Below are 237,431 nucleotides of genomic sequence, written 5' to 3' on the forward strand. Positions count from 1 at the left end.
CTACACCGACCTGCCCGCCGCCTCCGGGGCGGAGCGCACAAAGGGGCAAAGTTTCCCGGCCCGCGCTGCTGCCACCACCGTCGCGGCCGCCGCCGCCGCCTGGGGCGCCCGCCTCCTAGAGCGCCTGGCCCAGCCGAGCTCAGCGCGCGGAGCCCCCCGCCCAGGCCGAGGAGGGGACGGTTCAGGAGGAAGGAAGAGGCAGCGGCGGCCGCGGCGGCAGCAGCAGCAGCAATGAAGGCGTCCGCGGGACTCCCCGCCCCCCGCGCGCCGCGGCACGTGCTCGCCCGGGGACTCCCCCGCCCGGGAGGGCGCGCACGTGCGGCCCCGCAGAGCCCCGCCGGCCTCGCCGCAGCCCCCTCAGCCGGGCCTGGGGCTGCGCGAAGGGGGCAGTTCCCGTGGAGGGGGAGGGGATGGAGCGGGTTACCCACCAGCGGGTGGGGGCAGGGTCCCCTGCTGCCGCGCCTCTGCACCTGCAGAATCTCCCCACCCCCGCGGTCGACCCTTCCTAGACCCGGCCACCCCCGTTGGGTGGCCGCCCCCGCTCTCCGGTGCTTCTGCAGCCCCGGCAGGCGAAATGGGCCGTACGGGGTGGGGCAAGCAGACCTCCCAGCCTAGGCCCTCTCCGAGCCGGCCCGAGGTCCCCACTTCCTGCCACTCCCTGCGGGCCCGAGCGGTCTGGGATGACCCTGGCACCTTCGGGAGCCCTGAGCTCCCGACCCGACTGACCCCCCGCCCCCGACTGCTGCTCGCTCATTTCGACGCAGGACAATGGGGGACATCGCGCGTTTGCGTACCGAGTCAGCCTGGCCGGCAAAGAGAGGGTACCCGGGGACAGGGGCCGCGCGGGCCGGCTGTGGGGCACCTTCGCGGGGGTCACGGCCGAGCGCCTTGCCCAGGCGGACCCCAGAACCCTGCCATCGCGAGCCTCCCCCGCGCGGCGCTCGGCTCTTTCGCGTCGAAAACAAAGACTAATCCGATACCCCCGCCCTGCCTCTCAGAGGAGGGGGAACGGGCGCGTCGCGGAGGGTAACCGAGGAGGACAGCGTTCAGGAGGGGCTAGGACAGCTCGGAGGGGACCATGGCGCAACCGAGCCCTGTAACCAGGAGCAGACACTTTGAAAAGTCACCCCGGGATATTTTTCAGGCAGGGGACAAGGGGCAAGGCACAAGAATATTTCCAAGTTGCCAAACAGCCCCTTCTCTCTGTTGCTTTTTTCCCTCACCTGTTGTTCAGGCCAAGTTGGAAATTCCAGGTTAGATTAATTCAACTCCACCCCTCTGGCCTGACTGCCAGGCTGGTGCCTGCAGCTGCTTTCCACCTACCTGGGTTGCTGGGGAGAAGGGTGGGTCTGTAACACACACACACGCGCGCGCGCGCGCGCGCCCGCGCTCTCGCGCGCGGGCAAGTCCTGGCAGAAACAACCACGGGCGGACTGGCCTGACCAGTTTGGGCGGTGCTCACGGAGGCAGGTACCTGGCAGGCGTCCCCTCCAGGCTGAAGCTAACAAGTCAGCTAGAACTGGAAAAAGAGCATTCGGTCGGCTGTTTAGAAAAAGAAAAAAAAAAAGTTACTAATCTGTAGTAGCGCTGTCCAAGACAGCCCTAGGGGGTCGGAGAAGCCCGGGTGCTGTCTGGAGCTTCCCTTGTAGCATGCTTAATTTTGACAGCCTGCTCCTGTGGCAAGGTTGTCAGCTGTGGGGTGCGTGGTGAACATGGCTGCAATACCTACTTCCTACCCTGGCCTTTGAGAGAACTGAAGTGTCTATTCAGGGAAGTAAGTCTAGAACTGAGAAGAGAAACCAATAGAGTGTAATTTTCAATCAAACATGAGAACAGGTTATGGACTCGTGATTGTTTGTAATGTTATAATTGTTTAATGTTTTAAATAATTTTATTTTTAATAAAAATTATATTAAATAAAATGTAGAAAATTCAGAGACTAAGAAGACAAACTTCACCCCAATACAATATTGAACCATTTGCTACATTTCCCTCTAGCCTTTTCTGTGTGTAGTTTCCTTTTTTAATAAAATGGTTGTACTCACACTGATTATACAATTTGCTGTCCTCTTTTCATTTAACATTATATCATAAGCATTTCCCTATTTGTTACACAATCTCAAAAGAGACAGTGTGACAACGAGGTGAAGGCATTGACTTAGGAGCCAGAGAGCTTGGGTTCCAGACCTGGCTTTGCCACTTGCTAGCAGAGTGACCTTGGACCAGATATTCACCATCTTCCAAGAGAATGCAAGTAAAGTACTTAACATAGGGCTTAATAAACAACAACGATTATTGCTTAATCTATAGAACAACCTTGTGAGGTAGATACTATTATTAAGTCCATTTTATAGATAAGGAAACAGATTAAGTAACTTACACAAGGTCACTCAGCTAGTAAACTGTAGATTCAGAACCTGAGCCTGGGATCTTTCCTCCTGTATTCTTTCTTGGTGAGTGGTACCAGCAATTTCCTATGCCAATTTACTCTTCACCAACTGTCTGTGAAAGGGTCATTTCACATAACCCCCTGGCTTAGGTAACTAGGAGGCTGCTGGTGCCATTCACCAAGACAGAGTACTGGAGGAAAGATGCGTGGGGACACCGGTGCAGAGATGAGTGTGGAGTTGAGGAGGCATGGTCTGAGCTGCAGCACACGCGTGGACCCCTGTCAGCGAGGCCTCAGGTATGGAGGAGCTCACCAGGAGTGTCCATGGAGAGTGAGAGGAAAAGGCAGCCAGAACAGCTCCCCAGGGAATACCAGCTCCTGAGGGACAGCGTCTGACAAGGAGTCAGCACTTAGAAGGAAGGGGCTGCCTGCCACTGAGGCAGGAGGGAAAGCAGGCCCAGGCAGGAGACCTGCCTGTCAAGTCTTCCCTACTGCTTCTCCCCTGGAACCTTGCACCTTGGCAGCCTTGCTGCTCTTGCCTTCTGTCTGAGGAAACCTCTTCCCATGTCACCCTCTCCCAGCTACCTCTTCTACCTGCCAAATTCCCACTCATCCTCCAAGTCTCCACAAAAAACGCCAGCTCTTCCACGAAACTGTGCTGCTGCTCCCATTCCAGAGCCCCGCCCACTCCCCTTCCACAGAAGTGTAACTGCTCCCTCCCTAGGAACAGTTATCATACAGGCAATGTCATTGTTTGCACATTCCCCTCCCAGTTACTATGAACTCCTGGAGGGCTGGGACGCTGTTTTTTCACCTTTGTAACCCTAGGAGGTCAATAAAATATTCCAGTAACGCGCAGGAGCCAAAGGTTTCCAAGTTTTTTTCTTCCTGCCTTCCTACCGCACAAGCCCATCAGAGCACCCCAAATTAAATCCTAACTTCTCGGGCCCTGCCTCGTGGGGTCTGCCCCCTCCTGTGCATGAGTATAACGCTCAGGGCAGGAGAGCAGCTGGAGCGGGTGCGGGGGTACCCAGGAAGCCTCTCTCTGTGACCAGCATTAAGCTAGAGATGGTGTGGTTCCCTAAGTGCGGTCCCAGATCCGCAGCATCACCAACACCTGGGAGCTTGTTAGAAAGGCAAGTTCTCAGGCCCCACACTAAACTTACTCAAGCAGGAACTCCGAGGGTGTAGCTCAACGATCTGTTTTAACAAGCCCTTCAGGTGTTGCACGCTCAAGTTTGAGAAACACTGGGCTACCCGAAGCGGGCCAGGAGCAAGTTCAGCACCTAGGCGGCGGCCAGGATCAGGCCCCAGGCGCTTAGAGGACGTAGACAGAGGAAGCCTCCTTTGATCGCAGCCGCAGCCGGCCAACCGGGTGGCCGAGAGTTTTAGGCCGTTGCTTCGGTGAGGTCAGGATCTGGCGGCGCAGGTGCCCCAAGGGCTAGAAAGGGAAATCCCGTCGCTAGGGAAAGCCCGGACTGCTGGCGAGAGGGTGTTGACAGAGAGCGCAGTCTCCGAGTGGAGATGGAGGTGGGGCTGGGGAAAAAGGAGGGATTCCCGCTCCACTGATGAACTGCAGTTGATTCAGCACTGGGCCGAGGACATAAACTGTACGAGCGCCTGTGGTTCCTGGGAAGTCACTGCGTGCAACCGACACTGCTGGGTGTTTGCTGAACCTCCAAATGATTGAATGTGACTAACCACCTTTGAGGTGTTTAACCTCACTCCTTCTCTTCAGCTAATAAGCAATTTGTCCTATTTGAAGAATGAGCTTTGTACTATGGGACCTTTTGCCGAATGTAAATAGACACCAATGTTCACACTTGGGCTTGGCTGTGCCATTGGGAAGTTGATTTGATTTGAGATTGCTTCTTCTTCAGTCATATATTGGTTAAAATAGTATCAGCTAATATTTTCACAGCGCTTTCCCTCTTCAAAGGACTTCCACACACAATATCATTCTGTCTATACAGAGAGGCTAGTACACCAAATGTTACTCTCCTTTTCTTTCTATGATGTAGTGTTTACCGTTATTACTATTATCACCAATTTGCAGATAAGGGGACTGGGACTCAGAGAGGTAATATGTCCAGGGTTCTTCACTACTATGTGGCAGAATCAGGACCTCTGAAATTAATCCACTACTTCCAGAGCTGATAGGGGGCATAAGATGGCATTTTGCTCATGTGGAAAGAGATTCAATAGTGGACTGCTTTTAGATGTGGGTTGGTTAGTTTCACATGTGTGGGGTATCTAGATTATGTTTGTGAATAGCTAGTTCAGCACATGCTTTCATGTGTTACCATTTCTATGACTTCATTTTGAATCCAGTTTGAATCAAATAGACTATATAACTTACAAGGAGAATGCCAGGGTCCCCACTGTAATGCAAAAGAAATGGAACTTCCTGGAAATCTTTCAATCTAGGCAGCCTGAGCAGGATGGGACCTTTGATTGACTCAGAAACTCAGGTTGCTGAAAATTCAACAGGGCTAAAGACCTGCATGCCCCCAAACCTTGATTTGGCTAGTAGTATCAGTCAGGATCAGTTAGCTCATGCTGTAGTAACAAAGAATCCCCAGATCTAAGCGTTTTGACGTAACAGAATTTTATTTCTCAATCACGAAATATGTCTATTGTGGGTCAATGGGAGCTCTGTCTCCCACCGCCACTCAGGGACTCGGGCTGCCAAGTGGACATGTCGCCTGCTTAACCCTGAAGGCAGGAAACAAGGATGAGGCAAACGGAGCACTGACTCTGAGAATCTTTACCTGGAAGTAACACACATCTCTTCTGCTCTCATTTCACGGGTCAAAGCAAGTGGGGGTGGGGGGCAAGGAAATGCAATAGATGCAATGCTCCCATGTGCCTGGAGACAGAAGCAAAAACATTTGGCTAACAGTACTAATAACTAACACTCAGGGAATGTGTATACGGGAGGTGGGTGAGAGTGTGCATTTGAAGTATGTGTAAGTGCAATCTGTTCTGCCCATCTCCAGGATGCTTCTCCCTCCTGGGAACATGTACTTGAAATTCCTACTCTAATGGGTTGTCATTCCTGACTCAAGAGCAGCTTCAGAGATTTAGACTAGGGTGAAAAATCTAAGTTGAGGTGAGCATGGTAAAAGGGGTAAGTAGCCGTGGGGCACACTTAGTAGAAATTAATTCGTAAATAGAGAAAGACTAGCAAAGGAAAGGAGTCAGGGTATATGTGTTACTAGGGGCCTGCCTGCTAAAGGAAACTCCTAAAACAGCACATCTTTAGTAGAAGCACTTCTGGCCTTGCTGTCATTCACTGCCACTCATCCTTCCTGGCCAAGCTCAGGTGATACTCCAGGAAGCCTTTGATGACTGGGCCTGCCATTCACATGGGAAGAGTGCCTAGGTCTGTCCTTTCCACTGTGCTGTGGACAGGGACTCCCTCTTGCCCCACACTGGCTGTGGTACAGGGGGATGTATTAGAACAGGGTCTGCAAATGGAGGCAGAGACGCCAGGCGGAAAATGGAAGGCTGCTATAGAAACCCAGGTGAGAAAAAATGATGGTTTCCGCTAGGCCGTGGAAGTGGGGTTGGAGAGAGATTTAGGGAGTCATATAAATGGAATGGCAGTTGATTGAATGACAGGAAGGGAGGAGGTTTCTGGAAGAGCAACAGGATGGATGGGAGCCCCATGAGGCCGAGAGGAGGAGCAGGCTGCTGAGTAAGGTCAGCAAGGGCATGTCCCTTTGAGGCACCTATGGGACATGCCCACTGAGAGTCCCAGGAAGCAGCACGTAAAGGGTCCTGAGGTTCAGGTAGGGAAAACTGGCTGGGCCGAGATCCTATGATCTGCCCCTTGAGTAAACTTCAGTATCAAATCCTCAAACAAGGTCAGCATTTAGAATTGTTTTTTAATTTAGAACTTTAGAGAAAGAGGAAAGGGGGGAAGGAGGGAGAGAGAGAGAGAGACATCGATTTTTTGCTCCACTTATTTATGCCTTCATTGGTTGATTCCTGTATGTGCCCTGACCAGGATTAAACCCACACACTTGGCTGAACCAGCCAACTTGACTTATTGAAATGGCTCTCTAACCCACTGAGCTACCCAGCCAGGGCAAGGTCAGCATTTTTTAAAGAAAGTTGTGAGGGGAAAAGGTTGGGAGGAGGAGGAAGAGAATGAAGAGAAAATATGTATAGTATAAAAATGATGAGCACTGGCCGGGTGGCTCAGTTGCTTGGAGCGTACTCCCATACACCAAAAGGTTGTGGGTTCAATCCTTGATCAGGGCACATACCAAGATTGCAGGTTAAATCCCTGGTTGTGGTGCATAGCAGAAGCAACTCATCGATGTTTCTTTCTCGCATTGATCTCTCTCTCTCTCTCTCTCTTTCTCTCTCTCTGTAAAATCAATAAGCATATCCTTGTATGAGTATTTAAAAAAATCCTTGAACTACGCAAGCCCTAAGAATCCATCCCAAGCACTGCCAAGGCTTTATGGAAAGAGCCGAGTATCCCTCAAAGGCTGCTTCAACTTCAGTTCTTTGGTACCATTATCGTGTTTCCATGCGTTGCTCCTATCCTGTGTCCTGCTGAGCAGGAGCCTGCTTGTCCCATCTGAGATCTGAACCTGATGTCAACCCCTTTCACCCTGGAGGCTCCCCCTTCCTCGCATCCTTTTCTGGGTGGTGGTCAAGCCCCGTTTGCAGATGCCGTACTGTGCAAGGGACCAATCCTCAAGACCCTACCAGAGACTTCATTCTTCTGGCTTGGCCATTATGCACCCTCATCCTCGTTACCCCCCTTTCCCGCACACTGGGATGCTCCCTCTAGATTTCCTGACTCCATTTCCAGCTTCTCCATGGTTTGTGACTGTGGGTGAGGTAATTCCTTTGCCTCCTTCCCATCTGTAAAAGTGGGGCTCATTTGAAGCTCCGCAAAGGGGATCAAATGAGCTCCACTATAGTTAAGTCCTATCTCAGACCTTGGTATACAGTAGGCACTCAAACTACCCCATTCTTCCATCCCCACCCCATCCCTGATTCCTCTTCCTACTTCACAGAGAAAGTATCTACAGTATTTTAGCCATATGTATCCATGACAACCAGTTAAAATGCATACAGGTAATCAGTGGGGGTACATGTGCCACCTAAGGAATTGGAGATCATGTTGTTCGGATGCCCAGGGTGAGGCTTGCCACTGAGACGGAGCCCCTACTCAGCCTCCCCAAGCAGAGTCGGCCCATGTCTAGTCAGCCCAAGGTCCTGTCCGCCCCCCTCAAAACTGTCCTAACCGTGCCCCTGCTCTCGGGCTTCCTGTGCCTGCCCGGCCCGCCCCCCTCCAGCCGACCTCCCTTGCCCTCACTCTGTGCCTCCTTCCTCACCGACATGGATCGCACTGCCTTTGCCTCGGACCTCCTGGGCTCCAGGCAGTCCCAGCCAAAGTCGCGGAATTAAAAAGTCTGGGCTCCTGGGCCATTCTGCCACCAATCATGAAAAAAAGTTTCAGCTTCTTGCCTCAACGTGTGATCACTACACTTGCAGCAGTGGTACCATTCCGAGTTTGTAGACACGCAGAAACTCAGCAGGTCCCAGAGCTATTGAATCAGAATCTGCACTTTAACAAGAGCTCCAGGTGACTCTGAGGCACCCTAAAGACGGAGAAGCTCTGCTTTAGAAGCCTTCAGGGACCAGGGGTAAGTAGGCTAGAGGTAAAAAGGACACAGGAACCCCCCTACTAAGCCAGGAGGGGTGTTTTTAGAAACACCTGCACAAAGAGATCGAGTCATTTGCGGTCACCGTGGCATCACTCCTAGGCAGGTATACCATACTCCCAGCATTGTTCTAGTCACCTCCGAAACCAGGGAGGGGGTTAGCAGCTGATGTCTCGGGCTTCTTGCCATTCTTTAGGACTGTCCTAATGTTTGCGTGACTAGGCCATGACCCACATGCACATGACATTCAGCATCTTAAACCACAATAAAACTTGAATTTGAACATCCAGCCTTTAGAAAACAATCTAATTATTCATAGTCAATCAAAAAACTGTAAGACTAGAAATAGGGTGTTGAAGGCAGAAAGGGGCCAGAGGAAACAAACAGATTGGTCACTCAAACAGGGACACACAGTGGGCTAAGGGCACCTGAGGGAGGCAGTGGCCCATGGGCCCAAAAGGAGCCTCACAGCTGTTTAAAAAATAATAATAATAAAATAAAAAAGGCAGACGAAGAACAATGAAGTACAGGAAGACTGGACGCACCCACGAGGCCTAGCAAAGAGTTTAGATTTATAAGCACGTGCTGATCTGTGTAGAAAAGTCAACAGAGTGCGGTTTTTTGACAATATCTCCATGGCCCCGGGAGGAGGCTGCTGCTTGGCCTTGAGCGCACGCGCATGTGGTGCGCCGGAGGGGCCTGTCTCTTCCTGCGTGTACCAGCGGGACAAAGCCCCAACATGAGCACTGAGCAGAAAACTCAGGATTAGGGTGACCAGATTTAGCAAAGAAAAATACAGGACACCCAGTTAAATATGAATGCCTGAGAAACAACAAATAATTTTTTAGGATGTATATATGCCAAATATTACACTGTCGGAGCCGCCCTGCTCAGGATTTAAGTCTATCCCCAGTGCATGGGACCAGGGCAGGTTTGAGCGGAAGGACAATCTCCACCTGGGGCCCAATGGTACCCATTAGTTTTGAATACAGAGCAGAAATTGGCTTTGTTCGTTGTGGGGTGGGCAGTCTTTTGTGAAAAGCTATGCTATATTGTTTGCTTTGAAAATGTTTTGCCCTACAAAGTAGGTGGGGAGTACAATATGGTTTTTTGTTTTGTTTTGTTCTGTTTTGTTTTTATGTTATCAGTATCAGGTGGGATAGTTCAAGGGATATATTCTGTAACAGTATTTCAGAACCAAGTCAGGTTCCTGAAGGAGGAGATGGACTGTTTCCTAGTGCAGACTAATAAAACTCGGCTTGCCACATAAACTGCTCTTATGTAAACAAGTATTTACTCACTGAGACTTGTGAGGAAAATGTTGGTAACCATTTACCTGACCAAGTAATCTAATCTAAAGGTATTTATTTCTAAGCATAAAATCAAGAAACCCTTCTGGATGTCAAAAACCAAAGTAAATGATAAACCAAGGTAAAACGTTAACAAAACAAATGAGCAGGAAAAGTGTCATACCCATACTTAATATGTAATAAAAAGAGATAAATACCCAAAAGAGGGGGGGAAAAGGCAAGGGGTATGAACATTCACAAAAGAAGAAATATAAGTGACCGATAAAGATATAAAAAGTCCAACCTCATTAATAACCATAGTAAATCAATAGATCACAAGTGAAAGTGCTCAATTTTGCAGACTGTAACAATTTTCTTTCCCAAGATATGCCAGTGATGGGACCATATATTCATGTACTCTTCTGGGAAGCAATTTAGTAACCTTTATTTATCAATATCGTTCAAGATGTTTATACCCTCTGACTCAATAATTTCTCTTCTGGGAAAGTGATGTCCAGAAATCTGGTACAAGGATCTTCATGAAGACGACAAAAAACTGAAAACAACCTAAATATGTAACATTAAAGAATGATTAATTTATGGGCTATGAGCACATTGGAATATGATACAGTTATTATTGTAATGATTTTATTAAGCATTAAATACAGGTTGATTACAGAAAAATAAAAATATACAAATGAGCAAAAAGAAAAATCTAAAAAGAATCTGTAGTCCATTGAAGACCACTGTTACTGTCATGAACCATATCTTTCAAAGTTTTTTCTACCTTAGTATTAAAATAGTGTTTCTGAAAAAGATTTGATAACATTGGAAAATAAACAAAGTCAAAAGAAAATAATCAGTATATATTGTATCATCAAAAATTTGTACATAGCTCTGGCTGCTGTGACTCAGTGGATTGAGCTCCAGCCTGCAAAGCAAAGGGTCACCAGTTCGATTCCTAGTCAGGGCACATGCCTGGGTTGCAGGCCAGGTCCCCGGTGGGGGACATGAGAGAAGCAACCACACATGGATGTTCCTCTCCCTCTTTTTCTCCCTACCTTCCCCTCTGTCTAAAAATACATAAATAAAATATTTTTAAAAATTTGTATGTAAATATACATAAAGATTGGAAGAGAATATATTAAAAGATTAACAATGAATCTCTTGATGGTTTTTGTTTTCTTCTTTATACCTTCTTTCTAAAGTTTCCACAATGAATAGGTATTATTAGACCTATAATTAAGAAATAGAAAATTACTTTTGAAAAGAGACAAGTAGAACATCCAGGCCTTAAAGCAGGTCCTTAAGAGAGAAGCAAACCCTGACTACTAACCACGGCCCGGGCCCCACTCTCAGAGGTTCCAACCGATGGGCCTGGGTGGGTTCTTGGCAACACCCCGTCAGGCCCAGGCTGGGGGTCTAATGTGAAACCAGGCTGGGAAACACCGCTTGCATGAGTTTCTGAAGGGGTTGAGGTGACTGCGCTCTGGTGAGGGAGAAATGGAAAGATCTGGTTTCAAGCCCCATAAGTGACCCTCTCTAATTGCATGCTCTATGCAAGTTGTTTAACAGAGCCTTAGTCTGTCTATGTGCAAAATGGGAATATTTAACGCCTACTGCAAGACTTGTGGTGTGGCTTCAAGGAGAGGATGAATGAGAAAGTGCTGTATGAAATAGACAGCATATTGAACATGTTGTTAGACTCTGGAAACTCAGATGATAACAATTATTTTTGATCAATGAAATATCCTTGGCAACACGGAACCCATGCAAATACATGAGTGTGTTTCTCAGCTGTGTCAGTCTTGTAATTTGACTTGATTTGGAGATCGTGTGGGCAGGTGCTGTCAAATGTGGACGCCTGGGGCTGTGCTAGCCAGAGGGCTCAGGAACCCTGGACAGCAGCCAACAGATCTGGATTTGCTTAGACCGTTTGGTCATCTTGCTTTCTGAGTGGTGGCTGGCCCCCAGAAGCCAAAACCTTGTTCTCATGAAAACGTGCCTTTGCTTTAAACCAATGTCACAAAATAAACGTTCTCATCTAAATTGTCTCCTTGGGAGGTTATGTGACCATTGCTTAAAATATCTTGGGAATTCCTCTCTTTGAGATTGTCTTTGTCTAAGCCTCGTGGTTTTCTGAGTATTTTCAATCACTGAATTCATTTTCTATCCTTTGAAGAGGGGCTTAATTTTAGAAAGCAGCCAAAATATCTTTCAGAACCAAACCTGATGATTAAGATTGTATTCAAACCTAGATAGAACTTTTTTTTTTTTTTAATGTAAAGAGGTCACTGGTAAGGTATGTGTGTGTCTGTCTTGCTACCCAGTGTGTTCCCCATGCTCTGTATAGCCCTTGGGACCCAAATGTTGAATGTATTCTTGCTGAATGGTGAACACAGCCTGGCTCTTACTGAGACCCATAAACTGTCTCCAAAGGTAAGCCTGAAAAGGTTTTTGAGCAACAGCAGCCTATTTGGGATTAATAAAATCCTAGCTTGCATGCTGAGTAGAAATCAGCCCCTTTTTCTGATAAGTATGCTGCGTACACTTCATGTATTTAGGAGAAAGTGATGCAGATCCTTCCCTTTACCGGGGCTAATACTAGATACAGTCTCCTAAGGCAACACGAATCAACGACACTGGGCAAATCCAGGCATTTGCGGAATTATTTTTCATGCCAGCTCAATCCACAAAACATCCAAGCATGGTATTGTTAACAAGGACAATGCCTGAAACAGCTCACTCTTTCACACAAGGACTTCAAGACACTGACATTAATCTGGACTTGCGAAATAGCCGAGGTCCACACCTCCACACTGAGTAAGTTTGGGGAGTACGGAGTTAGGCAGGTGGCAGCCAGGATAGAGCGCATGGGCCTGATACTGGGAACTCCTGGGCTGCTCAAGCTGTGCCCCCGGGGAAAACATTTCACAGCTCCCTGCTTAGTCTTTTGTCCTTATCTATACCATGATCTTGCACTTTTAAAGCCATCAATTCTAAACGGAGAACAATGAAGGCTGACAAGAGGCAGGGAGAGTAGGTTGCTAATAGGAGATGCCCCGCTAGCACGCAACTGAGAAAGCGAGGTCCTGCTCGAGTAATGGGGAGACTTTTGGAGTAGCAGAAGCCAGACTCAGCTGAGACAAAGTCCCTGCTTTGAAGAAGGAAGAAAGCCAACGACGAAGCCCAACTGCTCCTGGCAATGGAACTGTTTCCAGGAAGGGAACACACCAGGTCATCTGAGGTCAAGTTCAGGGCACGAAGCCAGCCGCCAGGCGGGAAGGAAGCTGCAGTGAATGCCTGCCTGCCTGCCTGCTTTCCCAGCCCTCCACCTTCTGAACACAAGTCCCGCACCAGCCCCTTTGCTCTGGCCCCAGGGGGACCTCAAAGATTCCTTTCAGACCCAGGCATTCTGGCTCTAGCCTCAGGGACAGAGCCCTCTCGGAGTTGCTGAAGGCACCCAGGTATGAGACGGCCTGAGCAATGGAGGCTGGGCCGGCCTCTGTTGTCTCTGCCTTGCAGAGAAGGGGGGCCCAAACGCTGTATTTAAAACATCTGAGCATTCCTTCTCCACTATGGCCCTCTCCTCCAGCCTTATGACCTCCCTTCCCCCAGATACACGGCACAGTTTTGTAGCTCCCTGCTTTTGTCCGTGGTGTTTACTCCAAAACCACTTTCACACCAACTTTTGCTCTGAAAATCTTACGATCATTTAATGCCCAGCTCAAATGCCATGTGATCCATGGTGCTCCCTTCACGAGAAGAAGCACCTGTTACAATACATTCGTATCACACTGAGAGACATGCTGTCTCTCCCCCATTTGGGACTACACCGTGCCCACTCTTCTCCATCGCGTCACATGTATTTCTTCCTTTGCCCATGCTGCTCGCCTGCCTGGTGTGTCCTGCCATTCTAACATATTCCTCACCTCATCCTTCAAGTCTCAGCTCAGCTAGACTCTGCTAAGGATTTACCAACTCTCTCCAATCTTTTCACCCACACAGACCTACCGGCTCCATTTATCGAGTGGCTACTTTGTGTCCATAAGTTTGTCTGCAGTATTTCTAACCCCTGCAAAGTAGGTGCAAAGTTAATTTCCCCTTCAGGTTTAAAGAAAACAGAAGCTCAAGGAAGTTAAGTAGCTTGTCCAAGTTGCACTAGTGGTGAGTGGCCCAATCTGAACTGGAACCCAGGTTTGTCTGGTGCCTAAACCCAAGCCCTCTGTCTATTCCACGACATTTTTTCATTCATAAGGCGAATATTTTGAACATGAGACTGTAAGGACCTTGAAGATCATCTTTCTTGTTTCCAAAGCAAGGAACCTAAAGAGGCCTGATGACTTGCTCAAAGTGACACAGCTTCTCCCTACCCCGTTTCCTTGTTCCTGCCATGCGCCAGCACTGGGAGCCCAGGAACCGTCTATCACCTGCGGGCGGTCCCAGGTGCTAGGTAACATTCCCTGGGGTTCCCAGTTACAAATCTGACCCACAGTTGTCCTGCAAAGCAGGACCTCAAACTAGACAAGAGAATGCTGCAAAAACCTCAGAGTCACAGCTATATAAAATGAGAAAATCCGAAACAGTGACAGAGTTTATGCTTCCTCTGGAAAGAAGTCAGAGGCGGGCAGTCCGGGGCTGACGTTGCAGTTTTACCTGAGGCTTCTTCTGACTTGGGCGAGTCCTTCCTCATGAGGCACTTAATGGTCCCCAGTGGTCCCCAGGGTTACCTGGGGGTGTGCTGAGGGCAGAGTCAAGGGGCTCACTGCCCATCTCCTATTTCTACCATTGACTCTAAGGCTCTTGCAATCATATAATCTAGTCCAGAGGTGAAGAGGCTGCTCAGAGCCCAGCTGGGGGCAGATCTGCAACTTGGCAAATTTGTAGCAAGTACGTAGCTGGCAACACAAAGGGGTAAGGGTAGGGGAGACATTTCATTTCTTACTAAGGGGGGCTTCTCAAGCTCAGCCTACTTCTTTTCTCTGTTACTTCTTTCTTTCCATTTGTCTAATATTTCTTGAGCCACTCCCTCCTATGTGCCAGACACTGGAGAGTCAAGGAGGGCTAGAACACATTCTGAGCTCTGACAAGAAATAGGTAATTTTAATGTTATGGGGTGAGGGCAACAATAAGTAGATGCAAAAGGCAGTCCACAGGAGCACAAAGGCAGGGCACTGACCCCAGCTGGGGAGGGGCCAGCTAAGGCTTCCCGAAGAGGCTGCTTGCTGATGAGACGTCTGAGAAATATGAGGGGGAAGTGGCTAGCCCCAGATGGTTGCCTGGGTGTTGGGGATGAGGGAGGAGCCAGATGCTCCCAGGGGTCAGAGGGGTGATGGGGCCCCTGCTGAGAGAACACAGGGTCTTCTCCTAGAGATCGAGTGCTTCCTTGCCACGGGAAGACCTCCAGCCTCAGAATTGACTATAGCTTCCCCAGTGTTGCCATTTTCCATTGCCTCCAGAAGGTGTACCCATGGGCTCGTTTCGCTTTAAGGGTTTTAATTCAAGAGCCCTCGCGAGATGAAGTCCCCATGACCCTGGTCTAGAGAATCAAATATAGGAGCATAGTCTGTACTGTGCAACCTCCAAACGATGGTCCCTAGAGGAAGCCTTGGTTGTAGAAAACCCACCTGTAGTGAATATCTGCCACTCTGTGGCGAGCCTGCAAATGAGTTCCCCTCCCTGTGTTTGGGTACTTACCCACCTCCTCCCACAGTGAAGATGAAAAATTAGGTACTCTATTTCCCTCACAGCTACTTGGCAAATTAGGGCCACGTGGGCCAGACTGCAAGTCAGACATTCCTGCCTGAATCTTGGGTCCATGAGGAACCTTTTGTGACAGTGGCCACGGTGGGTCCCCCAGGGCCTTGAAAATAATGGGCCCTGAAGCTTAAGCTTCATCAGGTTCCTGGTAACTCACTTCTGGTTTCCAACTGAGGCCCAGGGCTGAGTCTTTGGCAGTGTGTCAGTTCAGCTGGGCACACGGCTGAGGCGGAGGCGGGCACGAGGAGAGCACAGCTTTGTTCAGAGGACAGTGAGTGAAGCCATTTAGCTAGCACAGAGGGTCCTTTCACAGGGGCAGGGGAAGGGGAGGTTGCAGGACCCCGAAAGCTCAGTTAAGGAGCCCAGTCATCATCTCATAAGAGGCACCAACATTTTTTTTAATGAACTTTTGGGGGAATAATTTTAGGTTTACAGAAAAGTTACAAAGATGGTACAGTTTCCGGATACCCCTCATTCAGCTTCCCTTAGTGCTAACACCTTACATTATCTGGTATATTTGTCAAAACGAAGATGCTGTTACTGGTACATTATACTATTAACTAGATTCCAGACTTGAACTAGTTTTTGCACGAATGTCCTTTTTCTATTCCAGAAACCAATCCAGGATACCACTTTGCATTTAGATACCAAAGTTAACGTGATCAAAGGTGTTTTAGGAGAATCGTTTGATCACGACAGGCAGGTTGGACCCAGAGGTGGGGTGGGAAGCCATACGTAAAGGCATTCCAGGGCCTTTGTACCAAACTTACAAATGCACCCCAATGCCCAGTCCCTGAAGGGGCTCTCCACGTTGAAGGTGCAGCTGCCAGGAAGAGGAAATCCGGGCCCCTGGAAGCACCTGTGGGCCTGCTTCGGGCCCCAGTGGGACAAAGGCATAGTTAGGGGGCCAGCGGGTCCCACGCAGCGGTGCTGGCCAGCTAGATGGTTGTCCTGCCCAGGCAACCACAGCAGGCTGGTAAGTCTGGAGAGGCAGCCAGAGAAATGCAGGCTTGCCTTTTTCTGAAAGGCTAGTCTCATCTCCCTTACAAGGCGGTTTGATGCTGTGGAAAGAGAACAGGCTCTGGAGTAAGGACCGATCTGGGGTCGAGTCCCAGTTCCACCGCTTATCAAGGGACCCTCAGGTTACTGAGTTGAACTCCTCTGAGCTTCAGTTTGGGATCTTCAGCCCCTTTCATAGGGTTCTCGTGAGGACTGATTGACGTTTTAAAAGTGTTCCGTAGGGAAGGCGGCACACAGGAGGCATTCAATAATCATCAATTTCCTTGGCAACTTGAAGGTGGGGTCTGGGCCATTTTCTTGCACGTCCATATAGAGCTTAATATATACAAAGTACTTCATAAATTGATGATTGTAATGTGGAGCTCACAAACCCAATGACCTCGAAGAAGAGAGATCATGTCTCCAATTACATTGTCCATTTATTTAACAAGTCTATATTAGGCACTCACTAAATAGCAATAAATAGCGAATGCCAGGCACTGTGCTAGGTGACGAAGACATGGTCTGTGCCAAGGATGGCAAAGCCCAGGAGGGGAGAGATGCCTCCAGACAACTTTCATTCTGGCCTGACACATAGTTTGTCATAGTTTAACGAAAAGGAGTGCCCAGGGGCACAAAGACTGGCTACTTGTGTGAGGTGAGGGAAGAGCCTCTCAGGGACAGGGATGGTTGACTTGGGACTGACAGAAGGATTCTCCCAGTGTAAAAGGGTGAAGGCAAGGGGGAGAGAGGGAAGCATTCTGTCACGTGAGAGACACAAGCTGTATTCTGGAACCATAGGTAGTCTTGTGGATTTTATGCAATGAGTGTTGGGAGATGGCGTTATAAAAACGTGGCAGCTCTACCACCTCCCCCTAGGAAGGACAGAGGGGCAGCTATCTGGTGGCAGGGATGTGGCGGGAGACCTCGACACTCTGCTTTTGCATAGTAACCTCAGTGCTTTTCTGCTTGGTTTAGTCGGGACGCCTTGGGAAAGAGAGGATGACAGGCGGTAGTCACAGCGGCTGTGGGGAAGCGGGGAATTGGGCCCCATTTCTAGAGAACCAGAAATGAGGCACAGAGAAGATCTGAGAGATTTCAGTGATGAACAGACAGAACTTGGTGAGAAAGAGAGTTGGAGGGGCAACGATGACTCCAAGTCTTCTAATGTGGCCAACTGGGTAGGGAGAGAAGCAGGAGAAACAGGCTTTGCTGGCTGAGGTGGGGGTGGGGTACGAACCCTGTTCTGTGCACACTGAGCATAAGGGCCATCCAGATGACGAGAACCGCAGGTCCAGATGGCTCTAGCTTTCAAAGTCATTCTCTGTCTGGGACTTGCTTCAAAATTATCTGAGAACAGTGGGTAGGATATAGGTGAAACAAAATTGGCTATGAGTAGATAACTGAAGTGGGTGAGAAAGTAAAAATTAGCTCAGATTAAGAAAAAACACTCACATTTGTCAGGCTGGGAGGACAGACATAGGTACAAAGTTACCATGAAACAATACTCGTCCCAAGGGCATGCTGCAGCTCAAGTGTCATAACCACCCCCTTCTTTGCGTGACTACTGCCTTCTGACTCACTGGGAAGCCTTGTTCTCTAAAATGATAGACCATCAGAAACTTTGCTGTTTGAAATTTTATCACGAAAAATGAAGCACCCTTCTGTTGCCAGGAGGATCTAAGTCACTTTGACACAGGGAAGGAGTCTCAATTTGCAACTCAGGTTCAGAGCTTCAGATAAGGGGCTTCTGAACACAGTATTCCATATTTATCTTAAGTTTGCACTTTTGAAGGAAATGAACCTGGGTCTGCTGCCCCAGTTCAGACCGGATGTTGACTCCTGCTTTGCTTTGAGCCCATCAAAACATTGCTGCATTTCAGTCTTACCTAAACTCTATCCGCCCCCCAAATCCTACTTTTCCTTTGCCTGTTTGGTGAGACGCCATAGTGTCTCTTGGTGTGTGGTCTCCTTTATTGCAATGAGCTAATAATTCTGATTTTGTCAGACTGCAGGTTTGTTCCTAGTGGTCTCAGGCTGTTTGGGTCAGGGCATGGGTAATGGAGATACACAAGATCTTTGTACTATTCCCTCAGCTACTGCAAATGATTCATTTCCCATAACATTTCCAAGTTTTAAAAAAAATCCTCACCCCATCCTAATAGAACCAGCCATGGCAGTGTTTGAGATCAGTGGAAGCCCGAACAGCCTCCTAGAGATGCCCACGTCCTAATCCTGGCACCCATGGTGCTATCTTAATAGCAGAAGGGACTTTACACATAGATGTAGTTGTACACATAGATGTAAGGCTAAAGGCTTTGATGAGTATTCTGGATTATCCAGGTGAGTTCAGAGTAATCATGCAGACCCTTAAAAGCAGAGAACCTTTGCTGGCTGTGGCCAGACATGGGACGATGGAAAAAGAGTCAGAGATGCAATGTTGCTGGCTCTGAAAATGGAGGAAGGGGTCACGAGCCAAGGACTGTGGGCAGCCTCTACAAGGAGATGCTAAGGGAACAGATTCTCCTTTAGAACCTCCAGAAAGAAACAGAGCCCTATTGCTAATTTGATTTTAGCCCAACGAGAACGTCAGAGTTCTTACCCACAGAACGGTGAGGTAATTCTGTTCTCCTTTAAGCCACATGTGTGTTCATTTGCTACGGCATCAGTAAAAAAATGAATTCAAGATCACCCAGAGGAGTGAGGAATGAAAAGGGCCAAGGGGGCCCGGGGGCCACCAGTGTGTCAGAGGGTGAGCCAACCAAGGACAGAGGAAGGGAGACACTGAGCAGTGGGACAGGAGAAGAGACCAACAAAGGAACACGTTCTGAGGAGAAAGCGGTGCAGAGATTTAAACTGCCTGCTCTTCAACGGGAGAGCTGAGGGAGGTTAAACAGTCTTTGGAATTTAAAGTGCATGTTATTTCCTTGCTTCATTTTCCTTGTGAATCTGGCATTTGCACATAACAGCTTCTTTCACCTGAAACTATCACCTTCTCCCTTCATGTTGAAAGACTAAGAGTTGAAGAACTTTCACAACTTCAATCCATGTTAGAAACCCATTGAGGCAATATTCTGGTTCCAGAACAGCAGGTTTTAACACATCGCAAGTGGGAAAGATGTGTAGCTATTTTTACATGTTAATTCAAATTTCTGGGCTCTGGGGACAGCCTGAAGCAAGAGCGAGGACAGCGGCCCAGGCCGACCTGGCGGTGCAACCCTCCCCTCCGAGTTTCCGCACGCGTCTCAGACCCATCCTCCCCAAGACCTGACGTCCAAAACTACTGCTCCTCATTAAAATATTTGCTTTCTCTATCTGCAGACCCTCTCAGCTACCAATTCGGAAAATGGCAAGTTATTTCACCCAGGTGAGACTGTTGATGGCTTTGACTATCTTAGAAACGGTTTACATTCTAAAACGTTCACAAATGCAAAGAAATGCTGGGTTTGTAGATCTTCAGGCTTTGAGACTAAATGAAGGATGTGGAGAGGACTATGTTCTTAAGTTCTGTTAAACTCACTGACCTCACTGGGTTTTGACAGTCTGGACTGAATCTCCCATTGCCACACGGAGACCTAGGCACATGACTGTTTTCTCTGCCTGAACACTCCAGCCCATTCGCTCTTCAGAATTCAGCACCTTCCCTGGGAGAGCTGTCCCCTTCCGGTGTAGGCCCCCACAGCACAGCTGGACTTCTCCTTTTGAAACGCTCCCGACACCTGCAATTATTTGTTCATCATCTATCACCTTCTCCACTAGATGACAAGTTCTGTGTGGCGAAGACAAGGTCTGCCTTCTGTTGGGTCCACTGCTACCTCCTTGGTCTCTAGCATATGGCAGATAGTCCCACTTGTTGATGACTGAGTAAATGAATGAAGGGTGAGGGCTGAGTGCTCTTACTATGGATTTACCGGTCATTTCTACATTAGTGGTTTGTGGAAACACAGACGGGGATTAAAGATAAGGATCCTTAAAGCTAAAGGACCAAAACCAATGAGTTTCCAAAACATACCCAACACCTTATACTGTTCATTCCTGGTCTTGTCCAAAGCCTGAAGCAGCAAACTAACACAAGAACAAGTCGGACAAATTTTTAACATGGTGCCAAAACAAGTCAATGGGAGAAAAGATTAATCTTTCTAAAAATGGTGTTGGGACTAGATATGCAAAAAAGTGAAGTTGGACCCATTTCTTACATCATACACAAAAATTAAAGTGGATCACAGACCTAATGTAAGAGCTAAAATTGTACAACTCTTAGAAGAAAACATAGATGTTTGTGACCTTGGGTTTTCAAAACTTTCTTAGATATGCTGCCAAAAGGTCAAGTGACAAAAAATAAATTTGACTCCATCTAAATTAAAAACTTTTGTGCTTCAAAGGACACTAGAAAATGAAAATACAACCCACAGAATGGGAGAAAACATTTGTAAATCATGTATCTAAAACGGACTTGTATTCACAATATATAAAGTGGTTGTACAACTCCACAACAAAAGCCACATAACCCAAATTAAAAATAGACAAAGGATTTCAATAGACATTTTCCAAGTAAGATGTACAAATAAGCAATAAGCACATAAAAAGATGCTCAACATCATTAACCATAAGGGTAATGTAAATCAAAACCACAATGACATACAACTTTACACCTATGAGGATGGCTATAATGAAAATGACAGATAGCAAGGGTGGACAGGGATGCGGAGAAATTGAACCCTCACACATTGCCAGAAGGAATGTAAAATAGTACAGCCATCTTGGAAATGGTTAGCAGTTCCTGAAAAAGTTTAACATGGAGTTACCTTTAACTCAATAATTCAATTTTTCAGGAAAAATTGAAACATACAGCCACACAAAAACTTGTACGTGAGTTGTCAGGGCAGCATTATTTGTAATAGCCGAAAAGTGGAATCTGCATGTCCATCAATGGATGAATAAACAAAATGTGGTATATCTATAAAATGAAATACTTAGCTATAAAAAAGAATAAAGTATTGATACATCACAACATGGATGAACCTTGAAAATGAAAGAAGCCCATCACAAAAGGCCACATACTGTGTGGTTCTGCCTATACAAAACGTCAATAATAGGTCCATCTGTTGAGACAAACAGTAGGTAGGTGGTTGCGCAGGGCAGGACTGGGGTGACTGGGGGCTGTTGTGGCGGGGGTCGGGGGAGGCGGAGTGATTCCCTGGCAGGGTATTTCTGCTCGGGCTGATGAAACATTTTGGAACTGATGGTGGTCGTGGTTGCACAACCCTGTGACTACACTAAAAACCACTGAATATTCACTTTAAACATATATATGTGAATTATATCTCGATAAAGCTGTTAAAATTTTTTAAGTAAAAAAGAAATGATGTGCTGCTATTTCAAAACATCCCGTTTGTACGAAGCCAATCGCACACTCATGTTCCCAAGCATAAAGGAAAGCAGGCGTGCGTCCGGGGACACTGAGTCCCGAGCTCCCTCGTTTTCCTGTGCGCCCGCACAGCTGCCAGGGGCTCGCCGGGGTTCGGCTCTCAGCAGCTCATAAGCCTGCAAGTGTCTTGCAGTGGAGCAATTTGATTTTATCAAGACATGTTTTTTCCTTCCCTAACAATAAATTGTTTTGGAAGCTGGACGTGCAGCATAGAAATTTTCTTTCTTTCCAGTATAGACAGATTTGCTCCATGAAGGTCACCTGAAACTTCCTGGGTAAGGTGTTTGGAGCAGGCCATAGTGCCAGGATGACCAAATCCTAAATGTTAGGTGCTAAGCTTTATGCTCCTGATTTGTTCTCTCCCTCCCTCTCCATTTCTTTCTTTTGTCTGGGTTCTTCAGATCTAGGACTAAGGTCTAAATCTCGACCCCATCCTCCATACCAAGAGCGCTGGACGAGAAAAGAGAAAGGAGCTTCCTGGAGTTTGGGCTCCATTTCTGAACTCTAGGGCTCACACTTGAGCACCCACCCATTCCTGAGCCACTTACTTCCCTTCTTCACACCCAGGGCAGGGCCCGGGTAGGGTCCTGGGAGCGATTCCTGCCCTGGCATGTCTGGCTGGTGAAGGATTCGAGAAGAAGAAAAGTTAACATTTTTCCCAGGTGAAAATGGCTAGTTCAGAGGGGAGTTCAGAGCAGGCATCAATCAATACACGCTGAAATAAATGAATAACTAGATTAGCAAAATAAGCAAAACTAAAGTAAGCTTTATTTTAGAAAACTTTGAGATACAAAAGAATACCATGGCAAAGTCTAAGAGTAACAGAAACCACATCGTGAAGTGCCAGCATTCTGGGGCAAAAGGAGATGGCGGTGAGCACGGGACAGGCGGCTGACTCCGTCTTTCTCTAGCTTCAGAGCGTCAGAGAGCCTGTATCCCAGCCAGAACATCCTGGTGTTGGTTACAAACTATTTACAAAGGCGTTTACCTATGGGAAAGAGAAAACCCAAAAGTTAAATTTCACATTTGCAGCAGACTATACAACAGTCCATCCACAATGCGTAAGCAGCCCATGAGTTTTTTGAGAAGGAGGGAAAACAGGCATGGAGAGGAAATGCGACCTGCCCAGGGCCATCCAGTATCAAGTGGCAGGGCTGGGAATAGAATCCAGAAGTCTCCATTCCCTAGTTCTAGAATGCCTTAGAGGAGGAAGTGAGTTGCGAAGCATGTATTGTAAGTCAATTATTGAACAATTATTGGCCCCAAGTACTTTAGAAAACTGGGATTATATTTGTAACTTGTACAAGGGATGTATAACCACATTATGTAAATGAAATGTATAATTACATTTCACATTATAGGTATTATATTTAGGCTTGAAGCAAAGATAAAAGTGAAATAAAGGAAAACCATTAGAAAGCAGGAGTTCAGGTCCTCCCCACCTTTCTCATGAGTTCTTCTTGTTTGGTTACTTCTGTAGAAAAATCATCATTGACATCCAACACCAACACTGGAATGTCCACCAGAGCCTCAAAGTGGAGCCTACAAGGAGCAGGACCATTCAGGGAACAGGAAAAAGCAATCCGAGTCAAGCTTCACATACTCACCAAGTCTTAGTAATTTGGAGAACAGGTCTACGGTCACATGGCTTGGCAATGAGATGGCACATAAACAGCAGTTTTAAAAAAGAATTCATGCAGGGCTCGGTGAAAAAGTTGAAGGAATTAAGCAAAAGAAGAAAAAAAACCTCATGGACTTAGACAGCAGTATGGTGATTACCACAGGGAAAGGCGGGGCATGAATGGCGATGGAGGGAAACTTGTCTGAGGGTGGGGGACACACCAAGCAACTATAGATGATGTATTATAGAATTGTACACCCGAAACCTGTATAATTTTATTAACCCCAATTTAATGTTACCCCAATAAATTAAATAAAATAAGCCAATTCATATGTTTTAAATTGTGACCCAGGAGGCAACAAAATTCTATTACCTGAAGAAAAACAAAAAAGAAAAGAAAAGGAATCCAATAAAGTTATCCAGAAAGACGAAGGCTAAAATTTCTCTTTAATCTTGAGACTAACCCTGAAGGCGAGAGCCCCAAACATTTCAGGCGGACAGCATACCGCGCCTAGTGAGGAAAGGCCAAAAACGGGAATGTCAACTTAATTTCTCTAAAATTTTCCAGCCTTTCACCCTGAGCCAATTTATATCATTATCATCAATCACGATGATCAACCCAGTGGAATGTTATAAATCAGAAAACTGAAGAAATACAATCTAACAAAGTCTCTTGGAATATACAGATTATACCCAGTATTGAACTTGAGTTGGAAAATGCTTGACATTTCCAACCACTTCCAGTACAATCTGAACCTTCTTATGGGGCTGCATGTTGAACAAACATGCAGTGTTTAAAACATCCTGTGTTTTAAGGGCTGGCTGCAGAGAGGCAGGCCTCTGTCTGCTGCTGTTTTCTCCTCTGCTTACTTGGTGGTCTTGTGAACAAGCCAGTCTTCGTGTTGACCATGAAGCTGCTCGAGATACGCCAGCTCAATTCCTCTCTCTTCCTTCCTGTTCCTCTGGTGTAGTCTCTTCAAACAGACCTGAAAGACAATCCCTGCTGAGCTCATCCATCTCCTTGGCTGTTACAATGCAGTCTGGGGGCTCTCAGACCCCCTCATAATGTCTATCCTGGGAACTATATGCCAAGACTTTGCTTCGATGGTCTTGTTTTCTTATTCAATTACAGGTTAAGGGCAAACATCGCCCACCCAGGAATCTGGAATTATCTTTCTTTCTCCTTTTTTTCCAGGATGTCACTGAATCTTTCCTTCCCGTCTCAAGTTCATTCTCTCCTTGCTCCATTCTTACCTCTGGCCTGGTCAGGTCCTTATCAACTCTCACCTGAACTACAGCAAGAGCCTTTTGGCTCTCTGCTTCCTGGAGATGGTGAAGGGTATGGTAAGGGCCCAAGTCTTAACGCCAAAAAGTCCAGGATTAAATTCCTGTCTCCACCATGCACTAGCGGTGCAATCTCTGTGGGGCCTCCACTCCCTCACAGGTCACTGTGAGGATCTGCCAGGCAAGGCATGTTAAGTTCCTGGTAAAAGATGTTCTTTCCTCCCAGTCTGTCTGCTCAGTCCATCCTTCCATAGGACTCCAATATAATGGCCTTACTCTCCCTGCCTAAAATACTTGATGGGCCCATTACTGCCTACAGCCATTGCCTCTGGGTTCAAGGAAGTATGAGTAGCATCATATTTATGAAAGGCTAAGTAACTGCAAACATCTCTTTCAAATCACAGGAAATAATCACTGCAGCAGAATGCAAAATCTGCCTTGGGTAAAGATAAAGAAATTAAAAAAAAGTGAGGTTTGGGACTAACTCTCCTCCCCTCCCTCCTTCCAGAGTGTGCATTAATCCATTCTGCTTTCACCTGGTAAAAAGTCTGAAGCACAATGGCTCAGAGAATGTCATCTTCTTTACCTGTCACAAGGCCATTCCCAGAGTCTGCCCACCCCTCCCATATCTCCACTCTCAACTTCCTTAGCCCCTCTCCGGGATTCACTGCTTTAGACATATTTGACCACCTGCCTTCAGGGCAGACCAAGCTCTTCACGCCTCCAAACTTGTTCCAAATGTTTGCATTCTCACAATTGCCTTTCTTCTCTCTTTGCCTAGCAAACATTTCATCATTCAATGTCATCTGTTTTGGAAGATCAGGTGGACTAACCCACTGGTATAGGACTTCTTTCTTCCAAACACTGAAGAAAACTTATTCCCAAATGTAAACTTTATCCCCAAACATAACGCACAATATTCCAGAAGCACAGAATCTTTTTGCTGTTTCCCTCTTGTTCATAGTTCCTCTCAGGAGATAAAGTCATATACAAAGATTTTATTTATAATCTACCTTATGTCCAACTTTTCAAACTGATTAACAGATGATCTAACATGTTAATACTTTTAGAACTTATCCCTTCTGGTCTCTCCCTCTTCCCTCAATCAATAATTATCCAAAACTCAGATGAAGTCCCTGTCCTAGGAATTCTACAATGTAATTAGATAGTAAGTAAAACAAAATACACAAAACAGCGAATCAAGTTCAAGCTGTGAGGGTTGGATTTAAGTGCAGCAGTCAAATGAGGGAGGGAGAAGTTTGGCATCAACAGTCTGAGAGGTGTTTCCTGGAAGGAGCAGAAGTTCCCCCTTTATCCCTGGTACCAGCTCACTGAGCACCACTGAGAGCTGGCTGCTGTGCTAAGGCCCTGGGCAAACACAGACCACCAGTGGCATTTTAGCTGTATCAGGTGACAAAGGGCGGCCTGCACAAGGTGCTCTGAGGAGCGCAGTGACTGGGGGGAACCCAGGAGGCGGGCCAGCTGACTTAGTCTCGCTCCATCCATTTCTCTTTTTCTCCTACTTTTAAAAAATCTTTTTCAGCCCTGGCTGGTGTGGTTCAGTGGACTGAGTGCTGGCCTGTGGACCAAAGGGTCGCCAGTTGGATTCCCAGCCAGGGCACGTGCCTGGGTTGCGGGCCAGGTCCCCATATGGGTGCATGCGAGAGGTACAAAAGGCAACTGATCCATTCTTCTGTTTCAACTGATCCATGTTTCTCTCTCATACTGACATCTCCCTCTCTCTCTCCCTTCCCCTCTCTAAAACTAAGTAAAATCTTTAAAAAAACTTTCTCATTTCTACTTTCCTTCACTCTGAACCCACCTATTTTCTCTCCTCCCTTCTTTCTGCCCCTACCTCCACTCTACAGCTGATGGCTTCATGACATTCCCCCTTATTCCCTTCCCTCTCCAGTCACACAGCTTTACACTCCTGACTTCCAGCTACCCAGTTCTCCATCCCACTAACAACCAACCAATATTATTAACTTTTTTGTATATTTTCAGAAATACTTTATACACATATACATTCTTATCCATTTTTAAAAAAAAATATATGCATACATATAAAAGGTATCATACTATATACTCTGCTCTTAATGTTTGTTCACTTAACAATGTATCTTGGAGACTGGTACAGTAAAGTACCTTCTTATTCTTTTTCAGGACTTTCGAATTCCCAGTGCATGGACAGAGCACAATGTATTCAACTGGTCCTTACTGATGACCACTTGGGTTGTTTCCATTAATTTGCTCTCATAGACAATGCTGCCTTGCACAGGAGACATTTTGCCCATGTGGGAACGTATTTATGGAGTAATTTCCAAGGAGCATAATTAATAGGTAAAAAGGTATGTGTGCTTGCTAGTACATACTGCCAGACCGCCTCCTCAGAGGCCAGCCAATTTACATTCCTGCCAGCAAGGTAAGCTTCAGGATTTCTAAACATAGAAAAGCTACCTAATTTTCCTCTCAGAGAAAAATATTATCAGAATTAATAAAAATGCATATTTAAAAAATGTGACTTCATGTTTTCAATTATATCAAGGGCAGAGCAATTCCTTTCATAAAAGCTGTATTCATTCATTCATTGCTGGCAGGCAAACATTGATGCTAAGGTCTTTTCTATTAAAAAGGCTAACATTTCCCTTTTTACTACTAATTTGCTTAACTGAGCAAACTTCTTCCCTGCAGAAGTTTGAGCATTTGGCATAATTCTTGCTTTACTGATATGGTTACAAAAATTTTTTTAAAAAAGCCTGTGTAAACAGTACTTTAGTCTGGTCCCTGTTCCTCACTGGGAGGACATGTCCAATTGTAAATAGGGGACACAGTGTATATGCAAATAGCAAGGGACAGACCCTCCGGCCCATCTGCCTCGCTCCCCCTCACACACACTCCTCAGGAAAAGCTGCTGCTCAGACTGCTTGGAGGCAGAGATGGCAACTGCACGGTGGCTGCTTGTGGGCCTGGCCCCTGTATTTTCCAAACCCAGGTGCCATTTGTTCCCAGGCCTTTCCACACGCTGTCTCCATGCTGCACACTGTGACAGGCCGGGCCTGGCTCTTTGAGGCACACTGACCGACTGCACTCTTTCTTCCCGAGTCCACGGGTTTGGGCGGCGACGCTGAGGTCCAGCCGCTTCTCTTCAAATGTTTGTTACTGTTGGCTTGCTTGCTTTTTGGCATTTCGGGGAGAGAAGGTGGAAAGGAGTAGAAGGCCCTACTTCGGCCCATCTCACTGCTCTGAGCTCAGTATTCACCACAGCTCTGCACTGGAGTGCTGTTCACTTGCACAGCTTTTCACACAGGTGTTTTAACATCCGTTCCACACTCCTCTCGGATACCGTTACCTCTCAGTCTCACAGAAGAGGTCGGGCTGACTTCAGGGAAAGGATAGCAGGATTCCTGGGTCCCTGGCTCTAATGCCATCAAACCAGCACCAAAATCTCCAAACAAAAAGATTTTTCTTTTTCTATCATTAGGTTGCAATAATCCCTCAGCTTCCCTCATCCTTCCCAAGCTGGAATACCTGTTAGTCTCTCCAAAAAGACTCATCAGCCCCACCAGCATCGTAGTAGTGTGGGGTCCAGGGTGAGAGGGTGATGGTAGTAGTAATTGCCATCACCGTCATCGTCACTGCCCCCTCGTCACAAAGTCATCAAATGCACAAAGAAGTGAGCGAGCCTTTCCTGCTTTCCTTGCTGGGTCCCACTTCAAACTCGACTCTCCAGAAACAAAGCTTCTGCAGCTAGCCAAATGCTCTGTTTTACTTTCAGGAACAAGTCCACCCACTTCCTTGTCACCATTACTGTCTTCATGGCACTGAATTAATTATGTTGAAGTTGTTTCCCTTGGAAAAGGTTAGGTCAGCACTCCCGCTTCCTCTAATGCTCAGCCCTCCAACCCACCATGTCTGGCAGCCAGCCACCTCAGGCCTCCTACTAGAAACCCATCACCTCCTCCAACTCCAACTCCAATCTTCAGCCAGGCCCAAGGCCACAGCCTCTCACTCCTCCTTGGCCCAGGCCATGAGCCCTTTTGGGACCAGGACTTTCCTCTCACCCTGGACCCCACACTCGGCTACCTTAAGTCATCTTCTTTGGCAGGGGTCTTCTTTCCCCCTCTGCCCCTGGTATAATCACCTTCATAATATGCCGCTTCTAATAATGCTCCGAGGCAATGAAGGCTACTGAAAAAAGTCATATAAATGTGACCCAGCTAGTCAACTTGCAATTAACACATCTAATTTCAGGTTCCTTTTTTCCCTGCAAGTTCTCAGCCCTGTGGCCTCACTGAATCTTTAGTTCAGTTTCACTTTAAACCTTAGGTCCTATTTAGTTCTGTGGAATCCTTTTCTTATTTCCTTCAATTATCTAGTTCCTGTCTCACGATCTGAAACTCCTGACACAAAGACCCTAATATCTAGTCCCAGTCACACTCCTGGCCTCTCTCCTGGCTGCCACCTGCCTGGGGCGAGGCCCTTCTTTCTGGTCCTCTCCTCTCTGGCTCATGCGAGCCTATGTGACAGGGCTCTCCACCTGCTTTTGGACACAACTCAGTCTGCCTGCAGGCTTCCTCTTGTCTACAAGGCTCAGTTCTCTCTCTAAAAAAGGCAAGGCCTCCAGCCTGGAGACAGCTCTCCCTCCTAAGATCATGTGGTCTATCTGGAATTTCACTATACATTACATATACATCTCAAGGCTGAGAGCAACACTTCTCTTGAAAACTGCCTTGACCCAGAATCCCCCTCCAGAAGAGCCCTTAGACAGCACTAGTCTGAGCAACTGTAAGATTTAATAAGTAAGAACCCCTCCAGGGAAAGGTTTCCAGAGACTGCCCAAGGGTCACTGCCAGTGAGCAGAGGCCAAGGACCACTGCTGACTCTGGAGACTTTGGTGCTCCCTCTATGACATCACCCTATCAGAATCTGTGCTAGGTTGGTTCCCTGGTCCATGAGAGAGAGTCACGGAAAGCAACTTCTGTAGCCCATGATGCATTACCAGGGTGTCCTCAAGGCATGAAAGGGGGCTATAAAGCAGGGCAGTGCCAGGATGAGATGAGGCAACCCTTCTCTTCTTCCTCCCCACGTCCCATTCAAGCAACCATCAAGACAATCACAGAGGGAAGGAAACGCTGAGGCAATTGGCTATAGGTTACCTGGTCAGGGGGTCCAACCTGTAAGCCCTGGGTGATAGAAAGAATGACTAATTTGCTCTACATTATTGCTACATCAAGAGGGACCCTTTCTATGCACAGTCAATTGTTCTACCCGTCTGCTGCAGAAAGCCTGGGGAAGTGGTGCTCGGTGCTAGATGGGAGGGTGTTTACCTACTGTTCTCTGTGCTCCAGATAATGCCCACAGTCTAGTGTCTCCAACCAGGACATCAGAGGCTTGGGAAACATCTCCTCTTAAGGTTTATATGGCCCTAAAGTCAGAGGTTTTAGGTTTGGCATTACCTGGGGAGTAGCCTGAAGGTAGATGAAGCCGTGTAACTGGAGCCGGCTGGCAAACTCCTGCAGGAGAAAAGAATGCCATTCCTGATAGATATGCCACTCCAAACCACTGATGGAACCATTTTCAAAAAGATTCTTTGCAAATATATACCTGGTTGGAAAGGTAAGTGGGGTGGGGTGGGGGGCAGGGGGAAGAAGAATGGGAAATGGAATGGGCAAATGAGAGAAAGAAGCAGAAAAATCAATAACCAACTTGTTCCACAGCTATTCAAACCACTTAACCCTTTTGATGCCTTATCAATTTTGAAGAAATCTGAATTTTAAACCTATATCCTCCTCCTCGCTCAACACTAAGATGGAAAATAGCACCTAGACTTTAGAGGTCAAAATCACAGCTCCCCAGATGGATTAACCCACTGGGAGAAAAGGGGCACCAGAAGGGTGCATTTATCATCGGTTGTTAAGAATTTTTCCTGCTGGAAACCAGTCAGACATACAGCAAATGGTGATGTAAAAATCAAACTTTTGAGATTTCTTTATTATAATTGTAGCAAGCCCCTCCACAAAACCCAATCGAGTATAAAGCACCCACCGCATTTCACTCAAGGACTGAGGGCTTCCGAATCTCCAGGCTGCTGAGCCATACTTCTGTTTACTTGGGAAGTGGAGAAGAAACTGTATTTCAGCAGCATCGCCTGTGGAGCAGGAAACCCTTTCCTACGACTGCAGGGTTACCAAGAAAGCAGACTTTCCTCCAAAGCACACCGGAGCTCTTATTTACTTGCTTCATCTGTTAAGCCTCTAATCTAGACATAAGAAAGCCAAATCCAAAAATCGACTAGCTTTGTCCCTAGGTTACTTCCACTACTAAAGGAATAGCTGGTATATAGGAAATCAGAGGTAATCAGAACCATGGCTTCAGAAGGGTCAATTCTGCTTTCAAAACTCAGACATCTTGATTCAAAACACAATTTACATCCTAAACAATGAATCCCAGTTTCTAAGGCAACGCTCAGCAACTGGCCACTTCTGAGAAAATGAAATTCAAAATCCTTGTGTATGAATGGCTCAGGGAAGTATACACTGCATATACACTGCATAGTTGTGTGCTATAAAAGAACCGGTTGCAGAATCACAAGCCTGAGTCTGATCTTGGCTCCAAAAATTCACCAGCTCTGTCACCATGGGCACATCAGTAAACTCAGCCCGTTTCTTCCTCTGTTTAAAGAGAGAACAGCAGAACCTAACTCACAGAGTTGTGAGGATTGTACATAATACAAGTGCTCAGAGGAGGGAGTGGCACATAGTATTCAAGGTGTCTTAATCTTGTAACTCCTTTGCGAGGCTATGGAGAAACCAATGTGAGAGCTCCAGAGGTCAACTCTTCCAGGCTGGAATGGTTTAGCTAGAGCCTAGCTAAAGGCAAAAAGAAAAGGAGGTGACTTCTATAACTCAATTTCTAAAAATATGGTTTCCGCTTCGTCCCAGGTAACATGGAAATTAAGATCTTATAAAGAGAACTTAGGTATCTGTTAATAAGCCCTACAAAAAGCCCGCACATTCCTGAGCACTTCTTTATTTCTCCAAAGCCTGGTGGTGACTGTGGGGAGAGTGGGAGCAGCGGGGCGCGGTGCTGAACGCTAAGGGGGCGGCGCTGCTGCAGCCCCACTGCAGGGGCTGCAAAGAATCAGCTGGAGGACCCAGGCAGCAGGGTCCTTGCTCTAAAACCACATGCTATTGGTTAACTTGAACAGAAGATTCAGGCTTCTTCCTCTCTGCCATCCACTCTACCAAACAACCGGGTCCTCCTTTGGAACACGTATAACACAGGAGCGCACGTGCAGTCTCAGAGTTCCCTGTCAGACCACGTTGCTATGAAGGCAGGGACTGCGTCTATTTTGTTTCCTGTTGCAGCCCCTGGCCCAGGCCTGGTGTCTGAACACAGGTGCCACTCAAGGTACCTGTGCTGAGTGAATGCACACACGAATGCATTTTTAAGAGTGGAAAGGTTCTAAACTACCATCAGGATAAAAATGTGTAATTAGTTATCCTTTCTGCCTTACAAATGCCCCCTCTGAGGAAAACATATAGGATGTTGTAGCTGCTTATCGTGCAATCAATTCTCATCTCTTTCAAGAAAATGGTAAGATCTTGTAGCCTCTAAAGTAGTATTTTGATTTCTGAGGGGCCTCTCACATGCCTACCTCACTAATGGACTAGAAATGAAAAGACTGATAGTGAGTACATTTCCAAGTAACCTCAGTGGTTCTATGTAGCTCATCTTCCTAGTCAGAAGGCATGGCTTCGGAAAGAGGAGAGGAATATAGGAAGCATTATACCCAACAGGTGAATAAGAACCAAAATCTAGAGCCCAAGCATTGGTAATTCACAAATTTAGCTTTTATAAAGAGTAGACTCTGTCTTGGAGTACACAGAGAAGGAATGTGTAGCCCACATGGTTTGTTTTACCTATCTCGCATGATTTTAGGTAACATTAAAACAAATAACATGACATTTACAAATGTACTCTTATTTTTCCCTCCAGAAGGCTTTATGGGAGCACTAAGAAGCAGAAGCAGAACTAGATTGTTAGTTAATTCCAAGAACTTGGAATTAAATGGGTAACCAACTTAGTGTCTTCAGAAGTAAATGGACAATCAAATACAGCATTTTCCATTTTGATACTTAAGACAGACTATCATGCTTTAAACCATCATTTCACACTGACGGTCATTCACAGCCTTCAGACAAAAACAAAGCAGCAGTATCCACATCAAAGCACCCCACTTGTTTTCAAATGGCTAAGTCACAGCCTGCTCTCATGGCACAGCCAGGAATTCTGGAGCCTGGATGGACTAGCTGCTCTGGAAAAGACGAGCTGAATTCCCAAGCTGGCTGCTAGCCTTTATTAAAAGTGATTCCAGCCCTGGCTGGGTGGCCTAGTTGTTTAGGGTGTCGTCCTGCATATCAGAACTGTCTGCTTGTTTGATCCCTGGCGTGCTCGCATGCATTTGGGAAACAACCTATCAGTGTTTCTCTCTCTCTCACACTTCCTTTCTCTCTAACCTTAGTGAACATATCCTCAGGTGAGGATTAAAAAAATAAAATTAAAAAATATGGATAAATCCAAAACGGAAGCCAATTTCATAGATGTGCTATTTCTTCTTAGAAAACCTTCTTGAAGAATAACAATAATAAAAAAAGATGACTATATCTCTCGTATCATTTTAAAAACACAAATTTTTAATTCTGTCTGCTTTCTTCTTCAAGGTGATAACCAAGCACTGATTGATTCACTTGGTTTTCTTGAACATACTCTGCTTCTTAGCATCTATTCTGTGCCTTTTAGCATGTACTGTTTCTATTAGGCATCTACCGGCTTACCTCTGTGCCAGAAAGAAACAGGAAAACATAATCAGTGGCAATGTAGGAAATTAAGTGCATCTACTTTATGAAAAGTAAAATTTTCTTTCTTGACATATATGACAGCCCTGTGGAATTATAAGTTTGAACAAATCTGTATAATGCTGTCTTAAAAGAGAAGACAATTTTAAAAACTGCAATGTTCAATGACCAGAGTGGCACTGGGTCTAAGCAAGAGGAGAAAACCCACAGCGCTGAACACGGGGCTTCTGACTGGCGGCGGGTTCAGGGTCTTACCTGTCACTGTACACAGACCTCTCAAAGATCTGTACCACTTTCTTGGCCTGTAAGAGTTTCTCAGGGAAGGGCTCCAGCTCTATTTTCAGGCGGCTCATAAAAGAAAATGTCTGGAATGTGTAGGACCATCGTGCTGGCTCCTGGTACATCAAATCCAGTAAGTTCCCAGAATTTAGGGTAGTGGAGGCCTAGAGGAAAATTACAAAAGGAGAGAATTTCCTAGAAGGTGTATTTACTTCACGGTGTTGACCTTCTCCCCACCCCCGCAGCAGGTTTAATAATCAATGAGAAAAGCAATTACAAACGTTTCCTTTAGTCACTGCTACATTATCAAGGAAGAGACCACCCTACTTTGTTAGACAAGAATCTGACAGGAGATGACATGCCGCCTTCAACACACCAGAGAAGAGCAAAGGAAGGGTCACAAATAGAATCAGAGTATTACTGACTGACTGATGGATTTGTAGAATCTGTCTGAGAGGGAGTTAACAATCAACAACCACCTAAAACTCTACTTGGAAACAATTATTTCCATTGTAACACTATGTTGCTTCCCTTTTGGGCTTCCATTTGTGGCTATTTCTTTATCAAACCTCAAGCCAGACAGGAACAGCAACTGTTTATTTGAAAATCTGACCAACCAAATAGAACCCTCTCTCTCAAAGAAGGGCTACAATTTTTTAATAAACAAAACACTTCTCCATTCTATAGACTTTATGCAAGGCATCTGAAGACCCACTTACTCAGCATGTGCAGGTGGGAGCATGTGTGGGACAGTCAGGAGCCCTGGATTCTTTCCTGGGCTCTGCCACGGACTCAGTGCAAAAGTGAGTGTAACACAAAGCACTTAGGGTCTGCACTCACTCAGTCACCATTACCTGAAGGCCTCTGTGAAAGAGGCACTGTATGAGCTAGCTAGGTGCTGCAAGGGATACAGAAAACAAAAGAAAAATAAGATTTATTTCCATTTATTTCACTATGCTGTGTTATCTCATTTAATCTTCTGAACAACTTCATGAGGTAGGTACAATTGTTATGCCCATTTTCCTGCAGAGAAAATCCACTCAGAAAGGTTAAGTAACTTACTTGTCCAAAGTCTCCTGGTGAGCAGGTACTAAATGGGGACTCAAACCTGGCTTCCTCTTACTTCTTCATGCTACCATTTCTCTATATAAAGGCGAGTAAGACAGGTTCCAAAACTCAAGGAGCCAACAATGCAAAAGGAAAGGGAATGAGACAAGGATATAGCTAGAATATAAGGCAGAACATGTAATGAAGGGTTGATCATTTATAGTGGAAGGAATCTGAGGAAATTTCTGGAAAAAAAAAAGTGGCATTAAGCTATGAGGAATGATATGCAAAACTTTCACAGATGGAAATTTCAGGAAGAGACAAAGATACAGGAGGGAAAAAAGGTGAGACAACCACAAGTGGTCCTGTTTGGCTGAACACCACCACTACATTCCAAAGAAGGGTCCCGCCCTTTGGAAGGCTTCAGCAGGGGCAATACAGATAGAGCAGAGCAGGTCACAAAATGATTTCCCTCCTTCCAATACCCCAAACCACAAACACACACCAGCCTCATAAACGGTCCCTGGCTAGGAGCTGGAGGCAGAGGCTGTGGGGCAAATCTGGGTAACTGGAGCCTCTGCTGTCACTAGAGGCTGTTGTGTGGCACAGCACTGAGATGCATGGACGCCCACTGACTGTGTGGGGCTCTGTGCTGACAGATGTACTAGGTTGACTGGGTGGGGGCCATTCCACCAGCAGGCTTTGGGCTACCAAAGGGAGACTGTTCCAGAACAAAAAAAACTGCACAGGGGCCTACACAATCTCTGAAAGAACCATCTCAGCTATAGAACAAACGCAAACATCACTTCCAACATATAAACAAATGGAGGAATAATCATTGGATATAAAAATATTCAGCAATTCAAAAGGATAGGACCGATCTGCGTGCTCAAGACAAGCAGCCTCTTAGGAGACAGCTGTTGCCAGGAACAGGAGAAAACAGAAGAATCTCATTGAGATTCAAAAGAGTGCCACATTGATAAAAGCAGGCAGTCAAAAAAAAAAAAAAAAAGGAGCAATATGAAAAGAACATTCTTAGAGGAGAAAAAATACATTTGCTAAAACAAAACATCCAATGAAGACAGTAACTAGCAGATTGTATACTATAGTAAACCTAATGACTGAATACCACACAGAGTGCCAGTTTAAGAAATTCTCCCTAAATAAAAAGGGGGAGAAAAGCAGAAAATTATGAAAGAAATGAAAAGACATGTAGGTCAAAAGATCCAGTATATATTGTAATAAAGTGGTAGGCTTGGTTCTTTTACTTCCTTTACTGACTGGTATGGCTCAGTGGGCTGGGCGCTGCCCTGTGAACTGAAAGGTAGCTGATTTGATTCAGTGCGTTGCATGTTTGATGCTAGGTTGGGATGCACATGAAGGCAACTGATCTGTTTCTATCTCACAGCGATGCCCACCCTGCCCACCCCCGTGCGCTTGCTTGCTCTCTCGTAACGATTAAAAACAAAACAGCAAATTTGCCATATAAATGAAGGAGAGAGAAATGAAAGAAAACTTCAAATATAGTAAAAATTTAAAAAATGGAGATGGAAGCACAAAATAGGATGACACGAATAAATTAAACATAATCATAATAAAAGAGAAAAATTCCCAGGAAAGGCAAACTCTAAGATTGGATAAAAACTAAAAATCCTGTTCATAAAAGAAACACCTAAAATAAGAAAAACCTAAAACAAGATGACAAATTGGTTGAAGACAAAGGGACAGAAAAATCCAAGTATTGGGCTGGCCAAAAAGTTGGTTTAGTTTTTTTCCATACAATGGCTCTAGCAGCATTTAGTTGTCTTTAACGTCATTGGAAACAATTTTGTTATTGTGTTGTGACAGCTGTCATATCAGCATGCATTCTTTTTTATGTTTTTTATTTTAATTTTTTATTGCTGTTTAATTACAGTTGTCCCCATTTTCCCATTACTCTCCCCTGCCCTACTCGCCCCGCACCTCCTACATTCAACTCCCCTGCCCCCAGCTGTCTTTGTCCATGTGTCCTTTATACATGTTCCTTGATCCTTCTCCTTCTTTCACTCTCAGTGTGCGTTTTTTAAAAACTTAACAAAATTGGTGAATTTTTGTGCAGCCATTTTAATACTGAAGATGGAAGAAAATACACATTTTCAGTGTTTTATGTTTTATTATTTCAAGAAAGGTAAAAAATGCAACTGAAACGCAAAAAAAGACTTGTGCAGTATATGGAGAAGGTGCTGTTACTGATCGAATGTGTCAAAAGTGGTTTGCGAAGTTGCCTTAGTACAAGAAATTTCTTGTACTATTGACATTTTAGCCAAATAATTCTTTGCTGTGGGGCTGTCTTATGCATTGGAAGATGTTTAGCAGCATCCCTGGCCTCTACCCACTAGAAGCCAACAGTGTGAGATAGCTGACATATTCTAAATATGCAAATCAATAAAGTTATTGGTGAAAATGAAAAAATGTGTCATTTATTTTATGGGAAAAACTAAATGGATTTTTTTGGCCAACGCAATAGATGCAAGTAAAAAGAAGGCAGATGTGGCAAAACTGTATGAAGAAAAAAGCATTAACTGCTAGAAGAGTTTTTTAAAATACTAATAAACCAATAAAGACGCCACAAAGAAGTTAGAAATCTTTTTACATGGAATATTAAAGCACTGAAATATACTGATTTAGAGCAAAGACAATTAAAAATATAAGGAGAAATGGACAAAACTCAATAAGAACACAAAACTTTAAATAACATATTTCATATTTTAAAATAGAAAGTTGATCCCAGAAGTGAGAACTTGGAAAACTCTAAATCATTTTTTTTTCATGTATCTGAAATTGGGATATATCTTACAATGTTCACTAAGTTAAACTTAACAGATATTTTAATTATTCCATAGAAGGGTTATTAAATTCACTGTGTCTTATGATCAAGGTATCTTAGAATTTACAAAATATGTCATATCAAACTTCATACCTTACAAATAATAATCTACATAATATGTGGCGCATTTACTAAAATTGACCATACATAAAAACTGATCATACATAATCCATGAAGAAAATGTCAGTAAGTTCTCTCAATTAAAAACTATATAAACTGCACTGTCTATTATAACAAAATTAGGATAGCAAACCAATGCTCACACAAAATCTACTCATAAAATGTAAAATACTTTCAAAATAACTCTTGGGTAAAGAATAAATTAAAACTACAATTATAGACTCTTTGGAAATTTCAGTTAAAATCTTTTATGTCAAAATGTAGAAGATAGGGCCAAAGCTTATCCCATGAAAAAAATTTCCAGTTGCAACTGATTTTATTATTAAGGCAGGAAAAAAGAGAAAAGTACACAAACTAATCATTCAAACCAAGAGCTCTAATAATGCAAAGAAATTTAGAGAAAGAAATGAATAAAGGCAGAAATATGGCAAACCCCCATAGAATTAAAAAATAAAATCCATTAATTAGGTATTTTTTAGAAAGGGCAAATAGACAATCTATCAAATCTATCTCTCCCAAACATATTCAAATAAGCAACATCAGACAAAAATAATTCTGGATACAGAAGAGTTCAAAGTATAAAAGAAATCATATACTAATTTTATTCAATTAAATGTGAAAATATCAATGCAAGGCCAGTTTTCTAAGAAAACAAAATTGACTAAAGAAGGTTAAAAAAAGACCCTGAATAATAACTGAGAAATAAACAGTTGTCCAATAACTATTTCCTCCAAATAGCACTGAATTAATGTCATTTAAAAAGTGATTTCTATCATACCTTCAAGGAATAGACAATTCCCATGGTAAAAACGATTCAAACTTCTCAATTCACTTTCATACCCCTGATGGTGAAACCTATCAAAAACTACACACAAATGGTAATACCAATTAAACTTACAAATATACATGCAAAATCCCAAACATGTTAGTAAGTTAATAAAACTGTACACCAAGACCAAAAGAGTTCATTCTAGAAATGTGAAAAATGGCACCATTATCAAATCTATGACTAAGAGAGTTAAAAGGAAAAACCTCATGGTTATCTTGCCAGATGCCAAAAAGGTTTTTGACAAAAATTCAACACCTGATTCTGATAAAAAAAAGTTAATATCCTAGTAACAGAAAAATCCTCCTCCATGTGGTCTATTGAAATGAATAACAATCCCGGAACTTAACACTGATACAGTATAGGTAATTGGACTAAAGATAGAACAAGATGAGTGTGACTACCATCACTGTTATTATTTAACATTGTTATAGAGCTTCTACCCAATAAAAGAAAAAAAGAAAATGGAAATGAAATAAATATTGGAAAACTTTTACAAATGACTAGAAATTAGAGAAGGGGTAAGCAAATAGAGCAAAATAAAACAAACAAAAGGCCAACCAATTAACATGAGAGTTGTGACACAAATACAACTGACCACATTCCTTTAAAATAGCAGTAATCCTGTTTTATTGGTCTGTATGTATTTTTCCGCCAATACCATGCTCTTTTGATTATTGTTTCTCTGTAGTATAATTTGAAGTCAGGTAGTGTGATGCCTCCAGCTTTGTTCTTTTTTCTGAGGATTGATTTGGCAAGCTGGGATCTTTTGTGATTCCATACGCATCTGATGCTTTTTTGCTTTATTTTTTTAAAATGTCACTGGGTACTCAGTAGACTGAGTACCAGCCTGTGAAATGAAGGGGTGCCGGTTTGATTCCTAGTCAGGGCTGTGTTGTGGGTCAGGTTCCCAGCTAGGGGTGTGTAAGAGGCAACTGATTGATGTTTCTCTCCCTCTCTTTCTCCCTCCCTTTCCCTCTCTCTAAATAAATATATAATATAAATAAAATAAATATAAAAAAATAATATAAATAAAATAAAAATCTTTAAAATAAAAAAAAAGTCATTGAGATTTTGATGGATATTGCATTAAATCTGTATATTGCTTTGGGTAATATGGACATTTTAGCTATGCTCATTCTTCCAATCCATGAACACAGAATATCTTTCCATTTCACTGTGACTTTTTCAAGCTCTTTCAATAAAAATGATTTATAGTTTTCATTATATGGGTCCTTCACATCTGTTCTTAAGTTTATTCCTAGGTATTTTATTCTTTTTGTTGCAACTGCAAAAGGAATTGTTTTTCATTCTTTTTCTGAAATTTCATTGTTAGCAAATAGGAATGCAGGAGGAAAAAACCCGTATGTATATGGGCAGATAATTTTTGACAAAGGAGCCAAAAACATACAATGAAGAAAATAAAGCCTCTTCAATAAATGGTGTTGGGTAAATTGGAAAGCCCCATACAAAAGAATGAAACTAGACTACAGCCTGTCCTCATGTACAAAAATTTATTCAAAATGGATCCAATACCTAAATATAAAATTTGAAATAATAAATTACTTAGAAGAAAACATAGGCACTAAATTTATGGACCTTGGTCTTAAGAGAGAATTTTATGAATTTGACCACAAAAGCAAGGGAAGTAAAGACAAAAATAAATGGATGGGACTATAACAAACTAAAAAGCTCTGCACAGCAAAAGAAACCTGTAACAAAACCAAAAGGTAACCAACATAATGGGAACAAACAACTGCTCTGACAAAGAGGTTAATATTCAAAATACATAAAGAACTCACACCACTCCAAACCTAGCAAACAAACAATCCAATTAAAAAATGGGCAGAGGATCTGAACAGGCACTTTTCCCAAGAAGACATACAAATGGCCAGATGTCTTATGATCAAGGCATCTTGATACACAGATATAGGAACAGATATATGAAAAGATGCCTAACTTCACTGGCTTTTAAGGAAATGCAAATCAAAACTACAATGAGGTACCACCTCACACCTGTTAGAATGGCTGTTGTCAACGAGAAATGTAGTAACAAGCGTCGAAGAGGTTGTGGAGAAAAAGGAAACTTTGTACACTGCTTGTAGGAATGTACACTGGTACAGCCACTATGGAAAACAGTATGGAGGGTCCTCAAAAGATTAAGAATAGAGTTACCATGTGATCCAGCAATCACTGTCCTGGGTATCTACCCGAAAATGTTGAAAACATTTATTGGCAAAGATATATGCACCCCTATGTTCACTGCAGCATTACAGTAGCCAACACATAGAAACCACCGAAGTGTCCTTCAACAGATGACTGGGTAAAGAAGACGTGGTGCATATATACTATGGAATACTACTCAGCCGTAAGAAAAGATGAAATACTGCCATTTGCAACATGGATGGACCTTGAGAATACTGTAAGTGACATAAGTCAGGAGGGGAAAGCTAAGAACCGTATGATTTCACTCACATGTAGGACATAAAACTGGAATTCGTAAGACACACAACAGCATGGTGGTTAACAGAGGGAAGTGAGGCGGGAGCAGTAAACGTAAAGGGGGCCAAGTACATGGTGACAGAAGATGGCTGACTCTGGGTGGTGGACACACAACGTAATGTACGGATTATGTATCATGGAAATGTACATCTAAAACCTATATAGTCTAATTAACCAATGTCACCCCAATAAATTTAACTAATTAAAAAAAAACAGCAATAACAAGATTGAAAAAGATGATGGGAAAACAGATCCCAGTCACAGTAACAACAAAATGTATAATCACTAAGGCATAAACTAAACGAGAACAGTACTAGGACAAGTAAATAACTATTTGGGGTAAATTAGACTCCTAAACGTTTGTTTTTTGAAGACCTAACTGGCTTTATTAGCAACCATGAATCAGGCAGCACTCCATGAAGCAAGTAGAAGGGCACTCCCAAAACTCATGTAACTTTTAAAATAAACATAAAGAGTAAAACCATAAAACCATAAAAGCAAGAGAAAGAAATGAATGTGCATGTTTTTATAATCTTGGTATGTGAGAGGTCTTTTCAAACTTTAACATCAAAGGCAGCAACTCTGAAGAGAAAGACAGATATGAGTACATAAAAACTTGTAGGTATTATACTGAGAAAAAAATCATTTATAAAGATTTAAAAAATGACAAACTAGGGAAAGTATCAGCAGTGTAGGACAAAGAAGATGATACTTAATCTATAGAATACTAATAAATGGCTGATAGAGATAAAAAGATATTCAGTTCATGGGTAATCAAAGAAATGTAAAGTAAAACAACACACTATTTTCTTGCCACCCCATTAGCAAAGATGGAGAAGAGTACCTAGGGTTGCTGAAAGTATGAAAAGAAAAAATTTTTCTGAAAAACAAATTGGAAATTATAACAAATGTGTCAACAAGATGCGTAATTTCTGTACATCAAAATTCCTAATAAAAAGGGGCACAAAATTTAGCTATTAAAAAGAATAAAAATGTAGCTACAAGGATATTCATCACTGTAACATTATGAAAGACCTGAAATGAAAGACCTTGTATATAAAGTGATGTGCAGTGACAATTGCAAGTTTTGTTTAAAAAAAGTAAAGTTTTATACATTTATGTAAGTGTATTATAAATATATATACATATATATATATTTTCCCCTCTGTAGAAAAAAATATAAAAGGATAAAATGTTAATTTTATCACTGCATAATGGGATTATGGGAGTACTAGTTACCTGTTGCTGCACAGCACGTTGTGCCAAAATCTAGTGGCTTAAACAAAAATATTCATTATCTCAGTTCCTGAAGGCAAGGAATTTGGGACCCAGCTTATTTGGATAGCTCTGCCTCTGGGTTTCTTATGAGGTTTCAGTCAGGATGCTGGCTGGCCACAGTCATCTGAAGACTTGACTGGGGTGAAGGGTCCATTTCCAAGAAGACTCACTCACATAGCTGTTGTCAGAACCCAGTTTCTTGCTGTGTGGGCCTCTTCACTGGAGGGGACACTTCATGCCATAGTAGCTGGTATCCCCAGAGCCAAAAGTGATCAAGAGAGAACAAGACTAAAGATACAATGTCTCTTATGGTCTACGTAGAAAGTCACACTCTGTTATTCATGCCACATTCTAGTCATTAGAAGCAAGTTACTAAATCCAGCCCACACTAAAGGAAAGAATTAAGGTTCATCTCTTAAAGGAAAGAGTATCAAACAATGTGTGGACATATTTTTAAATCCCCATAATAGGTGACCTGTGGCATACTCAGAAAAAGATACATAATTTATTTTCTGAAAGGAAAAGTTAATTTCACAAATACACACACACAATATAGAAAGACAATTTAAAAAGCAAATATTCTCAATAAGCATGATGTGCCTGCCAAGAAAAGGTAATCTTGAGTTGGGATAATGGAAAAATGGCACCCAGAACAAGTTCTGTGATATCATGGACCATTTAGACTACATTCAGAATGTCCTGTTCAGGACTGAGTACCACTCTTAGTAATTCTAAGTGGAAAACTAACAAACTGGAGCTCATCACCTAGACAAAAGGACTTCAGAATAAGGAGTAGTCTGGAGGACAATGGTGTTCAGCTTGAAAGAGGGAAGACTTGAGGGGCAGAAAGAGCAGGCAAATCACTGCCTTCAATTATATGAAGGCTTGCCACACGGGAAAGTTAGAAAAGGCTTAAGAAACAGAACTTGAACCAGTAATTCAGATTCAGTCACAGGTATGCAAAGTGGTTCATACAAGAACTTTCTAACAATTAGTTTTTAAAAAGCAGAATGAGCCAATCAGTGAATACTCCCACTGGCTGCAGGAGGAGTCTGTGGCAACTGAGGCACGGTGCCGCCACTCCCACAGCGGCCTCTAAGGTTCACGTCCAGACTGGTGTTTCCTTACTCAGACTCATATGGCTGGTGTTGAAATCAACCCTACAACCTTTCCAAAGTGGCAGACCTGCAACTAAGGTCTAAGCCATGAGGCATAAATGAAATGTACAGTGCTTGGCACAGTACAGTGCCTGGGACATAGTATGTGCTTTATAAATGTTAGTTAGATCTGCATTGACTCAAAGTATGACAAGGTGCTCTCTAACGTCCTTTCCAATTTTTAAGACTTCATAAATATTAAAATAATTTTAATTAACTATTAATCATGATGGTGAGCTTCAGTAATATACTTAAGGGTAGAAATGGAAAAATTAATCTTCAAAGCCAGAATGGCTGGACATGCTTTGGGTAACCACACAGAATGGAAGCAGTTACTTATGTAGATATTTTATTTTTGTGACTTTGAAGACTAAATAATAAACCAAAAACTAAACATATTCAAACACAAAAATACTCAAACAAGTCACATTCTTTCTTGTATACACAGTCTGCTTTCTGGAATGAAGGTATTTTAAAAAGGAGACTTGAACTGGGCTACTTCACCCCCTCAAAGTAAATCCGATTATTACAATTAGTTAACTCACCCATGCCTGCCAACTACCCACCACAACTGAAAACTTACTTTTTGCGTGCCAGCAGCCTGGATATTCTGCCATGTTGCCACAGGTTCTGTAGCTGTGTGCCACTCTGGGTGAGTTTTTGTGAGTAACTTCACAAAGGTAGACTTTCCCACAGCTGTAATGCAAACAGCATGTATTGGGACATTTCCCAAACCAAAGCTGAAGGAAAAGGCAGCTATTCTGCCCACTCAAGGGAAAAATTACCAGTTTTTCCAATTTCAAAACTCAGCAGCAGCTATACCCACTCTCACACTGACAATGGGTCAGGCCATGTTAACTGGAGTCACCACAATGAATGCGGGCAACAGGAAGGAAAAATACCCCCAACACTTGATTTGAAATTTTAATGTCCCAACCTCCCAGGAGCAAAGAGTATTTAACAGTTAAAAATGTAACTGACTAGCCCTGGCTGGTGTGGTTCAGTTGGCTGGAGCGTCATCTCATAGACCGAAAGGTGGCAGGTTTGATTCAGGTCAGAGCACATACCCAGGTTGCAGGTTGGGGCACACACAACAAGGCAGCCAATCAATGTTTCTCTCACACATTGATGTTTCTCCCTTCCCCCTTTCCTCTCTCTCTAAAAGCAATGACAAAAAATTATCATATCCTTGGATAAGAAAAATACTGTTAAAAAATTTAATAGTGTGTCAAAAGTAGATGGAATCAGCTACATAAATTGTAAAGCTTGAATCACAGTCCTATTTATTCTGTGACGTGAAAAAATTACAAGTTTTTCAAGACAGATTATGACCCTCATTCATTTAACAACCTGACCAATGCTCAGAACAGACTGACCCTATGGGTATAATGATAAACAAACACAGGATGGACTTTGCCCTCACAGCTTGTATTGAGAAAGATACTAAACAAACACAGAAAGAACTTATAACAAATTGTGTTAAGTGCTAGAAAAGAAAAATACAGGATGGCTCTAATACAGCTCAGGAAAGGGAAGGCTCCTATGAAAAATATCAGAGGTAAAACCTGAAAGATGAATTAGCCAGGCCAAGGGCAGGGAGAGGGTAATCCAGGCAGAGAGAGCAGCACGAACAAAGGTTGGGAAAAGAGAAAGAACTAGGCACATAATAAGACAGAAAAAGTCTACGTGTGGCCTTGAAGAAACCAGTGCAGCTAGTGTGGGCAAGTGAGGGAGAACTGTGACTTAAGATATACACGAGAGGCAGGTAGGCAGGCCAGGGCAAGGTCACGGAGGTCCTTGAAGCCACAGTTAAGTCTGAATCTACTCTAAGGACAATGGGAAGTCAGTGGTGAAGGGTTTTAAGCAAGGAAATGACAAAATTTCCATCTTATTTTTAAAAGATCACTGTCAGCTGTGTAAGAATGGACTGCTAGGGAAGTAGGCAGACCAGTTAGAAGACAATAGGAGCTTGAAGGTGATGGGAGAGGTATAGAAAATAGCAGATGTTTTGAGAAATACTTTGGAGGTTAAATCAACCTAGTACCACAACGTTCAAGTTTTCTTTTCCCATTTACACCAATGTCTAGCCCATACCTCACTGTGCTCCAGACTTCACTCTCCAAGAATTCTCCACACATTTCACTTGGATGTCCCACAAACACCTCAAAGTCAATATATTCCCTAAATGAACTCATCATCTTCCCCACCAAACTGTTTTCTTCCTATACCCCACACCTCAAGGTATGGCAGCACCATCCACTCACTGTCAGAACTTCTTCTTCTGCCAAACCTCAAGTGGCCATCAAGTGCTTTAGTACCTGCCTTTTAAATGTCCCCCCTGTCCTTTTCTCTCTATTCCTACCTCCTGCTCAAGACCAGCCTTTCATCATTTCTTGCCTCTCCAACTCTGTCCTTGCTCTCTTCAATCCATTGTTCATACTGTAGCCACAGTGAACACAAAACAATATTGCTTAAAACTCTCTGATTGCTCCGCATTGCCTTCATGACTAAATCCAACCCTTCAGCATGGTCTACGAGACATTATGATCTAGCGCCTGCACATACCTCTCTGGCCTCAGCTTCACTGCAGGCATCCTAAGCTCCTTCTGGACCAAACTCCTTGCAATTCCAATCACGCCATGTTTTCTGCTGCAAATGTGACTGCACATACACTTTACCATTTCCTGGTACGCTTCCTCTCCTCAGCTGGCCAACTGCAACTCAATCTTCAAGAATCTGCTTAGGCCCTGACTGGTATGGCTCAGTTTGTTGGAGCGTCATCCCATAACCAAAAAGTTGTGGGTTTGATTCCCAGTCAGGGCACCTACCTAGGTTGAGGGTTCACTCACTGGCCCGTGCACGTGAGATCCCTGGTCCAGGCACTTAGGATTCCCAGGCCCCGGCCTGCATGCACATAAGATCCTAGTCCAGGTGGGTATACATAAGGGAGGCAACCAATTGATGTTTTTCTCTGGCATTGATATTTCTCACTCCTTTCCTCTCTCTCTAAAAAATAATGAGGAAAAAAAAGTCCTTGGGTGAGGATTAAAAAAGAAAAAAAAAAGAATCTGCTTAGACGCACCTCCTGTGTGAAGCCTTTCCAGACTCTGATAACGCTATTCAATTAGCTAATCCTCCTTTATGCTCAGCCTGGCATTCTGGGTAAGACTCCATCACTGCCATTGTAATTGTATTTCTCCAGGTACAAAATGGGGGTCCTCCAGGGCAGGAATCAAAGCCCAGCCCAATGACCTGACTGAATGAATAAAACATTTAATACATTATTAATTTTAGTTCCCTCTGAAACCTATCTTTGTTAAATATAAAAAATAAACCTTAAGAGTGCCCTGACCAATGTAGCTCAGTTGGTTGGGAATCATGCAAAGTGAAAGGCCGCCAGTTCAATTTCCAGTCTGGACACATGCCTAGGTTGCAGATGTGGTCACCCCCCCCTACCCCGCCTACCACAGTTGGGGTGTGTATGAGGCAACTGATCGGTTTCTCTTTCACTTTGATGTTTCTCTCTCTTTCCTTCCCCTCTCTCTAAAAAAACTGCTTTAAAAAATTTTTAAATAATAAAATAAACCTTAAGAGTGCTTTTGGAACTCAATATCCTCAAGTGGAATTGACTTCTCTCAAGTGCGTTCTACCCTTAGGAGAAATCCAAATATTGGGTTGGTCAAAAAGTTCATTGGTTTTTTTCCATAAGATGGATCCAGGGGCGCTTAGTCGTCTGTAACTTCATTTGAAACAATTTTGTTAGATTGTATTGTGATGCCTGTCATATCCGTGTGCATATTTTTTAAAAAAACTTAACAAAATCGGTGAATTTTTTGTGTAACCATTTTAATATTGAAGATGGAAGAAAATAAGCAGCATTTTTGGTATATTATGTTTTATTATTTAAAGAAAGGTAAAAACACAACTGAAATGCAAAAAAAGATGTGTGTAGTGTATGGAGAAGGTGCTATGACATTGAACATGTCAAAAGTGGTTTGTGAAGTTTCATGCTGGAGATTTCTCACTGGATGACGCTCCACAGTCAGGTAGACCAATTGAAGCTGATAGCGATCAAACTGAGACATTAATTGAGAACAACCAATGTTCTACCATGCAGAAGACAGCCGACATACTCAAAATATCCAAATCAATAAAGTTATTGGTGAAAATAAAAAATGTGTCTTTTATTTTATGGAAAAAACCATATGGACTTTTTGGCCAACCCAAGAGAACCAAGCAAAGAAAAGAAGGCACTCTTCAGTCAATTTTATCAGCCACTCATGGTTACTGATCAGGAGATGTCTCAGCAGAAGGGCCCACACATCCAATATGTGACATTTATCACACACCACTCCAACTCCTCTCTGAACTCAAAGGCTAAGAACAAACAACATGAATCTATGCATTTTGTACAGTCACGCTCCTCTCTCGCAGCCACCCCCACCAAACTTTTGAGTGCCTTTGCACATTTGCTCAGCCTCTGCTCTTCCCACACCTCAATGACTAAATGCCTTTCCCTGCTCCTCTCGGCCTGTGTCTAAATCCTCTCCCCTACCAAGCCTAAGGTCTCACCTTCTCCTCACTCACTTCTCTACTTCTCTAACTCACACCAAATTTCTACCATACTGGGCAGTTGAATCAAACAAGATATATTTGTTAACTACCCATAATATGTTTAGCATTTAATTGTTTTGACTGTTTTATTCATCTCAGTTTTGGTTTCCTAATAGGATCTCAACCTCTGGGGCTGAGCCCCAGGAATGCACATTTTTAAAGTATGCCCCAAGTGCTCCCAATACATACTTATTTTTATTATTTTTAAAATTTAATCCTCACCTGAGAATATGTTTATTGATTTTAGAAAGAGGGGAGGAAAGAGACGGGGGCTTGGGCAGGGAGAGAGAAACATCTGTGTGAGAGAAAAATAACAAATGGCTGCCTCCTGTACGTGTCCCAACCGGGGATTGAAACCGCAAACTTTTAGTGTACAGGCCAATGCTCCAACCAGCTGAGCCATCTGGCCAGTGCCATACTTATTTTTGAGAATGCTATCCAGAACTATCTGATCAAAATCAACAGAAGTAGTTTATTAAAAATATACATTCTGAAATTACATACTAAACTACTAAATAAAACCCTCTGTGCTTGTCCATGGAGGATCTAATAGAGTGGCACGAATTACAAATTGGTTGAGTCTGTATGTTATCAGATACTTACCTGCCCTAAGTAGCCCCGAATTTAAAATATCTGGCAAAGATGGTAAATATTTAGATTGCATATTGTTGATTAAGTCTAAAATATGCACCCTGCTATCACCTGAAAAGCTATTTTAATTAATATGAAAAGATGAAGGTAATTGTTAGCTGAGTGATGCTGAATAACTGTTAAGATTACTTAAAATTTTTAAAAATTAAAAAGTGTTACGGCCCTGACCAGGCAGCACAGTTGGTTGTAGTGTCATCAGCCAAGGGCGCATGTTTGGTCCCCTGTCAGGGCACAAGAAGCAACCAATAAATGCATAAATAAGTGGAACAACAAATCAGTAGTTCTCTTTCTCTCTCTAAAATCAACTTGAAAAAAAAAGGACATGCACACAACCATTAAAAAAAAATTATGTCAGAAAATACTGCATCTGGAAAGGGCCCTGCAGGTTAGGTTGTGCCAACTTTACCTCTGAGATCAGACACTATTAGTTCATTTAAGAGCAGTCAGGACTCTTAGAAACTGACTCATGCCATTTAAACACACAAAACCCGGAATGCCAACAATTAGATGTAATGGGAAATACACAATTCCAATTACTGGAACAATCACACTAGAGCAACGCCTCTACCCTGCACCCCCGCCCCATTCCAAAGTTTCTGGAAGCCAGTTCAGTATCAGAAGATGGCTTCAGCAAAGGGTGACAGTAAGTGGGGGTGGAAGGTCCCGAGGTGTGCCATCCACGTCACTGTAGGGCCGGGAGAACCTGGGTCATTTACCAAAGGGCAGTATTTCTTAAACTGCATTATAATGGAACTCAGCTGTGCCAGGCACCACCCAGATATGAAATAATTACTTTAAAAATGTGAAGTTATGTGTTTATATTAAAACCAGACACAGCATAACTTTTTTTAGTGCTGTGGTACCTGATCATAGTTTTTCCTTCCTGCTTGGGTTTTGATTTTTTTTAAGATAAATGTTTTACAGTGTTCCCAGGCGCTGCCCAGTGGTGTTTTCAGTGGTGTTGGCTGGCTCTCCACCGCTACATTGCTTTCCTCCTAGTGACCAAACACTCGTGTCCACTGAAAGCCACTCCTCTTCATGTAACACTGGGCAAACTGACAAATTCGTCCATTTGTTTGGTCTCTATACAGAGCACCATCTTCTTATGACATTATCATCACAATTTACTTATATCCCAGCTCAACTGTTATCTTTCAATATACTTTTTAATATCATAAAATTTGGGAGTATCAGGTCTCAGCAGCAAACCCTCCCTTAGGGCCTTGGCTCTCCATGTACTTTATCATATGTGCCATGACTTGAAAAGGGGTGGGAGCTACTTTTTTTGAGAGTACATTACTTCAACATGTTGATTTTTATTAGTACCACAATTGTCATTCCATCTGCTGGACCAGAGTTCTGTTGTTAATGTTCATCTTATTCCTAAGTCATGGTTTTTTCCTCCCACAAATTTTTCTATAAACTACAATGCCTGCTATGACAAAATTATGCTAAAATCTAGTAGTAAGACAGTATCTGATGTAATACCCCAAATAATATATTATTTTAAATGTAATACAGTTGTATTTCATGGGAGCCTCTTAAATATATCATCACTTCCAAGCATTTTCTTCTCTAAAACAAAATGAAAAACATGGGAAAAACCCATTTCTGAAATCTACCAAAGAACAACCAATGGAAGTAAATATAAAACCATCTTTAAACAAAAAATTCTTCAAAGAAAATAAAAGACTTTATTTCAGCAACTTCCCTTCATGCTGCATTCATTCACTCAGTCATTTAATCAATAAATGTAGCTACTAAGTGGTAGGTACTACAACTAAAATGATGAACTAGGCTGAGATCCTGCCCTTTAGGAACTTATACTTCAACCCTGAATCTAAGTACCCAGGATTATATAGGCTCTGAGCCTTCAGGCATTCTGGGAAAACTTTCAAAAATCACTCAGCAGCTGAAAAGAAGTTTGGCACATTTTTGCACTGATTCCTTTTATTTTCTTTTCATTGGAAACTATGTTTACCACACACACACACACAGTTTCTCACCGCTTCCAAGTATGACCCAAACTCAGCGACTGTTCCTGAGACCCTTGCTGATCTGGAACACCCTCCCTGCCCACTTTGCCGAATAGCTGATTCATCCTTTCACTGTCGCTTTTTCAAACTGTCTCCAGCTCCTTCATCTCTAGGCAGAGCTAATTACTGCCTGCTCTAGTTTACCAAGGTTTTACACTGTAATTACTGTTGACTCATCACTTTCTCCAGCTAGACTGGAAGCTCACTTTTTGAAGACACAGACTGACCTTATTCTCTTTATACCCTGAGTACCTAGCCAGGTACAAAGAATGGAGAGGGATGGGTGGAATGAGTTGAATCACAGAAATAGACTCTACTTCACAATGTTTGGAATAAATAGGTCTTTTCCCCCCTAGGATTCTTTGCCCAATTGTTTATACTCAATAAAAGTTAAAGATGCATATTAATGATCCTAAATCACTAATCTTGAATGCCAGAGGCAACATGTTAGGGAAACTCTCCATTGCTTTATGTCCGAGCCTCCAGACTGCAAAAGTATAAAACAGTTTCCTCTTTTCTGGTGGGGTCTTAAAATCAAAGTAAGGATAGTCTGAGATGACTCACTGACAAGTATTTCAAGTAACATTCCTTCAATTTAGGTTTGTAATCATACAGTAACTGGTTTTGGAAGGTGATACTACACGTTAGTGATGAATACACTTTAAAAACATAGGCTAGGTATTTTATTTTATAGATCTTAAGGAATTCTAGGTATAAAGCTTTTCACTTTCACCCACACAGGGTGTATGGTTTCACAACTCATGCTAGATGCCATTAGTTGTTACTTCACTGATCCATTTCCCTTACACATACTGCTATCTACACCTGCAGGGTCAAAATAACAAGACTTAAAAGAAGTACAACTACAATACAAGAAAAGCCACTGTAGCCCTGGCTGGTGTGGCTCAATGGACTGAGTGCCGGCCTGCAAACAAAGGGCCACCAGTTCAATTTCCCAGTCAGGGCACAGGCCTGAATTTCTGGCCAGGTCCCCAATTGGGGGTGTGGGAGAGGCAAACGATGGATGTATCTCTTGCACATTGATGTTTCTCTCCCTCTTTCTCCCTCCTTTCTCCTCTCTCTAAAAATAAATAAGTAAAATCTTTTGTTTGGTTGGTTTTTTTTTTTTTAAAAAGCCACTCTAAAGATATCTAACTTCAGTCATGAGAGGGGCTCACCTTGCCCTGTTCAGGTTTCCTGAATGGGTATCCTTCTTTTGATTTGTTTAATGATGCCACCTGTGATTAGAGAACCAAGTAACTCTTGATTTGATTACATCATCAGTTTAAATTATTTCCTTTGTGGGTACCAATGACTAACTCTCCTATGGATATCACAGCACAGGATTCAAGCATCTGGTAAACACCGACTGAGTACAATGGGTCAGGAGGGGGTTAGGTCCTGGTGACACAAAGATGAACAAGACATTAAGTGGCCAACCCAGGGAAGATGTTGAATGTTGCAAACAATCTCAACAGAACTCAAGTGCTACAGCAGTTCTGGGTACAAAATGTTATGAGAGCATACAGAGGAGGCAGTGACTAATTTTGTCTGGGGAGAGTCATCAGTGTGTGGGGTGATGCAGAGTAATAGGAAATACAGAGAGCCAGATTCAAGAATTCCAGTCCACTTCTCATTAGTTACTTTTCTTAGGCAACTGCATTCACTTCCAAGGCCTCAACAATTATCCCAAGTTAACAACTTCCATATATGAAATCTCGGCTTCCAACTTTCTTGCCGCCAGACATATATTCTAACCTACCTCAGAACACCTATCTCTGTATGTCTCAGAGGCATCTCATATCAAATACGGGGTCCGGCAGAAGTAACACCTAAGTGTGGTTGGCAGGGTACATGAATGTCTTGAATGAGATGGACAGTAATTTGGGCATTTCACCTAAAATGTCATATGGTGTGCTTGAGTGTAATACTGTTATGTTACAGAATTACATGCTTATTATTTTATAACAAAAGTTTGCAATTAAACAAGAGGCGTTATTTGTGCCAGACACTGTATATCTCTTACCTCCCCAGATTTCATCTTCTATTCCCACCCTCAGTTTTCAGAGTCAGTGTCCAAAGTATAAACCTCATTGTCATCTTCTATGTCTCCTTATCCCTCACCTTCAAGAGACTATCAAGGCCTATCAATCCTACTTCAAAATCGCTCTCAAACTAGCACTTCTTAGTCTCTTCATTCCTCTGTGCAGGCCTGCATCTTTCCTCCGTCCAACTACTTTAAGAGACACAAAATTAGTCTATTTACTCCAAACTGTTTCTATTTATTCATTCAACCAACTTCATGCAAGGTATTATGTGCACTACAGCAAACAAGACATGCAAAAAAAAAATGCCAGCTTTTGGGTCTTTCTTCCTATTTGCTCATTCTAGCCAATTTTCTTTTTTAAAATTAATCTGGTTATGGCACATACTGGCTTCAAGTCTTCAGGAGCCTCTCACTGCTTACAGGAGAAACTCCTGGCATGGCCCACAACATCTGGCAAATCCTATCCTTCCAACCTCTTGTTCTGCCATCCTCTTACAGGCCTTTAAACTCCAGGCACATCCAGCTACTTCTCTGTTATTAAAACTACATGTTTCTTCTGTTTTGTCAAATGTTACTTCCTGTGCCTGGAACACCCTTCCTCTTCTCCCTCTTGGGAATTCCTACCCCTGAGATTCCAAGTTTCCATGCCCAAACATGGCACTCATCACATGGTATATATAAATCATGTTTAGAAGTTGGCTTCTTTCACTTGGCTGTGAGCTCCTTAAAGGACAAGAGCTTTATCACAAATGAGTTCCCCTTCAGAGAACATACTCAGTGAGCCTTGGTTGCATGAGAAAGCAAGAAGAAACATACAAATCTGGAAAGGTTAAGAAGAAAAGGTCAGGAAAATTGGGACAGGAAGCTCACACCTCACATGATGAGCTGCCCAAAATACTTATTTTGTAAAGTACTTTGTACCTTTCTAGGTTCTAAGGGTAGAGCTTCCTTTGAGGGCGTATTTCTCAAAGTACACTAGAGAATATCTTTGAATAACACCATCAGGCAGGTAGCAGGACCCTCCCATCTCATTTCTCTCAATGTCTCTGATCTGGCTGGAGAAACACACACAGCCATGGTGACTGGTTCCACTTTAAATTCATGACCACTAAGTCCAAATGGGTCCTTATTGCTGCCCAGCAACTCTACATTTCTCCCTTTCACTCACTAGATACTTCATGTCTTTCTGCTCTCCTCATACTCACTCTTAGCTGATTTTTCTCTTTCGCTGAGAAGACACACACAACCAAAAGACCTTCCACAAGTTTCCACCATATCTACTCAAGTTAGTACTCACTTATTTGTCATGCTCTTCTTTATTAGAAATAAACTATGCTTCCAGCCAAAACCAAACTTGCTCCGCCTGGTCTGTTCCTTCTTGCTTGCTAACATCACTCCAGCGATTCTATCTTCTCTCCTGTTTCACCATTTTTTCCCTCTCTACCAGACCATTTCTACCAGCTTACAAATATGATGTAATTTCTCTTACAAGAAAAAAGTCTGAAATCCTTTTCCCATTTCAGTTACCACTCATGTCTTTCCTTTCTAAGAAAACTTCCGAACAGTTGCTTAACCCACTGTCTACAGTTCCTTACTTCCCATTCTCCTTGAACCTATGCCAATCACTTTCACCTTTACTGCTCCTAAAAACCATTCAAGTTCACCAGAGAGCTCCATTAAGAGAGTATTACATAGTTGATGATTCCCTCCCTCAAACAGGTTCTTCACTTGGCTTCCAGGATACCACTCTCTTTTAGTTTTTCAGTGGTCGGATTCCTCCTCAGTCTCTTTTGCTGGTTCCTTCCCATCTCCCCAGTCTCTTTAGTACTCAGGGCTTGGTCCTTTCCATCAACACACAGTCTCCTGGATGTAAATACATACTATATTTATAACTCCAGTCCGGGAAGACTCTGAACTCTGGGCTCCTATATCCAACTGCCTATTTAACAACTACACTTAGATATATCTAACAACCCTATAAAAACCCAACATGCCTAAAAACAAAATCTTGAAACCATTCCCTCCCTCAAACCTGTTTTTCCCTATTCTCCTCCTCTTAAGGAAATGCATCTTTCAAGTTGCTCAGGCCAAAATGATTGGAGTCATCACCGAACCCTCCTTTCATCTCATTCCACATCTACCTGTTAACAAGTCTAGTTAGCCCTACCTTAAAATGTAACTAGAATCCAATCCTTTCTCACCACCTCCTCTATTACCACCCTGAACCAACTCACTGGAACTCACCATTGCGAACACCTCCTGACACTTTTTACCTTCAATATATCTGCCAGAGCAACCTTTTTATAATTTAAATCAAATTGTATCACTTGACTATCCAAACCTTCCAATGGCTTCCCATCTTACTCAGAGTAAGGCATCAAGGACTACAAAGCCTATACACAGTCCAGCCACCCCTTACCTTCTGACCTTACCTCTTCCACTCTCCCTCTTGCTCACTCCACTCCAGACACAATGGCTTCTCTCTTGTTCCCTGAACACACTTTCCATCTCAGAGCCTTTGCAGTTGGTTCTCTCTCTGCCTGAAAGATTCTTCTCCCAGTCATTCACATGGTTCACTCCCTCAGCTTCTTCAAGGTTTTGCTCAAATGTCACCTTGGAAGTCCTGACTGGCTTGATTACCCTACTTAAAACTGCAGCTTCCCTTAATCCCTGAATTTTCTTCATCACACTCACTACTACTCACCACATGGTTTACTTTCATTAATGTACGTTGTTCATTGTCTATCTCTCCCTACCTAAGTTCCATGAGAACATTTATTTATTTGTTCTGCACACTACTGTATCTTCAGGGCCAACAACAGTGCTGGCATGTAGACATGGCTCAGAAGGTTATTTGATAAATGAATGAGAAATTCTCAGATTACTGTTAGTATGCCTTCGACACTTAACACTGCTAGTCCTTTTAGGTCTCAGTAAGTCAGCAGGTAAAAGTATCAAGTCAGAATTTAGTAACATTAAATCAAAGTGTTTTGCTTTCAATTTTTAATTACTTTTTATTTAGATACTGAGTTTCTGTTTGCTCTTGTAAGTTTTTAACTTAATACACGTTTTTAAGGTTGAAAAGTGAGTTTCTTTTAAGAAAAACATTATAGTGGGACTAACAAAGAAACGTGGCAAAAATAGTGAAAGTGGTATCTGAATGACTGAAGTTTAAGAACTCTCTTAGGGTAGAGTTGCCAGATAAAATACACGACACACAGTTATAGATAATGAATATTGTGTGTGCGTGTGCGCGCGCCCCATCTATTGACACACAACTGCACTAAGAAACTATTCCGTATCTGAAGTCCTATTTTAAATAGGCATCCTTTTGTTTTTTATTTTTTCCTAAATCTGGCAACCCAAGAACAAAGAAATTACATCGAACTTCTTGTCGCTTTCATTTAGATCTATTCATACAAGCTAGTTGAACTCTTGTTCTGTCTACAAAGTTCGTGGCTTTTATGTCCCTGTGGAATGGTACTAAGGAATGACGTTCTAAATATCAAAGAGGCAGAGGTCCACAGTGCATTTTGGGAGGGGAATGGCCCTGGCAGCTCAAAGCAGCCCCGCCGCCTTAGACCGAGGGAGGAGGTTGGGAGAAGAGGGGAGGGGAGGGGTTCCGGGCCCAGCTCCCTTTCCCGGCCTCTCAGGCACCTGCTCAGCGGAGGCCAAGGCTTGGCAACCCCTTTCCGGCCCTTACCAATGTTGCCTTCGACGGAGAGCCTTCGGGGCCCGCGCCCAGCGTGCAGGCCCCTGGAGGGGGGCACGCTCTCGAGGGGAGCCTGAGACATGGAACTGGAGAGTGCACGCAGCAGCCTTACAAACACCCTCCCCGAAACCATCCTACCCAGTAACCGCGCGACAAGCACTTCCGCCGAGAGCACTTCCGCTCCTGGTGCAGCCGCCCACGCGCTTCGGCGCCCCTCTGACGTCAAAACATCCCCACGCAGGAAGTGGGTGGGGTTGAGCTGACCGAGAGGGTGGGGCCAAAGGGACCTCTTTGTTCTCGCGATGTTGGTAGAGAAGCGTAGTGAGAAAGTCAAGTTTGGGATGCGGGAAAAGTTTGTTGATAACTGGATTTGCAAGAGCGTGATTGGCCTTTCTACATTTGCTCATTGGAAAATAACATTTCAAAAGAGACACAATTCCATCACCTTTTCAGTTTTTATAAATTTAAAATGATTTTTATAACTAAAGACAAATCAAAATTACTGTAATTTTAAACAAGGTGTTTTTTCTCCCCCAGGTGTTTGTTGTTGGTGTTTATTAAATTAGACTGTTTTAAGTAGGAAAACGATGCAAACTTGTAATTTACACAAATTAACTTTTTTCCATTTCCTGCAACCCAGCAGCACAATGTTGGCACATTACTGAACAAAGCAACGAAAGAATTCAATTACACCCCACTTCCTACTTTGTCTTTTGAATGAATAAATAAACGTTCGCTCAACCGATTTGCATAGTAGCCAACATCCTATTAGAATAAAGTGGGCGGAGGCTCGGATGTGACTAGAACTGGTTTAAACATGGAAGATTGGATTCTGTGGGCGTGAACAACAGCGGGGGTGAGGTGCGGGGCGGGGTGTGGAGTGATGGGGACTGTGAATGGGATTTGTAAAAGGAAGATGCCGGGTAGAGAGAAACTAACAAGCTGACAAATAAAACTGCTGTCCTATTGTCTGTGGACAACTGCTCTGCAGAGGAGCAGGGACAGTTCTGAGCTGCTGCCATTGGGTGAGGCCCTGACTGGCTTTGTCCTGCCACACCCAAATGTTTCACCGACCTCAGATTTATGACATATTGTCAGGGGTGCTTCCAACTTTTTACACTTAAAACACTAGAGTCAACAGGCAAACCCGCATTCAGGCAGCACTCTTAGAATTGGGAGCTTTTAGGAAACAGCGACCTGGGTGCAAAGGGGCGTGGAGGGGTCGGTAGCTGGGACTCCTGTCTTGAAGCTGTTTGCATAGCAAGCATGGGTCCTTTTTCCTACATTGATGTTTATAGAGATGGTTGAACTGACATTTATATATTAAACACGTTTTAAAATTAGATTGTAAATTTATTTAGGATAACCTGGGTGGAGCGCTAAAGTCTGTCCCATCCCCACATCTCCTTCCACAGCCACCTCTGTGTAAAATTATTACTTACATTTCTTTATCTATGTAAACTCAGACTTGAAAAATATTCATCCAAAAAAGTTTGAGAGGCTCTCTGGGCCCCCATGTTTTTGCTGCTTCATTGCCCTCAGGGTCTCTGTGAAGGTTAAATGAGGAAGTTGTCAGCAGATTTATTTGTAGACAGGCAACTAAACTGCTCCTCAAAGTTACTATTTTAAAAACAACTTCAGTGTAGTATGTAGTGAAGAAAAGAGCATGTGTCATAAGTGTTCAGTTTAATTAAAATTTTCACAAACTGAACACACCTTTGTCACCTGGATTCAGATCAAGAAATAGAGCACTACAAGCATCCCCGAATCCATTTTTCTAGCCAGTAACTACCCTTCCCCTACCCCAAAGGTAACCTATAGCCTGAGTTCTAACAGCAGACATTAGTTTTGCCTATTCTTTATATAAATGAAATTATATAGTGAGTACTAATTTCATTCAACCTAATATCTGTGAGATTTCTATATATTATACATGTAGTTGTAGCTTATTAATTATCACCATTGGGTAGTATTTCACTATGTCACTCTACCACAATGTTTTTTATCCATTCTACTATTGATGGACACTTGAGAGTTTCTAGATTTAGGTTATTGTGAATACCATTGCTATGAATATCCTGGAATATGTGTTTTGGTGAAGTTAAATAGGCAGTTCCCTTGGATAGATACTTATAATTACTATGTGATAGGATATTTGTATGCTCAACGTTAGTAAATATTCCTGATAAGAAACAACTCCACAGTGATTGTACCAGTCGATACTTCTACCAGCAGTGACTGAATGCATGCTCTGATCCACATTTTTACTAACATTTGGTATTGTCAGTTTTTTCATTTTATTCATTCTGCTGTTTAGAATGGTGTTTTCTTATAGTTTTATTTTGCATTTTCCTGTTGATTAATGAAGTAAAACACCTTTTCATATGTTTATTGACCATTTTAGTAACCTCTGTTGTGAGGAACCTGTTCAAATCCTGTGCCTATTTTTCTACTGTCTTTTACTCACTGTTATTATTTATTATATATTTTGCATATGAGTCCTTTATGAAATTTCCTCTCTGTTCCTTCTAAAAGCTTTTAAATTTTTTGATGTATGGTGTAAAGTAAAAAACTAAAATGCTTTTTGCCTACATTGCCTGTCAGGTAATACTAGCAACAATGCTTTTATTCTACTTCATGTCTCTATGCTTGTTTTATTATGTTATATCATGTATAAAAATTTAATATCTTTCTTTGTCTTAATTTCAAATTCCCAGAAGAGAGAAACTGATTGGCACAGCTGTGCCCAAAAGATAGAATTTCTCAGAGCAAACAGGGGTGTTAGGTCCCCACCCACATGCATGAGGAAGAAGGGCGATTAAAAGGATCATTGTTCCCTGACCTGTGTGGCTCAGACGGCTAAGTGTCATCCTGCAAAGCAAAAGGCCACCCAGTTGATTCCTGGTTGGGGCACATGCCTGGGCTGAGGTTTGGTCCCCAGTTGGGGCGCATACAAGAGTCAACCAATCGATGTTTCTCTCTCACGTTGATATTTCTCTCCTTCTCTACCTTCCCCTCTCTCTAAAAATCAATAAAGAAAATCTTTAAAAAAAAAAATACAGGGATCATCGTGAGCAAGGAAGACACCTAAAAAGGATAGTGATCACTTCCTCCTAGAAGTAGCAAGCATGGTGTTTTCATCCCATTTCAGGTGTTGGCCAGAGGACAGAAAGTGGCAAGGTGGTGAGCAGAACTATGTCCCACTCGCCTGGAGGAATAAGTCCAGTTCCTGCTCCTGGGGGATTGTCAGATATCTTCTGGAGTTTATGAGTAAGAGCTGATTGTCCTACATGAACTCTAGCCATCCGATATCCATCCCATCATCCAATATTTACTGAGTATGTACTATGTACCATGCATTCTGTTTAGTCGTTGGAGTGCAGTTCTGAAGAAATTAATATTTTCAAATGTTTGTAAGTACTATTGTGACAAACACTGACTCATTACAAAAATGCTTATGCAGCCGTTAAAAATGAGACTCTGACTTTCTTCTGCTGCTTGAATGTCTGGTCAGTTATATTCTCATTTACATCAAAGAAATTCTCATGTGCTGGATGAAAGTGTAAAGCCAGAGCCACTTGCTATTGTGGCACCATTTGCTGAGGAGGCCTGTGACTTTGTTAAACATGACTGCCATTTTACTCTTCAGAGCTTTTGTCCCCAGGGCTGGGAATTCCTGGAAGCAAGAACAGAACTAATCGCTCCCCATGGCCACAGGCAGAGGAGAACATTGGAACAAACCGCAGCCCCTGTTACAATGTGCCAACAGCCCAGGGGCCACACAACAACCCCGCCCCCCACTTTTTTAATCCAACTACAATCCAATAAAAGCTCAAAACCCCCACCCCTCAAAGCTGGTGTATCCTCACCATGCCCCTCTTCTTTCTTGGAGAGTGAATAAAAACAATTCTCTGCACTTTCTTCTCTTTGTGAATTCTTTCATAGCTTCCAACACCTTAACACTGGACTGGATTATGCTAACTCAGGTTGGTGAAGCTGGAAAGCACACTCACAGAATCCCCTCCTGCTGGGGCTGGCTGTGAGTTGCAGTAGGCCAAGAGAGGGCCGAGTGTGATATTTGGAAGACAGATGGGAGCCTCAGCAAATCCTCTGGGGAGATCTCTGTTGTCAGATACTGTGACAGATGTGCCCACAGATCCCAGTTAGTCTTCAAGGCCTTAGTGACTCCTCTCTAATCATCCCACAATTCCCTCTTGGCCTTTACTTCTCTAGCTCCTCTTACCTTTAAGTAGTCTCATTTCTTATTTTTAAATTATTTATTTTAAATTGTTTTAAATTTAAATATATTTTAAATTATTTATTTATTTTTAGAGAGAGAAGAAGGGAGAGAAAGAGGGAAACATTGATACAAGAGAGAAACATGAATCAGTTGTTTCTTGCACCTCTAACATTTACCCCAACTGGGGACCTGGCCTGCATCCCAGGCATAGGACCCGACTGGGAATTGAACCAGCAACCTTTTGCTTTGCAGGCTGGCACTCAATACACTGAGCCACACCAGCCAAGGCTGAGTAGTTGTATTTCTAATAACTCCCTCATTTCTGCAATGCGCATGGTGTCTCTACTCCCCTGAATGAACTCTGACTGATACACCACATCATAAAAAGGCATATATGGGGAGGTGGTTAAGAGTGTGGTGGGCTCTGGATTCAGACAGCCAAGGGTGAGGATGAAGAAAGATAATTCACAGGCAGCTTTTTAACACAATACATGTCACACAACTACCACCCCAATAAACATTATATAAGAAGTAATGGCTCCTTCAGCTTGGCCCTCAGTGCCTGGGACATAACTTCTATTTATTTTTAGTTGACTTCCTGTTAGATTTTCACTCTTCTTAAGTCATTGTAGACAATCCACTAAAGAATTCTACGACAACACTTCTTGAAGTGGGGCAAGGCCAGATGGGGGAGGGAAGGGCGTGACCAGTCAGCCTCTCCTGCTTTCCCCATATGGAGAGGGCAGTGTGCCCCTCTGTAGCAGGGAGGGCCAGCGCTCCACATCTCCATGGGTCGCTGTGCACGTGCACGTGCCCCCGCAACCAGCCCCTGTGCTGTCTCTCCCGATAGCCAGTGCCTGCAGCTCTTCTTTGCAGGACTGCTCTCAGCCCACTGGGGCCCTCTCCCTTCGTAAGAGGAAAGCCTGGGACTTTTTGGCCACGGTGCACCTTCACTGACAGGGGACTGTGAAAGCCCAGCTCATTGCCTGCAGTCAGGCTTATCCTCCAGAGCTCCCTGGGGACAGCTGAAGCTGTGCCTGAGAGATCCCCTGCTGAGCTTCCTCCTCTTTCCAGTCCTGCCTCTTCCACTCTGCTCACGGGTTTCCCCTTCGAGCACTTCCTCAATAAATCACTTGCTTGTGCATCCTTATTTTAGAGCCTGCTCCTGGGAAGCCTTTCTTGCGACATGCAAATAAATCCTCTAAGAGGGTTTTGAGAACAAACTTCTCCACCTCTTCTCCAGAGGGAAAGTGCAGAGATATTGGAGGAGGAATGTCTAATGTTGAGGTACCTGCATTTCCACCGGGTTCCACTGTCTCCAAACAGGTATTCCTGAAAAGGATCACAGACCAGGTGGGATCTGCTCAGAAGCATAGAGGTTGGGACTTGGAGAGGTAGAGAGAGGGAAAAGTTTGCCAGGCAGAAGTGAGAACCTAGTTCTGCCATTAACTAGCTGGGTGATAGAGTTAACTAGGAAACTAGCTATAAAATGGGAATGACACTATACCTGCCTCATAGGGCTGTGGTAAGGGTTAAATGAGGAAATTCATGTAAAGCTCTTAACCTAGTGCCTTGCATATTGCAAACACTCAATCTATGTTAGCTGTTATTATAATCCTTCATTTTCTCATAGTACTTTGTGGGTGCTTCTGTTCCACCTCAAATCATTGTCTAATGTGTTGTGTCTGTCTCCTACTTTATGCAGTGAGAGCATGATGGGTAGAAATCATCTTTATGGGATACATAAACTTCATGTGGCCTTACCCAGTAATTGTGGATTTATTTACCAAAAATTTAGTAAATACTTGTGAATTTGGTTTAACAGAATTAACCAAGGACTGGGAAAAGAGGGGAGAGGGGAGGAGAGAGAGAAGAGAAAGAGGAAGAGGAGGAGGAGGAGAAGGAGAGAAGGGGAGGGAGAAGAGAAGGGGAGGATAGAAGAAAGAAAGAAGGAAGGAAGAAAAGAGGAGGAGAAGGAGGAAGAAAAAGGAAGAGGAAGATGACGGGTAGAAAAAAATATTCTTCCAAAATGTGCTACTGCTTTCTTGATTAGTTTGGGAGCAAAATACAATCTAATCCTCTATGACATAGAACCTCATAGAGATTTTTAAACCCAGTATAAACTTCCTTCACCTAAGTTCAAATAACATTGTGTTTTTTGTCAAATTACATCACATCCTATAAGCCTGTGTTTCCCTTTCTGTTTGTATTCTCTGTGCATCACCCTTGAGTACAAGCACTTACATCTCTGAAAGCCCTTGTTTCTTACCCACCCCACCCCCATCATTTAGCCTTGAACTGGTGATCAAGGAAAAGGAATCAAAGTGGCATAACAGGAGTACTAACTTTAGAGTCAGCTACATTTGGATTTTAATCTTCGTTCTGGGTGATCTTCAACAAGTCCTTAACTTCTCTGAGCCTCAATTTCCTCATCTGTAATATGGGAGTAATAATATAATAGTACCTATCTCACAGGGTCGTGTGTGGATTAGAAATGAGATGTGAAAAGCTGTTCACACTGTGTGTGAGACACAGCCCAGGGTGGGGAAAGGAGAAGAGCTCCACACAGAGAAGTAAGACTTGCAAGTTTTAATGTTTCACGACTGGTAACAGCAGTCTCAAGGAGATCGTCAGAGAATCTGTTCTGACTTTAGAAGCACTTCCTGTGAACAATGGAAGGCCCTGCCTCATCATACTCTGGCTTGCTGATCCACATCTGCTGGAAGGTGGAGAGAGAGGCCAGGATGGAGCCTCCAATCCAGACTGAGTACTTCCGCTCCGGGGGAGCAATAATCTGCAAAGAGCAAAGGTGGTGAATCACGATCAGTCCCCAAGGGAATAGGAAGATGATTCAGGAATCATCTCATCACACTACTGGGCTGCCCCAGAAAAGGACAGCCTCCATGGTCAGTCAGAAAGTAACAGGGTGAAGCTTGGCTTATTGCTCAAATAACCCGTGCCCCCATAGGAAGAGTGTACTGTTCCACCATGTGACTTGGGGTTCAGTCCTGTATTTCCTTTGGCTAATGAAGTGTTAGTGGACATGGCCCAAACAGGAGCTTGAAACGTGCTTTAGGCATGCAGTTGGGCATACTCTCTTGTGCCTCTGCCAACTTTATGAGAAGAACTTCCTTTGAGGAGCTGCTGGCCCTTTAGCTTGGGTCCCTTCATGAGAGATGTGGACCTGACCTGAGCTGTCTGGACCTGCAGAGCTGCCTAACCAAGCCTGACCTACATCAGCTGACTCCCAACTGACCTGCAGGGACACGAACAATACATGCTAATTGTTGTGTGCCCTGTGATCTCATAGTTGACTCTTACTCAGCAATAGCTGACCAATACAAACACCTACATCTAGGAGGAAGTGCTGTTCTTGCCTGGAGTTGGATGTGTGAGCAGGTAAGGCTGGGCTCCCTCTATTCCTGAGTGTGAGCCAGTCAGTCTAGTCAGATCCTTTCTTGAGTTTTATCTGTCAACAGCCACTTGAATCTGAGGAGTTCTTAAATTCATACATACATTATCTATTCTTGTCCCTGAACTTAGCATTTAGAAATTGGTTGTCCTGTCAAATACCTTTGAATTCCATCTAAAAGTAGATCTAGAAGGACTGTGATTCTTCCACTAATTTATCAGATTCTGAAGGGTCTAAGAATTCAATGCTAGAACAATCCAGAAATTAAATTGATTATTTTGTCTTCTTAAAAATCTCTCTACATATTTCTTAACTTACAGAGACAATGGAATTACAGAATAAGAAGGGTCTTTAGAAGTTATCTTATTAAGGCAGACAAAAGTCACCCCATCACTCCTTGAATAGATACCTCAAGGACTGGCACAACCACTAAGAACGTAACAGATTTTATCGCTGAGTACTTCTAGTTGTGAGAAAACTCTGGACTAACTTGGGCTAGAGATCTCAATCTCAGCCCCACCCCCAACCCATATCTCTTCTTCCATATCCTCAAGGCTTGCTTCATTTCCCCCAATTCCTCTAGGCAAATCCTGCTGTCCAATTTTCCTGGGATGCTCATATATGCACACGCCACCTTGAGCAACTTTGCTCACTCTATTTCCCCTGCGTGGAGCGCCCTTTTCCCTCCTCTCATCTCATTTAAGTTTCCCTTTCTTTGATCATGTCTACTAGTTAGTTCCTAGACTCCTTGAAGACTGGCAAGTATTGTTAAACTCAGGGCAGTGGCTCACAAGTTGGGTTATGCATCAGATCACTGATGTTCGTTTATCATTGTAGGTGGTGGGGCTACCTCGGACATGATGAACTAGAATCTGGGGGTGAGGCTAGGTATGATATCCTGACACATAGTCCTGGTCAAAAGCCCCATGTGGCAGGCTTCAGTATCTCCAGGTGAGGAGAAGAGCCCATAGGTTCTTATTTGTTTTCTGATGGCTTGCTTTGCTTGCCTGTGCTGAGCACCACCTGCTAGGCAGGAAGAAGGTCTGGGGAAGCCTTTCTTAGCACAGAAGGTTCTTAGAATATTGACATAGGGAATACTATTCCTCAGGTCAGGTCTACTTCCCAGAGACCAACTTTATTGTGAGGCTTTGTAACTTTCAACCTGTTTGTCATCTCTATTCTATTCCCTACTCCTTCTAAACCCATTAGCAGCAAAGTTCCTAGAAGCTCTTAAAAAGGACTATATTATTGATTGCTTGGGAACCAGAGGCTCGGTAGAAGCAGTAAGACAAGGGGGCTCCCATTTTGCCAAGGCTTTTGGGGTAAGAAGCACCGGTAAGAATCAAGGTGGGGAGGGCTATGGCCAACCTGGGACAACAGGGAGTCCAGGAATCAAGGAATGTCCTCACAGATGGAACCAGCAGCCTGCCCCATGGCCAAACTTGATCTCTTTGAAACTTTCACCCTCATTTGAGGTAACACCTAACTCCTTTTTAAAGTTTAGGGATGCTGTAGTGTCTCTTCCTTCTTTTCTTCCCCTCTGTTTCCCTTCTCTTGATTTCCTCCTCAACCAGCTCCATGTTCTCTTCATCCCAAATTCTTTCATCCCCTTCTCATATGACATCACGTGATTACGTTTCAGAGCCCATGCTAAGAGTGTCTCCAACTCATCAGCGCCTAAGGAATATAACTCCCCACGATGAAATTTGTCCCAGATCAGAATGATCCTGAACCCAGGAGACCACTGAGCTACAGGCCTGTCAGCTAAACTCTGAGCATCTCCCAGGTAGACAGATCATTGTACAAAGAACAGGATAGAGGGAGCTGAGTGAAGACACACCTTGATCTTCATGGTACTGGGGGCCAGGGCTGTAATCTCCTTCTGCATTCTGTCCGCAATGCCAGGGTACATGGTTGTGCCCCCGGAGAGGACATTGTTGGCATATAAGTCCTTGCGGATGTCAATGTCACACTTCATTATGGAATTGTAGGTTGTTTCATGAATCCCAGCAGACTCCATGCCTAGGAGAGATCACAGTATCTAGTCAACATCCATCATTCATAAACACCGGCACCTTCAGCTCCTCAGGTGACTCTTCTGTTGTTGCAACTAGCCTTCTTTCAGACCCTTCATTACCTCCCAAATGGATTACAAGATCAGACCCTTTACCTAATCAACATCCTGGCTTTAGTTTCCCTCTGTTCTGATTGATCTTTCACATTGTTTCCTGACGTACATTTCCAAAGGACCATTTTCATTGTATCATCTCTCTCCACAGCATTTTTGAGATATAACTCCCATGCCATAATATTTACCCTTCTAAAGTATACAGTTTAGAAGTTTTTAGAATAATCACAAAGTTGTGCAACTATTGTCATAATGTAATTTTAGAACATTCTTAACATCCCTAAAAGAAACCCCATACTTATTAGCAGACACTCCCTATTTCCCTCTTTACCCCTTCCTCAGCTCTAGGCAACCATTAATCTACTTCCTGTCTCTATAGCTTTGCCTATTCTGGGCATTTCATGTAAATGGACTCACACTCTGAGGCCTTTTGTGTCTGGCTTGTTTCACTGAGCATGTTTTCACGGTTCATCCATGCTATAGCATGTATCAGTACTTCTTTCTCTTTTATTGCCACATAATATTCCACTGCATGGATATACCCATTACATCATCTTTGATAGACCTCCATTGCCTACAGGTTGACATTTAACTATCTTAGTCTGGCACTTAGATCTTCCGACCTGCCAAACCAACTCATGTTCACCTACCTGGGCTCCCCTATCTCTAGTCTTTTGTCCATGTGATATAATACCACACAGTAGACAGAAGAATCTTCCTGAAGTGCAAACCTGACCTTGCTACGCTGCTGCTTGAAAGCTTTCAGTGGATATTCATAGCTCATATGATTAACCTCTACATTCTTTGTGTGGTCCAGCCATTTGCTCCAGTTTCTTGTGTGCACAAACACATAACACATGCACACATGTGCACATATGTGCACACATAAAATTCTTTCATCGTGTCCCAAATTATTTCACACCTATATGCCTTTGCATATACCATTCCATTGGCCTTGTATGCTATTCCCTACTCTGCACTCCTTCCGTCCCCAGATACTATAAAATAAAATGATACTCATTCTTCAAGGTTCTGTTCGAATATTCACCTTCTCTAAAAAGCCCTCCCTGGTTTCTTAGGTCTATAGCATTCTGTCCTGTTGGCTATTTACCACTACACTGTCTTTCAACATTTGCTTACAGGCCCATCTCTTCTTATACACCTCTCAAGGAAGAGTTGTCCTCATTTCATCCTCTTATTTAATCCTTGTTGCAACATTATTTATTAGGTACTATTATTATTTCCACTTTACAAATCAGGTAACTTGAAGGTCGAAGAAGGTAACATGTCCAAGGTGACAGGGCTTGAAGAGGCAGAGTCAGGACTTAAAACCAAGTCTGACACCCAAGGCCGTTCTGTTTCCTACTATAAATTTCAATTGTCATGACCTAAATGCTGAGCGGTCCAAGAAGTGTTTTGTTTATTAACCTCATTCTTAGTTTCATATTATACTCCTCTCTTGCTTTATCTTGATTTCCTTACTCTTTTATTTAAAATTAGATTTTATCTAGTTGTATTGTTTGTATATTTTTGGCTCTTCCTGGAAAAATATGGGCTATGTATAAACAATACACAAAGCGTGCATGACTCCTGCTGTTTCTCTTTCCATTCCTTGCCCGCCCACCCTGACCCTGCCCTCCCGATTGGCAGGACAGCACGCGGCACCTCACCAATGAAGGAAGGCTGGAAGAGGGTCTCAGGGCAGCGGAAGCGCTCATTGCCAATGGTGATGACCTGCCCATCTGGCAGCTCATAGCTCTTCTCCAGGGAGGAAGAGGAAGCTGCTGTAGCCATCTCATTCTCAAAATCTAGGGCCACATAGCACAGCTTCTCCTTGATGTCTCTCACGATTTCTCGCTCGGCTGGAAGGAGTGGAAATGACAGAGAGCAGATACTCAGTTCTGTTAGTTTGGTTGTCCCATTATGAGCTCTGTGAAAACCTCCTTCTTACTTCTTTGGGTTCAGCCTTAGGATGAATGTTAATTTTTTTCATTCCTCTTCCTAAAGTGGAAGTTCAAAGACTTGATTCCCAAGCAAAAGTTTGCACAGGCTTTTCTCCTTGCTGTCTTCACTCTGCCCTGACCACGCCGCAGGCCTTCCTGAGGGCCTGGCAGGACACATTTACAGTCTAGATGTAGGCTTGTATGTTGTGATCTCACAGAATCTAGTAAAGTCCTTATCTAAATACTCTCTTTCCCAGGGTGCCCATTGAGGCACGATACCTTCCCCTTAGATATTTGGACCTTACATATTACACATGTCCTCAAACTGTAAATGCCCCTAATTAATGAAATGCTTTGCCAGATCTTACTAGCATTCAGCACTGTGAAAAACTAGCTCTGATCTGGTGTGGACATGGACAGAGGTAGTAGGTCCCTGGGAGAAGGAGGGGATGCTGTGAAAAGGCACAAGAGGAGGGCTCAGCTGAGTGCTGCTTAGGATAAGTAGGCCTCAGCCTTGTCCCCCTCCTCAGGTGTATTGGTTGGGAAACTTCCTCCTTAAATAAGGGTGCTTAAAAAATTATTTATTTATTTATTTATTTATTTATAGAGGGGAGGGGGGAGAAAGGGAGGGAGAGAAACAACAATGTGTGATTGCCTCTCACACATCCCCTGCTGGGGACCTAGCCTGCAACCCAGGCAGGTACTCTGACTGGGAATCAAACTGACAACCTTCTGGTTCTCAGGCCAGCACACAACCCACTGAGCCACACCAGCCAGGGCTAACATTGCTTTGACGATTTGGTTTTGTCCAGAGGCCCAGCCCTAGGCCGGGGCCTCCCCATCTATCCCAAGATAGTTTGAGGACACAGAACCAGTCTTCTCATCAGTCCTGGGAATTTCTGGTCCTAGACCAGATTTGGTGTTTTTGGCCTGAGCTCAGAGTCAGGCAAGGGGCTGGATACCTGTGGTCACAAAGGAGTAGCCTCTTTCTGTGAGGATCTTCATGAGGTAGTCCGTGAGGTCGCGGCCTGCCAAGTCAAGGCGCATGATGGCATGAGGCAATGCATAGCCCTCATAAATGGGGACGTTGTGGGTGACACCATCCCCTGAATCCAGGACAATGCCTATGGACAGAGAGATAGGAACTATGAAAACCTTTCTTGTCTTTCATCTGTCTCTTTATGGGACCATTTACCAATGATCTTTAACTACCTTATTTTTCTTTAGTAGCTGAGAAAATTCACCCACCATAAGAATAATCAATCATATGTGTGTACACATCAATTTATTCTCCCAAATGAGACTATAGCTTACTGGAAAGCAAGTAAAATGACTTCTTGTCTTGTACTCCTTGAAACACTCTCATGATGATTCACACTTGTCAATTTGCATCTAGAGTGCACATTCTTTAAGTTAGACTGGATAATTTGTACATCTTTCAGGCATCAAACTGACACATATGTACATGCACTTAGAATGTTAGATCTGAAAGAGACTATAAAAACCAGCCAATTTGAAAAAAATTAACATTCTCTACTAATAAAACTTTTAGTAAACCATAAAGGGAAATAAACTTTCTCAGCATGATAAGAAATCTCTCTTGATCCTACAGCTACATCATAAATGATGGGGAAACATAATACTGTTACTTTATTATTATTATTATTTACTATTGTCCTGGGTGTTAGCCAATGCCATAAGACACCCAATGGAAATAAAAAGTATTATTACCAAAAGGAACAGAATTGCCATTATTTGTACATGATGCGGTTCTTACCTAGAAGACCCAAGAGAGTCAACTGAAAAATGATTAGAGCTAATAAGATGGTTTAGTAAGGGCTGGATGTAAAATAAGTATCTAGGGACAAGTAGTTTACTCTTGTACAAAGATGTTGATCATAGCATATTTTATAATAAAAAAGAAAAATTGAAGACAATGTACAGGCCCAGCAATTGACGAATTGTAAAATAAATAAATAAATTATGGAACCATCACACAATGACCACCATGTGGCCATTCAACATGATGTTTATAACAAAATCAAGTGCAAAGCACAGGACACAAAACTGTCTATGCCCTGTACTTCTTTATTACTGTCTTTATCATCTGAAGTGAAATTATCTTTTACTTTTGTCTCTCCCCCACCAGATTGTTAGCTCCACAATGGCAGGGTCTGTCTGCTTTGTCAGTGTTGCAGTGTTTGGTACATGGTAGGCAGGATTGGAAAATATTTGATGCATGCATGAATGAATGAATGAAGAAATCAACGAATACATGAATTAATATTAGTAAGAAAAAAAAGACAAAAAAGAATACATGTTTGAATGATATTCACAGAAGCTGTCAAGTCACAATTAAAAACTGTTTTATTTTGAAGCTCCCCCTGTTTTCCTGAGCACCTTTCCCTACCAAGGTCACATACTTGTATATTCACCATCACAGATTTGCTGTTGGTGCGTCATGAACAGAAACATTCCGCTATTGATGGAAAGTGTATATAAACTCTAGGACTGAGTACTGTGAGGGAAATGGCTCTTGCTGGATGTACTGGTCATGGTTTGTTCATGCAAACTCTTTCCATCTATCCTGGGCACACTTTTATCCACATGGCTTCCTTTCTGTTATCCCAGTGCAAGGTTCTCCCTGGCCTTTGGCTGTCCCTTTAGTTCTTCTGAGCAGGAACCTCTTTCCTTTTCTACCTTTGAAGTCAGAAAGGGAATGGATCACAACAACAGGGCCACCCACCTGTTGTGCGGCCAGAAGCATAGAGGGAGAGCACAGCCTGAATGGCGACGTACATGGCAGGGACATTGAAGGTTTCAAACATGATCTGAAAGGACAATGCAGAATTAAAGACTGTCTGGCAGAAATCACAGCACCTTTTGGTCCAAAGAATGGTCTGGAATCTTATTAACGGCAGGAAGTATGCCTATTTACACTACTTCCACCTCCCATAGGGCCTGGCATGGACTATGCACAAAGCACATTCTCAAAAACAATTCTGCTGCATTGATGTGCAAATGAGAGAAAGGATCTGACCGAGCATCCTCGTTGCATTCTTGTGCCAGTGCTCAAGTCTGGCTGGCCTCTTACCTGGGTCATCTTCTCCCTGTTGGCCTTGGGATTTAGGGGGGCCTCTGTGAGCAGGGTGGGGTGCTCCTCTGGTGCTACCCGCAGCTCATTGTAGAAGGAGTGGTGCCAGATCTGTTTGGGATAAAAGTCAGATGAATCTAGCAGACTCCCAGTGGGCTGGAAAATTCCAGTTGACATGCCAGTGCTAGGGGAGTATGGCATAGGAGAGAACGCTAAGCTCTGGGAATTTCTGACTAAAGGTCAGAGGTTATATTCCTTCTCAATAGGGCCCTAGACAGGACTCAGATCTGGGGCTAATACTTAGTGTGTTGTTTCCGTTTGAACTTCCCTTCTCTCTTCTGTTTTGTGCCCTGGGAGGCCAGGTCTATTACATCTGCTTCCTTGCTTTCTGGCTTCTGGCTATGTTCAGCTAATAGAAGATACCAGCAAGAGGTTGGAGAATGGGAGGAGCAAGAGAGGTCAGCGCATTTCTCCTGGGGAGTCTGGCTTTCTTGAGCGCACCTCCCATTGGGTGGCCCCTCTTTCAGGACTCCAGCTCTTACAAAGTTTTACTGACATTGACTACCCCCCAACTTTAGGGGTGCAAGAGCTTCTCTCTCTCGCTAGTAGTTGGGTGTCTCAGCATCCCTTTCTGGTTCCCTAACTCTGCTCACACCTCTCAAGCCCCAGCTAAGTACATGCTGTCTCCTGTTGGGAAGTCTACAGATACACCCGAACCTTCCCTGTATATGTGTATTATTGATCTGGCTGGTACTTTAGAGCAGGGTTTCTCAACCTCAGCACTTCGTTTTAGATTGGATAATTCCTTGTTGCAGGGGGCTGACCTGTGCATTACAGGTTGTTTAACAGCATCCCTGGCCTCCACCCACTAGATGCCAGTAGCACCTCTCCAGCTTGTGACAAGCAAAACACATCCCCAGACATCACCAAATGCTTACAGGGAGGCAAAATCACCCCAATGGGGAACCACCATTTTAAAGGAAGCTATTTTTTCCCTCTGTGTCAGGTCCCTCTTCAGTGATCCAGGACCACAAAACAGGAGTTCTTTTGATTTTTTATTTTAGAGGCATTCAGCAAAGAGTGCCAGAATCCTAGGGCTTTGATCTCCTCAGAGGCGGGGCACAGGGTCATTTGATTCCATTGTCCACACGTACTTATGGACCCCTGGCTTTGTGCTAGGATGGTGCTAAATGTGAGAACGGTAGACATGAAACAGGCATGACCCCTGGATCTTAGTTCCAAAGTCTGGAGGGGAGAAAGGCAGGCAAAAAGACAAGATACAAAGACATCTGCATCTGCACTTTACGCCAAGGACAAGGCAGAAGCAGTTCCTTTGCTGGTGGATTTAGGTGAGCCCTGAAGGCAAGGGATTTCTGCGGAGGCTGAGAAGGTCCCCCAAGGCAGAGCAAATGGGCAAGCAGGGGCCCTGGACTGTGGAAGTTTCACAAGTGACATGAAGGAGACAATAGTCAGTCTGAATAAGGTGATGTCAGCATTTCTTCCAATGTGGTCCCCAGGGGCCTTCTATCAGCATCGCCTGCGACAACTGTTACAGGTGCAGGTCCCTAGGCATATCCCATCCCCACCACTCAGAATCTTTGAATGTTGGACCCAAACAGTGACACTTCATTTTATTTCATGTTTGGAGTTTTTATAAAGTACTTTAAAAAAGGATATCGATAAAGTTAAAATTTAAAAAAATATTTCTAAGGGGAATAAAAACCTCCCACATTTCAATTACCAAATAATAAACAGCTGACATTTTGGCTCTTTTTTTCTTCTTAATCTTTCACTTTTAAGTATTTTCAAATTTATAACTATTACTATTTATTTATTTCATATACTTTTATTTATTAATTATATTATTATTAGCCCTGGCTGGGTGGCTCAGTTGGTTGCAGCCTTGTCCCATATACCAAAAGGTTGTGCGTTCGAGCCCCAGTCAGGGTGCATATGGGAGGCAACTGATTAATGTTTCTCTCTCTCTCTCTCCCCCTTCCTCTCTCTGTAAAATCAATAAACATATCCTAGGGTAAGGATTAAAAAATAGTATTATTATACTTTTATATTCAATTTTGTTTCCTGCCACTTTTCAGTTAATATAACATAATAATTTTTTCATAGTAAATATTTATTTTTAATACATTGAATATTTATTTTTAATGCTGATACAATATTCCATCATATATCATCATATACTTAATCACATTACTATTTGTGTGGTCTCTTCCATTTTTATTTATAAATCACCTTGTGATAGCTATCTTTGTGCATATTACATTTTTTTTTCTATTCAGATTGTTTTCCAAAGAAAAGAATTCTAACAGTGGGTTACTGGGCTAAAGAGTACGGCAGTTGTAAGACATTTTGATTTTTATTACCAAAAAAGAGGTTAAATTACTCTTTACTCTAGAATAAGAAAGTACCCATCTTATTCTAACCTGCATTCCGTGTTCTCACTATTAAAATATGAAATAATTTTATAGATAAAACTAATATCTAGTTTCACTTTGACTTTTTTGTTTCAAATGAGTTTAAATTTTTTCATATTTGCAACTTTTTATAATTTTTATTTGGGAAATTATCTGTTTATATTCTTTCTCTGGTGGAGACTTTGTATCTTTATTCATCAATTTGCACTAGCCGTTAATCCTTCACTGCATTCATGAATATTTTGTGTAATTTGTTGTTTGCCTTTTAAATTTGGTTTTATTTTTTACATGCTAGAAGTTATAATTTTTTAAAAATCACATTTGTCATTCTTTTTCTCTATGACTTCTTTCACTAGAAATTTGAGAAATACACTTATTATATTGTATTTTTTAATATTTGAATTTTTATATTTAACTTTTATATTCAATTGCTATGTGTTTAGTAAAATAGTATGAGTCAAAGGCAATAAACAAATATTCCTTAGCCCCCAGATAAGTAATCAGTTATCCCAGAGTAACTCGTTGAGTAATCCTTTTCTGGTATTAGAAGTTTCATTTATCATGTATTTTCTCTTTACCTATGTGCTGGTACCAAATTGTTTTAATTTTTATAACCCTATATTTTAATATTTGGATATGGCAACCCTCCTCATAGTTTTTCTTATTTATTTTGTTCTCACAAAGTTTGGCTTATTTCTTTCTTCAAACATGCCTTATAATTATCTTGCAAAATTAAAAATTGTGACTTTTTTAAGTTAAATTTATAGAATTTATAGAACCAGAGAATAAAATGGTACAATAGTTACCAAGAGTTGCGGGGTGGGGTGGGCAGGGAAATGAAGAGACGTTAGTCAAGGGGAGCAGAATCTCAGTTATGTAGGATAAAATAAATTCCGGAGACTTACTCTGCAGCACGATGATTATAGGTGGCAGTCATGTATTGTATACTTAAAATTTGCTAAGAAAGTAAAATCAATTGTTCTTACTATAAGAAAAAAAAATTCTGTGAGGTGACAAGAATGTTAATTAGCTTGAATGTGGTAACTGTTACACAATGTAAATATTTATCTAATCATCAAATTGTACACCTTAAATATATACAATTTTAAAATTGTGAGATTTTTATTGGAATGGCAATGAGCCCATAAATTAATTCTAGAAGACTTGACAGCTTTACCTTATTACATTTTCCTTTTAAGGCACATAATATATTTTCAGGGGTTTCTTTAAAGAGTTCATATAGTTACTACTATGAATAAAATGTTTTTGTTTGTTATGTCTTTGAATTATACATTGTTAGATATAGACAGATAGTATGTGCCATTTATTGAACATTAAGTATGTTCCATGCCTTGGGAGTATACTAAATATTTACCCAATTCAATCTCCAGAGGAACCCAATGAAGAAAGTATTTTTATCTCTATAAATGAGGAAACTGAGACTCAGAGGGAAGAATTTGCTCCCAGATCTCCCTGTCATTGACTTGTGTCTGTGTTCTTAATGGTTCCGCTGTGTGAAGCAAATGTGATTCTATTTTACCTATTTATCTCCCATCCAGAGTGACTGAATCTAAGATTTAGAGAAAAGTATATTGAATCAGATTTCAAATCAACATTCTTTATTCCCAGTGGCAGTCTGCTCAATAAGCCTCTATTACATTTCAAAAGGCAATCATTGCAAAGCAAGAACTCTCAGACAACTGTCAGCAGAATTTGTCAAAAGACTATTAAAAAGGCTCTATTAGCATTTTGCATAGATGATTTTGTTGATCACAAACTACCATTTAAAAATTGCCCCTTCCCCACATTTTCTTATGCACATAAAAAAAAGCTTCTAGAAACCTCGATAGGTTTTTACTTAGAATTTTCATTAGAGAATCATCATCATCATCATAATGTAGCATCAATGCACTTTCTGGAGGTCATGACAGAGAAAATAAAAAGAAGAGAAGCTATTTGCCTCTGTAGGGGCAGCAGCAGCATTCGAAAGAAGGCATGAGCACTGGTTTGAGAGAAGGCTGTGTGAAAGGATGAAGCTGGAACTAGGCAGGACTAGGTCCTCAGATGCCAGGCAGGAAGTTAGGAACTTGCTGTTGCTTAGTGAGGAGCTACTGAAGATTCTTGAAGAGGTGAACAACAGGATGTGATTTGTTTTTAGAAAGATAAGCTGCGCAGCAATGTAGAGAATTGATTGGGTGAGTGAGACAGGAGGCAAAGAAATCAGTCAGGGAGCCAGTGTAATAGTCCTGTGAGATGCCAGCATCTTGATTGAGTATGGCCATGGGGACTTTTCCTAGAAAAGAAGGATGTGAAAAACATTTTAAAGAAGGATTGACAGGGCACAGAAGACTGTGGGATAAGAGGGTGATGATGATGTATTGCCATTACAATGAGCATGTGAAAGGGGTAAATTCACCAATACCTTCTCCATGTCATCCCAGTTGGTGATGATGCCGTGTTCAATGGGGTATTTGAGAGTCAGGATCCCTCGCTTGCTCTGAGCCTCATCCCCCACGTAGCTGTCTTTCTGGCCCATTCCCACCATTACACCCTGTAACGCACAAGAGGAGCGATGTGAATTGGCTGAGGGCTCCCCTCAGCAGAACTCAGGCATCAGAGGGTTTCTGAAGAAAGAGGGAGACAGGAAAACTGTCCTTCTCCAGGAAACAGAACAGCAGGGGACAAGGGTGAGGCAGACACCAGTGAATAAGGACGTGATAAGGAGAAAAAATGGAGGCTATCTTGTGGGCTTATTGCTCTTCTTTCTCCTCAGACAAAGTCACCTTCTGAGAGAGCAGGGTCCCTCCATGCACTTCCTCTCATTACTTCACACACACACACACACACACACGCACGCACGCACGCACGCACGCACGACTTATAATTGCTCTCCTCAAATACTCTATGCTAACACTTTAAACGCCTAAATCTTCGCTCCCACTGTTTTTTCCATGTGCTGAGTTCTCCGTAGCCTTAGTTGCTTTTTTTATATGAAGTCTTCCCCTTCCTTTGTCCCTCCACTCAGATTCAATCTTTCCCTTTCCTGGTGAAATATTTTGCCTCCATTTCAGCCTGTAATCTCAAATTAGTTTTGGGTGTATCGTCAGAGTAAAAATTGCTTAAAGTCAAGGGATTTGTTTAGTTGCATATATATTTTTTAAAGGTTTCTTCCAAACCTAGCAACCCCAAAGACTTAAGCCAGACATAACATCATTGCATGCCTGATGGATGTTTTTGGTTCTGTGTATTTTTATTTAAAGGATCTTGTTCTGTTATCATTTTTTGCCATGTATAATGTGCATCCACATTTTTGGCCCAAACTTTCAGGAAAAAACCCTTCATTTTAATTTTTTAATTCAATTCTTTATTTATTTATATTTAGATATTTTTAAAAATTTTATTTATTTATTTTTTCAAATACATTTGTCTCTGCCTTCCCCCCACCACTTTTCCTTGCTGTATTTAGATATTTTTTTAAAAAAATTATTATAAAGGAATTTTAGAATTTATTTTTCTAAATTTTATGTAACAAGTAATCACAAAGCACAAGAACAGATACAGGTATTTCAGGTACTACCCATATATAATGAGCATCCTTATTTTTCCCTCAAAAATTTGGGCCAAAAAATGCACATTAAATGCCGCAAAATACAGTATTTAGTCAGAAGTGAGGACCCCGCCCTCAACACACACACACACACACACACGCACACACACACTTATACTCACACACACACTCATACACTCATACCCTCTCACACACACACACATTCATTCTCTCTCTCAGTCACACATACACACAAATAAACACAGCTCAGCAGAGTCTCCGCAATGCAGTGCTTACTCCTAGTGGCTAAAAGCCTTGTGTCCAGATGAACACATACCTGGTGGCGAGGGCGGCCCACGATGGAAGGGAAAACAGCTCGGGGGGCGTCATCTCCTGCGAAGCCAGCCTTGCACAGGCCAGAGCCATTGTCACACACAAGCGCAGTGGTCTCCTCTTCACACATGGTGAGTGTGGCCAAATGAACCTGGGGCTGGAGCACCTTTGGTGTTGGGGGAGAGGAGAACTAGTCAACCAATTGTCAAAAACATGCTGGAGACAGTCTTCTTGACCTAGGGGCCTGACCCCACCTGCAGCCAGGGCCCAGTTCCAGGAGACACAAGGGTGGACCCAGCCTCCAGCCCTTGGCAATTGGGCGTCTTCTCTCTGCTGAGCTGATATGTGCTGAATTGTATCCCCTGTCTCCCCACATTCATATGTTGAAGTCCTAACCTCTAGTACCTCAGAGTGTGCCTGTTTGGGGACAGGACCTTTAAAGAGGTGATTTAAATAAAATGAGGTCATTAATCCAAACTGGTGTCCAATAGGATGGATGTGTTTATAAGAAGAGGAAATTGGGAGAGAGACATGCAGAGAGAAGACCATGTGAAGAGGGAGCAAGAAGGCAGCCCTCAACAAGCCAAGGAGAGAGGCCTTAGAAGAAACCAGCCCTGCCAACACCTTGATCTGGGACTTTCAGCCTCCAGAACTGTGAAAAAACAAATTTCTGTTGTTTAAGCCACCCAGTTTGTTATGGCACTTTAAGCAAACTCATCCACCTGACTCTTCAAGACCTGAAATGTCTACAAAACTTTAATCCAATGGAGAGAATCTTGAAAGACATGAAAGTTAGGAAAGGAGTTGAAAAAAATGGGCAGAATATATAACAAAGGACTTATATAAAGAACTCTTACAAATCCATAAGAATGAGGTAAAACACTCAAAAGAAAAACAAAGATGATGAATATATAACTGTCAGAAAAGGAAATGGAAATACTCAACAATTATATGAAAAGATATACATCCTCACTAGTTATCAGGGAAGAGCAAATGAAATAAGACCATTTTTCCCCATTATATTGTTAAGATTCGAAGTTATATAATAGGTGTTGGCAAAAGTGTGGAAAAACTGGCACTCTTTAACTAGAGAAAAACACAATTTAAATTACCCAAAAGTCCGAAGTATGGAATACTGCCCTAAAGTTAAAAGAAGAGCCAGGTCTATGTTTATGGACTCATGTGGCCAGATTTCTAAGCCATTCTAGAATGTATAGCATAAAACCATTTATGTATGTTCTTTTTAAAACAAAAAAACCCAAGATCAGGTATTTTCCATAGTTTTCTATTTGTGGACATAAACAAGGCAAAAAGTTCTGGAAAAAAGTCTAAGACTGATCACAGTGATTACCTCCAGAGGTGGGAAGGGGCTGGAAGAGGAGGTGCTGGGTTATAACCATAATGTTTTCAGTTTTTACAAAGAGACTGTATTCATGAATAGTTTGTAATTAAAATCAACATAACGTATCATTAAGGAAAAAAGATGTAGTAGTTATAGGGGAGACATACAATCCTAAGTGTGGAAGCCCCTGGGGAGGAAGGGGCAGCCCGAGACAAGAGGAAACAAGTTAACCAGGATGAACCTCACCGCCCCCTGCTGCTTCAGATGGAGAAAACACAGAAGTCCCTCCGCCAGCACTGGTGCCTGACCCGGACGGCTGCTGAGTGAGGAGGGAATTCATTTTTCCAACATCTGCTGCAGGTTTCCTTTTGCGGGGGAGGTTGAAAGACAACATCTGACAAATTTTTGGCACTTGGTGATCAAAGAGAAGCAACAGACACTCAGGAGACAGGAGCAGATGGCCTTCTAGCCGGGGAAGTGCTGGGTGGGAGAGCGTGGACGGAAATGGGAAGGGTCCTAGCTGAGGCGATGGGAAGGCCAGCTTTCAGGAGCCCAGGGAGAAGAGGCCCAAGGTGTGGAAGGAGAAGGTGGTAGGGGGGCAGAGGAAGGCCCCGTGAAGCTTTATTCAGGATGTGAGGCCACAGGAGGGGAAGCAGATGGGTGCTATGGGAGCCTGTGACCCTGGCCTGTCAATGGCCTTATGCCAAAGATGGGCAGTGAAGGCGATGGCCAAAGGAAAGAGGAGCCAGAGCCACAGGCCTGGTAACATCATTTTGGAAGGACTAAGTAGAGACTGGGCAGAAGCTTACTAACAAAAAGGAAGCCCTTTCCTGTTGTGTTTGAAGCACGGTGCACACACCAGGGGAGAGGCACGCTGTGACTACTGAGTCCAGCTCTGCTTCTGTCTCTGTTCATCCTCATGGCCTCCCCTGGCCATGCAGATCAAGTGCCAGCTCTCTAGCTTGGCCCACAGGGTCCATCAGGGTCTGGCCCCGGCCTGCGTCTCCAGGCTCATCTTCCCTCCCACCCCGTCTCAGCCTTCTCATGTGTGGAGTTTTTTTTCCATTCTCTGAACTGTATCACTTCCTCTTCCTGCCAAATTTTAGACACAGGGCCTGGAAGATCATTCTCCCTCCTGTTTGCTACTCCTGTCACCTCTCAGACCTTTGTGTTGAAACTGCATTTTCATGAAGCCTCCCTGGCCAGGGGTCTTTGTTAGTGGCCCCTCTTCTTTGCCCTGCAGCATCTTGAACTTGCACCAGGAATGATCAGCTCTGTATATCCCAGCTCACATGTAGCTCCTAAAGACAGAGACTGGGTCTGCCTTATTCCCCAGTGATTCTTCAGTGTGCCTAACATAATGTCTGGCACAGAGAGGACTCTTAAATGTTTGTTATCAAAATGAATGAATGAATGAATGAATCAAAGGCTGTCAAGGAGAAAGGTTTTCAGAACAACTAAGGTAGGACAATCATTGGTAAGAGGAATCCAGTTCTAAGGTGAAGTGGTGATTGAAGGAAAGCACTCAGCTACTCAAAACGATCCTGTCTCTGGGTCTGAACAACTTCTGGATTGCAGAGAAGATCCCCCAACCTGCTACCATCTTGGAAAAATGGAGAAGTGAAGAGATGTTAGAAGGCAGGAGATGGGCAAATGTTCAATGTTCAAAAGGGAAGGAAGGCAGGTCTCTAAAATCTCAGGTAATCTTGATATGCGAGTTAGTTAGGTTTCCAGAGGCACTGTTAAAGAAAGTATTTTAAAAGAAGCAGTGATTTCTTATTTTTGCTAATTGTTTACCAAGAGAAAATGTTGTCCGAGTAACAGCCCTCTGTTTTCTCTTGAGGACCACGGGGCAGGAGAGAGTGGAAGACATTGACCTTAACTTTGTCTTGGCATCTGACAAGGTCTCCTGTGATATCTCTATTGATAAAAGCAAGTGGGCTGAACAATAAATCAATTAAGCATATTTGTAGCTGTCACTGAAAAGTGTTAATTGATGGATCAATGTCAACCTGGAGACAGTGATATGCCTTTGGCTCTATTCTTGGTTTTTTTCTCATGTGACATTTTAATAAATGAGTTGGATGAAAGTATAGAGCACATGCTGATAATTCCAGATAAAACAGATCGGGGAGAGAGTAATATTAAATATGTTGGAAGGAAGAACCAAAATCCAAAGCAGATTTCAAAAAAACAGAAAATAAGTTAAATCCAATAAGATTAAAGTTAATAGGATAAACATGAGGTTCTGCATGTGAGTCTAAATAAGCAAACTGAAAGCTCTCGTTCAGCATCTGTGAGCAGGACCTGGGAGCCTCGCTGACAGGCAGGAACGCACTGCGGCAGGATGGAGGCGAACCCCGCCTCCGGCTGGGGTCCTGTGTCCAGTGCCTGGGGACACCCTTAATGGAAAAAGTGTGGCGGAGTGGGTTGCATTCACTGCTGATGTGTCAAATTGTACAACTTTTTGGAAGGGGAATTTGAAAATACTACTCAAAGCCTTAAAATGAACATGTATCTTCTGTATATAGTGTACGGGGTAGGCAAAAGTAGGTTACAGTCATGAGTATGTGAAACACAGAGTTTATTCTTGTGTTATTATTTATTAATTATTGTATTATTTTCCATACCAACAACTGTATATATCTTTTGATATTAAAATGTATATGTCTTTTGACTCTACAAAGACACTTCTAGGGATTTATCCACAGTCCTTACTCATGAGTAAGTGGGACGATTTGACCAAGAAGCCAGTTTACCACAGCTTTGTTGAAAATAACCAAAATGAGAAACAACTTTCATGTAGAAAAAGTTATTGAATAAATTGCTTTGTAAATTGATTGCCTGAAACGTCCATACAGTGGAGAAAGCAGAATATTTAATGCAGTGGAAAAGGTACAGCTGCTTTGTTAAGTGAAACATAGCAGTATATTCCTGTTTCCATTTTTGGTAAATAAATGTTTTTTCCCCTTTTAAAAAAATAAGTGTATTTTTAATTTTAAAAAAATGGGGGCTCTTCACATATATTATCTATTTAAGTCTCACAAAAACCCTGAAGGAAGATATCTTTTTTTCCATTTTACAGATTTAGAAACTAAGTCTCTGAGAAGGGAAAGAACTTAGCCTAATGTCTCCTAGCCAGGGAGAGGCAGGGCTGGCAGGCTCCACAGCCTGGACTTGCACCTTCCTCACCACCTCAGTGAGACTCTCATAACTTCTCCATGTTTGGTGTTTTTACTTCTGCTTCTCTGTGTCTCTAGGGCGGTTGGCAGCAAAAGCCCTAAAACAAAAGGGCCTGTGTTCTTGTCTCTTTCTAAGTCTCTGGGCCTCCCCGTTGCCAGGATTATGTCCACATGAACGTTTATAGCCCCTGCATCTATGTCACTGTTTTGCACATAATATGTGCTCAATTAGTGTTGGATGAAAACCCCACCACCTGAGAGTCCCCCTCCCAGACCTGGTCTGCGCTACCCCTGGTATCCTCAGGTTCCCACAGTCCAGTATCATGACAGCTTGGTCACATGGGCCTGATTTAGAACCACGTGGGGACAGTTTTCTCTATACAAGCTGTTCAGCAAACAGTTGTGTAGCCATGTTCTAGCAGGAGTCCGCCTTGGGGGGAAAGCAACCTTAAAAACTAGTAGGTGGCCAAGAGGCAAAGCCACACCTCTGTGACTGTCTTGCTCTAGGCTCGCCTCAGCATTTCTCTCTCTCATGCGTGATTTATAGTTCAAGCCTGCCTGGCTTTTAGTGAACCCTTTTGTCTTCCACTAAGTTCCCCCCACACAGAAAGAGAGTGTTGGACTTTGTTTCCCAGCTGCTGAGACAAGCCACAAAGCAACTTAAAGCTGTCAACAACGCCATTCTGCAGCACTTTGGGTGGATTTAAATCTACTTTCCCCAAGGCGGACCCAGATGAAAAGTGAGGGAGGCGAAGGCGGAGTCATCGCTGCTGGCCTGGAGGCGGAGTTTCCGAGGGGCCCCACGCTGCCCTGGGAACAAGGGTTTCCCCGTGGAGCCAGACTCTCCTGGGCTGTGTCTGTCGGGAAAAACTCTACACCCTCCTCAGCTGCTTGCCCGGTAACTTGTGGCTAGACTGGAGCATGTCAGCTGAACCAGAGCCAAAGGCACTGTGGTTTCCCGGGGTCACGACCGCTTTGCACTGGCAGAAAGCGGAGCGAAATGTTCTGGCTCTGTCAGCACGTACTACATCTGGGCTTCACTGAGGATTTCACGAAGTTAGCAACATAGCTCCCCCCTCCTCCCCAGGGATAGCCAAAACCAAACACATAATGAGTATGAAGAATTGGCTAGGCCCTGGCCAGGTAGCTCATTTGGTTAGAGTGTCATCCTGATACGCCAAGTTGCAGGTTTGATCCCCGTTCAGGACACATACAGAAAGCAACCAATGAATGCGTATCTAAGTGCAACAACAAATCGATGTTTTTCTCGCTCTAAGATCAATAAATAAAAAAATTAAAAAAGAAAAGAACTTGCTCACTCATTCATCTCCTGTCCCCCCTCCCCCAGGCAAATATGAAGATGGATGTTAAATCACCTCCCTGCCGCTCTGAAGGTTTGGCCTTGGAGTCCCCTCCACTTTTACTTTCTGTGACCTTCTCCTCCCTCTGGGTACCCCCTCCCCATGGCCCAGTCCCATGCCTCCTTCTCTGGCCTTCAGTTTCCTCAGCTATGAAATGGAAACCTTCACATCTATCTTTCTCAAGGAGACGGATCAAATAAAATAATGGAAATGGAAGTAATTTATAAATTGTAAATCAGTGTCAGCAAACTAAGGCTTGTTTGTGTGTGACCCATGAGCTAAGAATGGTTTTGACATTTTAAAATGGTTGCCAAAAAGCCAAAGTAGACTGTTCCATGACCCAGGAAAATTACAGACAATTCAAATTTCGATGTCTATAAATAAAGTTTTATTAGATCTGAGCCACACCCATGATTGACTTGCATACTGTCTAAGGCTGCTATTGCTACAGAGGTAGAATTGAATAGTTGTTACAAAGGCCTTCCAGCTGCTCACAAAGTCTAACGTATTGACTATCAGGCCCTCTACAGGAAAAGTTGGCCTATCTCTGCTGTAAAAGGCTGCAAAGACTATTCTTATTATCTTTCCTACTCTTCTCCATCAGAACTTGCTCCCAGGATGTTGTCTGTTGAATATTGGACAGAGTTGAATGAGCCACTTTGCAGATCAACGATGATCAAAAGTTGAATTTATGCCAGTTTCCAAAGACATTTTGGTAATTAGCAGAAAGGTTAAACCCTAAAAGGAAGGCCTCTCAGATGGTGAGACTTCAAACAATAGTTGGGGAAATATTTGGGGATGAGGGCTTTAAATGACATGTAAGCAGCTGCCTGTTGTAATTTGCACACACACACATATACGATCAAAGAGCCTGGTGGAGAGAAATCACTTGACAACATTCCTCTAGTGAAAAACTCTAGCAGGGCCTCTAACTTCGGAATATCTGATCTTGGTTGATATATATTGACTGGTTAGTGGTATTTCTGATCCTCAGAATTCTGCTGTTTGGACCTGCTCTGCAGACTTTTACCGAGGCCTCTCATTCACTCTCCTGGCTCAGTCCCGACCCTCTCCTGGGCTCCAGACACGCAGAGCCAGCCTCCTGCTGGGCGTCTACAACCCCTGCCCCTGGGCCCTCATCTCCACCTCCACGAATGCTTTCCGGGTCACCTCCCTCTAAACCAGAATTGCCCCTCAGTGAAGTGCACAACCTTCCCTGGAGCCCACACCCTGATGCCTCCCTCCTCCCCCCGCCCCAATTCCCAGGATATCTTATTTCTACCTCCACACCACCCTGCACGGCCACCCCCAGACCACTGTGTACGGTGGTAGCACTCTTGCCCCGCTTCAGTTCACTCTCCTCACAGCTGCCGGAGCAGCCCCTTCAAAAGGCAAATCTCGTGCTGTCACCTTCCTGTGGTTCCCCATGCCCAACGCTTTAGTGTAATATATGAAGCCCTGATAATCCAGCCCTGTCCTCCCCTCTGACTTAGTTCTCCCTGCTTCCTGCCTGGAAGTCTAAGTTCAGTAGAGTTGAGCTACTTAAAGAATCCCAAAGACCGTGCTCCCTCTCTACCTGGACTACACCAACTCCAGGACCCAGCTCAGACACCCCTTCCCTCAGGAACCTTCCCTGATAACTGCTGGGTTGGGTGGAAGGCTCCTCCTAGAGACCATTGCACATTTATTTATTCCATGGTTCTCACCTGTTTTTCTGCCTCTCCCAATGATTGCAGAAGTCCCTATATTCTTCCTAAGGAGTTGGGACGGTGTCTGGCACATAGTGAGTACTCAGTAAATGTTGATGGAATGAACAAGGGGAAGGAGGAGAGAAATCGCGCTTCGAGGTCAAGATGTCATGCTGCCCATCTTGGTTTCCCAGGTCTGGCACGTAGAATCTCTGTGCTTGTTACAGTTTCTCTGGCACCCATTCTTCTCTGTCACAAGCTGGGAAGCTCTCTTTTCAGCCCAAGGGATAACCTTGAAGTCTAAACCCATTTAAAAAATAAAAGCAAGCACTCAGGGCCTCCCTAAGCAAAGTGTGGTCTCAGACCTGCAGCCTCAGCATCACTTGGGAGCTTATTAGGAATGCAAATTAGTGGACCCTGCCCCCACCTCTCAGTTTCCTGAATCGGAATCTGGGGTAGGGTGTAGGGCAGTCTGTGTTTTAACAAGCCCTCCAGGTGTTTTTTTGGTTTTGGGTTTTGTTGTTGTTGTTGTTGTTTTGTTTTGTTTTTAGAGAGAGAGGGAGGAAGGGAGAGGGAGGGAGAGAAACATTGATGTGAGAGAGAAACATCGACCCATTGCCTTTTGTATGCGTCCTGAATCCACAACCCAGGCATGTGTCCTGACTGGGAATCGAACCGGCAACCTTTCCCTTCACAGGACAATGCTCAACCAACTGAACCATACCAGTCAGGGCTCCAGGTGATTCTTAAAGTTTGAGCAATTAGCATCAGGCCCTAATAGGGCTGAGCTGAGCATTTTATACATGTATCATCTCATTTAATCCTCACAACAGCACTGCCAAATAGGTAGTATTACTACTGCTCCCATTTTACAGGAGAGCAAATTGAAATAACTCAGTAAATTTGGTGGCCCGCAGCCTGCTCTCAAGGCCTGCACCACTAAACCACCTGCCTCGGCCATGAAGAGATGTTAGCAACTTTGATCACAAAGTGGAAATTACCAGGCTAAAATTACCGCTTGCCCATTAGACATCCCTATGCAGAGGATAATCCAAAACTGAACCCTCCCCTACCATCAGCGCGGGTGAGCCTCCTGGGTTTGCTGCCCTTCCCCTCGGCCCGGCCCTCGGTCTCATTTCCCTCTTAGTTATTTGTGTGCGCGCGCGCGCGCATGGGAGGGGTGGGAGTAGTGGATTGGCAGGTGGTTTCACAGCTGGGTGTGTATCTTGGGCAAGTTGCTTTACTTCTCCAGGCCTCAATGTCCTCATCAGAGAGCGAAGGAGATGGCCCTAAATCTGCTTGATGCCACAGAGCACTTGTTCCTACCCCACCCCTGACCTTCGATGCCCCACCCCGGCCCCATGACCCCAGAGCCTTCAAGGACTAAGGAAAGTTTCTGGTTACCTCAGCCAAGCACAAATCAGAAGATAGCGAGGCCCACAGAGGACTGAAGAAAATGCATTCTTATTCCCAACCCAGACATCTCACAGACACTGGGACCATCATTAGCTTTGATTCAAAGACCCTCAAAAGAAGCGGGTTTTTTGGAAAGCATCTGCTCACCTAAAACAGTCCCGCAGACATTCAGAGCTGTGACAAAGGACATGAGAGTGTAGATCTGCACTGTCCCTGGTCCGCAGGATGAGTGGACAGCACAGGTGTAATATCCCACCCATCACCCAGTTACAAGGGCAGGGAGCACCCATCCAGCCTGGAAAAGCCCATGCCCCAGAATGTCCCCTGGCCAGAAAGGCCTTTTCCTGGCAGGCATCACTGTCCACTGAGGGCCTTGACGTGTGTGACCTGGGCCAGCCTCACGTCCCAGGAACCAGGCCAATGGAAGCGCCTCCTGCAGCCCAGGGGGCCAGGCAGCCCCAGGAAGGAAGAGCCCGCAGAAGCTGCACTGTACTCACCGACTGTATGAGAGGTCCTTCTCTCAGTGACTGAGGGCTGGTGTGTCTTTGGCAAAAATACCAGAGCAATATAAAACCCCAGAGGCGGATCTTCTTTAAACAGAGTCCCTAAAAAGGCCAGCTGACGGTGTGTTAGCAATATTACCATATAAGGCGGTTTTTTCAATAAATCGGCCTTGGGGGGAGGGGAAGGGGGGCTGGGTAGAGTGAATTATCATTAGAAAAATGTATGCAAAAGGACTTGAGTGGCAACGTCCCTGGTGCTGGTGGATTTGTTCCTTTTATGTTGTACTCACATAAACACATCTTACACCAGGCCTTATAAGCTGCCCAGAGTGAGGCCAGATGCAGCTCAGCTCCTGGAGAAAGAACCATACCAAGAATGGCAGTGGGCCTCCTCCCTCCACGCCTCCCTTCCCCAGGCCCTGATGCCTGCCATTCTGGGTCAGCCGGGGACACCTGCGCAGTGACACCACAGCGCATGCAGTTGCGCCTGGCACTCTGCAAGTCCGGGGCAGCTCAACGCTAAAGGGAAACGCCATCCACGCCTGGGAAAGAAATCCCTGTGTCCTGCTCACCTGCTGCCCCTCACACAAGCTTCTGAGCCCTGGGCTGAGTCACTTGGGGGCCCAGGACACCTTACGCTGCTTCTGGAACTTCACTGCCTCCTACCTTTCCTTTCTGGATTCCCTCTACCAGCCCCTAAGTACAGGAAATTACAGACTAAGGGAGCTACCTTAAGGTTGAGGCATACCTAGCAAGACTCAGAAGCCTGCAGAATTTTCCACAGCCCTGTGGTTCTTGCCTTTTTTTTTTTTTTTTTTTGTAATTCATCTATCCTCCCTGGGTAACTGTTGCATTTCCCACTTTATCAGCTACCTGCTCTGTGGCAACTGCCTTTGATTTCGTATCCCCAGTCCCAATACCTCGTGCCTGACCCAGACTAAAATCACCGACTGCCCAATGGACATCCCCATTCAGAGGATGCTCCAAAACTGAATGCTGCCCTCCCATCAGTGCAGGTGAGCCTCCTGGGTTCTCTACCTCAGAGCCTTTCCCCTCGGCCTGTATGCTAGAAGCCCCTGAGTCAGTCTGACTCCTTGCTCCCCTTCATGTTCCACAACCTCCTGGACAGCTGCCCTGGTGGCCGCCCCTCGGAAATGCCCCTCAGCTCTGCGTCCTCCCTTCTGCCTCTCTGGTCCATCCTTGCTGGCCCTGTCCTGCTTCCTGCTCTGGTCCTGTCTGTCTTGGAGCCACCATAGCTCCCTGACTGGCCTTCCTGACTCTGCCCCTTCTTGAAACCCAGTAGTTCCCCAAGTGCGGTCTCCAGGCCCAGTGGAAGGCAGCAGCAAGGCCTGGGACAGTTTTAGGAACAGGCTCTCAGACCTCACCAGGATGGACTGAATCAGAAATCCTGGGGGTAGGTAGGGCTCAGCTATCTGTGTTTTATAAAACTGCCCCACCCCGGTGTCCAGAATATCTACCCTTCACTAAAAGAAACAGGCACTGGGACCATCGGACGCTAGGGGACTCAGTCAGGGCTTAGGAGCTTGTGTGAAGGGCAGCAGCTGAGTAGGACACAGGAGATTTCTTCTCCAGGTATGGATGGCATTTCCTTTTGGCTTTTAGCTGTCCGGGGCTTGCACCAGACAGGACACGGTTGCACCCACTTTGGGGACACTGCATGGGAGTTCTGGCTGGTTTGGGGTGTCCTGGAGCAAAGGCTTGGTGCAGGTCTGTTTTTCGCATTAACTGAGGACCGAGTGGTGCGGAGGTGTGGTTAAGGGGTGCCCGCTGCAGAGAAAGCCCAGGGGAAAGATTCGGGAAGGCTTTGCATGAGGGCTTGTGCTTGTCCCCTTAAAGAAGGGACACTGCAGTTATCCGGACAGGTGCTCCCTCATCTTCTGACCACTGCTCTGAGTGCTTAGAGTTAAGCCTAAACTCCAGGCTGCTTGGGAAGCTGTTCCGAGCCTCTCAGGTCTTTGGACAAGCCCTCCTGTGGTTGATGGGGGCATCCCAAGCAGCCGCTGGGGTGGGAGCTGTCCAGCAGGGACAGAGTGCTGTCAGTCCTGACTGGCAGAGGTAGCTAAGAGCTAGAGCCCAGATCGTGAGTTCCCCGTCACGATGCCTGACAGGGTGCCAGTCTCCCTTGCCCTCATCAGGGACCTAGAGGGGTGTCTTTCTCATCGTTGTGTCAGGGTTGGCTCCACTCCCTTCTAATCATTCAGCTCTGTGGCCAGGAGGACTTTCACACCTTGGTCAGTACAATCAGCTGAAAAACAATAAAGAACCTGTAATCGAAGGGGGATGGTTGTAGTTCAGGGTCACAGAGCTCAGAGATCAGAATGGAAGTCTGTCTGAGTAAAATGAAACCCTCAGGGAATGCTTGGGGAGTACGACTCTGCCTTGGCTTTGAGAGGGAGAAGGAGGTGGGGGAGGAGGCAGGCTAAGCCAGGTGCCAGAGTACTCCTTTTTTTTTTCTAGTATGAGCAAAACCACCTTTGATGTTTCTTTCTCTTTTCCCTCTGGTTTAAAAAATCAATGCAAACATTCAAAGAACACAAACAAGTTAATTTCAGAGAGCAAATGTCCCTTGCAACCCCACATGGACCTGAGTCAGAGATGGCCACCGTTAACAGTGTGATGCATATTCTTTCAGATTTTTTCTTTTCTATCACTTTTATGTTACTTTATATGTAATATGTGTATTACTTTATACAAATGAGATTATGTTATAAAATATGTTTTACAACTGTTCTGAAACTTGCCATGTTCTCTTAATAAGACTCTTGGATGTTTTTCCAAATCAGTTTATATAATTTATAAAACCTTACCATAGTTTTTCACAATAGGGATATCCCATTAATTATTTAACCAATATCCTATTGATGGGTTCTTGGGTCATTTCCAGTTTTTTACTCATGCAAACTTTGCTGCAATTAATAAAACTTTACATGCGCCTTTGTGCATGTGTGAGTATATCTATGTGTTAAATTAGAGTGAAATAGTTTGTTTAAGCAAGAACATTTGAAACATCGATAGAAACTGCCAAATTGCCCTCCGTGAGTGTCCGCTCCTGCCAGCAGTGTCTGAGACAACCTTCTCCTTCACGCTCTTCAGACCCCGAGTGTCACTGTTTTTGTCCAACTTGTTGATTACATTTGGAAACCTGTTAATTCTCATGACTAAGAATTGTTTAGCTTTTTCCCCCTGATTATAAAAGTAATACACTCACTGGCTTAAAAAAATAAAAACATGAAAATAGGTGACAGGTGAACCACTGTGCTTAGCTGGCTCTCTTTGTGTCTGGAAGAACCATGTGAAACATTGCCAATTATCCATCTTTTAATTTTTTTTCTAATCCAAAAGGAGACACTTAGAATTTTCTTATTTTAAAGTTAAAAATTTAAATTATCTGGTAACTAATTAGGATGAACACGTTTGGCTTTTATTAACCTCTTTTTTTTTTTGTCTTTCTCTGAGAGTGGCTCATTCATTTTTCTCTTAGATTGTTCACCCTTTCCTTCTAGACTTATAAGCATCCTCCGTATGTTACATTAGTGATACCCTTAGCCTTTTGCTTGTGACAAGGGTTGTAAATATTCCTCCCTTTCCCTACTCCCCCAACGATTTAACTATTGCTTTTTCTATTTTGTCTAGTAGCATTTGTTTTACTGATGTTTAATCAAATGTCTTCCCATTTTGTTATCTGTGTTTCATACCATCCTTAGAAAGGCTGAGCACTTCTTTTTTAACTGTGGTAAAATATACATAACATAAAATCTACTACCTTAACCATTCAAGTGTATAGTTTAGTAGTGTTAAGTATATTCACTTTGTTGTGTAATATCCAGAACTTTTTCATCTTAAAAAATTGATGCTCTGGTGGGTATACAATGTAATATACAGATGATGCATTATAGAATTGTACACTTGAAATCTATATAATCTTATTAATCAATATCAGCCCAATACATTTAATTGAAAATTCCAATACCCGATGCATGAAAAAATCAATACTCTATACCCATTGAACAACATTACCACTTCCCCTTCTCTAGAGTTTCTTTTCTTTTTAAGGGTGAATAATACTCCACTGTATATATATCCCACATTTTTTAAATCCATTCATCCATTTAGGAACACGGATTATATACACCTCTTGGCTATTGTGAATAATACTGCAATAAACATGGGTGTACAAAAATGTCTTTGAGACCCTGCTTTCAGTCCTTTAAGGTATATACCCCGAAGTGGAATTGCTAGATCCTGTGGCAATTCTATTTCTAATTTTTTGAGGAACACCCATACTATTCTCCACAGTGATTGAACCATTTTACATTGCAACCAGTTAGTGCAAGCGCCCCAATTTCTCCACACCCTTACCAACACTTATTACTTTCCATTTGCTTTTTTTTTGATAGTAGACATCCTAATGGTGTGAGGTGGTTTTAAAAAATTAGATAGATTTTATTTTTTAAGGTAGTTTTAGGTTTCCAGCAAAACTGAGAAAAAAGTACAGATACCCTGTATACCTCCTACTCCCTACCACCAGGCTCAGAGCCTCCCCACTATCAACGTCCCCAACAGGAGTGGTACATTTTTTACAATCAATAAATCTACGTTGATACCTCATTATCTCCCAAAGCCTATAGGTCACATTAGGGCTCACTGTTGGTGGTGTACATTCCACTGGTTTTGACAAATGTGCAATGACCTGTATCCATCATCATAGTATCATACAGGGTAGCTCCACTGCCCTGAAAGTCCTCTCTCCCGCCTCTTCATCCCTCTCTGCTCACAGCAGCCCCAGGCAATCGCTGATTTTTATTGTCTCCATAGTTTTTATTTTTCCAGAACGTCATGTAGTTGGAATTGTACAGGATGTAGACTTTGCAGATTCACTTTTCACTTAGTAATATGCATCTAAGTTTTCTCCATTTTTTTATGGTTTGATAACTCACTTATTTTTAGTGCTGAATACTCTATTATCTGAATGTAGTACAATTTATCCATATTTTCACCTATTGAAGGGCATATTAGTTGTGTCCATGGAGTGCAATTCCTGGATCATATGTTGAGAGTGTGTTTGGTTTTATAAGAAATTTCCAGACTGTTTTCCAAAGTGCCTGTACCGTTTGCATGCCCTTAGCAATGTATGAGAGCTTCTGTTATTCCACCTTGTGGTTTTGAGTTGCATATGAGCACTTCTTTTTAACATCAAAAAATTTATCTCACTTGACAGTTGCTGATCTTTTAATTTCTTTGAGAGGGCAGAATAGCAAATATCAATTATTCAAATATTTTAAGAAATACTTTTTGTAATTTTATTTTTGTCAAAATAGAAATTCATTTATTTTCTTCTGATTTAATTAAAAATATTTCAGGAAAAGAAATATAGAGAATAAATATCCTCATCATCCAGACAACCACCATGAACTAAAATCTTTGCAGACATTTTTCAATACATATACGCATTTAAAAAATGGTATCTTAGTGTACACACTACTTTATATACTACATAATTTATTTCACTTTTTATTACTTTTCCTTTGTGACTCGAATGTTAGCTCCAGGAGAGTGGTAATTTCTTTTCTTTTTGCTCGCTGCTTTACCCCGGGCCTGGGGAGGGCCTGACCCAGACAGGTATTCAATAAATGTCTGCTAAACAAAGAAATAAATCGATTCCAATTTTGTCACTTAAGAATGTCTTAGAATTTCTTTTTTTCTGTGCCTATGAATGTAGGTGTGCAACTTGGTTTATTTTATTGGCTGCATATATTTTATTGGCTGCATATATTTTATTGGCTGCATGTATTGAACCGCTCCCATACTGACTGGCTCTATAAGTGGTTTCCAATTTATCACTGTTATAAGCAATACTGTAATGAGTATGCTTTTACTTATCTTTGTGTATCTGGGATTATCTCCTTAGATGGCTTCAAAAAGAGAAATTTCTTAGTTAAGTAGAATGCACATTTTAATTATAAATCATTTTGCTAAGCCAAACATCCAGAAAGTAACTACAATTTATTCTCCCACTCAGGTATAGGACTGTTCACTTCCTTACAATCCAGCTAGAGAGTATTGAACCTTTTTAATCTTTGTAATCCAATACATAAAAAATAGTGCTGCACTAGATTCTAATTTGCATTTATTTTTTTATTAGTGAGTGATGCATCTTTTCTTACTTATTGTCCATTTGTATTTCTCTTTATGAACTGCCTGTTTGTGCTTTTTGCATTTCTATTAGTAGAGTGCTTAATATTTTCTTATTTACAATAGTTCTTTCTATAGTAGGATATTAATTAACCTTTTGTATGTCATGAATGTTGCAAATATTTATTCTTAGTTTGTCATTTCTTTTTATTTTATTTTCATAGTAGCCTTTTCCAAACATGAGTTGTATTTATTTTTTTTAAGTTGTGGGAGAAAAGTGCACAGATTTTAAGTGGGTAATGAGTCTTCCTGTCTCCACAGCTGCGACCTAACCCGCATGTTCAGGTTCCTCTCCCAGTCCGTTGTCCTGCCCAGGTAAACGCTGCTCTGATGAAGTTTCACCTTCTACCATAACAACATCTGTCTATCCTTCATGGAAGTTATCTTGAGAAAAACATCAACTCATAATTATGTAAATACCCACTATATGCTATTCTGGCACTTTGATTACTTAATATATTATATTGAAATCCAGCTGAAATGTATTCTAATGTATTTTAAATGTATTTTAAACACTGAGATAGAGATCAAACTCCCCTGGCTTCTCTCTTCCCTCAGGGGCTGTTTCCTAATACCGTTTATTAATTAGCCAATATCATTTGTAAGTTAGTCAACATCATATCTATGATTTGAAATATTCCCTCCTTCTATACTCTGCTGTCTTTCTTTATTTCTCTTTTTTTACTTTTTCTGCAGCAGTATCTCACCATTTTAAATATAACTCTAGGTTTTAATATCTCTGAAGTAAATATTGCATCATCATTCTCTTTCAAACATTTCTTGGTTATTATTGCTCATTTATTCTTCCAGGAAAACTTTATAATCCTTATGTGAAATTCTGTCACCATATACTCTGAAAAAATTTAGATCCTAATTGGATTTACACTGAGTTTATATACTAAATTAGAAAATGTTCATATCTTTCCATTGTTCAACTTTCCATTTGTGTCTTTTTATTTATTTAAGACTTTATGTTCCTCAGTAACATCTCAAAGTTTTCATCATATAGATCCTGCACAGTTCTGGTTTTTTAATTAGGTTTTTATATTTTTTTTGTTGCTGCTATGTTAACATTTTTGTTATATTTTCTAACTGACTACTGACATATAGAAAATATATATATTATATATATGATGCATAATATAGTATTATACACACATCTTGCTAAACTCATTAGTTTGATGTCTTTCTTTTTAGGTAGATAACATCATCTGAAAATAATATTTATCTTACACAACATTTCTACCTTTCATTTATCATCTTATTTTTATGTCATTATTGAGAACTTTTAGAATAATGTTTGATGTTTAACCCTTACAGTTGGCATCCTTGTCTCTAATGAGAATGTCTCTAATTCATTATTCTTAACCCACCCCCTACGACCCCCGCAGTTTCTAATTCATTGTATCTGAGATGAGACCCAGGCAACACTGTTCTGTTAGTTACACAGATAATACTGAGGCATGTTCTCTCCTATTCCACCACTGAGGACCCTACTCTAGTATGTCCCCATTAAATATTATTCAATATAATATGCATTATCTTTACATTAAGGAAGTATTATTTTATTCTAGATTTATTGAGTTATTAATTTGGAGCTGAACTTAATGAGATATCTTTTCAGCATCTCAGTGACCTCTCCTCTGGGACAAAATAGGAAAACACAAGTGTTTGAGGCACCAGAGAAAACCGCCCGTGCAGACAGGATGTGAGAGGCCAGGTTTCTAGAGGGAGAAGAGTATTTTGGGTAACCTGACATTCTAAGCCATTTTCCTCTTGAAACATCTTTCAATATTAATGCTGCACAGGGCAGAGGCCAAGAAGTTGAGCAAGAAGCAGTAAGTAAGAGACTGAGAAGCTCACGGCACTTTGGCAGGCCTATGGGGCTGGGGAGAAAAACACTGGAGTTCAGAGTCGCTGTGGAGGAGGAGCACTGGCAAACATTCCAGGCTTTCCACCAGGGCCTGTGGTGGTTAATTGTATTGTCAACCAGCTAGGCCACAGTATCCAAACATTTGGTCCAATATTAATGTTTTTGTGATTAACATTTAAATCAGTGAACTTCGAGTAACAGATTATCTTCTATATTGTGGGTGGGCCTCATACAATGAGTAGATGGCCTTAATAGAAAAGGATGGATCTTCCTGGAGAAGAGGGAATTCTGCCAACAGACTGCCTTTGGGCTCAAAATGCAACTGTTCCCTGTGTCTCTAGCCTGCTGGCTGTACACACACACATGCACACACACACTCTATTGGTTTTGTTTCTCTGGACAACCCAGACCAACAGAAGTGCCTTAAAAAAATACGCTCTAGGAGCAAGGGCAAGCCAGAAATAGAACAGGTTTTAGAAGGAAATGAACACAGCTTTGAATAAGTTCAGTTCCAGATTGGAAGAAGGTGATCCGTAACTACCCGCCAAAATCAGAGTAAATCCTCTCTAGAGGAAGATAATACTATTAAGAACCTTTACAAATTTTTGCCCACACCACCTGGCATTTAATTTAAAAATCATCAGGAATACCAGGAAATAAGACTGAAAGAGAAAAAAAAGAAAACAGTGGAAATAGACCACAGATAATCTGTATTTTGGAAAAATATATAAAAAAACAAAAGATAAATGTGGATTATGGTGAAAAGATCTAAAATGTTTGCAACTGCAATCCCAAAAGGAGAAGAGAGAAAGAATGGGACAGAAAGAATATTTGAAAAATAATGGCCAGGAGATCTCCAAAACTGATGAAAGACATTAAGCTACAGGTTTAAGAAGTACTCTGTATCCTAAATAGGATAAATACAAAGAAAATCATTCTTAGGCACATCATACAGTAACTATGGTATGTGGTGTGGGGGTGGGGAGGTGACTAAAATGAAAGAAAAATTTTGAAGCAACAGGGCAAAAATATTACCTTCAAAAAATAGCAATAAGACTTATAGCCAACTTTTCACAATAGAATAACATTTTTAAAATGCTGAGTGAAAATAGATACAATTGATAATTATATACCCTGTGAAAATATCCTGAAAAAGGAAATAAAGACATTTCCAGAGAACCTAACACTGAGATAATTCATCATCAGCAACTTGCCTTAAGGAGAATGCTTCAGGAAGAAGAAAAATTATCCTAGCAGGAAGCACAGAAATTCAAGAAAGAATAAAGAACAATGAAAAGGATTCTTATGTACATAAACTGCATAAATATTAACTATACAGAACAAAAGTAATAATGTCTTGTGGGGGTTAAAATATATGTAGAATTATAATGCACAATAACAGTAACACTAAAGTTAGGAGGGGGGATAAACGGAGTTAAAATATTCTAAGATCCTTGTATTTTCTTGGAAGGAGAAAGTTGCTATTTTACATGAAATGTTAATGAGGCAAAGATGAATGTTATAGTAGCTAGGGTAATCTTTAAAAGAAAAAGAATGTGTAACTAATAAGATAATAGAGGAGAAAACAATTAGAATAATAAAAAACACTTGATTAATCCAAAGGAAATCAACAAAGGAGAGAAAAAAAGGATAAAACAGGCAGGAACAATAGAAAGCAAATTGTGAGGTGAAAGATAAAGATCGTTGGACTGTATATTTAATAATATTGAATTGACCAAGAGATGCACTTAAAAAGCAAGATTGAAAGTAAAGCATGAATCAAAATGAAGTTATAGCAACATCAGACAAAGTAGATTTTAAGGCAAGGAGCTATCTTAAAGATAGAGACATTTGAGGGGGGGGAAACAAAAATTTTCTAAACAAAGAGGAGAAACAGAAATTTGTGATCATATTGGGAAATTTTAACACAATATTTTCAGTAACCAGTTGAACAAGGAGACACAAAATAATCAGGAAGAAGTTAGAGGATTTGAAAAACAAGATTAAATTTTATCTGTGTTGAAAATGTTGAGTGAACATTCCTCTGTTCCCCTGAAATTGTCTCCATGGCCCCAACTGCAAACAACAGGGTCTAGGAGATGGCCCAAAATGGAGCCCCACATCTCCCCCAGGGTTTCCTGAGAGGCAGCTTTACTGGCGGGACCCATCCCAGAGGCGTCCGTGCGAAAAAGCTAGAGAGAATAGGCCTAGTCTTAACCAAGTCTTCGCTTCTTATCCTCAGACTGTGCCCTGTGGTGGGGAGAGGGGTATCTTTCCTTTCTCTGTGGAGGAGGGAGAGGGCTGCACCTCCCACCAAGTAAGGGGGGATTCCCAGAGGACAGTTGGAAGATCCAGGCACCTACAATACTTCTGTGCTTGGGTGTCTGTTCTTGCCGCACTGTACTGACCTTCCTGGAGCCCACCTGAGAACGCACGGGGGAACGTGAGGAGAGACAAGGCAGGCAGTGGGGATGGAGCAGACCGACCACCCCCCAATGTGGGGCAGCCTCACAAGTCTAATGGGCACAGGGAAGATGGCTGGGCTGGAACCTTCTTGTCAATACGCCACCCAAGAAAGGGGCTATGAGCGTCCCACTGGAGGCGGTGCAAATAAGGGAGGATGAAAGTGTTTGAACTATTGTACACCAGCGGTTTGCACTTACAGGAAAGCCAGAATTTGGATAGGAAGTGCCCAACAGAGAAGTAACAGCCCCAGGGGAAAACTTAGAAACCTACTTGCCAGCTAAGGAGAAAGACACCGCCTTTTCCCGCCAGCCCTCTGGGATGGCCCCAGCTCTGGAGGAGCTAGAAACAGACTACACTCCACTTTCCAAGTGTCCTGAGCCTTGGGCTGGCCTGGGAGGTGCCCCAGGATCCCAGCGCCTTTCCTTTTTATCAGGCATTTCTCTCGCCAAACTCCCCCCCTCCTCCTTCCTGGCAAGCCCTTGAGTGGTGGTACCCCAGGTCCCTATTCTCATCCCTGCAGACAGGAGTAGCTGTATGTATGTATGTATGTGTTTATTTATTTATAATTTTTTAATCCTGGCCTGAGGACATGCTCATTGATTTTAGAGCGAGGGAAATGGGGCGGGGAGAGAGAAATATTGATGTGAGAGAGAAACATCTTTTGGACACATCCCAACCAGGGACCAAATCTTCCCCCACTCCCCCGCCCCCCGCAACCTAGGCACATATACTGACCACTGACATTTTGGTTTACAGGAAAATGCTCCTACCAATTAAGCCACATCAGCCAGGGGAGGACTGCTGGGCTGCAAAAGCTGGGTCAGTAACTCCCCGGCTGGATGGTTCTTTTAAAAGTCAAGCTCTACTTAACACTCAGGCTTCTACACCCAGAAGGGTGACTTTCAAGGGAAAGCCTTTTGAGATTAGGGGCTGTGGTTTCTCTGGGAAAGGCCACAGCATATAGGGACTCAGCAGAGCCTGGGCTGTTAGGAACCTCTGTCCATCTCTGGGCAAGAACAAGAGTCCCCAAAGAGTGATTTGCAGTAGACTACTGGCCTTAGGCCTCGCTATTGTTACCTTTACTGTTACTATCGATAGCTGTCATTGATTGAGTTGTGTGTTTGTGCTACATATTGTACTAAGCCCATAAGTGTATGCATTTTCTTATTTAATCCTGATGTTATTCACATTTTTTAGAGTTGAGGACTTTGAAGCTGGGTAGGATAAGACACTTATTGAAGTGACATAGCCAGGAGTCCATCTCCCATCAGTCTGGCTCCAGTGCTTGTTTTTACAACCTCAGCATCACACTCTCTTCTGATGCTGAGGGAAAAAACATACTTGAAATTTGGTATGAGCTGAGGACTATTAGAAGCAGCACTGTGTTCTGAAGGTAAGGTTCTCCCATAACAACATAATGCAAATATTTTAGAACCAGTGTGAATTTCAAAATGTTACCACAAATGCCGATCCTGCTTTTCCTACTTGGTGTAAGAATTCCCAGGTAGCCAAAATACCCTTCAACAAGTCCGGTGAAGGTGAAAAACCAAAATAGGAAGAGGCGACTCAGGACCACATAAAAGTGAGTTTAGACAACATTTTTCACTGTCTTAAAAGTACTTTACTTTGATAACATTTGGTGGCGAGAAAGGAGTCCAGCAAGGAGGGCAGACTTGGAAGCAGCGTCGGAGCAGTTACCCTGGAAGGTGAGTTTGTGTGAGACCAAACGCTGGGTGACACCTAGGCAGTGCCCTTCCTCCAGCGCGACACAAGCCGACTGCCCCATTTTCTATAAATGTAAGGCCAGTCTTTGACTAGAGCCCTGTTATGGCTCTTCAATGCCCGGACAATTTTTAGAACTTGAGCTAAATGAGCACTCATGAGGGAATTTTTGCCTCTAGAGTTATGAATGAGGGGTGAGGGAAATTCTAGACACAGATGCTTAAGTATGGTGGGCCTGGGGACTTGAGGGCTGTTCAATGTGGCAAAGGGGCCAGCCCTGGAGACGGCTGGGCCATATTTTGATGGAATTGTGCTTAGGTATGAAGCAGTTGGCTTTTTCAAAGGTGAAGTGAGGTGAAGAGACAAGACTGCCAGGGATGAAGAAGCTTATTACAGAGAATGATTTAGGATTATCTAAGAATAGTCTCCTCCTCTTTTCATGATGTTTCCACTTCTTTCACCCACCAATAACCCATTACCATTTGTCCAACAACAGCAGCATCTTATGTTCTCACTCAGGCCTGGGGAAAAAAAAATTACTCTGGGCCATTGTGGGAGTTCCTTTTTGGAGGACATTACGGTGGGGAAAAGTAATCCTTCCCTAGCAACTCATCACAGAGGAGAGTAAGGCCAGATGGATACACTGGTCTTCCTCAGGTGATAAGCCCAGCAGTCCTTTCCTTGGGGCGGTTCTTTCTCAGCTCTTCACCCTCCCGGTCTTGTCCAAAGCTCTCCACTAGTTCTTGCAGCAAGGTTTATGTTGAATGGGTTCCAGTGGTGAGGTCACCGTCATGGAAGGTTTCCATATATGACATGTCTCTGTGGCCGTGCCCAAGAGCATTCCCAAGGCCCCTTTGCTGATGCTGTTCATGAATAAGGTCTTGGCTGGATTCCCACACTGATGGGGCAGTGGAGCTTTGGTTTTTGAAAATATTAGAAAAGTCCTTTCTGTCCAATTATAAAAGCAATATGTGTTCTCTGTACAATATTTGGCAAAATCAAAAGAGAGGGCAAAAAAGATAATTCCGTCACCTACAGATAACTAATATTAACATTTTGGCATACTTATTTCTCAGAGTTTTGACTAATGGATGTATATGTGTATATTTTAGGAGGGCAGTATTGCATTGTGGTTAAGAATGTAGTTTGGTAGTGACCAGAGGGGCGAGGGGAGGAGGATAATGGGGGAAAGAAGGGAAAGGGTCAAGGAACATGTACAAAGGACCCATGGACAAAGCCACAGGGGCAGATGATTGAATGTGGGAGGTGGGGGTGGGTAGGGCAGGAGAGAATAATGGGGAAAAATGGAGACAACTGTAACTGAACAACAATTAAAAAAAGAATGTGGCTTGGAAATCTGACACCACTCATTTAGAGTTCTGAGAACTTCTGCAACTTAAGTCTTATCTCCTTCAGCAATAAAGGTTGCAAAATCTTAATCTAGTCCTCCACCAGTACAATATTATTCTAATTTATAGGTTTATAGTAAGAGTTTCATGGTAATAAAATTTCCCCCAACATTCTTCTTCTTCCAATTTTGAAAAATGGTTATTTCACTTACTCCAGATTTTTAAAATATTCAAGTTGATAAAATATTTTTTGTAGACTTACACTTAAATTTATAGATTAAAGAAGGGTTAACATCTATTAAGCATTAAGTTTTCCCCCATGGGGATACAGCTGACCTATTTACTTTCATGTCCCTCTGTAAACCTTAGTAGTTAGTTTTCTTCATGTAAGTCCTGCATGTTTCCTGTTAGTTTTGTTTCAAGGTAGTTCATAGTTTTGGTTGCTAGAGTTAATGAATTTTTCCCCCCTCCCAATCATAACTACTACCTGTACTAGAAGGCTATTTTAGTTTTATGTATACATTTTACTGGACATCCTTGTTGTTCTCTCGTTCACTCTGTTTTTTATGATTATCTTCAGATTTCTAGGTGGACACTTAGTTCGCAGCCAAAAACCGTGTCTTCTTTCCAGGAGTAACCCCTTTATCCTGCTTCATGACATTGTCTAGCTTATCCTTTCAGGACACTATTGAATGATAGTAGTCAGGATGGGTCTGTCTTGCCCTGACATTATCTATTAAAAATGACGCTAGGTGTTTTTTTTGGAAGACATTTTGTCAGGTCAATGAAACCTCTTTCTTTCCTAATTGACTAGGGGAGTCTTAAAAAGAAATAATAAACGTTGACTTTCATCTTCAAATACTTTGTTATCTATGGGAGACTCTTGGGTCTGGGTTTGTTTTTTTTTTTCCCTTTGACCTACTTCTGTGATGTATTATGTCAGTGGATTTCTTTTATGGGGCCATCATTACCTTCTCAACAAACTCACCAAATGCATCCTGGGCTCTGGAGTCAGGCAGACCTGGGCTGCCTTTCTAGTCCACCACTTACTAGCTGAGAGGTCATGGGCAAATTCTAAACAGAGCTGCACAATACATGCTGGCAGTTATGAAATATTATTCTTTTACTATATTGATGAATTTGTTAGTGCTTTATTTAGGATTTTTGCATCTGTATTATTGAAAATGGTGTGAAGTGTGTGTACACAGTTTATTAGGTATGTTCACAAAAATCAATTATGTTGGTTTTCTTATTTTCCTATGCTCTACAACAGTTAAAACAGTAAGAGACATTTACACATTCACATCCACGGCAACATTATTCACAGTAGCCAGGAAGGGGAGGTAACCCAAGTGTCAACTATTGGATAACTGGATAAACAAAATGTGTTGTATACACACAATGGAATATTATTCAGCCCTAAGAAGGAAATTCTGACGTGTTACAACATAGATGAACCTTGAGTACATTATCTAAGTAAAACAAGCAAATCACAAAAAGAAAAATACTGCATGACCTAAAGAAGTCAAATTCATTGAGACAGAAAATGGTGGTTGCCAGAGTCTGGGCAAGGAGCAAAAGCAGAAATGTTGTTCAATGGGTACAGAGTTTCAATTTTACAAGATGAAAAAGTTTCATAGATTGGTTTTACAATAATGTGAGTATACTTACCACTACTGAACTGTACACTTAAAAGGGTTTATATGACAAATTTTGGGTTATGTCATTTCTTTTTTACAACAATAAAAAATGGCGTAAGAATGATCTGTTCTTTGCAGGTTTGAAAGAACTCATTCATAGAAGCGTCTGGAGATAATACTTGCATACTTTTTTCCACTTCTTCATTGAATTTGATTTTTCAAGTCCTTTACTTATCTTAAGATAATTGTGGTTTCATTCCCATGTATATTTTTTTTTTACCAGAAAATCATATACTTCATTGAGTAGCAAATTCATTAGCCTAGTTATATATAGGACTGTAAAAATTTTTTATTGATTATGCTATTACAGTTGTCCCAATTTTTTCCTCTTTGCCCCCCTCCCCTCAGTACTTTCATTCCCTCCCGCAATCCCCTCCCTTAGTTCATGTCCATGGGTCATGCATAAAGTTCTTTGGCTACTCCATTTCCTATACTGTTCTTAACTTTCCCCTGTCTATTTTGTACCTAACAATTTGCACTTCTTAATTCCTGCACCTTTTCCCCTTTCCCCCTCCCAGCTGATAATTCTCCAAATGATCTCCGTAACTATGACTGTTTCTGTTCTGCTTGTTTGCTTAGTTTTTTTTTTATTCAATTGTTGGTAGTTGTCAATTTATTGCCTTTTCACGTTCATCGTTTTCATCTTTTTTCTTATATGATTCCCTTTAACATTTCATATAATAATGGCTTGGTGATGATTAGTTCCTTTAGTTTTATCTTGTCTGGGAAGCACTTCATCTGCCCTTTGATTCTAAATGATAGCTCTGCTGGATAAAATAATCTAGGTTGTAGGTCCTTGCTTTTCATCACTTTTATTATTTCTTGCCAGTACCTTCTAGCCTGCAAAGTTTCTTTTGAGAAATCAGCTGACAGTCTTATGGGAACTCCTTTGTGGGTAATTCTCTGCTTTTCTTTCACTGCTTTTAAGATTCTCTCTTTATCTTTAACCTTTGGTTTAATTATGATGTGATTTGGTGTGGTCCTGTTTGGGTCCATCTTGTTTGGGACTCTCTTTGCTTCCTGGACTTGTATGTCTATCTCTTTCACCAAATTAGGGAAGTTTCCTTTCATTATTTTTTCAAATAAGTTTTCAATTTCTTGCTCTTCCTCTTCTCCCTCTGGCACCCCTATGACTGGGATGTTGGTACATCTGGAGATGTCTCAGGGGGTCCTTAGCCTATCCTCATTTTTTTTAGAATTCTTTTTTCTTCTTGCTGTCCTGATTGAATGTTTTTTTTCTCCCTTATGTTCCAAATGATTCATTTGATTCTTGGCTTCATCCCCTCCACTGTTGGTTCCCTGTAGATTTTTTATTTCACCTAATGTAACCTTCATTTCTGCCTGGGTCTTTTTTATGCTGTTGAAGTACTAATGAGTTCCTGGAGCATCCTGATAACCAGTGTTTTGAACCCTGCATCTGATAGGTTGCTTATCTCCATTTCATTTAGTTCTCTTCCTGGAGTTTTGTTTTGTCCTTTAATCTGGGCCATGTTTCTTTGTCTCCTCATTTCGGCAGCCTCCTTGTGTTTGTTTCTGTGTATTAGGTAGAGCTGCTTTGACTCCCTGTCTTAGTAGTGTGGCCTATTGTAGAAAAGAACACCTGTAAGTAGTACAAGGTGGAGCCTTAGGTAATCACCAGGACAGAGAAACCCACGTAACCACTCTTGAGGCTCTGAGTAGGGGAGGGCTCGGAGAGGGGACAATGCCGCTGCCTGGCCTCTGGAGTTTTCCCCGGGAAGAAGCTGCCTCCCGGCACTCAACCTGAAGCCAATCATTTCAGTCTCCCTGTATGCCACTGGTTTTCTTCCAGCTGATGCCCTGGTGCTGAAACCCAGAGGGAAAGAGTGCAGAAGTCCTCAATCCACTGTGGATCCTTTAAGAGGAGTCTCTTGAGAATCCCGCAGTTTCTTCCACCACTCCAACTCCCACTGGTTTTTACAGCCAGCAGTTATGGGAACTTATCTTCCTGGCGCTGGAACCCTGGGCTGGGCGGTCTGGTCTGGGGTCCCTTGCTCCCAAGGTGTCCCTCCTGATTTTTATCCACTACACATGGATTTGGGACTGCCTGTTACATGTCTCCATGCTTTCTGCATATCTCCTCCTTTCCTACCCATCTGGATGAATGTGGCTTATTTAAATCCTTGATTGTCAGACTTCCATACAACTCAATTTTCCGAAGTTTCTGGGTGATATTTGTTTTGTAGTCTAGTTGTGATTTTTGCTGTAGTTGTGCCAGGAGGCAAGGAGTGTTTACCAATGCCTCCATCTTGACTGAAGTCCTATATAGGGCTGCTTATAATGTGTGTTTGTTCTATCTAATTTTTTTCTGTATTTGGCTATTTTATTGTTTGTTTCGAAGAATGACTATCAATATATCTACCAATTCTCTTATTTTAAAATCAGTAACATTTGCTTTCGTATTTCTTTCTTTTTGGCTTTCCTAGTATATTTCATTATCCTCTAATTTGAGTCAAATCCTTAATTCATATCTTTTGATTCTTTTTTATTAAATAATTAAAGCACCTAAAGTTCTAAATTTCCTTCTCTGTATAATTTATGGAAATTTCAGAAGTTTTGATTTGTGATATTGCATTATCATTTCTAAATAGACAAATGACTATATGTAATATTTATTTTTTCATGCTTTCCTTTTATCTTTTAAAAGTTAACCTTCTATTGTATGATTAACTTGTAAATTTTTTAAATTGTACAATCTTTAAAATCATTATTCAAAATGTGTGCATATTTACTGCTCTGTCCTTCATCCCCAGCCAAAGCTTTCCTACTTACTAATTGGGTCACTTTGGACAAGTCTGTGCATTTATTCTACCTTACTGAGTGTCAGGCACTATCATGGGAGCTGAGAATACAAGGGGGAACAAGACAAAGTTGCTGTTTTCAAGGAGTTACTTAAGGAGATACATAAGCTAGAAATAAACCAGCCAGATGACTTCAGCTAATGACAGTGCTGTACAGACAGACAGGAAAGAACCTGTCGCAGAGTGATGCAGTAGAAGTGTTTCAGGTGGGGTTGTCTGGGAAGATGTCTGCTAAGAGCCAGATCTCATCTTGGACTCATCTTTGTCCTTAGCCCAGAACATTTCTCCTGGGCCATTTGACACTCCCTTCCCCCCTCCTTTAAACTGCTGCCTTCCATGTTTTCTGTAACAATATAGTGGTGGCACTATCTCCTGGTCTCCTTTCGCCTCTATGAGCTCCCCCGTTCAGGCTTCACTGCAGGTGTGCCTTCCTTTGACCACCCTTTACGTGAGCCTGCTGGGCAAGAAAATCATCTATCCTGGCAGCTCGAAGTAGAGCTCAACCACTGGCTCTCTCTGCTGAGAGCTCATGCTCTCATTCAGACCTTCGGCATAGGTGACCCTGGGGTGGCAGCACAGGCCCAAGATACCATGTGTGAGTCATGGCATTTAGATCCTTCCTACAAGGTAAAGGTAGAGTTCCTCAAGGTTAGGGTATAGGTCCAGCTGGCTTCCTAACACAAGTCAACACCAAGGAGACTATTTCAAGGGGGGACTGAGCAAAAAACAGTAAGGAAGTGCTCGGCTGACTGAAAGGCACTCAACACAGTGCTGAACAGCAACACAGTCCCTACCTGTACAGAGTTTACATGACAGTTCAGAGACGTGACCCATGTAAGAAGACAATGAGAAAACACTGCAAACCAGCAAAAAACAAAAACAAAAAAAAACAAAACCACACACACAAAATTGTGAGTAACACACTGTAAATGCCACCAGAGTTCAAAGGAGAAGCCCTTGGAGTGAACTGACCACTAGACCCTGGAGGAGGTCGAACTTGAACCAAGCCCTGAAGAAAGCAGGTTTATCACCAAAGGACACAAGAACCCTGGTTATGCAGTACAATGGGGCTGGATCTGGATCTAACTGGCATAATGAATGATAACGGGCACATCCTGTAAGTGTAAGGCCCCACTTCTAACACCAAGTAAGAGAAGGTTAACAAAAAATTCAACCCTGGATGAAGGAGTGAAGTCTTCTGTAAAGAGGGTCAAAGTTCTCTTCCTCTTCTTTCATCTCAAGAAGTAGGTGGAACAAAAGTGAGAGGTTCAAACCAGAGTGGGGTGGAGCCAAAGGATAAAAGACGTGGTGCAACCTCTAGGTCTCGGCTCTGCTCTAGGTCTTTGAGAAAATGAGCAGACGTTCAGAAAGTTTCTTCTGGTTCTTGAGATTCTGTTTTTCAGCTCAGAATATCAGGGCAGACCAGACAAGGTATTTGGAGCTGAGGGCTAGCTAATGATGAAGAATAGACTCCTCTAGCTGGAACTTGGGTGGGATAGAGGTCTAGTATGTGGAAGCAACTGTACCTCTACTCTAACATTCTGGGAGATACAAGTAACAAGTATCTTAGGTCTTTGTAGTGTCATTTTATAAATCTCATAGTTGCATATAGATTCACTCTGCCCTTATTTTAGGTAGGCATATTAGACTGATCTCCTATTACAGATTATAAAATAGTCTGGGAAGTTAAGTAACTTTCTGGTGAATGAATAGCTGGGCCTAGAAACAAAATCTTAAGTGTTTCAATGGTCCTGATCTAAACAGGCCTTCTCAATGCCTGAAGCAAAGCCCCTCACAAAGAGAAATGAGCCTTGACTCAGAAGTACCACTCTGGGCTCATGGGACTGAAAGATCTTTGGACAAACTGGTCTCCAAATCCAGGTGGGGTTAAAGCACTGAGATACTTGGTGGAGGGGGAGGGAGGCACAATACCTACTGACAAACTGTGTCCTGGAGAACAACATCTGGTCTGGTCCTAAAACTCTTCTCAAAATCCATTTGAAACAGACCAAAGCTGCAGGATTTACCGGGCCTTCATGCCATTAAAGCTCCTAGCACACTCCGCTTCTCTCAACCCTCACATGAACAATTCTTCCTTTCACTGGGGTAAATGAAACCTAGAAGGAGCAATCAACAGTCAAAAGGGGATAGATAGTATGATTTTAAATCCCGGGGTACCAAAATGACAGTTAAAACCCTTGTCCCTGTAGCTTCAAATACCCACCATGACACCAACCCCACTGGGGAACACTTCTCCCCTGCTGCCTTTTAAGATGTCCGGTATGTGTGGCAGCGTGATGAACACTAGAGTGCTTTCTCCTTCCTTTTGGTCTCATTTAACTAGGAGTACTGGAAAGTGATCATCAAAAACAAACAAAATGCAGCCCTGCCCCAACTCCCACCAAAGCAGTTTCCTCAGAGTCTCTCTGCACCTGGTCCATGGCACTTCTGAGGGTCAGTGCCTCTGCGGCCAGACACAGCCTTCCTTTTCCCCTCAGCCCGGGGCCAGCAACCATGGATGGCCCTTGTGCGGCTTGAGATAACAGGAAGCCTTTCAGGGGCCCAAGAGTCAGTTTCTTTACTAAGCAGCTGCTACTTTTACTCTAAACTTTCCTCAGGTTTCCTGGTCTAATTCCCTTTTACTTGCAACATTCGTTTTTTCCTCTCCCTACAACTCTGGCTTTTCTCTCACCAGCTTGAGCAGCCTCCCTCCCTCCTTGTGGGCTGGCCTGACACCACGAGAGTCTCTCCCACAGAGGTGGGGTGCAGAGAGAAGCACATGCTGTTCTGTGCAAAGTGCCTCTGCCGTGGTGAGACTGCAGCAGGTGCAAAAGCGGCACCTGCAGCTGATTTCCGGAGCCCGTCCAGCCGCTGAGTGTTCTTGTGCACAGGTGCAGACGTAAGTAAATATGGCAGTCTGGGAAACAGTAAGTGATCGATGTGCTTGCAACACAGGATACATTCAGTTCACTTAGGTACAAACATTTGCTGAGTGCCTCTGACTTGCAGAGATTTTAAAGAGAGCACACAATTCTTAGGTATAAATGACTGGTGCACTGGTTTTCCGCCCTGACCCTGGCTGTGCTTGAGAATCCTAACAGCTTGAGAAGAAGATGCAAACAAAACACAATCTCAGGAGACCCCGGACTCCACTGGTGGGGGGCGGAGCGCACGTATTTAAAAATTCCTCAGGTATCTGAATGTGTAGCCATGGGCTAGAACTTAAATGTGACGGTAGGTAGACATTTCTGAATAAAGGCTACATTTAGGTTTTAGGCAATGGAAAGCTATTGCAGGTTTTTGAGCAAGAGAGGGAAGATGAGAATGGCTATAATGTGGGAAGCTTCTCCTGAATGTATTGGACAGAATAGACTAGAGTCAAGAAACACTGAGGACAAAGGGAACTGGAAAAAGCCTATTGCAATAGTTCAAGTGGAAGGTAGCACTGAGAACGGACCGAAGGGATGGTCTTAGTGGAAAGTGCAGGCCTGTGAGAACAAGCTGGAAGTGTCCGGGCTGCCGTGGGGTCTGGGGTCGCAGCAGACAAAGGGGCACAGTGACAGGTGAGGCACTCTCCCCTACTTGGCCCCACATTCCTACCTACACTAAAATTGCATTAGAAAGAATTCCCAATGCCTTGGGGGTTAAGAACTCAGAGGAGAACAAGACTATAGAGACTCGGCTTTCAGGGGAAAAATTCAAGGACTACTAAGTGATAAAGACTGAGCATAGTTAGGACATATCATTTTAAAATGAAGCAAAACTTCATACATTTTTCCCACAGAATTTTGATGTAAAAAAAAAAATCTCTGCTTTCCTACCGAAGCTATTTACTATTGTGTCCCCACCCGAGGGGTCACAAACAGTAACACTATTTCTAGGCCACCTTAGAACACAAGGCTCAGCTCATAGAAAAAAGCCACAGGTTCAACTGCAGCTTTAAACACCTTTCTAAATGTTGCCTGAATCAGAAAAGAACAGCTAACACAAAAAATTGGTCGGGTGGGGTGGCACGGGAATGGAATCATTTATTTGGAGTGTAGCCTGGCGCTCTAAATAAAGGCTCCATTATCTTCATCTGAAAGCTTTTAGGGCATAAGGAGGAAGTGAATGGATGACCCACTTGAGACAGCACCAAAATGAACAGATGACTTCATAGCCTGGGATGATGGCACTAGGTGGACAACAAACACTGGACAATTAAAAGTGAACTGGGACACACCTTCACGGCAGTTCATCTCAAATTCCGTATTACCAAACAAATAGACTTTTCAGTTAGTCTGTTTAGACAAAGCCTCATCAAACAGATCTCTTTAGAGCACACATACACAAATAAGTTAACTGTTATTTTATTGTAAAGGAAAAAAATATCCTGAAATATTTGTTAAATAAGAATAATTCCTGACAAAATCATTTTCAGGGTTTTCAAACCTCACCATCTGGTCAGACATAGTGAGCTGTCCCTGGCCCTTGTAATAAACTTCATTAATATTGCCATAAACCACAGGAAAACACAGAGATTTTCTGAATGGCTTCCAAATTTCTGCATAGATGCCCTTAATTAGTCCAGAGGTAAATAATAAATAAATTGGCAGAGAAATTAGGAGAGCTGAAAGAAAAAAGTTAGCAATTGGTGAATCTAGAACAAAGAACATATGAATGTTCATTATATCATTTTCTCCTTTTTTTATCCTCATCCAAGGATAAGTTTTTTATTGATTTTTAGAGAGAGAGGGAGGGAGAGAGAAAAGGTGGGGGGGGGAGAGAGAGAGAGAGAGAGATTGATTGGTTGCCTCCTGTATGCGCCCCACCTGGAGATAGCACCCACAACCTAGGTATGTGCCCTGACCAGGGACCAAACCCCCAACCTTTTGGTGTATGGGATGATGTTCCAACCTACTGAGCCACCCAGCCAGGACTTTATACCATTCTTTCAATTTAATTTTTTAGTTACAGGCAGACTGAAAAGTTGTTTTAGCATGATTGTGCTATTTTCCAGACTTGCCTAAAAAATATATTCAATTATTTCTTTTCGAGCCAGAAATAGAAAATCAGTTCTCCCCCGGGTGATACTCACTTTCTATTCTGTCTAATTAATCTTCCAAAGCTTTCTGGAAAGTTTAAATTAAGGGGCTACAGTACACTGATGTGGTTTTATAGTTCTTGACAGGGACTTGAGTTAAACTCTCAGCGAAGGTCTGTGATGGTCACTGCTCTGTCCACAACAGTCACGTGGCTGCAGCTCTGTAACAGGGAAAAAGAAAGAGGAAGTTCTGAAAAATTCTGAAGTCATATTTTAAAATTTCTAACTTAAAATGCTCATTCTGGCTAGTGGTTCCCAGTCTGGCAGCCACACTGCCACTTAACTGGCAGTTATGGTAAGGGGTGTGGGAATCATTACTTCTGCCAGTCCCTGCCTGTACCCTGAGTCAACGTGGGCCCAAATATCCTCATTTATTTTTCAAACGTATCTATACTCGAGTCATTCAAAAGGTATACATTCATCTAAAAGAATTGTTGAACTCATTGCAGTTTTTGGGTCACTATGTCAACCGGATGATTAAGCACACCTACTGGCACGTGGGGAATGCTCTCTTTTGACATGCAAGGCGGGTGTTTATAGCTGAAAACCTGGGCATTTTGGGGGGGATTGTGTAGCCTCTGTTTCAACATCATGGCACCTAGACATTGATTACTTTCCAAGGAAGATGAACCCAAACTTTCTAGTCTAATGCTTTTCTCTAAGAGTTTTTAGCCTAATATATTTTTTCCTTTTTATTGAATTTATTGGGGAGACACTGGCTAACAAAATTATACTGATTTCATTCAGGCGCACCATTTCACAAACTAATCTATTTTTGAGTGGATCTGTCAAAAAGTTCTTTCTCATTCTCAGCTGAAAACTATCATTCCACGAGATTTTAGTTTTAGTTCTACAAAGAAATGCACCCAGTATCTTCTTATGCAACAATTCTTCCAACATTAAAGTCAGTTCTCAGATTCTCCCTGGAGTGTCTCTTCTACACAACCCCAGTTTCTTTTACGTGACAAGGTTCTGAGTCTCTTTTCTATGTTGGTCACTTTTCAGTGAACCCAAAAGAAATAACACTCCATGGGCAGCATGGAGTGGAGCGACACTATCACATTAGATTTGAGAGGCAAACTGAAACATACTGATCTTACCAGCCACTGAAACCTTTTATTCACACAATATGACTTAGGGGAAAAAACTTCTTAAAAAGACCATAAAAGTCTCTATTACCTAAATAAAATTCCACAGCCAAATATACTTTACTTGTCCTAAATGGCTTTTTTCCTTTGATTTCAAATCTCTTACTGAAGTAGAGGCTTAGCAACTGATATTGAAAAAGAAAAAAACCTGAGTTAATAAGCCAGCTTATGGCACTAGGTACTTTCTGCATATTATTTCATTTAATCCTCTTGAAAACCCTATAAAGTAGGTATTATTGTCATCATCATCCCCATTTACAGGTGAGAAAGCTGAGGCCCAGAAAGGTTAAGTAACCCGATCAAAGGCACACAGTCCAAAAGTGGCAGAGCTGATTCCAGTCTGTCCCTATCCCGCACTTGCTTCCCTGTATGTCCTTATTAGGATGATTTGGAAAGACAGGTGCTAAGGCTGATCTTCTATGTGGGTCGGAAAGTACGGTGCACCTCGTCAGCTCTGACTGTCCTCCCTGCTTGAGGCACAGCCCCAATTTCTTCTACATAGACACATACACAGAAGAGTGGTGGGTCCTTGCTGTGTGGATGAAATCCTTTCTGGCGACAGGAAGAAATCTCCTCTAGTCCATGGTCAGTTAGTTTAAAGAATCCAGTTCTAAAAAAAAAAGAAAGAAAAAGCAGGCCCAGAATCAAGCAAATGTGGCCCCCCAATCTCTCTCTCTCTCTCTCTCTCTCTCTCTCTCTCTCTCTCTCTCACACACACACACACACACACACACACACACACACACACACCCCCCCGCCTCCCGCTGCCCCCAATTATGGGTCAGCTTCAAAAGTATGCGGGCTCCTAGGCCACTTCTCTGGTGAATGAATCAGTTAGAGAGTGACTCATCACTGCCACCACACTAGTTCTGCTGGAGGAGTTCACAGTAAATAACAGGATTTAGAATGAAAAAGAAGTTAACATTGAGAAATCTGTTTGATTTTGAAATTTCTAATCTGACATCCATCTCTTAAAATGCCTACTGCTTCAAGTCAAACACTTCAAATTTTTTATGTCTTTTTCTTAGAAAGGCACCTAAGTTGTTGCTTGGATATCTTCAGACAAGCATAACAGGTTTATCAGGAGAAGGGGCTTAAAAGGAAACCTTCCAGAATAGCCAGTTAATATCACAATCTATTTTATAGAGAACAAGGTCTTAAGAATACAGACCTTTTCCTCTGTGGCTTTCCCCGCACTGTTTCCCTGTAACGCCCCCCGAAACTGTGTCCTATGTACTTACTCCTGGAACTTAGGGGAGCAAACGATGGCTATGGACTCGGGCAACATCATCTGATAGGAGCAGTGAGTGTGCAGGTCAACACTGGAGAGGAAGGCAGTTTGTGTGGGATGAGTCTGAGAAGAGAAAAAAAAAGTCAGAGACCCCCTCAGTCGGAGTACGCAGCTAACCCCAGCCCATGCAGGAAGGTAGAGTCAAACAGTTCTCAGTGGCTGGCCACAATCTCCTCAAGTACAAAGCCATTTGCAGCCATGAGAGGTATTCATGATACTCACAATAAGTAATGAACTTCCTTTCCAGCAGTGTAAACAAGTGTTGTTTAACATGAGTGTGTGAAGAGGCTCATAATTTCTCATTGTTTAACTCCTCCTAAGTTCTCTCTACACAATGAGAGTCATCGATTCTAGAATAGATGGTATAGCTGCCCAATAATACTTCAACATGGGAGAAGTCAAGGACATAATAAGCCATAGTTAGATAAATGATTCTTCTTCCTGACAGAGGCGTTATAAGGTCAAGCATGAGTCTGGGACTTTAAAGGCAAAAGCAGCAAAAGTGTTCCCAGCCAGGGACATAAGAGGCTGGGGTTTCAGTGGGTAGTTAAATCTCACAAAGGATGCTATCTTGTTTGGGAAAAGGACCAAGATATTGAAATTTGAGGATAATCGGTTAAAATACCATTTAAATGTGCATTTGGTTTATCTCATTTGTTTTCAATTATTTAATGTTTTATTAAGCACATTCTTCATATACAAATGAACAAATATATAATCATGCATGTTCATCTTAGAGGGGGTGTGAGTTTAGATAACAAGAACGGAAAAAGAAAGACCCAGTGTGACTCAAAAAGACCACCAACCTTCACTGACAGACAAGCTCAGAAAATAAGTAAGAATATTTGACAACCATTTTCAGACCTGCTGTGCAAAAACTGAAGCTCCCAAGGAGCTGAAGCTCGTCAAAATCACAGGCTCCCGTGCTCCACCTCCAGAAATATCCATCCTGAGAAGGAACTTTTCTTTTTAAAAAAAGCTCATTAAATGGTTCTTTATGTGCCATCTTGTCTGAGAAGCACCAGCCCACAGCGCACTGTGACCAGCTCACTGTGGGAGAGGTCTGCGGGGCAGGGACACGTTAGCTGAGTGCAGAGGGGTCCTCACAGGGCAGGTGAGAATTTTGGTGAGCACAAGGGAAAACAGTTTTTACCTGATAATAATATGATCCTATGGACTGATAAGGACAAATGGCCAGTACAACACATTTATCCCATGGTTACAACCAGGTATTCTAACTGGGAAGAAATGAGGCCTATGCAAGCTGATGTAGGCCTCCGATCTAAAGTTGGATTAGCTAGAAAGACAATATAGAGACACAGAGCAGGGACTCAATAAATAATTGCTAAACTAAATAAAAAACCTTGCCTTGAGCCTCTGGTTCCCTCTAACTGCTATGCCTTCTCTCTCTCCTTCCCTTCGCAGTTTCTTGAAAAAACAGTTATGTCTACTGTGCCTACCATGCTGGAGACAGAGGAAGGCATTTTTATGAAGAGAAAACAATGTACCACAGGAATAGAAATGAGCAAGGGGAGTGGATGCTGAGGCCAAGCCTGGGCACCTGGATGGGAGCAGAGTGGCCACCGGAGAGCATGGGTAGCAAAGTCAGGCTGAGGGCAGGCGAAGCAGTGCCTTGAATACTGGCTTGGGGTTACAGAACAGCTGGGGATCAGTGCGTGACCATACAAAGCATTGGACCGCAGAACCTGGTTTGTGGCTGGCAAGGTGCAGGAGGAAGAACTGATCTTTTGCATTTTCCTCTTGCCAATTTTAAGACTGGAGCACACATATGATCTGCTTTTGTTTATTTTTAATCTCAAGTTAGCAAAGAATGGGAAAGAAATATCGTGGGGGAAAAAAGCTGAAATGCTATCAATTTAGGCTCTAAATTTGTTCCTACTTGGGTCCTCACTGATATTAGAAATCCTTGTATTCATTTGTGGTTAAATTTGCTCTGAAGTCTAACCAGTAATTCTTCCAAACCTTCCCCCATCTCCTCCAGTTCCTAAACCCCCATCTCCCTCCCACTGGGCAGTGGATCTAGACTCCAACCTCGCTGAAATCAAGATCACCTAAAATGAGTTTCCTCCAAATATAACCTCAAAAATCTCTATATATTTCACTCTGCCTTCACTTCTGTCTGGGAATAATGAGTGTTTTCTCTCCCATATGTGAATGTCCTTTTTTTAGTATTGATTTGATACTTTCCTACCTACCTATTACCTGTCGCTCCTGCCTTTTAAAATGTCCTCCACTGGCTCACTGGTGTTAAACATACATTCGGAAAACTACACATGAGAATGGAGATAAACCTTAAAAATGTTGAGCAAAAGAAACCAGACACAAAAGAACACATATTACATAATTCTATTTGTATAATGTTTAAAACCAGGCAAAACTACACACCCCGTTTAGGAATACACATTTAGGTATTCCTATAGAAAAAGAAAAGGATTTCCAGAGAAGTCAGGATAGGGAGGAAGCATGAGTGGGCAGGATACTGGGGATGGGAATGTGCCTCTGGCAATGTTCTATTTCTTGTAGTTTGTGTACACAGATGTTTGCTAAATGATTCACAATTTAGTTTATGTACTTTCATATATAGAGAGTTATACTTCAAATGTAAAGGTTTAAAAAACAACAAAATCAAAACACATTTAGGCTTTTCATACTAAACCATAAATCAAGCAAATCTTCCCTCAACCTGGCTATTCCTTCAGCTACCTATCATCCCATCTCTTCCCTTTCCTTTCAAATTGAGCTCTTAAAAAAATTAGTGTGTATTTCACTATCACCACAACCTCAGTTTCCATCACTCCTTAAACCCTTACAATCTATTCCCACCCCTGCCTAAAACTCACTAAATTGAGGTCACTAGTGACCTCCCCAAATCCAACAGGCTCATCCAAGTCTTCATTGTTCTGGAGCTCTCTGCAGCATGTGTCGTAGTTAACATCTTGAAGTTTCTTCTTAAAACATTCCTCCTCCTTTGACTTCTGTGCCTTAACACTACCCTCACCTTTCTTTTACATCTTTGCTTCCCCACAGCTGACTTCCTGTGTCCCCCCAGGTGGCTTCTCCCCTAGGCTGCCAGTGAATCTCCTCTTGCTCTCCACTCCCCTCCAGGGTCAAGGCTTCCAAGGTCAGCACTATGCAAAGGTCCCCAGATCTCGTTACTGCCTTGCTTTGCTCCCGACTTCCAGCCACATTTCCAACTGCCTGACAGCTGTCTCCACCGATTAAATGTCTCAGCCATACCATCAGCACGCTCAGAAGTGAACACTGTCTACCCCACTCCCAAAGTCGGCCCTCCTCCGGGGGCCGTTGTTTCCGCCTACCAGATGATCGCAGCCACTCCTGTGAGTCAGGTCCCAAATCTCTTAAGTCATCACTGACTTACTCATCATCCTCTCTTACTCATTCCCCACATCCTCTGAAATCCTCCATTCATCTCCTCCTACCTAAACACAACGCCATCACCCTAGCTTTCATTATAAGATTTTATCACGGCTCTAATCTCCTATATGATCTCATTGTCTCAACTTATGTTTAAACTGCCTTTGTTTTAAATTTTCTAAAGTATGGCTCTGATTTTGTCATTGCTCTACTCCAGATGTCAGATCACTATGTTGTACGCCTGCAACTAATATAATATTGTATGTCAACTATGCTAATAAGGAAATAATCACAAATACAGAAAAAAAAACACTCCCAAACTTTAAGAGTTCTGCACTTACTAAAAGGACAACCATCCTGCCTGTCTATCCAATGTATCACATTAGAGCTTATCTACTACCATTTTCTGATATGAACCACATACCCCCGCAAATTGGACACTCAATGCCCCAGGAGCACAGTGTGCCTATGCGGAACTCACCCTTGGCCCATCTTGTCAAAATTCTAGTAAATGGTACCAAGTGTGGTCCTTCCTTCCTCTGAATTCCACAGGGCCCTCTTTGCTTCTCTTGAGGCCCTTGGCACATTCTACCTCATCTGAAGAGTTATAACTTCTTTATGTGTCTAACCTCCTTTGTGGGACTAAAATCGTATCTTACTCAAATCTGTGTCCCCGTGCAGATAAGGAACAAGTTTTCTATCCAATGAGGATATACAATGAAAGACAAATATTTATGTAATTAAACCGAATAAAGGACAGAGGCACATGGGACGGTCTCACAGGTATTTTCCAAATTCTAACATACAAGTGTGAGTAATCTTCCCAAATCCAGAAATGAGCTGACTTGTTTGTATGTAACCCTGGCATACAACATGAAAAGTTTGTATGTAACCCTGGCAAACAACAGTGCCTGAGTGAGGAATTGAACAGGAACAGGAAGGAAAATTAAGAAATAATCTTTAGAGATAGAATTATATCTTACCTGAATATGACAAAAAAAAAAAACAAAACCTATATAACATGTTCAGACACTTGAAAATCACCTATATTGGTAGCCCTTCTGGTTTACATAAAGGTATGTGCTGCTTTAAGAAAAACCAAATGCAGCCCTGGCTGGTGTGGCCACATTTGGATCGAGTGCCGGCCCGTGAACCAAAGGGCCGCTGGTTTGATTCCCAGGCAGGGCACAAGCCTGGTTTGTGGGCTGGGTTCCCAGTAGAGGATGTGTGAAAGGCAATCACACACTGATGTTTCTCTCCCTCTCTTTCTCTTTTCCTTCCCCTCTGTCTAAAAGTAAATAAATAAAGTCTTTTTTTAAAAAAGTAAAAAAGAAAACCAAATGCAAACATCTGAATTAACTTCCTTGGCTCATTTAAATACTTCGATTTATATATACTTGTAGGAACATACATAGGATGTATGAAGTAGGCATAGTCCTACATAGTATGTATGAAGTAGGCATAGTCCGTGTCCACTCATATTCTAGGCCAGCAACCCAGCACCATTCACATTCCCGAGGAAACTGGGCTTTAGGAAAACCAGTTCATTTTTATTTAAAAAGTCTTTTTCTTTTAAATAAAAAAAATTTAAAAGCCCTAAGTAGTTCCCAGAAATCAATACTGGAATACAAGCAGTCATGTATGCTAGGGAAGTCAAACCTGCATCCAAGGGAGGAAACACAATCATCGAAATAATCTGAATACAATTCACTTTTCTCAAAGAAAAAAACTAGCAGTGTGTTTATAACATCGTGAGAGAAAAGACTAACCCTGAGAACTCAGAATTGCTTACATGAATCCAGCCCAGTGTGATGAGGCCCTGCTGATCCTGTATGAGGAAAAGCTCTTCTTCGTTCTCCGTGTTGCAATAATCAGACCCAGCACTTTGCTTGGGGATGAGAACGTGGGTGATGGTAAATTCATTCCTCATCTGTCAAAGGACAAAACAGCTCATCACAATTCCCTGGCACTCATGCAACCTCACTCAGGCACAGCAATAGAAAGTTAAACATTTATATAAGTAAAGGCCCTTCCCACCTCAGTCTACATTTCGCTTGAGTCCCTCACCTTGTGGTTCACAACCTTAGCTACTTATGTGCATTGCCCTGGGGTGCTCTGCAAAGTTACAGATGACCACAGCGTTGGGGGAATTTCCTGCTGCAGTGAAATGGGTCTACTTGTGGTTCTTGAGAAGCTCTGCAAATAGTTCCATTTCTCTTCCTCTGCTCATGTTTAGTTTCCCTTTCCCTGTTTCTCTGAGTCTTTCTCATCCTCTAAGGCACAGTCTAAGTCTATTCAACATCATTCATTTATTCATTCAGCAGTTAGTAGTGGGTTCTGTAAGTGCCTCCATGTAATGATCTTTCCTTCTTCAAAGTTCTTAGTGCTCATATTATATATACTATTCTGAATGCTATTTGTCTTTTGGTGTGTTATCTCCCACCTTTCCAAAGTGCCTCGGTACTTTCTGTGGATACATGCTATGTGCCTTACATATTTCATATCCCCAGGTCCTACCCTAAAGTAGGCACTTGAAAAAATGATATATAGATAATGACTGGATCTTCCCACCAAGTGTAGAAGTATTTCTTACTACTAGCATTCAAATAATCGGTTCAATTCAAGGGACTCTGAAAATCAATCAAATACAGAGTTACTAAATTCAAAGTGACATCTGCATTATGCTGTCCTTGGTCCCTTCAGCAGAGGGGTCAGTGCAAAGAGTAATTGACCCTGTTTGTCTTCTCCAAGTCAGAGGAGGTCAAGGGGGAAGAAACCGTTTCAGCCCAGGAGCATTTGTTTTTACCAGTTTTCCACAGAGGATGCCACATGTCTCTACTCCCCGTGCAGTGTTGGCACTGGCTAGTTGGAGAAACTGTGGGCACAGCCTCCCGGGCACCACCATGTGGCGCAGTCCGTCGATTGTGGGAACTGTAATAGAGAAAGGGGAAAAGACTGAGACCAGGGGCAGAGCCTTCCCAAGCCAACTCGGAGTCGGCAGCCCTGGGAAAGCAATGCCAGATCACGGCATCCCCCGCTCTCCCCACCCCTCGTCCCCGCCAACTTCAGGCCGTGAGTGCGAATCTCATCCTAAATGGCATAAGAAAGAGGGTTGTAAAGTCTTTTCTCCAACATCTTGCCACACACAGCTGTTGGGGTACATTATTTCAAGAAAGGAAAAGAGGCTTTAATCATTCAAGTTAAGACAAGGGTAAATTACTACCTAAAAAATGTTTCTGAGCAATCCAGGAATGCTCTATTACCATCTAATACAGAAGATGAAAAAAAATAATCCCCTCATTCAATTAAACTTTTATTTTTTAAAAACTTATTTATTTATTTTTATAGAGAGGGGAAGGGAGGGAAAAAGAGAGGGAGAGAAATGTCAATGTGTGGTTGCCTATCGCGTGCCTCCTACTGGGGACCTGGCCCGCAACCCAGGCGTGTGCCTGACTAGCAATCAAATCGGCAACCCTTTGGTTCACAGACCGGCACTCAATCCACTGAGGCACAACAGCCAGGATTAAATTTTTACTTTTGTTTTAAATCTTTTATCTAAAATAAGAATATCAAAGAGTATGCCTTTCAGAGAAATACACCGGGATATATTCTACATAATGGAAAACAATTTGGGTAACTACTTACTTCCGAATTTATTAATTTAGAAGAAAGTTATAATGATAAAACAACAAAAAAATGTGGTCCTAAAAAAAGGTAGGCACAAATAAAGCAGCTTATAAGCCTGGTTGAGAATGCCAAGAATGAACCCAGGCCCTGACCAGTGTGGCTCAGTTGGTTGGGCATCATCCTGCAAAGCAAGGAGTTGCCGGTTTGATCCCCGGTCAGGGCACATGTCTGGGCTGCGGGTTTGGTTTCCTGCTTGGGGCACGTACAAGAAGCAACCAACTAATGTTTCTCTCTCACATCAATGTTTCTCACCCTCTTTCTCCCTCTCTTCCCCTCTCTCTAAAAATAAATAAAATCTTAAAAAAATGATCCCAGTCCCTGAACACCAGGGAGAAACTTAGGAGGGGGCCAGCAAACTAAAATTAGGAGGTATCTTTCACAGTCAAATTATCATTAAAAAAAGAAAAGTAAAAAAGGATGTTTGGCCTTTGTACATTCAACAGCAAGATCTGAACTGCTGGAGAGGTAAGAACGTCAGACCAAGAGCCAAGGAGTCACAAGGCAATCTGATGACGGTATCTGAGGATTCTAAACTAAGGTTTGCCACAGTCCTTCCCTTTCAATTCAGTAATCACTTACCAACTAGACACTGTGCTCAGCCGACAGGGAACACAAAAGAGAGTAACACTCAAGCCCTAACCCAACAAGAAGTTAAAATCTAGTTATTGACAAATGACTCTATTAGGTAATAACCTCAACTGCATTACAGATAGTAAGAACTCTGGGAGTTTTAAGAACAGAATCAATCTGATTGAAGGGAAAGGGATCTGGAAAAACTTTTAAGACAATTAGGAAGACAGAGATAGAGAAGGAAGATTTTAGGTTCAGGGCAAATGTTAACAAATCTCTTTGGATAAGGTAGTCCAGGAACTGTTCGGGAAGGTGAGAATTCAATTTGACCAAAGTATAGAATATGTATGAAGGAAGAGTAGTGAGAGACAAGTCTGCCAAGTATGTGGGGAAAAAAAACCCCTAAAGAACAGGCTTCAGAGTCTATCACCCGTTGCCCACTCTTACATTGTCCTTTTAAGTGTATCTTCTGCAAAGCAGACTTCTTCAAGTGACTACTTCAAAGTATATTCCTAGCCAGAAAGATCTATTCTAATAATTAAGGTACACTCTTTATTTTGCAGCTATTGTTATTTTCTCAGATGGTCAATCATTGGTGAGAGGAGGAAAGACTGTCAACAGCTTTCTGTCTAGGCTGCATTGTCACCAACTATATACAACATTTACCTGACTAAGCTCCTTAAGGATTAGGAATGTTTTCGGGGCAGGCCCAATTTAGTAATGCCGCCCTGCCCTTAAAATCAGCTGTTACGTTACAAAGTGGTATACTAAATGTCAAATGTCTTTTACAAAAGGCCAGTAGTGGTCTCTAGTTTACTGAACATTTCAAATCTGTGTACAGCCCTTTAAAAGTTGAAGGTGGGACTTTCAAGGATATTATTAATTCTTCAGAAAATTAATCTGGGCCCAGGTAAATTACATGGCTCAAGCAAAGGCACTTTCCCAATCCAGTCAGTGTGACAGGATGCATATGGCAGTACAGCCTACTGACTGGGATCATGGAGGTAATCTTAGGTTAAATCCCCTAGAATGACACACTGTTTAGCTGTAACTGAGATGGAAGAGGACATGAGCAAAAGGACTCACTACTTTCTGAGTTGCTCAATGCTCCAGGTTTTAAGGACCTGTCCACCACAGGTGGCTTGGCAGGCCTTACAGTTGTATTACAGTCTGAGGGCTGTGTGGGTGCCACAGGTGCCGTGGGGGACACGTCTAGGGAGGGCTTCTCCAAGTCAGGCACCAATGGGCCGCCTAGGCCAGGGTCCACCTTCCCAAACTCCTGCACAATTTTCAGCCGCTCTTTTTCTAGCTCCTGGTTCCGGATCATCTCCTCAAAGGCACGGAACTGTTCCTGCTCCAGCTGTTGCTGCTTCTGTTGTGCTACCCTCTGTCTTTCCTTTTCCATCTCCTGCTGGATGGCCATGTTCCGGGCAAATTCTTCCGCTTTCTTCTTCTACAAAGAAAGACTAGGAGTTAGGCCAACACTACACTTAGGTGACCACACCTCAGGAGGACAAGGCTGTGCAAGCAGGGGAATTTCCCAAAACGTACCTCTGCTCTGCCCTGATTTCCCAACACAGGATTCATGCTTCCCTTGTTACCTCTACCTCTGCACACATGGAAGAGGCACCACTCCGTTCTATCTAGACACTACATACCTATTCTTCAAGGACTCCTCTTAGTACCCTTCCCAATGACTAATGTGTTTTCTTCTTGACCAAAACCTCGATGCAACTTATTGTTTGCACCTCAAGACTAGAATCATAGACAGTTTTACACCCTGTTTCATGAATACATTCTATATCCCAAATAAGGCTATAAGATAGAACCAAATCCAAACTTATACCTGCTGTGCTGGGGGTCTCATTGAATTTTTAACCCAAAATAGAAGCCTCTGTATGTAATTTTCTGGTGATCAGTTCAGCAAAGAGTGACATTTTTAATGAACAAGAAATATTAAGTAATAGTCTCCTTCATTAAGGTTTTCACTCACTTCATATCTTAGAAATACACACCTCATAGCTGTTCAGCTCTCTGCTGATGTTCACCAACAGGGTCCAAAACAGAGCTGAGCAGACTACTACAAAATAATGTGAAGTGCCTGCAGCGTGCACTCACATCTGTCACAGGCCACTGACAGTGCCTAGAAGTTTCTCCACATGCTTGAACTGACTCTTCCTAACAAGAATTATGTGAAAATGGCTTAAAAAGAAATCAATTATTTCAAACAGGTACAGCCTGTTTCAGATATAACAAAATGTAAATCAAACCTGCCAAATTATCTGACCTAAAAACCTATGCTTTAGTGAGAATTTTCATTGTTTTTAGGTTCTTGCTCTAGGTAAAACAGACAAGCGATAGATTTTCTGTCCCTCAAGTCACCCTCTCGGACAGACAGGCTAAATCTGTGTTAGAATACTCAGCCTAAACACTTGCATTCTATTTTTCTGAGTTCTAGCCTTTGCCAAAAAAAAAAAAAAGTACCACATTAAAATCACAGGATCTGCTGAAATACTGTATTATAATCCCAGGGCAGCCTAAGAAAACAAATTCATTTCCCATTTTTGTTGTTACATACTCACTTTTGCTTCATTATGTTCTGTATATTCTTTGGTATATCGTTTTAACAGCTCTGCCTTCAGCTCTTCTGCTTTGGGAAATGCAATCTCCTTTAATTTCTGAGACATACACAAAAATACTAAGAATTAGAATAATTCCCAGCTAATTAAGTAGAGAAGTTAAATTGGCTTTGGCAACAATGTTCCCCAAAACAATTTAAAATACCCCCTGCGACTTCATACTGATCCGGTGAACTGGCCTCACCTCCTACTGCAGGGTCCCATGCTCAGATGCAGACACTACTACTTTCACCCAGAAGTCAGGGTGTGCCACTCTGAAGCTTTTAGATGGGCACAAATGAAAGTGAAGACCCACCTTTACTGTGTCTTTCTTTTCGGGAATGACAGCCGATTTGTAATCTCGATGTTTTGGTAGTTTCTCTATAAAGAGCCTAAAGAAATAGATCGGAGTGATTATGATACAAAGAAAATGTCCACATGTCCAAAAGATTCTGAAGCAATGCAACTCCCTTATCCGGCAGCCCCTGCAAGACGGGGTTCCACATGTGCAGGGCAGGAGTAACAGGCACACCCAGACAGGCCATGTTCCCCCTATCCATCTCCAGCCCTGTAAAGAGCAACAGAGTGTTTCTCTCTTCTCCTAAATCCGGCCTGCAGCAGCAAGGACCAGACTTCTACAACAAAAAATATGGGGGGGGAAAAGCCTATTCCGTGCCCTAAAATATTCCTCTGAAGACATTCTTTTCTTGTTGTGACAGTGGCAGGTTTCCAAAGGAAAGGGTCTCTGTCACAAATAATTCTTCAGAGAACAGTGGGGCAGCCCATGGCAGGAAGTGAAAGGAAAACCCATGTTCTATTTCTACCCCTAGCCCTGTGTGACCTTCCACTTTGGGACTTCACTTTGGGCTTCTTTTCCTTTGTGATTCATGTTCCTTCGAAGAATACTCCTTGCATCATGCTAAGCACTGAGAAGCTTTGACAGTACATGTGTGTAATATGTTCATGTTAAATGTATAGCATGCATTATGGTCTCTGATGAAAAGTATTTAGAGAAATATAAGTGCTAGGTTTTCTCTTTTGGCTCTTGTCCTTGGCTGTAAAGCTCAGTGGGAAAAATAAACTGACTCAATTCACAGACCTCTAACATTTAGGATATCTACTTAGGGACACTGAAAGAAAATGTAAGTTGAGTATCTTATCAGAGCCCAAAGTGGCGAATTCAGAATTTCAGTGCCAGCTCCAGAATCTACTAACTACTACACCACACTGCCTCCACATGGTTCCTGGAATGTCCACAACTGTTGGAGGGGTTCTGAACAAAGCTGTCTTGTAACAGAATTAAGTTGTAATAAATACCAGCCAAGACTCAAAACAAATAAATTGGAGGTAGCTTGCTCACAACCCTAAGATACTCTGCTATAGCTGGGATTAACTGAGTCTTTTCCATTGCCTGCCCAGGGGCAGGAGAAAAACAGAGAAGAAAGCCCCAGTGGGGGGAGAAAAAGAAGACCTCCCAAGGCCCCCATCAAAACAAACCCTCAACAGAGGAGTCCTCCTCCTTCGGTTCTATATTTGGCACATGAAAATTTCCTTTCAATCCAAGACCCCTCAGGCCAGCATAAATTCTAAAGTCAAAAGGATACTAAAAATCTTCCCTTTGGGTTTATGAAAAAGATACAAAACAGTTTCCTCGAAATCTAAAACAAGTACAAATTTATTTGTTCAGTCATAAAGTTCTAACAGGATATTAATATAAATAAGGCATAGTTCTCGTGTTCAATAGACTTACAATTCAGTAAGTCTCTCACTCTTGCCGTAAAGACATAGGTTCACGTTCACTACCTTCGGTGGGCCGAATGTGCTTCATATTATTGAAGCCTAAATCAGCCAAGAAAGTACCATGCCACAGGAACACCTCACTTTGCATTCACTTATGTGCTCAACCTCAAGAAAGAGACTGTAAAGTCCCCGAGGCCAGAGATTTCTGTCTCATGCTCCTTTGTACATTCCTCTAAAGCCAATACAGTGCCTTGTATTTACTGTACTCAATAAATATCTGATGAATAGAATGGACTTAAAACCTCTGGATGAGCTGAGTGAAAAAAACCAAAGTTTAAATAAAAAAGTGTATGCTACTTTGTAAGAAAGGGGAAAAATTACATATACATGTATTTATTTATTCTGCTTATAGATATCTAAAGAAACATAGGAAGTATGTACAGTAACTAACAAAAGTAGAGGGCAGGGGAAATAGGGTGGATGAGACAAGAGTGGGAATAAAACTTTTCACCATAAACCTTTTTGTATTATTTAGACTTTGAACCATGTAATAGAAGCTATTTTATAAGTAAGGATAAAACTTTCAGACCTACTCATGAATACCTTTCCCTTGTTTTAACTGTTGACCATTTTCTGAATGGGGAATATGGGCAGAAAAGTCTCTCAAAAGCAGAGACTGGGCCACATAATCCCCTTCCCGTACTGGACGTGTCAGAGCTTAGTGGTTAGGAGGACAGGCTCCAGAGCCACCCTGCCGGGGCTCAGATCCTGGCCTGGCCATTTACTGTGACCTAGGGCAAATTACTGAATCTCACCATCCCTCAGTGTGTGTGTGTGTGTGTGTGTGTACATACACAAAATAGTACCATCTGATAGGATTGCTGTTATGCTTAAAGAGATAAAAAAAAATAAATAAATAAAGGTCTGAGGACAGTGCCTAATATATAACTAACATCTATGTGCTTAAATAATTGTTTTTACTAATAGGTAAACAAAAAAAAAAAAAAATGTGATCAAGAAGAGATGAAGACGTTAACACCAGGACTAGAAATGTTCCAGGCATAGAATAGCTGTGGCCCAGATGTATACTGTTCTCTGGGGTTAGATCTGGTTGCAGCCTAGACAGAGGATATGTACCAAAACAAAGAAAGATGCACTAGCAAAAATACAAGCCAAACCCTCTAACAGAACAATGGGGGATAAAGAGATAAGGAGAAAAGTAAATACAAAAGGTGAATAAGTATATGGAATGGAACTGAACTTTGTCTTGAAAGAAATTGAAATTAAGATATCATTTTCATCTATCAGATTGGCAAAGGCTTAAAGGTTGATTATAACCAATGTAGGCAAGGGTTTAGGGAAATGAGTGTCCTTATACACTCTCTGCGGTACGATAATTTGGTATTTTTTTCTTAGGTAAGGGAGGGGGTAGGAGACACCTATTAAAATTTAAAATGTGCATACTCTTTGAACTCACAATTCCACTTCTATAAACTTATCCTACACAATAGTACAAAGGTATATGTATAAAACTATTCAACATGGCATTGTTCATAAAAGCAGGGAAAACTGAAAACCTAAATGTGCATCAAAAGGGGATTATTTAATAAATTATGGTGTATCCGAATCTTTAAACAACATAATCATCCATCCATTTGTTCAACAAATGGTTATTGAGCATCTACTATGGGGTCAGGTATTATGGTAAAGGCTGGGGGTTTGGCAGTGAACAACACAGTCACAAATTCCTCCCTAAAGAGCATACATGACAGTGCGGGAACAGACAGCAAACAAAACAAAAAGTATGCAGATAATCAGTGCAAGAAAAAGACATTACAGAGAAGAGAAATAGGAAGTGAGGGGGGCTAGGAATAGAGATTTTTAGATAGGGCAGCTAAGGGCATCGCTGGCAAGGTGGCATTTACGTAAGAACAGGAAGAGAGTGAGTCAGGCAAAGATCTGGGATAAGGTGGTTCCAGGCAGAAAAAATAGCCCTGAGACTGTGAGGTGAATCAATATATTCTGACACGGACAGGCAGATAGGACTGTTAAGAAAGCAAGTTGTAGAACAAAATATATTACATGCTTTCATTCATGCTTTAAGAAAAAAATAAACAGGTGAGTCCACGTGCTTGCAGGGCATAAACATTTTCTTGTAGTATATATACAAGAAACATGACAGTGGTTACCTCTGGTAAATGATATTTTTCACTTTAGTATTTCCCTTGCTCTATGTTTTGAAAAAAAATAGTTTTAGTCAATGAACTATTAATTTTGTATTAAAAATAATTAATTCAAAAAGTCCAGCAGAAATTACATAACATGAGAGTATTAAGGACTCTGATTTCACTTCTTCCAATCTCAAAAAGTTAATCAGCAAAATGAACAGAATCAGAGATGAAGACCTCTGCAGTCCATGAGGCTCAGTCCCAGTTGTAACCATTTTCAGTGCTGGTGACAGACCATTTTCAGAAACTGGGTTTGTGTTTTAGGAGACTCACAGAGCAGACAGGAATTGCTTAAGCCTCCTGTAACTACCTTCTGTGTAGCCTAGTCAATGACCATAAAAAGCTGTGAAAGAATCCAGTGCCTGCATTATTGCCTGTGCTCATCATGAAACTATGTGCTGCTTTAACATGCTGAAAATCCTTCTCCTACACCGGGGTCTGCAAAGGGCAAAGCATTCCTAGAACAGGGAAATGTCTGAGGGGGGAATGTGCTTGAGATCACTCAGATGCCTGAACTGCTCCAGGGAAGAGAACAAACATGCCTTTTAAACTCCTGAATTAAGGAATCCACAAAAGGTCTAGAACAATGACTCTCAACAGTGGGGGAGGCAGAGGAGTGGTGACGTGGATGCCCTCCTCCTTCCTTAGTTGTAATAATTGCCAAAGTGAGCCATTGTTACTGACAGAAATAGACCAAGTAAAACGCAGTAGAAAAACAGAATAAGAATACGGAGCTAGAGCTTTTTTCCTACTCTCAGGGCTTGTTGGTTCATAGAATCAGAATTAGGGTCTTAATGATATCCACAAGAAAAATGAAGGTAGCTATATTTATTGATCCAGCTCAAACCAATCCAAAAAAATTCCAAATTAAACCCCAAATCTAACGAATTAGGTAAATGAGCTGTTACATCCCACCTCTTTCTCTTTCAACTCTACCTCCAGGCCTAGTTCATCATATTAAATAGTCCTATAATGGGAACCACATAGAGGGACAGACTGCCCATTAGTCTGGCTGTTAACGCTAATACTCATGTCACTCAAAGTAACACCAAGTCACAGAAACATACCAATTCCTTAAAAATCATGTACTCTTAATCCTACCCTCTCTTGCCTATTTAGGAGTTTACTGCTACAGCTAAATACTCTCTTTTCTGTAACAGCAGCCTCTCTTCCTCCACAGGATCTTTTCCATCAGCAAAAAATATGCTCTAGAGTCTCCCACCTTAAAATACATACCGCATTTTCACGCACTCCTTGTCTCCCTTCAGTTACTTCCTCATTTTTCCACTTTACTTCATCCAAACTTCTACACAGTGTTGTCTATGTCAGGTCTTGGCAAACTAGGCTAGTGGGTCAAATCCAGCTCACCATCTGGTTTTGTAAATAAGATTTCATTGGAACACAGCCATACTCTCTCACTCATGTATTGTCTATGGCTGCTTTTAGACTACAAAGCAAAGGTCGTGACAGAGATCAAATGGCCTGCAAAGCCAAAAATATTTACTATGTGGCCCTTTACAAAAAAATGTCAGCTGGCAGTATAGTCACTGTCTCCACTTTCATACTGTCCATTCACCTTTCAACCCTTTTAATCCTTCTAGTGAAATCATGTACCAAAATCACCAATGACATCGTGTTACCAAACCCAAACCCTCACCCATCTGACCCATTTGACCCATCTGACCCAGCTGGCTCCTCTCTGCAAACACTGACCTCTACTGGCTCTCACAACACCACCCTCTCCTGGACCTCTTCCTGTCTCTCGAACTTTCCTCAAAGTCTTCTTTGCTGGTCCTCCCTTCACTAACCAAACTCGAGGTTCAGCCTCAGTCTCCTTTTCTCATTCTACATTCTCATTATCAAGGATTCTTGATCCTTTTATGTGCCGTGGATCCTTCCAGCATCTGATGAAGCCTATAGATTCCTCCTTGGAATAACTTTTTTAAGGTATAATATTAAGATACAAAAAATTACAAAAGAAACCAATTCCACTGAAATACAGTTTTCAAAATAAAAAATATTGTGATATGGGCTTCTTTACTAATGTGCTTTTTATTAATGCATATATTAATGCATTGTTAATACATTTATTAATGTGTTAATACATTAAAAAACAGGATCTAGTCATGGGTTTAGTAACTGTGTACTATAATTATGAGGTAGCGATAAGTGTAAATGCTACCTTGAGATATCAGTAAAAATTGTAATGCGACATGACAATATCTTGATTTCTATTGGTGACAAAATTACAAATACAGGCATACCTCATTATATTGTGCGTTGCAGATGTTTTCATCAACATAAAGGCAAGACCCTCCACCAGCAAAAAGATTACAACTTGCCAAAGGCTCAGATGGTGGTTCCCATTATTAGCAATAAAGTATTTTTAAATTAAGGTATGTATTGTATATTGTGTTTTTTAAACATAAGGCTATTGCATATGTAATAGACCACAGTATAGTGTAAACATAATTTTTATATGCACTAGGAAACCAAAAAATTCATGAGACTCACTTTATTGCACAGTTCGCTTTATTGCAGTGGTCTGGGACTGAACCCACAATATCTCCAAGGTGTGCCCATATTATTAATACTACTGTCATTTGAGGCCTATATTCGATATTGAAGGAAGTGGTAAAGTTCAGTAAGAGGTTAGTAAAAGTAAGAAAAGTTTTTCCCAACGAAGCACATAGATGGACTCCAAGTTCCATCTATGAATCCCCGTGCGGTTCCTAGATCCCTGATTAAGAACCTCTGCGCGAGAAGGTCTCAGTGGTTCTCACGGCTCTACAACCATTGTATGCTGAGGACTCCTGCATCTGTATTTCCAACTCAGACTTCTCTGAGGTCACACTGACTGGTACACCCAACCTCCTACTGGACATCTCTACTTGGATATCTCCCAGGCATCCCAAACTTAACACCTTAATGTGTCAAACCGCTCCCCCTGCCCCACAAAAAAAAAAACACCCAGACCTGAACTCTTGAATCTCCCCCTTTCAATACCATTCTCTCCATCTCAGTAAATAGACCACCACATCCTAAATGACTCCAGGGAGAAAGCTGAGGTCGATCTTGATATAATCTTTCGTAAACTGTAACTAAGTCTCATGGACTCTACCTCCGGAACACCACACCCATCCGCGTCTTTCCACGTCACCACACTACTGCAAGCCACCAGCCCCCCTCCTGAATGGTTTTGTTCTCTAACTAATCTCCCTGCCTTCTCTTAACACTCCCTCAACTATTCACCACACAGCAAACAAGATTTGTATTTTTATAATATAAGTAAGGTAAGATTTAACGTCACAACCTCACTTAAAATTTTTCAATGGCTTTCTATTGCTCTCAATATGAAATGCAAACTCCTTACTGTGGCCTGTTGGTTCTGCAAGTTTCAGCCCTGCCTGCCTCTCTGATCTCATCTGGAGTGATCCCTCTCCCTCACTAGCTACACTCCAAACACATTGACCAACTCTACTGTATCCTTCAAGTCTCAGTTTAAATTTTATTTTCTCAGACAGACCTTACCCTGATTACTCTATTTAATTAGATACTGGTTATTCATTCTCTCATAGCATTCTCTCTGCTGCTCTCATAGCATTTTCTTCATTTGTGACTACATAGTTTTGTTTATCTGTTTATTGTCTTCTCCTATAACTAAAAAGGTACACAAGTAAAGGTAGGGGCCATTTTATCTACTATATATCCAGGTCCTAGTGCAATGCCAAGTATATGGTAGGTATACACAATATATATTGAATCACTAAGGTCCTTGATCTCAACGCACTTTCCATGTGGGGCAACAGGACCTAGAAGGCCCTTCACAAAATACCTGGTAGAATAATTTCACAATTCTCCTGAATTCTCCCAAAGAAATTATGCCCTTGGGTTTCATTCTGGGAGAACTATCTGTAAGATCTGAAAATATACAAGAAGGCTATTTCTACCAGCAGCAGAGTATATGAAGATAGGGCTAGTAGCCAAAGAAACTTTTCAGGAAAATAAATTTTGTGCCCACTGTGCCTAGGAATGAAAAACTTGTAACAGTAAAGAGAGGCCAAAATATAATTATAATTCTATGAAACTTTATCAGCATTGAGGCCACATGATGAGGCATGATGGCATGGAGGGAATACAAGATCTTTGAGAAAATAAGCACTTTTTAAGTCTACTTCTAAACTTAAAAAGAAAGGACCACAGCAGTTCCTTTTCTCCATTCTAAAATTACAATGTGAATCCTAGGCACTCTACTCTTAACTCTCATTTTTCTTTAGAGCACTGGTTGTCAACCAAGGCAATTTTGCCCCTCAGGTAACATTAGGTAATATCTGGGGACATTTTTGGCTGTCACAGCTGGAGGGGAGGAGGTGCTATTGGCATTTGGTGGGTAGAGACTAGGGATGCTGAGAGATACCCAACAATGAACAGGACAATCTCCACAACAAGGAATTATTCAGCCCAAGATGTAAACGATGCCAATGTTGATATACCCTGCTTTAGAGTAGTATGTGATCAAAAACTTATTGTGATATAATTGATAAGCATATATCATCTCTGGGATGACATATAGGAAACTAATACAAGTGAATGTCTCTGAAGAGGAGTGGTACGAGACTTAGTTTTTAAATATTTAAGTTTTTAAATACTTATACCATTTTGTGCCTTCTGAATTCTGCACCATATGTGTGTGTTACCTATTCAAAAACAATAATAAAAAATAATTTAAAAAATAGTCAGTGTAGCTCAAGACTATGACCTCAAAAAACAGAACATTATCAAAAAAAAAGAGAAAAGAACACAATCTATGTTGGGTTTTGTCACTCCGAAAAAGTGGAACAAAGCATACTGCTAAACCCTGAGCTTGTTTCCTCATTTGTTGAATGGGAGAATCATGGGCACTACTAAAGACACACAGAACTGTGAAGATAAAATGAAATAATGCAGGCAAAATGCTCTATGAACTATTACAAGCCATAAAAATACACTATAATTATTATTATTTTTTTAAAAGGTCCTGGTATTACCAAAGACAACCACTAGGGATTATAAATGAGACCCTGTAACATTATTCCCTTCCTAAATTACACATCATTCTGTTACCATTGGGGCTTTAGGAGCTGTTCCCAGTTAATTGTACAGAACTCTCCTATTTATGCTGCTAACCCTAAGGTGTTAAGCAAGCAAAGGGAGCCAAACAAACTGTAGATTGTTAATACTTATTTGATGATTTGCATGACAAAAGTTAAGAAAAGAGTTAAAAACTTTTTCCTGAATCACTCAATTTGCTACAAAATAAGTAGAGGTGAGGAATTTTTGTTCTGCAAAGACTTAACATTAATCCTATGATTAATAGAGAGAAGAGGGGAAAAACATTCATCAACACAAAACATGTGCAGTTTAACCACCAACTCTCTTGCCTAACAGCTGGCACAGGCCAAAGAGCTAGGTTTCTTACTCATGAAATTACTGAGTCATGAAAATAACACTCCCAGTACTCATGTCTTTGAATATCAAGGACAGCCAATATGTAGGAGCTGCCAACAGAAATGATTAATGGTAATGATGTAAAGTTCTCTAGCTTTAGTAATTCTAAACAAATAAATGAGCACAAAAGCAGAGTGAGTGAGGCACCAGTCACCGGAAAAGAAAAAAGGAACTGGAGGTGTCTTACGTGATATACTTGTTATAGAGAATGAAGGCATGCTCAATGTTGCCTTCCTCACAGTAAATGGATGCCATTCGGATAATCTCAACTCCAGAGCGGAAGTACCGTCGGGGCGGAATGTCTTCATTTATCTCCACTGCGCTGCCTATCTGGGAGAGAGCCCTCACCCGCTCTTCGGGAGGGAGGCTCACATCTCCATGATCAGACATCAGGACCAAGAAGTTCTGAGACAGGGAACAGAAAAAAGAGGGCATCAACATGTTGGCCCACATCATCCCAGCACAACCTAACACACCGTGAGAAAAATACCGTACACTGTGGCTCATATCAAATAATGTCTCTTTCCCACAAGAAGACTGAGACCCTCAAGGAAGCCCACATCACAATGACGATTGGTTAGCTCAAAAACTCACAGTCCCTGTGCCATCATTAGGTGGTACAAGGAATACAACTATAATGGGCGACAGGGAGTTTAGGTCTATGCTTCATGCTAATTATTCCTTGTCAGTAGGTGCCCTGCCCTCAGCACCATAAAAGGAGGGACAGCACCTTATATTTCTGGCATTATTTCTCCTCCCAGTTACCCATTCCACCTACCCTAGTCCCTGGCAGAGTATACTCAATGAATTTTCATGATGATTGTTAACTGACTTCAAGTTTGATTATTTTTACTTAGTCTGAGAGTAACTGACATTTTCCTGTGATGTACTTTTCCCATATCTGAGCACAAGGTTAGTTAGGGGAACTGGTATGGGAATGAATGCTCATACTCCTAACTTTGCTCACTAAACCACTATTACAGACAATCTACATCATTCATCATATCAGCGCAAGGAATTTAGATCTTGAAAACAATTTACTCAAATCTATCTTCAAAGACTAAGCATTCTTTTAGTAACAAAAGGGCACAAAGGTAATATGGCAGCAAAACACCTGGGCACTTTCCCTCCCTAGGTCTCAAACTGCAGTAATTCTACAATCTTTCTAGATATTGTTGCTGTGACAATCAGATTCCAGCTTCCAATCAGATATCACTCTACATCATTTCCAAAAAGAATCTGGGTATTTGATACATATTGAATTACAGCACATCCTAAACAACATGCTCTAGAATATATAAGCTATAGTAGATTTCATTTGGGAACTCAAGGCCGTGTTACCTCGCCCCATTTTTTCTTTTTCATCTTAAACCTTACCCCTTCCCAGAGGAGATCATTTGCTTCAGTCAGGATTCTGATCTGCCCAGATATCCTCACATTTCATTTGTTTATCCTCTGTTGTTGTTTCCCACTCCCATCCCTCCCTCAGAGAGTTCTCTCCCGGCCAATTCTATCTTCAGGTCACATTTCCTCCACTAAGCTTCCTTTCTAAAACACCCTCACTAATAGTACAAAAGCTGTGGGTGCAGTCAGGAATGCAAGGCATTCCATCTCCCACAAAGCCTTTTTAGGGCCTCAGAAAGTCGCTAGCAAATCTAATTCTTCCCAAGTTGCCTCATTAGTACACTCCGTCCGGGGCCCATTTAAAGCTAACTGAAGCAGAGGATGCTTGTTGTACCTCAAGAGTACCTCCCGGGAGAGGACGTTTTGGGTCGCGAATGCAACCCCCTCCTGAGGGCATCAAGTGGTGCCCGGTACTACAGGGCCAAGCAACTGTCCAGAAAGGAAATCAGCATCCGTAAACAAGCGGGAAGGTGTCGTAAAGGGCTGAGGTGGAAAGACGAAGAGGAGAAAAGCAGCCGCAGAAATCACCGGAGGGGGCGTATGAGGTGGACAGGGGCCTCCTGACAACCGCCTGAGGTCCCCTCTTTGAAGGCACTCAAGCCCAAGTTGCCAACCGGGACAAAAATCATCGAAGGTCTTCGGGTTTTTCTCGTGCGATAGGCGGGGACGCACTGGGCCTGGCAGGGGACGGAAACCGGGAGACGACAGGGCCCTCACGCGCGGCAGGCCAGGCAAGGGCCCCGGGGGAGGCGAAGGCTCTACGCCCCACACTCACGGCGGCTGCTCCCCTTGAGTCCGATCACGCTCACAGCCCCGGGCCCACCACATTACCGGGACCCTTCCCCACCTGTCCCTGCGGACGACACTCGGAGCTTCCGCAAACGTCACATCCTGCGACCGCCCTGCCCATTCCCGCTGGCCTGCATAAATTGCATTCCCCAAAACTCAGGACCCGTGAGGGCAGGGAGAGGGGGCCGCGCCGATGGGCGGGGCTACTGAACACCCGACCAATGAGGAGAGAGCTTGAGGGCGGCCATCTTGGTAAAGGAAATCAACATGGAAGAAGGGGAATCAAGTAATTAAAGGAAATAATGACTAAGCTTACTTTTGTTATTAGAATTATTTTGATTTTGGGTAGGGATTTCTTGTGAGATAGCCCCTCTGTCACACTCACGCAAACCCAGCATTTAAAGAGGGATTGCTGATCCAAAGTACCTGGCTAAACTAACCAAGGTTACTAAATCGGGGAAAGAAAACTGAAATGCTTTTATTGACTAGAAAAGAACATAAGGCTAATTTCTAATGTGAGCACCATATCACTTATTGAGAAATGACTGTTTAATTTCTAAAGGTCATTGTACAAAACAATGGGGACACAAAGATCCTTATGACACAGTTTTTTGCCTCTGTGCCCAGGACAAGATGACTATTACGCCAATACAGAGTGGCACATTCTGTGTGTGGTTGTATGTAAGTAGGAGTATATGCACAGTCTCTTTCCAGAAGGTCCTGCAAGTCACTGCAAGCCAGTCTGTCTCAGGAGACCTTATATGTATCAGTGCCTTGAAACTTTATGCCTTGGTTTAAAATTTCAGCTTTTTTGGCAATACTTGACTTGCTTCCAGTTAGCCTACCTCCAATTTTGAGAACCTCCTTATGAGAGGACAAAGTGCCATTTGCTTTTGTGGTACCATTTGCCGAGCAGGCCTATGACCTTGTTAAACATGATTGCCATTTTACTCTTCTGAATTTATGTCCCCAGGACTGAAAACTACTGGAAAGCAAACAAACATGACAAACTGCTCCCTACAGCTACAGAGAGAAGATAACACTGGAATGAACTGCAGCCCCAAGTTGTGATGCCCCAACAGCCCAGGGGCCACAGAACAACAACCCCCCAATCCTTTTTTAATCCAATTATAATCCAGCAAAAGCTCAAATCCCCTACCCTTCAATGCTGGTGCATATCTGTGCATTTAGTCCTTTCCCTCTCTCAGGAAAGGAAAATAAAAACTTTGCTTTCTGCAATTTCTTCTTTTTGTGAATTCTTTGACAGCCCAATGTCACCACACTAACACCCTGCAAGCTTTTTAGTGATGTTAGTGATTAAATGACCTATCTTTCAAAGTCTAGCTTAAAGCTCCTGCACAGGTGTTACCTCTTCCTCTAGGCCAGTGTCCAGATCTCTAATTTTTTCACTCCCTTTTCTGAATATTTCTCTTGGATTTCCCTGAAGTGATTCTGTGCGGTCATTGGCTTTTCAGACTTGTGGTTGAAAGCACCTAGCAGATTCTTTCTGCTCTACAAGCATAAATATGCATGTCTGTGCTAGGATCCTCTGTCGATTCTCCTGGATCCCTTGCAGGTAACTCTGGGAAGACAGCTGTAAAGGGCATTCTCCTGTGTCTTCAACACTTATTTCTATACTGCCTCTTTCCCTTCATCATGTAAACATAGTGAGTTGAGCCTAAAGACATTGATGCAGTAGGTGTGCTGGTCATAGGGAGAGCATACAGTGCAGGTGGGGTCCTAGCAGGAGATAAAACACAGAACAAAAACCAACCCATTCAACCTCTCAGTAAATATTTCTTTAACATCTATTATGTGCCAGTTTCTGTTCTATGTGTTAGGGATACAGCAGTGAACAAATCCAGGTGGATGCTGTTACTGTGGTAGTATAGAGAGAAACAGAGCTGATGGGGTATGGGGCAGGGGCATCTGCTCCCATTGAGCACAGTCCATTCACAGAAAAATAGCTCTTTTTTTATGTTTAACTTAACAGAGTTTACAAACCTCTTAGATGTTAAGACTACGATGAGAAGGCTTTAAGAAGTTACGACTGGGAAGCACACAAAAGGTGTGTGCATAGTCACAAACATAACAAGCACCCTGCACATACTGTCGGCAAATGGCTTCAGCATTACACTTGGTGGGCCAAGGCCAGGCTCAAAAATGAGGTGCTACTTCCTTACGGTGCCCATACCTAGCATGAACACTTTCCCTGAACAGCCTCCATATGACCTCTTGCATACTTTGATGTCACAGACTCTTGCACTCTAGCATGCATATTCCTACCTGCTCATTCCTTGGAAGTATCAAGGGACTCCTAGAAGACAAAATTTTTGATATATAACATCATGGTATAGAAAACAGGTCCAGGTTAGCTTTTTGAGGAGCAAAAACAAGGATTCCAGGAAGATGTCATTTGCCTACTTGTTATTCCTGTGATAAATGCCATACCTAGAGGGGCAATCTCCTTAGTACAGGAATGACATTCATTCTTACCTGCTACAATATGTTCTCATAATAGCAGTTAATATTATTTTAAAAACAGAAATTAGCCCTGGATGGTGTTGCTCAGTGGATTGAGCACTGGACTGTGAACCAAAGGCCACTGGTTTGATTCCTGGTCAGGGCACATGCCTGGGTTGCAGGCTGGGTCCCCTATAGGGGGCAACTGGTCTATCTATCTTTCACACATTGATGTTTCTTTCCCTCTCTTTCTCCCTTCCTTCCCATCTTTCTAAAAATAAATAAAATCTAAAAAAAGAAAGGACCCCACAAACCCCAAATTAGATTCTATTGTTCCTGGGTTTAATACCCTCAAATTATGTCCATAGTACTTCAAATTAAAAAATCCAAAGTCCTTATGCTGCTTATGAGTGAGTCTGTTACCTTTATTTCTCTGAATTCCTCTCCCACTCTTCTCCTTGCTTACTACTCTCTACTCACACTGTCTAAACAACTGTTCTTCCAGTCAAAACCTTTGCATAGCTGTTTTCTCTTCCTAGGTGTTCTTACCCTGATCTTTACTTGGCTGGCTCCATCTTGTTATTTACATCCCAGTTTATATGTCACCTCCTCAAAGAGAACTTTTCTGACTACACACTCTAAGTAGCTACTCAGTCACCTTCTATCAGTCAGTCCTATTTTCATTCTTTTTTAATAGTCCTTACCACTATCTGCTATGGTCTGGATTGTATGTTGTCTTTCATTCTTCCCTAGAATATAATCTACAGGAAGACAGGAGCTTTTTCTGACTTGCTTCCAGCTCCATTTCTAGTTCCTACAACAGCATTAACCCCAGAAAACACTCAGTAAAGATTGTTGATGTTCAAACATTGTTGAACTGAATGTCATTTCACTTGTCCAAAATGAATCCCAGGGATGGGAGGTCAATTATGGTGATAACTGAGATAAACAATGAAAAACAGTGGTCATGATGCTCTTGGCACCAAGTCTTCTCCATAACGTAGTTAGTATTAGGAGCAGAAAACTTCCAAGGCTAGATGCCTTCACTTATTGAGTGAATATTTATTGAGTATCTATCATGTTCATGGATCTATGTCAAGTGATGGGTCTACAATAAATAAAAGCCAGTTCCTGTTTTTTTAAGGACCTCATGGATGAGTACTTAGAGCCACTGCAAGGGAAAAGCTCTTTAAATGGTGATTAAGCTTTTCAAGGTGACGCTAAGTGAGCTTCATATATTGAGACACTAATACAGCCTACCTTGGACATTCCTAGAAAATCGAGATGCTCTGAAAGCAGAAATGGAATGTGTACTAAAAACAAATTGTTTATATTGTTAAAATTTTTGCTGTGAATCCATTGGTAATATAAAATGAAACATACGTTTTCAAAAGTAAATACTTGAGAAGAAAAAAATGTGGGATGAGCTTTTAAAAAAGAAAAAGGAAATGTGGCAAGTGTACTAGAATCTTTTATGATTGTGTTTTTATGAATACATGCAAATTATGTTCCTTTTTAGTTAGAGTTGGAATTACCTGATGAAGAAATTGTTCCTTGAGAAGAGGTTTACAGTAAAGCCAATAACATGAAGATAAAGCTGAGGTTTGGAACTTCACCTATAGTTTATTTGAAGACCGATGTCTCCCATTGCCAAGGAAAAAAAGGGCTAGATGGGAAAATGAATCTTATGCATGCTTGGAAAAGTTTTCAACGTGTGTGTATTGTTACAATTAATGTTTAAATGTGTATATAAAGGGTGGATTTTATTTTAGGTATATTTTCTTCCTAGTTACCTGTTAGAAAGCTATGAGTTATATAATTTATTTCCTAATGACTTAAAGCCTTTTGTGTGAAGTAAGAATGCCATTCTCAAAATTGCAAATTTCAACAAGAATTAAATGAGATGAGGAACTTTAGGGCTATTGAAATGGACACTCCCAGTGGAAGGGCTTTATCATTTTATATTTGGTTTCTATATCTACTTTGAAAAATTACTGGCATACAACCAAGTACTAAAACTTCAAATGTGGGATAGAATTACATGCCACTATATTTCTATTCTTATAATAACATTCATTCAGTCAATCAACTAGTATTTATTGAGCACCTACTATGTGTCAGACACTGTTCAAAGCATTGAACATATAGCTGTGAACAAAGCAGATAAAGGAAATCTGTGCCCTCAAGAATCTTACATTCTAGGCATTTGACTTCCAGCGAAGACGGAGGCACAAGTAAACATGCTTCACCTCCACACACAACTGCAGCAAAAATTACAACTAGACAAACAAATTTCACCCAGGTTCATCAGATAATTGAGCTGTATGGAAGTCTGAAAACCCAGGATTTAAAGAAGCCACATTCATCCAGATGGGTAGGAAAGGCAGATATGCGGGGGCACAGAGAGGCACAGAGAGGCATGGGGAGATGTGGAGAGGTGGCAGAACGGACTGTCCCACATTCACATGTGGTGGATAAAAATCAGGAGGGATACCTCAAGAGCGAGCAATCCCAGCCCCAGACCAGACCACACAGCTCATGTTTCTAGTGCCAGGAAGATAAGTCCCTATAACTTCTGGCTCCAAAAGCCAGTGGGGGTCGTGGTGGTAAAAGAAACTACAGGATTCTCAGGAGTCTACTCTCAAAGGGTCTGCAATGGACTTAAGACTCATGCAGACCCACCCACTCTGGGATTCAGCACCAGGGCAACAGCTGGAAGGACACAAGTAATATATGGGAAGAAGGGGAGAAAGTGAACTGAATGGCAAGGGGGGCGGGCTCAAGGACACAGCTTCCTCTCGGGCAATCTCCAGGACCAGGGAGCGGCATTATCCCCTCTCTGAGCCCTCCCTCACAAAGAACTACAAAGAAGTGAAATGAGTTGCCCCACCCTGGCAACTAAAGAAAAATCCACAGGGAACCAACTGTGGATGGGATGAACCTGAGATTCAAATCAATGATTTGGAACATAAGGAAGAAAAAAAAGGCATTCGATCAAAACAGCAAGAAAAAAGAGAATTCAAAAAAATGAGAATAGAATAAGGAGCCTCTGAGACATCTCCAAACATACCAACATCTAAATCATAGGGGTGCCAGAAGGAGAAGAGGAAGAGCAAGAAATTGAAAACTTATTTGAAAAAATAATGAAAGGAAACTTCCCTAATTTGGTGAAGGAAATAGACATACAATTCCAGGAAGCAAAGAGAGTCTCCAACAAGATGGACCCAAACAGGACCACAGCAAGTCACATCATAACTAAAATGCCAAAGATTAAAGATAAAAATAGAATCTTAAAAGAAGCAAGAGAAAAACAGAGTTACCTACAAAGGAGTTCCCATAAGACTGTCAACTGACTTCTTAAAAGAAAATTTGCAGGCAAGAAGGGACTGGCAAGAAGTATTGAAAGTGATGAAAAGCAAGGGCCTACAACCTAGATTATTTTATCCAGCAGAGCTATCATTTAGAATTAAAGGGCAGATAAAGTGCTTCCCAGGCAAGGTAAAACTGAAGGAGTTCATCATCACCAAGTCATTATTACATGAAGTGTTAAAGGGAACTATTTAAGAAAAAGAAAACCAAAACTATGAACATTAAAATGGCAACAAATGCACAACTATCAAGAAACGAATAAAAAAACAAACTAAGCAAACAAGCAGAACAGGAACAGAATCATAGATATGGAGATCATTTGGAGGGTTATCAGTTGGGAGGGGGAAGAGAGAAAAGGGGGAAAAGGTGCAGGGATTAAGAAGTACAAATTTGGCCCTGGCTGGTGTCACTCAGTGGATTGAGTGCCAGCCTGCAAACAAAAGGGTCGCCAGTTCAATTCCCAGTCAGGGCACAGGCCTGGATTGTGGGCCAGGTCCCCAGTAGGGGATGCTTGAGAGGCAACCCACATTGATGTTTCTCTTCCTCTCTTTCTCTCTCCCTCCCCCTCTCTAAATAAAATACTTTTTAAAATTTGGAAAAAAAGTACAAATTGTTAGGTACAAAATAGATAGGGGGAAGTTAAGAACAGTATAGGCAATGGAGTACCCGAAGAACTTATATGCCTGACCCATGGACATGAACCAAGGGATGGAATTGCTGGATGGAATTGGGGTACCAGGCAGATGGGGGCAATGGGGGAAAATTGGCACAACTGTAATAGCATAATCAATAAAGATATAAAAATATTTTTACATATTTATATACAAAAATATAAATATATTTTGTTTATATTTATAAAAATATAATTTTGTAAATAAATAAAATATATTTATATTTTCAAAAAAGAATCTTACATTGTAGTGATGGGTGATAGAGTGTGTATTATAAACAATTATTATGATAAAAGTAAGTTACATAGTATATTAGAAGATCTTAAGTATTGTAAGAGAAGTGGGTCTCAGTGAAGGGAATCAGATTGAATGAAAGAAAAAGTACAGGAGGGTGGTTGAAATTTCAAATAGTGTGATCAGGTAAACCCTCATTGAAAAGACTGAGTAGACTTTAAGGTAAGAACAGCATTCCAGGCAGGGAACAGCAAGGGTAAAGACCTGGAGCAAAGAGCTTGCTGACAGGTTTAAGGAACAGCAAGGGGTCCGTGTAATTGCAGCAGAGTGAAAGGGAGCATACAGTAGATAATGTAGGTCAGGAGTCAGCAAACTACAGTGTGGCCTGTCTTTGTAAATAAAGTTTTACTGAAACACAGCCAGGCCCATTTGTTTACATAATTTCTGTGGTTTTCCTGCTATATTTGTGGAGTTGAGTATTTGAGACAGAGACAACCTGGCCCACCAAGACTAACATATTTACTGTCTGGCTCTTTATAGAAAGTAATTTCTGACCATTGATGTTGGTAGGGCCTTACAGGCTATTGTCACAATGTTGGCTTTGACTCTTGAGAAAAATGCGGAGCCCTTGGATGGTTCGGGCAGAAGAAAGACAGGATCTGACTTACGTTTTGAAAGGATTGTCATGGCAGCTGTGTTGGTACATTTTAGAGAGGCAATGGAGGCAGCAGGTAAGCTCATTAGGACTGTGGTTCATAGGGTACACTGGGGTGCCCCCTAGACAGCACTGCAAACTCGCCAGGGTGTAGCAGGGTATTTTACATTTTTGAAGGATTTATAGCGATAGTTGACATCTGTTAGATATCATGTGTGCTTCTACCTAATGGGTAGTCCACAGTTTCAACATTAGGTCGTGCTGTGTTCTTTTCAATGTTGTAATATCTTTGTAAAGCTGAGTTTTTGGCAGTAGCTATATATATATATTTTTTAAAAGCACTATTTGAAATTCAGTGTGGAGCAGGAAATGAGGCTGGAGGTATCCAATTTAATTTCAAGGTTTGAGATATTGTACAGTGCCCAAGAGTTACATGTAAGCAAGTAATTGTGATTGTTTAAGAGTAGAGTAAAAGAAAACCCTGGCCAGGTGGCTCAGTTGGTTGAGCATCGCCCCGTACACCAAAAGGTTGCAGGGAGGAACCTGGTCAGGGCACATCTCTAGGACACTGGTTTCTTCCCCCATCAGGGCGTGTTTGAGAGGCAAGAGATCAATGTTCTCTATCACAACGATATTTCTTGCTCTCTCCCTCCCTTCTCTCTCGGAAAGCAATAAGAATGTCCTTGGGTGAGGATTAAAAAAAAGTAAAATAAAAAAATATTTTTATTTAATTTATATGTATTATTGTATTTTTCAAATATCTACTTAGTAGTTGGAGAATTGTATCATTGTACAATGGATAGCTTTATTGGAAGATTCGTCCTGAAGCTGTTCTAACAAATGATCACAACTGGGTGGCTTTCAAAAAAAGCAGGAATTTATTTTTCACGGTTCCGGAGGTCAGATCTGCAGTGGGTATCCCTGGGCCCAACTCAGGTGTCGGCAGGGCTGCACCCCGTGGGGGCTGTTGGGGGCGATTTCGTTCCTTGCCCCTTGCGGCTTCGGCCGGCTGCTGGCCTCGCTCAGCTGGTGGCAGCCCCACTTCAGTCTTTGCCTCCATGGTCACATCACCTTCTCTTCTGTCTGCATGAAATCTCCTTCTTCCTGCACTTTATAAGGACACAGGGATTGCATTTATGGCTCAGCTCACCCTGATAATGCAGGGTAACCTTCCCATCTAAAGATCCTTAATTTATTTTATTTTTTCAAGGATTTTTAAATTTACTTTTAGAGATAGGGGAAGGGAGGGAGAAAGAGAGGGAAAGAAAAGCAATGTGCGAGAGATACATCAATCAGTTGTCTTTCGCACACCCCCAGCTGGGGACCTGGCCCACAACCCAGGCATGAGTCCTGACCGGGAATCGAACCAGCAAACCTTCAGCTCACAGGCCAGCACTCAGTCCACCAAGCCACACCAGCCAGGGCAAAAGATCCTTAATTTAATCATTGATGCAAAAACCCTTTTCTAGAATAAAATTGTATTATTTACAGGTTTCAGGGATTAGCACCTGACCTCTTTCAGTGACTGTTACCCAGCCTACTAGAGACATAAATACTTATTAAGTTTTTGGGAACTAACTACTTAATAAATGGGACTGGAAAACTTTTTTTTTAAGCCAACAAGATAAGACAACAAGTGCTCTGTGAATCTAGAAACTTTGGGAAATTCTGATATAGAAGACTTTCCAACTAATTCAGGCAGGAAATGATAGAGACTTGGACTAGGGTGGATATGGAGGAAAGTGGTCAAAAGCAGACTGTTGTAGATACAATTTGAGACCTAGGCAGGTGGAATTTGCTGATGTCCTGGATGTGATGTTGGACTGAGCAGCTGGAAAAGCTGCTTTATCATGAACTGAGATGAAGAAAATTATGCAGGTGCAGGGACCAGGTATTTTCTTCCCTCCCTCTCTCCCTCTCCTCCCTCCCTCCCATCCCTCCCTCCTTTTCTTTTTCTTTCTTTCTCTTTCTTTCTCTTTCTTTCTTTCTTTCTTTCTTTCTTTCTTTCTTTCTTTCTTTCTTTCTTTCTTTCTTTCTTTCTTTCTCTCTCTCTTTCTCTCTCTCCCTTTCTTTCTTTCTTTCTTTCTTTCTTTCTTTCTTTCTTTCTTTCTTTCTTTCTTTCTTTCTTTCTTTCTTTCTTTCTTTCTTTCTTTCTTTCTTTCTTTCTTTCTTTCTTTCTTTCTTCTTTCCTTTTGAAAAAGATACACATTCCTGACTACAGACTACCTATAGACTCTCCACTTGCCCACAGGCTTATTCCACATCTTTGGTGGCTAATGTAACTCTACCCATGAGTCCTTTAGGCTGTTGTGTTTTGCCTTCTTATTCAAAACATGGTGTGGACCAATTTAGACCAATTTAGAGTTGCTATGGAAGACAGAGGAGAGCCAGAGAGCCTTGTCTGACCCAGAGTCCTACAAAGGTAGGAAAAAATGGGACTCTGCTTTGGGGAACTGAAAATTATAGGGACTCCAAATTAAAACTAATTATGTCAAAGGATGGAGCAGAATTTAAGAAAAATAGATGCTGCAACAGAGTGTTTGAATTTCCTCAAACCCTCTCCTGGAAATAGATCAACCCAGCCAGGGTACCCATGGGCTGCTTTTACTAGATACTAGAAACCCCAGAGTCAGAGGGTGGAGGAGACCCCCATGACAAGACACAGCTGCCTGGTCTCAGAATCCACCCCAGAAGTAGCGGCAGAAAATAGGAATCGTCTGATGGACTGACAGCAGGAGTCTTTTAAAACACCAGCAGCACTCACTGGAAAGCACTGAAGGCCTATTTGAGGAAAGCAGCTGAGACTGGGAGGAGCTTTGCCCAAGCCCAAAGTGAGTAAGGACAAGCGGCCAGGGAAACAGTGTGAGGGCCTGGAGCAGCCTGGACACCCTCTACCTTGACACTGAGCACCAGAACGCCTTTCCAGGCTATGGCCCAAACAGAGGAGACAGTGCAGGGAGGAACTGCAGACTCAAAGGGAAAAGGTCCTGATAAAAGTCGAGGAGGGGGAACAGAGCAAGGAAACCTCACATAGCAAGTCCCATGTTCCTGAATACTACATTAAAATAAATACAGAAAAGTTCCGCGAAAGTTAAGAAAGGGATCTTCCACCTGTCCTCCTTTTCTGAATACATTAAAACTAATTTTACCTAAAAAATAAGTAACAGAAAGGGATTGAGATCAAATCCCATACAAGGGTGATATGGGAAAAGGAGAATAAAGAGCAGAATAGGATAAAGAGCAGAATTTTCATCTTATCTACAAATGAAACAAGTCAGAATAGACAGGCCCACAAAACAGGTCAAAATAGTAACCTGCTATTTCAAAATGAGCTAAAAGACATTCAATAAAACAATGCAGAAGAAAAAAGAGCATGGTGGAGGAGAGAATGAGAAGTTATTATTTAAAGGGGACAGAATTTCTGTTTGGAATGATGAAGTTCTAGAACTAGTAAATGCTGGTAAAAGCTACCCATGGGTGTTGGGTGTGGGCTCATCTGTTTTCATGACAGAGTTTGGGGATTTTCAAAATATGTCCTGCACCATCCATCTTTCCAAAGTGCTGCTCAATCTTTTGACATAATTATTTTAAATTTGGATGGCAATGATAGCTGCACAATATCATGAATGTACTTATTGTGACCAAATTGTATAATTAAAAACAGTTAAAATGGAAAATTGTGTTATGTGTATATTTTACCATAATAAAAAAGGAATGAAATAACAACATAAATCAGAATGAGGTAAGATAATAGAACTCAGGACAGATTTAAAAATCTATTTAAAAATTTCAGAAATGAAGACTAAATTAAATATAAAATGAGTAAATGAACAAAATAGATTATACTTAAGGGGAACAAATAAAAGAATGAAATTTTTAGAAATCAAAAAGAAGATAAAAGCATCTAGGAAATGTCAAATAAAAAAGATAGGAAAAAAAGCTTGGGTGACTTTAAAAGAGTAATACAAAAATACATACAAAGATTTAGTATATCATAAAATGACATTTCAAACTGGTGGGATAGATCCATCTGTAAATTGTGGTACAGATGAGTTGGAGTGTAAGTACTTTCTCTGGAAGCATCCACAGCATGGAAAACTAGTGTCTCTAAGAGAAGAGGGAAATTAGTGTCTGGGGAACTTTGGGGGAAAGGTGAATTTTCACTGAAACCCTTTTGTACCTTTCTAAAGTTCTACCATGTGAATCTATTACCTCTGCAGTCTGACTTCTTGAGTTCAAACCCCAGCTCCCCTAATTGCTGACTCTTAATCTTGGGCAAATACTGGACACACTCCAAGCCTATCTCCTTATCTGTTAAATGGGGTGATTAAGGTAGCCTGGTGCTGGAACAGAATGAACTCTCAATAAATGTAAATTGCTAGTGGAAACAATTCAGATGTCCATCATCTGACGAATAAACAAAGTGGTAGAGCCATACAACAGAACATTATACAGCCATAAAAAGGATTAGACTGACACATGCTACAACATGGATGAACTTCGACAACATGCTCAGTGAGAGAAGCCAGACACAAAGGTCACATATTGTATTATTCCACATATATGAAATCTCTGGAAAAGGTACATCCATCTAGACAAAAAGCAGACTAATGGTTGCAAGTATCTGGAAGGAGAAGGAAACAAAGAATAGCTGGTAATGGTTAAAGGGGTTTCCCTTTGGGCTGGTGAAAATGTTATGGGATAGATAATGGCGATGGTTGCACGAACTGTGATTGCACTAAATGTCTTTGAATTTACCATTTAAAATGGTGAATTTGATAGTATGTAAATTATAAATCAGTAAAAATAATTATTACAATGTACATTACCCATTTTCAAATGATGATGATTCCCATCGCTCCCCTTCCCCTATTCCATCCCCTTTCCTGCTCCCCACTCTGCCCCGCCCCCCGCTTCCCCCAGTGGCCTCACAAGGCCTCCCTCTGGACTGACGCCTGCGCCTGCGTAGTACAGCTGTTCAAGCCGGGGCCCAGTGCGCAGGTGCACTTGTCGCTCCGGCCCCGTGGCAATGGACGGTACCGTCGTTTTTCTCGTGAGCTTCGGTTGATGGCGGTGTTTAGACAAGGCGGCACGTGTGGCCTGGGTCATGAAGGAGGCCCTGGATGGCCCCTCAGTTAAATCTTAGGCTCCTCCTGAATTTGATCTCATCCACCGGTAACGTGGGGATGCTGTGCTTCGAGGGCCACGCTTCCCCCCAGGGGCCCTTGCAAATACTGAGGGCTCGGGAACAGGCCTCAAGTTGAGGCTTTGCGCCACTGCATGCAATGTGACCTCAGCCCTTTGCTGAACTTCATGAGTAGAGTGACACAGTGACACTGGCTTTGCGTGTTGTTGGGAAGGTTGCCTGAAGTAGTGTGTTAGTGGGCCTGGTGCACGGGGGTTGAGTAAATGGTGATTTATGCCCCCTCGCCTGTTCTGGGTAGGCCTCCTACCACACCAGTTCACTTGGCTGGGCCCCAGGAAAATGCTAAGCCCTTGCCAGTCATCTGATAGATTCCTCTGTTTTGTACTCATCTTCCTCAGCTACAGTCATGCATGGATATACAACCCAAACCTTTTAGAAATATGTCCTGAATTTGTTTTCTAATATATATATACTTACTTGGCGATCATGAGACATAAGGCCAGCCTCCATGGGAGACATTTTACATTTCTTTTGGCCAACCAAGAGTCATCTTCAGCTATGTTCAACTCTATTCAAATTTTATTCTTTTAATCCTAACTTCAGACCCTTTTCCCTCCTCCTGCCTCTTTTTATAAACCCCTCTCATCTCCCCTTTTTCCCTTTATGGTCATAGGCTAAGTTCCTTCCTTTTTCCTCAGTTCTTACCCCTTGCGCCTCATTCTCCCATCCAACTTTCAGTATTTCATTTTCATGCAGCCTTTGATCCCCACCCTCACCAAAGAAAAACCACAGTGAACAGCATCTCAAAACTCAGAAGCCTTTTTATTACTCATCTACTAAGTCAATTACATTTTTATTCAATTTTATTAAGTTTTAAAATATATCAGAATAGAGACATTTATATGTATCTATGGAAAAGTGTTGGTATGCAAAGTGGCACCAAAATGCCAGCATCTCTTATATCGCATATCCATAGTATCGAGAAATTTCCATTTCTTTTTCCCTTTCAATGAAATATTGCACTTTACCCAGAGCAGTGTATTTGGCAGCATTCTCACGCTCTAGCTGAGCCATCCTCTTCATGGCCTCCCGCTCTGGCCTCTGCTCCTCCGTGATGGGCTTCGACATGGCTGGCTCAGGGACAGTGGGTTTCTTCCATGGAGTTGGTTGGAAGGCGAAATCCTGGAGTAGATATTTGTTCTGAGGCTTGAGTGGGGACTGGGGCTTGGTCACAGCTGTGCGAATGGGCTCCCGTTGGAAAGAAGTGCAAGCTGATGTTTTGTAGGTCGCAGGCCTAGGAGCAGCAGACTGAGGCACACTAGGGCAGGTAGTGCTGCTCAAATCTGGTCTAGATGGGTTGGTAGAAAGTGACCAAGCTGGTCTGGCAGGACCTGTCGAAGAAGCAGGAATTGGCTGGGATGAATTGAGTGCAGCAGGTTGAGCTGAGTTAGAACCAGGCCGGGCAGGGCTGGTCAAAGCTGGTCGGGACGGGTTGCTCGACGTTGGCTGAGCTGGTCTGGCAGGACCTGTCAAAGGCGCAGGAGTTGGTCTGGATGAGTTCACTGCAGTAGGCTGACCTGAATTAGAGGCAGGCCGGGCAGGGTTAGCCACAGCAGGCCGACGCTGTGCCAGGGATGGTGGCCTGCGAGGAACTGGTCGAGCTTGAGGCTTGTCCAAGTTAAGAAAAGGCAAAGGTACCAGCTTGACCTTGCCAGGTGGTGGCAGCTCATACTGAGATGGAGATGAACACTCTTTTTCAGCGCTGTCATCTGGTTTCTGGCATTTGACTTGAGATTTCTCAGGACCTTTGCCTTCACCCAAGGTATCCAACCATCGTTTGGTAGGTGGGGGTGACTGGTGGCCTTTAGGGTTGCTTGAGATTCCCAGGGCCCGGGAGGAAAACAGTTCAGTTTTCTTATCAGGCTTCTTCCCTAGTGCATGAAACACCTGCACAGATTCCAGCATATGCATACCTAGGCAGGTCCGAGGCTTTTTGAAGGTCTCCTGGGTCAGCTCAGGTTGATTTCTCTTCCTCTTCATCTTGGGAAATGTTGACTTCTCTTCTGCCTTAGGTTTGCTCCCTGACTGCTTACTCTCTTCAGCTTTCTTGGAGTTGTTGTCTTTGTTTCTTTTGTTCTTTTCCTGCCCATGGCTCTTAGTTGCTCGGTTCCTGCTGGACGCAGCTTTCTGAGGTTTGCTGTTAGAATGCCTGGCTGTGCTCGCAGGAGCCCTGTCACTGGCTGCCGCATTGCAAATACCCACTTCTCCCAAGCACACGCAGTCTGGGCTCTCGGGCTTGATTTTGGCCTTGGGAGCACCACTGATGGGCTCCGAGGCTCTATGTTTGTTCTTCCTGGCTTGATCAGAAGGAGCCTTAATGACACTTGCGTTTTCCTGTACCTCGTTCAACTTGATGTCTCTGTTATTTTGGGCTTTGATCTCCCCAGGCCCTTTGGATTGATCAAGGTCATCCAAGGGATGTAAGATCTGTGGAAGGTGAATATCCTCCACCAGTGTAGCAATGTCTGCAAAATCATCATTAGATTCAGTCCCATATTCAAGTATCTCTTGGTTTTTAAGACTGTAGTCAAGACTTAGGCTATTATCTCTGAGACCAGCATTTTCACAACCAGGCTGCTTTTCTGGGACTAGAGGATCAATGCAGGCCAGGAGCTGGTGAATATCAGGGGCTTCTAAAGGGAGCAGTGGAGAACCCTGGTTTTCTATTGGAAAATGGTAGGCATCGAGAGATTTTGAAAGGTTGTCTTTAATATCATCCAAATTATTATTCTCTTTCTGTTCTTGGCTTGGAGATGGAGCCAGTGCCAGGAGATTACTAGAACTCTGGACTGGAGCTACCATTGAAATGTCCCCAAGCGCAGCTGGTGGATTACTCTCGAGTGTCTGGATATTTCTGCTACTGCAGGCCTTGGGGAATTCTGGCATTTGTGGGAGACACAGTGTTTGGCTTGGAGGTTGCAATCCCAGGGATGACTCCATCCTCAGGGAACTCTCCATCGCTACAAAGGAATCAGGCATAGAAGTCAGTCCCTGGTAAGCAAGATGCTCCCAGTATCCCCAGTCACACCTCTTCCTACAATAGGGAAGGCATTTCTAGTAGCTCTTCTTAGGGATCATGGGCAGCGCCCTACACTGTGAGCTAGAGGGCAGCAGTTCTACTTCTTACTGGTGGTCATTTGATGTCGTCATTCCATGGTTTTCTTTGTATTTCACAGGGTTGTTGTGAATCAACTAAAAAGTAAAAGTGATTTTTAAAGTGTCTTAAAGCCCAGCATTCTCATAGAGAATCCTTTTTAACTCTCTCCACTGTCCTGAAAGAATAAGAACACTTCACACCACCAACTAGGAAAGGGAACGGAGCTCGTCCTGATGACATGTATCAGCACGGACCTTCTTAGCCGGCTTGCTTTGGATGTGATCTTGGACACAAGGTCTCAAATCCTGGCATAAACCAAGCGAGTGAGGGAAAGTGAAACCGGCATCGTCACAATAAGAGTTCTGAAATACCTTTACAAATAGACTAAAGCAATGAATCAGGGAAGGGAGTTCATTTCAGTGTGGTAGTGCAGGGGGGACTAATCAGGCAGGGCAGTGGGAAGGGTGGTATCCGTTGGTCCGCTCTTGGGGTTCTCACACATGGAGCATACATGGCTGTTATAGTGCCCCCCTTCCCATCTCTATCAGGTGTTCTCATAAAGACCCTGAAGTTGGAGACCACTCACTGAGGGTAGTAGTCCTTAAAGTCACAGCACTTAAATTCTACCTATCTGTGGACTCACCTCTTCCCAGCTTCAGATTGACCCTATTTTTGAAAGTTGACCTTATTCCTCTCCCTTCTTGCTGTGGGTACTCACCTTGAAAACTTGTGTGTGTGATGGGTTGAGCAGACACAGAGGAGTAGATTCCCGAGGTGGAGGCTGGTGGTATCACATTTGTGGGCTGGATCTCCTTTAGTACCATGACCAACTCTGGCTGATGGACAGAGGCTCTGCTCTCCGTGTAAGAAACAACGGAGCCATAGGATTGGAGGTAGGAGCCGAGTTCTCCTGATGGCAGAGGACCCAGTGGAACTTGATTATAGTAATATCCTTGACTTACTCCCTGGTAGGGAAGTGACAGGCTATGTCCCTGATTTGGAATATGAGAAGGTGCCACCTGAACAAGGCGAGCAGAAAGTGATGGACACAGAGAGGCCATGTTATTGGCATCTGAAGTGGTATCATACTGGGATGCCATAGACATGGAAGAAACACCTGTGTCCTGGCCAATGACAGTCACAGTGAAGTCTCTGAGTGATGATAACTCCTTTTTAGAGTCTCCTGTGATAGCCCACTCAAAAACACCAGGATTGCAAGCAGCTGAGGTAGAGATCTGGCTCCCGCCAGCACCTCCAGACAACACAGTTGCACTAGCATGTTGGTAAAGATAGGCGTTACTCATGAGTGGTTGGAAAGAGGTCCCAGAGGCTGATGGTAGTAGCCATGCGGAACTGACGGCTGAAGCAGGGACTCTGGAGAAATTGCAGACACTTCCTGTTAGGGAGGCTGCATTGTTCACTACAGGAAGAGAGAGGTGTGGAGAATCTGAATTTCCAGGGAAAGGTGGAATTTGGAAATTCTCTGTAGGGAACAAGACAGTGATGAAAAAAAAATTAATGAGATTGATGAACTCTCACTATGTTTGAAGAATACCCTTATCTTAAAATTGTTGCTATCAGTAAGCTTCTAATACTCATTGCAATATCACAAATCAAACAGTTTATGATGGTTGAAAATACTGAGCATTTGCAACTCTCTGTATTAAGTGCCTTTGCTCCCAACTTGGCAAAAATGTGCCAACGACCCAAGTTGTGTGGTTCACATATTGTTCTTCAGACTAGAAGCAACCTCTCCCTGCCCTACCATTCTCTTGAGCCTGCCCTAGTGTTGATTTGTATGCTATTTCCTAGAATTGAAGCATTTAAGAACCAGGAGTCTTTAGAGAACCTGTGTTCCAGCATTCTCATATTATTAGTGAGGAAACTGAGGCTCAGAGAGGTTAGATAGACTTGTGATGTCATTATGTTAGTGTCATCCCAGGTTACATAGCATCCTGACTGCCTTGCCAGGACTGTGCTCGGAGCATTACACAGCCACAAACTGGGAGCAACACAGCTTCTAACAGCGGTGGGTTTTTTTGTCCAAGGGTAAAAAGTATGGCTATTACCATTATAATCTTCAGTGTCTCATGTTGCCTGCCCATGTTATACTTAAAATTCACATGTAGCTCAGTCCAGCTGGTAAATATAAAGGGTTATTCTCACCCTCTTGAAACCTCATTTCTCATCCGTTCTCAAAGTGACTATGTGAGAGTATGTTTCTCAAGAAGTGTTTTTTGAAAGAAAAATATTATTTAAACTCTCTGAGCTTTAGGCTATTCATCTATAAAGTGCTTATAATAATAACAACAGCAATAATTCATACATGAACAAGTGATATATTACATAGGATGCTTAAGTTCTTGAAAGTCAAAGAGAAAAACTGTGAAAAACATATCACAGAACTAAAAAGATATGTATATTAATCAAAATTGAGGTGCGCAGTAAGGATCAAAGAATAATAAATTTACTAATAAATAAAGTTCTGTTTTACATATTCAATACTATAAAAGTGAATGTTGTATTTTATTTCAGTGACTACTATAATCAAAATACAGCCCGGGATGAAAGGTGATTTTGAAGGAATTCCCAGCTAGTACATAGGGACAGAGAAGACAGTAAAAATTGCTTAACAAGTAGAAAAATGCAGTAAATGTGGATGTAGAGGTAACCCCAATATAGACAAATATTTCAGTAAATTCAGCTAGCTATGAAGTGGAGAGCCAAGTAAGTGTAAACGAATTCCATTATTGTGCTCATTCATGTTTATCTGAATATTACCCAGCAAGTAACAGATAGTGAGTCCAGTAGAAATATATATTCCAATTAACAAAACCACATAACAAACACAGAAGAACACTTAAAAGTATCATGAAGTTTCTTATATTTATCTTAAAACCTAGAATAGAATGGCCTTCAACATGTAAGAATGTGTTGTACCCAAAGCCTTCAAAACCATCATTGCTAGATTCCAATTAAAAAAAAAAATCTTAATGTAGGAATCCTCAACAGACTCCACAAAACTGTTTATAGATAAATGTGAAATTGAAGATGTGGGGCTTGACTTTTCTTTTTCAGCTTAGGGAACTAAGATTTAAAAAGAGATGATGGCTGTTTATCAGTGTGTTTTCTGTGTTAGGAAGAAAATAACTGCAAAGGCAAAAACCAGCTTTGTCTCAGAACATACTTATCACACAAAAGAATTAGTCTTTCTGATTCAAGTTAGGATATATCATTTAAAAATATCTATTTTTATTAGACTAAACATCTACAAAGTTTCAAAATTAAAATAAAGTGCAACACTGAAAATGCTTTTTCCTCCAGGGCCCTAGATTACTAATTTTATAGTTTTATGTTTATAGGAAACATAATGTCTAAAATATAGTTTTTAAATGTTTACATCCAACTGTCAAATGCCATCTGTTTTCAGAGAGGTGACAGAAAAACACACACAATGGAATACAACATTTTTATAACCTCCTTTGCCCAGTGATAATCTACTCTGGCCTTACTTCCCTTCCTAGTCTATTAACATAAGCATTTGCTAAAAATCACATTTATTTTGCCCTACTCTGTGCAGATTTTACCCTATGCTATTTCTGCTTTAATTTAAAATCTTTGGTTTCCTTTAACATTCCATTACAAATTACCATTTTTGCTTGAGAGCTCCTCACGCTCTCCTCCTTCATTCTTAAGAGTTTCCCCTCCCTCTCGGTTTCTCCTGCTGGCCTCTGCTGATAAATATAGTCGTAAACTTTCTTACATTTTAATATTTTCCTTCCTATTCCCTAGTCCTCTTCATCCTCTCTACCTTCTTTCTCTTTTCACCTAGTTTAGGCAGAAAACTCCAAAAACCAGTATATATTACTTCTTCAACGGCACTAAATTTAAAATACCAAAGTAGGAATATTAGTGGTGGGAGAACATTACACATAACACACCCTATATATGTATATATTGCTAGTTTTCTCTATCACCTATGTTTTCTCTCTGTATCTGTTGAATCTCTCACAGGAAGTCTTGATTTCACTTTTTATAGGGGTGTCCTTTAAGATTCAGTATTAGAAAAAAAGGGATTAGAAAGAACAAGAAAGCTAACATTAATTATTACAATAAACATTAATGTAATAGATGAGGAAAAACAGATTTTGTGAGACATTCAGTTACTTGTCCAAAGACACATAGCTAGTAAATGTTGAAATCAAAACTAAAATTAACTCTCCAGATTTTTAGATCAATACTTTTCCCCCTTATCCATGCTATTTTGACTTAACTCCTAAATTTAGAGACAAAAAATATCTAATGAAAAGCTTTAAAAATGTTTCTTTCCCTACCTGGCATGCTGAGAGAAGAGGAAGTATCAACTGTAGACGCAAGGGATGTGGAGACAATACCAGATGGCTGATCGGCTGGAGCCAAAGAGCGCATGTGTCCAGTACGAAGGCCACTGGTCACACTGGTCACTGGTCACTGGTTACTGGTCATTGGTCAGTTGCGATGATCCAAATGTATTTACAAACAACTCCATGGAAACCCCAAGATTCCACCAGGTGGAGGTAGGTTTGGTGGGAGAATGATGTCACAAAGCAGGCAGTTTGAAGAGATGAGAGAGCCAATAGGGAGTCAGATTCCCAACAAGAAGACAGGATTGGGTGGAGGGAGTGTGAGGGGAGCGAAAGCAACACCTAAATGGCTGAGCTCTGGGGACCGATGGGGAAGTCCACAAGGCACAGGTCAAAGTCTCGCTGTCCCCAGGCTCTCACGTTAGGGAAAGAATCACGTCCATGTTTCTCATAGCCGTTCGTTAATGCCATCGACTAGTAGTGAAACTTATATTCTCTATAGTATATGGTATAACATCCATTTATCTTTATATATATTATTAACATCCTCAGGAAGAAAGAAACGGACATCTAGGTTGCACAGTTATGGTTGTTCTGAATGGGAAGTTTTATCAGACCATCTGATTAGTGAATTTACTACAGCTTTGGAGGAGCAGAGAGAAGGGCTTAGGAGCTCTTTCCTGTAACTTGGTTGAGGGTAAAATGAAGTTTGTTGAGTGCATAGGGTGGAGCATGACGTGGTCCAAGGCTCCCCGCTTTCAGCCCCTTCTCCTTGGACCTTCCCTTCCCTTCCCTGGGCTGGGCTGGGCAGGGCCTGTTTGGACTCGCATCTCTCTTCTGCTCTCCTTTCCTTTTCCTTCTCCATTCTCGACACCGTTTCTGAGGGGGGCTTTGATCCTGCATTCTCACTCTCGTGGGTGATGCTTCTGCCAACTTCGAGCAGCTGGTTCTTCCCTTCGGTGTCTGAGGCGTCCCCAAATGGTGTCTGCCCATGAGAAGCAAACACCAAAGAGCTAGGAGTCAGCTCGTTGCCAACCTTTCCTCTCCCAGCCATGGGTTGCAGTCCTCTCGACCAGAATTTGCCACCTGTGGCTCCTTGGCCCATGAAGCAATGCTGCCATCCTGTTCTTTTACACGGGCGAGGCATTCACGTATCTCCCCTTCTCTTCTCACGTAAAGTGTATCCGGTGTGGCAGTTACGGTAGTCTCCTCCCCCCTTGCAAACAGCCGCTGTAGAATTTTAGGCCTCTAGGATTCTCTGTCCGCCATGTTGGGGTGCAAGGCCAGGCGGAAATGAACAGGAGAATAGTTAGAGCAAGTCAAGGACATTCACAGGGAATAGGGAAGGGACAAGGGGAAAGTGTACGGAAAAAGGAGATTCGTGTGGATTTTTCGGTTTCTGTGAGGAACACGTTGACACACTGTGGCATCAGTGTGTATTAACAGAACAGACGGTTTACGTATTTACAATATCAGCTAGGCAGTGCAGCCACTGCCAGAAGTTCCATCCGTTAAAGAGAATAATCTTGAATGTATTTTCACTTTCCTTTATGTCATATTACCTCATTTGTCTCATTCAATGGTATGTTTGTAGAGTACAGGTTGCCTCTATGCCCTGTATCAATGCTTTGCTTTTCTCCAAATGTTTTTTCCCAGTCAAATTTTTAAAGATTCCGTCACTGTAAGACCTATCGCATGTTTTCCCTTTCATGACTCTATTTAGTAGCATGATGACCTTACTTGACCTCAAGGGTATTGAGGAGAAACTTAAAAAGAGGTGTGTGAAAAAGGCACTGCAGTGAGTTGCGCTGTGCGCCCAGCCTAAGGGAGAGATGTGAGCAATCAGCCGCCTTGGCCTGGGTTGCCTCTGTTTCTCTTCCCCTGGCTAGTGCTGCTCACGCTAACCACTCTTGTGGCTGAGTGAGGCCGAGTTGCTCATGATCTGTCCAGCGTGTGGCAAAAGAAGCTGTACTGTTGCTCGTGTGGAAAATAATACAATAATAACTAACACAGGAATTAACTCTGTTTCATACACTCACAGCTGGAAACCTGCATTTGTCCCCCCCGCTCATGGGTTAAGCTGCTTTTGGGGAGGAAACATAGGGATCTCGTCATTTTTTTTAAATGGTAAGCTTTAGGACATGCCTAGATCAATCTACCTCAGGGCTCTTTAGTGCCAACGTGTAGAAAGTTTGTGATGCAAGAGCCCACAGGAGGATGGCCCATAGGTGGAGTCTGCAAATAGACATATGTCCTTTATAAGCCTACTTTTGCTATTATGACGTAAGAGTTTTTTGAAAACGAGGTATGATGCTTCTCTGAGAGAAAATGGTGAAGGGTGTTGCAGTGTAAGGACGTGGCTTGAATTTAAAAATTGTTTGAAGGTCTTCCCCATAAGTTTCCTATCTCGCAGACTGCCAACTTCCATGTGAGTAGGATGTAATGTGAAGCTAAAATATATGCCAGACCAGTCTCTCATTTTTCTGTGTTCCCATGGGATCAAGGGAATCCATGGCTACTGCAGTTTAGGAAGCATCGTGTAAGATGGGAGCGTGCGGTAAGATAAATCCTGGCAACAGTAAAATGTTTCCATGTTAAAATACTCCGTTCCCACATCCAGTTCTGTCTAAACAAATTCTTAATTTGACCTTCACTCTGTGCCCAGCCTGTATACCAATTTGGTCTCCATAGTTCGGGGCCCTTAACTTTCGCTTGAGCACTCAGCATCATCTTATCTTGTAAGAGCATGTTCGGTGTAGGAGGAGGAACGTAGAGAAGTTTAGTCCAGCACTCTGAAACTCAGTGTCAGGCTCTACCTTGACCTCAAGGCTTCCTTTTAAGGTTAGGGTACTGTCTTGTCCCACAGACCCACTTCCTGCCTTTTGAGCCCATCGGGATAGTTAGGTCTTGTCGTGATGAGACATACTCAGTCCATCTACCAATGGGCCCTTTGTTCCTTTCCCTTTCTTAAGTCCTCACCTAAGGACCTGCTGATTGATTTCAGAGAGAGGAGAGGGAGGGAGAGAAACACGGATCTGTTGACCTTTGTGACACCCCCACTGGGGTCCACACCTGCAACTTGGGCATGTGCCCTGCCCAGGAGTCAAACCCATGGCCTAGTGGAACGATGCTCCAACCAGTGGGTTCACACCATGCAAGGCTTTCACATTTCATTGCCTTAAAGACTGGAATCCCTAAAGTCGCTACCTGGTAACTGGGGCCCTACCAGATACTGGTAGATTATAGTGTCCACCACCACTTACCTGTTTGGTGCTCCAAATACCCTTTTCATCTATATTTTCCATTCTTTGTTGGATTGACTCCAATCCAAAGGCCTACTCTTTACTAGCTCCCATACTTTCTGAAAACCTTAATGTGCCTATGTCCAGATTTTCTTGTTTCAGCTCGAACCGAGTTTGCTCCGACGTCAAGCTGTGTCTTTTAGCGAATTGGGAATATATGACCGATATTGCTCTTCCAGTTTCTGATAGATTTTGGCACATTTCATATATTGCCAAGTATGTAGGTATTTGTACCAATAATATGTTTAGTCCACTACACTCCAACTGTGTATTTTTTCAAAATTCCAAACGAGTATTTCATGTTTTAGCACCAAATTGGAAAGTGCCTAATTGTAAGTTTGCGAACTGTGCTGTGCTAGCCCACATATTCTTGCAAATAGCAATTTCCTAATATTAACCCATTTTTCATGGTGTGGACGTTTCCAGAATTTTAAGTGCTCGTGGATATAAACTTGGTTAGAACATGATTGTCCCCAAAACGTTAAAACTAGTGATCTTTTTACCTTTCGATGCAATCATGTCTTCAATCATTGACCTTTGTGACACTCATTAGACCCAGATCTCAAACGGTTGTGACGATTAGTAGGAGTGTATATAAGGTACTTTCAGAAATCAGAAACTAAAAAGTAAAGAATGAAAAACCTTTGCTAGTATAGTGATCTGCAGTTTAATCTGGAATGTGGGTGTCTGTTCTGCCTTCAGACCTACAGCAGGACATGCTGTCCTTTGCCGTTTCGCCGGTGGTGGAATTGAGAGGTTTTCTAACAGATACAGGTCTCCATGCCTGACGCTGTGTGGAAAACTGAGATCTGAGCTTCACTCTCATGTCTCTCAGGTATTGTTATTTTCTAAAGCGTAAGCACATAAAACCTGACACATGATAGGAACCATTAAAAGCTTCATTGTGAGTGGGAATATAGGTTAAGGCTTTATTTTGGGGGGATAATTAAGCAGTATCTTTCACAGTTTTAAGTTTGCATATCCTCCATTCCAGAAATTCTATTTTTAGGAATTTAGATATAGGTGTATAGAAGTTTAAGGATGTTCACATTGCAGCCTGTGTGAAGTGGAGGAGGGAAAAACTGAAAATGAAACTGAAAGTGCATCGGTATTGGACTGGCTCTATAAGTTATGGTACTTATTACAACCAGTGGATTACTATGTGACCCATTACAAACAATAGAATATACATTTAAGTGGACTGAATTGCCAAATTTTTTGTCGATACATCGTAAGGTATGTAGACAGTGTGCTGCTTTCTTATCAAATAGGCGATATCCATATGTGTAGAAATAAATGTTTACATACACTATTCAGAGAGTGTGAACGTAAACACTTGGAAGGTATCTGGCATGACCACTCAAGGAGCCGGAGGCGGGGAACTTGGCTGTTCTTTCCACGTGCTGCAGTATTTGAATTCGGAAGGGTACCTGCAGGAACTGAAGGACCTGTACTACCGGCCTCCGGCTGAGGAGGGCACCCTAACCCCCAGAGTCCTGTTTGCTGCTCAAGTTTTCAACCGGCCGGCCTGGTGATATCATCACCAAGGGCCGCGGCGCTTGCGCACCAGCAAGGAGGTGGGGTAAGGGGTGGAGCTGGGTAGGTTGCTGAGTAGAAGCTTCCGGTGGAGGGTTCTGTTTTGACTTGGACTGAGTAGAAGTCGGGGCTCTGGCGCTCTTGGCACTGGCTCAGCGTTATCTTGGGTCCTACTTTAGCCAATGGCATCGTGGCCGCGGCGGCGGGCCGAGGGACGCGTGTTTTCTGGACGTTCCAAGGCCAAGAAGGAAACTGCATCCCTGAAAGGTAATGTGCCTTGGCAACAGGGGCGTGGCCCAACGTAGTAGTAGCTCTGAAGTCTGAGCTTCACCTCTTGCGGTCCCTGGCTGTGCCCGTGGTCGCCGTGCGCTTGGCCCGTCCGTCCAGCGCTAGGAGACTCTGACCCTCTCACTGCCCCGGGCACGGTAGCTGAAAGAGACCGCCTTGTGCTTTCCCGATTTCTCCCAGCCTTTTAAAAGCGAGGCTCTGGCCATTGCTTCTCGGGTAAATGGGAGGGACGGCTTTCTTAGATGGGACTGTCTGTTGGGGATAGCCATTAATTACCAAAATAGAGTCCCCCTTAATTCTAGACGCTGTGTTCTTGTGGCATGGAAACTGTGAGTAACGAACACGCAGTTTGAGTGACAAAGCGCACCAGTGGCGCTGAACTTCCCACCGAAAACGTGGGTTTGTCGTGTTAACAGAGATCACAGCGGGCATACTGTGGGGCTTCCTAAGAGGTCTCATTGGAGAGATCTTTTTCAGTGGGTTCGAATGATTCATGTTGAGGCTTTGCTCATATGTTCAGTGAACTCTTCTTTGTCCTTGAGACCTTCCTTTTCTCCTACTCATACCCCATTAAGTCCCCTTGATTTTGTCTCCTGAACATAGTTTGACAGCATCCGATGACAGAACCTGCCGGATCTGTCGCAGTTAGGTCCTAACTGGTGTCCAAGTGTCGGTCTATCTACTCTAGTTTCCTTCGAATCCATTCTTCACAGAGGAATCTTTTTAATAGGGAAATGGGAACATTGCTCATAAACATCTCTCAGAAATGTTGCTTCAAGAGTAAACGCGAAGTCTTTACCGTTTAAGATTCTGTGCTGTGTCGAATGCAGCCTGCTTCTTCAGCCCCAACTTGTGCCCCTTTTACCCTCGTTTTCAGCGCCTCGGATATACTGAATGACGCTTCGTCAGTTCCGATCATCTGACAGGAGTCAGCTCAAGTGTTCCTTTTCAGGGTGGCTGCTAGCATTGGGTGGAGTTCAGAGTCCCTTTTCTGTCCGGCTTCCTTTTAAAATAGGAACTCAGAATTCCCTCCTGCTCTAATTTGCTGGCATGAGTTGTATGAGGACTCAAAATAAAGTGTGAAGGGAAAGAATTGAGTTTAAACTATTTCCGTCAACAGGTATGTATTAAAGGCGCTTCAGTGTTCAGGCCCGGGCTAGGTTTTATCAGGGATATAGACGTTCTGGCCCCTCTGGTTTCAGATCTGCCTTATTTGTTGAGACGTGTGTAGTGTTCCGTTGCCTTGTATCTGTTTTCTAGAGGGGGTGGCAGGAAGAGGGAAGCACTGTAGTTTGGTAGGTGGGGGCGAAATGGTGGAGCATCCAAATGCGGAGCAGCGGGAAGGGACCAAGGTGTCTTCAGTCTGTGCCAGGGAGACAGGCTAAGAACATTTGGCTAACAGAATACGTGTTAACAGGTGGAAAGACTATCTCCCAGTTGGACAGAGGATGCCTGGGACTCGTTTTATTGCTTTCAAAGTTCCTTTGAAAAAGGTAAGCAAAAAGTAACCCAGTATCCTTTCAGAAATCTGAATTTACCGTGGAGATCACTGATTCTCCATCCTGTCATACTCCACGTTCTCTTTAGCCCATACCTTGGGTTTCGCCCTTTAGTTCCATGAATGAAATTCATTGATAAACTCAACCTACTTGCATACTTAGTTTTAAGGAAAAAAATCAGTGCATCGCTCTAATTATGAGAGGACCCCCCTGAAATCCGATATTTACTTCAAAAAGTGTACATTTAATCTCATATGTTTAACTTTAGTCACCTTCAAAGTACTCCATGTGGCACAACACACATTTCGAGACTTTTTTCCACCTCTCAAAACAGTGTTTGAGCTCGTCGATTTTGATACCTCTTAGTGCTTCTGCCATTTTTTGTTCTACCTCTTCCAAATCGGCACAATGTTTCCCTCTGAGGACTTGTTTCTGCAGGGGAAACAAACAAACAAACAAACAAAAAACCATGTCACTCCTGGTGCGATCGGGAAATGGGGAGGGTGACACAGGGGTCCTGCCGTTAGTGGTCAGCACGGTGGGGGCAGGTACGGCCGTAAACCTCCCATGATGAAACGGCAAAGGTCTGAAAGATCCTTCAGAAAAAATTCAGTGGAGCCAAACACAGTCTCTCACAACGACGCCAGCTGGTGCACTGATACAGATGTGTTCCTAGAACAGTCACCTAGCGGGGGAAGCTTGTATAATTCAAGGGATAAAGAAAATAATTTATCAGAAAGTATTGTGTATTTCCATTTCACTATGCGAATTATTTATGCATGAGTATAGTAGAAATAAAGTAGCTGGTGACTTGCACCAGGAATGCAAAAACTGCAAACTCCGGCTGATTTAGGTGGGTCCCATTGCCTTAATGATAGGCGTTTCCGTGACAGTGACCAGCTCTGAGTAGATTTCCGAATAAAACCCAGTTCGTTCTTCACTTGGTTATTAATATGGTGATTACTATTTTGGAGAATTCACTATACATTAAAACTGCAAAATAATTCAAAAACAAAAACTCTTTGTTTATTTGTGAAGTGGAGTTAGTTTCTAAGGCTTAGATAATTACCAACAGCTGTTTCACCAATGTGACAGTTGAGGAGGATACTCAGTAGTCATTCAAGTATGAGACACATTTGCAGGAGCGTTCTGATTTTGACAAAATGTCTAGCATCCATGACCGTACCTACTAGATGGCAGTAGGGCTCTTTGGGCCCAGCATCACAACGGAAAAAATGCCGTGGATCAGCATGGCAGTTCTAGGATTTCAGCATGGAAATTCTGAAAATTGTGGGGGCTTTTTTTTTCTTTTCTTCTGTTTTGAACTAAGAAGGGAATACGTGGGGAAAGCATTGGACTGATGTAAAAAAAGGTGAGAAGCAGTTCCATGTCTCATTCAACTTCCCAGCATAGCACGGATTAGCATCAGAAAAGGCCAACCTTAAATGTATTGGGAATTTATTTAAATTGTGACCCATAGGTACGGGTTCCTTATTCTCCTACTGTGTCACTTGTTCCACTTCTCTGGACTCTAAAATTTGTTACTGCACAAAGATAAACATGTGGTTCTTATGCACATTCGTGAAGACCAAGCTAGGATCTGACATACAGGAAGTATAAACAAATGTGTATGAATGAATAAATGGACTCCCTACGCACATTTGCAGTGCCTGTGAGTTTTCTGCTCTCTTCCTCCTCCTCTCTCCCCAGTTTTTCTGACTGCCCACGTCCCTACTCCATGACCGCTAACAGTGTTCTCCTGAGGTCCTGCAAGGGTCTGTCCTTAGCCCCTCTCCTGGCAGTACATGAGGAAGGGAGAAAACAGGAAGGCTCTTTCGTTTCCTTTCCTCCACACCGCCGCGGATCTTTCCTGCATGGCGTCATTATAAAGAGCCTCTTTTAGCTTTGTGTACGTAAGAGATTTTATTCCGTTGGGATGCTGAAGATACCATATGCCACCACCAGGCCGTATAACCACTCCCAGTGTAGTACCTATTCATGCAGTAGATTAGGGAGATGAGTTACCCCTTGCCGAAGTGAAATGGGACAGGGGTTTTCTGTGCGTTTTATGGAAGTCACCCAGGGAGAAGTCACCTCAATACTCGACAGTTACTTCTTAAGCACAGTGGAGTAGAAAATAGACTACGTTAAGTGTCAAATATATGCCGTGCCAAGAAATACCTAGGAATTCACAAGAGGGGAAATGATAACAAGGTTAATGAAGGAAGGCTTCCTAAAAGGTTGTGACTTAATTTAGTGATAAAAGATTAGTCATTGTGGCTCTGGCCAGTGTGGCTCAGTTAGTTGGAGCGTTCTCCCTGAAACTGAAAGGTTGTGGGTTCGATCCCCGATCGGTGCATGTACAATCCATGTTTTCCTCTCAAGTCCATGGGTTACTCTTCCTCCTTCCTTTCTCTCTCTCTCCCCTCCCCCCTTAACCTTTGTTCTAAAAGCAATGAAAAAGAAAAGTGTCCTCAGGTGCGGATAAATAAATTAGTGTTCAGATAGCTGGGGATGATCATTGATGCATCAGCTCCAAGTCTTCAAGGAACTGACTGGAGAGATCGTATCCCTTGCCATTAATTTACTCAGTTTCTTCAAACTTTTACAGTATTATGTGGAAGGCAACATCGTAAATCTGTTGAATCTCCCAAAGTTAATTCTTACACTTGACTCTTTTCAGATAGTCTGGTTCTAAAACTCATATAGAAAAACAAACACAAAAAGCTAGGAGAATTTTGTAAAAGCAGAACAATGGTGGAAGGGGTTCATGAAGCGCTCCTGGAATTTAAGCCCCATAAAAAGTGTACTGGAGGACAGGAGAGCTTTGGGGCAGTGGAACTCTTCTGTGTGATGCTATAAGGGTGAATACATGTCACTATAAATTGGTCAAAACCCATAGAGTTACAAGGCAAAGAGTCACTCATAATGTAAACTGTGGACTTTAACAAACGGTCAGTGTGGGTCCAGTGACTCTACTGAATGTGCCACACTAGTATGGAACGTGGATGTTTGGGAAGGCTGTGTGGGGCGAAGGGAAGATGGTGTAAGTGGACACTCTGTACTTTTCTGTTCAGCTTTCCTGGGAACCTAAGTGTCCTCTAAAAACTGGTAATAGCCATTAAAAAAAAAGAAACACTGTATTGTTGGCACATGAATTACCAATTAGAACAGTGGAACAGGGTATGCAGATAAGCCAAATACAGAAAAAATAATTTAGCGATAAAATCCATGCTTCATTTACAGGGTCTGGCACAAATAACACCCCTTTTTTATTACAAGATCTTCTATTACAAACCATAAGCATGTTATTCTGGAACATAACAATTTCACACTCATGCACACCATATGACATTTTAGGTGAAGTGTTCAAATGAAAACTATAAATTATTACACCCATTTTATTCCCCTACCAGCCACACTCAGGCAGGCGTTAACTTCCGCCAGACCCTGTGTGTTCACACCTGGAAGTATTTTTAAGGGCTGGTTCACAGGCATTGGCGTAGAGCCGGAGACACAGTGGTGGACAAAATGGACGTGTTCCCTATTTTCTTCCCTCCAGTCTCTCTGGAAGGGAGAATTGTAATATTGCTTGTAAACCCAGAGAAGTGAAGGCTTTCCTTTGAATCTTAGTGTGTGTCAGCATCACAGGGCTTGAATAAGTGGATCGTATAACAAAGGATTCTCAACACACATTGGCTGTTTTGTATTTCATTCTCTGTGACAGAGTTTTGAAGAGAGACTTGCTCCGGAAGAACGCTTTTCTCCCTTGGATCTTTTCACCAAAATCCAAGAACAGAATGAAGAACTTGGACTGATTATTGATTTAACATATACTCACCGCTATTATAAACCAGAGGTAAATGGAAATGTTAACCGAAGAGAACCTTCTTTCTGATAGTCTAATAATTCATAGTAATTAGTAGTTATCGCTTCAGGCTAATATGAATCCAGGCCTTCTTTCATGGGTTAACAGTTGACAAAGGGAAACCAAGTGGTTTCCTGAGTTAAACATTTTGAAATGCTGTCTCAAAGGGAGATCGAAGACATGAATTAAACTCTAGTGTTTGGCAGTAGGCTCTGTGTGTCCTTAAGAAAGTCTACAAGCTTCCGTGTTCTATATTTTGGAAAAGAAGTAAACGTTCAGTAATAATGGTAGTAGGCTAATAGGAAAGAAAGGACTATTCATTATGTCTTTTATTTATTTAGTTCGTTATTTTTAAATCATGTTTAGTCTATTAGAGTTGTCTTAGTTTTTTCCCCCTTCGCCCTCCTCCACCCATCCCACCCCCACCCCTGCTCCCACAGTCCGTTCCCACTCTGCTGCCCATGTCCATGGGTCGTTCATCCATGTTCTTTGTCTAGTCCCTTCCCCTTCTTTCCCCCATTGTCCTCCATCCCCATCCCCTCTGGTCACTCTCAGTCTGTTCCATGTTTCCATGCCTATGGATTAATTTATTCGTTAGTTTTTTGTCGAATGGATTCCACTTGTAGGTGTGATCATATGGGATTTTACTTTCACTTGACTGGCTTATTTCACTTAGCATAATATTCTCCAATATCACCCATTTTGTTGCAAAATGTGGCAGTTCCGTCTTTCTTTTTTTTCCTAAATGCAGATTGATTTTATTTACTCATTTTTTAAAATGTCAAAATCCATTATATAGTATTGAAAAATTTAAATTTATTATAAAGTCCCAGCAGTTAAAACAGCATGACACCGGCACAAAAATAATCAAGTAGATCAATGAAATAAAATAAACATTGTAGAAACAAATGTATACATCAATGGGGAAAGGAAGCCTATTCAAGAAATAAGGTGCATGGACTACTGTTACTTGAAATAAAACAAATATGGAGCCTTATTTCACACATTACACCAAAAATATTCAGGAGAGTTTAAAATCAATATGTAAAATATAAGGAGTTTTAGGAGAAAATACAAAATAATATTTTTCTTACTGTGAAGTAAAATATTCAAATCCAGAAGCTATAAAGTAAAATACTGACAATATGACTATATTAAACATTTAAGACTATACAGTAATACACATAGAAAAATAGTTAAAGAACAAGTGATGGAATAGGAAAGTATTTGCGACACATCTATAAAAGGGTTTATAGTTTTTTGGGTTTTTCTGGACAAGATTCTACAAACATTTACTCAAGAATGGATAAAGAATACCAAAAAGTCATTTAAAGTTAAGAATAATAGAAATAGGCAAGAAATACACAAAAGCAGGCTTAGTTTCAACAAATAGTAAAGGAACAATTAAAATAACACATCATTGTCACAACCCGATTAATAAGTATTAAAAATTTTGGCAATATCAAGTATTGGTGACTACGAAAGAAACTGAGTATTCAAAGACTCTTTCCTCATCTTATAGGAGTCCCTTTAGCATATTTTGCAGTGCTGGTTTGGTGGAGGTGTATTCTTTTAGCCTTCTTTTGTCTGGGAAACTCCTTATTTCACCTTCCATTTTAATTGAGAGCCTTGCTGGGTAGAGCAGTCTTGGTTGCAGGTCTTTGCTTTTCATGACTTGGAATATTTCTTGACATTCCCTTCCGTCTTGTAATGTTTCTGTTGAGAAGTCAGCTGCCAGCCGTATCGGGGCTCCCTTGTCTGTTACTACCTATTTCTCCCTTGCTGCCTTTAGGATTCTCTGTTTGTCTTTGATATTTGCCATTTTAGGGATGATGTGTCTTGGGGTGGGCCTCGTTGGGTTCCCCTTGAATGGGACTCTCTGTGCTTCCTGTACTTGTGTGACTTTTACTCTCTTTGAATTAGGGAAGTTTTCCATCATTACTGTTTCAGATGGGTTCTCTGTCCCTTCCTCCTTTTCTTCTCCTTCTGGTATCCCTATGATATGGATACGATTACGTTTCAGGTTATCCTGCATTTCCGTCAACGTCTCTTCCTTCTTTTTGAGTCTTTTTTCATTTTCTTGTTCTTTTAGGGAGCTTTTTTCTACCTTATCCTTCAGCTGGCCGATTCATTCCTCTGCTTCACCTAGCCTGCTTTTGATTGCTTCTGTGTTCTTCAGTTCAAAAATTGTATTCTTCACTTCCTCCTGTCTCTTATTGATTGTTTCTATGTCCTTTTTTGTGCTGATACAGTTTGCAGTAAGTTACTGATACTTTTCTGTTATATTCAGAACTACAGGATTTTTATTTAATTTGTTCTGGCTTTTATCAATACATACTTTCTCCCGCCCCAAGAATACCGGTTCTTAACAGTGCCTGAAATTTGCTCTATACCAGTTCTTCTGATTCTGTCGCCCTTTAAATGTAAAATATTGGGTAGAATTATTTCCGCAATTTCTAGTTACATATGCATTCATTCACATGAATTTTGCTTCCCATTTTATTGGCTCCATTCTATGGTTTTAATGAAAATGTAGTGATAATTGTTGGTTGAAGCAGCTTTGGAGAAAAATGGCTCTTTTATCTGAATGATCGACAGACTGAGTTCATTATAATCTCTTGTTTTATATTCCGGCTCTTCTAATTAACTTTTAATTGTTTCCCTGCAAATGAAATAATATACGTTTTCATGGTTTTGCCTTATAGGACTTACCAGAAACTATTCCTTACTTAAAAATTTATACGATCGGGCATCAGGTGCCTGACGATGACACTATTTTTAAATTTAAATGTGCTGTTAATGGATTTTTGAAAGAAAATGAAGATAACGGTGAGTTGTTCTTTTTCTTACGTGAACTTTGGAATGCATTTTGAACGGGGTTGGGGATTTTTAATATTCTTAAGTGCTCCTAATGAAACTGTGGTATTTCATAGTGTGGACATATCCGATGGTGGTAATTGAGTTAGGTGTTTGTCCTTTTGTGGTTACAAAGAAGCAGTTTTGTTTGGAAAGTGAGTTTAGTGGGAAAAATCAGCCAAACTAGCCGATTTCTTTTCTAAATATTTGCATGGGAAATATATAACGAAAGAAAAGGGTCCTTTTGTCTTACTTACTGGTTAAGAGGTGATTAGCGGGTGGAAGGAGAGGTCGAGATCTCAGCGTGTCGGAGGGTGTTTAAAAAACCCAAGCAGAAGGCAGCGGTGGGAGCGAGGCAGAGCCCCGGAGGCAGAGGCGAACGGGGTGGGCCGGAGTGTTGCTGCTCTTTTCGCACTTGGGGTGCAAGTAAGGAAGGTCATGGCCGCCTCGTGTTCTTAGTGCTCAGTCGGGAAGAACTAAAATAGGCCGGTGTTTTCTTGTTCCTGCTTGAAGATCTCCCTTCAAGCAGCTCTTAATAGCTTCTGAATTTCAAAGAATCGGTTGTCTTTTTCTGGCATCTGACTATGAGAGGGAACATGACGTTTGCCACATTTTAAGTCGGAGGAAACTTTCTTCTTTGGAAAGCCACACACACTCAGGACTAAGTGTTCACTTTGTCCTCTTTCTAAACTTAGCCTAAGGAGCATACACTTAATTAAGTAAATCTGACATAGAACTGTAAATATAAATGTAAATAGGAATATAAGTATGAATATAACTAAGCAGGGAGTAGAGGAGAAAGAGTAGAGGTAGATATGGGAAGATAGGGGATGGAAGGAAAGAGAGATGGAATCAGTGGGTTTTAAGATATATTTTCGAATTGTTACCTGTTCGGTTAATGTCGGCACTGGTTCTTCGGTATCTTAAGCCCTGATCACAGCTCTCCCCGGTACTTCTCATCTTGAGAGGTTGGACTTTGCCTGTGATAGCCAGAACGTACAGGCTCCTTTGTGTGGAGCAATAGTACGGTGTTCTTCAGTTTCCATGAGGGCTGGAGATCCATGTGAGTGAACGAGAACGTGTTTGTAAGCGTTGGTTGTTCACACGTTACACCAAGTGCAGTCGGTTGCATAGGGCGGCTCCACGTTGGTCTCCTGCTTGCATTGCGCTGACTCCTGTGTCCTGCAGCGCTTCTTGCCATTGCGGTCTCAGGACCTGCCCTGTGATCCTTTGGCTACTGTGCTGCAAGCCCCTCCCAACAGATATGAGGCTCACTGATGAGGAGGACCCTACACAATCCATTCCCTAGAAGTGGTAGACTCAGAAAAACGAATCGATCGGTAAGCACTTGAGAGGCTTTTGGGTGTATTGTTAGGGTGCAGGGATTTAGTGGTGAATAGCAGTCTTTGCTCATTAGAAATTTGAGTTATCTCAGGAGATGAACCTGCAGTAACTATAAGTCACTGCATAATTATAATAAGAGAATAAATTGTGTGCACTGTGGATACAGAGAGATTGAGGAAGCCCTTTCCGAGGAGCCAGCGTTTGAGCCGGGCTGGGGGAAGGGGGTTTGGGCAGAAAGAGGGAAGGACAGCTCAAGTGTTGGAATCGGCACAGAGCGCACAGGGCTTGGATTTGCGTCACAGAGATGCAGGCTCCTGTGCCACTAGAGGGTAGAAGGGCATAGAACTCTTATGGTCACATTCCACAAATATTTATATGTAACACCTTTGACGGTGAAGACACTGATCTAGGAAGTGGGAACAGAAGACAGTTCTTGCCTTTCTGTACTTCGCATTGTGGGGGTGGGGAAGGAGATAAATAAAAAACGAATATAGGACATGTCAGATGGTGGTAAGTGCTTTGTAGAACAACAAAACAATGAGGAGGTGAGGGAATTTGGTGTGCGATCAGGAAAGGCCACTCTATTAAGATACCATTTAGCAGTGGCTTAATGGAAGGGAGGAACCAACCATTGGCTATCTGGGAAGACAGGGCGGTGGGTAGTATTCCATAGCAGAGAGAATGAACAGTAGGTGGAAAGTCCCTGTGGCACGACTGTCACGACGTGAGCACGTTTGAGGAGTCGTGAGGAGGCCAGCGCAGCTGGAGTGGGGAGAGCGAGGTCAGAGCCATAGAAATCGGGGTCAGAGAGGCTGGCATGGGGCAGGTCCTTGTAAGTCATAGTTCAGATCATTGTGGACTTAGGGTTATTTAGACAGATTCAGAGTAAAAGGTAAGAGTTAAAAGTTAACTCTTACCCTTTAATTAAGAGTCCTAAATGCTATCCTAAATGCTTGGGGTTTATTTTGTGCCAACTGAAGATTTGTAAGCAAGGGAAACACCCTGGCAAGTGTATATTTTAGAAGGAGCATCTTCCAGCTGGAGGATGAATTGCAGTCGAAGAGAAGTAGGGAGGTAGTAATCCGGGCAGGAGATGATGAGCACCTTGTTACCCGACAGCGCCCAGTCACGGGCATACATTGTGCAGAGATCAATTACACGTTGTTTATTTAATTTCTCACAGAACTTTTTTCAAACAAAGGACCGAGGAATCCTATGGCAGAGTGAAAGAAAAATCTTAGACACAGTTCTCTTTTATGTTCTCTTTGCCCACTGTGTAGCCCAGGCTCACCTCTCCAAGCCTTGCTTTTTTGTTGCAGTCAGAACAAAATTAACGTACTTCACAGGGCACGTAGGTTCATGATGGGTGAGGAGCAACAAACGAGGGAGTGGACGTGCCTTGGGAACGCAAGGGTAGTGCAGCAACTGTCCTTCCTAATAATCGGTATTAAAAGTGAAGGCATTCCATTTGTTTCACTCTTCTCGCAGCCTATTTTTCTTTAACTCCCTTTTTCCGTCGTTGAATCAGTTGCTGATGAGCATTCCACAGGGTCCAGCAGCAGGCACGTCTGCTTGAGTGTGGTTGCAGGGAACGTGAACGTCTTGCAGGAGATGGACAGCTCTTTGAACATTTCACCTAAGATGTCGTATGGTGTGCTTGAGTGTGATATCGTTATGTTACAGAGTTACATGCTTCTGATTTTGTGATAAAACATTTTGTAATAAAAGCGGGGGGTAATCTGTGTCGGCCCCTTGATATTAAGATGGATGAGTTTGTCTCAGTGGAGTTTTACTCTAAGTACCTGACCAGGCCTTCCTCATTTCACACCATTGCACCGAATTGGGGACTATGCAGAATTTCCCAGAAACAATGAGTTTTGACTTTGTATTAGATCATTCTTTACAGTGTGTTACTGAAGGACTACATTTCTCCTCAAGTGTTATTTCTTTTCAGGGAGTGGTAGTGTCGTGGTAACTAGTAAATGTTAACTCTTCAGAAAAGTGTGTAAGTTGCTTTTAGGGCATTTAGTTCGTTTATTTAACTCTACATTCCCTGTTTTATAGACCGACTTATTGGTGTCCACTGTACCCATGGCTTAAACAGGACTGGCTACCTCATCTGCAGGTGAGTTGCCAAGCCCAAGAGGCAGACCTGCCTAAGTTGTTGTAATCTAATATAAACATGTTTGCTATATTGTTAGTAAATCTAAGTTGTTACGAACCAATTGCAAAAATGCAATCCATATAGAAATGTATGAGGCAGATAGCAGGCCTGCCCCCGCCCAGAGATTCCCACCAGTAGTAATTGACTACATGGTTTTTCAGACTTTGAAAATGCCCATAGAAACATATACATGCAATTTGATGGTATGATATTTAGACGTTTTGTTTTATAGGTTAACATATTGCGGGTCTCTTCCTCTAAAAGAATTTGGAGACCTCATTCTTTTTAAAGGCTGAATTGTTCTTTGCTTACTGATGAACATAAAAATCAGAAGATATAAAGATGTTGAAGTAATAAACATTCCTTTGTATCTGTCTTTGACTATATATGCTATTCATTTCAGTGAGAACGGAATTTCTGAATCAAAAAGTTTATGCCATTATGCCATGTTGGGGACGTTGCTGCAAGTGTAGTGACTTGTGTTTGTTTATTCAGAAAATACTTGTTTAGCATCTGTCACGTGTGAGCGCTGTGCTGGATGCTGGCAAAAAGACTTGTGAGACTTTGTGAGCAGAGAGCCCTCACCTGCCCTTTGTGGATCCTAACAGTCTAGAGAGGGAAGAGCTCACACACATGCATCTAAAATGACAACTTTGACAAGTGCCAAGAAGGAGAGGGACACGGTGTTTAGAGAGCATCTTAATGGGGAGGATTTGACTTCATCATGGGGATTAGAGAAGGTTTTCGTGGGGAGATTTGATCTGACATCCAAAAGAATAGTAGGTATTAACCAGATAGGGAGATGGGGGAGAGGATTGTGGGCATAAGGAAGAGGACTGTGGGCCCTATAAGGGGAGAGCATATGCTGTGTCGGAAGACCGGGCTCGGGAGGCGGGGCCGTGTGGGAAGGATGGCAGTAAAATAAAAGTAGGTCATGCAGGCCTGTGCTTAAGGTTTTAGGCGTTCTCTGAAGAGTAATAGGAAACCATCGAACTCTTTTCATTGAGGGTAAGTTAGTGTAGAACATAATCAGTTTGCAGTGCAGGGGCACAGAGTGGAAGCAGGTAGACAGGTGAGGCTTCCGTAGGAGTGGAGGCACAATGGCGGCTTGGTCCGGGATGCGTGGGTCATTTTGGTGGGAAGCTGTGGACGTATTGTAGAGATTGGGAGGTGATATCACTGTTAGGGATCGTGGTAAAAATGATGGTAAGGAGGAATGGCTGGCAGTGATGGCGACTCCTAAGTTTCTGTGCATACAGTCAGTAATATCTTTTAGATATGATATTAATATTTTCCCCAACTTGTCTTTTGCTCTTTGTTGATTTCTGGTAAACACTCTCTCATATTTTGATAAAATCGTACTTGTATTTTATCAGCTATCTTTTTAACATCTGCCGAGTTGGTTCTGTGTTTTCTATGCTTTTATTAATTAAAATATTGTGTTAATATAAGTAATTTTTTTAATAGATTTTCTAAAATTGGCTCATCCTTGCATCCTTAGAATAAAAGCTCTTTGTGATCGTGGTATGTCTTTCTGTAATAATTATTGGATTAGACGTGCTGATATTTCCTTAGGATTTTTATATTTACTTTTGTAAGTGAAATTGGACCTTCTCTGCAAAAACTTGATTTTTATGTTGTTTTGTTAGATATTTGATTGATGTAGAAGGCATGAGGCCAGATGATGCAATTGAATGTAAGTATGAGGAGTATCTCTGTTTTTCCCTTTTTATGTAAGTGGAAGGTAGAAGTGTAGATGAAGTTTTCAAATTTGGAAAAAAAGGAAAGTTTGAAGTTCATTTCTTGTGACCTAAGATTATCTTTTATCAAAAGTTTGTAGAAGGATGTATCTAGAAATATTGAGCTAAGACAGCCTGAATAATTAGTCAGTGGATTTTAGCTCTGATCTGCTTTCTCTGTAAAAGGTTTGCTTTTTGTACAGTTATTTCTAACAGTTCCTCCACTCCTTAGTATTCAATAGATGCCGGGGACATTGCTTGAAAGAGAAAACTACATTGAAGACCTTCAGAATGGTCCCATCAGGAAGTAAGTAGCAAAATGAAATTCGTGGTTCGGGAGATCTTTTTTTATGTCATTTAAGTGACACGTAGTCATTCTTCTTGTGCTTGTTTCCTTGCTTTGGACAGCCAAAACAAATGGGAATGGAGGGAGGGTGGGATCATTATTTTCATTGGTCAAAATATAGACAGTAAATTGGCTAGTGAATTTGGGAACCAGTAATATTGTGTATAAAAATCATTCTCTTTAAGGGACCGGGTTCCAATGTATCCAGATCAAGTGGTTTTGACTACTCAGCATATAGTCCACACCACCAATAATGCTGTTAACCAAGGATTTAGGAGTAACAGATATTGCACCCAAGGTTACTCAACACCTTCTTGGTATTTCCACACCCAGACCCAAGATTTGCAGCCATCAGTAAGGTATCTGCTTTCCCTTTTTTCTAGAATTGAAACAGTAGCAAATAGTATAATAAATTGGTGCAAACACATTAAGATAATGGTGAGGAACTGACATTTTCTTGATGGGCATTGCCAAGGAGGAGGTATCATTTCTTCCTATGTTGTGTTTAGGGCTGAAAAATCAAGTGTAGGATGGGAAATATGTGACTTTTCAGAGGCAATTAGGAAAGGGACTTAGAAATTTTCATTGTCTCTAAACTTTGTTTAAGTCCATGACTTGATATGACTACCAAAAATGATCTTGCATTCCTTGGCTATGTTCAAAGTGGTATAGTTTTCAGAATAAGGAAGGTTGTTATTTAAAGAGTAAGTATAAGTTATAGGGGAAATGGTAAACATTCCAGAAGAGAAATGTTCAAAGGATTTGAACAAATAAATCACAAAAGTATTTTCACTTGGGAAATAGGTAAGCCCTTAGTACAGGTAAAATAGCAAGGTTCTATTTTTTTGCCTGTTAATTTAGCAACAGTTTTTGGTAAAGCAGTCCAGCCTAAGTGGTTGTCAGGCTGGACCTGGATTTGCATTCTGGCTTTGCCCTTCACTTGCTATGTGATCATAGGTAAGATTTCTAAATTTCTATTCTTTACATCAATCAGATGAGAATTTTAATAGTACCTACCTCATAGGGGTTGTTGTTTACTCTTACATGAACTAAAAAGGTACTTTAGCCCATTTTAAACCCTTTCAGAAAGACATTAGCATTTTTAGAAAATAAAAATCTATTTTTAAAATGTTGCTTGTGCCCCAAAAGTCCATCAGTATTGAGAGGAGAAAATAACTGTGGGAAATTTACACGTGGAATTCTACTCAGCCATAAAAAGGAAGAAAATTCTGCCCCTTGTAACACTATGGATGGACCTAGAGAACATTATGCTAAGTGAAACAAACCAGTCAGAGAAAGACAAATACCATATGATTTCAGTAACAGAGCCAGCAAAACAGAAACAGACTCGTGGATGGAGAACAGATGACAGCTAGTGGAGGGGGGAGGTTAGCAAGTGGAGGGACTGAGCAAAAAGGCAAAAGGACTCGTGGACATGGACAACAGTGTGGTGATTTCGGGGTGGGGGTGGTATAAGGGGACTAAATGGTAATGGAAAAAATATAATAAAGATTATATATTTAAATAAAATGTTGCTTGTGTTGGTAATGGCACTGAAAATTGGTATAGTCCTTTTGAAACATAACTTTAATTCCATGGAAAATACTCATACTTGTTATTTCCACATAGAGTCTAAGGAAGTACTTTAAAATATGGAAAAAGTTATATTCATTAAATCATTCAGCACATTTCTCACTGCATACCATATCAGAAACTTGACTAGGTGCTTGGAATACTGTAGTATATGTTCTGAGATGTTAGGCCCAGCATTATTTATTGCCGTGAAAAAGTAGATAGAGGCTTACATTTCTAACAGTGAAGAATAGCTAGGTAAATTATGTCCATACTATGACATTTTATAAATCCATGGAAAGTGATAGCTCACTTATGATAAGTAAAATATTTGGTTATGATTTAAAAAGAGGTCTTTGAAAAAGGCACTGCGGTGAGTTGCGCTGTGCGCCCAGCCTAAGGGAGAGATGTGAGCAATCAGCCGCCTTGGCCTGGGTTGCCTCTGTTTCTCTTCCCCAGGTTAGTATTGCTCACACTAACCACTCATGTGACGGAGTGAGGCTGAGTTGCTAATGACCTGTACAGGGTGGGGCAAAAGCTGGTTTACACTTGCTCTTGTGAAAAATTAATACAGTAATTAATAAATAGTAATATAGGAATTAACACTGTTTCGTGCACTCACAACTGTAAACATAGTTTTGCCCCACCCTGTGTATGGACCAGGCCACTACAATTGAGAGTAGAGTAATCGAGACAGAGACAGCCTTGCCCACAAAGAGTAACAATTACCATCTGGCTGTTAATAGAAAATGTTACTTGACCCTTGATGTTGGAAGGGTTTTGTAGGCTATGCAGTGTTGGCTTTGACTCAGAAAAAGGAGGAGCCCTGGGAGGGTTTGAGCAGGAGGAGGACAGGATCTGACTTAACGTTTTGAAAGGCTCGTCATGGCGGCTGTGTTGGCACATTTTAGAGAGGCAAGGGTGGGAGCAGGTAAGCTGATTGGGACTGCGGTTCACAGGGTACACTGGGGTGCCCCCTGGACAGCACCACAAACTCACCAGGGTGTAGCAGGGTATTTTAAATTTTTAAAGGATTTACAGCAATACTTGACATCTGTCAGATAGCATGTGTGCTCTACCTAGTGGGTAGTCCACAGTTTTAACATTGAGTTCTGCTATATTCTTTTCACTGTTGTCATATCTAGTGAAGCTGAGTTGTCGGCAATAGCTGTAATAAGAAGCAGGCACTATTTGAAAATTAACCTGAAATAGGAAATGAGGCTGGCAGGGTCCTATTCGATTTTAAGGTGTGACATATTGTACAGTGCCCAGTGGTCACATATCTGCAGGTTACTGTGGTGGTTAAAGAGTAAAATGAAAACATTTTTAAATTTACACCTATTATATTTTGAAATATCTACTTAGTAGTTGGAGAATTGTATCATTGTACAATGGATAGCTTTATTGGAAGATTCGTCCTGAAGCTGTTCTAACAAATGATCACAACTGGGTGGCTTTCAAAAAAAGCAGGAATTTATTTTTCACGGTTCCGGAGGTCAGATCTGCAGTGGGTATCCCTGGGCCCAACTCAGGTGTCGGCAGGGCTGCACCCCGTGGGGGCTGTTGGGGGCGATTTCGTTCCTTGCCCCTCGCGGCGTCGGCCGGCTGCTGGCCTCGCTCAGCTGGTGGCAGCCCCACTTCAGTCTTTGCCTCCATGGTCACATCACCTTCTCTTCTGTCTGCATGAAATCTCCTTCTTCCTGCACTTTATAAGGACACAGGGATTGCATTTATGGCTCAGCTCACCCTGATAATGCAGGGTAACCTTCCCATCCTAAGATCCCTAATTTAATCATGCATGCAAAGACCCTTTACCTGAATAAAATAATAATATTTACAGGTTTCAGGGATCTGCGCCTGATCTCTTTTGGTGGCCATTATCCAGTCTACTACAGACATGCTTTTTAAATTGTTGACACCCAACTACTTCGTAAATGGGATGGTTAGGTATTATTATTTTTATTTTTTAAGCCTATAGGAAAGACCGGGGGCTCTGTGAACCTAGAAACTTTGGGAACCTAGGAGTGAGGCGGCTGTCCCAGTAATCCAGAAAGAACGTGATGGACAGTTAAACTAGAGAGGAAATGGCTGAATTTCCCCTCCAGAAGTGGATAGTGGTGGGCACAATTTGAGAGCAATGCCGATGGAATTCACGGATGTTCTGGTTGTACAGTTGGGAGGGAAAAGGAGGAGTCAGGTGATTGCAAAGGTTTCTGGACTGAGCAACTGGAGAAGTGGCTTTATCATGAATGGAGATGAAGAAAACTGCATGGACCAGGTATTTTTTTGGGAGGGGACGAGGGTTTGGTCTGGATGAAGGGGAATACGGGGCATTTTGTTTGGTACATATTTAGAAAAGATGGAAAGGAGGATGGAAAAGATACACATTCCTGTCCAGAGCCTGCCTAGACTCTCCACCTGCCCACACAGGTTTACTCCACGTCTCCTGGTGGCCAGCTGTCTTTCCACCTGTGAGTCCTTCAGGTTTCGCCTTCTCATTCAAAACGTGGTATGAACAAATGCAGACATGAGGAGCCATGGGAGGCAGAGAACACCCCGAAAACTTGCTGTCCCAGAGTCCTATGAGTCCTAGGGCAAGTGGGGCCCTGTTTTGGAGAATTGAAAATTACAGGGCCCCCAGATTTAAAATAATTATGTCAAAGGATGGAGCAGAATTTAAGAAAGATAGAGGCTGGGACAGAGTGTTTGCATTTCCCCACACCCTCTCCTGGAAACAGGTCAATGCAAACTGAATGCCCATGGGTAGCTTTAACCACAATCCTAGAAACCCCAAAGTCAGAGAGTGGAGGAGACAACTACCACAAGGTACACACCTGCCTGATCTCAGCATCTGCACCAGAAGGAATGGCAGACCAGAGGAAGCATCTGATGAACATGAAAGCAGGAGGCCCTCAAAAGGCAGCAGTAGTCACCAGAGAACGCTGAGGGTCTATTTGAGAAGAGGAGCTGGGACTGGAAGGGGTTTGGCTCAAACCTGAATTGAGTAAGTACAAGGGCCAAGGACAGAGCTGAAGGATTGCAGAAGTGTAGACCCACTATACCTTGACCCTGAGCACCAGAGTGCCTTTCCAGGATGTGGACCACATAGAGGAGACAGTACAGGGAGGAACTGCAGATTCCAAGGGGAAATGTCTTGAGCATGTTAAGGAAGGGGAACAAAACCAGGCATCCTCAGATAGCAAGCCCCCAATGTTTCTGAATACTACAGCAAGATAATTACGGAAAATTTCTGCGAAGTGAGGAAAGGGGTCATTAACTCCATTTTTCTTTAAATGGCATCAAACCTAATTTCACCTAAAAATGAATAATGGAAAAGGCTTGAGATCAAATCCCATACAAACGTAGTGTAAGAAAAAGGAATCCACTGCCCTGACTGTATTGGTTCAGTTGGTTGGATGTTATCCTACAAAGCAAACAGTGGCCACTTTGATTTCTGATCAGGGCACATGCGTGGGTTGTGGATTCAGTCCCCGATCAGGGTGCATATAAGAGTCAACCTGTTGAAATTTCTCTTTCGCATTGGTGTTTCTATCCCTGTTTGTCATCTTCAATTCCCTTCTCTCAAAGAAAACAAATAAATTTTTTTTTAAAAAGTAAAAGAATAAAGAGCAGAATAGCGCCCTGGCTGTTATGGTTCATGGATGATCTGTGGTCTTTGAACCAAAGGGTCACCAGTTGGATTCCAAATCAGGGCACATGCCTGGGTTGAAGGTCAGGTCCCCAGTAGGGGGTGAGCGAGAAGCAACCAACATTAATGTTTCTCTCCCTCTTTCTCCTTCCTTTCCCTTTTCTCTAAAAATAAATAAAACACTTAAAAAAATCCTTTTAGAAAAGCAGAATAGCATCTCCTTTGCCAATGAAACAAGTCAGGAAAGACAGGCCCACAAAACAAATCAAAACTGAAGCTGTTATTTCAAAATGGGCTAAAGACATTCAATAAAACACTGCAGAAGATGAAAGAATGTGGTGGAGGAGGGAATGGGAACTCATTATTTAAAGGGGACAATATCATTTTGGAATGATGGAAAAATTCTGGAAAATTTTAAATGCCAGTAAAAGATCCCCTAGGGTGTTTGGTTTGGGTTGATCTATTTTCATGGCAGTGTTTAGGGAGATTCAAACATGTCCTGCTCCATCCATCTTTCTGAAGTGCTGCTCAATCTTTTGACATAATTTAAGTTTGCATGGTAGTGATGGTTGCACGATATCATGAATGTACTTCTTGTGACCTATTGTATACTAAAAAAAGGATTAAAATGGTAAATTTTGTGTTTTTTATATTTTACCATAAAAATAAAGGATGAACGGACAACATAAATCAAATGAGGTGAGATGATAGAACTCAGGACAGAATTAACAAGAAAAGAAAAACTTCAGAAATGAAGACTGAATGTAATAGAAGAGTGAATGAACAAAATGGAAAATGCCTGAAGGAAAACAAATAAGGAAAGTGAAATTTTAGAAATCAAAAAGAAGATAAAAGGAATCTAGAGAAGCAGCAAATATGAAACTTAGGAGGGGGAAGCTAGGACGAATCTGAAGAGAGTAATACCAATGCATATAAGGATTTAGTATATCATAAAAGTGACATTTCAAACTAGTGGGATAGATCCATCCATAAATTGTGAACATATGTGTTGGAATGTAAATACTTTCTCTGGAAGCATCCACAGCATGGAAAACTAGTGTCTCTAAGAGAAGAGGGAAATTAGTGTCTGGGGAACTTGGGGAAAAGGGTGAAATTTCACTGAAACCCTTTTGTACCTTTCTAAAGTTCTACCATGTGAATCTGTTACCTCTGCAGGCTGACTGCTTGAGTTCAAACCCCAGCTCCCCCAATTGCTAACTCTTAATCTTGAGCAAATACTTGACACACTCCAAGCCTATCTCCTTACCTGTTAAATGGGGTGATTAAGGTAGCCTGGTGCTGGAACAGAATGAACTCTCAATAAATCTAAGTTTCTAGTGGAAACAACTCAGATATCCATCAGCTGATGAAAGGATGAAAAAGTGGTAGATCCATTCAGTAGAATATTACACAGTCATAGAATGGAATGAGGGACTGACACACGCTACAGCGTGGATGAACTTTGACAACGTGCTTAGTGAGAGAAGCAAGACACAAAGGTCACATATTGTATTACTCTACATACATGAAATCTCTGGGAGAGTCACATTCATCCAGACAGAAAGCAGACTAGTGGTTGCCAGGGGTTGGACGGAGGAGGAAACAAGGAGTGACTGCTACTGGCTAAAGGAGTTTCTTTTTGAGCTGATGAAAATGCTATGGGTGAGAGAATTGTGATGGTTGCATGAGCTTATGAATGTACTGTCACTGAATTTACAGTTTACAATGGTGAATTTGATAGTGTGCAAATGTCTCAATAAAAATTATTAAAATGCACGTTACCGACTTTCAATGATGATGTCCATCTCTCCCACTCCCCTATTCCATTCCCTTTCCTGCTACCCAGTCTCCCCCCCCCACTTCCTCTAGTGGCCCCACCAGGCCTCCCACGGAGCCCCCTGAACTGAAGCCCACTGCCCATGTGCGCCTGTCGCTCTGGCCCCGTGGCAGTGGACGCTACCATCAAGTTTTTCCCATGGGCTTCGGTTGATGGCGGTGTTTAGTCGAGGTGGCACGTGTGGTCTGGGTCATGAAGGAGGCCCCTCAGTCAATGCTTAGGCTCCTCCTGAATTTGATCTCATCCACCGGTAACGTGGGGATGCTGTGCTTCGAGGGCCACGCTTCCCCCCAGGGGCCCTTGCAAATACTGAGGGCTCGGGAGACAGGCCTCAAGTTGAGGCTTTGCGCCACCGCATGCAATGTGACCTCAGCCCTTTGCTGAACTTCATGAGTAGAGTGACACAGTGACACTGGCTTTGCGTGTTGTTGGGAAGGTTGCATGAAGTGTGTTAGTGGGCCTGGTGCACAGGGGTTGAGTAAATGGTGAGTTATGCCCTTTGGCCTGTTCTGGGTGGGCCTCCTACCACACCAGTTCACTTGGCTAGGCTCCTGTTATCAGCTGCCCCCAGGAAAATGCTAGGCCTTTGCCAGTCATCTAGTAGATTCCTCTGTTTTGTACTCACCTCCCCGAAGTACAGTCATACACAGGTAAGACAACCCAAACCATTTGGAAATGTGTCCAGAATTTGTTTTCTAAAATACCGGGGTGTCATGGGACATAAAGCCAGCCTCCAGGGGAGACATTTCACATTTCTCCTGGCCAACCTAGAGTCATCTACCAATTTCAACACTACAAGAGTTACATATATATTTTTAACCCTAACCTCAGACTCTGCATCTTCTGACCTTTGCTCACCAGTTGCTGCTTTTTTTTTTTTTTTTATAAACCCCTAACATCTCTCACCTTTTGGCCTTTATGGCCTTCCTTTTTCCTCAGTTCTTGCCCCTTGTCCCTCATTCTTCCACTCCACCTGCAGTTATTTCATTCTCATGCCGCCTTTGATCCCCACCATCAACAAAAAAAAACACAGCTAACAGCATCTCAAACTCAGAAATCTTTATTACTCATCTACTAATTCTATTACATTTATTGGGCAGTTTTATTAAGTTTTAAAACATCAGAATAGAAAAGTTTATCTTGTCCTTTTTATGGACAAAAGCTGCTATCCAATGTGGCACAACAGTGCTAGAATCTCCTATATTGCATAACTGTAGTATTGAGAAGTTTCCATTTCCTTTTCCCTCTTGAGGAAATCCTGCACTTTCTCCAAAGAGTATTTGGCAGCCTTGTCACGCTCTAGCTGAGCCATCCTCTTCATGGCCTCCCGCTCTGGCCTCTGCTCCTCCGTGATGGGCTTTGACATGGCTGGCCCAGAGACATTGGGTTTCTTCCATGGAATTGGCTGGAGGGCAAAATCCTGGAGTAGATACTGGTTTTGAGGCTTGGGCGGGGACTGGGGCTTGGTCACAGCAGTGAGAATGGGCTGCTGGAAAGAAGTGCAAGCTGATGTTTTATAGGTCACAGGGCTAGGAGCAGCAGACTGAGTGACGTTAGGCCGGGTAGGGTTGGTCAAACGTGGTCGGCATGGGTTGGTAGCAGTTGTACAGGCTGGTCTGACAGGACCTGTCGAAGAAGCAGGAATTGGTTGGGATGAATTGAGTGCAGCAGGTTGAGCTGAGTTAGAACCAGGCCGGGCAGGGCTGGTCAAAGCTGGTCGGGATCGTTTGCTTGAAGTTGGCCGAGCTGATCTGGCAGGACCTGTCGAAGAAGCAGGAATTGGTTGGGATGAATTGAGTGCAGTAGGCTGACCTGAGTTAGAGGCAGGCCGGGCAGGACTGATCAAAGCTGGTCGGGACGGGTTGCTCGACGTTGGCTGAGCTGGTCTAGTAGGGCCTGTCAAAGGCGCAGGAGTTGGTCTGGATGAGTTCACTGCAGTAGGCTGACCTGAGTTAGAGGCAGGCCGGGCAGGGTTAGCCACAGCAGGCCGACGCTGTGCCAGGGATGGTGGCCTGCGAGGAACTGGTCGAGCTTGAGGCTTGTCCAAGTTAAGAAAAGGCAAAGGTACCAGCTTGACCTTGCCAGGTGGTGGCAACTCATACTCAGATGGAGATGAACACTCTTTTTCAGCACTGCCATTTGTTTTCTGGTGTTTGACTTGAATTTTCTCAGGACCTTTGCCCTTATGAGTAGCATCCAACCATCTTGTGACAGCTGGACCTGGCTGGGGGCCTTTCAGATTACTTGAGTTTCCTAGGGCCCGGGAGGAAGACAATTCAATTTTCTTATCACTCTTCTTCCCTAGTGCATGGATAACCTGTGCAGACTCATACATGTACATACCTAGGCAGGTCCGAGGCTTTTTGAAGGTCTCTTGGGTCAGCTCAGGTTGATTTTTCTTCCGCTTCACTTTGGGAATCGATGGCTTCTCTTCATCCTTGTTGTTGTTTCCTGACTGCTTACTCTCTTCAGCTTTCTTGGAGTTGTCTTTGTTTCTTTTGTTCTTTTCCTGCCCATGGCTCTTAGTTGCTCTGTTCCTGCTGGACGCAGCTTTCTGAGGTTTGCTGTTAGAATGCCTGGCTGTGCTCGCAGGAGCCCTGTCACTGGCTGCCGCATTGCAAATACCCACTTCTCCCAAGCACACGCAGTCTGGGCTCTCGGGCTTGATTTTGGGCTTGATTCGGGGCTTGATTTTGGCCTTGGGAGCATCACTAATTGGCTCCGAGGCCCTATGTTTGTTCTTCCTGGCTTGATCAGAAGGAGCCTTCATGATGCTTGACTCTTTCTGCACCTGTTTCAACTTGATGGCTCTGGTATCTTTGTTTTTGATCACCTTGGGACCTTTGGATTGATCAAGGTCATCCAAGGGATGTAAGATCTGTGGAAGGTGAATATCCTCCACCAGTGTAGCGATGTCTGCAGAACCATCATTAGATTCAGTCCCACTTTCCTGTGTCCTTTGGTTCTTAAGACTCAGGCTGTTCTCTCTGAGACCAGCATTTTCACAACCAGGCTGCTTTTCTGGGCCAAGGGGATCAATGCAGGCCTGGAGCTGACGAATATCAGGGGCTTCTAAAGGGAGCAGTGGAGAATCTTGGTTTTCTGTTGGCTTCTGGTTGGTATCCAGAAGCTTTGGAAGGCTGGCTTTAATATCATCCATATCATTATTCTCTTTCTGTTCTTGGCTTGGAGATGGAGCCAGTGCCAGGAGATTACTAGAACTCTGGACTGGAGCTACCATTGAAATGTCCCCAAGCGCAGCTGGTGGATTACTCTCGAGTGTCTGGATATTTCTGCTACTGCAGGCCTTGGGGAATTCTGGCGTTTGTGGGAGACACAGTGTTTGGCTTGGAGGTTGCAATCCCAGGGATGACTCCATCCTCAGGGAACTCTCCATCGCTACAAAGGAATCAGGCATAGAAGTCAGTCCCTGGTAAGCAAGATGCTCCCAGTATCCCCAGTCACACCTCTTCCTACAATAGGGAAGGCATTTCTAGTAGCTCTTCTTAGGGATCATGGGCAGCGCCCTACACTGTGAGCTAGAGGGCAGCAGTTCTACTTCTTACTGGTGGTCATTTGATGTCGTCATTCCATGGTTTTCTTTGTATTTCACAGGGTTGTTGTGAATCAACTAAAAAGTAAAAGTGATTTTTAAAGTGTCTTAAAGCCCAGCATTCTCATAGAGAATCCTTTTAACTCTCTCCACTGTCCTGAAAGAATAAGAACACTTCACACCACCAACTAGGAAAGGGAACGGAGCTCGTCCTGATGACATGTATCAGCACGGACCTTCTTAGCCGGCTTGCTTTGGATGTGATCTTGGACACAAGGTCTCAAATCCTGGCATAAACCAAGCGAGTGAGGGAAAGTGAAACCGGCATCGTCACAATAAGAGTTCTGAAATACCTTTACAAATAGACTAAAGCAATGAATCAGGGAAGGGAGTTCATTTCAGTGTGGTAGTGCAGGGGGACTAATCAGGCAGGGCAGTGGGAAGGGTGGTATCCGTTGGTCCGCTCTTGGGGTTCTCACACATGGAGCATACATGGCTGTTATAGTGCCCCCCTTCCCATCTCTATCAGGTGTTCTCATAAAGACCCTGAAGTTGGAGACCACTCACTGAGGGTAGTAGTCCTTAAAGTCACAGCACTTAAATTCTACCTATCTGTGGACTCACCTCTTCCCAGCTTCAGATTGACCCTATTTTTGAAAGTTGACCTTATTCCTCTCCCTTCTTGCTGTGGGTACTCACCTTGAAAACTTGTGTGTGTGATGGGTTGAGCAGACACAGAGGAGTAGATTCCTGAGGTGGAGGCTGGTGGTATCACATTTGTGGGCTGAACCTCCTTTAATACCATGACAAATTCGGTTGAGGGACGGAGGCCCTGCTCTCTGTGTAAGAAACAATGGAGTTTTAGGATTAGAGCTTGGAGCCAAATTCTCCAGATTGCAGATACCCCAATGGGCCTTGATTATAGTAGCATCCCTGACTCCCTTTCTGATAGGCGAGAGACAGGCTACATCCCTGATTTGGAATCTGAGAAGGTACCAGCTGAACAATGCAGGCAGAGAGTGATGAACACAGAGGTACCATGTTAGCATATGAAGTGGTATCACACTGGGATGCCACAGACATGGGAGAGAAACACCTATGTCCTGGTCAATGACAGTGACAGCGAAGCTCTGAGTGATGATGACTTCTTTTTAGACCCACTCAAAAACACCAGGTTTGCAAGCAGCTGAGGTGGAGGTCTGGCTCCAGCCAGCACCTCCAGACAACTTAGTTGCGCTAGCATGTTGGTAGTGATAGGCACTACCCATGAGCAGTTGGCAAGAAGTGCCAGAAGAGGCTGGTGGCAGTAGCCATGGAGAACTGACGGCTGAAGCAGGGACTCTGGAGAAGTTGCAGACACTTTCTGTTAGGGAGGCTGCATTGCTTTACTACTGAAACAGAAAGCTGCAGAGAATTTGAAGTTTCAGGGAAAAGTGGATTTTGGAAATTCTCTGGGGGGAACAAGAGCGCGATGGAAAAAAATCAATGAGACTGATGAACAGATTTGAAGAATACCCTTATCTTTAAATTGTTGCTCTCAGAAATCCTCTTATACCCATACTCACTGAAACATCTGAAATCAAAAGTTTGTGATGGTCGTAAGTGCTGGAGCAGTTTTCAGTCCTTCCATTTCAGTGCCCTTGCTCCCAACTGTGGCAAAAATGTGCAGATGACCCAACTGCTTCATGTATTGTTCTCCAGGCTAATAGCAACCTCTCCCTGCCCTATCTTTCCCTTGAGCCTGCCCTAGTGTTGATTTGTATGCTGTTTCCTAGAATTGAAGCATTAAAAAAACCAGGAGCCGTTAGAGGACTGCTGTTCTAACATTCTAATTATATGAGTGAGGAAACTGAGGCACAAAGAGGTCAGAAAGACTTGTTCAAGATCTCCCATCGTTTTAGTAGTATCCCAGGTTACATAACCTCAGCATCCTGACTGCCTTATGAGGATTGTGCTCAGAGCATTACACAGCAATAAACTGGGAGCAGTACCACTTCTAGTATCACTGGTTTTTTGCCCCTGAGAAAACAGTGCAGCTATTACCATTGTTATCTTTAGGGTCTCATGTTGCCCGAACAGTTCACATGCCCTCCCCTGGAATTCACATGTATCTCAGTCCAGTTGGTAAATTAAAAGGTCATTCTTACTCTCTGGCAGCCTGCTTTCTAGTTCTACATCAATATAGTCATGTCTGACAGTGAGATTCTCAAGAATTGTTATTTTTCTTAAAGAACATCATTTAAACTCAGAGGTTTGGGGTATTCAACTATAAAGTGGCTATGATAATAACAGCAATAATTCATGCACAAGTGTTAATTTAAATACAATTTATAAGTTCTGAAAAAAGAGAAAAAAATCCCCCAAAACGTATCAGAATAAAAAAGACATACATAGACAGTAATAAACATTGGGGCATATAGACATTCAGAAGATGGCAGCCAAGTGTGTGGGAGCTGAGTCCACTTGCTCTTGCACCCACCTTGGGCACTTAACTGATGTTCCAAAAAGCAAAGTGAACAGTCAACGGAACCTTAGCTGATACAAAGTTTGGAAGCCAAAGACGACAGAGGACACTTCAAAACAGGCACATACAGATGCAGCGGGAGTTGAGATACCAGTCAGCCAGCTGGAGGGGAGAACCCACCAATGAATGAGCCACCCACAAGCAAAGCCCAAATACAACAAGAGAGCCCACACAAACTGAATAAAGGGCATCCAGCGCAGGAGACAAAAGCAACCGTCCCACTGAGTCCCACAGAACTACCTCAGAAGTCCACCCCATGAAAACAGGCAGGCAAAGCAGAGCATCCTGATTTGCAGAAACAAACAAAAAGTGTCACCTAAAATGGGGAGACAAAGAAAGAACCCCCAACAGAAAGGAATGGAGGAATCCCCAGAGAAAGAGCTAAATGAAATCGAGGCAAGCCATCTATCAGACACAGAGTTCCAAAAAATGGTCATGAGGTTGCTCAAGAAACTCAGTGACAACTGCAAGGAACTGAGTAGGAACTACAGCAGCATGAAAAATGAAATAGAAACTATGAACATGAAAAGGGAAGAAATGAAGCATACATTATCTGAAGTGAAAAATACACCAGAAAGAATTCAAAGCAGACTGGAGGAAGCAGAACACTGAATCAGTGAGCTGGAAGACAAGGTAGAAAGAAATATCCAGGCAAAGCAACAAAACTAAAAAAGACTAAAAAATCGCAGGTATAGTTCAAGGGAACTTCAGGACAACATGAAACGGAACAACATTCACATCATAGGACTATCAGAAGGAGGAGAAAAGCAGCAAGAGGTAAAAACCTATTTGAAAAAATAATGATGGAAACTTCCCTAACTTGGTGAGGGGATAAGTCATGCAAGTTCAGGAAGCTCTGAGAGTCCTTAGCAAGATGAACCCAAAGAAGCCTACTCCAAGACACATCATAATTAAAATGCTAAATCTTAAAGATGAGAGAATCTTAAAGGCAACAAGGAGAAACAGTATCATACAAGGGAGCTCCGATAAGGTTAGCAGCTGATTTTTCAACAGAAACACTATTTTATACATGCAATATAATAACAGAGAATATTGTTTATTCTATTTTAGTGAATAGTATTAACAAAAACAAAAAACAAAAACAAAACCCAGCCCACATAGAGATCACTTTCAATGAATTACTATCCAGGGCATACACAGAGAGAAAATATTTGGTAAAAATCGCATAACAAGCAGCAAAATGCAATAAAAGGCGATGTATCAGCAGTCCCAATATGTGAAGACAGTGAAAACTGGTAGAAAGCAGAAAGCAAATTAAGTGTACAGGAATTCCATTATTGTGCTCATTCATGTTCACCTGAATATTACCCAGCAAGTAATAGTGAGTCCAGTAGAAATATATATCCCAATAAATATAACCATGTGGCAAACACAGGAGAACACTTGTTTAAAAGTATGAAGGTTTTTTATATTAATCTTCAAACATAGGTGATAATCGTTCTCAACACCCAGGAATGCGTCGCGCCCAAAGACTTAAAAACCATCATCATTACACTCCAATAAAAACAATTTAATGCAGGAATCCCCAGAGGACTCCAAAAAATTGTTTTTAGGTAAATTTGAAATTGGACATGTGGGACTTGACTTTGTTTTCTTAGGCAGCTGAGATGTAAAAGAGATGATAGCTGTTTATCAGTGTCCTCTCTAGGTTTGGAAGAACATAGCTGTAAAAATGAAAACCAGCTTTCACTCAAGACATACTTATAACACAAAAGAATTACTCTTTCTGATTCAAGGTAGGATATATCACTTAAGAATTTAAAATTGTTTTAACAGGCAGAACCTCTACATAGTTTAAAAATGAGAAAGACGTGAAATACTGAAAATGCTGTTTCCTCCGGCCCCCTAGAAAACCACTTTGTTAATTTCTTATTTATGGGAAATATCATTCCTAAAATATAGTTGGTAAATGTTTACATTCAAAACTGTCAAGTGTCATCTGTGTTCAGAGAGGTGATTAAAAAAAACACAACTGAATGAGTTTTTTAATAAGGTGCTTTGCCTTCTGATACCCTCTTCTGGCCTTACTTTCCTTCTTTCCTAGTCTATAAATGTAAGGATTTGCTCAAATCAGCGTTGTTTTTTGTTTGTTTGTTTTTTGTCCTACTCTGAGCAGATACCCTATGCTCTTTCAAGCTTTAAAATACTTAGTTCCCTTCAATATTCCATTACAAACTGCCCTTTTTGCATTTGAGAACTTCTTCATGCTGTCCCTCTTCATTCTTAGAATTTACCCTCCTTCATTCTTGTATATAGCACCCCCCTTGCTTCCCCTGTTAGTCTGTGCTATTAAAACAATCCTAAACTATTTTAAATATAAACACTGGCCCCTCATAGTCCAGTACTCTGCACCCTCTCTTCCTATTTTCTCTTTTCACCTAGTTTGGACAGAAAACCTGCCAAAACAGGTGAATATTACTTTTTGAAGGATATTAAAAAAACAAAACAAAACAGGTGAGTATTACTTTCTGGAGGGTACTAAATAAAATACTACAGTTAAACCATTATTGGAAGGAGGCCATTACACATGAGGCATCCTGTGTATATATATTGCTAGTATTCTACATCACTTAGGTTTCTCTCTGTTTCTGTTGAAATACTATCAAGAAGTCTAGATTTCATTTTCTATAGGGGTGTCCTTTAGGACTCAATATTGTAAAAAAAAAAAAAGATTAGAGAACAATCAATAAATCAATGTAATATCCTATAATAACAAGTGAGGAAAACACAGACTTTGAGAGAGACTCAATGACTTGTCCAACATCACATAGCTAGTAAATGTCAAAATCAAAACTGAAATTAGGTCTCCAGATAACTGCATCAACACTTGTCCCCTTTGTTTTGTGCTGTTTTGACTCTACTGCTAAATTGAAGGTCAAAAAGTACCTAATGAAAACCTGTAAAAAGTTTCTTTCCTTACCTGATATTCTCAAAGAAGAGGAAATATCAACTTTTGACGCAAGGGATGTGGAGACAATACCAGATGGCTGATCGGCTGGAGCCAAAGAGCGCATGTGTCCAGTACGAAGGCCACTGGTCACACTGGTCACTGGTCACTGGTTACTGGTCATTGGTCAGTTGCGATGATCCAAATGTATTTACAAACAACTCCATGGAAACCCCAAGATTCCACCAGGTGGAGGTAGGTTTGGTGGGAGAATGATGTCACAAAGCAGGCAGTTTGAAGAGATGAGAGAGCCAATAGGGAGTCAGATTCCCAACAAGAAGACAGGATTGGGTGGAGGGAGTGTGAGGGGAGCGAAAGCAACACCTAAATGGCTGAGCTCTGGGGACCGATGGGGAAGTCCACAAGGCACAGGTCAAAGTCTCGCTGTCCCCAGGCTCTCACGTTAGGGAAAGAATCACGTCCATGTTTCTCATAGCCGTTCGTTAATGCCATCGACTAGTAGTGAAACTTATATTCTCTATAGTATATGGTATAACATCCATTTATCTTTATATATATTATTAACATCCTCAGGAAGAAAGAAACGGACATCTAGGTTGCACAATTATAGTTGATCTGAATGGGAAGTTTTATCAGACCATCTGATTAGTGAATTTACTACAGCTTTGGAGGAGCAGAGAGAAGGGCTTAGGAGCTCTTTCCTGTAACTTGGTTGAGGGTAAAATGAAGTTTGTTGAGTGCATAGGGTGGAGCATGACGTGGTCCAAGGCTCCCCGCTTTCAGCCCCTTCTCCTTGGACCTTCCCTTCCCTTCCCTGGGCTGGGCTGGGCAGGGCCGGTTTGGACTCGCATCTCTCTTCTGCTCTCCTTTCTTTTTCTTTCTCCATTCTCGACACCGTTTCTGAGGGGGGCTTTGATCCTGCATTCTCACTCTCGTGGGTGATGCTTCTGCCAACTTCGAGCAGCTGGTTCTTCCCTTCGTTGTCTGAGGCGTCCCCAAATGGTGTCTGCCCATTAGAAGCAAACACCAAAGAGCTAGGAGTCAGCTCGTTGCCAACCTTTCCTCTCCCAGCCATGGGTTGCAGTCCTCTCGACCAGAATTTGCCACCTGTGGCTCCTTGGCCCATGAAGCAATGCTGCCATCCTGTTCTTTTACACGGGCGAGGCATTCACGTATCTCCCCTTCTCTTCTCACGTAAAGTGTATCCGGTGTGGCAGTTACGGTAGTCTCCTCCCCCTTGCAAACAGCCGCTGTAGAATTTTAGGCCTCTAGGATTCTCTGTCCGCCATGTTGGGGTGCAAGGCCAGGCGGAAATGAACAGGAGAATAGTTAGAGCAAGTCAAGGACATTCACAGGGAATAGGGAAGGGACAAGGGGAAAGTGTACGGAAAAAGGAGATTCGTGTGGATTTTTCGGTTTCTGTGAGGAACACGTTGACACACTGTGGCATCAGTGTGTATTAACAGAACAGACGGTTTACGTATTTACAATATCAGCTAGGCAGTGCAGCCACTGCCAGAAGTTCCATCCGTTAAAGAGAATAATCTTGAATGTATTTTCACTTTCCTTTATGTCATATTACCTCATTTGTCTCATTCAATGGTATGTTTGTAGAGTACAGGTTGCCTCTATGCCCTGTATCAATGCTTTGCTTTTGTCCAAATGTTTTTTCCCAGTCAAATTGTTAAAGATTCCGTCACTGTAAGACCTATCGCATGTTTTCCCTTTCATGACTCTATTTAGTAGCATGATGACCTTACTTGACCTCATGGGTATTGAGGAGAAACTTAAAAAGAGGTGTGTGAAAAAGGCACTGCGGTGAGTTGCGCTGTGCGCCCAGCCTAAGGGAGAGATGTGAGCAATCAGCCGCCTTGGCCTGGGTTGCCTCTGTTTCTCTTCCCCTGGCTAGTGCTGCTCACGCTAACCACTCTTGTGGCTGAGTGAGGCCGAGTTGCTCATGATCTGTCCAGCGTGTGGCAAAAGAAGCTGTACTGTTGCTCGTGTGGAAAATAATACAATAATAACTAACACAGGAATTAACTCTGTTTCATACACTCACAGCTGGAAACCTGCATTTGTCCCCCCCGCTCATGGGTTAAGCTGCTTTTGGGGAGGAAACATAGGGATCTCGTCATTTTTTTTAAATGGTAAGCTTTAGGACATGCCTAGATCAATCTACCTCAGGGCTCTTTAGTGCCAACGTGTAGAAAGTTTGTGATGCAAGAGCCCACAGGAGGATGGCCCATAGGTGGAGTCTGCAAATAGACATGTCCTTTATAAGCCTACTTTTGCTATTATGACGTAAGAGTTTTTTGAAAGCGAGGTATGATGCTTCTCCGAGAGAAAATCGTGAAGGGTGTTGCAGTGTAAGGACGTGGCTTGAATTTAAAAATTGTTTGAAGGTCTTCCCCATAAGTTTCCTATCTCGCAGACTGCCAACTTCCATGTGAGTAGGATGTAATGTGAAGCTAAAATATATGCCAGACCAGTCTCTCATTTTTCTGTGTTCCCATGGGATCAAGGGAATCCATGGCTACTGCAGTTTAGGAAGCATCGTGTAAGATGGGAGCGTGCGGTAAGATAAATCCTGGCAGCAGTAAAATGTTTCCATGTTAAAATACTCCATTCCCACATCCAGTTCTGTCTAAACAAATTCTTAATTTGACCTTCACTCTGTGCCCAGCCTGTATACCAATTTGGTCTCCATAGTTCGGTGCCCTTAACTTTCGCTTGAGCACTCAGCATCATCTTATCTTGTAAGAGCATGTTCAGTGTAGGAGGAGGAACGTAGAGAAGTTTAGTCCAGCACTCTGAAACTCAGTGTCAGGCTCTACCTTGACCTCAAGGCTTCCTTTTAAGGTTAGGGTACTGTCTTGTCCCACAGACCCACTTCCTGCCTTTCGAGCCCATCGGGATAGTTAGGTCTTGTCGTGATGAGACATACTCAGTCCATCTACCAATGGGCCCTTTGTTCCTTTCCCTTTCTTAAGTCCTCACCTAAGGACCTGCTGATTGATTTCAGAGAGAGGAGAGGGAGGGAGAGAAACACGGATCTGTTGACCTTTGTGACACCCCCACTGGGGTCCACACCTGCAACTTGGGCATGTGCCCTGCCCAGGAGTCAAACCCACGGCCTGGTGGAACGATGCTCCAACCAGTGGGTTCACACCGTGCAAGGCTTTCACATTTCATTGCCTTAAAGACTGGAATCCCTAAAGTCGCTACCTGGTAACTGAGGCCCTACCAGATACTGGTAGATTTTGTAGTGTCCACCACCACTTACCTGTTTGGTGCTCCAAATACCCTTTTCATCTATATTTTCCATTCTTTGTTGGATTGACTCCAATCCAAAGGCCTACTCTTTACTAGCTCCCATACTTTCTGAAAACCTTAATGTGCCTATGTCCAGATTTTCTTGTTTCAGCTCGAACCGAGTTTGCTCCGACGTCAAGCTGTGTCTTTTAGAGAATTGGTAGTATACGACCAATGCTGTTTTTTCAGTTTTTGATAGATTTATGATACATTCCATATATTTCCATGTATGTAGGTATTTGTACCAATAACATGTTTGGTATGCACATATGTTTGGTATCCCAATGGGTTCAAAAGGCAGGAAGTGTGTCAGTGGGACAACACAGTACCCTAAGTATAAAAAGAAGCCTTGAGGTCAAAGTAGAGCCTGACACTGAGTTTCAGAGTGCTGGACTAAACTTCTCTAGGTTCCTCCTCCTACTCCGACTGTATATTCTTTGAAAAATCCACAGGAATATTTCATGTTTTAGCACCAAATTGGAAAGTGCCTAATTGTAAGTTTGCAAACTGTGCTGTGCTAGCCCACATATTCTTGCAAATAGCAATTTCCTAATATTAACCCATTTTTCATGGTGTGGACGTTTCCAGAATTTTAAGTGCTCGTGGATATAAACTTGGTTAGAACATGATTGTGCCCAAAACGTTAAAACTAGTGATCTTTTTACCTTTCGATGCAATCATGTCTTCAATCATTGACCTTTGTGACACTCATTAGACCCAGATCTCAAACGGTTGTGACGATTAGTAGGAGTGTATATAAGGTACTTTCAGAAATCAGAAACTAAAAAGTAAAGAATGAAAAACCTTTGCTAGTATAGTGATCTGCAGTTTAATCTGGAATGTGGGTGTCTGTTCTGCCTTCAGACCTACAGCAGGACATGCTGTCCTTTGCCGTTTCGCCGGTGGTGGAATTGAGAGGTTTTCTAACAGATACAGGTCTCCATGCCTGACGCTGTGTGGAAAACTGAGATCTGAGCTTCACTCTCATGTCTCTCAGGTATTGTTATTTTCTAAAGCGTAAGCACATAAAACCTGACACATGATAGGAACCATTAAAAGCTTCATTGTGAGTGGGAATATAGGTTAAGGCTTTATTTTGGGGGGATAATTAAGCAGTATCTTTCACAGTTTTAAGTTTGCATATCCTCCATTCCAGAAATTCTATTTTTAGGAATTTAGATATAGGTGTATAGAAGTTTAAGGATGTTCACATTGCAGCCTGTGTGAAGTGGAGGAGGGAAAAACTGAAAATGAAACTGAAAGTGCATCAGTATTGGACTGGCTCTATAAGTTATGGTACTTATTACAACCAGTGGACTAGGATGTGACCATTGCAAACAATAGAATATACATTTAAGTGGACTGAATTGCCAAATTTTTTGTCGATACATCGTAAGGTATGTAGACAGTGTGCTGCTTTCTTATCAAATAGGCGATATCCATATGTGTAGAAATAAATGTTTACATACACTATTCAGAGAGTGTGAACGTAAACACTTGGAAGGTATCTGGCATGACCACTCAAGGAGCCGGAGGCGGGGAACTTGGCTGTTCTTTCCACGTGCTGCAGTATTTGAATTCGGAAGGGTACCTGCAGGAACTGAAGGACCTGTACTACCGGCCTCCGGCTGAGGAGGGCACCCTAACCCCCAGAGTCCTGTTTGCTGCTCAAGTTTTCAACCAGCCGGCCTGGTGACATCATCACCAAGGGCCACAGCGTTGCCAGTGGCAGTGGACATTGGTATAGTCCTTTTGAAATATAACTTTAATTCCATAGAAAATGCTCCACATTGAGTCTAAGGAAATACTTTAAAATATTGAAAAAGTTATATTCATTTAATCATTCAGCACATTTCTCAAACCTCCCTCCTACATATGAGATGCTTGACTAGGTGCTCAGGTTACAGTAAGCGTATGTTCTGAGATGTTAGTCCCAGCATTATTTACAGTAGTGAAAAAATGGATAATGACTTACATTTCTAACAGTGATGAATAGCTAGGTAAACTATGTCCATACTATGACATTGTATAAAGCCATGGAAAGTGGTGGCTCACTTATAATAAGTAAAAATAATCTGTTATAACAGTTTAAAAGAAAGATGCTAGATTGAAAAGATCAAAAAGGAAATATTAACTGGTCTAATTATATTAGGTAGGATTGAGAGTGAGAAGAATAAGGTTATTTTTTTTCTCAGATTTCAAATTTTCTTTTCAATGATTTTATTAGATTTACTGATCTTGCTTTAAATCTTAATTTTCCAAATTAGTTGCATATACCATGGTTATAATTTGTGTACTTTATAATTAATTTGTATTATATATTTATTTATAAAGTGAAAGCAGCATTATGTTTTTCAGAATAAAGAGCTTGTTCTGTCTCATGATAGTCTGCCAGACTTAAAAAGAAAGCATCTGATTAGAAAAGTATGGGCATTTATCTCTATAGGAAAAAGGGGGGAAAGCTCCTGGGAATCTACTGGGTGCTGAGACATTATGGTAGGTGATTTAACTGTATTATCTTACTTTACCTTCAGAACAATTCATGAAGATGGAAGGTGTTATTAGCTCCATTTTATAAAGAACTAAGAAATCCAAAGATTAAGTAATTTATGCGCTAAGGTCATACAGGTAGAGAACATTAGAACCAGTGTGTGTATGCATTATTTACAAAGCTTATTATATATCTTATTAAAACTAATAATAGTTTATTACTTTTTGTTTTGTTTAAGAAACTTTTCACAGAATCAAAACTTTTATCAGAGACGGTATAACCCTCCTCCTGGCCCCCCTGGAGAGGACTATTCACAAAGGAGGTACTCTTGGAACGTCCAGCCAGATGCTAGTCACGTAGTCCAGAGTAAAAGGCGGTGTTCTGGCAGTTACTATGGACTATCCTACCCAACCTACTATGGATGGACAAAGTGACACAAACCCACCCTGGAAATCTGTCTGGAGACAGCAGGACTGAAGACAACTGGAGTGACTTTTTATAAGATCAGGTCAAATGAGGTTTATAATATATTTTTTTCTCCCTTAAGTTCAAACTTAAGGAAAAATTATATTAACACTTAGCTCTTTGCTGATAAATTTGCAGTATTTGCAATAGCGAATGAAATAATGTTGTTCCAGTCTTAAATTTTTTTTAAAGGAAGGTGTTATTTTAGAAGTGATAAAGTAATAAAGAGCATCCTGTATACATAATTTTTAAAAATGCTGTCTTTTCTATGTATTTTCTTTTTACTAGACTTGCGATATGAATGTGCATGTACAAAAGTTTTTAGTCATGTTCTCAGCCAAGGTGGAGGCGTAGGTAGATATGCTTTGTTCCTCACACAACCAAAAGAGGGACAACAAATTTAAAAACAAAACAGAACTGCCAGAAAATCAAACTGTATGGGTGTCCAACAACCAAGGAGTTAAAGAAGAAACATTCATTCAGAAGGGTATGGCGGGTGGAGACAGGCAGCCAGGGTGGAGAGGCACATCAAGGCGGCAGCTGGTAGACCAGGTGGTCCCACATTTGCATGAGGATAAGCCGGGAACAACTGGGGAATGAGACAAACCATGCAACCCAGGGTTCCAGCATTGGAAAAGGGAAGCCTCAAAACCTCTGGCTATAAAAATCCATGGGGTTGCGGCAGCAGGAGAAACTCCCAGCCTCACAGGAGAGTTTGTGAGACCTGCGATGTCCTAGAACGTACACAAACCCATCCACCTGGCAGTTAGCACCAGAAGGGCCGGATATGCTTGTGGGTAGCAGGGGAAGTGACTAAAAGCCAGCCGAAAGCCAAGCAAGCGACATTGTTCCCTCTCGGACCCCTCCCCCACATACAGCGCCACAGCTCAGTGACCTGGGTTGCCCCATCATGGTAAGTATATAAGGTTCTGCCCCTTACCATGTAACAGATGCACCAAGACAAAGAAATGTGGCCAAAATGAAAGAACAGGTCAAAACTCCAGAAAAAGAACTAAATGATGAGGAGATAGCCAGTCTATCAGATGCAGAGTTCAAAATACTGGCAATCAGGATGCTCACAGAAATGATTGATGTAGTTGTAAAATAGAGGAAGAAGTGAAGGCTATGCAAAGTGAAATAAAAATAGAGGGAACCAACAGTGAAAGGTAGGAAATTGGGACTCAAATCAACAGTTTGGGACAGAAGGAAGAAATAAACATTCAACCAGAACAGAATGAAGAAACAAAATTTAAAAAATGAGGCGAGGCTTAGGAACATCCGGGATAACTTTAAGCATTCAAACACCCAAATCATAGGGATGCCAGAAGGAGAAGAGGAAGAACAAGAAATTGAAAACTTACTTGAAAAAGTAACGAAGGAGAACTTCCCCAATCTGGTGAAGGAAATAGACTTCCAGGAAGTCCAGGAAGCTCACAGAGTCCCAAAGAAGTTGGACCCAAGGAAGCATACATCAAAGCACATCATAATTAAATTATCCAAGATTAATGATAAGGAGAGGAACTTAAAAGCAGCAAGAGAAAAGGAGACAGTTACCTACAAAGGAGTTCCCCTAAGACTATCAGCTGATTTCTCCAAAGAAACCTTGCAGGCAAGAAGGGGCTGGAAAGAAGTATTCAAAGTTTGTGAAAGGCAAGGACCTACATCCAAGATTACTCTATCCAGCAAAGCTATCATTTAGAATGGAAAGGCAGATAAAGAGCTTCCATGATAAGGTAAAGGAGTTCATCATCACCAACCCATTATGTATTAAATGTTAAAGGGACTTATCTAAGAAAAAGAGCAACAAAACTATGAACAGTAAAATGACAACACACACTAAGCAAACATCTAGAACAGGAAGAGAATCACAGAAATGGAGATCACATGGAGAGTTATCAGTGGGCAGAGGAAGGGAGGAGAATGGGCAAAAATGTACATGGAATAAGAAGCATAAGTGGTGGGTGTAAAATAGACACGGGGAGGTTAAAAATAGTACAGGGAATGGAGGAACCAAAGAACTTACATATATGACCCATGGACATGAACTAAGGGGCAGGGGAATGCTGATGGGAGGGGTGGTGTGGAGCCGGAGAGGGATAAAGGGGAGGAAAAAAATGAGATAACTGTTAATAGCATAGTCAATAGAATACTAAAAAAAAAAATTTTATAAATCAATTAAAAAGCTTATTTTTTTGAAAAGCAATAAATTGACATCTCTAAAAAAAACTTTTAGTCATGTTCTATTTTGTCGTTTTCTGTTATTGACCCAGTTATTAGGTTTCTTTTTTCCCCCTAACTGTTCAAGATTTCTCTTGAAATTTACCTAGGAGACAATCTCTTTGGAACCTAATTACTATTTGCAATTAGTTGTGGTATTTTATGATTAGACATTTCTTTCTTTGTCAGTCTGTCATGGGGTTTTGCCAGCTTCCTTCCACTGAGTTGTCATATATGCCATCCAGCACAGGAGTGGATAAACTTTTAAGGATTGATTGTCAATGGGGCAAGAGATGATGAACCAGAGTGCTGGGTAATAGACCTGACAGGGTGATTGTTATCATCTGTAAAGAATTATTCAGAAAATTTGAAAACTTTTATAGACTGGAAAGGTTGCTTAATAGGACTTTTAAAACCTGGGACATCTGGGAAGATTTGCATGGCTCCTTATGGTTTTTGCTTTTCCACTGAATGTAACATTGGGATCTTTCTCCACTTGCCTCTCATACTGGAGTAGTGCTTTGACCTTGACTTTTCTTGAGTTGTCTATTTTGCTGCTATACCTCTAGAACACACAGATGGATCACTTGGGAAGTGGTGATTATTTTTAGTTGCAGAGGAAGCCAAAAAGCCTTTGTTTGCTTAAGAAAATGTCTCACCATCATGACATCAAAAGCCTTGGTAGATATTTGATGAATACTTGGCTTCATTTTTTAAAACCTCTCATTTTGAACATTTGTATCAGAATGTCTTTTTTTTAAGGTTTTATTTATTTGTCTTTAGAAAGGAAAAGAGGAGAAAGAGAAACATCAATGTGTGGTTGCCCCTCGTGCGCCCCCTACTGGGGACCTGACCCACAACCCAGGCATGTGCTCTGACTGGGAATCGAACCAGCGACGCTTTTGTTCACAGGCCAGCACTCAATCCACTGTGCGACACCAGCCAGGGCCAAAATGTCTTACACTACATGGGATAGTTATTTTATCCCTTCCCTTTAATATATGAACATGTTGTTCCTGACCTTAAGGAAATGCTCCAGCTCAGCTACTCCCTTGTGTCTAATTAGCTCAGTCAAGTTGCTAAACCTTTATCTTCATGATGGCTCATAAGGTTTTTCTTTGCCTGCCATATTTAACAGACAAGAGTTGTCGCAAAGAGCCTGGTCCAGGGGAGTTGTTCCCCTGACCATCAAGAAGGCTCACTGGGAAAGAAATTGGAGGAAGATAAGTGGAGCGACAAAAAAAGAACAAGCAGGGGCAGGTAGGGGAATCCAGCTAGTCTAATAGTTCTGAGGAGTTTCTTGGCAAGCACTTTCGAAGGAGGGCATTGCCAGCAGAAGGGCCATTATATAAACACTACCACCCTCAGGAAAACCTTTCTTTACCCCACCATTCCCTCTGTCCCCTTCTGCTTCTCTTTCAGTTATCAGCATGGCTTGTTAAAAACTAGGCTCCATTTGCTATCTTGTGTCTCATTTATTCTTCAACACTAGTTCTGGCTTCTGCTTGCACCACACCATGGAACGTTTTCTGGCTAAAGGGACCAGGAACTCCCTTTAGTGTCCTATTTAAACTTTTAAAATTTATTTTTACTTAAAAAAAAAAATATGAGTAGTTTAAAAGTCAAATAGTTCTACCAAGATGAGCGTGGAAAAGAAGAGTCCCCAGCCACCACCCCTACGAAACCCAGTTAGCACTCCCCCAAGGCAGTCACTAAGTATTTTTGCACTGTCTTCTAGTATTTGATTCTCTAAGTACTGTGCCTATATTGCCACTTCTTGATTTTTCAGTTTGTGGTACTATCTACTGACTTCTTACTGTGGAAGGATTTAGCTTTTTCACATCATCTACCCACACACACACTTCTGTTACCTCAACTTTTCAGTATAGTTGCCCAACTCTTCATTAAATCAATATTCAAGTTATTTACTAGGTAAGTACCATTGACTCTGAGCCATAGTGTTCCATGATTATGTTTCCTTTCTTAGACCATTTTGCCCCCCCCCCCCATTGCCTTATTTGTTTGCCTCTTTTCCTATGGACCTATCACTAATTCATCCCCTAGATGTCTACCACCACTGTAACAGTTCTCTCAATGTGGATTGGATAAACACATTAGATTCTTTTTTGTTTGAAATCTTTCCTAGAATCCTCTTGACCTATTTCAGGGTTGGGTGTTAACATTAGTTTGCTACAGGTGCCATAACAAAGTTCCACAGACTGGGGTGGCTTAAACGGAAATGTATTCTCACACTTCTGGAGGCTGGAAGCCTGAGAACAATGTGTCAGCAGGGTTGTTTTTTTTCTGAGGCCCTTGTTTATAAATGGCCATCTTCTCCCTTTATCCTCATGTGGTCTTCCCCTGTGTCTGCCTGTGTCCATATTTCCCCTTATAAGGATGCCAGTCACATTGGATTAGTGTCCACCCTGATGACCTCATTTAAACTTACTTCCTCTTTAAAGACCCCATCTCCATGTATAGTCACATTCTGAGGTCCTGGGAGCTGGGATGACTATGACCTGAGTTTTGGGAGGCACTACTCACACCGTAACAGAAGCATCTCTACACCTGGGGCATAGCTCTTGTCCCAGGATTTCTACTCGTCTTCAGCCTGGTCATTTTTTATGCCCACTTCTATTTCGTGGGCCGCATAGCTATCGCTTTCAGGTTTACTACCCTATTTGGTAAACTATATCCTGTAGCTTCCCATGGAGGGTTAATGGGCTGTAAATTTTTTGAGACTCTTGCATGTCTGAAATGGGATTATTTTATTCTTTCACTGGATTGATAAATTGATAGGCTATATAATTGTATGTAGACACTTCTTAATGCATTTACTCATTGTTTTCCACATTCATTGTTGCTGTTGAAATCCTGTGTTATTCTGATTCCAAAGTTTTTATCTGGGACCTTTAATTTTTCTCTCTGAAAACTTTAGGATCTTCTTTATCTCAAATGTCCTGAAATTTGGTGATATGTCTTAGTGTAGGTTTTTTTTAAATTTGTGATATTAGATACTTGTGAAGCCTCTCAGTCTAGCACCTTATAGGCATCTCAGAAATTTTCTTTTCATTTGACCCTATTTTCTTTTTCAGGAACTTCTAGTTGAATGCTGGATTTTCTGAAAGATATCTCTATGTTAATATTGTTTTTGTTTTAAATGTTCCATTTTAACTTTGCTTTTTTAAAAAACCAGAATTTCCTTGCTTTGTACCCTTCTATTGATTGTTCAGGTTTTCTGCTATATATATGTTTTTCTACTATACATTTTTAATTTCTGAGAGCTAGCTCTCATTTTTCAAATGGCATTTTTTCAGGTATTTCACTTTTAAAAATATTAGATAATTTTATTTTTCATATTCTGAAAATTCTTTTGAAGTTCAACAGACTAACTCTTTTTTCTTGAGGAACAATATACAGGGCCAATGGTGTACATGCTGTAGGAACACATATTTGTGAACTGATTCTCTTTTTTTAAATGGATGTACTATTTTTTTCTCTCTAAAGTTATCCATTCTTAGGTTTCCTCTGTTCCCTGTACCAGCTGTTCTCCCTTTTTCTTTTCTTCTTCTTGTTGACGCCTCTCTCTTGTGTTGGAGATATTCTTGAAATATCCAGTCGTCCATACTGTGTCTTTCTCCTGGATCGAGGTGCTCACAGCTGATGGAAGCCCTGGTCATGTCATGGTGGATTTGTAAGAAGGTGATTGATTAGCTTGCTTTTTGTTTACTTTCCCCTTGCTGTACACATTTAGGTTTTATTTTTCTCCATTCTGGCTGTTACCCACCTTTGATATTTTTATTGTTCTCTCTCATCTGTCATTTGTCATTTCTGTCATTCTCTTGAGTTTTTAAACTGTAAAAATTCCTTTACTATCATTTTGGGTAGGCAGTAGAGATGTAGGCATGAGATCAATCCAGCCAGTGAAATGAGACTAAATGAGCAAATAAAGTTGAGTTTTTGGTTTATCCTCAGTCTGGTAAGCTTTGTTTTTATGCATCATTTCCTGGGAGGGTAGGCCATCGTGTTCCCTAAGTCACGATTTGGTCCTGCAGTGTCCACCACAGACACACCTACAGTGAGGGCAGACCCCATCCAGGATCCTGTCTGAACCATCTTTCTAATATACTTCTGATTGACTGCCCCAGAATTAGGTCCTAAAAACAAGCTCATTCATGTTATTTCTCTCTTGTAAGTCTTGAATGGCTAAGGGCCTTCAGAATCCACTTCTAACTCCTTGTCCAGTCTGCCTTAAATGATCTGATTCCCAGCTGATTTTTTCTTTACTCAAAATATATTTAATTTTAAAACAGCTAGCATTCAATACCAACTCAAATCTTGATGCATTTTAATCTCCCTGCCTGCTGCCCTCAGAGTGCTCACAAACGGTCAAGGACAGGACCTCCGTGAGGGGGACATGGAGGTGGGAAGCCAGGAGGAAGGAGGGGCTGACCAGAGACTTGGACCCAGGTCCCATGCGTGGAGAGCCAGCTCAGAGCTCTGGGGTCAGGTGGGCAGGCAAGAACCTGGCACTGTCTTGGTCACTGGCCCATTTGCCTTCCCTCAGCATCCTGTTCCCTCCTGAGGCTCCATTGGGCACAATCCCAGGTGAGGCCCGGTGTCCAGGTGAGGCCACGAGGGCCCTTAGCCCAGGAAAGGCAAATGTGCAGCCTGCCTTGGGTCCAGAGGGGCAGTGGGCTAGTTTCTGGGGTTTAGGAGTTTATCGCAGGGCAGGCCGCCAAGCACTCCCAACTGCCCGCATGGGATGGTCGTAGTCCCTTTGTCTCCTGGGGGCTGTTGGGCAGTAGGGTGGCTGCTGTGCCAGCCGGTAGGTGATGTACCTGCCTGTGGTTTTGCTGGTCCAAAGATCTTCACCACCTGCATCAAGGTGAGAGCAGGGATGGGCAGGACCCCCCCAGGGACCCAGGTGTGGGGGGTGGGGTGCAGAAGGGTAAGGTGACCCCAGGATCCTGACTCTAGGCGAGAGGAGATGTGGGGGCAGCTGACTCTTCAGATGGTTTTCCAAAGCTTCTGCCATGTTCCACTCCATTCTTCAGTACGCCAGCCATTTCCTGAGTACATTTGTTGTACACAATTATGCCACTTTGTCTTTATCCTTCAGGTTGTCTGTCTGGCTGTGATGGCTCTCCTGTGGTCTCTGAGCAAATCCTTCTCACTTTTGAAGCCCCATCTCCTCAGTAAAGCCTTCTCTCCCAACTCTGCTCCTCTACTGATTTATTTTTCTACAAAGTACCTTGGTATAACTGTGCAGCATTTATCTCGTTTACATCTCCTGTTATATGAAACACAGGTTCTAAGCATGGTCTCACATTCCTTCAACCCCTTCTTGCTTCCTGAAGGCGTCTTCTGCCACCTGGACCGCTGTCTTCTTGGCCTTGCCAGCAAACCTTACTGCGCTCCCCAGACTGACTAGCACCCAGGTTAAATGGGACCTGTGTGTCCCTAATGGCCCCCACATCAAGTCCTCTGTCTTCTCAGTCACCCCTCCACTTTAGAGATAGAGGAAATGTCACACTCCAGGCCACAGGATCTGGCTTTCTGAGTTGCTACTGAAGGGTGAGATGATGATCAGAAGTGAAGGAGTCAATTCCCAAGGTGGAACACAAAAGGCAGGAAGAGTCTGGCAAGCTAATGCCCCTCCTTCCGCCCTTCTGTGGACTACTCGGGCATGGTTTCCCTTTCAAGCCTTCCAGAGACAGTCAGGCTGCTGAGCGAACACACGGGCCGAATGAGCAGCATGTCCTGGCTCTGGTTCGTTGTGAAATCTGCCAGTCAGGTAATCTACTGTGTCATAATGCTTTACATCTGTCCTTGCTTCACTTCCCCTTTATCCTCGCCCTCACCACCCAAATAAAACATCAGCCCTTTAATACTTGCTTCAGGCTCTCCTTTCTAGGGTATTTGTTAATAAATCGGGCACAGTCGTGGTTCTAATTGTTCAGCCATGCATATGAGAGTGGGAAAAACCAGAGCTCTTCCACTGATTTGACGTTGAGATCCTACAAATATCTGTACTTTTTAAGAATACAGAAATGTCAGTTACATCCAAGGTACCAGTTTTTCAAAAGTACAAGTTATTTTCACATGACATGGGAGTAGTTTTTGGTGTCTGGGTGTCTTCCATGACCCATTTGTTCAGATGGGACTTCCAGGGTTAGATTCACTTTAACAGATTATAACAGGCATATTTATGCAGGTCTATGTATTGTAGAGGAGAACAAGGTGGATATTAGGAAAGTTCTCATAACCCTGCATCAGATCAGTTTTTGAATTAATTTTATGGTGCATAATGATTTCCATTCTGCAGCTATAGGTAAAAGGATCATCTTTACCTCTGAGGTGACTTTTTGAAAAACGGTAAAATTCAACAAACACATTCAGTTTTATAACTACAATTAAGAACGATTTCATCACCCTGGAAAATTTCCTCATGTCACTTTGTAACCAACTGCTCCCACCAACACCAATCCCAGACCCTGGCAACGACTAACCTGTTTTATGTCCCTCTAGTTTTGCCTTTTCCAGAATGCCATGTAAGTAGAACCAGACAGTGTATGTAGCCTTTTGAAAGTGGCTTCTTTCATTTAGCATAATGCTTTTGAGATTCAGTCATGTCACCGAGTTCATTCCCTTTAATGCTGAGTTAGTGTTCTATTGTGTAGATATACCACAATTTGTTTATCCATCTACCAGTTGAAAGATTGGATTATTTCCAGTTTTTGACTTTGAACAAAGATGATATAAACATTTGTGTACAGATTTTTATAAACATTTTTCTAATTTATTTAGAAACTCTTTTCTAATTTATTTCCCTCGGAGTTGGATTGTTGCTGTGGGGTAAACTTGTGTTTAATTTTTTAAGAAACTGCCAAACTTTTCCAGAATTGCTGTACTATTTTATGTCCCCATCAACAAGGTATAAGAATTCCAGTTACATCCTCACTAGCACCATGTTGTCATTTTTTTCCTTTTATTCTAGCTAATCTAATACAGATATGTTGTCCTGTGATTTTTTAAAACAGCTTTAGAAATATAATTGGCATATAATACAATGTACATTTTAAAATTGTACAGTTTGATACATTTGATATGTATACACCCATGAAATCACTACCACAATTAAGGTAGAACATACCTACTACACCAAAATTTCCTTATGCCTCTTTGTATTCCCCGTTCTACCCCTATCCCTTACCCAAGCTACCACTGATGTTTCTGTTACTAGAGATTAACTTTTTTATAACTGTAACCATACAGCATGTACTATTTTTATATCTGGCTTTTTTAAATTCAGGATAATTATTTTGGGATTCATCCATGTTATTGTATGTAGCAACAGTTGGTCCTTTTTGCTGCCAAGTTGTGGCCCATTGTACGGATATACAATGGTTTATCCATTCATTTGATGAATATTTGGGTTGTTTCCAGTTTTTGGCACTTATAAATGAGCTGCTATGAACTAAGACAACTTTTTTTAACGTCTATTTTCAACCCACTTCATTTTATTTTAATTTATGGTCTATACAATACACTCTTTTGAAGTGCATAATTTGATAAATTTTGACAAATTCATACTCCCTGATGACTAACACCACATCAAGACATGGAACATTGGCTTCATTGCTGAGGCCGCCTTGGGGTTCTTTCCAATGCCTTTCACTCCCTCATCCCTAGCAACCACCAATTTGCTTTTAGTGACTCTAGAATAAATTTGTAATTTCAAGAGTTTTGCAGAAATGGGATCATACAGTAACAATTTTAGATTTTTGCCTTTTTTTTGCTGAACATGTTTTTCTGATTCATCCATGTTGCAAGTATTGGTAGTTCATCCTATTATGTTACTGAATAAGATTTCATTGTATGATTTTACCACTGGGCATTGGGTTGTTTTGTTTTTGGCTATCATGAGTAAATTTGTTATAAATGTTTATGTATAAGCCTTTGTGTAAACACATTTTCACTTCTTCTGGATAAATAACAGGAGTGAAACTTCTGGGTATGGTAAGGATATTTTATAAATAATTTTTAGTTATTAAATTAAATATAATTTTTAAAGAAAGTACCAAACTCTTTTCTAATGTAGTTATATTTAGACCAGCAATATATGAAGGTTCCAGTTCCGCATGTAGCACACTCGATGTTATCAGTCTAATTTTACTCATCATATGGATATATAGTAGTATGTCATTGTGGTTTTAATTTGCATATCCCTGATGGCTAATGAAGCTGAGCATCTTTTTATGTGTTTATTGACCTTTCATACATTCTTTGTGAAGTGTCTGTTCAAATGTCATCCATTCTTAATTAGGTTGTTTCTCCTACTATTTTGGAGTTGTAGTAGTTCTTTATATAATCTGCATACCACACTTTTGTCAGAATAACTTTTTCCAATTAAATATATTCCCATTGTGTTCAAGCCACAGAGTTCTCTCTGCTATTCCTTAAATAGGCTAAGGCCTTATGTGACTTAAAGCCTTTGAATTGTCCTTGTTACCTGGAATGCTGCTCTCCCAGATACACAGCTTGCTTCCAGACCTCCTCCAGTCACTGTTCAAATGGCCCTTTTTTGGTGAGATATTTCTTAAACATCCTATTTAAAACAGAGCCACTTCTCCTTTTTCTCTATAGCATATATCCGTAAGACAGCTATACTTGTTAACAAGATGAGCCCCAACCATAGAGAATGTGGGAAATACAGCCTGTTTAGAGGATTACCTCTTCTCTTGCGGGCTGTTACATTCAGGGATGACAAACCAAATTTCTGCGCCTGGTAGATGAAGAGGTTGATTTCATTAATGTAGTTATGGATCTCTCTCTACCCAAAACAACTCTCCGAGCGCAATCCTCTCCAGGAGATCCTCCCTAAATGACCACACTGAGAGCAAAAAGGATAATGAGTCCCTCCTGTCCCCCCAAAACTGTTGAATCTTGACCATCTGAGACAAATGTAGAGTTAATCTTGGCTGATTCTTTGCATAGGAAGTGAGGGCGTTTCGTTCAAGGCCCTGCAAGAGTTAGGGACAAGGATAAGGCTCATATCCAGACCTCAGCTTCCGACCCACGTGTCCTTTCAGCCCCGCTCGCCGGAATTGACGGACGCTACCTCGGTTCTCCTTCGCGTCTGCTGACAGGCATCAAGCTGGGGAATAAAGGATCTGTGAAAGGACGGGCGAGTGGGTGGAACTGAAGCCCGGAACCTTCCTTCGCAAGCATCCGGAAAACTGAGGACTGGAGGCTGGAGGGTATAGAGCGCAGCTGCCGCCCAGCTTCCGGAAGTTGAGGGCTTTGTTTCTGAGGGGAAGATCTTCCGAAACGGACGGGGAGGCGGTGGTGAATCCTTCCGGCGCAGGAGCGGTCGGGGCTAGCCTGGAAGGAAGAGGGCCGGAGGTGGGTGAGCGGGTCGATCACTGCCTGGCATCTGTAACTGGGTTTTTTTGAGATGACGCCTGTAGTCCCTTCAGCCCTTGTTCACCAGGCGCCTCCCAAGACCATGCTCTGGGAATGCAGCACGGAAGTGATAAGCTCAGTCTCCCTTCAAGGAACATGTAACTTAGGATCCTTAAAATTTAGATAAGCTCGCGATTCATTAAAGCTGTGACAAGGGCAAAGAAAGATAATAGGGACCCAACCGCAGGGCTCTGGGCGCTCTGGTAAATGGACTTACAACAGCGAGTTGAAAGGAGGGAGGAATTGGTTCAGGGGAACTACCAGTCCGAGAGGGCAGAGTGGGTAACTTGAAGCTGAGAGTGCGGTGGCCGGCGTGGCTCAGTGGGTTGGAGCATCCTCCACTTCCATCCCGGGTCGGGGCACGTGGGAGAGGCAGCCCGTCGATGGATGTCTCTCACATCAGTGTTTCCCTCCCTCCGTCCCCCTCTGTAATCATGTCCTCGGGTGAGGATTGAGGAGAAATTAAAGTTTTTTTAAAAGTGGGGTGCGGAGGTGCGGAGAGTCCAGGTCTTAGAATCTAGTACGCCTTGCCATGAGTTAGAGCCTATCACAAGAGCAGCGGAAGGACAAAATTTGATTTACATTTTGAAAGGATCACATTGCTCGGTAGAGGTTGGATGATAGGAGGGCAGGAATTGTGAGGTGACCACAGCTAGTAAGGAGGCCACAGCTGTAGATGAGAGACAGCGGTCTAGGTTGGTGGCTTTGGGTATGAGAGAGTCTTGGACTGACCGTACTGATATTTAAAGAGATAAAATTGACAAGACTTTACGGATTAGATATGCTATTTAAGTGAGATGATTCTAAGTTTCTGGCCCAAGTGAGTGAATTATGTAAAGCAAAACCAAACTATTTTGATGTGTGCTGAGTCCCTTTTACCCTAGCGTAAAAACTAAAGCCACAAAGTTTTTTGTCTCCACCATTCCATATACTCAGTATATTTTGTGTTCCCTATAGACAACACAGAACATACACAGATTTTTTTTTTTTTATAGAGGACAGTAAAAGAATTGTCTATAATCTGACTACCCAAGATGGCCATATTGTGGTGTGTTTCCTTCATGTTTTTGTTTTCTGCCTGCATCTTTTTGTATAATTGGGAATACATTCATTATAGCTTTCTCTGTCTATATTTTTCCCACTGGACATTATCATGACAATAAAGATTGAACTGGTGTGTGTCAGAACATTAGTTACAGATTTTTTTTTCCCCTAATTGTAACAGAAAACGTTAGATGTAATTCCACCAAGTCAGAGATAACTTTTTGGTGTATTTTACTTTCAGTGTGTGTGTATGTGTGTGTGTGCACCATTTATTTAATTTTACTTGTTTTTTAGAGAGAGGGGAATGGAGGGAGAAGGAGAGGGAGAAAAACATCAGTGTGCAAGAGAAACATCGATTGGTTGCCTCTTGCACATCGCTAACTGTGGACCTGGTCCACAACCCAGGCATGTGCCTTGCCCAGGAATCAAACCGGCGACCTTTCAGTTTGCAGAACAATGCCCAATCCACTGAGTTACATCAGTCAGCATCTGTGTACCTTTTTAAAAGTCCCATTATTTATGCCAAATTTTATTATTTGCTTTCCAGATATGTGTATTTAATGTTATTCATTGCTATTTTCACACATCTACTCTTCTACTTTTTAAAAATATTTTGTTTATGCTATTACAGTTGTCCCAATTTTTCCCTCTTTGCTGCCCTCCACACAGCCCCCTCCCCACTTCCCTAGTCAATCCCCACATCGTTGTCCATGTCCATGGGTCCTTATATATGTTCTTTGACTAATCCCTTCACCTTCTTCCAATCAATCTCCACCGCCACCCTTCCCTCTTACAGTTGTCAGTCTGTTCCATGATTCTATGGCTCTGATTCTATTTTGCTCATTAGTTTATTTTGTTCATTAGATTCTACTTATAAGTGAGATCATACTGCATTTGCCTTTCACTGACTGGCTTATTCTACTTAACATAATAGTCTCCAGTTCCATCCATGCTATTGCAAAAGGTAGGATTTCTTTCTTTTTTTACTACTGTATAGTATTCATTGTGTAAATGTACCACAGCTTTTTTTTATCCACTCATCTACTGATGGGCACTTAGGCTATTTCCCAATCTTGGCTATTGTAAATAACACTGCAGTGAACATGGGGGTGCATAGGTTCTTTTGAATTGGTGATTCGGGATTCTTTGGGTATATTCCTAGCAGTGGAATCGCTATGTCAAAAGGCTGTTCCATTTTTAATTTTTTGAGGAAATTCCATACTGTTTTCCACAATGGCTGCCCCAGTCTGCATCCCACCAACAGCGCACTAAGAGCTCCCTATTCCACATCCTCACCAGCACTTGTTTGTTGATTTATCAGTGGTGGCCATTCTGACAGGTGTGAAATGATGTCTCATTATGGTTTTGATTTGCATCTCTCTGATGGCTAGTGATGTTGAACATCGGTTCATATGTCTCTGGGCCCTCTGTATGTCCTCAGTGGAGACGTATCTGTTCAGGTCCTTTGCCCATCTTTTGATTGGATTGTTTGTCTTTCTGATGTTGAGTCATATAAGTTTTTTATATATTTCATAGATTAACCCCCTGTCCAGTGTATTGTTGGCCAGTATGTTCTCCCGTACAGTCAGTTCCCTTTTCATTTTGATGATGGTTTTTTTTTTTTTTTAGCTGTGTGGAAGCTTTTTAATTTGATATAGTCCTATTTGTTTATTTTTTTCCTTTGTTTCCTTGCCCCAGGAGATATAACAGCAAGAATACTGCTATGCAAAATACCTGAAATTTTACTGCCAGTGTTTTCCTCTAAGGTATTTATGGTATCATTACATAATACTTATGTCTTTTATTCACTTTGAGCTTATTCTGGTGTATGGTGTAAGATGTGGTCTAGTTTCATTTTTTTTGCATGTACCAGTCCAGTTCTTCCAACACCATTTATTGAAGAGACTGTCTTTACTTCATTGTGTGCTCTTGCCTCCTTTGTCAAATATTAATTGACCACAAAGACATTGGTTTATTTCTGGGCTCTCTGTGCTGTTCCATTGATCTGTGTATCTGTTCTTACACCAGTACCAGACTGTTTTGATTACAGCGGCCTTGTGGTATAGTTTGATATCAAGTATTGTGATACCTCCAACTCTTCTTTTTCAAGATTGCTGAAGCTATTCATGGTCTTTTATGTTCCATGTAAATGTTTGGAATACTTGTGCTAGATCTGTGAAATATGCCACTGGTATTTTAATAGGAATTGCATTGAATCTATAGGTTGCTTTGGGTGGTATGGACATTTTAATGATGTCAATTTTTTATATACATCAAGATTGCATATGCTTCCATTTATTTGTGTCTTTTTCAGTTACTTTCTTTGATGTCCTATAGTTTTCTGAGTACACATCTTTTACCTCCTTGGTTAAAATTTATTCCTAGGTGCTTTTTGTTGTTTGTTGTTGTTGCTGTAGTAAATGGGATTTTTTCTTAGTTTATCTTTCTGATAGTTCATTATTGGAGTATAAAAATGCCATTGATTTCTGAATATTGACTTTGTGTCCTGCTACTTTGCCAAATGCATTTATTAGGTTGAGTAGTTTTTTGGTGGAGCCCATAGAGTTTTCTGTGTACACTGTCATGTCATCTGCAAATAATGACAGTTTTAATTCCTCATTTCCAATTTGAATGCCTTTTATTTCTTCTTATTGTCTGATCGCTGTAACTAGAACTTCCAGTACTATGTTGAATAAGAGAGGTGAAAGCAGGCATCCCTATCTTGTTCCTGATCTTAAGGGAAATGCTTTTAATTTTTGCCCATTGAGTATGATGTTGCAGTAGGTTTTTCATATATGGCCTTTATTACGTTGAGTATGCTCCCACTATTCCCACTATGCTGATAGTTTTTATCATAAATGGGTGCTGTATTTTATCAAATGCTTTTTCTGCATCTATTGATATGATCATGTGATTTTTTGTTTTTAATTTTGCTGATGTGATATGTCACATTTAATGATTTGCGAATATTGTACCACCCTTGCAACCCTAGAATAAATCCCACTTGGTCATGGTGTATGATGTTTAATGTATTGCAAGACTACAGTTTTTAATGGTTGTTTAGTCACACCCAATCCTGTTATTCGGTAATAGGTTTTCAACTTTTTACTGTTAGTATGAGAACGACATCTTTTTACATAGAGTCTCAGATTTCCAACTTACTCCCTGAGAAAAAGTTCTAGAAATAGAACCTACCAGGTACAAAGATAAATGAACCTACCAAATTGCCTCACCCAAAAATCTCATTAAGACTTTGATTGCAATTATTTAAAAGATCACATTTTTGCAATGCTTTGTTTTTCTATCCAAGGTTATAGTTATGTCTTTCTAGCTATTCAGGTTGTCTCTTATGATTCTTTTATGTCTGTGTATAAAGCCTGTCCATTCCTTATTAAACTCACATTTAAGAAAAGGCCAATATTATTATTTAATAATGTGCCCTCTCTGCTTAAATTCCATGTGTGAAGTGGCTATCTTTGAATTGTGTTGTGCTTTTTTTCTATAAAATTATTTTCTTCTTTAATATGTGTGTCTAGGTTCTGCTAAAATACAAATAAAATGATGAGATCAGAAAATTTAAAAGCTGAGTAGAAGTGAAAACTTGTGGTCTAAAGAATCCATGGTATTCTGCTCCTAGTTGTCTGTTGAGGAAACTGCCCCTCAACCATGTATCTGAGGCCTCATCTGTACAACCAGGGGGGTAGGCAGCAACCTTGATCCTTTTAGAAGTAAAGAAAGCTACAAAAAGCTCCTCAGGGTTAGGAAGATAACATCTCATGAGGGTGTGCCTTTTTTTTTTTTTTTTTTTTTTGTAATTTTTAGAGAAGGGAAGGGAGGGAGAAAGAGAGGGAGAGAAATATCAATATGTGGTTGTCTCTCGAGTGCCCTCTACCAGGCACCTGGCCTGCACCCCAGGCATGTGCCCTGAATGGGAATTGAACTGTGACCCTGTGGTTCACAGTCTGGTGCTCAATCCACTGAGTCACACCAGCCAGGGCAGGATGTGCTTTTGGTATGGATTTTTCTAGGTAACAGTTCTGACATCTTATTATTAAAGTTATTTTTATTTGTTAGCAAGGATGTTTGTTATGAATTATAATGTTAACTTTTAAACAAATGAAGTCTTTTGGTCTTTTTGGTTTTATGCAGTAAAATCCTGCTTATCTGTGAAATGCAGTTAACACATCAGCTGGACCTATTTCCTGAATGCAAGGTGACCCTTCTGTTATTTAAAGATGTAAGAAATGCTGGAGACTTGAGGAAAAAGGCAATGGAAGGTGCCATTGATGGTTCATTAATAAACCCTACGGTGGTAAGTGCACTTGAGAATGAGTGAGATATACGGGGCATTTAAGAATATATTAACTTTTTATGATGTTATAAGTTAGCCTAAAATTGTCACCTTTAGGTAAAAAGTTCTTGTCCAAGCTGTGGAGTGGAGTCAGGTGTGGGCACTCTTGAATCCAACAGAGAGCAGAAGCTGAAGTGTCAGGCCCTGCCCTGACGGATAGGAAAGGTCTGGCTTCATACTGGCAGGCGCCTGACTTTCCATTTCTTACCTGAATTAGAAGTCTCTGCAGAGGAGGCGCTGCGCAGTGCTGAAGAGCACACCTGTGCAGTCGCATTGCTGGGACTTAATCCCAGCTCCTCCAATTATTATGACTTCGCACGAATGGTAGCCAACCTTTAAATAGCGTTTTTACTCTGTCCCTGGCATTATTCTAAGTGCTTTACATATACTAACTCGCTGCACAACAACTGTGTGAAGTGCTGTGATTACCTGCAGCTGACAGATAAAACACTAAGGAATTTGCCTGAGTTCCCTCATTGGTAAGCGACAGAGGTGGCATTCAAACCCGGAGATGCATTGCCTTCATTTCCTCATCTAGTGCAGGTGAATAAGAACACCGATTTCATAGGCTAGTTTTAAGATTTAAAGAAAGTAATACAAGTATAAAATATTTAGAATATGACCTTTTCCATATTAGTCCTTGATAAATGTTATTTTCAAATTTTTTACTATGTAAGTTTTTGCAGCTTTAAAATTCTATGATTTTTTTTTTTTTTTTGAACACTCAGGTCCTTGAGAGAGCAATTTTGAAAATATAGTCCATAGGAATTGTGATGAAGTAAAACAGCCTGACCTTGCAGTGGTCATAAGATAGGGCCTGCATCTTCAGAGCACTCACATTCTCTGTGTGTAATTCTTTTTGTTCTCTTTGGTAGATCGTCGATCCATTTCAGATACTTGTGGCAGCAAACAAAGCAATTCATCTCTACAAACTAGGAAAGATGAAGACGAGAACTCTAGCTGCTGAAATTATTTTCAACCTGTCCCCAAATAACAATGTAATTAATACAGATTTTACTTACTTTACTTCTGTTGACCTTCCCATGGTAACATATGTGTTCTCCAGTGTTGAGTTGAAGGCTAAATTCCTGTAAGCCTGTTGTTAGTTACAAACCAAAATAATAGTGATAAGAGGTCTGGACAGAGAGTTGAGGCTTAGCACTGCCTCTTATTAGAAAAATAAGCTTTGGAGTACAGGTCTTTTATCTCCTGGGTTAAATTTATTCCTAAGTGCTTTATCTTTTTTGTTGTTGCTATCATAAATGGGATTGTTTTCTTAGTTTCCCTTTCTGTTAGTTCATATTGGTATATAAAAATGCCATCAACTTCTGAATATCGATTTTGTATCCTACTACTTTGCCAAATTCATTTATTAGTTCAAGTAGTTTCATTACATTAAGTGAGGACAGTTTTATCTGTATTGGGCCAGGAAGATGCCCCTAAATGGTATCTAAATCTAAACAATAAAGCAATAGGCATGGATATTTATGTGTTATCATAAGCATCTTTTGTTTTCCCTATAAACTCCTTGAATATATAATTCATGCCTTTTCCATACACCAAAAGCCTGCCTGGTGCCCAGAACGGCCCTTCACATATGCTCATCCACATAGTCAGTGCAGAGGAAGAGTTTGCGGTTTGAGATACTGATAGTAATCAAGGTTATTGAGTTAAAGACATTGCACGCTGGCACATAAAAATAAAAAATAAACTGAAATTTTGCTGATTAAGTTTTAGTATTACTACTACTATTAATAACACAAGCACGTATATCATCCAAAAAATTAAGAAACCTGTGGTATGGTTTAAAATGCAGATGTTTGAAATATTTATAAAATGCATGGTCATGGTCATAGAATTCCCCAGTACTTGGAGGAAAAAATTACCAGATAATTATTGTTTCTTTGAGATCGTTCAAAATAATTCAAGAAACTCTTCAATTCAATAAACATCTGTTGAGTTTGTCCCTATTCCACTTACAGTTCTAGAAACAGAAGAAACAAGTACGTTCCTCAGGAAACCAGACGAAGAAAACAGAAGTTCAAGTGCCCTGAGATAACTCACATAATGGGAATAATAATTCGCTGTATGGGAACAGTAAAGAATAATTTATTCTGTAGGGAGGACGGCGTAGTGGGGAGTGATACTTGGACAGGACCTTGAAGGATGAGAGCACTCCAGGCACAGAACAAAGTGTGAGCACAGGCCAAGAAGTATGAAGTGATGGCATCTTCCAATAGTCCATGCTGGCTAGAAGGCAGGAGTGCGTGGTTGAGGTCACCTGGGGGCAGAGGAAGGGGTTGTTGGTGTGCTGTGCCAGGAAGTCCTAGGAATGAGGTGCACCTTTGAGCAGAGTCCTCTAAAAGCAGGACTGGTAGATGTTGGCACTGTTGACAATAGAAACTGTAGGCACAGAGAATCCTTAGGATATGAAAATGAGAGCCTGGGCAGGGAAGAAAGCAGATGGGAGACCCTTCATATATGGGAACTACTGGTTTATTGTCTTCTTTTTTTTCCCCCCTTAGATTTCAGAGGCTTTGAAAAAATTTGGTATCTCAGCAAATGACTCTTCAATTCTAATTGTTTACATTGAAGATGGAGAAAAACAAATAGATCAAGAAAACCTAATATCTCAGGTAGAAGGTCATCAAGTTTCTCTGGAAAATCTCCCTGAAATAACAAATATTACAGAAGTTAAAAAGGTTTGTAAATCCACATTTGTAGAGTGTGACAGATGAGGAATAGTACCAATGCTGTTTGCCGTTGCTCACCAATGCTGTTTTTTGAACTTCTAAGAAAGGTTAATATAATTTAAAATTAATTGAATAATAATAGATACAAAGAATTGGAAGATGCAGATTTATGTAAAATATAATTAAAAAGTTAGTTATAAAAGCATTCTCTAAGAGCCCTGGCTGATGTGGCTCAGTGGATTGAGGGTCAGCCTATGAACCAAAAGGTTGCTGGTTTGATTCCTGGTCAGGGCACATGTCTGGGTTGCGGGCCAAGTCCCTAACTGGGGAAAACTGAGAGGCAACTGATCACTTACCTCTCACACAGTGGTGTTTCTCTCCTCTCTTTCTCCCTCCCTTCCCTCTCTAAAAATGAATAAATAAAATCTTTTTTTTTTAAATTTTCTAAGAAAGGATAACTTTAAATATCAAGCTGACATAATACATTTGTAATACAAGAAATGTAACTTTAGTGTGAAGTTAATGTCTAGATGTATGCTTTTAAAACTGGTACAAATTTGGTTTCTATGTTTTGAGAGTTACCACTTGAGTTTAAGGAGGACTTTTGACATAAGTGATGAATTGCCATCTACTTTTGCATATTTTAAGCACATTTGTAATTTCATACCATTATCCCAATAATTATATGATAATTTCATTTATACATGTTTGTATATTAAAAGTTAGTAGTGCATAGATAATTAGCAAGTCATAATTTGTCTTTTATTTTTACAGATATATAAACTGTCTTCACAAGAAGAAAGTATCGGGACATTATTGGATAGTGTTACTTGTAGAATGTCAACAAAAGATGTTTTGTGAAATGACAGAAATATTAAAAATTTTCAGCATTTGTAAAAACATTGATTTTTCTATTCTTATTATAAAATTTATATATGTTCATCATAATTTTAAAACACAGAATGGTATAACAAAAGGGAAAAAAGTGTAATCCTACCTGTAATATTTTAAAAGATAATCACTATTAATATTATTTGTTATTCTAGTCTTCCATTTCCATTGAAATGTATTTTATTTTTTTATAATTGGAAGAGTAATTGCAAACATTTATTGGATATCTACAAGACACTAGGACTTTGCCTTAGTGATTTTATATGTGCCAGGTCGTATCCCTGCCCTTACTTCTCTGGCTGCTCTAGCATCCCCCTTCCAAGCTTCCTTGTCCAGTTTTACATACAAGAATTAATTTCATCCTCATACTTTGTGGGACAGATGCTGTCATTACCCCTATTTTACACATGGTCACTAAACTGCAGAGTAACTTGCCCAAGGTCCTACTGTGAGTGTAAAATCACATTTTATAAGTAGTTGGGGTTTTTTTCTCATTTTATATTTTGATTGTATCAGTCAAGGTAAACTAGTTCAGGGCTCAGCAGACCTCTCTGTGAAGGGCCAGATAGAAACTATTTATGGTTTTGCGGGCCGTGTGGTCTCTGCTGCATCTACTAAACTCTTGCCATTGTAGTGCAGGAGCATCCGCAGATAATACATAAATGACGAATGTGACTGCTATGTACAGAAATAAGTGATGAGCAGGATTTGCCCCCAGGGCCATGGTTTGTGGAGTTCTGAGGGACATTAGGCTGCAATTCTGGTCCCTGTCCCTCATTGGCTTCACACGACAGAAGTTCCTTGCTTACTCTGCAAAGCCAGTGTGAGTCGTAGGAAGACTTGTTGGAGTGACTCAGGAAACCAGTCTGCAGAAGGCTTCGTCTCAACGTGTGCTCCCTGGAGCACCGCACAGCTAAAAGCAGCAACGAAGTATAGGGTGGCCCCTAAAGCTTCCATGCGGAAGCGACGTACCGCTTATCTCATGTTTCGCTGTCCAAAGCCAGTCATGGCCGTGCCAACATCTACAGGGGTGGAGAGTTGTGACTCTGCCATGTGCTAGAAAGTGGAGAGGTAGGAATAACTAGGGAACAAACTGATGATCTCCCTCATGGTCATGAATAATAAAGTACAGAAGCACATAGCTAATGTTTCTTGCCTGCACTGTGCTAAGCACTCCCTCAGTTAGTCCTCATTACAACCCCAAGAGATTTACCAGGGATGAACCAGACTTGGTCTCTCAACTCTACAAAAATTTCAAGCACACAGAACTATTGCAAATAGTACAATGAATGTCCATATATCTTTCATGTGAATTCACTGTTAGTGTTTGCTGTATTTGATGTGTGTCAAACACCTGTCTGTGTGTCACACAAACACACCTGTTTTTCTTCTGAACTATTTGAAAGGAGGTTGCAGACCTCTTGGTACTCACCCTACATTGTATTCGATTGTTATGGCTCTTAGTCTCTCAATCTAGAATGGTCAGTTTTTAAAAAAATATTGACATTTTTTAAAAGAGTACTGTAGATATCTTTCAGAAATCCACAGTCTGAGATTGTTCATAATTTGAGTCAATTCAACTGTTTTTTTGAATAACATCGATTTTGTGTCCTCCTTGCTACATGTCATCAAAAAACACATAATGTCAGTTGTCCCCCACATTAGGGATACGGAGTTTGATCACTTGGTTCAGATGATACCCCCAGACCTCTCCATTTTAAAGGCAACTGTCCCCTAACGCTTAGAGAGCTGAAGCTCCCCCCAAGCTCCCCATGCTGTGGTCAAGGTTAAAGTCCAGATGTGCGAGGCCTCACGTGCTGAGCTCCCAACGACTCCCTTGCACCACTCCATCCCATGCCATCGCTCTCAAGCACGTCCATTTTGTTTGTTTTTTTAAAGGGGGAAGGAGACCAACTTATTATTTAAAAATTTGATTACAACCAATTTTGTTGGCATTAAACTTTGAGGTATTTTAAGTTCGAATAGGATATAAACCAAAAATCCAGAAATTAAGTTTGGTAAACATGAGGAGTTTTCCAGTAATTACAGATCTGAATGCAGAAATCAATTTAGAGAAACAGACAAACCCCATCTTTGCACTTATTGTGCCACACATTGAAATTTCAGTAGTGCATTAGTGAACGGTCCACATTTAAGGATCTTCACCTTGAGATATGAGAGCTGTTTCTTGAAAAATTCCTCAGTACCTTGTGCAGATAAATTGTCTCTTCCATGTACTTTAGTACACACTTAAAATTTCTCCATTATGTATATACAAAGCACCTACCATTTGGGCAGGGCCAAATATCTACTTTCATAACAAAACTATAATGTACCTCTCAAGTATGAACAATATAAACACAATACATGGCATACAGTATTTACATATATACTGTATATTGTATACATATATACAATATATGTCTTATATATACTGTATTACAAATATATAGTACGAGCAGTTTGTAATTTTTTAAACTAATCTTTTGCACTTTTGGTTTGCAACAAGGCAAATTTCCACTTCTGTACTAATATTTGAGAGTCCAGAAATTTTGGAAAAAATATACTTTACATACATACTGAAATCCAAGATCTAAGTTTGAACTTTTAGGCAAGTTTTTAAGTGTATTGCCATCAATTACCTATTTTAGTGGAATTTTCAATACTGCTTCCCGTCTAGTGACTAGGCGGCTTTGGAAGAACACTAGAAGGTGGATCGCTAAACTTTGCCCCAGCATGATTCTCCTTTTGGCTCGCTTCAGTTAGAAATGCTGATTTCTTCCCACTCTTTTTTTTTTTTTTTGGTTAATGTTCTCAGTATTTTTAAAAGGCTTCCCCCCCCCCCCACCCTGAATTATATCAGAAAAAACAGAATCCTGAGGTAAGTTATTTTCATTTCTTTTTTGCAGAGGCATTCTTGGTTAGTAGTGAGTTTTATTTGCTATCTTTGGTTGTTTACACAAGCGCATGCCAGGAACATTCTGTCCTTGGGGAATGGTAGTTTTGTCCGCTTTTCCTCTTCCCTAAATAAGGGCTGGCTAGGCGCCGCGGGAGGCAGCATGCCAGGGGAAAGGCTCGCTTCCTCCGCTGGGTTGTGTTGGCAGGACCTGAGCGGATGCTGGTCCGGGTCCCGCACTTCCGGCACCGCGCTCCGTCGCCACCCGTCGGGCCCGCTGGGCTCCGCCCCCTGTCCGGCTCTGACAGGGCTGCTCGTCCTGGCGGAAGCGGCTGGGCGACTGCCCTGCCGGGCTGGCCCGCACCTTGTTTTTTCGCCGCTGTTTTGGAGAGGCCCGAGGGGTGCCCTGCACCGGCGGCGCTGCTGTTGGGCCGAGGTGCTGGGGCGCCCGTCTGAGGGGTAAGACAAGGCCCGTCCCCGCTGCCACTTGGAAATGAGGGAGGAAGAGGGTGGAGGCAGTGCCCGGGATCCAAAATCCGGGGTGAAGGCGGAGGAGCCGAGGGCACCAGCGGGAGGGCCCCGAAGTAACCGCGCGTGGAAAAGCCTAGGGGCGCAAGGCGACCGTGCGGGACAAGCGGCTCCCGCTGCGGAACGGAGACGACGATCCCAGCGACAGGCGGAAACGGGCCCCAACGGAGGAGAAGGAGCGAGCGAAGCCGAAAATGAAAGGGGGCGCTGCTGCTCAGAGAGCCTGAGACGAGTGCGGCCGGTGCGCTTTCGTTTTGTTGCTGTGCAACCTGCCGCATACACAATTCTGTTACACATTTGTGTTGGTTTTATTTTTGTCCCCCTTTAAGAAGTAAATCTTGGTATATGTTTCTCTTTCTTTAGGATAGCTTCCCCAAAGCGGAATTATTAGGGAAGAGGATATGCACCCCTTAAGGGCTTTTAATACGAGAAAAATGCCATTTTTGCACCCCCAGTAGCAGAGAACAAGCCTGCCAATCTCTGCCATACATTTTAACTTTTAAGCATTTTGCCATTGTGAGATGTCGGGCTACTGGTGAAGTTGAACCCCTATGTTTATTAGTTTGCATGTTACGAAGAGCGGTTTTACAGGTTTTGTTCCTGTAACTATAGATAGTATTTTCAGCTCTTTCTAACAAGAAGAAAACAATAAAAAGCAATGCCATTTCCTGGGGAAGAAGAAGTTAACATAAGCTCCACAAGTCTTTTAGAGAAAGTAGTTTTCAGCCAAGTTAGGAACAGTGTCATTTATAGTAACCAGGTAACTCCAGAGCCCAAATGCTCCACCAGCAAAAGCAAACTTACTAGAGAGCCTTTGGTGCTGGAAGGGAAGGGATGCAATTTGGTAGACCATGTGGATTTGGCTCCTTAGCAGAAGACTACATATCAAAGCAGGAAGCTGGCTGTCTTCCCCTGTGTCTGGAATAAGGTGGGGGCAATAGGCTCTGTGACCCAGGTGAACACTGTTTCTCCACATCCCTCCAGTCTTGAACTGAGTCTCTGTAGGTGAAGGGTCTTTAATCCCCTGTCAACTACTCCCCAAGACACACACTCAAAACTACAGGGACTGCTCATACACCTTCTTTTCCAGAATCTTCTAACAGCCCACTCTCCACCCCAACTAATTACTAGTAATCACAGAGGTGAATGGACAACAGGCTCCCCCCACCCCTGTTATAGCCCAGCTCTCTGATACTGGGGTTTATGATTAACAAATGTCTAGGAGACAGTTAATGAGGTGGCCTCCAGGGCCTGGTCCCCAGAGGTAGAGCAGGCCCTGCACGGTCTTCCTGGATGCCAGTCAGAGGCTGAGGGAGGAGGCCAGGCAGAGCCCGCTCTGGACATGAGAGGCTTTGAGGGTAGCAGGTAAGAGGACACAGATGGAAAGACAGCGCTCTGGGTGGAGCCTGGAGCTCCCAACCCTTGTCTGGCTCTCTGGGCGGGGCCAGTTTTGGTGTTTGGTTCTTATACTACCTCAGCCTAAAAGCTTGCAATCAAGCGGGAAGGAGCCTTCGCTGAAACTTAGGCCCAGGAACACAGGATTCGGGTAATGTACGGACCCTGGCAGAGGGACCTAAGGTAGGGGACACACGCCCTGGCTGCTGTACAGTGTCACCCCAATGCAGCAAGAAGCTGAGAAGAGACAAGAAAAAAGGGAGAGAGGGTGGGGGTGGAGGGTACATTTTATACCAGAACTTTGTATGCATTGTTTTAATCAAATTCTCAGAACAATCTCAGAAGGCAGGTTTTGATTTTACCCTGCTGTGCAGATGAAGAAACAGAGGCTTAGGGAAGTTAAGTGGCATGCTTGAGGTCACACAGCTAGAAAGGAATGGAGCCAGACCAAATGCAGGTCTTTCTGTCCCTGGCCCCTCTCCAGGGGCTGTGGCCTACCTCCTCCCAGGCAGAAGCAGAAGGACAAGTCCTTGACTTGAGCCAGCTCTGCTGGTCCCTAAGAGATGGGAGGGCTGGCGATTCTCACACGGCTTCTTCTCTCCTCCTCAGGGCTGCCTGGAAGGGGTGCAAAGACGCCTAGCTCTCTCTGGTGGGTTCAGACACGTGTCTCCATGGCTCCTTACCACATCCGCAAATATCAGGAGGGCGACCGGCAGCGTGTCCTGGATTTATTCTCCCGGGGCATGACTGAGCATGTCCCCGCCACCTACCGCCACATCCTGAAGCTGCCGCAAACACTTGTGCTCTTACTTGGGTTGCCCCTGACCCTATTCCTGGCCTCTGGGTCCTGGCTCCTGGCTGTCGTGGCTGGCCTCATGCTTCTCGCTTCCTTGATTTTGCCTGCCAGACACCATTGGAATGAGTATGTGGTCAGCTGTTTGCATGCAGACCTGGCTGACATCACCAAAACCTACTTCAGTGGGCGTGGCTCCTGCTTCTGGGTGGCTGAGTCTGAGGGGCAGGTGGTGGGCATGGTGGGAGCTCTGCCCATCAAGGAGCCCACCATGCGGAAGAAGCAGTTGCAGCTACTTCACTTAAGTGTGTCTGTGGAGCGCCGGGGCCAGGGGATAGCAAGAGCCCTGGTCAGGACCCTCCTCCAGTTTGCGCGGGACCAGAGCTATCATGAAGTTGTCCTCGGCACCTGCATGCTGCAGTTCTCGGCCATAGCCCTCTACCAGAGTATGGGCTTCCAGAAGACCCACCAGTACTTCCATTCCATGGCTGGCAGGCTGATTGCTTTACCCATATTTCAATTTACCCACCGGCTTCCTTCTGCTCAGGTCTCTGAGGCATCATAGCAGAAAGGGGACCTGTCCTCAGCTTCCTCATGCATCAGTCAGCACAGGCTGGGCTCTGCGGCAGTAACAAGCTAACCCTGAGTTCTCACTGTAACACTAGAAGCTTTTGTTCGTGAACATGGAAGTGCCCCCAGGGATGGTGGCGGTCCTGCTTGTTTCCGTCTTTTTGCATTGTCACTGTTGCATCTTATCTAGTGATTCAAGAGTGTTACATAAAAAACAATCAGAAAAGAATAATAAACATTTACTCCGTTTATGAGTGTGTTAGTCAGCCATGTAGACTGGGCTTGGCTGGGCAGCTCTATTGGTCTTGGCCTTGTTCCCATGTTGTGGGGTGGCTGGTTCATATGTCATGGGGTTGGCTGAAGTGACAGGGTGACCCGGCTTTCTTATGTTCCAGTAGGGTCGTTCAGGCACGGGTTTCAGGGTAATTGCGGATGAGCCAAAGTAAAGCAGAAACAAGCAAATGCTTTTTGAAGCCATTGCAGGCCTCACATCTGCTAACATTCTAGGCTCAGCAAGAAGAAAGGGACCTGCGTGTTCAGTGAGAGGGGCCGCGGAGTCCCAGGCCAGTGGGACTTGGAGAGGAAGTATGGGGTGAACCCAGGTGAGAAGGACTGGGGCCAGGGATGCCGTCGGTCTGCCTGACCCCCGGTTGCTCTGCTGAAGGGGAAGAAGGCAGCCAGCGCCGGAGTGTGGGATGTTGACTTCCAGGCTGGACCTAGAAGTCATGCCGACCACATCCCACTGGCCGGGACCCAGGCACATGGCCCCAACAGGTCTGCAGGGAGGCAGGAAATGTGTGTCCTGGAAGAGAAATGGCAGGTTTCCCAGCTCTGCCACACCTGGGACCCCATCTCTGTCTCCAAATGCTCAGAGATTTTCCCAGGTACCTCAGGCTTTACTGCCTCATCCCGTTAAGCCTCTGTCTGGTCAACTGTGAGTCGGAACTGGGGCCCAGGGCTGGTGCGTGCAGCCCCATGCACCCTTCCCAGCTAGCCCATCACCAGATGGGTGTCCCACAAGTGTTCTCGAGCCTCTCACCAGGTCCCTCCATCCTGTGGCTAACATCAGGACTGGAAATCCAGGTGCCCTTTCAGGTGGACCTTGTGACACAGCAGTATCTGTGCCCTCTTTCTTCTGTACTGCTGTAGTCTCCGCTCAGAGCTTAGGTCTTCCGAAGTGCCATCCAGGGCACAAATCTGGCCTCATCCTGCCACCTAGCGTTGTAACCAGCACATTACATCTGGTGGAGACTTCCAACCGAGCATACAGGGTGGCTCCAACATTCATATTTCTCTTACCCGAAACCACAAGACTCAACTTTATCCCTCCATTTCCGTCTCTTTTGTCCCTGGTCTTGGAGTTCCCCCACAGTCCCCTCTGCCAGCCCATCGTCCTTCTCCAGGCCTACGCCTTGTACCTCCTTCGTGATTCTCAGAGAACTTGACCATCCAAACCACTTATTTAACTGTGCCCCTATTTCTAGGTTTTAAATCAAACTTTTCGGCCCTTAGTTGTGTTCCAGCCTCGATATGTAATGGCAAGGCCTGGGGTCCATCCTCCCTGAGGGGCAGGAAGAGGCAGGGACCTGCCCCCGTCAGCTCTCCGGAGTCCCTGGAGGTGGACCCATAGAAGGGGTCCCACACGGGCACCACTGGTGCTGGAGACAAGGGAGCCCGCCGTGAACGTGATGCTTTGAAAGGTTTTTAAAGTAACAGCTAAATGGCCTTACTGATCCCAGGCAGACGCGGTCCATGCCGCCCAGAGGCTTCCAGGCCAGAGGGGCTGAGGGAACAAGTAGGGGGCAAGGGCAGATGTGTTGTCATAAGTGGGGGATGAGGAAATTGCCAACAGCATGGTAGGACATCAAAAGGGCACCTAACCCCCTCTCTGGGGAGGGCTTCCCAGAGGGGCCAGGGCTTCTGCCCCTGAAAACCAAAACCCGGAGTGCGCATGTCCATCCCCTGCTCCAGTCCCCTGCACTCGCTGCCCAGCCCCAGTGAGCTGCTTTCAGTGAACGGAAGCTGTTTTTCTGCTTGCGGCCTTTGCGCATGCTGTTCCCTCTGTCTGGAACAGTCTCCTTCCACCTGTCCTCCACCCATCCTCTGTGTCTGTTCAATTCCTACGCTTTTCAGCTGAGTGGCAGGGATAGTTGGATTGGGAAGGCAAGTTTTGAAGAAGGGGGAAGCGGTTCATCCTGCTTTTATTCTGGCTGCTATAGCCATGCGGTTCCCGCTTCTCAAAGGGTGGTCCCCAGAGCAGCGGCCGAACAGAGCCTGGATGCTTGTTAAAGACAGGGTGAGCGGGGGCTCACTGTGCCCACAAGGGGTGTTAGCGCACTAGTATTAATCAGGGACAGTTTTCTTCTAAATGCAACATGGCACTAGCCTCCCATGAGCCCGTGGCTCTGCCTTAGGTAGAGGAATCAGGGGACCCTTGTTGGTCCCAGCTCGCTACCGCCTGGTTGTCCCACAGAGGGGCGGATGTGGTGTAACAGTGAGGACAGAGGCCAGACCCGCCCACTCTGTTTACACCTTGGCCATGTTCCCGAGAACAAATCCACACTCACTGCCAATGGAGTCTTTTTAAAATTTTATTTTCCAATTACAGTTTATACTCAATATTTTTTGAAGTAGTTTCAGGTGTGCAGCATATTGATTAGACAATCATATATTTTACAAATATTTACAAATGTTACAAAATGTTTGTTTACAAATATTTTACCTGATATTTCAAGTACCCACCTGGCCCTACATGGTTATTATGATATTATTGACTATTCGCCATGCTGTACTTTACATCGTTGTGACTCTTGTAAATACCAATTTGTGCTTCTTAATTCTTTCACTTTTTTCACCCAGCCCCCAATACCCCTCCCCTCTGACAACCATTGGGCTGTTCTCTGTGTCTATGAGTCTGTTTCTGTTTTGTTTGTTTATATTGTTCTTTCGATGCCAGTATAAGTGAAATCACATGGCATTTGTCTTTTTCTGACTTATTTCACTTAATATAATACCGTCTAGGCCCATCCATGCTGTTGCAAATGGTAAGAGTTCATTCTTTTTTATGGCCAAGTAATAGTCCATTGTATATGCGTACCACAACTCCTTTGAACAGTTTTCTTCCTGAAGGATTCATTAAGGGGCCCAAAGCTGTCCGGTGAATGTATCTGTCTGTGAACTGGAGGAGGATGCCAGGGTCAAGACAGTGTGCTGAGGGTGACCGGCATTAAACTGGAGCTTCAGATTGAAGCACCAGATGTGATAGATAGGAAATTTTACAATGAGATCAAAGACCAAAATGTGGAAACATCAAAGGAGATTGTCAAGACAGTTTAGGCGGTTGCCAAATTTTGCCAAAGGGGAACAGGAACAGGAACAGGGACTGATGGCTTAATGAGGGCACGTTTTCTTTTGGGATGATTAGCATGTTCTGAGACTTAATATAGATGGTTGTGCAGCATAATGAATATACTAAATGCCACTGAACATTTTAAAATAGTTTTATGCCATTTTTTTAAAAATCAGGAAAGAAAAAGGCCCTGGCTGGTGTGGCCCAGTGGACTGAGCACTGGTCTGTGAACAGAAGTGTCTCCAGTTTGATTCCCAGTCAGGGCGCATGCCAGGGTTGTGGACCAGGTCCCCGGTGGGGGCATGCGACAGGCAACCACACATTGATGTTTGTCTCCCTGTCTTTCTTCCTCCCTCCCCTTCTCTGTAAAAATAAATAAATAAAACATTTTTAAAAACCTTTAAAAAAATCAGGGAAAAAGGAATGAGTTAGATGACTCCTTAATCCAAAAAGAGGATAGAAATGTTTGGAGAGACAAGGATGTGGGGAGGTTTTGACTGGGAGAGGTGCCGCTGTGCTGAGTCTGCCCTTACCAGGCAAAGGGCTGAGGGAGGCGCCATGTTTAACCCCACGCCCGCCCATAGCAGAGGCCTGGAGGGCACCTGTGTCTCTCTGTGCTGTGGAGCAAAAGCACCGACCCTGAGGAATCTGAAAGTAGTAGTGCCTGTGGGCCTGGAACTTTGGCAGAGGTAGGAGGTTTTTCTTGGGGTCCGGGGTGTGCCTGTGTGTGTGTGTGTGTCCTGGCGGGGCTGCTTCTTCTGAACTGGGGCTGTGGGCAGTGGGTCCTGCAGGCCCGTGGGATGTGGACAGAGGTGAGCGGGGCATCCAGGGAACCGCATCGCACAGATCTCTGATTTGTGCAGGGACTGCTTAGGGCAGGTGTAGGAGACGGAGTTTTCCAGAAAGTAGAAATGGAGGAGGGCATCGTCCATGATAATTTTAGAGGCCAGTGACTTGAACCCAGCAGGCAGAAAACCTAGAATGCTGACTCCAAACTTCTTTTCACTTTCTTTAGTGAATAATTTGTTTCACTTGATGGGTGAGGTTTTATGTAATAGCAAGAGCCTCCCTTCACTTGGCATTTGCTTGGGTTTGGTCACATGTTATAGGGGGCACGCTAGCAGGAGATTGGAGGGGGGGAAGAGTAAGGCTGGAGTATTTACTCTCCTGTCCCCTCCCTGCGAGGTCCCCAAGGCTAGTTTTGTCCCTGGACCTCTCAAGGCAGCTTGCTCTACTTGAGTCTTGGATTGGGTTCTTGTCACTTCTCCTGCTCTCTGGCCTCAGGCCTCTGAGCAGTAACGCCGGGTTCCTGTCCCACCCTTCATTCTCTTCGACCACTCACACCTTCATAACTGGTCCCTTTGATTAGCTATATACAATCTGCTTGCATTACCTAGTTGAGTGTCAGGACCTGATACCATCTCTCTTTGTCAGATAATTTGTTTTCCCTGGAGCTGGAATTATTGTCCTAGGATTTCTGAACATCTTACCAAGATTCAATACCCCTTGAAATGATTTGCCATCATTTTCCCTTACTCATCTTCTTTAAGTTAGGAGTTCTCAGTGGAAGTGCAAGGCACTGACCTGCGATTGGGTTATTGGGACCCTAATGCTCGGTCAGGGGAGATGGTGTTCTTTCCAGGAACCTAAGGTAAATGAACCCAAACTGATTTTTGTCTTCTTCACATGAATTCCATTACGTAATGCCAATTGGTGGTCTGCCTTCCATCTCATTGACCCATTTCTGGGCTGTGCTGGCGCACTACGGCGGGGGTCCCCAATCCTCGGGCCACAGACCGGGGTCCATAGCCTGTCAGGAACCATGCTGCACAGCAGATGAGTGGAGGGCCAGTGAGCAAAGCTTCATCGCACATCCCATTGTTCACATTACCACCTGAGCTCCATTCCCATCCCTCCCGCCCTCCATCCCGTCGTCCATAGAAAAATTGTCTTCCATGAAACCAATATTCACCTATGAGAAATCCAAACAGGTCCATGTAAACACTGTGCATGAATGATTATTGCAGCCTTTCTGGCAGTAGCCTCAAACTGGAAGCAACCTCAATGTCCATCAGCAGGTGAATAAATACACAAGTTATATATCTGTGCAATGGAATGCTACCAGGCAACAAAAAGGAATGAACAAACTACAGATATGTTTGATGAGATGAATGACTCTCAAAATTACACACACACATATACCCTCTATTTACTCAGATGCCTGTGGGCAGTAGGAAGATGAAGAAAACAGTTTAACAGGTTACTTATGACTGTTAATGGTGAGCCAAATTAACTGGAATAAGTTAACAGTTGCTTGTTAAGCAAGTCACAATTTGATAGTAATAAAACTACTTGATAAGAAGTGCAAAGGCTTCAAAGCAGGGAGGGGATACAAGATCCATCTGGTTGGGAGAGGTCAGGAGTCTTTCTTCTAATCTTGAAGAAAGAAGAGAGTCTTAGCCACATATGGAATTTGGCCACGTATGGCTTGACCACTGGTGATAGGATGGGCTTGACGGGGCTTGAGGGATTAATCGTACAGCCCACCAGACAGAGCTGGTTTTCCTCACAAAGAGGCCTTCACACTCTTTCATAATTCATCAAGCAGTTGTCAGACACACCTGCCTGTGGGGTCAGCATGAGGTAGTGAGGAAGCAAACAAGCAGATCGTGGTGTCAGAGCTGCCTCAGCTTGAGTTCCCACCCTGCCATGTGCTGTGGGTCCTTGGGTAGGTTATCTCAGCTTCCCAGGCCTCAGTTTGCCATTTGTAAAATGGGGACATTAATACCAACCCTTAGCACTTAAGCTGTTGTGAATGTCAAATAACACAGCATAGGAAAATAGCTTTCTCACAGTGCCAGGCACCTAACTTCTGGGTGAAGACCAGCTCTCTCTTTCTCGTATATACCAGCCGGTAGTGCTGAGGCAGACAAGAAAGTAAAATAAGACTAATTGGTGGAAAAGTAAAATAGTGCAGCCATTTTGGACAACAGTTTGGTAGTTCCTCAAAATGTTAAACCTATGACCCTCCAATTCCACTCCTAAGTATATGCCAAAAGAATTGGAAACAGGTGTTCACGCAAATACTTGTACATGAATGTGTTCATTGCGGCGTTATTCACAACAGCCAAAAGGTGAAAACAACCCAAGTGTTCATAAGTGGATGAATGGAAAAACAAAAGTGCTGTGTCCATCCAATGGAATATCCAGCCATAAAAAGCAATGAAGTACTGCTGTGTGCTACAACATGGGTGAACCTTGAAAACGAATAGAAAGGAACTGAACATCAAATTTCACACATTGATGATTCCATTGATATGAAACATCCAGAATAGTTAAATCCTTAGAAACAGAAAGCAGACAAGTGGTTGCCAGGTGCTGGGGAGAAGGGAGAAGGGAGTAACTGCTTACTGGGTAAGAGGTTCCTTTTGGGGCAATGTAAATGCTTTGGAACTAGATAGAGATGGTGGTTGCATAACACTGTGAATGTACTAAATGCCACTGAATTGTGTATAACTGAGATAGTTGACTTTAAAAAAACAATAGAATAAAATAACACACCTGCCTTACCCTTAGGGGTTCTCCATGTTAACTGGGTCCCTGCTTGACGCCCAGAGGTGGCTGAGGCAGAGCCGAGCCTCAGTTTCAATGTCTGAGAGCAGAGCAGAGAGCCTGGAGTGTGGTAAGTCGTCTGGACCTTGCCTCTTACAGAGGACCTGTAAGTCCTCTAGCCAGAGGTAACCGCTGTCAACATGTGGTATAACCACTCAGACTTTCTCTTTGCAGGTTTGTGTGTATATGTTTTTCTTAAGTTATATTATTCCAAAAAATGAATGGAAATATACTGTTTTATAACCTTTTATTGCTTGGCAATATATTTTGACAACCTTTTCATGTCATTCCATCCTTAATGTTCAGGGCTGTGAGGACGGATAAAAAGCCTGAATGTCAGCCAAGGTCACAGGGCTTAGGGGAAGCCATGGAAGCCTGGTGTAAATGGAGATTTTAAAGGTGAGAGGGCAGGGGCAGTGCAGATGTCTGGCCCTTCAACTGACTGCTAGGTTTAATATTAAACAGACTCATGAGGAATACTCAACTGTACTTTGGAATCCTCTGTTCTCTTTTGATTTCTAGTTCAAATTTTGCTTAACATTGAAAGGTTTAAAAAAATATTACAGTGTACAGGAAGCCCTGGCCAGGGAGCTCAGTTGGTTAGACTGTTGTCTGGATATGCCAACGTTGCAGGTTCAATGTCCAGTCATGGCACATACAAGAAGAAACCAGTGAATGCATAAAGAAGTGGAACAACAAGTCGATCTCAATCTCCATCATCTCTCCCCCGCCCCCACCATGAATAAATAAAATAAATAAATAAAAGTACAGAAAACAATGTGACAAATACCCATGACTCACCGACCAGACTTCATGTTACGGTAACTCCAGCCTTGTGCCGTTTTGCACTCCAAGACCCGCCATCTTGGCCGTCTCCACCCACCAGCCCAGATTCCGGCTGCCAGCACCTGGTTTCCGAATCAGAAGGCTGCAAGGGGCGCCTTTAGGGGCAGCCACGACCTTTCTCTACAGTCTGGACTCTCTACCACGTCCTTCTGGAAGTTCTTGCCAGAGAGCTGGCTGTCATCTCTGGCCCCATGCTCGTCCTCACTCCCGTTTGGATCGTCACGATTTCCTGCCATTTTTCCCCCTCAAAATGCACCTCCAGGCGTCCCACCAGCTCTATTACCCCACTCTTGTCTAAGCCACCGTTTTCTGTCGAAGAGCCGCTCCTAGCCCAGATGGCTTTGTGGGCATAGAACAAGCACCGCCCTCCCCTCCCCCATCCCGCACCACCATGCAAACACGGCCCACTGGATGCATGGTTCTTTGGCAGTAATGCCTTTGAGCAAATAAGGAAAGGGTGCCTTTCCCTTTGACCAGAGCCAGCTCTGTGCCAGGGTTCATGGCTCATGGCTCAATAAATACAGTAAGGCTGGACTTAGGTTCCACCCGTCCTCCTGGCCCAGGAGCTCTTGTGCAGTTTGCAACCTGCATATCCGAACCTGGGGCACCACTGCACTAGGTGTGGGGGTGCTGATGTTGGGGAGTATCTGCTTCCATTCCCATGGTAACCTAAAAAGGAAAGGCCAAAGTGAGAGGTAACAAGCCTTTGTTTGATATCTTAAGAAAACAGCAGTTCTGGAAATGCTGATTCAGGCAGAAGCCCAAACAGCGTTCCATGAGGAGATGAAGGAAAAGGCTACTTAGGACAAAGGGAAGGGTAACGATTACATTGAGAGGAGGAGGGCGTTTCTCTCGGTGCAGATAAGCTAACAGCCATGCTAAGTCTAAACCATGTTTTCAGGAGGGAGCATCAGCCCAGTAGCCATTGTATCTGCTTGCTTGTTATCTCTGCAAACAGTTCTTTGGGACACAGTGCTGCCTTAGGTCCAGTGAAAAGTTGTTTTGCCCTGTTTAACGTTCCAAAAGTCTCAGGCATGAGGCACACAAGGCAGTGACAGCTGCGACTGCTATCATGTTGCTCCATTTATATATATATATGTATGTATGTACACACACACACACACACACACTCCTTACATTTCCCCCTTTTGATCAAGATCTTGCCTTGAAAGCATTGTCAGTGAACTGTTGGAAAACAACACTGATCAGTTACTAAAAAGTCACCGGTCCTCCATTGTCAGGATGGCTCCTCTTGGGTATGTCATGTTGTTGTGGGTCCCTGATCACCAGGATGGCTCATTCACGACATGTCCTGTCCCACATAGGAGAGAAAGTTGTTTTCTTTCTTTCTTCAGACTTAGGTCACATTTGAGCAACAAGTGGGACAGAACAGAGGAAGGCTTTACTGTCCTGTTTCTTTAAAAGCAACCATCTGTAGTTTCTTGAGGTTTCTCATATGAAGCCTCATAGGCCTTAGCGATCATCTCAAAACAAAGAGCAACCATTATCAGAGTGGTGTTTTAATGACATGGAGATTTGCAAAACAAAGTTTTATAACAGCAAATTTTTCTATAATAGCAAATTAAATGTTAAGCTCAATTTGAAGAATAGATCTAAACCTCCAGCAGGCAATACCCGAGAACCATGAGGTATTAGTGGGTATTGTATTGAATCATTTGGTTTGAGTCTGGATTTTATCCAGCTTCATCTTCATTTTATCAGAGGTGTTTTATCCAAGTGCAACCAGAGGTATTAACAACAGAGTAAACCTCATCTTGCTTAGCTAAGGGCAGGAGCAATTTTATTGTCTAATACAATTTATATAAGGGAATTCAAAGATTTTTCCTGGTTGGCTATTGTTGTGGTGTGCATTGTAATACCTTCCCAAGGAAAAAATATTCCTCCAAGTCTGTATTTCATTTTCAAGTATTAAACATTCTTGACTATGTGTGTATCTAGTTGTACACTTTGATCTGTGAAGTAGGTTTAAAGATTATACCCAATGTGGAGCTTTCTTTCCAGTCAAAAACTAAGGGGAAGAAAAATATAACTATTCTAGTGAGTGCTTGGCCTTATATTATTTGTGAGAAAAGAAGGAACTAAGGTATGGGGAGGGGAGGGAAAAATGAAGGTATAGATCAGGGGTGTCCAACCTGCAGCCTCTGGGCCACATGCTGCTCAGTATGGCTATGAATGCAGCTGAACACAAAACTGTAAATTTACTTAAAACATTAGATTTTTTTTTTTTGTGATCACGTATTGCAATATATTTAATGTGTGGGCCAAGACAACTCTTGTTCTTCCAGTGTGGCCCAGAGATGCCAAAAGGTTGGTTCCAGCAAAGCTCTTGACACAGGGCATTCTGACCTATTAGTGTAATACCCTCTGGGTCCACCCATGCTGTTGCAAATGGTAAGAATTCATTCTTTTTTATGACTGAGCAATATTCTTTGTGTGTGTATGTGTGTGTGAGTGTGTGTGTGTGTGTATATCTTGGCTATCGTAAATAATGCTGCAAAGGACATAGGGGTGCATATATCTTCTCAAATTAATGTTTTGGGTTTCTATGAGTGGCTATATACTCAGAAGTGAAATTTCTTGGTCATAAGGCAGCTCCATTAATTCTTTGAGGAACCTCCATACTGTTTTCCACAGTGGTTGCACCAGTCTACATTCCCACCAACAGTGCACAGAAGTTCACTTTTCTCCACATCACCAACATTTGTTGTTTGTTGATTTAGTGATGGTAGCCATTCTGACCACTGCAAGGTGATGATATATCATTGTGGTTTTAGTTTTCATTTCTCTGATGATCTGTGACCTTGAGCATCTTTTCATATGTCTATGGGCCATCTGTATGTCTTTGGAGAAGTGTCTATTCAGGTCTTCTGCCCATTTTTAAATTGGATTGTTTGAATTTTTTGTGTTGAGTTATATGAATTCTTTATACATTTTGGATATTAACTCTTTATGGGAATATCTTATTCAGTAGGCTGTCATTTCATTTTGTTGATGGTTTGGTTGTCTTTTAATTTTGTTAATGATTTCCTTTGCTATACAAAACCTGTTTAGTTTGATGCAGTCTCATTTGTTAATTTTTTGGTTCCCTTGCCCAAGGAGTTATAGCAGAAAAAATATTGCTAAGAGAAATGTCAGAGATTTTACTATGTTTTCATCTAGGAATTTTATGGTTTTGATTCTACTATTTAAGTCTTTAATTCATGGTGAGCTTATTCTTGTGTATGATGTAAGAAGGTGCTATAGTTTCATTTTCTTGCATGTATCTGTCCAATTTTTTCCATGTCATTTATTGAAAGGCAGTGTTTACCTCATTGTATATTCTTCCCCCTTTTATTAATTGACCAGCTAGGCATGGGTGTATTTCTAGGCTTCTATTCTGTTCCATTGACCTGTATGTCTGTTCTTATGCTACTACTAGGTTGTTTTGATTTACTCTGGACTTGTAGTATAGATTGATATCAGGTAGCATTATTTCTTCAACTTTGTTTTTCTTTCTCAAGATTGCTGTGGCTATTCGAGGTCTAATTAGTTTCATATAAATTTTTGGATTATTCAGTCTAGTTCTGTGAAGAATGTCATTGGTATTTTGATAGGAATTGCATTGAATCTATAGATTGCTTTTGTTAGTATGGACATTTTAACGATGTTAATTCTTCCTACCCATGAGCATGGTATATGCATCATTTATTTATATCTTCTTCAATGTCTTATAATTTTCTGAGTACAGGTCTTTTGCTTCGCTGGTTAAATTTATTCCTGGGTATTTTATATTTTTTGATGCAATTGTAAGTGGGATTATTTTCTCACTTTCTCTTTCTGATAGTTCATTATTAGTGTATAAAAATGCTACTGATTTCTGAATATTTACTAAAATCATTAATCAGTTCCAGTGGTGTTTTGTTGACTCTTTAGGGTTCTCTCTCTATATAGTATCATGTCATCTGCAAATAATGACAGTGTTACTTCTTCCTTTCCAATCTAAACGCCTTTACTTCTTTCCTGATTGCTGTGGCTAGGATTTCCATACCTTTTAAATTTACAACCTCTGTTGACATTTTAAAGTAGGTTTTTAAATTCTGAGAGAGATATACTTTTTTATTTTTAATTTTTTGTTGTTCTGAGAGATATTCTACAAATTCTTGATGTTTGTGATTTATCTTTAAGTCATAATCCTTTTCATCATATTTTATTTATATTTTTACTGTGGAAAATATACATAACATTTGGCATTTTAACCATTTAAAAATAGTTTATTTATTTATTTTTAGAGAGAGGGGAAGGGAGAGAGAGAGGAAAACATAAATGTGACAGAGAAACAACAGGAGAATCAAGATGGCAGGGGAGTGAGTGGAAGTCACACTGACCTCCTCCCAGGGCCAATCTGGAATTACAAGTAAATTGTGGAGAAATCACCTGGAACAAACAACTGAACAATAACGAGAGAGGAGCCTTATAACCTCAGACAGACAGAAGAATCAGCTTTAGTGCAATCTAACTGGTAAGGAGTGCGGTAGAGACTGAAGAAGGTGGGCGGGACGTCCATGGGTGACAGCACCAGAAGGATATTGAAAGGGTCAGTTGGACCCCCCCTGAGAAGAGTGGGGTCCAAACCAAAACTGAGGATCTCCAGCATACAGTACCAGAGCCCAAAAAATACAGAGAACACAGCCAGCTGTGAAAAGCGTCAGGGTTGCTCTCTGCCAGAGACAGGCAGCTGGAGACGCAAAGAGTCATTTAAAGGGCCAATGCATAAATTTTTATTTGCAGCCACTTACCCTGGTCTCCAGCAAAGGTGAGGGCACAGTGGGCTAGAGACACCTGAAGAGAGACTGAGGAAGGAGGCTTTGGGGAGGGAACTGAAAGAGTAGCTGGCGGGATCCCGGTGCTGACTCATTCCCCATATGGCAGCAGCCATCTTGCTCAGGCAGAGACCACTCCCCTGAGTGGCAGCACCGTGAGAGGAAACAATAACCCCACTCCTAGGAGGGACTCTGTCCCACCCTGAGCTGTCTAAGCTGGCTTGCTGAGTGCAGAGTGACTAGATTAACAGCTGAAGGAGACAGCCACAGATGGTAGATTCCTGAAAGTTGAACAGACTACCTAAGGTCAGACAGGGTCAACATCTGACATCATCAGAGGCAGATCCAGAAAGAAAAAACAGAAGTCACCTACCATAGAAATTCACACCGCAAAGTCAGGAAATTGAAACAGATCAATTTAAGAATCAGAAGCAAAAAAGAAGAGTCTCACAAATAACGGGAAGACAAAGAAATAACCCCAATAGAAGGGAAAGGAAGAATCCCCAGAAAGAGAACTAAATGAAATAGAGGCAAGCAAACGATAGATATTGAGTTCCAAACAACAGTTATAAGGAAGCTCAATGAGCTCAGTGAGCTCAGAGAGAATTACAAAAAACTACAGAGAAACTACGAGGAACTTACTGTAAACTATATCAGCATGAAAAAGGACATAGAAACTATCGATAAAAGACAGGAGGAAATGAAGAATACAATTTCTGAATTGAAGAACACAGTAGAAAGAATCAAAAGCAGGCTAGATGATGAAGAGGATCGAATCAGCGAGCTGGAGGATAAGGTAGAAAAAAGCTCTCAGAAAGAGCAAGAAAATGAAAAAAGACTCAGAAAGAATGAAGAGGCATTTAGGGAAATGCAGCACAACTTAAAATGTAACAATATCTGCATAATAGGGATACCAGAAGGAGAACAGGATGCAGAAGGGATAGAGAACCTGTTTGAAAAAGTAATGATGGAAAACTTCCCTAATTTGAGGAGAGAAAAAGTCACACAAGTCCAGGAAGCACAGAGGGTCCCATTCAAGAGGAATCCCATGAGGCTCACTCCAAGACACATCATCATTAAAATGGCAAATATCAAAGACGAACAGAGAATCCTAAAGGCAGCAAGGGAGAAAGAGATAAGTAACATATAAGGGAGCACCAATATGGCTAGCAGCTGACTTCTGAACAGAAACACTGCAAGCCAGAAGGGAGTGGCAAGAAATATTCCAAGTAATGAAAAGCAAAGGCCTGCAACCAAGACTGCTCTACCCAGCAAGGCTCTCAATTAAAATGGAAGGTGAAATAAGGAGTTTCCCCAGACAAAAGAAGGCTAAAAGAATACCCCTCCACCAAACCAGCATTGCAAAATATGCTAAAGGGACTGCTCTAAGATGAAGAAAAAGAGTCTACAAATGCCTAGTTCCTTTCACAGTTGCCAATATTGGTATTACCAATATTTTTAATACTTATTAATCTGATTGTGACAATGATATGTTAATTGTTTATCATTTGTTGAAACTAAACCTGGTTTTGTATATTTCTTGCCTATTTCTGTAATTTTAAAAAAGCTTTAAATGACTTTTTGGTATTCTTTATCCATTTATTGATTAAAGGTTTGTATTATTTTTTTCCTTAAAAACAACAATGAAAAAACTATTAACACTTTTTTAGATGTGTGGCAAATACTTTCCCATTCTATTCCTTGTCCTTTAACTTTTTAAATATGTATATTACTATATAGTCTTAAATGTTTAATATAGTCATATTGTCATTATTTTACTTTATAGCTTCTGGATTTGAATATTTTACTTCAGGGTAAGAAAAACATTAGTTTGTATTTTCTCCTAAAACCCCTTAGATTCTACAAATTGATTTTTAACTCACCTGAATATTTCTTGTACAATGTGTGAAACAGGGCTCTATATTTGTTTTATTTCAAGTAATAGTGGTCCATGCACCTTATTTGTTGAATAAGTCTTATTTTCCCCAT

General features: G+C 42.4%; 8 protein-coding genes and 1 pseudogene across 20 annotated transcripts; 3 read left to right on the forward strand and 6 right to left on the reverse strand.

Annotated features, from left to right (window-relative positions):
• Positions 1-22,404: 22,404 nt before the first annotated feature.
• DGUOK (deoxyguanosine kinase) lies at positions 22,405-56,602 on the reverse strand. 2 transcript variants are annotated; one of them, XM_054593520.1, is made up of 7 exons: positions 56,445-56,602; positions 43,977-44,089; positions 33,574-33,761; positions 29,917-30,064; positions 24,047-24,162; positions 22,998-23,097; positions 22,405-22,543 (listed from the first exon to the last, which is right to left on the reverse strand). In XM_054593520.1, the coding sequence occupies exons 1-7, from the start codon at positions 56,584-56,586 to the stop codon at positions 22,517-22,519; spliced, it is 834 nt and encodes a 277-aa protein (XP_054449495.1). In that variant the 5' UTR covers positions 56,587-56,602; the 3' UTR covers positions 22,405-22,516. The 2 variants fall into 2 exon arrangements, with proteins under 2 accessions (XP_054449495.1, XP_054449494.1); XM_054593519.1 differs by lacking the exon at positions 43,977-44,089 and having other exon boundaries at positions 56,445-56,583.
• A 6,741-nt stretch (positions 56,603-63,343) lies between these two features.
• ACTG2 (actin gamma 2, smooth muscle) lies at positions 63,344-87,089 on the reverse strand. Of its 2 annotated transcripts, XM_054593544.1 has the most exons (9): positions 87,069-87,089; positions 77,587-77,748; positions 76,125-76,253; positions 71,271-71,381; positions 70,923-71,007; positions 69,139-69,300; positions 67,904-68,095; positions 65,946-66,127; positions 63,344-63,487 (listed from the first exon to the last, which is right to left on the reverse strand). In XM_054593544.1, exons 2-9 carry the CDS (start codon positions 77,710-77,712, stop codon positions 63,344-63,346), a joined length of 1,131 nt encoding a protein of 376 aa, XP_054449519.1. In that variant the 5' UTR covers positions 77,713-77,748; positions 87,069-87,089. The 2 variants fall into 2 exon arrangements, with proteins under 2 accessions (XP_054449519.1, XP_054449520.1); XM_054593545.1 differs by lacking the exons at positions 71,271-71,381; positions 76,125-76,253; positions 77,587-77,748; positions 87,069-87,089 and having other exon boundaries at positions 70,976-70,988.
• A 22,801-nt stretch (positions 87,090-109,890) lies between these two features.
• On the reverse strand, positions 109,891-134,794 carry STAMBP (STAM binding protein). Of its 4 annotated transcripts, none has more exons than XM_054593593.1 (10): positions 134,716-134,794; positions 132,652-132,869; positions 123,326-123,401; positions 122,974-123,069; positions 121,478-121,844; positions 118,941-119,065; positions 117,927-118,064; positions 112,689-112,801; positions 111,958-112,057; positions 109,891-110,460 (listed from the first exon to the last, which is right to left on the reverse strand). In XM_054593593.1, the coding sequence occupies exons 1-10, from the start codon at positions 134,776-134,778 to the stop codon at positions 110,404-110,406; spliced, it is 1,353 nt and encodes a 450-aa protein (XP_054449568.1). In that variant the 5' UTR covers positions 134,779-134,794; the 3' UTR covers positions 109,891-110,403. The 4 variants fall into 4 exon arrangements, with proteins under 4 accessions (XP_054449568.1, XP_054449569.1, XP_054449567.1 ...); XM_054593594.1 differs by having other exon boundaries at positions 134,397-134,770; XM_054593592.1 differs by having other exon boundaries at positions 134,203-134,769.
• Positions 134,795-148,152: 13,358 nt separating this feature from the next.
• CUNH2orf78 (chromosome unknown C2orf78 homolog) lies at positions 148,153-154,780 on the reverse strand. The gene is made up of 4 exons (XM_054593515.1): positions 154,687-154,780; positions 151,071-151,835; positions 148,650-150,215; positions 148,153-148,538 (listed from the first exon to the last, which is right to left on the reverse strand). The coding sequence occupies exons 1-4, from the start codon at positions 154,778-154,780 to the stop codon at positions 148,153-148,155; spliced, it is 2,811 nt and encodes a 936-aa protein (XP_054449490.1).
• Positions 154,781-159,349: 4,569 nt separating this feature from the next.
• Positions 159,350-180,848, forward strand: DUSP11 (dual specificity phosphatase 11). The gene is given in 12 exon segments (XM_054593542.1): positions 159,350-159,473; positions 159,655-159,735; positions 159,738-159,776; positions 159,779-159,800; positions 161,239-161,314; positions 165,048-165,179; positions 167,894-168,017; positions 171,453-171,513; positions 173,202-173,248; positions 173,524-173,547; positions 173,550-173,598; positions 180,728-180,848. Coding segments are annotated over 12 exon segments (900 nt in total).
• A 1,045-nt stretch (positions 180,849-181,893) lies between these two features.
• Positions 181,894-189,807, reverse strand: LOC129086828 (uncharacterized protein C2orf78-like). The gene is given in 6 exon segments (XM_054593543.1): positions 181,894-184,094; positions 184,948-185,061; positions 185,064-185,337; positions 185,340-185,633; positions 185,635-185,699; positions 189,714-189,807. Coding segments are annotated over 6 exon segments (3,042 nt in total).
• Positions 189,808-207,416: 17,609 nt separating this feature from the next.
• TPRKB (TP53RK binding protein) lies at positions 207,417-216,642 on the forward strand. Of its 4 annotated transcripts, XM_054593579.1 has the most exons (7): positions 207,417-207,594; positions 209,563-209,662; positions 210,397-210,464; positions 212,848-213,010; positions 213,925-214,047; positions 215,575-215,751; positions 216,517-216,642. In XM_054593579.1, the coding sequence occupies exons 4-7, from the start codon at positions 212,870-212,872 to the stop codon at positions 216,601-216,603; spliced, it is 528 nt and encodes a 175-aa protein (XP_054449554.1). In that variant the 5' UTR covers positions 207,417-207,594; positions 209,563-209,662; positions 210,397-210,464; positions 212,848-212,869; the 3' UTR covers positions 216,604-216,642. The 4 variants fall into 4 exon arrangements, with proteins under 4 accessions (XP_054449554.1, XP_054449556.1, XP_054449555.1 ...); XM_054593581.1 differs by lacking the exon at positions 209,563-209,662; XM_054593580.1 differs by lacking the exons at positions 209,563-209,662; positions 210,397-210,464.
• A 3,029-nt stretch (positions 216,643-219,671) lies between these two features.
• Positions 219,672-220,335, reverse strand: LOC129086829 (proline-rich nuclear receptor coactivator 1-like; annotated as a pseudogene).
• NAT8 (N-acetyltransferase 8 (putative)) lies at positions 219,770-223,064 on the forward strand. 5 transcript variants are annotated; one of them, XM_054593509.1, is made up of 2 exons: positions 219,770-219,988; positions 222,062-223,064. In XM_054593509.1, exon 2 carries the CDS (start codon positions 222,124-222,126, stop codon positions 222,808-222,810), a length of 687 nt encoding a protein of 228 aa, XP_054449484.1. In that variant the 5' UTR covers positions 219,770-219,988; positions 222,062-222,123; the 3' UTR covers positions 222,811-223,064. The 5 variants fall into 5 exon arrangements, with proteins under 5 accessions (XP_054449484.1, XP_054449486.1, XP_054449485.1 ...); XM_054593511.1 differs by lacking the exon at positions 219,770-219,988 and adding an exon at positions 220,011-220,298; XM_054593510.1 differs by lacking the exon at positions 219,770-219,988 and adding an exon at positions 220,860-221,422.
• Positions 223,065-237,431: the final 14,367 nt, after the last annotated feature.

The sequence above is a fragment of the Pteronotus mesoamericanus genome, unplaced genomic scaffold, assembly GCF_021234165.1.
Source record: "Pteronotus mesoamericanus isolate MK-2021 breed Mesoamerican mustached bat unplaced genomic scaffold, CSHL_Meso_final scaffold_45, whole genome shotgun sequence".
Lineage (NCBI taxonomy): Eukaryota > Metazoa > Chordata > Mammalia > Chiroptera > Mormoopidae > Pteronotus > Pteronotus mesoamericanus.

Bases quoted from the DNA above. Each gene is read 5' to 3' on its own strand.
- DGUOK (XM_054593520.1), bottom strand. From the start codon at position 56,586: ATGGTTTCGGGGAGGGTGTTTGTAAGGCTGCTGCGTGCACTCTCCAGT. The intron at 33,762-43,976 runs GTAAGTTTTCAG...ATTTTCCTCTAG, and splicing joins AGGCTGCTGGCACGCAAAAA to GCCTCCACTACCCTAAATTC. The intron at 24,163-29,916 runs GTAATGCCAAAC...ATTGTCTTTCAG, and splicing joins ACCTTCAGGCTACTCCCCAG to GTCTGTTTGAAGAGACTACA.
- ACTG2 (XM_054593544.1), bottom strand. From the start codon at position 77,712: ATGTGTGAAGAGGAGACCACTGCGCTTGTGTGTGACAATGGCTCTGGC. The intron at 69,301-70,922 runs GTGGGTGGCCCT...CTCTGTCCATAG, and splicing joins TGCTTCTGGCCGCACAACAG to GCATTGTCCTGGATTCAGGG. The intron at 66,128-67,903 runs GTGAGGTGCCGC...GATCTCTCCTAG, and splicing joins CTTCCAGCCTTCCTTCATTG to GCATGGAGTCTGCTGGGATT.
- STAMBP (XM_054593593.1), bottom strand. From the start codon at position 134,778: ATGGGCAGGGCGGTCGCAGGATGTGACGTTTGCGGAAGCTCCGAGTGT. The intron at 121,845-122,973 runs GTGAGTATGTAA...CTTTCTTTGTAG, and splicing joins CAGAACATAATGAAGCAAAA to AAGAAGAAAGCGGAAGAATT. The intron at 112,058-112,688 runs GTAAGTACATAG...TTTTTTTTTTAG, and splicing joins TGCTCCCCTAAGTTCCAGGA to AACTGGATTCTTTAAACTAA.
- CUNH2orf78 (XM_054593515.1), bottom strand. From the start codon at position 154,780: ATGCGCTCTTTGGCTCCAGCCGATCAGCCATCTGGTATTGTCTCCACA. The intron at 151,836-154,686 runs GTAGGGAAAGAA...TGTTCCCTACAG, and splicing joins CTCTTCTCTCAGCATGCCAG to AGAATTTCCAAATTCCACCT. The intron at 148,539-148,649 runs GTTCTAACTCAG...CATCTAGACCAG, and splicing joins GACCAGCCCTGCCCGGCCTG to ATTTGAGCAGCACTACCTGC.
- TPRKB (XM_054593578.1), top strand. The intron at 213,011-213,924 runs GTAAGTGCACTT...TCTCTTTGGTAG, and splicing joins CATTAATAAACCCTACGGTG to ATCGTCGATCCATTTCAGAT. The intron at 214,048-215,574 runs GTAATTAATACA...TTCCCCCCTTAG, and splicing joins ACCTGTCCCCAAATAACAAT to ATTTCAGAGGCTTTGAAAAA.
- NAT8 (XM_054593509.1), top strand. From the start codon at position 222,124: ATGGCTCCTTACCACATCCGCAAATATCAGGAGGGCGACCGGCAGCGT.